Here is a 288,358-nt window from a genome sequence, read left to right on the forward strand (position 1 = left end):
TGAAACCAGAAGACACGTGCTATGCTCAGGAAACACGGCCAGAAACCCACAGTGGGAATAAAAATGGAAAATAGACTGCACCATGTGGCAGCTGAAAGGATGGAGTATGGCTGATGCCATAGACTGGGACTAGTCAGCCTGATAAGAAACAGCTATTTGGTCACATTTTGAAAAAGAAATTTTACCAACACAGGAAAAGAGCAGGAGAAAGAAAATTCACTCTGGGTGTGTGATAGTGGGCCGGCTAAAGCTGTAACCCTGCACATGGGGGGACTGGTAATAAAAGAACAGTCTCACAACTGCTTTTCCTCCTGTTCATGCTCCCTGTGACAGCTGGATACATACTAATTGCAAGAAGTGAAAAAAATAAAAGAGCTTTAAGTTTAAAAGCAGGCATGCAATCACCAGTCTCTTGCCAGCAGTTTGAGACACAAGTGTGCTGTGCCACCTAGCAGGTCTATTTTAAACGCACATTCACAGTTCCTGCAGTTCCTCGTTTGCGTGGGTGGCCTTTGCTGTCAGGGAAGAGCTGCAGTCTCCTTGCAGGTGTGTCATTTCTGTCCATAAGAAATGGCTTAGCCGGGGCTTCTCAGCCTCGGCACAACTGACATCTCGGGTCAGATCATTCTTGTTGGGGGATGGGGGCTGTCCTGTGTGTTATAGAATGTCTAGCAACATCCCTGGCCTCTACCCACTAGATGCCAGTAGCAATCTCTATCCCCCCCCCCGCCCCCCCACCCCCACTGCGACAACCAAAAGTGTCTCCAGGCAATCCCAGAAATCCCCTGGGGGTTACAATCACCTCATTTGATAATCACTGGGCTTAACTAAAAAAGAATGACTTTGTCTTCTCTCCCTGGCTCCACCCTCAAAGATCTCTATCCAAGGCTGAGAAGAGCTATGAGCCATCTCTTGATCCACTGGCCTGCGCCAGTACTTCGGACTTGCAAGATTTTCAATCATTGAGAACAATGCTCTTACTGCCCTTGAAAAGAACGGCATTTCCATCTAAAGTCCTGGTAAGGGGGAAGAAAGCAGGTTACTTTTCCGTTGTGAGACATCTGTCTGTGTTAGACTATGGAAGATCCAGGCACAGAATTCTATACACCCAGAGCTGTGAACTGCAAGGAGCCTCGGGCACTTGAAACTCACCTCCCTGTCTCCTTTCTTTGCCATATATATATATATATATATATATATATATATATATATATATATTACAAACGAAATAAAAATCCCAAGGCCAAAATGGGAAATGATTTGCTCAAGATCATCCATATTTCCAGCCCTCCTTTTATTGGGGCTTAGAGCAATATTTTCCAATATACCTGAAAAGCTGCTGTCTCTAATCACGGATAACTTACAGCTTTTTACAAGCAAGAGTTTTGGCCAAATTTTGACAGTCTAGGAATACAAATTTTATAAATGATGGAATACTGCAACCAATTAGTGCAAACAAACATTTATTGTGAAATATTCATCCTACCCTTTATTAGGTATTACATCATCAAAGCACTTTGTGGCAATGAAAATAGCTTTTTTTAACCCCTCTAATTCACCCAATATTCCATTAAAGCTGCAAAAAATGTGCAATCTGCTTGAAAAATAGGTTGCTCTTATTTACTCATTTGTGAAAAGTCAAAAATTAAAAAAGAAAATGATACTAGCTTACAGGGCCTCTACAGCCAATTCACCTTTGCATTTCCCAACCACTCCCCAAAATAATTAACAAAGATAATTTGTTTTAAATGCCTTTTTATAAAACCAATGCACCTTTCCCCATATTATAATCATACAAATTTTAAAAAGCCGTTATTTACTTTCTTGGAAAAAAGGTGGCCAGCCGTTGTTTTTTGATTGGGAGCATGTGTATTTCCTGGGAGTTCATTTTCTTTAACTTTATGCTCCGGTTTTTGATGGATTTCCTAAGGGGCTCTGCATTTCCCATGGATTCTTCCCCTTGGCTGTTGATGTCATAGCCCTGAAGCACGGAGTCTTCTCTTTTGAAGGAGAAGTTTTTGGTGGACACCCCCGAGAGACCTTTGATCTTGCCACAGAATATGGTAGGCACAGCATCTTCAACTGAGACAATGACCTTGGCCGCCTGGGACTCGCCCACCATCTCAATGTTATTTTCAGCCTTGACCTCGCTGCTGGGGTGGTTGGGCTGGCTGAGCATCTTGGTGGCGGCATCGCTGCTGCTGATGTGACTATCTATCATGGCTGGGGCCTCATGGGGCGTGGCAGGGGCAAAAGACATTTCCATGCCACTGGGAAGTTTCTCCATCACTGCGTGACCTGAGCTGTCCACTGATGCACTACCGTCATACAGTATCTCGGGTGGAGGCTCGGATTTCCGGTGGGCAGCCACTGACAGGTCTAGGGCTGCCTCTTCCTGAACGACTGGGGGACTGACTTCCCCAGCCTTGAGCCAGGGCACTGACTTCATGGAGAGATCCAGGGCCTCGTTCTCACTTCCCATCTTGATGACTGTGTGGCGGCTGAGCTGGAAGTACTCCTTTGGCTGGAGGATGTCAAAGGGCTTCAGTTCATCTTTTTCCAGAGGGATCTGGGTGCCTTTAAAGGGGTGCAGGCCGAAGGAAGATGGTGGCTTGGGGAAACTGGAGGTGAACTTGGATTCAGAACTCTGAGGCACCGGGATTGGGATGGGAATGGGGACCGGCACAGGCAAGGGGACAATCACAGGATATGGCACCAAGAGGGTGGCTGGTGGGACCAAGGGGGACAAGGGGGAGTTAAAAGGCTGCGGGGGTACAGGGGCATAGCCAGGAGGAGGCTGACAGGGTGGGGGCCCAAGAGTGCCCTGGGAGGGAAACAAATTCTGGAGCACAGCTTCAAATGGCAAAGTGGGCTCCTGCGGCTGGCTGGGGATCCTCAGGTCCAGGAGCTGGGGTTGGGCCTCGGGGTCCTCCGCTCCCTGGAAGAGGTTGTTGTGGATGGTATTGGAGGAGCATGGGGCCTCCTGTGGCAGGACCAGAGGGGAGTTGAGGTGCTGAAAGACGTGCTGCTCCAGCACCACGGGCAGCTGCACGGGGCCCTGCGTGGTCATGACGTAGGTGGCATTGCCATTGGGATTGAGCTCTGGCGCAGAGCTTCCCTCCACCTGCATGTGAATGGGCATCACCACTGGGTTCTCCCCAAGGCACAGGGGTTGCAACACGGTGGCTGCCACCTTCAGAGCCATGCCACTCTGAGACTCTGCAGGGGGATTCAGAATGGATGGGGCCGGCACGGTCACCAGGGCCTTCTTTACCAGGTCAGTGGAGTTGATGTTCCAGGCCTCAGTGGTGATCAGCTGAGCCATGCCATTCTCCAGTCTGTTATTAGCCAAGGCGGGAGGGGAGTCGGTCATGTCCATGGGGAGGTTCTGGGACTGCAGGTCATCCATCACTCAGCTCTGATGCCACTTGTCCTGCAACACAGAACATACAATATGACTTTTCCTTAAAAGACTATTTATAATTGCCTTAAGAGCTCTCTCACATCTTTAGAAAGTTTCCACATCTTAGTTGAACAGGGAGCATAACCCATCTATGTATAGATTCAGGTTACAGATATCTCCTACTATATACGAACACATCCACATAATCATCTGTGCGGGGAGAACTACAATTTTTAAGATGATCAAGCTATACACACAAGTGCATTTACACAAGGGTCATTACAGTTGTCTCTGTCTCCCTCTGACCAATGACATTCCCATTTCTCCCAATAACAGGAAAATCCATTCCCCAGAGCAAGGTGAAGATGGGATGACTCACATAAATGGTCATTGGGTCCACTGTCACTTCCCCACTCAGCTTATCTATCTAACCTGTGGCCTCTCCTACTATCTGTCTGCCAAGAGGAAGGGGGCATTGATGGGCCTAGGTCTGGGGGGATGAAATACTTGTTGGAAACGAAAATCCTTGAAGGTCAGGCACACTTTCCCAATGTCCTTGGCACCTGCTGTAGACCTCTGGCCACCTCTCGAGAGGCCAAAGGCGCCTGGCGCGTATGCTTCCTGGAGGAAGCAGAGCTGCAGCTGCGATAGGGCTCTCCATGGAAACCCGTCCATATTTAGCCTCGTTACCATGGAGAAGGCAGGCACCATGTCTAACTCAGGGATCTGAGCAGCCTTGGAGTCTGGTTGGGCTCAATAATAATTCAATAATCTTCAGTTTCACTGGGCAGTCCTTGGGCAACTGAGATTCTGGACTTCACCTATCCCAACTGCCTTTAGTCCCGTGGTCAGCTCATCCTCCTCTCCTCACCCCCAAATTGCCAACACAACCTCCAAAACAAGAAAGAGAGGCAGCCCAGCACACCATGGGGTTAGAAATAAACAAACGAGGCTGGATCTGTTGGCTCATGCCTGTAATTTCCCAACACTTTAGGAGGCCGAGGTGGCAGATCATTTGAGATCAGGAGTTTGAGACCAGCCTGGTCAACATGGTGATACTCCATCTCTATTAGAAATATAAAAATTAGCCGGCCATGGTGGTGTGCGCCTATAGTCCCAGCTACTCTACTTGGGAGGCTGAGGCACGAGAATTGCTTGAACTCGAGAGGCAGAGGTTGCAGTGAGCCGAGATCATGTCACTACACTCCAGCCTGGGTGACAGAGCAAGATTCCATCTTAAAAAAGAAGAAAAAAAAAAGAAATAAACAAACAATGTCTCACAACAGTAAGACACTTTTAACAAAAGAACAACTCCATGGTATTTCCAGACAATCAGAATGTGTCAAATGCACAGAACAAGGAGTTTCTCTGAGGCAGGAGAGGCAGGGAGGGAAAGGATGCTGTGCAAACAACTTTAGCAGGATCCAGAGCCTCCCTCTGGAAGCCATGAGGAGACCCAGCATGCTGGCCAATAACTCCCTTGGGACAGAGTTGGGAGGTAGTCTGGCCCCAGGGAGGCTGAGAGGGCTTGCCTTAGCCGAAGGGTCTGGTTCTTTATGAGATGAGTGAATCCTGATTCATCTCAGAAGAAGCCATGCCTGTAATACGCATGGAGTGCGGTGGCGTGATCTTGGCTCACTGCAACCTCTGCCTCCTGAATTCAAGTGATTCTTCTGCCTCAGCCTTCTGAGTAGCTGGGACTACAGGTGCCTACCACCACACCCAGCTAATTTTTGTATTTTTAGGAGAGATGGGGTTTCACCATGTTGTCCGCGCTAATGTCGAACTCCTGACCTCAAGTGATCCGCCCACTCAGCCTCCCAAGTGCTGGGTATGAGCCACTGCGCCTGGCCCCAAATATGTCATTCATTCATGCATGCATGTATGCATTCATTCATTCATTCATTCACTCATCCTGAGTGAAACAGACAAGATTGTTGCTTTCATGGACATTATAGTCTAGTGGAGGCAACACATGTTTGATCAGAGATTTGCTAGCATGCAAAGGCATCAATGTTATGCCAGGAGAGGCATCCACATCAGCAGGACAAATACTTTTTGGCCTCTTGCATGCCCCACGAAGGCCCTGAGAACCTAAGGTTACATCCTTGTCCCTCACAGTGGCCAGAACCCTTGGGGAAGGGTAACAAAAGGCTGAAAGGAAGCTGCAGTAGGTCTGGTGAGGACAAGGGCAGCCACAGTCAGAGAAGGCACCTATAGCCACCCATCTGAGGAGGATTCTCATGGTGAGAGGCACTCAACAGAAGTCAAGACATGTTCTGTGCCACATTTAGTCTTCCTGTGCGGTTAGGATTATCCAGCTGTGAGACAGCTTTCTCATAACAGCTGCATCTGTCCATCCTTGCAGAAATGGCAGTCTCTCTCCCTCCCTGTATGCTTCTCTCAATCCCGTCCCAAGGGAGAGAAGGCTAACTTCTGGATGCCTCCTCCACTTCCTTGCACACACCTTCAGCTCAGGTGCCAGCTCTCATCATTTCCTGTGAAACCTCAGTCCCTTCTCTGCCTGGCCTTGGTCTAGGTCTGCTAACATTCCCAGAACAGTTCTGATTAGAAAGTGAAAAGAGGACTTTGCCAAGGCGGGCAGCCTCCCTCAGGCCCCTTTTCCTTCCACGGATGGCAAGAGCTACAGCTCATTGAGCATCCGCCATTTGCCAGGCCCTCTGTTGAGAACAACCCGGCCACAGGGGTCCTATAATTATGCCCATTTTGTTGGTGGAAAAACCAATTCCACAGGGAGATTAAATAAGTAGCCTAAAGGTACATACAGGCTGGGCTTCCCAGGCTTCCCTCCCACTGTGAGAGCTGCTAAGGCCACACCCCTCTATGCATTTTGTTTCCTGCCAAGAGCGGTCCCCACAACCTCTCCTTCAACATTGAGTGTATGCACCTGCAGAGGCATGCAAGAAAGGCATGGTACTTGAGCATCACATTTCTTCAAAGTGGAGGCCAGGTCCTTCCCAGTAGTCATTGAACCGCTGTTCTTTTTTTCCCCACAAGAGGTCTCGTCTGTCCCCTTCATCACCGGAGTTCCTCCTGTCCTTGGGGACTGCACCCCACAGTGGTTATGGTTCTGTTACTGGAGGGCTTGAGGGGCTTCCATCCTTTCAGCCTACTTCTGGTTACCCACCTGTCCCAGTCTGCCTTCCAGAGACAGATGTCACATGGGTAGGAGGGCACCTCAGCACCAATGAGCTACAGAGAGGCCCTTGGGTCCCCTGCTGTGGCTCAAGTCTCTGGGAACAGGGCTGAGGCCCAGTGGGATGGAGAACAGAGGACAGGCCAAGGTGTGGGTGGAGGGGAACAGTATGCAGGATCTCAGGGCAGAGGGGAAAAGCCCCTGGCCCAAACCTCACTTCCACCTCCTTCAATAGGCCAGCTCTGGACCTGCCTGACTACTCAGCCAAAGCAGGCCCGAGAGTACCTCCAGGCCTTTCCCTAGACAGCCGCTGGCCCTGAGACAGGCTTGCATGCCTCCACCTAGTTTCCACCAAGTATGGCACTGGCCCTGGGATACCCAGGCAAAGGAACATGAACTTGGCCTTCATCATGCACTCTCCCACCTCCCAGAAAGCCTCGTCCATCCCTCTCTCTACATCTCCTCCTCTTGCTGTTCAATCTGCCAGAAAGCACCCTCCTCTGACTCTGAGTCAGCAGCTGAGGGGGTCTGGGTGCACCCAGTGGGAGCATAGCGGGTATTGCTGCTGCAGGGGCTAGTACTGGAAGCCTCAGCGATGCCCTGAGAGTACAAAACCAGCTCATGAAAAAAGGGTTCAAAGGGCGAGTCTGTGTCCCTGAGGATGAACCAAGTAACCAGATAATGACTGGAGAGAAGGTGGAGGCCTGTCTCCCCACTCAGCCAAGCTGCTGATTAGCGGGGGCGGATGGTGGGCGGGGGAACCTCTTCAGATCAAGGAGCATCATAGGAGCAGGCTGATGCTCAAGCCCAGGGGCATGAATTTCTTCAGAGGTGACAGGGAACATTTTGTTTGGGTTTTGTAAAACATTTTCAAATGGGTTTAAATGAGGGCACCCATCTATTCTGCCTGCCCCCATTATCCTTGGGGGTGTGGGGGCGGAGGTCGGTAAACAGTGGCAGTGTGGCTAGGTGGGAAGCAGGCAACCTGGATCTGCAAGAGATCCAGGAGATTGCTGGAGACCCTGGAGATCTCACTGTCTTGGTCTGCAGCCAGTTGCTAGGGCCTCACCCTCATGTAGCCCATGTGCCCCCTGGATGGAGACAGTGGGGAAAAGATTCAGGGCCCAGGGCCCAGGGCAGACGAGGAAGTGGGGAGCAACTGTCTGGGAAAGTAGCTCTGCTTGCAGACTTGTGGGGTGTATTAATCTATTCTCATGCTCCTATAAAGACATATCTGAGACTAGGTAATTTATTATATTAAGAAAAGAGGTTTATTCTGGATATTAGCCCTTTGTCATACAGGTAGATTGCAAAATTTTTTTCCATTTTGTTGGTTGCCAGTTCACTCTAATGATAGTTTCTTTTGCTGTGCAGAAGCTCTTCAGTATAATTAGGTCTCATTTGTCTATTTTGGCTTTCGTTGCCATTGCTTTTGGTGTTTTAGTCATGAAGTCCTTGCCTGTGCCTGTGTCCTGAATGGTATTGCCTAGGTTTTCTTCTAGGGTTTTTATGGTGTTAGGTCTCATGTTTAAGTCTTTAATCCATCTGGAGTTAATTTTTGTATAAGGGGTAAGGAAGGGGTCCAGTTTCAGTTTACAGACAAATGGAATCTAAGTAAACTAAAGAGCTTCTGCACAGCAAAAGAAACTATCATCAGAATGAACAGGCAACCTACAGAATGGGAGAAAATTTTTGCAATCTATCTGACAAAGGGCTAATATCCAGAATCTACAAAGAGCTTAAATTTACAAGAAAAAAACCAAACCACTGCATCAAAAAGTGGGCAAAGGATATGAACAGACACTTTTCAAAAGAAGACATTTATGCGGCCAACACACATATGAAAAAATGCTCACCATCACTGGTCATTAGAGAAATGCAAATCAAAACCACATTGAGATACCATCTCACACCAGTTAGAATGGCGATCATTAAAAAATCAAGAGACAACAGATGCTGGAGAGAATGTGGAGAAGTAGGAATGCTTTTACACTGTTGGTGGGAGTATAAATTAGTTCAACCATTGTGGAAGACAGTGTGACAATTTCTCAAGGACATAGAAATAGAAACACCATTTGACCCAGCAATCCCATTACTGGGTATATACCCAATGGATTATAAATGATTCTATTATAAGGACACATGCACACGTATGTTCATTGCAGCACTGCTTACAATAGCAAAGACTTGGAACCAACCCAAATGCTCATCAATGATAGGCTGGACAAAGAAAATGTGGCACATATACACCATGGAATACTATGCAGCCATAAAAAAGGATGAGTTCACGTGCTTTGCAGGGACATGGATGAAGCTGGAAACCACCATTCTCAGCAAACTAACACAGGAACAGAAAACCAGACACCGCATGTTCTCACTCATACGTGGGTGTTGAATAATGAGAACACATGGACACAGGGAGGGGAACATCACACACAGGGGCCTGTCGGGGGTGGGAGGGGCTAGGGAAGGGATAACAGGGGGTGGGGATTGGGCAGGCATAACACTAGGAGAAATACGTAACGTAGATGACGAGGGGATGGATGTAGCAAACCGCCATGGCGTGTGTATACCTACGTAACAATACTGAATGATCAGCACTTGTACCCCAGAACTTAAAATATAATAAAAAAAGAGAAAGAAAGGAGGTTTAATTGGCTCACAGTTCTATGGGCCATACAATACAGGCTTCCGCTTCTGGGGATCAGGAAGCCTGCAATCATGGCAGAAGGCAAAGGGGAAGAAAGCACATCTTCACGTGGCCGGCAAGAGGTAGGGGGAGGTGCCACGCACTTTTAAACAAGCAGATTGCATGAGAACTCTGTCACAAGAACAGCAAGGGGGAAGTCTTTTGATCCAGTCACCTCCCACTAGGCCCCTCCCTCCAACTCTGGGGATTCCAATTTGACATGAGATCTGTGTGGCATACAGAGCCAAACCATACCATGAGGTCACAGAATCATTATCTGAACCCCTCATCGAATTATTGCAAAGATCTAATTATACCAGGGCCAGTCTCCCTAGGGTCTGTCCATTAGCCTGGAGCTCTCTCCTGCCTAGCCTTCACCTAGCCAACTCCTGCTCATCTGTCTGACTTAAGCGGTTCAGCCCTAAAGTTGCTTCTTCTGAGATCATCCCCCATCCTCATTGGGCTCCCAGAGAACCCCAACTTGACCTTGTCTAGTCCTGACTCTGCCCAGCCCCCATACTGGGATTTCTTATTTACTTGTTTCTCCAGGAGCAGGGGATGGTCTCCCACCTCATAGCTGGCACTGGTAGTGCTTAGGAAATATCTTCTGGATGAATTGCTGCACGAATGAACACCTAAGCCTTCCTGAGCCTGGTGTTCTCATCCTCACCCTCTCGTCGCAGGCACACCATTTATAGACTCATGGCACGTCAAGGTGGGCAGAGGCATTAAAGCTGACATCTCCTCCAGCCTCTTCCTGACCCTTTTTACTGACGAGTAAGCTGCAACTCAAAAAGGCTGACTAAAACTTACACAAGGCCACTTCTTACACAGGTCACCAGGCTCTTGTTTCGGGAAGAGCAGAGGGTCAGACCCGCAGGTGCCATGGTGGGAGAACATGGCAGCCACCCATCTTTACCAGCCACAGGAGACTCCGATGGGACAGTAGATATGAAAGCACTTTGTGGACAGTAAAGTTCCCAATAGGGGTGGTGTGTGAATGGACTCACCCTGTATTTCTCTGAAGCACCTAGAAAAACAAAATCAAATCGACTGCTTTCCTTATGAGAAGCTACATTCGTGAAGAAGCTGACTCAGACCTAACTCCTCGGTGATCAGTCAGTGACCTGCCCCACGTCTCTGCCCCCACACTGGGTGTCCACGCAGGTCGTGTCCGCCTCTCAAGCCTCCTCTTCCAGAGCTTTGCTCAAAGCACCTATTTCAGCCGACGGGCTTCTGTACACATTGACATTTTTCTAATGAGGACTCATTTATGGCTTAATTTAAAAAGAAAAAATACTTGACCTCTCAGATAGTTTAGACTATTCTCCAAGTCCTAAAATCCACCTATCTGTTGGTTGCCAGCATTTAACACTGTGAGAGTCACACGTACACACCCACCCTCTCACCCACACACACTCAGCCACTCACAAATAACTTAACACCCTCACCCCTAATGCCCTCAGCTATATCCTAAATGATCTTAGTCACAGCCACCTGAAGACCCTGCACCAACTCAAACTGAAAGAAGCTCAGAATGTGACTGTGACCCCACGCTGGCCCAGAATAGGCTTCCTGAAGGCGCCTGAGGCTGAGCCTGATTTCTGAGCCAGTAATTTGGACAAAAGCCCTGGGACATGCTGGTAGCCCCTCTCAGAGTCCCAGATCATCTTGTAGATAGAGCAAAGTTTGATTTTATTTTGTGAACTGGAAGCATTTTCAGTACAGAAACAATGGTAAAGATGGTCACGACGCTCCTGATCCACAGTGCCAAGCACCCCTGAGCAAATGCTCCAGGAGTGGATATCTGAGAACGGTGGAAAAGTGGGGAGGTGTTTGTCTCATAGCTACTCAAGCCAGTGGTCACTGTTGCTGGAGGGCTTTGTGAGGCCCCTGGGATTACTGGAGTGAGGTCACTGAGAAGGCACACTCAGTTTCAGGGGAGCCTTAGTGATCTGGGCTACACAGGACAGATCCCACCCCCAGGTCCGGGAAGCTCTGGTGTGGGCTTCCAAGTGTCTTCTTCAGGCCCTCCATCCCAATTCTGGTACGCTGGAGGAGCCAGATCCTGGGCCCTGCTCCTGGGGATGTTCCCTTCATCCCCAGCAAGCTGCAGGTATTACTTGCTCTTCTCTTCCACTGAAATAAGCCTCATCTAGTTTTTTTTTTTTTTTTTTTTTTTTTTTTTGGAGACGGAGTTTCGTTCTTGTTACCCAGGCTGGAGTGCAATGGCATGATCTCGGCTCACCGCAACCTCCGCCTCCTGGGTTCAGGCAATTCTCCTGGCTCAGCCTCTCAAGTAGCTGGGATTACAGGCACGCGCCACCATGCCCAGCTAATTTTTTGTATTTTTAGTAGAGACGGGGTTTCACCATGTTGACCAGGATGGTCTCGATCTCTTGACCTCGTGATCCACCTGCCTCGGCCTCCCAAAGTGCTGGGATTACAGGCGTGAGCCACCGCGCCCGGCCTAGATTTTTTTTCTATCAAGATAAGTTTCTTCCCCTACAACAATCACATCTTAAAACATATGCTGAGAATTCTCTCAAGATATGTGTTTTCCAACTATAAAATATCAACAGCTTTGGTTTTTATGGAGCATGGAGGCAGCTATCGATTATTTCTAGTCAAAGTTGGACTGTCTACCCAAGCTTGTCCAACTCGTGGTCCAGAAGGCTTTGAATGTGGCCCAACACAATTTGTAAACTTTCTTAAAACATTATGAGATTTTTTCTGCAAGTTTTCTAAGCTCATTCCCTATCATTATTTTATGTGTGGTCCAAGACAATTTTCTTCCAATGTGGCCCAGGGAAGCCAAAAGATTGAATACCTCTGGATGCCCTTGTTGCTCAAAATGGGGTTCTTGGAGCAGCAGCAGCAGCAGCACCCAGAATTTTGCTAGAAATGCACATCTCAGGCCACAGCCCAGACCCACTGAATCAGAATCTGCCTTCCAGAGCCCCAGGAGATTTGTATGTACATTAAATTCTGAGAAGCGCTAGTCTACCACTGGTTCTCAGATTTTGCTATTCATTGGAGTAATCTGGAACTTAAAAAAAAAAAACCCATGCCTAGGTTCCACCCCTAAGACTCTGATTTAATTATTCCGGGATGCAGCAGGTGATTCTAATGTACATTGAAGCCGTGGACCCTTAATCTAAAGGCCAGAGCACAGGACTGCTGGTGAGCTGACATTCTCAATGGCCCATCTTCCTTCTTACTTCCCAGAAAAGATTGAGGCTATCAACACACCAAACTCCCTCCTCTTCCGCCCAGCCCCTGCAGTGTCTCCCCATGTGCCCCCACCCCCAGGACGACATGAGATGGCTCTCCCTCTTGCAAGGCTGACTTCCCAGAGACCTCTGCTAAGAATCCTGCCCCGTTCCATCAGTGCTCCATTCTGAGTCTACGTTTTGCTTTCCATCCAGTACTTAAGCCAAACCTTCAATGACTAACCTAATTCTGCATAAAAATTATCAGTCACTCTCTATGAGCCAAGTTAAAAAAAGCATAATTTTCATCGTTTAATTCTACATGTATATGGTTTTACCATTCAGGACTTGAGATGCACTAAATATCTAAGAAGTAATTCCAACTGGGTAAAAACTGGTTTTTCTGTCCCCATAGGGTAGAATAATTGTCAATTACTTGCCCCAGTGATTAAATTTTCTAAGCTTTAAACATCAGCACAGGGCCTTTTTACCAAAGCTGTGAACATAATTACCACATGAATGTAGTCTCAAATTGGTTAAAATATGAAGAATACACAAAATAGTCACCTGCCTTATGGTCGATTGCCTTTTACATCCAGAGGTGTACACAGCCCTCTGATGGGAATATGAATGCCCAGAATAGCTTGAGACATGAGTTCCCTGATACGCTAATTCATTTATGAAAACAGTAGTGACCACAAACATTGCAACTGGGACTAAATTTTGTGAGGACCTACAGTGGCTACAGAGAAGATCTGTTAGGGAGGACAGAGTACAAATATTATCTCTGATCTGATATTTGTGAAAAATAGAAGTGGAGCCAAGCATTAGAAACTGGCCATAAACAGCAGGAAAGCCCAAGGTCTTCCCAGGGAGAGGAGGTAAGGTCATGCCCCGAGGTATCATAAAATTTATTTATGTTTGTTTTATCATCTCATCTTTTTTATTCCTGTATTTTATTTTATAGTGTATGTCATAAATATGGGAAGACATGTAAATCTAATTATATGTGTGTGTGCATGTGTGGGTGTGTGTATGTGTGTAAGGGGAGTGTTCAATTTTTTTTTTCTAATAGGAGTGCAGGAATGAAAACGTTGCAACTCAGCAGGAGAAACGAAGCTCTCAGGGCCCAGGGAGACTTCCAGGATGCCCCTGTCTGAACAAGTCTTACTGTCGCTGGCCCAACCCACCCCTTCTGGGGTTTTTTATGTTTTCTTGGGGGAGAGTCTCACTCTGTCTTCTAGGCTGGAGTACAGTGGGCAATCATTACTTACTGCACCCTCAACCTCCCAGGCCCAAGCAACCCTCCTGCCTCAGCCTTCTGAGTAGCTTGGACTATAGGTGTTTGCCACAGTTGATTTTTACTTTTATTTTTGTTGAAACTTGGGTCTTACTATGGTACCCAGGCTAGTCTTGAACTCCTGGCCTCAAGTAATCCTCCCACCTCGTCTTCTCAAAGTGTTGGGATTACAGACATAAGCCACTGTGCCTGGTCCCAATCCTCTTGTTTTGAAGAGCAGGAACCTGAGGCTCAGAGGTCAAGTGACTTGGTCAAGTTCACACAGCATAGACTACACTTATTCCCAGGCCTGTGCTCCTTCCTTAAAGGCACATTACCCCACCTGTTGCCTCTGTTACATTTCAAAGGATATTGAAGAGCACTTGAGTCGAACACACTAGCTATAGAGTCAGCACAGTCAGTCACCCAGGATTAGAACATCTCTATTGGAACCAGCATCTAACACCAAAGTATGTGGGATGGTTTGATTCAATCAAAAGTCAAAAAGTTTGATAAGTGAGGAGCTTGCTAAAAAAAGAAGAACACCCCGCCCCTTGACTCAGTGATACCTAATAAATAAGTCATTGAAATGAAGAGATTCAGGACACACATGAATTTTTCATGACTGTTGGAATGTTGTTTTATACACCTGGGACTCAGTTTCCTCTTTTGTAACATGGGGGACTGCCCTATTCTCACTCATTCCTCCTTGGAGCCAGTGGTGCCTGTGGGGAGGAGTCAAACCTAGCTTCCCAGGAGCTGCTGAGGAGGAACTGCTGTGGGCCCCAAAGGATGGGCAGGTGGGAGTGCCAAGGAGGAACTGGAAGGAGGATGCCACCAACTCCCAGGTCTGGTTCTCCAAGCCTCTACTACCTTTAGCCTGCCCACAAAGGACCTATGATGGGTTTGGGGACCCATACGGGCCTGACTGCAAGACAGGAGTACGGAATGAGATTCGTGTCCATTCATTTTTATTCATTCTTTCAAAAATGATGTGGGCACCTACTGTGCGCCAGGCATGCATCTATTCCTCTGACCTGATGCCACTTTCTTTGTAGGCAGGTTGCTGTCTCTCTTGGCTCCATTCCCAAGGTATTAACCAAATTCACATTCTCCCAGGATTATCTGCTTTTAACAGGGCTCCTTCAAGGCTCACATTTCTTGCAGAGGAAGGAGTAAGTCTCTAAGGGAAGAATGCCAGTCCCTAGACAGCCGGAGGGGTGATGTTCATGGAAGGATCTCTCTAACGAAAGAACAAATGTTTATTTCTAGAGATGGCTGCTCCTGATACTAACAGGAATGAACTGACTTCCTCAGGTCTTGGTGAACCTCAGCATCACAGAAGAAAATCATAAAGAGCTGCTGGTGGTGGCAGAGGACACTCACCTGGACAGTGGACTGCGAGAGACAGCAAGTGCCCATCCCTGCACTGGGCCAACGCCCTACAGTCCGGTTGGACACCCAGAACCCCCAGCACCCTGAGGTGCTGTTGCTGGAGCGGCCATCTCATGCAGGAGCTCAGGTCACATTTAAGGTCTCGGGCCAGGGCCCATCATCTTAAAGAGCTATGGTTTTTAGACATTTTTCTGGCAACAAAGAAACCTCTTAAATTTGGAACAAAGAGGAGGAAAAAACCTGCTTCTGGAAGAGAAAATACTTCTAATTAGATTGAGATACAAAGGTTAAATTTTTGTTCTGGGAAAAAGACTGTTTATAGTCCTGTGTCATTAGCAGGACATTTTCCAGAGACCAGTGTGCAAGAAATAGACCCTCTGAGGGGTCACTGGAAGGAAGGGGTGCAGATTTCTGAAGTACAAAGAACTGGAGTTCAGATTTTCCCCTTCGCCTAATGCATGTGAATCCCTTGCACCCTTTGGCATGGAGCATCACCCTGGGCACTGGGCCCCCTATGAGAGTGGTTAGGAGTACAAGCTTTGAACTTAGATAGGCCTAGGTTCAAACTTCAGCTCTGCCTAATTTTGCTAGCTGTGTGACCTGGGGCAAGTAAGTTCTAAGCCTCGGTTTTCCTCTGTGTAAAATGAGGATTAAAATTTTTTTAAAAACCTGTCACATGGGGTGGTTGTAATGATTACAGGAGATAAGCTATGTAAAGTACTTGGCACAGTGCCTGACACATGGCAAGTGCTCAGTAAATCATGTCTATTATCACTGTCGCCATCATCATTGGTATCGTCGTCACTGGCATCATTGTTGTCGCCACTGTCAATATCGTCTTCATCTTCACCATCATTCTCATTGTCAGTGCTATCATCATCATCACGTCATTGGCATCATTGGCATCATTGGCATCATCAGACCCTCCGACCATATTTCCTGTGAGCATCTTGAGTAGTATCACCCATGCTCCCTTTGCATCTGAATGGAATTATACATTCTCAACCCTGTCTGTTCAAAGATTCATTTAAAAATCAGCTGCTAGGAACTTGAAAAGGCACTTACCACAGGATTAGTGTTACACCTGATGGCAAGGTTTCTAGGCCAGCCCACAAATCCCACCTAACCCCAACATAGCTGAAATAAGCATTTGAAGTGAAAATAGAAAACAATGCTCTCTCAATGTTAGAAATTAAATGACGGTGGGAAGACAAATAAATACAGAAATCTGTTTCTTATTCAGACTGAAAGGCCGGGGGAGAAAAAAAAGTGGCCAGACCCTTTTGTATCTTGAATATGGACTCGAGCACTTCTAATGGTTCTGAAATTACTACTGATTGACCACACATAATTTCACTTCATATCCTTCAGTTTTCCTTCTCCTTGACACAAGAGCTTAAGTAGCTCTCCTCTCCTACTTTTCAGTGATAATGAAGGTCATTTTCTCACTCATAAAAACATGGGAGGAGTGGAAGAGGAGAGGACAAGGGTGAGGATAAAAGGGAGAGAGAAAGCAAAGAGCCTTTTTGAGGTAACTAAGCAAGAGTTGAAGGAGAGAAGCCTCAGAAGTTTCTGTAGGTCCAAAGGAGAAGTTGGTTAGCTATAACAGAATGGGAAAGAACACAGAGAAACTGAGGAAAGCTCTGAGGAAAACACTGCATGAGAGTTACTCAGCCGGCCACGAGAGGACGCTGTCATCTGTAATAGCTTGGCTGCAGTACAGCAGGGTGGAGGGAGAGACAGGACTGGAACTTCTTAGCACAGCGAGGACATGGCAAAAATAAAATACAGCATCGTTCACAAGTTTGAATACTGCAAGTACTTAGGGAAGGTGCTCCAAATTTGGGCAGAACTCCTATGCCTTTAAAATCAAGCACATTCCCTTGTGACTTGGCTGAGTTATCAGTCCTAGGAAAAAAATCTAAATGTACCATCTTTCTGTGTCTAATATTTATTTTTGACTAACCCCCAGCTCCCCCAACCCTTCCTTGGGCAGTCAGAATTAGGTTTCTCCCATCAAAATTGAGTTTTCCAGAAAGAAGCTGATAAACTCATTCTCAATGAGGTGCATGACTGATAAGGCTGAAGTATTATGTTCTTTTATTGGTATAATAAAGATAATCCAGCCAGTAATAAAGCTATGGACAAAGAAATGAAACTCTAATTGAGGCATTTCAGATACTGGTCATGGGGAGGAATCTTCCTAGCTGTCTTGAAATCTCTCCATAGAGACAATAGCCTACAACTATTACTAAGTTTGCTGGGCCCATTGGAAGGCACCTGAGGTCAAATAAAGGGGGCAGGGGCATGACCTTGATCCTTAAGCACTCAGAACTAAGGGAGGACATGACTGTGAGTCAATTATTCATCCCTTTATAGACACAATCAGCAAACACTTACTGCTCACCCAACTCGAACCTCCTGAGTATGTGCTTCCCTGGTGCAGAGATTCTAGCAGCATCCAAAGTTGCCCAGGGGCCTGTTACTGAACTGGCAACCTCCTGAAATGCCGGCTTCTGTCTTACCAGGTTTCCATGCAGAAGTTAGGGTTCTCGAAGGACTGCACCCCCATGCACAACATGCTACTGTAGCGCTACAGCCACAATGGCAACTTAATGACCATCACCAATCACGGTCATTGAACCATCACCAACGATGCTGATGAACGTGGTGAGGGGAGTGAGGAGAGGAGGCTGCTGGGGTTTGGACTAGTTGTCTTAGCTTGCATTCCCCCCACAAACAGACCCTAAGGCAAGGATTGACTGAAAGTAATTTATGTGGGAGAAGATCCCAGACAACACCAGTAGAGGAGTGAAACGGTGAGATGGGAAAGCAAGGAAGCCGATTTGTCAAGCAAGTCACCACTGTGGGCAACCGAAGCTCAGTTCCACTGGGGAGACCTCAGAGTCATCTCAACTGAGAGGCTAGGAAGTTGGGGTGTTTACTCACCCACCCCCATCCATCACTGGCCAAGAGCTGCTCCTGGAGGATGTATTCATTCCTTGGTACTGCCAGCTAGCCCAGCATGCAGATCTAGTGTGCTCCTGAGACAAGACCCAAAAACCCAGAAATCACACCTTTAGGGAAAGTCATGGGTGTTTGCAGTAAGCAGCATTTGGTGTATAAGAGGCCAGTCTGAGCAGCAAATGGCAGGGCACCAACAAGTGTCTGCTACGCCAGCCATGGCCTGGAGAGTCTCAAGGCTTACGTGAATATCTAAATGTCACTAATTTAGGCCACCATGACCAAATGTTTCCCCAGTTGGTGACACCTTCTGTAACACCTGTGAAGAAGACACTCCTTTATAACAATGTTCATACCACAGAGGAATCAGCTGGAAAGGGGTGTGACTCAAGATCTTATAAAGAACAAGACACACAAAGGGGCCAAAGATGACTATCTTTCCAAAAGCAAACTATTCAAGAGATGGTCAGCATAGCTAATGTGTTCCTTTGCTAAACTATAACTGGGGCCCTCCAGAAAGTTCTTTGAATCATATTTGTGCTGGCTGGAATGCAAGATGTTCCTGGGATGAGTCACAGAGGGAGTTTCTTTTCTGGTGATCTTGTGTTCCAACTCGGGGACCAAAAATCAATAAATAAACACTACTTCACTTCATCAGCTGCATGCTGCCTAATAATAATAATAATAATAACAACCGCGACCTGAGAAGTACACAGCAATGCAGGAAAGAGAGGGTGGAGAGTACTCATCTTTTAGACAGGGAGGCTTCTTTCTGGGATTCTGTTTTGTCAAAAGCACCCTTCTGCCCAGAGGCATAAGAGCGGAACAACACCCTCTGCAAAATCTTAGGGTTGGTGAGGCTTTTGAAGTCCCCAAAAATTCACTGTATGTATCCTAAAGCAAGCATCATGGTTGGAGCTAATATAGCATAGAGAATACAAAGTTGGGGTGGGGAAGGAAAAAGATCGGCTGCATAACATCTGGCTAGTTACCAATAAAGATTATAGCTATTATTTCCTATTTTATTTAGGGGAAGAGTTCTAGAATGCACGTGTTTGCATGCACACACACACACACACACACACACACAGTGACCAAGCATGATTAAAGCCACCTGTTGTCCCTCTAATAGTCAAGAGGGATACTCAAATCAGGATTCTCCTTCCTCATCTGCTCCACCTCAGTCAGGTATTTTCCCTCTGAATTCCAGTCATCAAATCTTTATTGTTGCAAGTGACCTGTGAACTGGACCTTGCCACATGAGTAGGATTTTGGCGCAGGAGACGGTGGAATGGAGGAGGTTTTTCCCAAAGTGCAGGGCAGAAACAAAGGTAGAAGAGGACAGGTGTGTTTGGGACAGGCTAGTAGGTTGGGTGGCTGAAGCTCAGGGCTGGTGAGGGCTTAGGGGAGAGTCAAGAGTGCTTCAAACATTAGAGGGGTATCTATTAGGTTGGTGCAAAAGTAATTGCAGTTTTTGCCATTCCTTTCAATGGTAAAAGCCGCAATTACTTTTCCATCAACCTAGTAGCTCTTCTAAAGGGTGTTCAGAATCACCCCTCATCGACTAACCTTGTGCCCTAAAGGACTGCCAACTCAACCAACACAGTCTTGATGTTTTCCCAGGCCCTGACGAGCAGGAAGCCATCAATTCACTAGTGAGACCATTAGGTTGGGAGGAAAAGATAAAATGGTTTAATTTGCAGGGCTTTGCTAGCTGCTGCTTCTGCTTCTTCTGCTTCTTCCTCTCTCTCTCTCTTTCTCCTCCCCCAATTACTCCCTCTCTCACACACACACTGACAAGTTGATAAAAATAAAGCATTTACTAAGCATTTACCATGTACCCCACTAGATATTTCCCATTTATTTTCTCCTCTCAGTTTCTCAGCATCCCCAGCAGACTGGTACCACCTTGGTGTGACTGGGTTTATTGGATTGTTGCTTCCCACCCCACTAACTCCCCACCCCCAGGAACTGAGCTGTGAATCTCCAGGGATTGGTTGTTTTGACGGGAGGGAGGGTCAGAGCTTTCCAGAACATGCACAACATTCACTGCAGGGAAGGCACTTCTGGGGGAGGTAGGGGAGAGAGAGGAAAGGTTCCTGGTAGTGTGCAGGGAGCAGGTGAGAGTAGAGAAAGGCAGGAAGGAAGAAGTGGAGATTTCTTCGGTCTCTGACCAGAACCTAGGATTTCTTAGCCTGCATCTGCACCTCAGGCAGGTCTGCCTAGCTTTGCTGTCTTGGCCCCAGCCCTGCTTGGGCTCCCCTCTCCACCATTACCACTGCAGCTAGCAACTATTGGCCCATGAAGGACACAGCCTGAAATAGGTACTCCCTTTTGTTTTTGGAACTCAACTCTCACTTCCCATGCCTCTGGCCCAGCTTGCATCCCAGGCAGGGGTTCATTCATGTGCTTCCCAGAAATATGTCATCTGTGCCTGACTGGCCAGCTGTTCACAAAACCCACCTCCTCTTCTTCCGGGACTACATTTCCCAGCCTCCATTTCAGTTGGGTGTGGCCATGTGCTTGAGTTCTAGCCAAGGGCACCACTTCCAGGCCTGGCTCCTACAAAGCTTCCTTCCATACGTGATGCTCCAACCCTTTTACCCTTCCCCCCAGCTTGATGCAAAAGGACCATTTAGAAGTACCCTGTTGAAGATGGTGGAGCCACAAGATGGAAGGGCCTGCATGCCTGAATCATGGCTTGGAGGGGAAGGGCCACTTGCCCTCAGGAAAATCCTTTTGGGGCTTTAAGTGAGTGATAAATCCACTTCTATTGTGTTTGAGCCATGGTACTGTTCACTGTGTTAGTAAGCAAAGCTAGCATTACCTTAAGTAACACAGAGCTTCCTGGGACCCACCCTGTGCACAGTGCTGGGAGCAGGCAGGCTTATTGCTTCTACCAAGCTCAGAGCACCCCAGAACCCACTGGCTTTCAAACCAGTGGTTTTCAAACCAGAACCTTAGAAGCAGCCCAAGTACCCATAGCCCAAGTCTGAGCTTCCAATTTACTGCTTTTCTGCAGTAAATTCACTGAGCACCCTTGGCTGCTCTTTCTGACTTGAATCAGTGTATTTACATGGGGTCAGGACCATTCTTTGCTCTGTAACTGCATAAATATCCACTGAAAGAGTCTGTTTCATTGGCATTCACAGAGCTGGCAGGGACGAGAGAGCTGACTCCAGGGAGCAGGCAAAGGCTTTCAGTAGCTTCACTCCCTGGAGCCCCACAGCTGCTCAGGTGGCCCTCACCCATGTGAGAAGGTGGAGCTATGGGAGGGAGAAGCAGCAGGTCCCTGGCACAACACAGGCAAACATACCTGGGAAGTTGGCACCCCTGGCTTCTCGCCAGAGGAATCTTCTAGGACTGCAACACTCCCTTCTCTCCTCGTACCCTTTGATGGTTTGCTGGTTTGCAGAGCAGGAAGGCCTGGATTTCTACCTTTCTCCACACTAGATTCTCTATAGGAAAGTTCCCTGTAGACAGTCCCTTAGGGGAGTTAGCATCTATTGCTCAAGGATCTAGGGCCAGCTTTCTCCCTTGGTGCCTTATGTAATTGATTTTCAAGGCAAAGACTGCCCATTCAAAAGCACCCTCCTCCTCCACTGACTGCTGATGTTCCACCCCTGGCAAGCTCTCGCCTGTGTCCAACATTATTGCCTTCTTATTGGGTTCTTCTCCAAAAACACTGGTTCTAAAAACACTGGGTCCTTGCCATATTGGAGGGACAAAACTGACACAGTGGGGTGTCTTGTGTGCAAAGGGCCCATCCAAGTACCTTCTGTAACTTCACAACCACCTGAGGAAGTAGGCAGAGATTGTCCCCATTTTATAGATCAGGAACCGCAGACTTGCCTCAAGCCCTGCAATAAATGTCAGAGCTGACTTTAACCCAGCCCCCAACCCCCTAAACGAAGGTTGATTAAATTCTCCCTAGGCCTAAGCTCTCTGGCTCCAGAAATACATGATTCAGGGCTATGATGTGTGTAACTTACCTTAAAATATACCAGCACCTACAGTGGGACATTTCCTGTCTGACTTAGGTGAAGCCCTAACCCAGTTAGCCACCATTCTACTAACAAGTGCACACTCCAGGGAGGGGAAGCTCAAGTTCTAATCTGGAAGCTCCCATCCTGAGGCTGCTACCAGAGTTCCAGTTACCTCTTCATGTACATCAATACTCAAAGCTTGGTTAAAGAGCAACAGGAATGCTAGAAGTGTGTGTGTGTGTGTGTGTGTGTGTGTGTGTGTGTGTGTAATGGTGAAATTGATGACTTGCTCTTTAGCATGATGGCTATTTTTAAAAAGGTAAAATTCATGATACTCAAATTCAATATATATGGATTGACTGAAAGATTTTAGAGGCAGGCTCCACCCTTGTGTGGACAGGGTTGGAGAATCCAGGAAAGCCCACAGCTGGCACTCCCAGGGATGGTTCCCGATGGTTCTGATGCTTGCAACCTAGCAGGTTCCATGCCTGGCAACTGGGTTTTGGAGGATTTCCAGTTGCCTATGCCAGCTAGAAGGTAACAAATTTCTGCCTCAGAAACATTGTCATATCTGCTATGAATGGTCGGAGAAGCTGAGAGGACAAGTGGCTGGGACTCCCTGAATGGGCTCACGAGCTGTTCTGTGCCTGCCGGCTGCTTACATGTTAGACATCAGTGTCTATGTGGTGTGCCACACCATTTGCCCTGAGACTTGTCCTGTGGCTGTCACAGTGTGATTCAGAGTGTTCCCTGGGCAAGGACCCTCCTCTTCTCCACTCTGACTCTCTTGCAGGCCTCCTTCTCCTTCCCTACTTCCCTGCTCTAGGGCTTTGGCCTTGGGCTTGCCCTGAGGCAGCCTACAGACAGCCCTCAGGGCTGGAAAGAGTCTGCTTTAGGGACAGGGATGATTAGTAGAAACTTCCTGTCCATAAACATTTAACACCTGGTTTCCCTCCCATGGGACCTTTTCAGTGTCTGAGCTGGCATTGACTGACATACTGCAAAATTCTTTAAAATGTCCTAAAAAAAAAACCTAAGCAACCATATCTCATCCATTACAATAGCTAAAATTTTAAAAGACTAGAAACACCAAAAGTTGCTGAGGCTATGGTGCAAGTGAAATAATTGTCCACCACTGGTCAATGGCACCACCACTTTGGAGAACTGTCTCCCACCTTCTAGAAAAGCTCAGTAACCACCTGCCCTGTTGTCAGTCATTCCACTCCTGGGTATTCTCCCAAAAGAAATGAAAACCTATATTCATAAAAGACTTGTACTCAGATGTTCGTAGCAGTCCTATTCATGAGAACCACAAACTTGAAATAACCCAAATGTTCGTCAACACGTCAATGCCACACCCAAACTGTGGAATACCACTCAGCAATGAAAGGCAATGCACTGCTGCTACAGATAATGGCACAACTGCTTCTGAAAACCATTGTGTGGAGCGAAGGAAGCCAGATACAAAAGTGCACATACTATAAGATTTCATTGACACAAAATCGAAAAACAGGCAAAAATACTTACAATGCTAGAAACCAGAAAGTGGTTGCTCCAGGGAGGGAGGAGAGGGAATGAATTGGAAAGGCGCCTGAAGGGCCTTTTTGGGGTGACAGGACTGTTTTATAGCCTCCTTTAGGTGGTTACAAAGGTGCATACAATTGTCAAAAGTATCCATCTGACCATTTCTGAATTTAGGTTAATTATCCCTTGATTCAAGAAAAGAGACATTACAAATATTATTGAATAACCACAGAAAGGAGAAAAACCCTCAGTGGTTCTGCATGTGTGCATTGTGGGTTTTCACCACTCCTGAGCCCAGTGTGGAGAAGGGAGCTGCAGTGAAGACTGTTGGTTAGCCAAGGGGCAAGGATACTTCCCTGGGCACCTGCCAGGAGGCCCCTTACAAAAGAGGCAGCAACGTCAGCCCCCAAACACAAACACTCAATGAAATAAAGCAACAGGGGCCCCGAGGAAGCTGGCCTGAGAGTGTGGGATAGATAGCAGGCTTTGAGCCAAAACCACTTTCCAAGAAATGCCAATGTTTTTGTATTTGGGAATGGAGAGGGAGTATTAAGGCGAGCAAGAGCCAAAACGTGTTGGTCTTTTGACAACAATTGTGCTCAACTAGGGGGCCCTGTGGGAGAGACTTCAAAGTGCTGCTACTGAGACCTCCTCTGTGGGTCTCTGAGATGCAGCACCCATAAAAGTGACGACTGGAGTGGAAAGTCAGAAGTTCCTTAAAGGTAAAGGCCTCCTATTTTGCATGCTGGAGAGGAATATTCTATTTCCCTAGTAAGAAGCCGGCCAAAGTCACACCCATTAACCTTCAAATAGCCAGCGGAAGCTTGTGATCTATGGCACAGGCATGATCTTGTGAGTCAGGCCTGCACACATATCCTGGTTCTGACCTCTTGAGAACTGTGTGGCCTTGGGAAAGTGACTCGGCCTCTCTGAGCTGCAGTTTCCTTGCCTGCAAAATGGGGAAAACACCTACTACTGGCAAAGTAGAAACATCCTGAGGCCTAGTGAATGCTGAACACAGAATCGTGTTTTGGCTCCAAGGGTCTTTCCAGATTGTCTATGCCAACCTCTCAGCTGGAGAAGCAATCCTCTACAGCCAAATCAGCACTCTTTTGTTAAAAAAAAAAATTAGAGACATTTAGAGACAGGGTCTCACTCTGTCACCTAGGCTGGAGTGCAGTGGCGCAATCATAGCTCACTGCAGCCTCCAACTCCTGGGCTCAAGCAATCCTCCCACCTCAGCCTCCCTAGGACTATAGGCATGAGTCACTGTACCCAGCCTCAAATTAGCATTCTTTTTTTTTTTTTTTTTGAATTTTTGGACCTAAAGTGTACAGAATTTGCATAATCATTATCCTTGGATCGTGGCAATGTTGCATGCATGGTCCACTTTTTTGGTTTTATTCTAAAAATAGTTTCTTTTTAATATTGTCCAATTTAAAGTAGTAAAATAAATATGTGAACCACCCCCCAACTCAACAACATGTGGGTCTGTCACTGGACTTTCCAGTCTATTTCATCAGGCTCTTTGTCCACCCCTGCGCCAGCACCATGTTGTCTTCTTATACTTTCTGATGGTGCTAGGCACTAAGGAGAAAGCCAATCAGAGTCAATGGATTGAGAGTGACAGGGAGCAGGGTGTGGGGAAGGGCCTGCTTTGAAGAGGGTGATCAGGGAAGGCCTCTTGTTGAGCAAAGATTCAAGAGAGAAAAAGGAGACACCATGGCATCATGGCATTCCAGCACTCTAAGGAGACGTGTGTGTGTGTGCGTGTGTGTGTGAAAGAGAGAGAGAGAGAAAGACAGAGACAGAGACAGAGACAGAGGTGGGGGAAGGGGAGAAGGAGGAGAGGAGCAAACAAATTTCAGAGTGGTAGGAAAGAAAGGCAGGGGCTTGATGACATATGGCTTTCTAATTTCCATTTTTACAAAGACCATCTAGTACAGCTCATTTTACAGCTGGGGAAACAAAGGTTCAGGAAAGGTGACTTGGCCTAAGCCACACATCTAGGTAGGGGCAGGGTTATGCTTACAATTCAAGGCTCTGTGCATCTTTGTGTTGGCCCTCTGGGCCCTCAAGTGATTTGCATTCCACAAAATGCCTCCAAGCAGCTTTCAGGTAATGAGGTTACAAACAGTATATTGAAATAGTGTTCTTCCAAGCAGAGGTTCTTTACCATGCAAAAGATTATTTGAAGACTAATTAGGATTCTGAAATTCTTTAATGGCTAATTCCTTAGTGCCATGTCAAAATCCATGTGAATATTTCCAAGTTATTTTCTTTTCACAGGCAATATTAATTCTCAAGAGAAAAATCAAAGATATGCTAGTGACATTTTTAGAAATTTGACTTGGGTGTTATGAATATATAAGCACAAGCAAGAGTTTGTTTTAATAACTGAGAAATATACAAGTAGTCGATTAATAATTTTACATTTATTTTAATACCATCCCTTCAGTTCAATAGATGACAAGAATTCTTATTCCTAATATCGTGAATGCAAATATTAACATCAGGGGTTTAAAGGTTCACCTACCCCCTCTCTTTTGAAACTCTGAGCTGGGTACAAGATAAAAACAGGAGATAGACCCGTGACTAAAGATATTTGAGTAAGTCTGACCTGCATTCCCTATTAAACCTTCAGGGTAAATGGATTTCTCAAATCTGTTTTCTTCTTTGGGCAGCTAATCCCTTCCTTCCAGGAGGAGATTTCAGCCCCTCCACTCTCTGCCTCGTCTATGGCAACAGTCCCACGTGCTGTTTCCATCTTGCTTCCCCACACTGGGCTCTGATACAACTGCAGAAATTAGGACTCAAGAGATCACAATTACTGACTTCCGAGAGCCTCTGATTTCTCCCAGAATAAGCAGCTGAGAAGTTCTAGGTATTTTCAAAGACAGACAAATTCAGGCTGTTTTTGAATCATGCCCAGACTTTTCTCGGTCTCTCCTTTTTCTTATGAGGACGATTCTAAAAGTAAGCAAATGTGAGAGCACTGACTGTAGAGGGGCCTGCCTGCCTTTGGCACAGGAAAGAACCATTTGCTTTTAGTTACTTAAGCTGTGTCTCCACGAGATCAAGACAACTTGGTCCAGTGGACACAATGACAGTGACTCAAGCTTTTGAGTAATTCTCTTCCTGGGCTCTCTGTCCTAAGCCACTCTGCCACTGTGAGAGCATAGGGATGCTGATAGTTCTCATAGGTGTACACTCACTCATCCCCTGAAGTTCTGCTTTGAGAAAGAAAATACGATACAAAGGCATAATAAAACCAAGAGAACGAGAGAGATCCAAGATGGCTGATGACTAGCAGCTCGGGCACGTACCTCCCAGTGAAAGCGCAAAGAACGAGAGGACGCCACACTTTCAGACAAATATTAGTTGCTCACGGACCAGGAGATTCCCAGTGGAGGAGCTCCACGGGTCGCCAGGGCGACTCTTGTGGCCGGCGTGGCGGTTTTGCTGGTGCCTTAGCACGCCAGTTCTTGGTGCGGAGTCCGGAGATTCCCGGGCAGAAAAGCACCATCAATCTTAACACTGCTGTTTTGGCCGGCGCAGTGGATTGCTCAGATTTCGGCGCAGGGAATCAACAAGTTGGACGTCAGAGACCCAGTTAGAAAGTCGGTAATTATAAAGACGACAGACGGACAAATATATAATGAAGGGAAGAAACCAGCGTAAAAAGGTAGAGAATACTCAAAATCAGAATGCCTCTCCCTCTACAGGGGATCGCAATTCCTCATCAGTAACGGAACAAGACTTAATAGATTACGAGTGTGTTCCAATAACAGAAGCAGGTTTCAAAACGTGGGTGATAAGAAACTTCTGTGAATTAAAAGAACTTGTTCTAACCCAATGCAAAGAAACTAAGAACCTTGAAAAAAGGTTTGACGAAATGTTAACGAGAATGGACAATTTAGAGAAGAATATAAGTGAATTGATGGAGCTGAAAAACACAACACGAGAACTTCGCGAAGCATGCACAAGTTTAAACAGTCGAATTGATCAAGCAGAAGGAAGGCTATCAGAAGTCGAGGACCAGCTCAGTGAAATGAAACGAGAAGACAAGAATGCAGAAAAAAGGATGAAAAGGAATGAGCAAAGTCTCCAGGAAATATGGGACTATGTGAAAAGACCTAATTTACGTTTGATAGGTGTACCTGAATGTGATGAAGAGAATGAATCCAAGTTGGAAAATACTCTTCAGGATATTTTCTCATTCAGGAAAATTTTCCCAACCTGGCAAGGCAGGGTAATATTCAACTCCAGGTAATACAGAGAACACCACAAAGATATTCTTCAAGAAGACCAACCCCAAGGCACATAATTGCCAGATTTATTAGGGTTGAAATGAAGGAGAAAATACTAAGGGCAGCCAGAGAGAAAGGTCAGGTTACCCATAAAGGGAAACCTATCAGACTTACAGCAGATCTCTCAGCAGAAACCCTACAAGCCAGAAAAGAGTGGGGACCAATATTTAACATCCTTAAAGAAAAGAACTTTCAACCCAGAATTTCCTATCCAGCCAAACTAAGCTTTATGAGCGAAGGAAAAATTAAATCTTTTGCAAACAAACAAGTACTTAGAGAGTTCACCACCACCAGGCCTGCTTTACAAGAGCTTCTGAAAGAAGCACTATACATATAAAGGAACAACCAATATCAGCCTTTCCAAAAATATATCAAAAAGCAAAGAACTTTAACACAATAAAAAATTTACATCAACTAATGGGCAAAACAGCTAGCTAGCATCAAACTCCGGTATTAAACTTATATATATTTTAATTGGATAAAAAGTCAAAACCCATCGGTATGCTGCATCCGGGCCCATCTTACATGCAACAATACACAAAGACTCAGAGAGAAGGAGGAAGATTTACCAATCAAACGAGAGTAAAAATAAACTAATAAACGAAAAGCAGGAGATGCAATTCTCGCCTCTGATAAAGTAGACTTTAAAGCAACAAAGATCAAAAGAGGCCAGGAATGACATTACATAATGGCAAAAGGATCAATGCAACAAGAAGAGCTAACGATTCTATAGATCAATGAGATAGAAAATTAACAAGGATATTCAGAACTTGAACTCAGACCCGGAACAAGTAAACTTAATAAACATTTATAGATCTCTCCACTTCAAATACACAAAACATACATTACCACCTCACACCTATTCCAAAGGTGACTATATAATTGGAAGTAAATCACTCCTCAGTAATCGCATAGCATTTCATAGGTTTAAATTAAATATTGGTTGGCTGTTTGTTTGTTATCTTCTTCCCTTATTCCTTCCTGACTACATCATTAAGTATAATTATCAGTATAAAAGAGGTTTTCAATACCCATTACTAAATTGCATTCTAGCCTGGGCAAGAAATCAATACTCCCATTCTCTCTCCCTCTTTCTTTTCCTTCTCCCTCCTCCCCATTCTCTCTCTCTCTTTCTCTTCCTTTTTCCTCCTTCCTATTCTCCCTCTCTCTTAAAAAAAAAAAAAAAAAAAAAAAAAAACCAAGAGAAGCCCTTCCAACTTGTAGAGAAGAAGCTTCACTTAAATGAAATGAGATGGAGATACCCAGCTCAGCCAGTGACTGCTGTGTGAGCACTGACAACTCCTTTAGCTTCTCTATGCCTCAATTTCCTCATCTATAAAATGGGAGTGATGACAGTGTATATGCTGCAGGGTTGTTAAGAGGGTTAGGTGAGTTCACATGTGCAAGAAGCTTGGAACAGTTCCTGGCACATGGGAAATACTCAGTAGGGGTTAGCTATTGTTATTGTAACAAAAGATAGGGAGCCAAAGGACATTCACTGTGGAATGCTAAATAAATAAGGTGAAGATTATATTTGAAACTATAAATAAACAATAAATAAGATGAAAAGAAAGATAATTCTTCTTCTCAGCAGCTTTTCTGTGGCAATGGTCAGTCTATTCAAACATAAACCTGGCATGGTGCTGGCCTCCCATGGCCCACAGTAGGTAAGATATGTGGGGAAATGGTAATTATCATCAAGTCTAAAGTGACAAGTGTAAGGTAAAGAGCAGAGGCGGTGGGGACCTGATGTAGGATATTCATCAGGCTAGACTCTCTAGGATAAAGGGTGTGGAGGGACAATCAACTCTGGCTGCACAAGAGACTTGATCGGGGAGCTTTGAAAGACCCAGATAAGTCTATGGCCATATTACTCCGAACACACCAGATCTCATCTGAACGACCCACATTCCCAGGCCAAACCCAAGGCCAATGAAATCAGAATCTTCCATGGTCAGGCCTGGCTTTCAGCATTTGTTTAGAGCTACCCAGGTGGTTCTGATGTGCAGCCAGGGGTGAGTAATGCTCCTCCCAAGTCTGGATCCCCCTTCACCACTACGTAAAGACAGCTTATCCTGGCCTGTCTTCAGGAGGCCTAGACACAATCTCAATTATCTTCAAAGAGACAAAGAGAAAATCCACCAATCCCCACGCAGGGCAGAAATCGATTTTTATTTGTTTGTATATTTGTTTGTAGGTCCATAGTGCCTGGTATACAGTCTTGGTGCTGAATCAATAATTGAATGAATAGATGAATGAATAGATAAAGGAATGAATGAATGAATGAACAAATGAATACAGCTTCATAGCAAATGTCTGCAAATAGGGAAGTAAATTGGTTAAAAACTTTCTGGAGGGCAATTTAAAATCATTCATATCCACTGACCTAGAAAATCTACTTCTTGGAATCACCTCAAGGAAATGCAGGCCCTGACTGGATTTTCTCCCAACTGCCTGCAGTGCTGTAATTAAAGGGAGACCCCAGCGCTACAGAAGTGAAGAGCGGACACCCTAGGGCAATGGTGCTCTTGCAATCTCATTCTTAAGGGGAGGTGAGAGAGGGGCACCCTCAGACAAAGCCCATACTTTTTCACTTTTTTCTTTCATTAGGATTTGGGATTGGCACAGACTTTCAGTTAAGAACTCAGTGCAGACTCCAGAATTCAGTGGCATAAGCATGAAAGAGACTTTTCTAGATAGGAGAAAGCTGATAGGAAGGTCCTGCCATTTAGTCAGTTAGGCCTTTAAAAAATCACAGTAAGGCAGGGTCCAATGACTGATTTTGAGGAGAGCAGCCCCCCTGGGATGAGTTAACTGCAAAACGTGCCCCTGTGTGGTTAATGATGTGACTCAATCATGCCAGCTGGTAAGAACAAAGGTGTCAGCAATTTGAAACCTTGTCCAACACTGGAGATGGTTATTAACTTGGGGAAGTTAAGAACCTTCCCTTAATGCAAATAGGATCGATTTACCTTTGAGTCCGTCTTGAAGGCGTTACACATTAGAGGGAATCCATTCATCAAGACCCAGGGCTTGCTCCTCAAGACAGAAGGAGCAGCCTGCATCTACCATGCAGGTGATGAAGGGCCTTCTCCACTGTGTCTGCAATAGCATTATAATGGTGGGGCTTTAAATCAGGGGCTGGAGTCAATAGGAACAGAATTTTGCAAATATACCTTTAAAAGTGAAACCATCCCATCTGAAGCTATTAAGTGTGCTTGTATGTGTATGTACTTCTTGGTACTTAAGAGAAAATAGAATCATCATTCCCTGGGCAAGACCACTTATAAGAAATTTGGTCCAGAAAAAATATTATTCTTGTGTTACAAAATCAAAGCTGTGGGGGGAAAAATCAAAGGGAACGATCACTCAGGAAAAATGTCCCGGTTCCAAAATGCTGCGGGAGACCGCATAAAAAGCACGGTAATATTTAAGCTTGTGCTAAACAGATTTTTTTCTACAGTCACTTTTTACCAAGTGTAAGTTTCTATATGCTCTGTCAAATGCCTCTTTAAGGATTTATTCTGAGAGATTTTCTCCCATTCTTGAGCTTACAAGTTCAGGCAAGGTTAAGGGGCTGGATGAACTATGGAAGTGAAAGGCCGCACAGGGGACAACCATAAGAACATGGCACTGAGAAGGTCGAGGTCAACCCTCTGTGCCCTGCCTGGCCCATTTACAAAGGGCCTAGGTAGTTCTCCTGGACACAGGCAGCCCCTGGCCTCAGCCGGCCATTCTGCAATGAACATGGGTCGTGAATGTCACAGAGTTCCAGGGGCTGTGTGTGTGGCTGGGCTGGTACTGTCCCATACTGGGAAATCATCAACGGCGTTGATGGTGGGCATGCAGTGATGTCTTAGGTACCAAGGATGACATCACCACTACAAACATCATTGTGACCATTACAATAAGCTTTACTGAAGAAAGAATAAAACCAAGTAATTCCCTGAAAACTGACCAAAGCAGTATTAAGAAACGTTATTGAATTATTGATCCCTTCAAATGCAAGTGGCTATTTCTTGGTGAAACCATATGTCCTAAAACCAAAAGGCAAAGAGAACAGCTGCTCTCTATTTCTCCACAGAGGTCACACTGACCTCCTTGCGGCCAGATCCACTGAGAGATTCTCTTGGCCCTTGTCTTACTCATCTCAGCAGTGTTTGACACAGTTGACTATTCCCTCCTTCTTTTAAAACATAAATCAGATAGTTTTATTTGTCTGCATAAAACTCTCCAAGGCATCTCATTGTACTTTAAAATAAAAGCCAAGCCCTACAAAGCCCTGTCTGATCTGGCCCCATTTTAACCCATTCCAAGAAGATATCAAGTTCTTTCCTGCCTCAGGGCCTTTGCACTGGCCATTTCCTTGGCTTGGAATGCCCTTCTCACAGCTGGCTCCTTCTCAGCTAAGTCTCAAATTGAAACAGCCTTCTTGGGCAGATCACGAGGTCAGGAGTTTGAGACCAGTCTGGCCAACATAGTGAAACCCCGTCTCTACTAAAAATACAAAAAAAATTAGCTAGGTGTGGTGGTGTGTGCCTGTAATCCCAGCTACTTGTGAGGCTGAGGCAGGAGAACTGCGTGAACCCCTGGAGGTGGAAGTTGCAGTGAGCTGAGATCTCGTGATTGCACTCCAGCCTGGGCAACAGCGCAAGACTCCATCTCGGGAAAAAAACAAAAAAACAGCCTTCTTAGATAAAGTTCTATGACCATCTGGAACAGTCATCACCTCCGTCCCAGTTTTCCTCTCTGATATCAGTCTCCATGTGTCTTTCCTTCAGCACCTATCACATTTGCAAGCTATCTTTTCTTCCTTTATTTATTGTTTATAGTCTCCCTCTTCTACTTCACCTGGAATGTTAGTTCCCAAGACAGATTGTATTTAACAGAACTTTTTCATCTATACTATTTTTATTTTATTTATCAAACACTTTTACACACAGTGCTTGCTACATGCCAGGTACTCTTCTAAATGTTTACAAATATTCAAGCTTTACAAACACCCCTAAAAGAAAGATGCTTTTATTATCACTACTTTAAAGATGCAGAAACTGAGGCACAAAAAGAATAGGGAACTTGCTACTAAGTGGTGGAGCTGGGATGTGAACTTATGGTAGCCTTGGCTCCAGAATCTATGCTCTTAACCACCAGCCCATGCTATCAAGAGTGTCTACTGCCACAGCACTGTGTACTAAAACAGGTGGGTGGGATGGCAGCGTGGGAAAAGGGTGAATGGGGCAAGTGGGTACTTACCCTTTAAGGGATTGCTGGGTTAAGTCTCACATACTTTACATACCACTTTCTGGTGCCATCTCTGCAGGCTGAGGGAAGGTGAAGTTGAAGCTTGGGGGTCCATTTCGAACCCAGTATCCCTACCTCTGCAGAAGATCTCTTTTTCCCTTCATGTTTCTACTGTAGTTCTAGGCCAATGATTCTCAGCCTGGTACAATTCTCTCCCTGCTGCCAAGAGGACATTTGACAATGTCTAGGGACATTTTTGGTTGTCCTTCACTTGCAGGGGGTGGGGAGGTTCTACTGATACTGAGTAGGGGAGGTCATGGATGCTGCTAAACATCCTACAAGCCACTGGACAGCCCCCCACAGCACAAAATAATCTGGTCCCAAATGGTAGTAGTGCTATGGATGGGTCATCCTGGTCTTGGTCCAGAGACTACCTTTCAGAAAATTAATAAGAAAGGTGGTAAGGCCATCAAAGGCAGGCCCATCTGTGAATCACCAAGAAATGCCAGCTCCACCACTACAAAATCTGCAGGGAAGAGGCAAAGACCTTCCTGCTTGCCTCTCTCTCTCTCCTGATTCCTGGAACCACAGCCTCTCCCTTCTGCCGAGAAGCTAAGAACAGCCCTGGCCCACATGGCACATAGCAGAGGCTGCTAATACCTGCTTCCTTGGCAGTTTCTTAATGCCCTTGGCTTGGCATTTGGTATTCCTAGAGCCCTTTTGCCTAATTACATTCTAGAGATGAAGGGAAACCTATGTATAATTCAAAAATAAAAGGCCCTACCTTTGATTCCTCTCAAACATGCCAAATCAGAGTAGAACTGGGGTACTCCTCCACATAGATTATGGGGGGTGGGTCTCTGGAGAAGTAAGTGGACCTTGATGAGCCCAAGCTGGACCCCAGGGCAGAGCACAAGAGAATTTAGAATGCTCTTTATGGATACTAAAATGAAGAAAACTCCAGATCAGACTTAGGATGGAAGACAGTGGGAGAACTACATGGTATGGTAAACCCAGAAGGCGCAGGCTTGATTGCTGGCTCTGTCCCTGAGCTCTGTGGCCTGGAATTATCACTCCACTTTTCCCATGTGTAAAACGGGGTTTGAGACACCCCCATAAAGACACTGGGAGGGTTGGCGGAGGAGGCTGTCAAGAGCCTTACACTGCATGTGGATTAGAGTAGAGGAAATTTTTGTTCATTCACTAACCAGTGTTCATCCTTTTATTCACTTATCACCATTTCTCCTTTTAACCATCTCGACACCCGAGGGATCCAAAAGCTGTTTATGCCTCTAGCTCACCAACTCAGGAGCAGTCGGATGTCCCGAGCACTCAGTAGAATAATAATGAACAAAAATAAACCTGGGAGCACTGGATGTGACTTGATTTGCAGTCATTTGAAGGAATCACAGAGTTGATTGGATTTTAAAATTGGGCTTCAGCTAATGAATACATGTGCAATCTAGAGTCAAAACCATGTGCTGAGATATGATTTCATGGCCATCTGTATAAAAAAAAAGAAAGAAAAAAAAAGTCTGGAATGGTCTGGATAGGACGCTGTCCAGAGAAATGGATTAGGCTGGCAGTTCTCAAAACAGGGCTAATGATCGAAATCACCTGGGGATCCCTCTGAGCTCACAGATTCGCTATCTGACTACCAAGAGTCTGACCTAGTGCATCTAATGGGGTCCAGAAACGTACAAGTTCCAAACTCTCCCCAGGTGATTCTAAGGTCAGCTGGATTTAGGAACCTCTTAACAGGGTTTCTAAATTGTGTGGAGCAGTTCACCAAGTGCCAGGCAACAACCCACGATCCTTAAATCTCTTCCAAAATCCTTAACCAAGATGTTTCGCAAGCATTGTTTGAGGCTGCATTTGCTTTTACATCTAAGCGAACATTTTTAGATATGAGATTTGTTTTCCTTCCAGCAAGATGCTCTACATCACTACTACCAATTAGGCAAGTTCATTTAAAAGCTTTGAATCCATACTTGTAAAATTCCCCCTTTGCTCATCCAACTTTATGTCTAAACAGTGCAGCTGATGGCTGTACAGTTCCATTTATGAATTCCACTCTTGTGAATGTATTTCCAAAACTGTTTCAGAATTTCTTTGTCTGGGAAAGCCAGGACTGCTGGTTTTAATAAGAACATGGTTTAAACATAGTTATCCAGGTCACTGATATTTCATGGCTTCCCAGAACACAGACAGCACCCAGTACCCAGAGAGAACCTTCCCCTTTTCAAGCAAACACTGCCCTTGCCCAACTTTGTCCTTTCCTTTTACAAAAGAAGTCCCTCTCTACTCCGCTCTCATACTACTTTTTCTTTAGAAAGAGTTATATGGTATAATATAATGAAAACTGAGGTTAGACCAAGGGAAAGGCAAGCACTGCCTCTGGTTACAGCTCATCAACATCACAAAGTGGTCCACAATAGTGTCTAGCAAAGTGGCTTACACACAATAGGTCCTCAACAGCTTTACTGAATGATTTCAATTATTTCAGAGAACCCTTGCACCTCAATTTAGGAAAACCCAAACAAGTATTCTCTGAACAACTGCGACATTCCATAGCGTTCACATTTGAGAACGTGTTCTATTACATAATCAACAAAGTAAAAGGAACTTTATTTTTAGCTACTGGACTTTGCAGGGAAGATCGGAGTCCCATTTTAAACTTCTCTTTCATGCCTAACCTTCAAATGACACTCCTATGATTTGTTTTTTTAATTTGTTTTTTTTTTAAGACTCAGTTAAAGATGGCCTGGAGCACACTTAAAACAATACAAAACAACAAGAGAAATAAACCAGATGGCAAAAAATCATAAATCAGGAGAAGCCAAGCTGAACAAGCTACAAAGGAAGGCATGGTCAAACAGTAAAGGGAAGAGGCACTTCGTTCCTCATGGATAAGTCTCCATTATTGCTTCCTTGCAAAGGAAAGCTCAGAGGTTATCCGCGGTGTTGGGGGAAGGGTGTTATACCTCCTCAACCTGTCACAAGTTAGGCTGGAAAAAGCTGCATGATAGTTGGGAACCCCAAAGAGTCAGTATTCAGAACAAGTAAGTAGAACATTGCTTCCCATATGATAGAAAAATAATAGTTTGTGAGGATCTTTGTTTTAATTGAATGATGATAAAGGTAGAGAAGGTAGAAAAAGAAATTGCCCCAATGTATCTGTGCTATTTCTAAGACATAATGAAAAGAATACTCTACAAAAACCATCCATCCTCATCTTTTCTACAAACATCCATAGAAGGATATACCTTATACAAACATTGGCACTCTCTGGGCTGAGGAAGACGAGAAAGAGACTGAAATTCAAGACCCATCTTGTTTGGCTGTGTCTCTGATACGGAATTAAATGTTTGGACATTTCCATGGAGATAAGGACTGCAGTTTTGAGGGATTTGTTTTGTTTTATTGGATCTGTGTGATAGCTGGTGGAAAGTAAAATATTCGGGGGTATTTTTTATATATAATATGGATATATGGACATCTGTCAACCTGCATTGGGCTGGTCTTTCAGCTCTTACAACAGCTGCCATATATTTCTAGGGCATTAAAAAGCTTTTTTAAAAAACAACAACTGAGCCTCTTAGGCAAGAGTACATGTCCATTAGTTTTAGATACTTACAAGTACATGCTGTTCTGTTGTAACACAACACGCAGAATATCTGGCACTAACTTTTCCACCCTGGAGCCCTGTTTACAAACATACTGAATTATTAACCCTAGAACATCATCTTCACCCCTCTCCCCAATTTATCTATGTGATCTGAAAACATGCAGAAGGTTTGCCAAGGCATGCTTGTCACTCTGAATTTATGGGCACGGGCAACGCCAAGGACTCCTGTTCACTACACACTGAATGTTTTGCACCACCCAATAAGGACTCTTGGAGTGGGAGAAGAAATGCGGTTACATGTTGGGAATGTATGAAGCACAAAGAGATTACATCAATAGACCTACATCTGTCTATTTCCTTATCATCCCCCACACTCTTTGTTGATAGCTGTTACGAGTACAACAGAGTTTGCTGTAAATGGCTTTTCTAAGCAGCCCTAGAACTTTATGGATATGCTAAGGAAATAATGAACTGGTAGTGAATTGTCCTTTCCACCTGCTTCCAGAGCTTCCAGAATTTTCCGAATTACTCATTGCCTTATTATCTCTAATCAAAGCAAGCGTTGCCCTGTGTTGTAATCACTTGTTTTTTTTTTTAATTTTTAAAAATTAAATTTTTAATTATTGGAAAATATGTCAGAACTCCTTAAGAAGTTACCCCTACACTGTATATTTTTATAAATTGCTTCTCAAATTATAGTTCAGTATGACACACATGAATGTCATTGAGATCAGGTATTATTTGAACTAAATTAATACATTTTGCAAGTAGTTACTGTCATAGCTATTCTCTGATGCCATGCCATGAGTAATGCTTGTCTTTTGGTAAATCATTTCAAACACAGACTTTTATTTTTATTCTCATTGAAGGTATGTTGAATAAATATTTGTTATTTTATAGATGTCAACCCTGATGCCTAACAAATTATGACCCTTCTCAGGTCAATCTTCCCTATCCACAGCCGTTGTTGAAAAATTTTTAGCTGATTGACCCTAGGAAGACACCAGCAGCATAAGCAACTCCTAGTGGTAATCACTTGTTTAAATCCCACCTTTCTTGCTAGAGGAAGTACTCTGGAAGGAGGAGCAGAGATCACCACTGCCTTGTTACCAATCTATCCCCGAAACCTTGCAAGGTGCATAGTCTGTAATAGAAGGCTAATAATATTTGTTAATTGAAATGCACTGATAACAGAGTGAAAAGGGCTCCCTCTTCTAGGGTGACCAATCGTCCTGGTTTGCCCAGGACTGAGGGGCTTCCCAGGCCCTGGAACTTCCAGCATTTAAATCAGGACAGTCCCAGGCAAACCAGGATGGTTTAAACAACTGATCTTTTTTCGTTTCCGCACCACCAGATCCAGGTTGCAGACTCGCCCTCCCCTCCCAGGAGTTCCCAACCCATTGCACCTGTACATACAGCTGCTCGCCTCACCCATCAGCTAGAGGGAGGGGGCAGCCTTCTAAGGTGACATCCCTTTGTGCCCAGTTTCTGCCCAGTGACAAATGACTACCCTAGCCACACTGCCTGGTCAGCTTCTTTATGAGATGCAATAATGGCTTCTTTATTTCCCAGATTCAGAAAATGGGCAGGTGTCAGAATGATCAGGAGAGATGCCCAAAATTAAGCTGTGTCCCTGAGTCTGCCCAAAGGTGGGCATGGTGCCAGATACTGGTGTACTTCAGGTGAAAAACTGCTGCTCTCCTTTCCTGGCCACCTGCAAATCCACCCCAGGTCCCACCTGTCTGTCTGTTTCTAAAGCTCACCTTCTTTTCTCCCATATTAGGGTTAATGGAGGCTAGGCGCTGAGGCCCCTCCTCCCTCCACAGTTCTGCTGGGGATGTGATAAGAGAACATGAAGCTAACTTGAGTTTTAAGGGAAAGATAACCCAAGACTTTCCTGCCACTCAGGATCATGCTTGTTTATGCAGTGGTGAGTGGATTTTGCCACCAATTTGAAACAAGTTTACCCATGGGCACATTATTCTTGCTTATTCCTAAGATGCCCTTTTATAGACTATCCAGAAAATATAAGTTAAAACTGAAGGCAAGGGAAAAGCCAAAAACAACCCAAACGTCCATCAATAATACATAAAATATCCTATATTCATATAATGGAATATTACAGAGCAATAACAGAATAAATTACTGATTCCACAACACGGATGAATCTTGAATATTTACACTTTGTAAAAGAAACCAGACACAGATGTACATACTGTTTGATACACTTCATATGAATTTCAGGCTGGGCACAGTGGCTCACACCTATAATCTCAGCACTTTGGGAGGCTGAGGTGGGCAGATCACTTGAGGCCAGGAGTTAGAGACCAGCCTGGCCAATGTGTCGAAACTCCGTCTCTAATAAAAATACAAAAATTAGCTGGTCATGGTGGTGCACACCTGTAATCCCAGCTACTTGGGAGGCTGAGGCAGGAGAACCGCTTGAATACGGGAGGCAGAGGTTGCAGTAAGCTGAGGTCGTCCCACTGCACTCCAGCCTGGGTGACAGGGCAAGACACTGTCTCAAAAACAAAACAAAACTGAAGTTCAAAAGTAAACAAAACTGATCTGTGCTGGTAGAAGTCAGAGTAGTGGTTACCTTGAGCCAGAAGAAGAGAAAAATAATGATTGGGAATTGAAAGGTTTGCAGGGACAGAAATGTTCTACATCTTGATTTGGGTGGTGGTTATATGAATGTACACATAGGGGAAAATTTATTAACTTGTATACTTAAGATGAACTCGCTTTACTTACTTTATACCTCAATTTATAAAGCAAAACAAAACAAAACAAAAGCATAAAAGCAATGGAGGAGATAACTTGCTTTAGGCCTGATCCAGCTATGTCAGCCATGTCATTTACCCCGGGGAAAACATTCTTACCTCCTCTGTAAATACATTATTCTACCTACCTGCTTTGACTGTCAAATTAAATTAGATAAAACTGAGTGGGGTGGTTGTTCAATCTCATTTGTTAAATGTATGCTCGACAAAGGCAATGCTGTCAATCCCAATGAAATTAGGGTTTGTCAAATGACAAAGCTGATGGGTTTTTTTTTTTTTTTTTTTTAATGAAAGACAGATTTCTGCATTTAGGACTTACTCTCAAATATCTTTCTAGCAGCTGTATCTCTCAGCCTATTAGTCAAAGGCAGGCACCCAGCCAGCTGTTTGCTGGATTCAACTTCCCCATACATAATCATTTCAAAGGTCGTGTATATGTTAATTTACTACCTGGTTGTTATTTAAAAAGATTTTATTATATCACTTTATGATGATTTATTCTTCCTCCTCCTCTAAGAAATTCTGGATACCAGAACACCCACTGGCAGGGTAGCTCTGGGTGAGTATGAGACTTCAAAGAAATCACTGTTGTCATTTTTCAAATTAAACATGAACACACACAAGCAATATGTTTTGGTCGGACATAATTATGATCACCATTGTCTGGAGCTAGAAGAAAGAAGTAGTTTAAGCAAAAATGGTTCGTATTTTTTTTAAAGGAGAGAGCAAGTGAGACACCCACAGCGTGCCTATCTAAATCATTACTTGACAACAGCAATGTCCATGTGGTGAATTTGACAATATCTAGGTCTTTATAATTTGACTCGCTTTACTTTTTTCCTGGGGGCAACCTAAGGGCTTCCTAGTTGATTATAAGGCAATGCAGTTTCATTTTCTATGAGTTCTGTGAGGCTCACAGTATACTTAAGCTGGGATCATATGGGAAGAGAATAAAACACCAAGAGGAGAAAAAAGGAGGTTGAGGAGAAGGCAGGGTAAGAGAAGAGAGATGGGATTCCAAGGTCGCTTAGAGGAGGGGAAGGCGGTGGCTTGATGGAAAGAGGTCGCATATGTAATGCCATTTCATATGGCAGGAGTTACAGAAAGGGTTTTTATGGTGGTGGCTAGGGAGGAGAGTTGTGATGAGCAAGGCAAATGGCAGAGAGCCACAAGAAGAGGGAGGACTGGAGAATCCAGGCCTGGATAAAAGCATTGATTTGCTTTCAAATGAACATCTCAGTGCCTCATTTACTTTTCACCAGCACCTGTAATCTCAGAGACCTTGCCGACACGTGTTCATGTTGGAGAAAAGAATGACTCAAGCACAAAATCGTCAGTGAGTGATCACCATTGTTCTTCTGCTCTAATGTCACATTCAGGCGCCCGTACGCTGCCATTCAGAAATCTATTAGTAACATAGCGAAGTCAGGAACTTCCCTGACCTACTTTTACCAGACAGTGGATGCTTCTAATTCTGCAATCAGTGAAACAGCAAAACGATTAGAAAATGTGTGTGGCATGGTGCCGGATCAGACCAGGCAAATATAGCCACTGGGGAAAGGTTAATAGAATGTAACTTACACAGCTTATGTGCTTCTAAATTCGCCCCAGGCAATGAGGGGCATCAGGCCAAAGGGAGTCCTTCAAAACCAAAACCACACTCCTCCCTCTACCATCCTCAACTCTTGGATAGCCTGAGTTTATCTGTGCCCTCGTATTCCCCCCTCCTGAGCCCTTCCTGCTCCAGCTGTGCCCTACGCACAGATGAACCAAGATCTGCATCTGCAGTTTGACATCTTTCCCTCTTTAAATGCTGTAGGCCTCCAGATCACCCCAGCCCCACTGAGATAGGTCCGTGTGTTTATCCTCCCAGAACCACAAACTTAAACTCAAATCATCAAATGTTATAGCTAATTATATTCCACTGCCCTAAGCTCCACCTTCTTCCTCTGTTCCCTTTCCTAAGTTATATGGAAAAATACCCCTCCAAGAAGAGATGAAAAAGAAACTGGACACACTGCTTTGTGCATTATGATTTTTAGGATTCATCTTGGAATTCTTTTAAAAATACTCATGCCCATGTTACAACTGCATTTTGGAAAATTTAGAAAAAAATGAAAAAAATTCGTTCAGGAGTCTTATGCTCCCGACAAACCAAAACCATTTGACTTTATTTTTATTTTTTTTTTTGAGATGGAGTTTCGCTCTTGTTACTCAGGCTGGAGCGCAATGGCGCGATCTCAGCTCACTGCAACCTCTGCCTCCTGGGTTCAGGCAATTCTCCTGCCTCAGCCTCCTGAGTAGTTGGGATTACAGGCAAGCGCCACTATGCCCAGCTAATCTTTTGTATTTTTAGTAGAGACGGGGTTTCACCACGTTGACCAGGATTGTCTTGATCTCTTAACCTCGTGATCCACCCGCCTCGGCCTCCCAAAGTGCTGGGATTACAGGCTTGAGCCACCGGCGCCCGGCCCTATTGTTTTGTTTTTTTTTTACCAGAAACAACCTATCATGGCAGAGATGTAACTTTTGTCTTTTCCTTTTCACACTGTATTTTATGATAAGCCACTTTCCTCAGGGATACAGAGCAGCTGAAAATCCCCTTAAGTAACAATGCCCACCCCTCAACTCTTACCCCTGCAACCTCCGTGTCTTAAATGATTCCATTTCCTCACACCTTTTTGGAGTTACACATCCATCGTGCACAGACAGTATCAGGAGTGACAAGGACAGGGAGCATTGGGACCAAGGCTGTCTCCCTTCATTATAGCTTGAAAATTAAATACTACAGATGCTCCTTGACTTAGCGACAGGGTTATGTCCTGTCATAAGTTGAAAATATTGTAGTCAAAAATGCATTTCATACACCTAACCCACCAAAATCATAGCTTAGCCTAGCTAACCTTAATGGAAGCTCAGAACACTTACATTATCCTAGTGTTGGGTAAAATAATCTAACAGCAAGCATATTTTATAACATACTGTTGACTATCTCAGTAATGTATTGAATACTGTATTAAAAGTGAAAAACAGAATGGTTGTACAGGTATTCAAAGTACAATTTTTACTGAGTGAGTATGACTTTCGTACCATTATAAAGGTGAAAAAAATCTTAAGTTGGGAGCCATCTGTATTCATTACGGTCCTCCCCTGAATCAGCCCCTGATCACAAGCTTCTCCACAGCAAAGATATCTGACGATGGCCTGGCTGAACTCAAGACCAGGCAATGCAGACAGTGTCATGGCATTCGCAAAATCCTCAGGCAAAATTAATGTATGTGCCACAGAGCATTTTTCATTGGGGAGAAGCATGGCTAAATTTAGATTCCCCCAAAAGCAGACCCTGTGACCAAGATCTGAGTGCATATATTGTATGTGGGAGGGGACCTCAGGCAGCGCCCATGGAGCAGTAGAGACATGAGCCAGGAAGGCAAACAATTCAGGATGCGTTAATAAGCAGCTGACTTCTGTGAGCAACTGGGGCTCAGTCCCACTGGGAGTTAACCTCAGGCTTCTCCCTACTGAAGGAGAGAAAGCTGGGGCATCTGTCTTCCAGTTCCATTGCATCATTGGTTGCGGCTGCTCCTGGGGACATATGCTCCAAAACCTCTTGCATGCCCTGTGCCTGGGCCCAGTATGCTTCCAGAGCCAGTACTCAAGTCTTGGAGCAGAGAGCTGCAAGGGTTCAAAGTAAGCACATAGATGGGTGGAGGTGAGTACCCAGGAGATAGGGGTCAGACCAGAGAGCTTCCACTATAGAGATAGTGGGTCAAAGAGCGAGCTGCTGCAGACACCTAAGGCCCAAAACCCACCAGTGTGCAGGTTCAAGCCTGTTTGTTTCTCTTTCTTCACTCTCTGAAATCCTTCCTCACATCCTGTGGACAGGCAACAGGTTGGATTTTCCCAAGGTCTGAGATCCCTAAAAGTAAATTGGGTATCTTTAGAATTTGTCTGCACCCAGCCTTACAGGGCTTCTAATGGGAAATCTTGGCATTGGAAACCCAAACCACAGCTCACAGATCCTGAAGCAGCCAGTGGCCCTACCAAAGATCCCAACTTACCTCCCAAGGAGTAATTTAATCACTGGGAAACCTGGATCATAAACGCTGAAGTTCTCAGAAATGATGTCTGTTTGGCAGTGGAATTCTGTGTCCAGGCAAGTCTGCCACCCTTCTCAGTGTGACCCTCTTCTCCCAAAGGAGAGAAGTCAAGACAGGCCCTATGCAAGTTGACTGCTTCATTCTTCTTGGGAAGCCTGCTGGGGTAAGTTGGGGGTTTTGTTGTTGTTGTTGTTTGATTTTTGGCAGGGGGTTATTTTTTGCAAGCTCTATCTTTGTCAAATGCTATCACAGGCAACATTAAGACAGCTCTACATATGGCCACCAAAAGACATGTTCAAGAATATTTGTAGCAGCTTTATTTGCAGTAGCCCCGAACTGGAAACCACCCAGATGTCCGTCAGCAGGAGAATGGATAAACAAACTGTAATACATCCATATAATAAGATACTGCACAGCAATAAAAATAAGATACAAGCAACAACATGGATGAAGCTCATAAGCATTATGCTAAGTGAAAACAGCCAGACGAAAAGACTACCTACACTGCATGATTCTGTTCACTCTAGAGCAGACAAAATAATCTAGCAATACCGAAGCCACAATAGTGTTTGCCTTTGGGAGATATTGACTAGAAAGGGGCTCAAGGGAGCTCTTTAGGGTGCTGGGACTGTATTCTATTTTGATCTGCGGTATGGTTATATGGGTGAATACACATGCACTTAAAACCCACCAGCATGTAAGACTTGTGTACTCTGTGAACTTTACTGTATGTGTTATATATACACCTCTATAAAAAGGTAAGATAGACTGATAGAATAATAAGTTAAAAGAATAATAAAATAAAATAAGACAGCTCTAGAGAATACTGTCTCTCTCTCTATTTCTCTAACCGTGACCAGTGGAGACTTAAGCCTTTCCCTAGAGCTTGGTCTCCTTAGGGGGAAAATGATCGAGAAGGTTCTCTTGGTGAAGTTGGCATTTTTGCCACAGGAAACAGGGAAGACAGGAGGAAAAACTCAATGTGAGCCCAGAGGTCTTTGGTGGGCCAAATGAATAGTTTGGGGGAATTTAATCAGTACCCCCCAAACACACCCATGCACAGCACACAGACACACACAACACGGCACACACACTCATGTGTTCAATCACATCCACACACGCTCCATGCCCCATGCCACCCTGCCACACTAGCACTCACACCCCACACTGCTGCTGCCACACACCCCACACAGTCACACACACAGGACTGCACACATCATGCATCATATACACAGCACACTCACATACTCAGCCACAGCACACTGCACAGACCTGCACACACACACACAAAGCACAAATCACATGCTTATACCACAAGGGATCACACAAACACACACACACACACACACACACACACAGAGAGAGAGCAGAGGCAGCCCCTACCCTCTCAGGGTCAACGCTTAGAGTGCCAGCACTGTTTGGGTAATCACCTCTTTCTTCTCACTGCCAACCATGGCCACTGTCATCATCACCATCATCATCATTGTTCCAGAAACATCCCTCATGGACAGGAACACCTCAGAGTGCATGCAGCTGTGCCTGCAAACAAAGACATCTGCCTGGAGCTGCCTGCTGATCCCAAAAGCTCTCTGGGCACATCAGGTTTCTGCCTGGTTCTGTGGAGTGAGTGTCCTACAACCTTCAGGTCCAGCCCCGACAGGAACGCTGCAGCAACGTCTACACACCATCCTCCTCCCTCTCTCTCCCTGTCCTACTGGCCACTGCCCCCTCCGCGGGAAGGAGCCTTGCTTCCCTTCTTAGTGTGGAACAGTGTCCTTCCTGGGCCCAGATCAGCCCTAATCTTCGAGACAATGCTGACTTCGTTGCTGGGGGAATGCAGAGAAACCAGGCAATATCCAGAAGGTGCCACCCTCTCGATTTGAGATGCCAGTGCCTCCTTGCTGTTAGTTTTTGCCATGGACTCGGAACATAGCTGCAGCCTTTTGAGATCCCAGAAATGCTTTTTTTTTCTGCTGTTGAAGCTAACTTGAAGAACTAACTCCATTGAGTCCATTTCAATATCTGTTGACCATCTAGACCTTCTGCAGAAATAGGTCTCTGTGTGTGGAAAATAGTGAAAAATGTCCATCAGCGTACCCAACATTTAACTCTCAAGAATCTCCCGCAAAGATAAATGCACAAGCAGGTTTATCACAGCTCTTTTGTGTTATAAAGACTGGAAACAACCTAAATGTCAACTGAGAGGGAATTGGCTTATTTATCCCAGATTATTATACCAAATATTATCCAGTCCTTGCAAAGGAGGACACACGTTGGTATGTTCTGACATGGAAAAAAATGTCCAATGAAATTATTTAAGGAAAAAATAAGTGAAGAAGTCATTTGGCAGGAGAGAATATAGATTTTCTATATTTTCTATGTGTAACATGAACTAATTTTTGTTGAGTGTGTGTGTATGTGTGTGTGTATTATGAACTTAAAGAATAAAACCAAGCATGTACCAGTTTTCTCTAATATTACAGAGCGCTGTTCCTGTCTTTGTTTCAGATATCTATAATGATTTTATTTTTAAATACCTTACTTTTTTCAATCAGAAAGGGACAAAAACATTTTTTTCTAAGTGTCCATCACTGGTTCCTTGCCCATTCTTTTTAAAATCTTGGATTACCAATACTCAGAGGCAGCTGGACCTCGAGGTTAGCATTTTCAGCATTTTCTAGCTATGGGGTCTGGCATGTGGCTTCACTTTGTTGCATCTTCCTCTCGTCCATCATCAACAAGCCTCACTGAGAGCCTACTCAATGCCATTCCTCTGTGCCAATCCTGGGGTGACTGTGGTGGACAAAATGCTCATCCCCTTCCTACTCGGAGTCGCATCTATAGCTGTAAAATCAGGTATCTTTGCAGGGCTACTGAAAAGATTAGTAACATAACAATTCCTGGCACACAAAAGGCCTTCAAAAACTGTCAGCTACTTAAAAAAAAAAATCCAAGGAGTATGACTTAGTTAAGGTGTGATAAGCTACCTAGTGAATTGCTCCTAATGGCTCAATAATGGAAGTTTATGTCTTGTTTATGTAACTATCCAGGGTGGGGGCTCCAGGTCTGGTGGTTCTGTTCCATGAAATGACCTTCCCTAGGCAGAGGAGGCTCTGCCATCTTTAGCTGTGGCTTTCAAGGTGACCCTGGGACTTTGCTCCATTCTAGACAGCCAGTGGGTAAGAGAAGAGCTTGGAGGAAACCCTAGAAAGCTTTTATGGTTGGACCAGAGGGGCACATGTCTTTTCTACTCACATCCCATTGGCCAGAACTCAAGCAGATGGCCACACATACGACTGCAAGAGAGACAGGGAAATGTAGTCTATCTGGGTACCTAGAAAGATAAACAAAACAGGTTTTGGGGGACTAACCAGCAATCATTGCCATGGTGAATTTGAGAGGGAAACAAATCCCTATGACTTTGTGTGTGTTTATTTGTGTCCAGTCTGCAAATAGCTGATGCTCAAAGAAGCCTTTGCTCTAGGAAGTTCAGAAGCTCTTTTTTGCTGAAGTTTTAGTTTTTTGGAAGAACTCTAAGAAGACATCTGTTTAAGCCTCTCTTTTTTATCATCAAGGTTGTCCTGCCGCCATGTGAGATATTACTAAAAAACAATGCCAGCCCCCAGCTCTGACTTTCACAAGATTTGAGATGCTGTCAAAAATAAATGCCAGCTCCTCAGATTCTGTGTGAGAGAGATGCCAACACACATCTAACTCAAACTAAAAGCTGCAGACAAGAAGCTGTACCATGCATACATTGTCACTCCCACTCCATAAAGAACCTCACATGCTAACCAGTGAATCCATGGATTAATCACGGCAACTAAGAGGGAATATCATTTTTTCCCTAAGCTCGAACTTTCCAGAACCAGTACTTGTATGTCTGTCTGTCAGAGGCTTACATTATAGATTCAGAAGGCTTACGATTTAATTCTACAGTATGGTTTGCAGAAAGTTCATGTGTGTGGTCGGTATAGGGACAAGACGTGTACAATACAATACTATTCATTTGTTCATTTATTCATTCATCCATTCAATCAATATATATTGAGTGATTCCTCAATTACGAGCGCCGTGGATCCTGGGCTGAGGATAACAAGGTGGAAGGCACATTCTCTGTGTGGTGGGGGAGTCAGCTGTGTGAACACGCAATTACAGTGCAGCAGGACACCTGCTGCGGTGGAAGCACGTGTGGTGGCAGTGGAAGAAGCACGAAACAGATTATTAGAAAGGCCACTCAATTCTTGGTTATTTCTCTGATTTGCTTGGCACAGAAGCATCAAGTAACTCATCAAAAATCTTCCTATGGCTCATTAGATGAAACGACTGGAAATGTGAAGAGAAAGGAAATGCTCTAGGGCCCCACGGGCTCTTTATTCATGCTGTCACTGGAAAGAAAGTGCGCAAAGTACTAGCAGCTGCAGACGTTGGACCTCTCCTGTGTACCAGGCATCTTGCATATTTGTCACTCATCCTGACAGGCAAGTATCATTGCCACCCACTGTACAGTTGGCATCTCTGAGGCCCAGAGAGATGAAGACACTCGTCCCATTATGTAGTAGTTGGCAGACCTAAGAATTTGGTCTGTTTGACTCTAAAGAATGACCCCTTTCCATTGCATCCCCTGACTGCCCACACTTTATGGAAAACCAGGGAGAGCAGACCCAGTGGAGAGCAGGAGGCTTAATCTCACTGTGAGGGAGAGACAGCAAAGGATGGTGGAAGGCGTTAGCCTCAGGAGCTGATGCTCACCCCCGGGAGTAATATGAGGATAAACTGTCATCATTCATTAATTGATTCAACAATACTTATATTAAGCAACTGCTAGGTTCCAGGTGGTGATGGGACATGGCAGTCAGTAGAAGAGGAGAAATAAATACGCTAAAAAAATTTTTTTGTCACCCATAAGAGGTAATAAAACAGGTACCTTTTCATTCTTGATGTTAATGATTAGGGAAACATAAATGATCAGCAAAGCTTTGAGAAAATCAATTTAAGCACAAGAAGACTTTGAATTGTAAAGCTCCAAACTCCTGGAGAAAATAGATAATATATGCATAGGGAAAAAAATGAGTGTGAGGACATGAACCAAGACGGTGATAGTGGCAATCTCTGGGTATCAGGAATGTGAATGATACTTATTTTCTTCTTGAGTCTTCTCATACTTGTAAATTTTTTAAAGTAAGTATGTCTATTTTTATGATCATAGAAAAACAAGATTTATTACCAAGGTAAAGAAAATAAAACTTCAAAAAACCAGAAGAGGAGGATTCCTGTGTTTCATCCCTTTCTCTCCTAGCACATAGGCGGTGACCGGCATGTCAGCCAGACAGCTATGCCTCACTCCTATAGTAACACCCAGTGATATCTTATTTCAACACACTGCCTGATTATTTCAGAACTCACTCGCAGGAGGAGCCACAGGAGAAAATATACACTCATCACTGAGATATTAGGGACTGAATCTTGAAATTTGATTTTTCATTAGGGCATTGTGCAATTTTTCAATTAAGACAGGTTCATCTTTTTTTTTCTTTTTGAAAAGTGCTGATGTGTAAAACCTCATTTCCTTCCTTACCACACTCGCCTGTGGATTTTATTTGTAATGCATTTCCATGCGCTCCTACAAGTGGCAGAGAAACTGAGCTGATGAGTTGTGTTGCGACAGTGCTCCTGGTGCTGGAAAGGAAACTGCAGCTCTGTGAGAACAATGCTCTGAAAAATCTGTAAAACCCAATTGAACACACCTAAGGTTTGCGTGAAAGGGCAGACATTACTCACGGCAGCTTTGACAGTGAGAATGGAGACAGAAAAGCCATCCAGCCCTTCAGCAATGAATGTGCCTGGATGAATTGGTCAGGTCTAATCTAGAAGCCAAGGAAGAACTGTCTAATGTCTCGATACAGTGGGTTCATTGCATTAACTTTTTATTAAAAGTATTTTCCATGTTCTTGAATTAAAAAAAATGATTCCAACCCTACTCCCTCAAGTATTAAATCTAGAAATGAAAATATCCTCATTCAAACTAACAGAGTCTGTGAGGGGCTTAGGTTCTTAACATAAGATTCTATTTCCTGCTAGAAATATTGTTTCAGAAAAAATAGAAGCAATGATAGAAGGGCCACAGGAAACATCTGTGTATACAAACAGGCAGCTCACTAGGAATAAAAATGCATTATGCATCATGAAAGTCTAAATATTTTTATTAACATAGTTTGTTAACTAAGAATTGAGAAATAAGGTTCCCTAAGAGTCCTCCATCAAATGCTTTCTTCAATATTTCATTTTATTCTTAGGAGAGAAGTTACGCGGAAATCTTATCTTAGATTTTTGCAATGAGTTTTCTATTAAAAGTTATTTCTTTTCCATCTCAGGCGGAGCAAAGCTCTGGGCCAAGAGGGTTAGGGAATTCATTTCACAAAACTGACAGCTTGGCGAGCATTCAATCACTCGGCACTCCACAGCCCAGGAGAACAAATAAGTCCTTTGCTGATGCCGCTCCAGACACATTACGATGTATGTTCCATAGCTTGATTCCCACCTTCCTACTTTTTGCCTCCTGCAGCAAAAAGAAAAGGGGGCAGAAAGCACATAGAAAAATACAATAAGACCTATGAATAAGAGAAATTCATCAATCACACTCTCATCTGGAAGTTGGAGAAAACTGTCCTCGTTGGATATGCTGTTTTAGTGGCTGTGCCTGGCTTTACCTTCCAGAAGGCCAGTTGATTCAGAGCACTCCCAGCTATTTTATTGTCCTATCCTTGGTGCTCTTAGACATGTGTCTTTGCAAGGTCTGACAGAGGCTTTAATAAGGCAGATAAAGCAAGCTTGGTGGCTACCTTTGGCCCAGGTGGTGCCAAGAACAAACAGGTTACTGGCTTGCAGCCTGGGCATTGTCCTGGGCAGAAGAGACCAGCCTGCCCCAAACCCTATACCAGCAAGAACCCAGCTTGGAAACTTCCTGTTTAACGAGCCTAACTCAGAGCAGCCAGAGAAAGGAAACCATTACAAAATTTCTGCTCCCACCCTCCCCACTAAAATAAATCACAGGACTTGTTTTGGCACTCATACGCAAAGCTATGATTTAAAAATCCCTGTGTGTGATACAAGAAATCTATGCTGTTAAAAGATAGTGGCTATTGTTGGTGAGGATAATGAAGAGGGCATGAAGAAGCTTCTGACGGCTTCTGCAGTCTGTGTCTCCATAATGGCACTGGCAACGTGGGTGTGCTGTTTGTGAAAATTCTTCAAGCTGTACACTTAATAATATATGCAATTTTGTGTATATATGTAAGAATTTTAGACAAAAATCCCAAAATAAAAATTTGTGTTGGATAATTTTTAAGACTTCTCCCATCCATGTAGCTGGATTTAAAAACCAAACATTACCAAGGAAAGAATAAACCATGTCACCCCACTGCTTAAAAATTGACATATTTGAAGTGAAATAGACAACCTTTAAAAAATGCTGATGCTATTATTTAAGGTCTAATATCTATTCCTCATACAGTGGTACAGAGGGGCACAAATGAACAACAACACTATTTTTCTCTCTCAGACTCATTTTAGGAGCACAGGGTATCATTGGGGGCACTTTCCAAAGACCCAAGTCCCATTTTGGGTGGTTCTCCACTATCTGAACTAGATGGCCGTGGCAGAGGAATCTTCCTTTTTTCACATCTTTCTCTAGTTTTCCCCTTAGCTTTTATTTCCCTGAACTGAATTCCTCCTAGACCACCCTCTATATTCCAGTTGCTAAGGGGTCAGTTCCCACCATGAAAATAAACTCTGAGTGCTTTTCCCTGTCACTGGTGTCCTAAGATGAGTATGTCACCTCACTCTGCATTTCTCTCTGCATTTCTTAATGTATCTGAAGGCTTGTACCAGGAACCAGCAGGAAAAATCCCTTTCATTAGCTTCCTACTCCAAGCTTTCCTCTGTACCATTTACAACACGTTGCCTGTTTATTTACTGAGGTTTGTTTTGCAAGAGAAATCTTTGGGACAGGGGTGGAGAAAGGAAGCTTTTGAAAACTTAAAAATTTTTAAATTTGGTTTCAGGAGAGTGATGAATAATGGAGGACTACAGTTGCTTTGCAAAGTTCAAATCTGCATGGCCTTACTGCTAAGCAAGATTCTGCATCTTACTTCTCCTAGAAAAATAAAAAGACTTTTCTATTCAAGATTTTAAGGATGTAGGAATGTATTATATAAAGAAATTGTTTTTCTCATCCAGGACGCAGTTTAACATATTCCCATGTCCAGTTAAGAAGTTACTAGTCTCAGATTCCAGCAGGACTGAAGGATTTGTTCACTTATCTGAAATTCACCTGAAATATCTGGACAAGATCTCAGATGGGTAGGATAACAAGAAGGGCATAGATACCATGGTCTAGTTTCCAGGAAGGCAGGGTAAAAATCTCAGGCTCCTATTTTCAGAGAAGTGCTTCAGTTGGTACCAGAGAAGCTATTGGAAAGGGCTTGGGGTATGTTCTTGCCTTTTCTATTCCCAAGCTCATTCTCTTCTCTGTGGTGGCATCCCCATACTGATGACAGTTCAGGTGGAACTGAATCTCCAATTTGGTTCCAATCAGCTCAGCCACCCATGTCGCAACGCCTCCCCTGGCAGGTGGGGTGACCCACTCACCCTAGTTTGCTCAGGACTGTCGAGTTTTAAAACTGAAAGTCGCATGTCTTAAGCACCCTCTCAATCCTGGGCAAATGAGGACAGGATGATTGGTCATGCTAGCAGCAGGCCACCAGCCAAACCCCCCTGCCCTAGCTGGGCCCAGTCAAAGCCTGAACCAGCAGGCTCACTCAAAGTCCCCTCCTACTTACAGAGTCTAACCTATTTAAAGCATATGTATTTGTGAAGTTCATTTAAAGCTGTGGACTGAAGGTGCTCCTGGGCTGTCGACTATGTCTGTCAGATTTTGTTTTTGTCCCCAGAATGGCTTCAAAGGGCTCTTGTGACCCATTCATTTGTTTTCATTGCATTTCCTTCAGAATTGAGGACTCAGAATAGGATTGCCTGGGCCACACCAAGATTTTCTGGCTACTCACCTAGGCCTGGCTGCAGAGGGAGGGGAGGCCCAGGTACCCACTCTCTCCCTTCGTCTGAGTTTCTTGACCCACTAAGGGACCCAAAAGCCAGAAACCAGGTGCTGTCATCATTTAGTCTATCAGCCTAATATGGTTTGGCTGTGTGCCCATCCAAATCTCACTTGAATTGTAATAATCCCCATGTGTCAAGGGTAGGGCCAGGTGGAGATCATTGAATCATGGGGGTGGTTTCCCCAATACTGTTCTCGTGATAGTGAATGAGTCTCAAGAGATTGGATGGTTTTATAAAGGGGAGGTCCCCTGCACAAACCCTCTCTTGCCTGCCACTATGTAAGACATCCCTTTGTGCTTCCTTCATCTTCCACCATGTTTGTGAGGCCTCCCCAGCCATGTGGAACTGTGAGCCCACTAAATACCTTTCCTTTATAAATACCCAGTCTTGAGTATGTCTTTATTAGCAGCATGAGAACAGACTAATATAAAGCCATCACCAAGCCTCAGAGAGGCAGCCTTCTAGATCCTTTCTGAATCCAGCCACTGACCTCCCTATCCGCTGCACTCCTCTACTTGGGTTCTTCCTCACCTCTCTTTCTGGGTTACCGCAACAGGGCCTTCCCCATCCCCCACCCTCCAGTTCATCTCCACTGGGAAAAAGACCAAACACATAAATTAGATCATGTCACAGGCCTCCTGAAAACTGCTCAGGATAAAGTCCAAGGTCTTTATCAAGGCACACAAGATCCATTATGATATGAGCCCTGCCCGCCTTTTCTGCTCATCACTCAGAAGGTGCCCTTTTGCTGCCTCAGTTTCCTCATCCTGCAAATGAAACTAGCTATTTCCAAAAGTGACTGTGTGGTCGAAGTGAAAGCACATATGTTAAAGCCACCCAGTGCTTCAAGTCCATCTTAGGTTTGGAGACCACGGGGTCCTTCGCCCCCAGCCACAGACGTGGTCAAAAGGAATGAAGGGGAAGGGTGGAGCACTTGGCCTAGCCCTCTGCAGAAAGCAACGGATTTGAAGGCAGCAAAGAAGTATCCATATGGATGGGGGATGAAGAACTTCCTGTCCAAATATCCACAATGGAGTTAACAGTGCGTTTGGCCGACTAGAGGAAGGCAGGCCTCGGCCCCTGGTGATGATCGTGACAAAGGACCAGAGAGGGCCAGAAATCTGGGACCTACCATGTGCTGGTATTTACTGAGCCCTCTCATGGGTAGATGACACAGAGCTAAGTGGTAGGAAAATAGAAGTATTAAAAGCCCAAGAAATTTACATTTCACCATCAATCAATGGGGACAGAGCCTCTATAATAATGCAAAAGAAGTCCTTGACTTCATTCCTTTTGGAGACTTACTTTTGGAAACAGACAAACTGAGGAAAACTTGTGTGTTAGCACTTTTTTGTTCAATCTATTATCAGCATCTAAGTGCTGCCAGGAGCCAAGGAGGGCTGGACTGTCATAGACTATGATTAAAATGAGCTTTAGAAAGTGCTGCCTGGCTCAAGAGAATGAATGTTGGTTTGAGACCAAGCCACAAAAAAAGACACATGATTTCTGCTCTCAAATAAAACAAAAAACAAAACAAAAAAAAAAAAGAGGGAGAGACAGAGAGAAAAAAAAGCTTAGTCTCTGTGGGGGGGAAAACAATATTTGTGCACACCCAGAAAAAAATGATTCCATATCACTGTTTTATTTTACAAATATTCATAAGAAAAACAGCTCAACAGCTGCTTTGGTGAGTAACCTCAAATACTTCTTTCCACCTATTTTTTTTTTTAAACAAGAACATTCTCAGCACTGCTGAAATCGAGATCAAGTGTTAAGGTGGCTGACATCACAGTCTCCTTCCACAGACCTTTCCAGACCTTCCCTGGCCACCTAGCCACTCACACCCCCTTGCCTCCATCCCTGCCCCAGGGAGGCTGGCTTTTGCCCTCCAAAATGGACAAAGACTTTAATTAGGATGAAGAAATAAGTGTAGGGGCACGGAGGAGGTGGGGAAACCGGGCTTCATTATCTGTCTGTCTCACTCTTTCCTAGTCAACTTTTCTGCCCTGTTTAATTACAGAGACTAGCAGATAGGACAGCGAATGGGCCTCTCTGCCTAGGCTTGCCCTAGATTGCTAGGGTGGTCAGGGAGTTCCTAGAGCCCATGCTTCTTCCTTCACCCGCAACTGGCTCTCCACCTTCTTCCTCCCGAAAGAGTCCCAAATTAAAATGAATGCTTTCAAGAACAACTGCCAAGAAACTGACCAAATCTGTTGCCCAAATACAGCTTGGATGATGAGGAGAGGGTAAGCTCTTCAGGACAGCAGTGGGAAGGAAGCTTCTCCCTGCTGACTTGAACCAGCGACCACTACTCCCTGAAGTACAGAGGCAATTGTAATGCACACTCACCCTTGAGAATTGCTGGCTACAGGCCTCTGGGAAAAGGCAGGACTGTATTGTGTCTGGAGGGAGGAAGAGAGATGTAAAGTCTGCAGAGAGCAGAGAGACGGAACTATGCGGTGAAACAAGCATATTCTAGAGCTGCTACCAAAGTGTACATTCAGTAAAATCCACTTCCTCGGCCACACCAGCCACATTTCTAGTGCTCCTACCATTACTCGTAGCTAGTGGCTACCATATCAGACGGTGCACATTTCCATCATTGCATAAAGTTTTACTGAACCAGGCTGTATAGAATCTCAGTTCCACCTCCTATAAGTGGCGTGACCTTGTGTAAGTTACTAAACTTCTCGAAGCCTCTGATTCCTTCTCTGTGAGATAGAGTTCATAATACCTATACCTACCTCATATGGTGATGAAGCTGGAAATAAAATGATACATGTAAATCACCTGGTACCACTGTCCAGCCTATAGCAGGAGCTTCATAAATGATAGATAACATCCTTGCTTTTATGACTTCATGAGCAGTCACTGGAGGATGTTTCCTTACAGAATGGACAGTCTGCATTGACTACGATGGACCCCTTCCACTATGTTTGAGTTGTAAATTTCAGAGCTTGTGTAAGTGGCTCAGTTCTCAACAGGATAAGCTTGTAGAGTAATTCTGAAGCAATACCCATTTGCTGGCAGGTCAGAAAGGTGGCATCCTAACACAGAGTGGTAAGAGACTTGTAGTAAGGCTGCAATTCTTGAAACCAGAAAGCCTCATTTTATTAATGGCTTTTTCTTTTCTTTTCTTTTCTTTTCTTTTCTTTTTTCTTTCTTTCCTTCTCTTCTCTCTCTCTCTCTCTCTCACACACACACGCACATTAAACTCAAGCCTTCCATTTTCTTCATCTAGAAAGATGCTCTAGACATCCCATAACCTTTTTGGAAGTCTCCCCCATATAAATGAACAAAACCCAGCACAGAGAAGTTGTACAACCTGGAGACGCCCTCCCATGATGCCTTACTGAATGCCAGTCTAAGCTCCAGGATGGGAGGAATGGGCTGGGAAAGTAGAGAGGGCTTCATATGTGGCATTTTATTCAACCTTATTAGGAAATAGGGAGTCACTGAATGTTCTTGAGCTAGAGTGACAAGACTAGAGAGGTGCTTTAGCAGGAGGAAATTGATGCAGGCCTGTAGAACAGCAGCTGGGGAGAGCAAGACAACAAATCATGCAGAGCAGTGAGGAGAACAGGGCCACACCGGGAGCCTTTGGAGGCCTGTGCTCATTACAGCAGTGGGCATGGCTGAGGAGAGGGTGAAGGAGGTCAAGCCCATGAGAACCAGCAATGGTGCTGACATTGGGAGTCAGGGAAAAAGGGCCCAGGCTCTCAGCATTGAGGCTGCACGCTTGCACTTTCATGTTCAAGAGGCCAGTTTTACCCCCTCGGACTCCTCCCAAGAAGCAATTCCATTCTTCACATGGGCTTTGGGAAAAGCCAGCTCTCTATGAGGGGTCAGAAGAGCTGAGTAAAGAGGGGATTCAGGGAAGCAGCCCCGGGATCCTTTCTCAGGTTGCTGTTTCTGGCTTAGGAATCATAACAAAGGCTCCCCTTCCAGGTTTACTTGGGTCTCCTGGGTGAATCTCAAACTTTTGAATGTTATGGATGAGTAACATCTTTAAAATGAAGGATCCAATACGAGTTGGACAACTTCTCACTTTGTCAAATAAAGATGTCAGAATACAAATGTCATCCACTATCTCTTGATCAGTCATAAAAGAAAGTTTCACACGAAGGACAGTGGGAATGATCATTTTGGAATATAGGGCAGTTTTGTAACGTGAAAAAGGTTTAGCTTTAAACACGATAAATTCATGCATTTTCACTTTTCTTCCATTTCACTGTGAAGGGGCAGAAATCCTGTCCCATACAGGCAGTGGTCTGCAAACCTGGTCTGTGGGGACCACTGGCATATGTGGCATTCTAAGATGTTTCCCCTTGCAGTTTGGGCTGTAAGCTTCAGCCCTGATGACTTCAAATCCAACTTCCCAGCTCCTATGAGCACAAACAAAGCTTGGGGTTTCTGGTGTGGCTGTGTCCAACATGGAAACGCAGGTCAGAATTGGCCTTTTCTAACCTTAAAATGCAAGTGATCGGCCAAAAAGGATCTTAGAACAAATGGCCCCATATTGATATTTTCACATTCAATAATTTCATATTTAGTTTACAGGGTTAGTTATTCTTTTTTCATAAAAGGAAACTGCAGCCAGAGCTAATTGCTCAATCTAAAATGGATCTGGACATTGTTTAGATATTGGAAAGGAAATGGTAACATTGTAGAGCTTTAGTAAAGAGGGGAGCATTGTTTTAAAACAAAATTTAAATGGAAATTAATAAGAACTGTAACTCCGTATGGTTTTCAAAGCTTTGATATATATAGTCGAGAGAGCACCTCTATTTTGTGCTTTCCTGACATTTTCCTTGTTTATAAAATGCAATAGGAAATTCATCGGCACAGGCTCAATCCATTCCCATCCATTGATTGCTAACCAATCAATGGCCATTGTAATCTGAAAAAAAATAACACTGGTTTCTATGACCCTTTCCAAGCACAGCAGTGTTCAGCTAAGCTTAATAAAGAGAAAAACAGCGAGGACCATCTGGAAAACACTCTTCCGGAGTCTCGAAAGATAGTGGCAGCCTCTGCCCAACCTGCTATAAATAAATGTCTCAGGAAAAAAAAAAAAAAAAACACCCGATTTCCAAATCTGTTTCTACTTAATACAGCTGCAATAGGGTTTATTTAGCTTTTCTCTATAGAAGGAAGACTGTTTGCATTTTTATGACAAGGTCCTAAATGTTTTTCACAGCCATTTCCATTGCCATTATTTTGAGGAACAACATACCACTCGGACCTGTCTGTTTGCTTCTGCAGCACACAGCGGTGGCCCCAGTGGCCTCTGCACCACGAAACTGGCCTCCAACGCCCAGATTTATGATCCTGTTTCCTCTCCCAGTGTTTCGACCATCACCCGAATCCTGGCCTGCAAGGGACTGGCAACTTAGAATGACCAAGTGTCACGTGCTGCAAATCAATTATTTATCCGACTGAGCCCAGCACACTGTGGATCCCTGCCAGCCTCTCTCTCTCTTCATGGCGACAAGGAAGACTTCAACTATACTTTAAGAGATGCTGGAACTCACCAATGAAGAAATGGTGCCGGCTTGCCAAATCCCTCGATGCTCACCTTTCCATCTTTCCTCACTGGCTAGCATGCAAGGGAATCCTACGCATGACACTCTTTGGAAAAGGTCAGCCTACCTTGGATGGCTGCAAAATGAAGTGGCCTATGTTGACTTCTGCACTGAGCAACTGCCCGTATCCTCCACCAGCATCCCCCATTCCCACATCACTCCCAGAGACTGGCAGGGGAGGGCTGATCTGGGGGACACTCTCTGCCCTCTCCCTGTCCCCTAAACACCCATTCCATTTCCATATATGGGCAGGGCACAGTTTGCCCCATGACACCTTTCCTGTGTAAGACATGACCCTCTTTTCTAGCCTTTCAAGGGACTACCAGAAAGTATATGGCTGAGGGCTTGTCCTGGTGGCAACATTTCATCTGCTGTTGCTGCCTGTAGGCATTACCAGGTGCTAGCTGCCTGAAGGAGAATTGCTTCAAGAAAACAAATGTGTGTAAAAGGAAACAAAATTGCCAGGGGTGATGCGGGTCACCTGAATTTCAACTTCCAATCATTATGAAAAATGATCCATCTACCAAGAAAGTACTGTTGACTTTCTTTCTCGATAGTACTGGAAAACACAGAATTCAGTGGTGAGTAAAGGGCTGCCACAATCTGAAATGAGTCCATTACAATATTACAAGCAGAGCTCTCACAAGTACACTAAAAGGCTAAATTAATTGGCTCAGGCTTAAGATGCTACTGGAGAAATGACAGTGGGAGGAGCCAGGGGTAGGGGAAGATGCCTGGTTGCTTTGAAGTCACGCCTGGAATCAGGTGCATATGAAATAGAAATTATGGAGGAATAAACCTGTTCTCTTTATGAAAAACCAGAGAAGCCACTAGTTCTTACAATGCACCCCCCAATTACCTATGACTTATAAAATTGCCTGCCTTAAAAAAGCCTCCATGCTTATACAATCTTATAGACCCTTCTGCCAACCTTAGAATTAAGTCAGGCACATGACCCACTTACAACTGTTAATTAATCATGCCCATGAATTGTATATCTAAAAGTCAGAGGAGGAAAATTGTGTCTTTTATTATTTCAAATGGAATTTTCACAAAAACACAAAGTACTTATTAAATTTTGGTCTAGACGAGTGGTCCTTAATAGGGTTAATTTTGTCCCAGAGGGGACATTTGGCAGGGTTTGGAGTAGAGGGATGTGGTGCTAACGGTGTCTAGTGGGTGGAGGCCAGGGATGCAGCTGAACATCTTAAGGTGCATGGGACAGTCCCCTGCAACAAACAATTCTCTGGTCTGAAATGTCAACAGGACCAAGGTGAAGAAACCATGCTCCAGATAAAGCCAAATATGCTTGGCCTTTAACATTCATAATTTTGGCAGTCATCAAAGGGAAAAGATCGATTTTTTTCAAAATCTAAGGAAGGTTTACATATATGTTGACTAACATATTTACTTGTTTTCCATATAAATGAAATACTTTCTCCTTCTGAATCTAGGGACATTAAAGAAATACTGTGATGATGGTGGGGTAGGTGTGGCATATTTTAAATGCATATTTCATCACTCTAAATGGGTGGAAATTAATATCTCATAAAACAAAATGATTATCTAGTTATGTTCCATACAAAACCAAAATCAATACACTGTATCTTACTTAACCTGCAATTAGAGTTTAAAAAAAAAACTAAAACAAGGAAATGCTATTCTTTCCCATTTTTTGCTAGCTGGGCACACACTTCTGAGCATGAAGCATTAAAAAACAGGCAGACAAAAACCTTTTCTTAAGACACATTTTTCCAGAGCACAAAAAGCTTCCTGAATCTTTCCTTGTATTTACTGTAGATTCAATCATTCTTTAGTGAGCAAAACATGCAGCTCATTCTCTTGGTTATGCTTGCCTGGCTTTCCAAATGCCCTCAAAACTGGGATGATGAATCACATACTTTGGCCCCACTGTGCCAATTAATAGTAAGCAAAAGAATTCCACACGGCCAAGATCGGACTTTCTGCCTGGTTGTATGTATGGGGGTGGAGAGGGATTCTTCAGCCAATTGCTTTCAGAGAATCTTAAGAACAGGTGTTTCAGTTCCCTAAAATTCCTTTCATCCTAGAACATTCTATGTGGTTCTGCGGTGCCCCCACATTGGGGATGGGCTTTGATCAGGAAAAACCTATGTTCCTACAGTCAGCCTGAAGCTTCCAGGCTTAAAGCCACGAAGGAAAGAATGGCTGACAGCTACACCATTTCAATCCTTCCAGGCCTCCATTTCTTTCTCTGAATTATAAGGAAAAAGTGGCCATACACACAAAGGCAAAAATAACAGCAACAAAAACGCCCAAACACACCCAGTCTTGGCTGCCAGCAAGGCCCAATTCTGCTGCTGAAAAAGAACAGTTGCTACAGTGCAGCTGGAGGAGCTTTTCCAGGGAACTGGTAATACCCTGGCTGTTAATGAATTATTTTTCGCCAGAATGTCGGATTCTTCCTGTGCTCCAGTAAACAGTCTGCTTCTGCCATGTGAAACAAAACCAACTCCTTCTGAGGAGCCGAAGGAGGTCAGCCAAGGGTTCCCTGTGAGGGCAGCCCCCTCAGGAGCCAGAGCCACAGACGCCTGACCTGTAAATCACTGCAGTCCCAAGTTCATTATCCCATCCTTTTCTGCCTATTCGTGCCATGCCCACTGCCTAGGGAAGGACCCAGGAATGATGTGATATGATGATACCACGGTACCAGCCAAAATCCTTCTTCCACCTCCCTGAACTCTCTTTTGGCCAGGTTTCTTCATCTGTGGTGCTATGGTTGTGTGAAATTGACCTTCCTTATTCTGTCTCCCTCGCAGAAATTTTATTTATGTCTTTGCTCTTGTTCTCATCAAGCTGTCAGGAAATGACACTGTGCATCCTCTTTTTTATTTTCTTTAAGGCTGGCCCTGGCCCCAAATAACCCACTCTCAGCATGAGGGTGTCTACTGGCAACATTACTCTCCAAGCACAAATCCCCGGGATGGATATTACTTTAAGCTGCTACTAGAACAGGTGTCAAAGAATTCTCTGATGGACGAGGACACCGGCCTGGGGTGGACAGGGTCGAGGAAAGGAAAGAAGCCATTTCATTTCAGCCAATCCTGCCTGTGCTCCTTCTGCCTTGCTCATTCTATTGGGTTTCTGGGTCCCACATTACTCACAGAACATGAGACTGAGCCAACATGCTCAGGGGTAGGGAACCCCCATGGTGGCACCTGAGCTACTGAAAATCAAAATCGCTTGATGCCAGGCTGCTGTGGCTACTGAGTCAGCCCCCTGCCTCCCATCTGCCATCAAGATGGAGAGCATTTATGTCCCCAAAACATCTGGAGGCTGAAGTCACAAGTTTAGTTAGTTTGCTCCAGAGCAGCTCTGGTTAATAGAAATGTTTATGTAATTTTAAATGTTTTAGTAGGCACATTAAAAAAAAGAAAAGAAACCAGTGACAGTAATTTAAATACTCTATCGTATTTAACTAATATATTGAAAATATTATCATTTCACCATGTAATCAATGTAAGATTAACGAGCTATTTTGGATTCTTTTTTTGTATTAAGTCATAGAAATCCCATGCATGTGTTATATTTAGTGCACATCCTAATTTGGACCAACCACTTTTCAAGCACTCCACGGCTATATGTGGTTAGTGGCTACTGTGTGGGACAGTGCAGACATGGGACATTTCCCTCATCATAGAAAGTTCTATTAGACAATGCTGTGCTGAAAGACCAAAAAGTTATGGGAAGAGGAGTGATAGGTGTGAGCAGTATCCGCTCCAAAGTTCTCTAGAATTACTGAGTTGTTGGAGCTAATTACAGCAGAAATTGAATTGCAAGGATTGGGATGTTCGAGGAGCCCAGCCCTATGTCTAAGTAGAGATTAAAATTGGCTTTTATGAAAGGCCCTGGGACCATGCATAGTCTGAATGTGTATGTCCCCTCCAAAGCCCTATGTTGAAATCCTAATCCCCAACGTGATGGTATTAAGAGGTAGGGCCTTTGCTTGGTGATTAGATCATGAGAGTGGAGCCCTCATGAATGGGATGAGTGCCCTTGTAAAAGAAGCCCCAGAGAGCTCACTTGCCCCTTCCACTATGTGAGGGCACAGCAAAAAGATGCCCTCTCTGAATCAGTAAAAAAGCGCTCCCCACACACTGAATCTGCTGGCACCTTGATCTTTGACTTTCCATTTTCTAGAATTATGAGAAATGCATTTCTATCATTTATAAGTCACCCAGCCTATGGGATTTTGTTAGAGCAGCCCAGATGGATGAAGGCAGACCATGCCCATGTTTTGGGGTGCTGCCCCCACAGTAGTGGGAAGTCCAGCAAGTATGATCAATGTCTCAAGACATCTGCTGGCTGAGCCGCCTCCATCTTAGCTGTTCTGGTCTGTTCAGGCCAGGGGCTGGGAGAGAAGAACACCAAAGTCGCGTACTTCTTTCAATAACAATTCTGGGTTCGAATCTAATTTGGTGAAGCAGATACAGAAATGTGATCAAATTATGTGCTCCTGTGTCTGTGTGTGCATGTGTGCTCGTGTGTGTGTTCTTGGCAGGAGAGAGGAGGGTCATGTGTGAAGTCCACAAGTACTAACCTGGCTGCCAAAATCAGCGTCTCACCAGCTGCCATCAGAGGACAGGGAAGTGGCAGACTCAAGAGGCTCATCAAACACTGTGAGCCACGGAGAAAAGGCCTTGAGTCTGGAAAGAATGAGATGATGGGCACCCAGGCAGACAATCAGGTTGGAGGGAGAAGTGGTAATCAGAGGCATTCTCTCAAGACAAGAGCTGCCAACTCTATAGCAAGGATGTCACCCTGATCCCCAAATCAAGCTTAATTCAGAAGCCCACGCAGGCTTTTGTGTGCGGGAAGAGTGCAATTAGCCATCTTTCCCCCTCATTCTCTGAGGTCTCCCTCATATTCTGATCAGGGAGGCAACATTCGGAAGCACCTCATACATAGATTCGAAGCCCAGCTCTCTCAGTCGCTCCAGAATTTTTAGGAGGTTAAAGGCTACCACCTGGTTTGAAGGGGGCTAAGGGGCTTGCTTTAATGATACATTTGCATAGCAAGTCCCCTCCTCATTTTCCTATAGAATGTTTGTTTATTTGAGACATTACTAGTAAAAATACCTCACCCACCCTTTGGTCCCATCATGGACTTTGAGTTAGCTGCTTAACCTTTCTGAGCCTCACTTTTGTCATCTAAAAGATGGGAATAATCTTGCCCATCTCACGTGGATTTTGTAAAGATTAAATTGGGGCTTGTTGGCATGGAGCTGCCAAAGGCTAAAACTGGAGTATGACACCAGGAATTTCAGGCCCCCAACCAAACATACAAATCTTGGATCTCTCCCTGCTGGGTCTCCCTTAACAATGATTTACAGTCCCCTCCCCATCGCTGTTCACTTCATCAGTGCCATCATTTAGTCACTCAACTCTCATTTATTAAGCAACATTTGGGTGGTGGGGACTCCAAGATGTAAAGGCACACTCTGTCCATCTGACATAGCTATTATCGGATCTATCTACTTGGCACATAAGTATGCACTGTGAGCAACTGGGCTGCCCACTGGTGGGCTTCCACCTTCCCCCTCAACCCCCACCAATTGGGTACCAGATTTTGTCAAGGTGGAGGGGCTGAAAGATCCAGCAGGATTTGTATGTTTGGTTGGGGGCCTGAAGTACCTGGTGTCATACTCTAGTTTTAGCCCCGTGGTTTCATGCTGACAAATGTCCATGTGAGATGGGAAAAATTATTCTCATCTTGTAGGTAAGGAAACTGAGGCTCAGACAGGTTAAGAGGAATAAATAAGAGACCTGGAGCAGAAGAGGGACATGTTGCCCCTTTAAATCATAACCGCCAAAGTCTGAAATCTGACACACGATTGGAAATTTATCTGAGCCTCAGATTCCTTATCTGTAAAATAATTCTTCCATCATACGGTGGCTGAGAAGGTTTACCACATGTGAAGTGCCTGGCAGACAGAGGCCAACAATAAATGTTAGTTCCCTTCCCAATTTATTTCCTTCCACTACCATCCTCTCCAAAATTCTAAGGTTAGGGAAAAAGCAGAGAACAGACGTTTTCTATTTTCTTATCATAGATTTGGAGCACATTCTACAGGGCTCTCTGCACATCCAGACTATCTCCATTCTGGGTCAATGGATTTGGGAGGCCAGTCCTACCCTCAGCTTCTGGGTCATTACAGCTAGAGCACTCCCAGCAACAGCTCCTCATACACCTTTCAGTCTTTGATTTTTCTTTCTTGCAGTTCAGATGGTCCTGTCTCAGGGACTCTATTCTGGATACAAGGTTTTGAAACGTATCTTACAGGTCTTGCCTAACTGCCTATCAAAGCGAGTTTTCACCCCAGCAAGCAGCATCACGTGGAAAACTGTCTTTTCATTTGCTCAGATGTTCCTCAGATGAACTGGTTTTCCTGGGCAGAACGTCACCGCTGGAGGTCTTGGCTTTTTTTCATCATAAAGGAACCCCCTCGGGTGGCTGAATGGTCCCCTGGGCTGGTGCCAAAGTAGCCACTACCCCTAAGTTCCAGTCTGACTTGGTTCACAGTGTCTGGGCTGCCCTGGGGATGCCTCTAGTGGGCATCTGTCAGGACGAGAAGCGAGTGCCCATTCGAAGGAGACTGTGTGTATGTGGGGCTGTGGGGGGAGGTGGCTTCTCTGGGCTTGTGAGGGGCAGGGAAACTGGGATGCCACCAAGCTTATGATTCTCTGCCTTCTAGCCCACCCCTGGCTTCTCATGTTCCCGTTTGAGAAGAAAACTAGCCTCCATACTGTCCCCGTCCATATTGTCCCCCTCCCACCTTGCCACTCCTCTACTGTAACAAAGGCATGTCCACACCACATTTTCAAAGTTATCACAAGTCTCTCGGTCCACCAACAACCAATTCTGAGGACTCCAAAGGAGCAAGAGAGACATCTAGAAAACGGTGGGAAAGATTTCCTGGGAAAAGCACAGAAAACCTCGCCTGACTCATGCAAGGCTAAGAATTGTTTTCTCCCTGCTGGCTGCTTTTCTCTCTGTTCTAAAGAGAAGCTTCCAAGAATCAGCTAAATAAAGGGATCACACCAGAGGATGCGAGATAATGCTAAACCAACAAAAACAAAGACCCAAATGAAACAGAGAGAGCCATGAGAATACGCGGTTATCAAAACTTTGTTTGGCCATATCTATTTATCATCGCTGCACACCCGGGCTCTGCGGAATATCATTCTGTTGATGTCACTTATCCTCAGCAAAATATTTACACATCCTTAAAAACGCCAGATGAGGGGGGCCAGCCCGCGCACTGCCGCAAGCCACCCCTCAAACCCCATCGCCGGGTTCTGGGAAGCCCAGGATGTAGGGGCACGACGGTGGGTGGCACCAGCGGGCACAGGTGAGAGCTACCAATAATTCCTGGAACACGGTCACCCAGACGCTGCGCCGTGCCCTGCCCACCTCTCCCCTACCTGACTCTGCAAGCAGCAACCACATACCCGATATGGTGTCGGCGCCTCCTTGTCCTCCTCTCCTGCCTTTTTCATTGATTAAGTTCTCAAACCATTGTTAAAGCTGGGTTGCTTTTCCTTGGAAAACTGGGCTAAATTCATTAAGCTTCCCTTTGCCACAAAAGGAATATTCATAAAAGTTTGGCAGGCAGAAAGGGAGGCTGAGTGAGTGCCATGGTGCCGGTGACAATCCGCTCCTCCAAAGCCACCCTCTTCTTCCGTGCCCCATCCCTCTCTCCATCCGTCCGTCCTGCCCCAAACCTACTCCAGGGACTTCTGATAGGGAAACACAAAGCAGCAGCTGTTTGGCAACATTTCTACCCCTCGCCAGCAACTGTGGTGGGATGCCATTTCCCCACCCAGGCGGAGCTTATCCTGAACAATAGTCGGGCTTTAAATGGCAAACAAACAAACACACAGAGCACAACCCCAACCCCGAAAAAGCCACCGCGGAGAGAAGCAGTAACTCCCTCCGCAGCAAAAGGCGCCACTGAAACGCACGCAAAAATGCAACGAGAACGTTGCTCTGTGCCTAACATGGCAGAAAGCCCGAGCTGGTGCGGCCACCCCGGGGCTGGGCATTGGGGGGCACCGGAGCTCTCGGGGCGTCGGCGCACACTCACCCGGCTCCGGGGGGATGCGGGGCTGGCCGCGCATCACAAAGAGGAGCCCGGCGCGATCTGGCAAAACCCAACTTTCCACCCGGCTCGCCAGGGCCGCCAGATACGTCAACAGAATCCATCTTTCGAAGGGCCTGGAAGGCGCCGGGTTTTCCCGGCCGGGGCAGAAAGGCAGATCCGGAGACTGCCCGGTGCGGTGCTGGGGCTCGGAGTCCGCCGTGAACCGCCCTCCGCGCCCGGTGCCAGTGCGGGCGGCGACCCGAAACCCACTTCGGGGCCCCCGCCCCGCCGGCCGGCGCCGCCTCCCCGGCAGTCCCTGGCCCCGCCGGCCAGTGCGCGGCGCCGGGAACGGGAGCGGAGCCCCGGCGCGCCACACGGGCGGCGGCCTCGGCCAGCGTCCCCGCCCCCGCCCTGCCCTCCCCGCCGGCCCCGGCCTCCGGGCGCCGTCCTGCCCCCGGGAGCAGGCCCCTCCCCGGGCGCCGGGCCCCGCCAGGCGCGCCCAGCCCGGCGCGCCCCCTGCGTCCCTGTGGCAGGTCCGCGCGGGGAGGGTGGGGGTGACCCCGGCCCGCACGGGGGCGCCGCGGCCGCTACCTTGCAATCGCGGCCGCCGCCTCCAGGAAGCCGCGGGGTGGTCGCGGGTGCGGGAACTCTCGGGTCTGGCCTCGCCGCCGGCCGCCTGAAGGGGGTGCGCCGCGGTGGGAGCCGCCGTCGCCGCTGTCACGGAGCCGCTGTCGCCGCCGCCGCTGCCGGTTGTGCGTGAGCGTGTGTGCGCCTGTGTCCGGGCGAGAGTGTGTCTGCGTGCGGCGCCCGGCCTTTACTATATACACCAAGGGGTGGGAGGAGGCGGGGAAGGGGAGGGCTTGGGGGAGGCGGCGGAGGAGGGGGAGCAGGAGGGGGGCGAAAGGGTACCCGAGGAGGCGGCTGCGGAGGAGGGACAGGTGATCTAGCCCACGGGGAGGGCGTGGCCGTGGGCGGCGCGGGGTGCCTGGAGGAAGGGGTGTCGGGGAGACCTTGTGGGGAGCGCCGGGGAGGGCCGGAGGAGCTGGGACCCTATTGCCTCCCGGCGAACTGGGGACCATTCCAGACCCCAGGATGGAGAAGAGCGAGGAACTGAGCCCAGGAGGGTGGAATGGCTGGCTGATGGAGCCAGGGGAGGTGGGAAGAAGAGCCCAGAGATCACCCGAAAATGACAATTGTGATACCGGTGGAAGATGCTTCTTACAAGGTGGGAGATTAGAAAAGATCAAATTAGTCCACCTACATAATGTAATTTCCATCCAAGAGGTGATTCATGTATCAATGTAACCTTTATTAAGCGCCTAGTGTTTGCCAGACACTGGGCTAAGAACTGGAGTTACAGGGACGGTGACTGTATGATTGCTGACCAGCAAATAATTGGTAGGTGTCAGTTGTACTATTGATCATTTTAAAATTGAAAACAATAAATCCTTAGAATTCTTGAGACAGCCAAGGAAGCAACCAAATTGGTTTAATGAATCTCCAAAGATGTAAAGATTTTTTCTATTAATCAAAACAGAATGAAGATATTTGAGAGAGAATAGCAGAGCAGAAATTATTTAATCAGAGCAGAGAACAGGATGAATCTATCTGTTCTTGGCAGTCTCGAGCCCCCTGAAGTTCCAATACTGTGTGTATTAACCATGACTTTCCTCTTATCAAATCTGAGTTTTATAACACAGTTTATAATTGGCATGGGAACCTGAACTTGCATTCAAAAAGCTCTATTCTAACCATGTTGTGTTGCAGGCATAAGGTGGTAGTAAGTGAGGCTGAATGATGACTGTCTTGAGCACTTTTGCCTTTGTGGACTCCTTCCTCTGTAGAAAGATATTACAAATTACATGTTACAATTGCATTAGTGTAAAGATGAATATAATAGTATTATATATTAAAAGTTTCTTCAACCTAAAAAATCATTTTTCTTCTTATTTTAAAAGAAATTAAAAGATTTCTGTGGGTCCTTAAAAGTACCGTGAGCCCCAGGCACTGTGTCTACTATGCCTAAAGGAGGAATCAGCCCTGGTAAGTAGTACCATTCCTTGATACTGAATTTCCTCTTTGGAAAAAGAAGAGTTAAATTAAGAAATACCGAGACCGGCCGGGCGCGGTGGCTCAAGCCTGTAATCCCAGCACTTTGGGAGGCCGAGGCGGGTGGATCACGAGGTCAAGAGATTGAGATCATCCTGGTCAATATGGTGAAACCCCGTCTCTACTAAAAATACAAAAAATTAGCTGGGCCTGGTGGTGCGCGCCTGTAATCCCAGGTACTCAGGAGGCTGAGGCAGGAGAATTACCTGAACCCAGGAGGCGGAGGTTGCGGTGAGCCGAGATCGCGCCATTGCACTCCAGCCTGGGTAACGAGCGAAACTCCGTCTCAAAAAAAAAAAAAAAAGAAATACCGAGACCACACAGGGGTGGAAAGACACACAGTGCAAGCTGAAGAATTGACAATCATGAATATCAACAGAAAATGTCAGCTTCTACTTGTTTCAATCAGGCTATGGGGGGTTTGAAATCAGCCCCAAGTAATTAATGATACCTGCGGAAATATTTGTCTATGAATGTGTCTTCAATCATTTCAGTAACCAAAGACTTCCTCTATAGACCTCATAACTATTATAAGTTCTTGGATCAGGTATGTGAGGTCTCGGCTGCCAAGACCTAGCCTGAATACAACTAAAGACGCAGCTGGGCAATTATAACTGGGCAAGTTCATGGATGAAAGATCCATAAAGACTTTGTGTGTGTTGAGGGGCTATGTGTGTATAAGGTAGGGATTGATATCCTGGAAGGCAATTACTAGCCTATTTCTTTTTTTGGCTTCATCGCAACCTTGGGTTAATGTTTGATCCTCACTGCCAGTTGTGATTCATATTTGCTGCCCTTTGAGGTGCTTATGTTTTCAGGAAAGGTTATATTGATTCGGATTAATGCATAGGAAACAGGTATCATGGCCCCCATTCCCAAAGAAATGTACAGTGGCACCCCTCTGCCTTTTCATCCTGGCTGCCCTTGCAAAGGGAAGGAAAAAAGAGGTTCATAAAGGATAGGTCTGGATTTGTGTATGAGGGGGTGCTTTGGGACAGAAATCGGACATTAATGTGGAATAATTGTGTTCATACATTAAAAGGGGTGCCTAAGAAAATGGAGGGAAGAAGGAACATGCCAAAACGGCAGGAAAGAACAACCTCAAAATCTTTCAGGATGGGTCAGGGTGATTTTTGAGATCTGTAAGTGTAATATTTGATGATTTTAAATAAGCACCCAAGAAATTTCCCATCCCAGATATTATTTTTTATCCATATCCTGCTTCTCTAATACAACATCTCCTTATAACTGAGTTTTCACATACTTGCCAGATGAGCGATTCATTTGTTTATCCAACAAACATCTATTAAGTACCTACCAGCTGCCCAGTCACTGAGCTAAGGATGTCGGTTAGAGGTATGGTAAATATATGGTTTCTGACCCCAGTCTGCTCACAGATTAATAAAAACTATTCATAATACAATGTGACATTATGTGGTACATGGTGAGTTATACAATGAGCTGGGTGAACGCCCAAGGAGTGGGCCTATTCCTGCACTGGGAAGGAATAGGGAATGGCATGGGGCAGGGAAGTCAGAAAATGTTGCCAGAGATGGTGACAGTTGCTGAGCGCTGAGAGATAAATAGAAGCTTTCCAAAGTAAACGAAAGGCATTATAAGTGAAGGGAACTGAAGCTGGGATGCGGAACACTGTCTAGAGGCTGCAGGTATTTTGTAAGTCCATAGTAAAGGCTGTGAGGAATAGTAGAGGAGGGGGAAAATGAAGCTAAGGGCAACTTGAGGTTTCTGGTCCGTCCTGTCAAGGAGCTTTTTCTTGTTGTCAGTGAGAGCCATTGAAAGGCTTTAAGCAAGAGCGTGACAAGGAAAGATTTGGATTGAGGAATGATCACTCTGTTGGTTGTTGTGGAGGACTGATCAGAGGGAGGTGAGATTGGCAGCAGGGAGGCCAGGTAAGAGAGGCTGTTGCAATGATTGGGGTTTGAATGAAGGTTGTGCCAGCAGAGATGAAGAATAGGAACTTGAGTCAAGTGGTCCTTGGGATGCAGAATCGACAAGGCTTAATGACGGAGGATACAGAAGGAGTAAGAGTGACTGACACCTGGTTTCCTGAGTTGGGTGACAGGATGGGAGGGCGTGGTCACTGAGATACAGGTCCCTAGGAAGAGAAGTCGATTTTGCGCTGGCGATGACAAGTGTCGTAGGTTCCCCCAGAAGCAGATCCTGAGACAAGGATTCCAGTGCAGAAAGTTGTTTTGGGAAGTGAAGGAAACACTGTAGGGGAGTAGGGAAGTAGGAAGGGAGCCAGAGGGACAGCGGTCAATGGGAGGCATGTTCGCAAGGCCAGTTACCACTGTGAGCAGCTGGAGCTTGATCACACAGGCAAACCCTCGGACAGGATACAAAGCACCCACTCCAGAGGTGAGGAAGCTAGTTAAGAGCGGTCCAGGGGATGCTGAATTTCTGGCAATTCCAGCTTGCCACCCAGCTTAGGCAGAAAGTTTTCCCCAAATACAGAGAGAAGATCCTGGCAGCTGGATGTCTGTGGAGCACATTGAAGTGGTAGCACTCAAGGGATATGGGTGGTGCACCATCAGTATCTGCTCCAGGGAGTTCTGGTTAGGACATCTCAAATTGGAGGTGCCTGTTGATTAGCCACACAGAGATGTCCAGTAGGCATTTGGAAGAGCAGATCTGGACTTCAAGATTTAAGTCAGAGACCAAGATTTTGGAGTTGTTAGGCCCTGGGTGTTGGTTGAACCAGTATAATTGGTGACCTCTGTAGAAGACATATGTGAATTGGGCTGGTCGCTGAACCCATCACCCTGGGGTGCACCAACACAATCTGACCTCATCTGCATAAACATATGGGTTTCTCAAGGGGTTCTTGAAAGCCCTTAAGTTGTAGACGTCAGTTTAGTGCTCACCGGTGCGAATGCATCTGGGGAAATTGTCTATTGCTTTCAAGAGTTTCTTAAGGGGTCTATATTTTACTGAAGTGGAATAATGTATTTAAAATGGGAACTTTGTTTTACAAATGTTTTCGTGGTTAATAATATTTACTGGGTGATTGGATGAGGCAGACATTTGAAAACATAATCACAAGGCAGAAGGAGAAATGCTGAAGAAAATGCAAGGGATAACTGAAGCACAGAGGACAGAAATCAAACCCCAGTTTAGGGAAAGAAGATGGAAAGCATTCAGAGAAACAGCCCAGTGAGAATGACATTTTTACCTGAGGAGTGTTCAGAGCTCATGGGGTAAGGGAAAGGTTTGACTATTTGGATGGGAAAGAGACATCTAGTGCACTCTGCATTGGGGTGGGGAGTTTCAGTATTCTTCATTTGAGGACTTCCTATGAACTGTTTTATGCCCTTTGGATAAAATTAGCAAAGACCGGATCAAAGGATATGTGAGTTGGTCCTTCAGTTAGGCAATCAATAAGTATATACTGAACATCTATTACTTTAAAGTACTAAGCTACATGCTAGAAGGCAAGGAATAATAAAGTACTATCCCTGTACTGCACTGAAGCCTCTCATTGTCCAGCTGCAGCTCTGACTAGTCTCACAAGCAGTAGAGCATTGCATTTCATAGAGATTTTTGAGAAATTATCACGAGTAAGAAGCAGGCTCATTATAAAGGGCTTTGCTTGTGGCTGCTGTATTCTTTATTCTCCATTTCTCTTTCCTAGCAGAGCACTAATAATCAGACACCCATCCCTCTCCTGTGAAACTTAGGTATCTTAGAATTTCATCCTAGATTTAGGGTAGGTCTATTTTAACTAAGAAAAATGGCATCTCTCCTGCTATAATTAGGGCCAAGTAAATGAGAGGAGAGATTTGCTGGGGATTCCCAGCAAAGTTCTTACTCTCTAAGAGAGCATCCCTCCCTGTCCCGATGGATGTGAGGCTGATGTAACTCCATTTGCAACTGACAGCAAAAATATTATGCAGGTGACCACATAGTTGATAACCTAAACCGGGATGCTACTGAGGGTGAAAGGCATTGCTATTAACAACTATGTCAGGGGAAAAGGTATGAATTGAGTCTTTCCAGTAAACCAGGATGGATGGATGATCACTATTATGCAAGGAACAAGGCCTAGAAAGGAGCTGATGCTCAAAGCATTACAGCAAAAGTAGAGAAAGAGCTTAGGACCATGGCTAAGTTGTCGAACTACTAGAATAAGTAGCTCTAGAGCCAGCCAACCATGTACTTCTGGTTATGTAAATTATTACACTGCTTTATAGGCTAAGCTTCTTTGAGTCAGGTCTCCATCACTTGCAATTTCATTGAAAGCATCCTAAGCCATACATGCAGCAACAGGGTTGTCTTTGTTTTGTTTTACCCTAAATCCTGGGGTGAAGGCCATTCTTGAGTCAAGCAATCTGACAAAAACAGGTGTCAGGAAGAAGTAGGTTAGGGATTGTCATGGTAAACTGACTTCCAAGTCAGTTTTCTGACTTTGGATTTCTATTTCACTCTATGTATTAGATAACGTGATAATCTAAACTAGAACATGGGTGAAGGCCCACTGCATGGGGCGGTTTCTGTTCTAGCTGCGCCTTCAAGGCACACTGCTGCCTCTGATGGAGGGCGAGACTCCTGTGCCAGGGGTCAGGATGGGGAACATCTATCCCACGCTCTGTCACTGCTCTAAGTGGCTTTGAGCAAGCTCTCTCTTCTCCCTCTGGGACCTAGATGCCTCGCACCAGTGGTACCCATCCTTCCCCTTGCGTCTCATCTCTCTGAGTTGATGGTGCACATCGAGGGAGGCCTCGTGGCTTGCACGTCCCACAGATGCCACTTTAGTTCTCCCGGCGTGGGAGGCCAGCAGTAAGTAGTTGTTAAACTCACTGCTATCTCCCCTCCCTTTTGGGCTTGGTCTCTTGCTCCGAAGGAGCTGAAACAGCCACATCTCCTACAAGTATCATGACTGTCAAACATGTATTCCTTTCCCATATGGAGGGAGGATGTGGGCAGAGTGGGGTTGGAGTTAGAGTCATGTGACTGTCACTTGAGGTCACCAGGGTTTGCCCAAATCTGCGGAGAGCCCTGTAAAAGCCAAATAAGAAGGAAGCCAGGCTGCATGAGACAGAGTAGGGTCCATGAAGGTCACCAAGGAAGGACCAGAACACAATTATAGCCCCAGTAGAGAGTTGGAGTCAGGGGGATGAAATTATAAGGCAGGGATGTCAGTGAAGTGAAAATGCACCTAGATTTGTTTTGGGCAGTGAATTATCTGGCTGGATGGGACACCTGTGCCAACTGTGGCATGAGTGTGGGTGAAATACTGGCACATCACAGACTAGGGGTAGGAGAGCTCAGAGATGACCCCGCACAACCCAGCCTTCGCATGTGGAGCATGAGGCTCAGAGATGTTTGCACAGAAGAACTGGATACACACACATACCCATGCACACACATGCACACATGTACATGTACACACATGCACATGCACACACACATGCACATAAACGCACACATGCACACACACACCCCTTTGCACATGCCAAGTCCCGTTCCATTTCCAGGTATGAGGTTCACCTTTTCGTCTCTTAGAAGTTCATTCACAAATGAACCAGATTCATCTCTGAGTAAGAAAGGAAAAATCGGCAAAATTGCCCTGGACTAATGAGCATCAACAATTAGAACATCGCCCAAAACAGATGCTAAAAAATAGCCATGTTGACACTCCAAAGCAGGAATGTTATTGTTAAAGAGGACAATGGAGTGGCCAGTAAGTATCCTCCATCGCCCAAATCCACAGGCCCCTGGTACCCAGCACTGTGGTGAGTCTGAGATCTAGCTCTGCAGTGGTCGCTTGGGAGAAGAGCTATTGCGGGCTTTCTCAGCCATCAAACGCATAGCCTTTTGGTAGGGATTAGTTGCCCCAGAGACATAACCTGTCTTACCTGGCTCGCATGCATTTCATGAACAAACAAGGGTGTGGTAGTAAGTTTCACAAACGGTAGTAAGTTTCACAAACGGTAGTAAGTTTCACACCCTGCAGCGCATACTCCTACCACCCTCAGCGTGTCCATGGCCTGTTAGGTCTGCTCCGATTCATGCACCGTAAGTCTCCCCAATGTAACTGGCAAGGGTTCTGCTACTATAATTTCAAGGGATAAAAGGAGTTGCCAGGTCATTCATTTTTTGAACAGGACATCAATGTGTAGTACAAAAGAGACTTTAACGGTTTCATTTTTCTTCACCTAGGAGAATTTCTCAAATTACAAATTTTATGAATGGAACAATTTTATAGAAGAAAGAAAAGAGAGCAAGTGTAAAATCTCTCATGTCTAGGCTGGTTAGCATTTTTAATTGCCATCTTTGCATTTGTGGCCTCTTCGTGCCAAGTCAACACCTACGTGCTCTCATAAGATCGCTTACTGGCAGCTCCTGCTCACCTTGGTCCCTTTCAGGTGAATTCACTGATACTCTTCACCCCCAGTATTACCCTTGCCCAATTTCTGAGTCAGACCACCAGTGTGCTGGGCCCCAGATGAGGCCTGCTTCTCTCTTCTAAGCTCCTTGTGTTCTTGAGGATAGTACACTAGGCATCATTCAGCCATGGAGCCTCAGCATTCACCAGTCATCGTCCATGATCTCTTCCCACATTGGCCCTATTTGTAGAACTAGGCTTCTGGGTCTGATTCTCTTCGTACCTCTCAAAACTTCCATTGGAAATGTGGCTCCACCACACAGCCCAATTCACTGAAGTGTCTTTGTCGATCTCTGTTGTTCAAATTTCTGTGCACATGGGAGAGAGTTGGTTTCTCATTCACTGACATCCTGCCTTAAAGGAGCTGTCCCCAAACTTAACAGCCACGTTTCATAAATTGTGAACCACTACCATCTTGGATTTCTATTTCACTCAATCTATTAGATGAGTCCTTGTTTTTTGAAGAAGAATCATTTTAGAGGAAATAGAAGTGACATTTTGAAAGCTACAACATTATTGCTTCAGAAAATATTCACAATTAGTGTAGTAATACTGTAGACTATATATAATGTATTATTTTTAAAATGAATTGTTCATTGTAATATTCATTAAAAATTAAATATAAGTGTGAAAGTTTATTCTATCTTCAGCATAAACATCCAATTATAACCACTTTCAGTGATCTTTATATTTCAAGTTTTTCTCTATACTATTTACTCAACTGAAATAATATTACATATGGTTTTAGTCCTGTTTTTATCCCTTAACATCTTCAAAGAATAAGCATTTTATCATAGCATTCTAATCACACTACAGAATCACCATAAATATTTTTAATGGTGGTATACAACTATATTAGGTGGATTTATTACCATATACTTCATTTCCACCCATTAGAAGTATAAGCCATTTCCAAAATCTGCTGTTAAAAAGAACACTGCAGTTAATATCTTTGTGTATATCAATGTTCCCCATTAATAATTATTTATCAGCGTAAATACACAGCTGTAATATTTCTGGGATGGACACAGAGACATGAACATGTTGCCAAACTGATTTCGAAAAGGATATATGAGGTCTGAGACCACCTGCCTTGTGAGTACTCACCAGCCTGGGCCAAAAAAAAATCAACTCATTTTGTTTTAAAATGTATTTTTCTGATTACTAGGGAGGTGAGCCATTTTTATTTGTGTGCTTGCTACTTGGATGTCCAAGGGAATTGTCTTTATTCAGTTTTTCATTAAATCATAGTGTTTGCATCTTATTGGTGTGTATGTGTCATTTACTTAATACAGAATAAATGTTTGTCATAATGGCAACAAATATATACTCCATTTTCTTTTCATTCCATGAATGTGGCTATTATTTTATATGGATAAGATTTTTATTTTTGTAAAGTTAAATCTATCCCTATTTTGTGTTGTGAAGTCTTCTATTATTTGAGTAAAAACTAATATAATTAATTCCATTTTATTCATTTAGAATTTTTTGGTATTTATTATAAGGTGGATTCTAATTGTATTATTTTTTCCCCAAGTAGCTGGACAATTGTCTCAACGCTATTTAATATGAAATAGCTTCTTCATTAACTTGTGCTTTCTATTTTAGCAAATAATAAGCTAATATTTAAAAGATTCTAATTTGGGGCTCTCAGTTCTGTTTTGTTGCTCTCTTTTTTTAAAGATAAAACTCTTTGAGGTAATTATAGATTCACATGCAGCTGTGAGAAATAATACAAAGAGATCCCCTCTATCGTTTCCCCAATTTTCGCCATTGGTAATGTCTTGCAAAACTATATGATGTCACAACCAGAATATTGACATTGATACAATTCACAATCTTATTAAGATTTCTCCAGTTTTATTTGTACTCAGGTGTGTGTGTGTGTATTTGGTTTATGCAATTTTATTACATGAGTAGGTTTGTGTATCCACACTATAGTTAATATATAGAACATTTTCATAACAACAAGGATCTCTCTTACTGCTTTTTTATAGCCATATCCACCTCTCTTCCTCTCCTCCATCCCATCCCTACCACTGGAAACCACCACGCTGTTCTCCATTACTATTTTTTTTTTTCATTTAAAAATGTCACATAGATGGACGTATACAGTATGTAACCTTTTGGGATTGGCTTTTTTCACTCAGCATAATTCACTGGCAATTCATCCACATTGCTGTATGTATCAACAGTTCATTCCTTGTAATTGCAGAATAGTATTTCATGGGACATACATACCATGGTTTATTTAACCATTAACTTGTTGGAGCACATCTGGGCTGTTTTCGGTTTTGGTCTGCTGTCAGCTTTGGGCTACTATAGCTAAAGCTACTGTGAACATTCCTGTATGGGTTTTTATGTGAACATAAGTTTTCATTTCTCTAGGATAATGCCCAAAAGTTCACTTGCTGAGTCGTATGGTAATTGCATGCTTGTTTTTTTAAGAAACAGCTAAACTGCTTTATAGAGTTGCTGTAACATTTTACATTCCCAACAGAAATGTATGAGTGAACCAGTTTCTCCACATACTCACCAATTTTTGGTATTAGAACCATTTTTATTTTAGCCATTCTAATAGGTGTGTAGTGATAGCTCACTGTGGTTTTAATTTGTATTTCTCTAATAGCTAATGATGTTGAACATATTTTTTTGTGCTTATCTACCACTTGTATATCCTCTTTGGTGAAATGTCATGCTTTTTGCCCATTTTATGATTGAATTGTTTGGGTATTTATACTGTTGAATTTTGAGTTCTTTATATATTCTAAATATTAATTCTTTGTCAGAAGTGTGGTTTGCACATATTTTCTCTTAGTCTTATCTTGCCTTTTTTATCCTTTTTAATATGGTCTTTTACAGAGCAAAAGACTTTACTTTAGTTTTATTTATTTATTTATTTTTGTCTATAGATGTCCAGTTTCTCTAGCACTATTTTTTGAAAAGGCTACCTTTCCTCTTTTGAGTTGCTTTTGCACCTGTGTCAAAAATCAGTTGGCCATATTTGTGTGAGTCTATTTCTGGATTCTTTATTCCATTCCACTTATCTATGTATCTATGTGTCTGCCCCTCCACCTACACATACTATCTTGATTACTGTAGTAATCATTAATATCAGGTAGAGTAATTACTTCTACTTTATTCTTCTTTTTCAAGATAGTTTAAACTATTCTAGTTATTTGACTTTTCAATATAAATTTTAGAATAAGCTTGTATATGCCTATAAACATTTTTCTGAGATTTTGATAGGAATAGCTTTCAATCTGTAGATCAAATTGAAAAGAAATTACACTTTCAGTATGTTGAATCTCCTAATTCATTAACTTAGAAAGTGTCACCATTTATTAAGGTCTTCTTTAACGTCATCAGCACATTGTTATTTTTCAGTTAAATTTAGACCTAAGTGTTTCATTTTCTTTGGAGTGATTGTAAATGGTATTGTGTTTTAAATTTCTGCTTCCATATGCTTTCTGTTAGTATATAGAAATAAGATAGATTTTTTTGTGCTCATCTTTCATTCTGTGACCTTCCTAAACTCAATTATTGCAATTATTAATTCTAGAATATCTTTTTATGTTTTAGAAATTCCTTGGAATTTTCTACATAGGCAATCATGTCATCTGCAAATAGGAACTATTTTGTTTGTTTCTTTCCAATCTGTATGGCTTTATTTCTTTTTCTTGTTTTACTGCAGTGGCTAAAACTTCCAGTACTATGTTGAGTATGAGTGGTGAGAATAGACATCCTTACCTTGTTTCTGATCTTAGGGAGAAAATATTCAGTCTTTCACCATTAAGTATAATGTTTTCTATAGGTTTACTGTAAATACTCTTTGTCAAGTGGAGATAATTCTTCTCTCTTCCTAACTTGCTGAGAACTTTTATGATGAATGAGTGTTAATTTTGACAAATGTGTTTTAGCATCAATTAATATTGATTACCTGAATTTTTTGTTTAGCCTGCTGATATGATAGGTTAACACTGATTTATTTTTGAATATTGTATCATTCTTTTGTATCTGAAATAAACTTCACTTGGTCCACGTGTATTCTCTTAATACATTGTTGGATTTGATTTGCTATTTTATTAAGGATGTTGGCATCTGAGTTTATAAGCAATATTGATATCTATTTGTACTTTTTTGTACTATTTGTCTAGTTTTGATATCAGGATATTTGTCTCATAATGTAAGCTGGAAATTTTTTCTGTTACTCAATTTCCTGGAAAATATTATATATAATTGGTGTTAATTTTCTTTAAATGTTTGATAGAGTTTTCCAATGAAACTGTCTGAGCCTGGATGTTTCTTTTTGGAGGAGTTTTTAAATTACAAGTTCAATTTCCTTCATGGTTATAGGACTATTTAGATTATTTAATCTTGGCTGACATTTCGCAGTTTGTGGTTTTGGAGGGATTGGTCGATTTATTCTAAGTTGTTAAATTTATTAGTAGAAATTATTTGTAGTATCCTCTTATTTTCCTTCTAATGACTATGAGATCTGTACTGGTAGTCTCTGCTTCCTAATATTCTCAATATTCCTAATATTGGTGACTTGTTTTTCTTTATTTTTATTTTATTTACTCTACTAAAACTTTATCAATCTTATTTCATTTTTTGATAAACCAGCATTTAGTTTTATTTCATTTTTACTCATTTTTCTGTTTTTAATTTTATTGATTTCTGTTTTTTATGATTTCTGTCATTCTGCTTGCTTTGGGCTTATCTTACTCTTCTTTTCCTAGTTTATTGAGGTAGCAACTTAGATTACCGACTCAAGACCTTGCCTCTTTTCTAATATAAGCTTTTGATGCCATAGATTTCCCTCTCAGTGCTGCTTAGCTGCATCCCAGATATTTAATTAATTTCCATAATTTTATTTTCATGGAGACAACCTCTTTGGCACATGAATTATTTAGACGTGTGCTGCTTAATTTCCAGGCATTTAGATATTTTTCTTTTTCATTCTTTCTGTTATTGATTTCTACTTTGATTCTATTAAGATCAGAGAATATGCTGTATATATATATATATATATATATATTTTTTTTTTTTTACTGCACTTTAGGTTCTAGGGTACATGTGAAGAACATGCAGCATTGTTGCATAGGTACATACATGGCAATGTGGTTTGCTGCCTCTATCCCCATCACCTATATCTGACATTTCTCCCCATGTTATACTTTTAACTCTTTCAAATTTATTGAGATTTGTTTAATGGCTCAAGATATTGTCTGTTTCAGAGACTGTTATATGGATAATTGAAAAAGATGTGTATTCTTCTGTTACTGAGTGGGATGTTTTATATATGTCAATAGGATCATCTTGATGGTTGATTGTGCTGTTCAGATCTTTTATATCCCAATTTTGTTTTTAGTAATTTTATCAGTTGCTGAGACAAAAGCATTGAAGTCCCTAACTATAATTGTAAATTTGTCTATTTCTCCTTTCAGCTGTATTAGCTTATGCTTTCACTCATTTTAAGGCTCTGTTATTGGTTGCATGTATATTTATAATTGCTATAGCGTCTTGGTATATTTACATAATGTCTCTATCTGTAGCAATTTTCTTTGCTCTGAATTTTATCTTATATTAATATAGCTTCTCCTAATTGTATTTTTTTTTTTGAGATGGAGACTCACTCTGTCACCCAGGCTGAAGTGCAGTGGTGTGATCTTGGCTCACTGCAACCTCCGCCTCCCGGGTTCAAGCGATTCTCCTGCCTCAACCTCCCAAGTAGCTGGGATTACAGGTGCTCGCCACCACACCCAGCTATTTTTCTTTCTTTCTCTCTCTCTTTTTTTTTTTTTTGTATTTTTAGTACAGATGAAGTTTTACCATTGTTGGACAGGCTAGTCTTGAACTCCTGACCTCAGGTAATCCACCTGCTTTGGCCTGCAAAAGTGCTGGGATTACACACTTGAGCCACAGCACTTGGCCCTAATTGTTTTAATTAGTGTTTGCATAGTATATCTGTCTCTATCCTCTTTTAACCTACCTATGCCCTTGAATTTGAGAGTTTTTTGTAAACCACATATATGTACTTGAGTTGTTTTGTAAATCTATTCTGCTAATATCTGTCTTTTTATTGGTATATTCAGATCTTTTACATTTAAGATAACTATTGGTATGTTAGAACCTTACCCTACCATTTTATTATTTGTTTTATGACTGTTTCCTTTGTTTATCATTCTTCTGTTTCTTTCTTCTTGCTTTCCTGTGGGTTACTTGAGCATTTTAATAAATCCGTCTTGAATTATTTATAGTGTTTCTGAGTGTATCTCTTTATATAGCTTGCTTAATTGTTTCTCTGGGTATTACAATATAGATAAGTGATGCATCACAGTATACTGGTAGCAGCATTTTGCCACTTCAAGTCAACTGTGGAAACTTTAATTCCATTTAGGTCCCTTTAATCTGATTGCTTTCAAATATAATTGTGTTGAGTATCAAGTGTTATTATGACTTTTGTTTTAATCATTAAATATAATTTATAAAGCTTGTAGGAAAGATAGTCTATTTTATTCACCCATATTTCCCCTCTTTCTGTTGTTCTTTCTTCCTTCTTGATGCTCCAAGATTTTTTCTTTTATAATTTCCTTTCTGTCTGAAGAATTTCCTTTAGACAATATTAAGGATAGGTCTGATAGAGACAAATTCTCCTGATTTTCCTTCTTCTGCAACTACCTTGATTTCCCTTTCATTCTCAAAGGATATTCTAGATCGGCAGTTCTTTTCCTTCAGAACTTTTAAAAATATTGTATCACTTCCTTCTGGCCTCTATGGTTTCAGATGAGAACCCCATTGTCATCCAAATTGGTGTTCCCTGATAGGTAATGCATCATTTATCTCTGGCTGCTTTCAAGATCTTATCTTTGCTTTAGTTTTCAGAAGTTTAACTATGATGTGTCATGATACAGATTGTGGGGGGAGATATCTTTTTGAGGTTTGCTCAGCTTCTTGAATCTATGTGTTTTCTTTTGCCCCATTTGAGATGTTTTCAGTCATTACGTGTAATATTCTTTCAGCCTCATTCTTTTTCTTCTTTTTCTGGAACTCCAATTATATACATGTTTGATCTTTTGTTATTGTTCTACAGGTCTTTGAGAGTCTGTTCATTTTTTTTTCCAGGCTTTTTTCTCTCTGTTTTTCAGATCATGTGACTCTTCTTTAGACAATGTTTATTCACCGATTCCATGTGCTGACATATTTGCTCTACTATCAAGTCCATCCAGCAAGTTAATAAATTTGGAGTATTGTACGTTTCAGTTATAAGATTTTTGTTTCATTATTTTTTATAACTTGTATTCTTTTCTGATTTTTTTCTATTTTTCACTTATTTAAAAAGAATTTATTATTTATTTGAGTTATTTATTATGCTTACCTTAAATTCCTTGTCAGATGATTCTAGCATCCTATTCATCTTTTTGTTCACATCCCTGGATTGTCTTTTTTCATTCAAATTGTGGTTTCCCTGGCTCCTGATATGGTGAGTGAATTTTTGTTGTATCCTGGACATTTTTTTCTTTTATCTTAGGGGATTCTAGGTCCTATTTAAGTATTTTATTTTAAGAGGCAAACACCCAGTTTAGGTTTAGCGAACAGATCCTGATCTACATTTTTGGACTGTAGTTTCAATGACAGTTTAATTTTCAGAGCCTTTTCAGTGCTTCTTGGTATGCTTGATTTAGCTGGTGCTGCTGAGACTCCCACTGGTCCCTGGTGGTGCTGCCTGAAAGGATCAAAAGGGTTTCCCAGTGCAGGGCCACCCGGTGTCTCAAGGTGGAGGAAGGGAATCTCTAGCCCATAAAGATAAAGAATGCTTCCTGGAATAAGAAGCTTATTGTGTGTGACAGAATCCATCTTGCCAGTGCCAACTTGTCACCAAGTGTCTCTCAGTAGAAGAGGAGTATCTCAGGTCTTGCAGGGGAAGAGAGACTTTGCCTTAGCTGCTTATTTTTAGTGGGGCTCCTAATCAATCCTTCTTACCAGCACTGTAGGCTCACTGGGCATTATCAGTAGGACTGCCATTCATTACGGTGGAGAAATCAGCTTACCTGCACTGCCTTGTGTTGCCAGGTTGGGGGCTTAGAAATGCCAGGCCAGGGTTGCCTTCTTCTGTTGGGTAGGGGGATATAAGACCCTCTGCTGCCGTGTTGTTCCTTCAGTACTGTGATCCCAAACTAGCTCACCTTCTTCTTACTACCCTTCATAGTGTTATTTTGGTTGTCTCTTGAGCTTTTTTCTAAGGTTTATAGTCGTACTTAGCAGGTAGGAGCAGAGAGAAATAGGTCTAAGCCATCTTGCTCAAGCAAAACTTCATTTTAATTGTTAATTGCTTGTTTTACAACTAGAGAAAAATTCAAGAAAATCATTATTATGATTATTAAATGATCAATACTAAAGATAATTTTGGAATAGAAAGAAAGCACATTTTTAGAAATGATCTACTCCAAGTGTCAAATATATTAGCTATGCCACTGAGAGTGGGCAAAGTAAAAGGAGAGATTAGAAAGACTGTGAAGAATGGCCTTGAAACCAAGGGTGGAAAGAGTGTTAAGAAGCTGACAAGGGTTATTATATTTGTTTTATGATGGGATTAGAAACCAGAGTATCTGAAGCATTAGGTTGCTTGCCCAAAATTGCTAGAGCATTTGACTGCATGATGGTTGCAGAATTCAGGATTATGACATTCCAAGACCATGGTAACAGCACACTGTTTCCCAGAGCACTGCTTTCAAACTCCAAACACAACATTTGCTAGAAGATATACTGCAACAGTGAAGTTAACCTTTGGCTTATCTGGCAAATGAACAAAAAGTTTCAATGGAAACAAATGTTTACTAAATTTGACTAGTATCAAATGTCTGTTATTAATTATCTCCTAATCATGATGCTTGGATGGGACTTAATTAATGTTCATGAATTCATTTTGAGATAATAATTACCAAGTGAAGTGCTTACTCTTAGAAGGAGAATATTAAATTATTATTGGCATTTGGATAAGTTTGTGAAACCATTATTTATGTCTTTCTTTAAGCTTCTGACTTCTAGAATTTATCTACAACAATTTCGAATAAGTCGCATTTCTCTAAGTTTCATTTGCCCCCTGTTCACTTCCACATAAGCTAAACATTTGCTCTCAATAGTATATACAGGATTTCAGATAAAAGCTGACCACTTTCTGATTGAATGTGTTTGCATCTTTCATTCGATTTCTAAAATTTGACCCTGAAAAAATATATATGAAATGGATTTAAAATTTTTAAGGAAAAATCTTTTTTAAAAAACTCAAAACAAGAGACCTCTTCCCACTCAGGAAAGCAACCCTTCAGGAAAACTGTCCCCAAATGAGGCCAAACTGCAGATAGCATCCTGGATGAAAAGATCTGCTTTGCTACCCTGTCCAAAAAGTCTATGCATTTTGTCGATTGGGCTGTGTTTATTTGTTATATTTAGACATGAGAAACTAATCACTGGGAATAGATTAAGATAGCTTTGGAAAGTCTAGTAACAGTTTCAAGACATAGGGATGCCATCTCCCCCACATTCCAAATTCATCCAACATATTAAATGGCTTCCCATCATCCTGAAAATGTGAACCAAGGTTCTACAGTGTCTATCTTGCAGTTAGCTTATGCTCCTGCCTGAGGTGTAACTGGTTTCAGTGGTCTTTGCTTCCTCTTGCATGTCTCATAGTATTCATGGTAAAAGTTATGATGCTTTGGTAATTTGAGATCCCATCTCACAGCTGAGCTATTAAATCATGACTGTATGAGGAGGTGAGATGCCAAGGATTTGGGTGGGAATGATCAGGTTTATAAATTATGGGAGCAAGAAGTTGTTAGTATAAATTATTACTCAATGTGGAAGAATCTAAGGGTCAGGTCCACAAAATATCATTCATGGGATACGTGAATGATTCACCAAGGGGAGTGATGCACTTAACAGGGCAAGCTCTAACATCTGTAATTCTGCAACTCAGGGGAGCAGGAAGCAAGTCTGCCCTTGCGAACCTGCTTAGAAGAAGCACTATTATTATTAGTTCCCCTCCTTATTTGTTCCTGTATATCATATCATCAACTAGTGCTTTAGAGTACTTCCTTGCATCAAATACTGCCCTATAAGAAGTGAACAGGTTAAATCGTGATTGTAATGTTTTATCTGCAATGTGACCAGCTCTTTAGTGCCAAAGTGGAGAAATGATTACTTGATATTAAATAATCATCTACTTATTTTATAGTAGAAGAACCCAAATTATTATTTAAAACCCAAATGTTTTCTTGGGGATATGAATGAAATCAAATTAATCCAAACTTCTGGCTTTTAACTCTACTTACTTATTCAAGGTCACCAGCTTTCTGGAAAAGTTCTCCCTCTCCCAATTGAATATTCCTGGCTATCCCTTGCAGGAATTCATAGGGAGCTCATGAACCAGTATGGCAGCTGCAGGTCCCATACATCCACCATTATCAAAATTTCCTTCTCTTCCTGAAATGGCTTCCCCTTGTCAGTGTTACCTGCTCAGAAGTAGGATGAAAGCCTTTTCCCACTGCTGCTGCTGATGGTAAGAATTCCAACTTCCCCACCAAGTACGTTCTCTTGCCATGCTCTCTAAATAGTCCATGATGCAGTAGCAGAGAGCATTCTGTTTCGGGCAACAGTTCAGAGAATGTCTCTATTCTCTACTGTGTGATATTCTTTGTCACCCCAGCCCCCAAGACAAAAATACTTATATTTGATCTCACCATAGTATCTCATACTCCTTCCATGTTAGAGCTCAATATCTTTTTCCACTGGGGATCAAAACCATGCCATGAAACCAGGCAAGAACAAAAATCTTGCCTTCTCCTTTCTTGTCCTCACTTCTAATTACTCCAGCCTTCTCTAGCTCCACACTTCATGCATCTAAATCCTCTTTCTTCCTTCAGACACCGAAGTAAAGGCCTCAAGCACTCGTGGACATCAGTTCACGGAAATGTTGCCCATCCTACCACTAACCCTCAACCTCCAGTTGTAAATGAGTCTCTGTGAGCTCTTTATTGGCATCAATTGTCCACTTGTCTTTGGTTTCTTAAATATGACCTTAGATTTTCTAGAGCAGTGGCCTACAAAATGGAGTGATCATACCCCAAAGGTGAATGAGATAATATATTGGGGTATAGGGAGCAAACGTTAGAATGATTAGACAGATAGATAGATAGATTGATAGATAGATAGATAGATAGATTCAGTTTGACTACCATTTAATATATAGATTGCTATCAGTGACCTTCCTCTGTCTATCTGAGCAGGTCATATGTCCCATGTGCTTTTAGAGGTATTCTAGGGAAGGAGGGAATGTTTCACACTGAGAAGAGTTGACAGTGGAGCCCTCATGTGATCACTTCTTTCAGCATATTGCAAAGTATTGCAGTTTACATATTCCTGGTTAGGTAGCATTACAAATTGTATTAGCCAGTTGTAACTAAAAATCCTCTCACAATAGGTATGTAACTTTAAAAAAAAAATCCTTGCAAAGAAACCATAGATCAAGATACTACTATTCATTTATTCTTATAAAATCAGAAGAAAATGGCAGCACTGCCAATTCTCCTACCTTAGTTGTAGCTCAGCACCAACCACATTACATAAAATAATGACATTATAATCAGATTACTTAAAAATAGAGAGTGTCGAGACCATTTAAAATGTTATTAACAATTATCTTAATTTGCCCCCCCCAACAAAAAAGACTCCAAGACAAAGATTTAGATAGAAGTATCCTATTTGGGAGGTGATTCCCGGAAGCACAGTGAGGGAGTTGGAAAGTTTCACAAAAGCAAGAAAGCCAATAAAGGATATTCTGGTGAGGACCCTCTGAGAGACTGTGTGGGACTGAATTATACCTCTCTATTACTGTGTTCTCATGCTGCTGATACAGACATACCCAAGACCGGGCAATTTATAAAGATAAAAAGGTTTAAGGGACTCACAGTTCCACATGGCTGGGGAGTCCTCATAATCATAGTGGAAAGTGAAGGGAGAGCAAAGTCACATCTTACATGGTGGCAGGCAAGAGAGCTTGTGCAGGGGAACTCCCACTTATAAAACCATCAGACATCTTGAGACTTATTCACTACTATGAGAATAGTATGGGGGAAACCACCCTCATAATTCAGTTATCTCCACCTGGCCCTGCCCTTGACACGTGGGGATTATTACAATTCAAGGTGAGATTTGGGTGGGAACACAGCCAAACCATATCACCCCCGAGGTGCAAGGAAGTTGGGGCATTTATCCACTGACTCCCCTCCCTCATTGGTTGAGAGTCATTCCTGGGGTGTTGGGTCCCTAGTACTGCAAACACTTGTGCATACTAGTTACACTTTAATAGAGAATGCTTTCACGCAGAGAAACACGGGAGCTGTTGCTTGTACAGGAATCCTGCAGATGCCTGCTAGGGTGGACCAAGACAATAGGTTGAGTCCTGACAGTGTCTGCCAATGTAATGAAGCTTTCTGTGACCCATATTATTTGTTGGCCTATTAGCAAATGATAGCAGGAAGATATCACAATTGGAAAGTACTTTAAAAATATTCATTTCATATGTTCCCCCAACCTTTTAAAATGTATTTCTGTGTATGTGTTTCATTATGCACACATAATTCATCAGAACAGTAGTGCACAAATATAACTTAGAAACAAATATATCTGTGTTGGTGGTACATGCTCAAAGTATTTTTTAATTGATATAGGTGCCTGGATCAAAAAAGTTTAGAGTTCACTCCTCTAAAGGAGGCTGGAATCTCAAAATGGTTTATGAGCACTAACTCCAAATCCTGTTGAAACACCATAGGCCAGAGAAGAACCATGGAATAAAAATCGCAAACCCCTTTTTCCCCAGAGGCGTCTTACAAATGATTCTCTCCTCTCACAAGATATCTAGCAACCTGGTTGCTTTTTTTTTTTTTTTCAGGTGGGGTCTTGCTCTGTCACCCAGGCTGGAATGCAGTGGTGCAATCAAAGCTCACTGCAGTCTCCAACTCCTGGGCTCAAGCAATTCTCCAGCCTCAGCTTCCTGAATCGCTGGGAGTATGGCATATGCCACCACATTCTGCTAATTTTAAAATTTTTTTTGCGGAGAAGGGATCTCAATTCTGTTGCCCAGGCTGGTCTTGAACTTCTGGCCTTAAGCAACCCTCCTGGGTCAGCTTCCTAAAGCACTGAGATTACAGGTATGAGCCACCACACCTGGCCCCTGGTTGCTTCTTTAACGTCTCTTTGGACATCATGGCATTTAAGGGCAAATTGCCTTATACATGAAATGTCAAAATGTGGGATTCATGATGGGTAAAGAGGAGAGGAAATACTGAAAATAGATGGTATTGAAAGGAAGAGGTTCTGATGATCCTGTGTGTGCCCTTTATTTTACTGGTGGACTCTGAGAGAGGATGAGGTACATCTCATGATTTTTGGCTATGGTGCTCTCCATGTTGAAAAGGGTTGTTTCCCCAGAGAATGGGATGGGAGTAGGTGGAGAGCAACAGGGACTTACTATTTGGTCACATTGATCTTTTTGGTTTGCCATTTAGTGCCCTTTGTCTTAATTAGTCTGACTGAGCCAATAAAGTTTGCTAAATCATGATTTTTCTGGGACCTGCTTTAGTCATTAATAGTTAGCACATCAATAGTCTGTATTAATCACTTACAGTATCTCCAGAATATTAAACCTCAAGAAGTGCTAGAGATGGGGTCAGGAGCCATCAGCACTGGAATTCTGTTTGTGACAGGAGAACTAAAGGACAAGTGTTGGAAGGACATGTCTTTCTTCCAGACTTCAAAGCTGGAAAGATACTACCAACACATATGAATTGTGTTTAGTCGCCTAACCACAACCAATCAACAATTGCTGAGTAGCTGTGCTAGGGCTTTGGTGCATTGGGCAAGATGGAGGAGAGGGAGGCAGAGAAGAAAAGAGAGAGGAGGGAGGGAGAGAGAAGGGAGAAGGTGGGGGAGGGAGGAAAGGAGACCAGAGAGAAGGGAGAGGCAAGAAGAAGGGTAGGAGAAGGAGAGTGAGGGAGAAAGAGAAGGAAGGAAGAAAGAAAAGAGAAAAAGGGGTGGAAATCATCCTTGGCTTCCTTACAAGATAGCTAACTGCAAGCAAAGCTGCACGTGGTGATTGCCAAATAAGATAAGCAAACATGGAAGCATCTTAAGAGCCTGGACAAAAGCTGTGGAGACCAGGGAAGCATCCAGCAAGAGGTGAGATCCGAGCTAAAATGCGTCATCAAACCTGCAAGGACTGTTAAATTGGATTGCGGGTTCTCATCACCAGAGTTTCTGAGTCAGCAGGTCTGGAGTGGGGCCTGAGCATTTGCATTTTTAACAAGTTCCCAGGTGATGCTCATGCTGGTGTTCTGGAGACCACACTGAGAACCAACCACTTCTCTGAAGAATTTTGGATATGTAGAAGGGAGACCGATGTGAAGGGTTAAGATGAGAAAGACGTTAAGAGGAATAAGGTGGGGGAAAAGAGGAAGACCTGTTTAGGAGGATTCTGAAATGAAGGGATTGTATAACAGAAAAGCGAGAGAAAAGAATGGAAAGGACTTGGGAATCTATCCTATAGGCAAATGGGAGTCATTGAATGCGTCTGAGTGGTGACATGGCATGATGGAAACTTTAATTTGGGACTGTTTAATCTGTCATCAGTATACTCTATGGTGTGGTGCAAGGCAAGGGGAGACATGGATGCAGAAAGCACATGTAAGAGCTCGTGCATGTATTTAAGTGGTTTAAAGTCTATTTATATGCTGTTCTTTCCAAACAGAAGTAATGAAAGAAGTGCTTGGGGGTTAAATTTTGGTGAGGAGCATGAGCCAGCATTCTTCTTGGAAAAGAAGACAGAGGAAAAGAAATGGAATCTGAGCTTTGGTCTTCCGTTATTCAAGTTTTCCTACAAAGTGATAGCATGGAAACCCTCAGGTCTGCTCAGAGCCTGCGCCAATTTGATGGGAGAATCTGCAGATTTTCAGGCAGGAAGTTGATCCATCATGGCCTTCAACTCAGGAGGGAGGAATTTTCTGTTTATAGATTTGACTCAAAAAGGCTCCAAATTTGCCCCACCCTGGAAGTGCATCACTAAGGGGGAATTTTCAATGTTTAAAAATTGTTTACAATAGAATCACATTGAATTTTCTTCTTTTTTTCTCTCTCTGAATATAAATGCGATCTGTGTGACACTGATTCCACATCAGGCAAGACAATTATGTGGTGAGGACACACACACACACACACACACACACACACACACACACACACACCATTGAGCACCAGCCAGCTCAGCTCTGCTCTGATAGAGCTTCCTGGGCATATTTCTGCATGAAGCAAAATCGATGTGGGTGAACCTGTAGACGATCTGTGGGAACCTTTGGAAAGGTAGATGAAAGAGGAGATGAGAGGCAAAGGTGAAGACTTGGGAAACAGTCCAAAGAAGCTCTTTCAATGATTCAAATCATTTGACATTGATGTAGCCACCAGTGAGGCATCAAGGTAAGCCCATAGCCCTGTGCAAAGGAGCCTAGAGACAACATGGGGTGGATACGATTGAGAACAAACCTCTGACACCTCCCAGTGTCCTTGGGCCTTTGTTGTCTTCAGCGCCACCTTGCTAGGGAACCCTTGTTCTCTGTGGTTTTTCTTCCATTTCCTGCTTTTCTCCTTCTTTAGCTACTACCCAGCTCCCTATGAGTTGAATAATAATTTAGCGCAAGTTCAATATTTTCAAAATGTTTTGCAATAAAATCTTATTGCTCTGTTCTCTGTGGCTAGCAGGTTAGAGGCCTGGTATGACTGCTCCAAATTTAAAGGCAGGAAAAATAGGGATAATGGATTAAGTGATTTGCCAGAGAAGAAACAAATGAGATTAGTGCCTTTTACTTTTTATCCCAGCAGATGAAATACATACAAGAGCTGGATTGTAATAATTATTTGAGGAAGAATGGAAAACATCATTCTTTGTGATTCTTATGTAATGAACGTGGTAAGAGAGAAGATATCTATGCCAGTTTTTAATTTGATGGAGGTTTTGAACATATTTCTAATTCCTTTAGTACATCCCCAGTGTTCTCATGCCTAATATGCAGCTAATACAATAGTTAGTATTTACTATAGGGTCATTGTAAGGATTAAATGATTTAAAACATGTTGAGCACTTAGAGTAGTATGTGGCATCTAGTAAGGGCTCAATAAATTTATTATTGGTATTACAACAACAATTTGTTTTAAACTGAAAACAAATATCCCAAAAATGTGTACCCTACAATGCCTATATGAAAAGGAATCAAGCCGGGCACAGTGTCTCAGGCCTGTAATCCCAGCACTTTGGGAGACTGAGGCAGGTAGATCACCTGAGGTCAGGAGCTTGAGACCAGCCTGGCCAACGTGGCGAAACCCCATCTCTCGAAAAATAGAAAAATTATCCGGGCGTGGTTGTGTGCAACTCTAGTACCCGCTACCCGGGAGGCTGAGGCACGAGAATTGCTTGCAATCTGGAGGCAGAGGTTGCAGTGAGCCAAATCATGCTACTACACTCCAATCTGGGTGACAGAGCAAAATGCTGTCTCAAAAAAAAGAAAAAATCATACCGGTTTTCCTAAAAACTTTTTTGGAATGAGAAATTAAGGGGTGGAGATTGAGTAAATGAGTGGTCCAGCCCTCTTCCAGGACATTTTGGAAACTAAACCCTTCATTTCAGGTTATTTGTATCAGGGCTGGGTGTGCCTCTGGGCAAATGAAATCCAAAAGCTGCAGGCGCCATTCCTGCTTCTACCTATCTGAACCCCATTATAGCAGAAGTTATTTTCCTGTTACTAGGAAGCCAAAGGTGTACTGTGATCAGGCCCTGATGTGACACTAAATTTATCTGTGACTGCTAAGGCAGTCAATCCTGCCTGTCACACCTGTGTCACTTCTCAAATATAACCCTCACATGTCATCTCTCCTCTTTCATATTCTCAGCCAAGAATTTTTTTGTTCTGCTTTTCACCTCTGTTGCTCTTCCTGTTATTCCTAATCCTTTTTACAGTGTTCCCTGGAACTTCCATTCCCCTTTCCTTAGCAAGCAACCCTGTGTACTCCCACTCTTCCACCATCTAGTGTTAGTTCAAATCTGGATCTCCCATGAAGCTCTGCTTCCTAAAGCTCTCTTAGGCAGATGGTGTTTATTCTACTGAGATTTGTGGCAATTATTATCATCATCTACCTGTTCTCTATCCAAACGTTTTTTCCTCCACCTTTATATAAAGACCTGTTGGAGAACTTCTACTTTCAGGAAAATGAAGTAGCTCTACTTCTACCCATTCCTCCTGCTAAGTACAACTAAAAACTCTAAGCATTATATATGAAACAAACATGAGAAGATTCTGAAAGCTGGAAAGAAGAAAGCAGGCCAGCTAGGGACTTTAGGACCTGATGAACAACAAGGCAATGAATTCTGTGGGTTTTCTTTTTGCCTCATATATCCCGGACTTGGACTGGCAATCTGGGAACAGCAACAGGAGTAGACAGGAAAAGCCCCAACAAAAGCCTGTTCTCTCTAGCCAAAGTACCAGAAAGTGTCTAAGACAGATAGAAAATAACCACTCCACTCCAACTAAGCACCACAGAAAGAACAGAGAGAACCGTGCCCCACCCCCAGGGACATCAGCAAACCCTGAGTGAATAATCTTGACTTCCACCATTGCATGGCTGTAATGAGGACCCCCTCATCAGGGTGGTGTCAGAAGAAGCTGAGTATGGAGTCAGGGCTTTCATCCCTACTGGATGATAGCAAACACTCCCCTTGTGGAAAGCCTGGTCTCCTATCTTCATCTGGCAGTAACAAGGCACTCTTCCCTACTGGGGTGATGTCAGGGGATGCTCAGCGGAGAGTGAGGACTTTCACCACCACTGAGCAATAATGAGGGAACCACCCCAGAGCTGTCACTGTCCAGAGTGTCAATGGAGTCTACATAGGGAGTCTAATGACATCTCAGATGACAACAGAGCCTGCCTGAGGGACCTGGACGTCTGTGCTCACTTGGCAGGGATATGGTGGCACTTCTACTTCCCCTGCCAGAGCTGCATCAGCAGAAACCAGCTACAGCAAAAGGTTTAAATAAGATCCAGAATATCATAGCATAAGTGTCCAGGTCTCAATAAAATGATCATGTGTCATGCAAAGAACCAGAAAATTCTCAACTTGAATGAAACAGACAATGGATGCCAACACTGAGATGGCAGAAATATTAGGATTCTATCATGCACATTTAAAACCAGTCATTATAAAAATCCTTTAATAAGTAATTGCAGGCATGATTGAAACCAATAAAAAAGTAGAAAATCTCAGCAAAGAAAGAGAAGATATAAAGAAGGACCAAAGGGAAATTACAGAGCTGAAAATACAAGAATCAAAATAATAAACTCAATGGATGGACACTATAGCAGAATGGAGAGGCTAGTGAACAAAATCAGTGAATTTGAAGAGAGAACTATAAAAATTATCCAATCTGAACAACAGAGAAAAACATATACTGGAAAAAAAAATGAACAGAGCTATAATAAAAGATCTAACATCTGGGCATGGAAGTCCTGGAAGGAGAGGAGAAAGAGGAAGGGGCTAAAAAAAGTGCTCAAAGAAATAGTGGTTGAACACTTTCCAAATTTGGTAAAATAAGTTAATATACAGTTTCCAGAAAGTAAGCAAACCCCAAACAGGATAAACGCAAAGAAATCCACACCAAGTCACATAAAAGTCAGACTTCTGAAAATTAAAGCCCAAGATGAATCTTGCAGTAAAAGAGAAACAACACATTCCATATTAAGGAAAAACAATTCACATGACAGCAGATTTCTCATCAGAAACCATCGAGGCCAGAAGAAAATGGCCTAACATTTTTCAAGTGCTCAAAGAACTGTCAGTTTAGAATTCTACATCCAGTGAACATATCCATGATGAATGAAGAAGAAATCAAGACAATCTCAGATGAAGAAAGGTAAGAGAATCTTTTGCCAGCAGGCCCTACCCTAAAAGAGTGGCTAACAGAAGCTCTCTAAACAGAAAGGAAATGATTAAAGAAGGAATCTTAGAACACCAGGAAGAAAGAACAACAGGATGAGTAAAAATATGGGTAAATACATTTTTCTTCTCTTCAGTCTTCTGAAGTATGTTTGATGTTTGAAGCAAAAGTTGTAACACTGATGCGTTTCTAAATGTAGGCAGGAAAAATATTTAAGATAATGTATTATAAACAAAAAAGGGTAAAGACACATAAAGAGAGGTAAGGTTTCTATACTTCTAACAAACTGGTATAATGTCTAGTAAACTGTGATAAATTATGTGTATATAATGCAGTACCTAGAGCAACCACTAAAAACGCTATGCAAGGAGATACCCTCAAAAATACTATAGGTAAATCAAAATTGAATTTTAAAAAATGTTTATGTAAAGGAATGTTCATCTACAGGAAGACAGGAAAAATGACAACAGAGAAATGATCAACAGAGGAAAAATTTAAAACATAATTATAAATGGCAGACATAGCTTTAACACACCAGTAATTACATTAAATGTAACTGGTCTAAATGCACCAATTAACACACAGAAATTGGCTTAGTGCATTAAAAACTCAACTATGTGGTGCCTACAAAAAAACTAAATTCAAATATAATGATATAGCTAGGTTGAAAGTAAAAGGACAGATAAAGATATAGTATGTGAGCATTAGTCAAAAAAGGCAGGCGTGGCTATATTAATACTAGATAAGGTAGATTTCGGTGCAAATAAAATTGCCAGAGACAGAGGGGGACGTTACATAATGATAAAAAGGTCAACTCACCATAGCATCTTAAATGACTGTACATCAAATGACAAAGCTGCAAACTATGTGAAACAAAAACAACACCAAAAAAAAAAATTCAATATAACTAAAAGGAGAAATAGACAAATCCACAATTATATCTAGAAACTATGATACCCCTCTCTCAATAGTTGATAGAATGTCTAGACAGGAAATTGAGCAAATATATACAACAACTCAACACCACCAACAACCAACAGGATTTAATAGACATTTATAGAATACTCCACCCAACAACAGAGAAATACATATTATTTTCAAGTACCCAGGGATCATACCAAGATAGGTGACACTCTGACCATAAAACAAAACTTAACTTATTTTAAAGAATTGAAATAATACACAGTATATTTTCTAACCCCAATGGCTTCAATCTAGAAATCAATAACTGTTAAAAAAAAAAAAAAAAGGCAAGTATCCAAACAATTGCAATTAAAAGTTAACACACTTCTAAATCATCCATGTGTCTAAGAGAAAATCTCAAGGAAAATTCAAAAAATCAACTTGAACAAGAATGAAAATGTACAAATCAAAATATATGAGACTCAGCTAAAGCTGAGAGGGAAATTTATGACACTAATCGTTAACATTAGAAGAGAAAAAGTCCCATATCAATAATATAAGCACATCAAGAACTTAGGAAAACAAAAGCAAAATAAGCCCACAGCAAGCAGAAAGAAGGAACTAATAAGAGCAAAAAGAAATTATTGAAATTGACAACAGAAAAATAGAGAAAATCAATGAAACAAAAAAAGCTGTTTTTATTTTGAAAAAAATCAGTAAAATTGACAAATTTCTGGCAAGACTGACAAGTAAAAAACAGTGACAAATAAAAATACCAATATCAGGCCAGGTGCAGTGGCTTACGCCCGTGATCCCAGCACTTTGGAAGGCTGAGGCAGGTGGATCACAAGGTCAGGAGTTCGAGACCAGCCTGGGCAACACAGTGAAACTCTGTCTCTACTAAAATACAAAAAATTAGCCGAGCATGGCAGCGTGCACCTGTAGTCCCAGCTACTTGAGAGGCTGAGGCAGGAGAATTGCTTGAATATGGGAAGCAGAGGTTGCAGTGAGCTGAGATCATGTCACTGCACTCCAGCCTGGTCAACAGAAAGAGACTCCGTCTCAAAAAAAATATATATGTGTATATATATATGTATATATACACACACACACACATATGTATATATATGTATATCAGAAATTAAGCAGGAGTTATCACAACAGACTCTCAGACATCAAAAGGATAACAAGGAAATAGAGTCGACCCTTGACCAACACAAGTTTCAACTGCGTGGGTCCACTTGTCCACGAATTTTTTTCCAGCCTGGCCAGCATGGTGAAACCCCCTCTCTACTAAAAATACAAAAAATTAGCGGGCATGGTGGCACGCACCTGTAGTCCCAGCTGCTTGGGGGGCTGAGGCAGGAGAATCACTTGAACCCAGCAGGCAGAGGTTGCAGTAGGCCGAGATCGTGTCATTGCACTCCACTGCAATGTGGCAACTTGCTCTGGGTGGCAGAGTGAGACTACATTTAAAAAAAAAAAAAAGGTTATATTTAGTGTGCCTGTTTCTCCTACCTCCCCTTCCACCTCCTCCACCTCTTTCACTTCTGCCACCCTTGAGACAGCAAGACCAACCCCTCCTCCTCCTCAGCCTACTCAATGTAAAGATGAGCAGGGACTTTATGATGGTCCACTTCCACTTAATGAATAGTAAATATGTTTTCTCTTCCTTATGATTTTCTTAGCATTCTCTTTTCTCTAGCTTGCTTTATCCTAAGAATACAGTATATAATATACACATACAAAAATGTGGCAATTGACTCTTCATGTTATTTGTAAGGCTTCTGGTTTACAGTAGGCTATTAGTAGTTAAGTTTTGGGGAAATCAAAAGTTATATGTGGATTTTCAGCTGTGCAAGGAGTCAGTGTCCATTAACCTCTGCATTGTTCAAGGGTCAATTGTACTATGAAAATTCTACACACATAACTTGGACAACTTAAATAAAATGGACCAAGCCCTCAAAAAGTGGAAAGTATGACTCACCCCATAAGTGACAATTAGAATAGCCCGACAACTATTAAAGAAATTGAGTTTGTAATCTAAAACTCCCCAAAAGAAATCTTCAGGCCTACATGGTTTCATTACAGAATTCCGCTAAATGTTTAAAGAATTCGGTGGCTCACGCCTGTAATCTCAGCACTTTGGGAGGCCAAGGAGGGCGGATCATGAGGTCAGGAGTTCGAGACCAACCTGACCAACATGGTGAAATCCCACCTTTACTAAAAATGCAAATATTAGCCAGGTGTGGTGGCATGTGCCTGTAATCCCAGCTACTCAGGAGGCTGAGGCAAGAGAATCACTTGAACCTGGGAGGCAGAGATTGCAGTGAGCCAAGATCGTGCCACTGCACTCTAGCCTGGGCAACAGAGGGAGACTGTGAAAAAAAAAAAAAAAGAATTAACACTAATTCTATACAATCTCTTACAAAAAATAGAAAAGGAGAGAATTTTTTTTAAAACTAATATTACCCTGATACCAAACCAAAGACAGAACCAAAAGAGTAACCTATCTCTTGCATATATAGATATAAAAATTCTTAAAATTATTTCAGCAAATAAATTCACCGCCATATTTTTAAAAAAATTCTACATCATGACCAAGTGGGACTTGGACAAGGACACAAGTCTGGTTCAAATTCGAAATCAATCAATGTAATCCACCATAATAACAGGCTAAAGAAGAAAACTCACAGGATCATAGCAATTGATGTAGGAAAAGCATTTGAAAATTCAACACCCTTTCATGATAAAAAGAAAAATATATGAACTAGCAATAGAGGGAGAATTTCTTCAACTTGGTAAAGAACATCTATCAAAAAACTCCAACTACCATTATATTTAATGATGAAAGACTGACTGATTTCCCTCTATGATCAGAAAAAAATGTTTTCTCTCACCATTCTTACTCAACAAAGTACCAGGAGTTCTAACCAGAGTAATAAGAAACAAAACAAAAATATAAGGCTCAGATATTGGGAAGAAAGAAGTGAAACTGTGCCTATTTGCAGATGACATGAGTGTCTATATGAAAAGTCCTAAGAAATCTACAAAATATTCCCAGAATAAATGAGTTTAGCAAGGTGGCAGGATACAAGACAAAACATATAAAAGTCAATCACATTTTTATATACTAGCAATAGACATGTGAACACCAAAATTAAAAATACAATACCATTTACAATTGCTATAAAAGTCAAATACTGTGTATAATTCTAACAAAACACATATGATGGCTGGGCATGGTGGCGCACACCTCTAATCCCAACATCTTGGGAGGCTGAGGGAGGTGGATCACTTGAGGTCAGGAATTCAAGACCAGCCTGGCCAACATGGTGAAAACCCATCTCTACTAAAAATACGAAAATTAGCTGGGCATGGTGGTACATGCCTGTAGTCCCAGCCACTAGGGAGGCTGAGGCAGGAGAATCTCTTGAACCCAGGAGACAGAGGTTGCAGTGAGCTGAGATTGCACCACTCTACTCCAGCCTGGGTGACAGAGCAAGACTCTGTCTTAAAAAAAAAAAAAGTATGAAACTTGTATGCCTCCAGTTTCTATTTCTTTGATGAAAGAAATAAAACAAGATATACATAAATGGAGAGACATATTATGTCCCTGGGTTGAAAGATTCAACATAGAAAAGATTACAATTCTCACCAAATTTATATACACCCTTAATACAATCCCTATCAAAATCCCAGCAAGATTTATGTTGTAGTTTTAGGCAAGATTATCTTACAGTTTATATGGAAAGGCAAAGGAATTACAGTAGCTAAAGCAGTTTCGGGAAAGAAGAAGAAAGTGGGAGGATAACTTTATCTAATATTAATGTTACTGTAATCAGAATAGTGTGGTTTGGTGGATACATAGATCAATGGAACAGAATCGAGAACCCAGAAATAGACCCATATAAGTATGCCAAACTGATTTCTGAAAAAGGTGAAAAAACAACTCAAAAGAAGAAGGATAACCTTTCCAACAAATGGTGCTGGACCATCCATAAGCAAACAAACAAAAAGAACCTCGACGTAGACCTCACACATGAAATGGACCATAAACTTATACACAGAATGTGAAACTGCAATGCATTTGTTTCAAAAACAGCAGAATGTCTGAGATCTAGAGCTAGACAAGAAGTCTTAGACTTGATACCAAAAGTGTGATATGATCCATAAAAGGAAAACTGGATAAATTGGACCTAATCTACATAAAAGCTTTTGTTCCGTGTAAGCTCTATAGCAGAAGGTAAAGACAAGCTACAGACTGAGATAAAATATTTGCAAACCACATATCCAACCAAGAACTAGTACCTAGAATATAGAAAGAACTCAAAACTTAACATTAAAAAAGCCTAAACAACCCAATTTTAAAATGGACAAAAGGCATAAACAGACATTTCAACAAAGAGGATATACAGATGGCAAATACTCACAAGAAAAGATGTTCACCATCATGAACCATTTGTGAAATGCAAATTAAACCCGCAAAGAGATATGCCTACACCTGTCAGAGTGGTAATGAAAAACGGTGACATCACCGAACTCTGGCAAATGCTGACAAAGATGTAGAGAAACTGGATTGTCCATATACTAGTGGTGGGGATGTAAAATGGCATAGCTAGTCTGGAAAATTGTTTGGTAATTATTTTTAAAAAGGAATCATGCCACTATCATATGATTCAGCAATTGTACTCCTGGGCACTCATCCCAGAAAAATGAAAACTTATGTTCATGCAAAAACCTGTTCACGAATATCCATAGTCTCTTTATTCATAATAGCCCCAAACTGAAAACAACCCAGATGTCCTACCACAGGGGACACGCTGTCCTACTCAGCAATAAAAAGGAATGAACTATTGAGACACACTAAAACTTGGATGACTTTCCAGGGAATTATGCTAAGTTTAAAAAAAAAAGCCAATGCCAAAAGATTACAAACTGTATGATATCATTTATATTACATTTCTGAAATGACAAAATTTTAGAACTTAGAACAGATTAGTTGTTGCCAGTGGTTAGGAATGAGGTAGAGAAGTGGAAGAGAGATGGGTGTGGTTCTAAGAGGGCAAAAGGAGAGATCTTGTGGTGATGGAAATGTTCTGTATCTTGACTATATCAATGTTAGTATCTTAGTTGTAATATTGTACTACAGTTTGCAAGACATTTATTACCACGGGGGAAACTGAGTATTATTCTTTACATTATTTATTAACCGCATGTGAATCTACAATTATCTTAAATAAAAACTTTGATTTAATACAAATCTTTTAATATCTCCTGCTTTGAGAATCATTATCTTCTGGCTGTACCACTCACTAACTCTCTTCATCACTATCATCCACCAGATGGAAGTTGATGGTGACTTGGACTAGGGAGGAAGTGATGGAAATTGTGAGAAGTGGGTGGTTTCTGGGTGTATTTTAAAGGTCAAACCAAAAGGGGTTGCTGATGAATCAAACGTGAAATAAATGGAAGGATCCAAAAATGGCTACAAAGTTTTTCCTGAGCCATCTGGATGATGGATTTACTTCCTGAAATGGGGAAGACTGCAGGAGAAGCATGTTTTGGGGGAATGTTGCGAGTGTGGCTTTGGACATCCTGAGTCTGAGATTTATAGACCTCAAAGTGGAGTTGTACAGCAGGCAGTGAGAAATATGAATCTGGAGTGAAGAGGAAAGGTTAGATCTGGAGAATCAAAGCGAGGAGTCATCAGCACATGGATAGTAATTGGTTGTGAGTTTAGGTAAGATTGCCTAGGTAATAAGTATAGAAGAGAAGTAGCTTATGTCTGAGCTTAGGGACTTGAAAGTTTAGAGGACTGAGGAATGAAGAGAAAGCAGCAAAGACACTGAGAAGCAATGATCAGTGAGGCAGAGGAAAGCAATGAGAAAGGAGGACTTTGGAAATCGGGACCTAACTCTGACCATCTTTCTTGACCTTTTAAGTGAACGGATGAATGAATGAATGGGCGTCTGGTTTCATCTTCAGCCCTTCTAACCACCATGTATATGCAGATTCTCCTTAAATCATTGTCTTCAGCATTGACCTCTCCCTTAAAGTTCTAACTTATAAAATCCATTGATCATTGGATACTCTGTTGAGAGCACATAGGTACCTGTTCTAGTTATTCTTTAACGCATAGCAAATCACCTATAAACTTAATGCCTTCAAACAATAACAATCATTTATAATCTCTCACAGTTTTCGTGGGTCAGGAACTCAGGAGTGATTTGGTTGGGCAGGTTTTGACTCAGGATCTCTCAAATGGATGCAGATGGCTGGGACTGAGATCATGTGAAACTACACTCACTCACATAGTCTGGCACCTGGGCAGAGAAGACTCAAATCATTGGTCCACATACACCTCATCAATCTTGGAGTTACACAATACACAATGCAATGGCAGAGTATGGCATTTTCAGGCATAAAAAAAAGTGGTATCCAATCACCCTCCAACTCTAGTGGCTGGCAAAGTCCAAGTACATGCCAGAACTCAGTCATTTGGAAGCAGAACTAGATGCTGGTTTTGCAGATATGGGACAGAATCTTACCAGATAGGATTGTATTATCCTTGAGTGTCTGTCACAGGCAGTCTGTTCTTCTGGGGTGCCAAATTGTTTATCTTAATCCACCAAATCACTGCATTCTCTCATATGCATGTAATAAGCAACATTTACCTTGTTGACAATTCCTACAATCCTCTCTGTGAGCTTTGGAGAAGATTGCCATTGTGGGAGCATTCTATGTATCAGGTTTAGCAGATGTCTCAGTTTTTCAAGACAGACGTCCTAAGTTTTACACCTGTTATCCTATTTTTTAATAGTGCCCCCTTTACTCACCTCAAAAGATGGGTATTCGGAACACCCATCAAGGTCAGCCCTAAGCTGTAGCCCAACTGAGACAGGTTAGATAATAAGTTTTATATACCTATATAATTTCTCTACTCCAAATGTATTTCCTCCTTGCAATCATATTGTTTCAGAATTGAGCTGGAAGTGCAAATTATTCCTCCAGGAAGCAATAGGCTGATGTGTCAGCAAAGGGTTCTGAAAGAGAAAAGAAGCAGTCTTTCCCTGAATGTGGGGTAGGGGGCACGTAAGAAAGAACCCAATGAGTCCAATGACAAAAGGAAATTCATATAGACACTAAATATAAAGTCATTTTCCTTATAATAGTAATAAGTAAAGCACTCAGAAACTCTCTTAACCCTTTGCCACTTAATTGATTCACCTAATCAAGCAATATTATCCACTAGAAGTAATAATGATGCCCAGGGCCTGCAGCTGCTCAGAGGTAGAGGGCTACTCTGTAAGATGCCAGGATACTTCTGCTCCTGCTGGTTGAGTTGTATATTCAGCCAAGAGTAAACTGAGTTTGTTTCCAATTCTGCTTATGCTTGCAGTTGTCACTAGAATTCTGTAATCTAATTTGAAGTGACTGAAATTAACGAAAAGGACCATAAAAGCCTGAGAGTTACTGGATAGACTTCATTAAGGCAGTTTGCTGGAGGAAAAAAAAAGGTGGGGGGACCGGCTATTGGTTTGGATGTAGTAGATTCAAAAAGATTAGGTGGACCTTAGAAAACTCTAGAAAGAGTCTGTACTCAGATTTCCTTGCAAATATGACAAAACTTGTGATTGTGATTGTAGGAAAGTTGTGGCTACTCAGCAACTTTTAAAGATCCTTTCTAAGTTTTAAGAATTTTCCTCCTCAATGTAGAAGTCAGAACTTATTCTCCCAGCATCCCTTGCAGCTGGAGAGCAGACACATGACCTAGGCTCTGCCCAATCAAGATTTAAATTAGACGTGAACAAATATTTATCGAATGCTTACTTGGTGCCAAGCACTGATACAGACACTATGATGATAAAGAAGCTTACATTTTAGTTGGAGTAGACAAACACTAACCAAATATAAATTATTATATATTAAGTGATGATAAGAACTATATAGAAAAATGATGTAGGTTAGAGGGATACAGAATGATGAGGGATGGTCAGTAAACACCCCTGATAAAGTGAAATTTGAGCAGAGACCTGAATAAGGTGATGGAGTAAGTCATATTGGATATCTAGGCAAGTGTGTTCTAGACAGAAGAAAAGGCAAGAGCAAAGGCCCTAGGGCAGGAGCATGCCTGAAGTGTTCAAAGAACAGCAAGAAAGATAGTGGTCAAGTGGAATAAGCAATAAGGACAGTGGTAGGAGATGAGTTAAGAGAGGAAGGAGATGGGTAGGTCATTCATTCGGGTACTCGGGACACCTATCAAGGTCAGCCCTAAGCTGTAGCCCAACTGAGACAGGTAGGAAGAAGCCTCTAAGCCCCAGACTCTACCTGGCTCAGTTGGGTTACAGCATGGGGCTGACCTTGATGGGTGTCCCGAATAGTCACCCTTGGGCCCTGGTCAGTCATGCTGCCTGCTTTTACCCCACTGAAGATATCCTGACCACCACAGAGGACCCTGGTGGGAAGGGAAACACCACAGCCAGAGGAAGCTAAAGATGTTTTCCCAGGAGAAGGGGCAAATGTGTAGGGATGATACGTTCAAAAGAAACCAACTGAAAATGAAAATCAATCACCACAGAGTCAGGAAGGCAAGGGAGGTGAGATGGGAAAGGGGAGAGAAGCGGACTCACTGTCACAGGCAGAGGTAGGAAGGGCAGGGGGCAGGCCAGTCAGGGGATGAAGATGCTCCTGTTTGTGGGCATACTATCTTCCCTCCTGGGGCCACTTCTGCTGGGGTGAAGATGGGCTTTGGGGAGATGTCAAAATGGAAGGGTCCTTGTAGGTGTAGGGAATGGGGAGGTCAATACTGCTCTGCTTGGACAAGATGGTTTTACAGGGCCATATGCCGTCCAGATGAGGGTTGCCAACTGAGCTTGGAGGTGCAGTCCTCCATAGTGCGGGTAGTTACTTGCTGGAAATGTTCATCTTCCTGGAGCTTCCCAGGCCCCGCAAGAGGACAGGCAGAGTGTCTATGATGTTCATGCTCAGCACTGAGGCCGGTGGCTTCCCCAGTTGGAGCCATGCAAGCTGCAGCTGGGGATTAGGGACAAAGGGCATGCTGCCTTTATCCAGGCTACTATCACTGAAGGAGCGTGTGGGTGGAGGCCCCTAGGAGACACATGTGGTAGAGCAGGATGGGTAGGGTCTTCAGGAACGTGGTGGCTGCAAGGCAAGATGATGGGGCCCAGGATGAAGCTAAATGGGGCTTGCCTACCTTGGGCCCCTGCTGCTCCCTAGAAGACAGAACAGGTAAGTGGGTTCTAGGGCCTGCATCCCACATCATTCAGGGTAGCTGGGATACAGGGCAGACTGCAGCAACAACCAAATGTTCCCATGGGTACCTCTCTTCTCTCATCATACAGTATGCTCTCACCCAGGTTGAGGCATTCACATGGCCCCCATTAAAGCTGTACACCAATCTCCCCAGAAAAAAAGTCAGAACTCATTCTCTCAGTGTCCCTTGCACCTGGAGAGCAGGCACATGACCTAGGCTCTGCCCAATCAAGATTTAATTTAGAAGTGAACAAATATTTATCGAATGCTTACTTGGTGCCAGGCAAGAATAAGCCTCTGTTATCTCCATATAAGCAAAGAAGAAACTGAGGCTCAGAGGACTGAAGTGAGTTGTGCAGCCACCAAGTGGCAGAGCCAAGATTCAGACCAAAATCTGTTGGAATGTAGTCTTTTATTTAACACATCTGAAAGTGAACTCTTAATTCTTGCTCTCTACACAAGCTCCCTGGCAGGTTTGTCACTGGTGAGTCTCCAGCACCTGGCATGGTACCTGGCACAGAATAGAAATGCAAACACTGTATTGATTGTGTGAAGGAAAGTTGTGCAGCTTGCCCAAGGTCCTCGAGGCCCACAGGTGTCCAGTGTGGGGTGGGGGCGAGCCCCTTGCATTCTGTGGGACTCCATTTCCAGATCTCTGGAAATGGTCAAGAAACCAGCATCTTCCTAGGGTCCTTCCCACTCTGGGGTTCTGACTCTTTGCTTCTGGATGTGGATGGCAAGAATGAAAACAAACCCAAGGAAAGGAAGCCTTCCTCAGCCTTGGGGTCAGACTCCAGTGGCTGCACAGAGGTGGGGCTTTGCAGCCCCTCAAGCCATGGGCAGGGCAGAATTGGTTCCCTCTGAGCTGGAGAAAGAAGCAGGAGGGATCTAATCATAGTATTTAGACCAACAGAGAAGGAAAGTCAATGTGACTGATTGTTAAACAGAGCCATTATTAAAAAGTAAATTAACATACAATTACATAAATTATATTAAAAGCAAAGGTACTGAATACTCAAAACTCATCATTTGTTATTTTATTATATTTGATATTTTCTATGCTCCCAAGGTTTTAAAATGCCTATTGCATCAATATGGTAGAAATATTATCTAATGCTGTGCTGCTGTGCACCCCTTTCCAACTCCTCATGGCCTTAGTAGCTTGGAATCAGCCATGCTGGAAGTATTTACACCACAGATTTTGGCAAATGCTACAAATCTGGCTTTTAACACCAAGAACTATTTGGTCAATATTTACCAGCATCCCACTGGACAGGAAAAAGGGCACATCAGGCCATTTCACACATTTTCTGGTTCCTGCCAAAAACACGTCTAACATTCCCCACCTGGCAGCACCATGCCACCTGCAAAGTCCCCTGGGATGTTATGCATCTTTAAAGGAAAGGTGGAAAAACAGAACTCTTTAGAGATTAATAGGTAACTTAAAAATGGTGAGATAATATTAAGATACAGGCTTCTCTCACAGTGCATCACTTCTGCTGGCTGGAGAATTTCAAGGTGCTATCCAGCACAATGGACAGACCTGAGTGCCTATCCCTTCTTAACCCTCTTGCATGCTTAGGGATATACTTCCTTAGCTTGAAGAAAAGTGTCATTAGGGCAGGAATTCCAAGAGAATCAGATGAGATCATTTATGCAAAAATATTTAGTGCAGTGCCTGGCACGTAGTAAGTATTCAGTTTATTTGAAGTTTTAATGACGTGCAGTGCTGGGTGCATAATTTGTGGGACTAGTGCAAAATGAAAATGTGGGGTACTTTGTTTAAAAGGCTGAGGGGAGTGCTAAAATATGAAGCTTTTTCCTTTCTTCCTCTCTCTCTCTGTCATTGTGCTTTTATTTGCTATTTAAGGTCGTTCTAGATAAAGACAAAATGAAATGTTTGCATCATTATTAGCACACATTTGACTGTACACACTTGGACCCGATAGCTGCCTGCTGTACCAAGATGGGTGAGCTCTGAGGAAGTCAAGCCAGGTTTTCCATGGCAGATGGATGACCCTCAGGAATTGTTAAACCTCTATGCCAGGGCACACTAGTACTTGGATTCAGGGTGGGTGAGAGGCTTGACCCCACCAAGATGCAGCCTCTGTTAAGCTTCCTGGATACGCTGTGACACTGCCAATCAGAGGCAGGATGGCCACCATCACACCCTGCCCTGGGAGGCCCCAGGGTGTGCACCTGAGCCAGACCACCCTAATACCCATACTCCACCAGTGGGCGGTAGGGGGTAGGAGGACATGGGAAATCGGGCCTTTCCCACTTTCCTCATCAAGTCACCCCTGGGCATAGGACAGTAAGCTGGTAGGGCAGGGCCCGGGAGCAGGAGACCAGATGATGCCTGGGCCACCAAAGGTCTGGGGAGCAGGTGGCCAAGAACTTGTCCTGGAGACATGAGGGAAGGCAAGACTGTGTGTGAGCCGAGGCTCCAGGTCCCCTAGCACGTGCCTCTATGTTTCATCAGACTCCACTTACAAAGGGAAGGTTATGTAGAATTTGAAGACAGTGACAGAGCATTGCATCAAGTGTAAGATGCCTGGGCCCTGGAAGCCTACGCAGGATGCAGACCCATGAGGCTGGTCCTGCTCACTCATCTGCTCAAGGAATTACCCCAGCAATTCTCTCCTACGTCAGCAATTTCCCACTCTGTGCTGGAGAAAGCTGGGCCAGCTTACAAATGTGCTGTACTATCCTCATGAATTAAAACACACACATGCCTCCTTCAATTCTGCATTCAGAACTCTTTCAATGAATTCAATGCCAGTCATTGCCGTAATTTTCCACTTCCTTTCACACCCGAAGTGCTGGAATGAGTTGTCTCTACTTGCCATCTTCACTTGTTCTCCTGTTTCTTGAACCCACTCCAGTCGGGTTTTGTTCGTCACGCCATTGAAATTGCAGTCAGCATCACCTCTGGATTCTCTGCTCACCTTTTTCTTCTCTTCCTCACAGACATGACTGGCTTGAGTATCCTGCTGAGCATCTCTCAGCAGAGAGGTATGACCTCTCCATGAGTGGAGGGGCCATTTCACGTGGCTGCCTCCACTGGTGTTGCCGTCTCTTTCCAAGGTTGAGAATGGAACTTGACCCAATCTCTACAGGAGATTGTTGCTGCAGGTCACCTCAGCCCCAGCAGAGATTCAGGAGAATAATCAAGCTGCCTTCAGTTAGAGTGGCTGATTTATTTTCCCGTTGCCCCTTTACTCCCTGTCAAAGAGAATACCAGTGCAGATTCTGCATAATAATATTACCGAGGATGCTCTATCTAACTCTCTGAATTCAGAACATTCCCAAGTTATCATTGCTGCAAGATGTTTATTTAGACATAATAGTTCGAGCTCCATATTTTTCTGTTGCTATTCTGTTCTTTAAACATACCCCCAAAATCAAATGAGGGTCAAGAGGGTATTACTGTTCATTATGAAACACCTGGCTTTTGGGATACTTAATAGCTATCCTCTACTCATGCCTCTAATTAATGCATTTAAGAACTAGATACATGTTTTCTTCTTTAGGATTTTTCATTTTGAGATCACATCATCATCTTTCTCTTTAAAAAAGGAGCTGGTTGGCAAATTTGCTACATCTCAGCAGCAGATCTCACTTTTAAGAAGCCCAGCGTGAAAAGCCCATTGGATTTGAAATTTTCTGGCGCCTCAGTCATATGTAATGAGTCACAGCTCCGCTCACACTATACTTTCATATATAAAAAAAAGAAGAAACCAAAAAACCATTCCATTTATGTGCCTGTATTTGACCTAATCCTCATATTCTCTCCTGCTAAGTAGCAGAAAATTTCAGCTTTTTAGTTGATTATGTATTTATCTCTCCCAGTTTTAAAACTTTCTTTTCAGTTTACAAAAGAAGCTCGTTTCTGCACTAATTTCCCTCACATATATAAAGAACTTTTAAAAATCAAGAAGAAAAACACCAAGCCTGAACAACACGGTGAAATCCCATTTCTACAAAAAGTATAAATATTAGCCAGGTGTGGTGGCACATACCTGTAGTCACAGTTACTCAACAGGCTGAGGTGGGAGGATGGCTTGGATTCAGGAGGTCGAGGCTGCAGTGAGCCATGATTGCACCACTGCACTCCAGCCTGGGTGACAGAGTGGGAGCCTGTCTAAAGAAGAGAAGAAGGAGAAGAAGGAGAAGGAGAAAAAGAGAAGGAAGAGGAGGAAGAGAGGGAAGGGGAGGGAGAGGGGGAGGGGGAGGAGGAGGGGAAGGAAAGGAGGAGGAGGAGGAGGAAAGAGTAAACACACAGTAGAAAAGTGGACAAAAGATATAAACAGACAGCCCACAGAAAAACACATACAGATGACTCTTACATGTAAGAAAATAGGCTCAACTTCATTTTAATAAATTAAAACTACACTGAGACTACATACTTTTATCCATACTTTGGGCAAAAATCGAAAAGTTTAACAAAATACTTTGCTGGCAATGCTGTGGGAAAACAGGCATGCTTCTGCATTGCAGTGGAAGTGAAAAATAGTGGAGCCACCATTTATGAGAATTTGGCTATAGGTAACAGAATTACATTTGTACTTATCATTTGACCCATCAATCTTACTTACTTCACAAACACACTCTGAGGAAGCCCCTCCATGAATATGAAATAATGCATATATAATTTTATTCACTGTGGCATTATTTGTATTAACAAAAGCTTGGAAAAGCCCTAATGTACATTGGTTCACAGTTGAATAAACTATGGTACATCTGCATCATGGAGTACTATGTGGCTGTAAGAAGGCATGAGGAAAATCACGCACTTTAAAAGGTAAGGCATAAAACAGGGTATATTATATGTTACAAGGGAAAATTATAATGCATACGTGTTTGTTTTTTATTATTGAAAAACAAATGAAGCAGAGAAAGGATAAACCAGAAATGATTTGGTAAGTACTTATAGTCTGTCTGTGTCATATTATCTAGAGTAGCTAGGAGAGAGCAGGACTCCCTGAGTGCTCAGGCAAACCTTGTTGCATCTGAAAAGGGCCGAGGGCAGGCAGTCTGACAGATGTGGGGAAGGGATGGAGTACAAGCCCTAGGTCTTTCAAAAACTCAGGGCATGACACTGCTTATGGCTCCCAGCAGGTCAGCCTGGTTGAAAGCCATGGGGCTTGATGGACACAAAATCTTCTAACCCTTAAAATATAATTTGATTTAGTAAAACAAGATTGACGTAGAGAATTTCAGGGACATCTAATGTCTAGATCAGATTTTCTCAACCTTGGCACTATTGGTATCTAGGACTGAATTCATGTTTGTCGTGGGGACTGTCTTGTGCACTGTAGGATGTTTTACAGCATCTCTGACCTCTACCCACTGAATGCCAATAACACCCGACCCCGCCCTCATAACACCCGACCCCGCCCCAGTTGTGACAACCAAAACTGCCTCCGGACATTGCCAAATGTTCTCTGGGGTCCACAATCACCCTGATTTGAGAACAGGTGCTCTCAAATTACAGTGGACATCGGAGTCACATGGGGAGCCTTTTCAAGATGTGTTTCCCAGGCTTCACTTGAGGAGAGAGGGGCTGACTTGGAAGAGCCAGGGTGAGTCTGCCCTATAAGTTAGACACAAAGGGTGGGGCCTCGCCTTTGAGTCCAATTCCAATTTGATCTCAATCTGAAATAATGGGATTTACAAAGAATATCTCAGGGCCACCTACTGTAGCAGTAGTTCTCAATGGAGGCAGTATTTCTGCCCCTCAACAAGCCCAGATTAAATTTGAAAATGTTTGAGAGTGATTCATTTCGTGATTCTGATTGTCACAGACTGGAGTCTGTTACTGGCATCTAGTACACAGAGGCCAAGGATGCCAAATGTTCTTAAGTTCAAGGAATATTCTGGAACAATCAAGTTTTGTCCCACCTAAGATGTCATTAGAACTGCTGTTGAGAAACCACTACAAGAAGTACAAGCAATTTTTAAGCTGTTTATGTTACCTCGTGAAAATCCCGTTTGTCCAGGATAGCTGTAAATCCAGAGATTACTTGGTTCACTTACAATATAAGCTTTCAGAGGGCTTAACTTGTCTGTAGATTTCTGAAAAGCGTGCTGTGAGACCTAAAGCTTATAGAATTTGGTGGTGGTGGAAGGAATTCTTTCAAAAAGCATATAAAATAACAAATACAAAATTAGGTACAAGTGTGAATATTTATTTACGATGAGACTAAAACTTGCAAGAAATTGCAAATTTCAAAAAAGATGGCAAATATCCCAAACAAAAAATAAGAAAAACAACATAATATTTTGTATTAATTATCTTCCTGAAATATCTGTATACTACCTTTTCCCCTCCTTTTTTTCGTGGCTACTCTTTGATCACATCTTCATGTGACAACAATTCTGTAACGTCATTTTCTATAGAAATAATTCAGCCTTACCTCTGTCATGGCTGATCGAAATTCTTTGTTTAATTATTGATAGCTGGGATGCATATAATATGCAACTTCACACACACATTCCTACTGCTTATAGCATTGCCACAAGTTTGTGCTTATAAATAAAGGAATCCAGATCAATTCGATTTCTTCCACTTAGTAAAAGAAAGGAGATGTATTATGCACTTGTAATTGTAAATGCTGTATTTAAATGCATTAGTTTTCCAGTGTTGCCATAAAAAATGAGCATGAACTGGGCAGCTTAAAACAAAAGAAATGTATTCTCTCACAGTTCTGGAGGCCACAAGTCCAAAATCACGCTGCTGGGAGGGCCATACTTTCTCCAAAGTCTCTGTAGGAAAATTCTTCCTTGCCCTTTCCTGGCGGTTCCTGGCATTGCTTGGCTTGTGGCAGCATCACTCAATCACTGCCTCTGACTTCACATGACCTTCTTCTCTTTGTGTGATTTGCCCTGTATTAGTCTGTTCTCATGCTGCTAATAAAGACATACCCAAGACTGGGTGATTTATAAAGGAAAGAGGCTTAATGGATTCACAGTTCCACATGGCTGGGGAGGCCTCACAGTCATGCCAGAAGCAAAGAAAGAGCAAAGTCTCATCTTACATGGCTGCAGGCAGGAGAGCTGGTGCAGGGGAACTCCCATTTAAAAAACCATCGGATCTTGTGAGACTTATTCACTACCAAGAGAACAGCAAAAGAAAGAACCACCCCCATGATTCAATTATCTCCACCTGGCCCTGCCCTTGACACGTGGGGATTATTACAATTCAAGGTGAAATTTGGGTGGCGACACAGCCAAACCATATCATGCCCTTTCCTCTTCTTATAAGGATACCAGTCATTGGATTTACGGCCCACTTTAAACCTGTATGACCTCATCTTAATTACTTCTGCAAAGATCCTATTTCCAAATAAGGCTGATATTCTGAGGTTCCAGGTGGATATGAATTTTGGGGAGACAATATTCAACCCAGTACATCAAGTACATCCCTTGTACTTGTTGTTTGGAAGAATTGTTCACAGCATCAACCTATGTATTTTTCATACTTCGTTCCTTCTCCACTACTCATGTACATCTTGTACTAGGTGCCAGAGGTCCAGCTGATATCTCAAAGAGGATATGTTATGGTTTGAATGTTTGTCCTCTACAAAACTCATGTTGAAATTTAACCCCCAATATGGCAGTATTGAGATATACAGCCTTCCACAGGTGTTTAGATTATGAGGGCTCTGCCTTCACGAGTGGATTAGTCTATTCACAGATTCATGGATTAATGGATTATCATGGGAGTGGGATTGGTAGCTTTCTAAGAGGAAAAGAAACCTGAGATAGCACACCCAGGCCCTTGCCATGTGATGCCCTGTGCCACCTTGGAACTCTGTGGACACTCCCCAGCAGCAAGAAGGCCTTTGCCAGATGTGGCCCCTTGACCTTGGATTTCTCAGCCTCCATAACTGCAAGCAATAAATTCCTTTTCTTTATAAGTTACCCAATTTCAGGTGTTATAAGCAACAGAAAATGAATTAAGACAGCCTAGGAGTCATATGGTGTGCTGAGTCTTTGTGTCACAATACTGGATATGTTGGCACAGTTGGGAGAATTCCAGAGCCAATTCTATACCAAGATGGCTAGCAATAAATTAACTATATGTATAAGTCACTATAAACCACATAAACATCTCCCACTAAGAATAAACTAAATGTATTCCCCAACTCAAATTCCCCTCAGCCTGAGCTCAAAAATGTCCTTGGCCACTTCAACACCAGCAGACTTGAAGGGAAGTGTGATGGAGAGGGAGTAGAACTAAAAAGAAACAGAGAACTTAACAGATTATAATGAAAACATCCGATTTTTGAAAAATTTATAAAAACATATGACATGTGAGCACAGTGATAGGGCTCTTTCCAGGGTCTTGGAAGGGAGCTGTATAGGTGAGGGGCCTACATGTTTAATCTCTGTTGCTTTCCCTGTATATCCATCACTATTCATGGCAGCTAACTTTTTGACAGGGCTGTCAAACTGTTAAACCAGGGAAAGGCTATAGGCTGTCTACCTTTCAGCAAAGGAGTTAACCAAGATTGTTATCATTTCTTTATGACCAAATTGTGGCCATTTTGATGGAAGTGAACAACATTTAAGTCTGTAATCCATCTTGAGTTAATTTTCATACATGGTGTAAGAAAAGGATCCAGTCTCAATTTTCTGCATATGGCTAGCCAGTTCTCCCAGCACCATTTATTAAGCAGGAAATCTTTTCTCCATTGCTTGTACTTGTCAGATTTGTCGAAGATCAGATTGTTGTAGGTGCATGGTCTTATTTCTGAGCTCTCTATTCTGTTCCGTTGGTCTATGTATCTGTTCTTGTACTAGTACCATGTTGTTTTGGTTATGGTAGCCCTGTAGTAGTCAGGTAGCGTGATGCCTCCAGCTTTGTTCTTTTTGCTTAGGATTGTCTTGGCTACTTGGGCTCTTTTTGGGTTCCATATGAATTTTAAAATAGTTTTTTCTAATTCTGTGAGGAATGTCAATGGTAATTTAATGAGAATAGCACTGAAGCTATAAATTGCTTTGGGGCAGTATGGCTATTTTCACCATGCTAATTCTTCCTATTCATAAACATGGCATGTTTTTTCATTTGTTTGTTTCCTCTCTGATTTCTTTTGGCAATGGTTTGTAGTTCTCCTCGAAGAGGTCCTTCCCTTCCCTTGTTAACTGTATTCCTAGGTATTGTATTCTTTTTGTAGCAATTGAGAATGGGATTTCATTTATGATTTGGCTCTCTGCTTCCCTGTTGTTGGTGTATAGGAATGCTAGTTACTTTTGCACATTGATTTTGTATCCTGAGACTTTGCTGAAGTTACTTATCAGCTTAAGAGGCTTTTGGGCTGAGACAATGGGGTTTTCTAGATATAGGATCATGTCATCTGCAAACAAAGACAGTTTGACTTCCCTCTTCCTATTTGAATACCCTTTCTTTCTTTCTCTTGCCTAATTGCCCTGACCAGAACTTAACACTGCTTTAGCTGTGCCCCAGGGATTCTGGTATGTTGTCTCTGTTATCATTAGTTTCAAAGAACTTCTTGATTTCTGCCTTAACTTCATTATTTACCCAAGAGTCTTCAGAAGCAGGTTGTTCAATTTCCACTTCTCCATTAATTTAAGTTGGACAAAATCCATTTCTAAACCATGTTATATTTAATCTGGGTGGGAGAATTCTTTTATCACCATTTATAACAGCAAATCCAAAATAATTTTAGAGAGGGAAGTTTCAGTGCTTTGAGTGATATGGTTTGAGGATTATTAGAAAAGTTTTTTTTTTTTTTTTTTTTTTTTTGAGACGGAGTCTCGCTCTTGTTACCCAGGCTGGAGTGCAATGGCGCGATCTCGGCTCACCGCAACCTCCGCCTCCTGGGTTCAGGCAATTCTCCTGCCTCAGCCTCCTGAGTAGCTGGGATTACAGGCACGCGCCACCGTGCCCAGCTAATTTTTTTTTTGTATTAATAGAGACGGGGTTTCACAATGTTGACCAGGATGGTCTCGATCTCTCGACCTCGTGATCCACCCGCCTCGGCCTCCCAAAGTGCTGGGATTACAGGCTTGAGCCACCGCGCCCGGCCGATTATTAGAAAAGTTTTATCTCCCAAGAGCATATTTCTTCCTCTCTTATTCCATAGGTCTGAGCTCAATATTCAAAAGATGATAATTACACTATGGTCAAAGATGGTCTCTGTTCTTCAAAAGACACATTCTTGTCTTCTCAGACACACAACTGAGCCATATTTCCCAGCTTCTTTTTTCAGTTAGATGTGTTCATGTGATTGAATTATAACCTGTATACTTCCTTTGCAAGTTATTTTATTTTTTTCCTCTATGGTTTCTTTAGAGATTTTCTCAATTTCTTAGACATTCTGTAGTTTCACATTCATCTAGGTGTGGATTTGTTTTACTTTATCTTGCTTAGGACATGATATGTTTTATTTAATCTAGAAACACACATCTCTTTTCAGCCCTGGAAAATATTGCTTCTCACCATTTCCCTTTAATTTTTTATTCTGCAACTTTAATTAGACATATGTTGGAACTTCCTCAAAATCACATTCATAGTTCATTTCTCTCTCTCTCTTGCTCTCTCCCCTCGCCCTTTCTTTGTGCCACATTTTGTGTATATATCCTCATATATACCATCTAGTTCACTAATTTTCTTTTCACCTTTGTCTAGACTACTGTTTAACCTGTTCACCAATTTCCATGACTCTTTTTCACTACTGGAAACTCTGATTCTCTTTCATATCTTTCTGATTCTTTTTTCATATTGTTTTGGGCTGTTATTTTGGCTTCTCTTCTCTCATTTATGTCTTCAATCATTTAAAATATACTGATTTTATAGTCTATTTAAGATTAATCTATTATATTCAAATTGGGTGCTAATTCTCTTGTTTGGTAAGTTTTCTAACCCTCCCTCACAATGGGTGCATTTTTCTATACATTTAGAATTTTTTATTGTGAATTTATCTTCAGGGGATTTCTTTTTCCTAAAGAAGTCCTGAGAGTCACTGAAGATTCACTGAGAGTTGTGAAAATGGACCTACAGAGTGGTTTGGCATTTGTTTCAGTTTGGGAATTCTGAAGGTTTCCAAGGTTCCAGATCTGTTTTTAGGTTAGTTGTTTGACTTGGATTTCCTGTGCCATCCAGGTAGTGTCAATTCGAATTCTACATTCAGTAGAGTGCAATCTTAGGTTTTAATTTCCTGCAGATGACTTGTTTCCACCCAATAGCCCAGATACAAGCCTCCTCATAACTTCCCTGGGTCAGGATTGCTTCCCTGGCAACCTTTCTAATTCCCTTTTCAAAGCCTAGATAGGACAGCTGTCTAAGATGCCAGCTCCCCTGCCCCATCAAAGTCTGACGCCTCATTTCCCATACCACATTGGTATTAGAACCAGTTTGTGGTGCCTGTATCTCTGTATAAAATCTTCATGGTATGCGATAGTACCTGTTTGGCCTTACTGCTCTGACTTTGATTCCTTTCTTCCTGTCTGTCACTTGGGGATTTCCCCTGCATCCTTTTCTGAGTTCATATATGTATTTAAATTCTGGAGGATATGTTTTGTCTGCAGTTCTATGTGTTAGTGAGATGAGGGGCCTTGCTCACAAGCTCAGTCTGTCTTATTGCTGAAAGTCTGCTGTCTATTCTTTTAGAATCTCTCAGAAGGACTCTCTAGTCTCTTTTCTCTAATTTACTTCCAGCTTTCTTGTGATAGGCAGAGACTGACGGGAGGTTGTCTATATGACATTCCTAGTATAGACTGAATGCCCCATCATCCAAACAAACCATAGAGACATATAATTTCTGTAAAATTGACACCCAAAAGACATGATATGGTTGTGTGTGCTCTTAATGATATACAATGTAAATGTCAGACAGTAGCTTGAAAATTAGGGTCAGAAAACAGTGACCTTTGCATTCTGCCAAATATGTCCTTGGGATAAATTGCATTTTTATTGCATTATATTATATTACATCACTGCAATTATATGAGACTCTCATTGGAATCTTGAATGCTTCTTTTTATCATTTTAAATATGCATGCATATTATATATGGAAAGCTGAGTGTTCTACAGACAAAATTCATTGTATAAAACTGAAATGTAAAAATGTGATAACTCAGTAATGCATAGAAATATGTTGCAAAATAATAGAATATAAAAGAAATTATATGACTTCTATGAGCAGTTATCTAAAGCAAATCAGACCAGCATATGGGCCTAGAACAAAGGACCACTTTTATTTACTATATCAGTATTCCAAGAGAAAAATAAAAAGAAGATATTTGCAAAAGCAAAAAATGATTTTTGGTAGCTTTAAAATTTCTACCAAGCAATTTCAGTAGTATATAGAAATTATGGTGTAAAACTACTTACAGTTTTTGCAAACAATAATTAAGATGTAACGGAAGCCTGCATTTTTCATGTTGAATGATTCTGAAAAAGTGGTGAAAAGGATCTTTTGGTTGTTCTCAACTCCCTTGGAAAAAAATGCTAATAAGAAAGAAAAACAGGGAGAAAAAAATGCTAGAATTCTATAACACAAACAAGACACACAAGCCATTTTCCTAATTTCACACTGTTCAGGAGAGTGACAAAACACCAATTTCCACAAGATGGTCTGTCTTACAAATATGGAACACTTCCCATTCAAATAGGTATCTGGGGCATTCTGGGTAACCCAGCCAAAACGGGTAGCAATAGCATGTAAATTAAAATAGCAACCTCCCCCATCCTGAGTATTCATCCGTGCCACTGACACATTGCAGAAAGGATGCCAGACCTTTTTACTGGCATAAATCTCACGTCTGTAGCCTGCTGCGAGATCTCCAAAAAGCCCCACTTTCAGCATGTAGGGTTCCTTTGTTGGTGACATGCAGTTGAGAGGAGGAAATAACATACCATTTGGTATCCTCTGGGCAGGTCTGTGAACAGACTTGTGCTGGGTCCCTGTACTGCTTTTTCAAGATGTTCAAGATCTGCATGTGCTATGTGCTGCAACATGTAAGTGACATATAAACAAACCTGCGTTGATTTCCAGGAAAATACAATTACCATTTTAGGGAAACCATTACATTTGTCTCAACCCAAATGATTTGGAAAATGATGAATGGCTGTTTGTCAGTATAGCTTGTAAGGCAACACCTGATCCCTAGAAATTCAAACCTAGTCACAACTTCAAAGGAGGCCCAGGCTATCCTATCAGACACTGTCAGTGTTCTGCCTGTATTCCCCCAACCCTTACCACTGTGATGCATTCCAGCCTGACTTCCACTTGCCAGAACTTGCATTTCCTTGCCTTTTCTGGTCCCAGAGGTCTGTGTTACCCTCCCATGTGGCAGGCCAGAAGTACTGGGAAATTAATGCCAGTTGGCCACAGCAATCATTGGCTTGATCCCACACCATTTATTTGCTGCCTTCTCTTCCTTATTTCATGTTCCTACTCCTTTGCAGTGTTTCCTTGGACCAGCTCTCAAATCAGCTATGTGTGCTTGAACCATCGTGTCCAGGTCAGCTTCTGGAAGAACTCCATCTAAGACAATTATCTTTTCCTGGAGGTCCTGGCAACTTAGCATTTTGACAGGCATCAAGATGTCAGGGTTTCAGTTGAGGAAGACATACATTAGACAACTGTGTCAATGGAGCATACATTTGCCAGTTTATTGTTCACTTTAAGAGCCATTTTTTCATACTAAGTGTACATCTGTATGTCTAGTGTGTCTCCCTTCTCCTCATCCCTGATTCCAGCTTGCCACAGGGCTCTAACACCTAAAACGTCCATATGATAGTGCAGCCACCAAGATCCAAGAAACTAAACAATAGGCCATTTTAGGGGATGGCCCCAAGTGAGGAAGCTGGGCTGTGTTTGGAAGTTATGAGTGGAGGTAAAGCCAGAATAGCTTTGAGCCACATGTCTTAGAGTTAGAAATACCAGTTAAAATTTTATTTTCTTTTGTTTCAAAGTAACGAAGACTCTGGTTGACTTGGTTCTTGTGGGTTTAAAAACACGTGTGAAAATCATCTTATTCTTTACCCTCAATACAGCAAATGTTTTTGAGCACTTAATATGTAGAAGGCACTAAGTGCCTTACATGTATTGACTTATTTAATCTCCACAAAACGCTAAGTGGGCATTATTATTAACCCTGTTTGATGGATAGGGGAAGGGAGAAGTCAAATAAAAGTGTTGGGAATCTTGATCTTGTGCTTATGCCTAAAAGGAAAAGGAGGAATGGCAGTACAGGTGGCCTCATGGGAAATGGACTGGAGTTGTGGAGCCTCTTCGTTGGTAGCATGTGGCTTCGTGGCTGCTGCCTGTGGGCCTGCCATTCCTGTGACTCCGTGCCCTCATCCTCGAGACTTCTGTGCTTGCTCCTGCCAAGCAGCTGGTTCAGCTTCTAGCCTGCTAATCCTTTGGTTTCTGTGAATTCTAAGCTCATTCATGGTCATGGCCACTCATGCCTCTTCCTTCTCAAAGACTTTGCTGCCTGCCTGCTCTCAGACATCTTTTCCACTTCTGCCCTCACCCACCTGCCTGACTCTATCTGTACCACATCCCCAGGATGATTGGAGTTGCTCCAGTCAACCTTAGTCATCTCCACTTCTGTGAAACTCTTACTGAGTCCACCTCTTGGCTTCTGGTCACCTGTAGATCTGCTTCCCTTTGGTCATGTGTCCACCTCTGCCCAATCTAGTTGGCCTGCAGGTGAGGTCACGTGGTAGCAGTAGCATGAACTCTCAGTAAGGAACTACCTGAAGGCAGGGAGCATTTAGAGGGGCCTACAGGTGTGGCTGGTGGTAAGAGATGTGAGATGCACAGCACCAAAAGAGATCTGCTGAGGATTCTGCCGAGAGTCACAGAAAACGTCAGTGGACTTAAAGATTATGGCCATATTTGGCCCTGCTTCCTTCTTCCATTGGCTTGATTGCTATGGGAATCAGAGATTCTAGAAAAATCTGAGCATATTTGAAGCAAACAGTTGCCTTCCCTCTATTTCAGGGGCACCGAGTAGAGGGGCTGGAAGTCTTGGGGACGTGCCTAGCAAAGTGAGTAAATCCCACGCATGTTTTGTAGCCTGAATTGAATCTTGAAAACTATATTGGGTTCCATGTTTGAAAAGGGGTGGAAATAGTGACAGGCTTTTTTTTTCCTTCGTATACTTTTGAAATTGAAGAATAACATACATAAAGACAAGTGCACAAATCATAAGCGTATGGTTCGCTGAATTTTTACAAAGTAAACACATCTGTGTAACTACCAGCCAGATCAAGATATATAACAGGCGGCTTTTTTCATGGCTCTGAAAGTGCTCATTACCATTTAATAGTTTATAAGTCCTAGGATCACCGAAGACACTTGCAAAACAATTGGGTCAGCACATCATTTTTGCATAAACTAAGCCCCGGAGTGGTGAAGTGTCCTGCATAAAGCAATGTGGGTAGACAGCATCTAGTTTGGGGATTTGTTCTGTCTTTTCCAAAACAACAGACAGTGTTTCTGTTGCTTAACGAAATCAGTGCTTGTGGATAAACCATCCCACCTCCCCACTTCTCCCATTTATCTGCTCTACATGCTATATTATTTTTCTTTTCTTATTTTGTGTTCACTTCATGGTCAAGTCACCCCAGATCCTGATTTTCCCCAGGATCTCCATGCCTCGTACACAGAAAGATAGCTCTCCTCTCATGTCACTAGCCAATGACAGTCTGTGGACATGTGATGCACATCAGCAGAGGGCATGGGGTCAGTGCCCACCCTTCTGCAGAGTGCCCTTTGCCCCTTCCCAGTCCCATTAGCATCTTGAGAAATTGGAACTCATTCCAGCTCAGGTCCTCATGGCAGAGATGACTAGCTAGCCACCAGGATTGCCTGTCACTTCCATTTTGTAGAGCTGTGGCTGAAAAGCAGCTGCCCAGCCAGGGAGTCCATTTCCCACACTTCAGGGGATCCCACTAGAAGACTGCCTGTTACCAGTGTAATGTGAGTAGAAATACATTTTGCCCTTCCAGGCTAAGGTGTTTAAGCAGCAAGTGTGCCTTCTGTAGAGTCTCTTTCCCCAGCCACTGACTCTGAGGCCCTTAAGCAAGCTGGAAGAAGTTTGGGCCTCTGAAGGAGACAGTGGACGGCGACCTTCTGAGCAAGAGCCCTGGCACTGGACTTGACATTAGTGAGAAATCAACAACTAGTGGATTAATCCACCGAGATTCTACTGTTACCATAACTAATGCAGTTATAATAGGGATGGAGGAGGAGATTGTAACATTTTTAAAGGCTATTTTTTTTTAGAAATAAAATCTCACTTTGTCTCCCAGGCTGGAGTGCAGTGATACGATCCCAGCTCACTGCAGCCTCAAACTCCTGGGCCCAGGCAATCTTCCTGCCTCAGCCTCCCCAGGAGCTGGAACTGCAAGTGTGCACCACCATGCCTGGCTAATTTTTTACAAATTTCTTTTAGAGATGGGATCTCTAAAAAATTTTAGAGTTGCTCAGTCTGGTCTGGAACTCCTGGGCTCAAGCAATCCTCCTACCTTGGCCTCCCAAAATGCCAGGATTGCAGGCATGAGCCGCTGTGCAGGGCCAGCTATTTTTTTTTTTAGTCATCTTTTTTGCTTTTTCCAGCTATTGAAGACAACCAGAGCCTCCTTACTTATACAGGAAGGACAATTCCTAGACATTAAATACAGAAAGATAAGGAACTGATCTTTTTTTATTTTGAAAACAAAAAGAAAAGAAAAGAAAAAGAAAATACTTCCTAAGATCATGTGCGCTTTTCAAGATTGTTTTCAGGAATCCCTGAGGTGGCGAGGGAAGGTTGGTCCTCATGGAGCAAGGGAAGCCCTAGTTTCAGTTCCGCTGAGCTCAGCTTGGCACCCTGCACTTTCTTGTTTGCTAAAACATTGGACCATCACCTGTATCTGTGATACGGTTTTTATCAACAGAAATGCAAATTTCTCTTTGGGAAAGCTTGTCAATAAAGAAAATGACCTTTATTCATAGTGTCCTCTGATCCATTTAAACCAGACAAGCTTTTCGATAATGGAAACTTGAAAAAAAAAAAAATAGATGAGAATACGACAAAGGAGTACCCTTTACAACGCTGCTGTTGGGAAAGAGTGATAGTAAACAAGAATGAAGGCACTGATTCATTAAGAGTTTCCATATTACATAGTCACAGTGGGGGTACCAAGAGAATGGCTCCTTGCATTAGACTGCCTGAGTTCAGATTCTGTCCCTACCATGTACAAGCCAAATGACCTTAGGCAAGCTAGTTAACGTTTCTGTGCCTCAGGATCTCCATCCATAAAATAGAGCCCACCAGATATCCCTCTTAGCATTGTGAGAATTAAATTATTTAATACAGATAAAGCTGTTGGAAAAGTGCCTGGCACATAGGAGGCCCTATGTAAATGTCAGCTAGTATGATTACAAGTCTTTGGGGCCCAGATTTGTCTGTGGTACATCTGGATTCATGTCAGAATATAAAAAGAAAACCAAACAATTGCTTCACTGGGTCAGATTTGGATCTTTCTCTTTCTCCAAAGAATACTAAATGGGAGTCTCAAGGATTGGGGAGTGGGGAGAGCTTGGGGGATTCTCTTTTGACACCAGACCTACATTGAATTAGCAGCACACATGTTTATAAAATGTATCAATGTACATCAAAAATTTTAAACACTCTTTGACTTAATAATTCAACTTTGGAGAATGATCTAAATATATTCTGTTTAATTTGTTTTGAATTTACAAAAGTCTGTAAGGCACAAAGGTGCCCTTGAAAATCAAAATATATAAGATAGCATTAGATTATAACCCAAACAATAAAATAAATATACTTAGTGCATACTAACATAAATAAATGATTGAATATATCAGCAAATGGTGAACGAGAGGCCAGTCTTCTATGCAGACGAATTTCAAATAAATCATATCATTTCTGCCCTCAAAGGGGTGAAGCGTAACTCCCCATTCCTTAAGTGTGGGCTTCGCAGAGTATCTTCTTTCCAAAGAGCACAGTATGGAAAGAAGGGGAGGGAAGAGTCACTTTACAGTGGAGAAACCTGACAAACACTACCTCAGCCAAGTGACCAAGGCCAATATCAGCAGTCATAAATCATCTTGATGGATACATCCTTGATATAATATGATTAAAAATGGCATGTTACCTCTGTGATCTTTCTCCTGGAAACCCATAACCCCAATCTAGCCATGAGAAAAACAGACAAATTCACTGGAGGGACATCCTGCAATATACTTGAACGGTACTCCTTAAAACTATCAAGATCATTCAAAAACAAGGAAAGTCTGAGAAACTATCATGGCAAAGAAGAGGCTAAGAAGACATTACAACTAAATATGATGTGGCACCCTCATATCCAGAAAAAAGGGCATTAAGTGCAAACTAAGGAAATCTGAATAAGCTATAGACTTTAGCAAATAATAACAACAACGGATGGAGGATATTGGTTCATTAACTGTAACAACTGTTCCATACTATTGTAAGGTGTTAATAAGAGGGGAAATCACTCAATTTTTCTGTAAATCTAAAACTATTATTAAAAAAAAAGTACATTCTATTCTCATTATTTGCTTTAGTTATGTTCTATAAAGTCACCAAGAACACTGACTTGGTAAATATTGAATTATTACCTCTAGTTGTGAGCCTCTGGTCACAACATTTTTGGATCAGTAAATAACATTGTTTCTTGTGTGTTTCTGTTTAAAGACACCTTCTTTAACATGCATTGTTGACTCATTAACATTAAACTCATAGCTAACAGCTGTCACTCCTGCCTGGACAAAGCTTATCTAATGCACGTGGTTCCTCCATAAGGCATATCACAGCCTTCTTGGCTTAGGGATACTAGACAGCACTTCAGACACTAGATAACACTTTAGCACTATGCGTGGGGGGCCATTTTAAGCAGTGAATCATCAACAAAAGAGCCCATAAGAATACAAAAAACGTGGCACTAAATAGAATGTGAGGACACTTGTTTACAGTTTGAGAGCTGAAACAAGAAGACAAGAGTGTCACCTCATTCGACCTCAGCTGGGAATGTGCACATTGGGCAACTCAACTTTTTAACTGCTGTGTGCATGTGCATACTCACTGATGACGATATTGATTTTGGAATTTCAGATAAATTTTAGCAAGTAGGCAAATTCACAACTAAAAAATCTGTGAATAATAAGAATCAACTGTATGTTGTTAAAAGCCTATTAATATGTTCCATGATAGCCTAAGTTCTCTGCATAAGCGTTTATAGATCTCTCATTCTTAAATTTGCCTAACTCTTTAAAGTTTATCTGTTTATTTATTTATCTATTTTTGAGACAGAGTCTTGCTCTGTTGCCCAGGCTGGAGTGCAGTAGCACGATCTCGGCACACTGCAACCTCCACCTCCCAGGTTCAAGCGATTCTCCTGCCTCAGCCTCCTGAGTAGCTGGGACTACAGGCATGCACCACCTTGTCCGGCTATTTTTTGTATTTTTTTTAGTAGAGACAGAGTTTCACCATGTTGGCCAGGCTGGTCTTGAACTCTTGATCTAGTGATCTGCCTGCCTCGGCCTCCCAAAGTGCTGGGATTACAGGCGTGAGCCACCGTACCTGGCCTGTTTATCTGTTTATTTAGCCTATAATACCTGTGCTGTCCAACATGGTAGAATTGAGCCACGTGTCGCAAATGATACTTTAAAAGTGTCTAGTCCAATTGAGATGTACTATAAGGATAAACACCAGACTCTGAAGATACAAAAAAAGAATGTAAACTATCTCATTAATAATTTTTATATTGATTGTATATTGAAATGATACTGTTTTAGTATAATTGGTTAAATAAAATGTATTATTAAAATTAATTTCACCTGTTTCTTTTTACTTTTATAATGTGACTACTGGAATATTTAAAATTATAATATGTGGCTTGAATTTTATTTCTATCAGATAGCACCAATTTATTTTAACTCAGGGGAAAATTAATTCCATCAAGATATCAGTAACATGGGAAGGACATAGGACTATAGAATTTTTCGAGAAACCATTTAATCCTTTCCTTTTAGAAAGATAAGGTTTACACAGGTGAAGAGACCTGTCCCTCCTGTACTTCCATACACCAATAAATAAAATACAACAGCCTACAGAATCTTTTAAGAGAAAAACAAGATTGGCTGTTTCTGAATTGAAAGAAACCATTTTTTAAAGATCTTGCTAGATTTCTGTAAGTAGGGCTGCCAGATTTAGCAAACAAAAATACAGGGTTCTCTGCTAAAATTTGCATTTCAGATCAACAGTAAATAATGTTTAAGTATGACCCAAATATTTCATGGGACATACTTATGCCAAAAAAATTATTCCTTGTTTATGTGAAATGCAAATATAACTGAGCATCTGTGTTTTCAGTATGAGTATATCCCATACACTATTTGGGGACATGCTTATCCTAAAAAAAGTATTTGTTGTTTATCTGAAATGCAAATTTAACTTGTGTCCTGTATTTAATCTGGCAACGCTACTTACTATAAAGCCTTTGAGGAAAGAACCTTTTGGCTGATTTCTCCCAGGCACTTATCTTTCTATGTTTCTGCAAGGAAGAGCCCAAACTAGTGAGTCATTCACGGGCTCCATAATAAAAAACGGAATCTCCAGATTTGCCTTCCCATCTGCAGGCTATCTTGGCTGTCAATGCTATCTTTCTAAACAGCCAACTTACCCAGGAATCAAGCCGCAGATCTCAACTGTCCCTCCCAACCTTTATAATCAATTTGAGTTGGGCAAGGTGCCAGCTTCAAAAAATTACACAGAACCAACTCTTGTAACTATGGAGATAAGAGGGGAGGAAAAGCCCAAGGAAACAAACAAGCTTTCCTCTTCTTTACAGAAGCTCTTCTAAATGGAACAGGCGGCGATTGGTACAAACATGCCAGCCATTTCCTGGATGTGTATACATATCAGAGAGCAAGGAAGAAGTTAACTGGGTTTTATGCTTTATTATTTTCTTTCCTTCATAACTATTATGTTGTGGTATACTAAAGGGGGTGGTAATGGAAGTGGGCCATCCAGTGTGCAGGCAAAAAGGGGGTACAGGCAGTAAGGAGTTTATCGCCTGTTGAGAATTTAGAAACAATAATAAAACTGACTGCAAGTTGCTCTGCTTTTTATTACTCCAATGTTCTGGCAATTCTAAACAATGTCATTGATAAAATACTCCTCCCACTGCACTTCCCCAACCACCGCTGACCCCAGACTGTTCTCATTTTAAGCAATGCCATCAACCATTTTTTTAAAACCTTCCTTATGGAGCTTTTCTTTACTGTTTTGGGGATGGTCTGGAGGAGGTGGAAGGGAGGGGAGAGGAGGTATATGAGGGTGGAACGCTTAAGTGATCAAAACAGCATTTCAATGAATGGAGAGTGCCCTCTCATGCACTACTATCGCTTGAGGTTTCCAAGGAAGGATGGGCAATATGATAGTAAAAGGAACACTGGATTCAGAGTTGGAAGATCCAGGTGCAAGATGTGGCTCGGTATCTCTGTAGGTGTGACTGAGGACAAAAGCCATGTCCTCTCTGAGCCTCCATTTCCTCCTGTCAAATAGAATCTCTAACGACTTCTCTCCCTGTCTGCTTCACCTGGGTGTTTTGAGCCACTAATAGATAAAATATATGAAAGAACATGTTTTTCAAATTGGAAAGTGCTTTACTGATGTAAATCACTGTATTCATTTTAACAGAGATCAAAATAACAGTGGCTTCAACAGGATAGAAGATCTGGTCAGATGAAAGCCCAAGCTTGCAGGCAGTTGATGGATGTAGAATGACCTTATTCCTCAAGGTCACCTAAGGACACAGTTTTTTTTTCTCTTATTACTCCATCATCCCATAGGGTGTCTTCCTTATTGTCAAGGTTGAAAATGAATCACCACTTACCACAACCTCATTCTTACCCACAAGAAGAGAAAAGAATAAATGGAAGATGAGCAGTTTCCGTTCATAGCACGATCCAGACATTACACACGTCAATCTGCTCCTTTCTCGTTGGTTAAAACTTAGTCGCATGGCCTCACATTGCTGCCATGGAGGCTGGGAAATGTAGTCTCCAGCTAGACAGCCATGTGTCTGGCTAAAAACTGAAGGATCTATTGCCAAAAGTTGAGAATGGATATGGATATGCAGTTCTGTAACAGTTACTGTCATTATTTTTCAAGCTAGTGGATGAAAGGTTGTTTCTTTGTTTGTTATTTCATTGCTCTGGGGAGTAAGACAAAATGGAAGTCCCATACTTTCAAAGCAGCTATTAATGAATTTTGGACATATATCAGTGTAAGTCATCCTGGTTTAAATGGAGAAGTGATTTCCAGAGCAATGGATTTCAAAGCACTTTCACCTGAGGTCTGTGTGCGACTGTTTGCAGGAGAAACATGAACTTTAGACCACGTTGCTGTTGTACTGACTTTCTATCCAGTCACTCAGCAAGCTCAGAATTGAGAAAGTGGTACATCATCTGGTTAGTGCCTTATCATCCTTGAGGCCTTGTGTCACTGCCTCCATAATTAAACACAGACCATTAGCTATAACCTACTGCACCCACATCAATTACGCCAGTTTGGATAACAGCCACAGAAACTCTTCTTTCCTGTCTTCTGCCTCTCTGGAAATGATTCTGGTCGCATCACACAGGTGTAGTTAGAATTGCCTTGGCTTTTAGAAGATGTCAAATTAGCAAGGTTGTTATGTCATGATGGAACAGAAACTTTATTCTTCCATATGCTGATTAAAAGGTAATTTAACCTCTTCCAAAGGTGGTCTAGCCAATCCCCAGCAGTATTGACATTGTGTTAATGAGAAATTGCTCTCCAGAGTGATAAATTAGCCCTCCGAGACTAGTATGCAAACCCATTTTCACTAGACGGCCCAGTCTTAAATAGCAAATTTGGTGGTTTCATCACCCTCTGCCCCTACCCCCATTAAATCTGCATGGACTGATGCACTGTATCTGAAATCCTGGATCTGTGCAGATTAAAATGCATGCATATAGCCTCCCCAGTGATGCTAACTGTCCCAGCTTGCTATTTTCTGGCATGTGCTAGGCCGAGTTGAATGTAGCTCAGCAGCAATGGGGCTGCTTAATACACCTCATTTCTTAGAGATAAGAAACTCAATTTGCCATGAGAGAAACGAGAATGAAGTCAAAGGGTCTCAGGATGTGGGAGGAGCCTTAGCACTCGATTAATGTAACACTTTCCCTTTACATATGAGGAAACTGAGGCCAGGGAGATGAAATACCTTGGCCAAAGATGTGGGAAGCTTAAGCAGCAGAGATGAACTAGAATTCATTTTCTCAGAAAATGATGTCATTGTCTTTTACCCTCCTCTACCCATCCTACCAAACTGACTACTAGCTACACACCAGTTGTCACATCATCTAGAGATACCCATTCTACCCCCACTGGTTTTCTTCCCAGATGAAGAAAGCACTCTTCTTGAGAATATAAACTTGACTTCCTCTAGTTCAGCAGGCATAAATCTCAATCCACAAACTCAGGTGAGAAAAGAACACTGCATGTTATTATTTTTAATAAAGCAACCAGCCTCATCCTGCTAATCTGGTGGAAAATTCAACCCCAGACATTCTTGGGACCCTTCCCTTACTCTTTGGAATGTGCTAAGGTTCTGCCTCAAGGTGTGCTAAGTCATCAGAGTGACCCTCAGGAAAATCCAAAGGTATCACTGAGATGGAACAGAGCCAGGCCACAGGGTCCCTTCAGCTCCTCAGATTCTGCAGGTTCTTGGCTATGCTGGGAGCTGGAAGCCTTGGTCAGCCAGGAGCCTAAGCCTTGGTCTAGCCTCCCTCCCTCAGCTCAGTTGTCTGAAATCCTCCTCCTCTCCTGGAACTGTCAGGATGAAGAACCTGTGGTTCTTGAAGTTCTCAAATTTGTCTCTCTTGTCCCCAGTCAAAGAAATTTCTCTTTAGTCTTAGGGAAATCCTTCTTGATTTTCTCAAAAATATTCTCTTTCTTGCCTTACACTCTCTAGGACACCATAACAATTCTCTGGAGAGGCTCAGGATTTGGAAAACAAAAGCCAGGAAGGGAAACGTTTTGTAAAGAACTTCTGCTCTTCATCCAACTGCAAACCTTTGCCATGGCAAAAATGCAGAGTGGGGAAAGAACAACCAGGGAGGGGAAACAGAAATTATCTCTCAAAAAATTATACTGCATAGGGTGATTTAAAGTTCCATGAAAGGGGAAACAACTGAAATTCCAATTTAGTTTCTCTGGTGAAAGAATGCTGGGAGAACATTTTCCCAGCTCCATCTTGAAAGGAGCATGAAAACCATGGAGTAACTTCTTTGCAGCAAGAGAGGCCACTAAGCAACCTCAAAATGCAGCAATGGCTGCACCAGCTCTTTGGTCTTCCTCATCACTTGATTGTTCCTTAACTCCTTGCTACCTGGCTACAGATGCCACCATATTTCAAAACCAACTATGCCCAAGGTCCCCACTGTCCTATTTGTCCAATCTAGTAGCCAACTCTTTGTCTTTATCCTCTTTGACCTTCTTCTCCTGAAAATTCTTTGGGGGAATGGTTGGTGGCACTATATCTTACTGATTCCTCCTCTATATTTCTCACCATGCTCTCTTTTATTGCTTTTCTGGATTTTCTTTGATTCATTTCCACTAATCAAAAAGAGCTGATATTGGTCACCTTCTCTTTTGTCTCTTTTCTGTCTTTCTCCTGAATTTAACCTACTCCATGACTTCTATTGTCTTTAAATCTCATCTCTAGCCCAACTCAAGTTCTTGAATTCTAGACCCAGAATCCCAACTGCCTTTTGGTTGTTTCCTGCTGGATGTGTTACCAGTACCTCAAACTTGCCATGTTCAAAGCCAACTCATCTTTCTTCCCTAAACCAGATTCTCTTTCTCACTTCCTTGCTCAATGAATGTATCACCATTCTTCCAAATTTTGAACCCTTCTTTGACTCCTCCTCTCCATTGTCCTTACATCCATACTGTTTGATTCTAAATAGATTTTGCCTCCTCAGTAGAATAATAAAAGTATGGTATGAGTAATACAGAATAAAGTGGAAATATCCCTCTTCTCCTGGATGCCATTTTTTCATTAATGTCATATAGCATTATATTAACCATGGTTTTAATTCTAGCCTTTTTCCTTCCATAACTTCTTCTACACAAATATGTATTTTTACATAAAACCTGTATTACTTAGCACTCTTGCTTGTTCTCCAAACATTAATACCTTAATTTTAATAGTGACTGGCTTTTGATTTTCATCTTGTTTCACCTTTAAGGTTGTAGGAATGGATCTTACCACATACGTGCTGAAGTTCACATCCAGAACCATCTATCTCATGACTCTGGTCTACCAATCAAAGAAGAAAAATAGGTGTATGGATTTTCTATATTCACGTGAGTGCTGTTTAGCACAGATTCTTGACACCGCAGTGGCATATGACATAAAGCACAGATTGAATTCATGTGTCTGAGGGTGGACAAGGGGCTCTGTCCATCTCCTCTGGGCTTACTTTGCATCTGTGGGTTGGCCCAATGAAGCTGGGCTTAGCTAGGTGGCTCCACTTCAGGCTACAGTGGCTGTGATGGTTCTGCTCTATGTGCCCCTGGTTTTCCTCTTAGAATTAGTAGACTAGCCGGCACGAGCTCTTCTCATTACAGTGACAGAAGCACAGGACATGAAGGAAAAGTACCGAAGTCCTCTTAAGGCCTAGGCTCAGAATGGACATTCTATTGGACAACGCAGATCACATATCAAACCCAAAGTCAGAAGTAGAGGAATACATTTCACTCCTTTGTTGGGAGAGACACACATGCCAAAAGGCATGGAGGGGTCATTTCCCACACTAGCAAAGTCTTGCCCTCCTTATGTTTAGCAAACCCAGGGCTGAATAGCATTCAGTACTTTCTTGTCCAGTTTCTGACAAACAACTGGCTTGTCCCAGGATCTGGCAAGATTTAATTAATCTCTCAGTCCTGAGTTTGCCAAATGTACTTTCTTCACCCTTTTGAAAATCAGAATAATGATTCTCCATTTTAAAACTTCAGATCATAGTCAATAGGTCTTTAATTTAGTTTGCAAGTTCTCTTGGTTCTCTAAGATTCCATTTTATTGGCCCCAAAGAGTCTATCTTTCAAATTTTTATTTATTTGGGTCAAGGTTGCCTTTACCCTATTCATTACAAGGATGACTGTTCTCGACACAAAGGCAGCGGAATATGCAACAGATATTTACTTCTCATAACAGTCTTCATAGTAGGAATTGTTCACCTGGCCTATATTGAACTTTCAGGCATCTCAGAGAAAGGCAGAGGGGCATTTTTTGGTAGGAACAGAACCTTGGTTATCTACCCAATCAGCAAAGAAACATCATTATTTTCCACTATCGAATATTTTATATATGATATAAGGGAAAAATGGTGCAAATGTTTCAAATTTGGAATTCAAAGTTAAGATAAAGTCAATTTCATGTTTGACGGTGATCTATAACAAGCATTCTACAGTTATTGGCTATGTACATATTATGCAGTATTCTGAAATAGTCTTCCATCATCTTTTAAAATCAAGTGATTATAGTCACTGTTCATTATTATTATCATGACTGTTGAAAAAATGTTTAATTCTAAAAGCTGTGCATGCTGTTCCTAGATCAGATAATTTCAATTTCATATTAAAAATGTCATTTATACACAAGAACAAACCTTATTCACTGATCTTCTTGGAATGATGCCTCCATCTTTTATCTGTACACATGTCTTCAGGGAAATGAATAATGTTTGGAGTTAGCATGACCTGGGCAGCTAGGAGGTCCAAAAGACTCCAGATATGAAATTCAGTTACTAACGGTTGTTCTTCTGTAGACCATTCGCAAGTTTCCATCACAGCTTGCTCGGTCTTTGTGTGAATGAGGAAAAGGCACCTTTTTGGGGTATCTGCTCTGCCTTAGGAAGAAGTGCTTGGATTTCAGTGCTCCTCAACCTCCTCACTTGGTGCCCTTATGAGGGACTCAGCCTGAACAACCCTGAAAAGAGGGGTGAAACTGTTGGTGGCCCCTCTGGCAGGAGAGGGAGAGAGCAGGGAGAAGAAACAGTAGGCAAGGCACAGAAGGTTCATGGCAAAGGATAGAGACTGGGAGGAAAGAAAGGGAGAGAAGCAGAGGAGATATGTAGGTAACAAGTAGTGTTAATGATGATAGCAATAATAATCATCTCAAACAGCGATCAGACCTTTATGAAGCATCCAACACTCTGCTTGATGCTTCACATGTATGAACCCATCAATCCTCTTAAAAATTCAGAAAGATGAGTACTGTTATTATCTCTCATTTTGCAGATGGAGAAACTGAAGCACAGAGAGGTGGAGAAACATGCCCAATGTCACAAAGCTATTAAGTGGCATAACCAGGATGTGAGCCAGGTCATCTGATGCTCCCTCTTAAGCATGTGAAGTGATTACTGCAGAACACATGATGTGCCACCCACACTGTTATGACATTCCAGCTATTATTGGTGTGCATGCAGCACACACACACACACACAAATACACAAACACACACACTCACCATGGGCAGGAAGCAAATTACCATTGCCCTTGCCATTACTATGTGCACATAAATGAATTGGCCTCGGGTGCCTCTCTTTATGCTTATTTGAAAACATTTTGATGAAATGGACATTTCGCCAATGCCCATACTTAGGGTAACCAACTCATCCCAGTTTGCCTGGTATTTCAGCAGTTTTGACACCAAAAGTCACCCGTGTCCAGGGAAACCCCTCATTCCTGGGCAATCAGAACAGTTGGTCACACTACCCATACTAATATTAAGAACCAACTGTATGTTTTGTTATTTCTTCCCACTGAATACACAAGGGGGCATTGTAACCATTCAGTCATGCATTCCTCAAACATTTATTGAGCGCCTAATCAGAGGTGTGATTGCTGCCCAAGAGCCTAGCTCTGAGGATGGGGCAGGATGATAGGAAAGTGAGAAAGAATAAGATACGTATTCAAGGGAACAACACACCCAGAGCCCTTACTATGTGCCAAGCACTGTCATGAGCACACTTACACTTTACCTTATTTGTTCCTCAGAAACACCCTATGCAATAGTTACTATTAGCATCCTTGTTTGAAAAAAAAAAGAAAGAAGGCAAAGAGAGGTTAAGTACCTCGCCTGACATCATGCAGCTGGCAAGTGGTACCAAGCAGTGTTTGAACCCAGGCAGGCCCTCATTGCTCCACAGCTCATGCCTCTAACTGCTATGCCATGCTACACTGGGACAAAAAAGGACTCGAACCCCATCAAGGACCTAAGCCCCATCTGCATGGCCTCAGTCTCTCTAGCCCTGCTCAGGGGTTCTTCCCTAGACCAGTGGTTCTCAACCCTGGCTACACATTAAAATCCCCTGGAGAGGCTAAAAAATAATACTGATTTCTGAAGGCCCCAATTGCAGACATTTTGACTTAATTCAGTTGCTTTGGCCTGGGCGTCAGGATTTTTAAAAGCTCCTTATGAGGATCTAATGTGCAGCTGGGCCTAAGAACCTAGATGGCTAGACCCTACCTGTTAGCAAACTGAGCTACCCAGAGACCTCTAATCCACTGCTTCCAAATGTTAATGTGCAGCTCCATCAGCTGAGGACCAAATTAGAATGCAGATTCAGTAGGTTTGGGACAGGGAGGACCTAGAAGGCAGTGCTTCTAACAAGCTCCTGGGGGATGCTGACGCTGCTGGTCCATGGACCACATTTCAAGTGGCAAGGATTTTAAACCAAAGTGTGGTCCTTAGACCAAAAGCCTCAGTATTCCCTGCTTGTTAGAAATGCACCACCACAGAATCTGCATTTTAATGTACATTTGATCTGAGGAAACACTGCTCAAATCCTGCGCTCTCCTGCAGGTGCTGGGGATGAATTACAAATATGCCAAGGTATTGTCTCCCCTCTTAAGAACTTGCACAGTGACTCCCGGGGTCCAGCTGCAAGCAGCCTCATTGACCCCATGTGTATACAAATATAAGTTTCAGTGCTAGTAGCCATGGAGAAAAGGTTGGGAAGTCCTGCTCTAATAGTCTTACTGCCCCCTTCCCTCACGGCCCCAACAAGCCTTTGCTCACCCTGTTTCTCCCACCTGGGCAGACTCTGACGGGCCTCACCGAATTCCTGAAGGTCCAGCTCATGTCCCAATTCCTCCTCCATGGAACCATTCCAATTTTTCACATGGCCATTTCAACCGCATGGACTTTTCCTTCACATAAACACATAATGGCACTTCCTATGTGCTAGGCACTGTTTTAAGCCCATAACATTAATTCACTTAATCCTCACCTTATAAGTCAGAAAAAACTGAGGCACTGAGCAGTGGGGTAAGTTGCTGAAGGTCACACAGCTAATAAGTGGCAGTGTCAAATTCAAACGAATGCAGGTAATCTGGCTTCAGAATCACGACACAGACCCCTTCTCACTTAGAGAAGTATTTGCAAATAATGCAGAGTGTGAACAGTGAAGAAGACATATCAGTTTCCCGTGGCTGCCATAAGAACGGACTACAGACTGAGTGGCTTAAAACAACAGAAATTTATTGTCTCACAGTTCCAGAGGCCAGAAGTCTGAAATCAAAGTGACAGCAGGGCCACGCGCCCTCTGAAGGCTCTAGGGAAGAATCTTTCTTTGCCTCTTCCTGGTGTCTGATGCTTGCCAGCGATCGTTGGAGTTCCTTGGCTTGTAGATGCATCACCCCAATCTCTGCTTCCATCATCACATGACTTTCTTCTCTGTGTGTCTCTGCATCTTATCCTCTCCTTATAGGGGCATCAATCATTGGATTACAGCCCATTCTAATCCTGTATGGTCTTATCTTAAGTAATTATATCTGCAAAGACTCAATTTTCAAATAAAGTCACATTTTGAGGCTCCAGGTGGACATGAATTTTTTTTTGAGGGGGACACTTTTTAACTCAGTACGGAAGTGCCCAGAGATTGTTTCAAGGCAGAAAATGTATCTTTTATTTTTTATTATACTTTAAGTTCTGGGATACAAGTGTAGAATGGGCAGATTTTTTACACAGGTATACATGTGCCATGATGGTTTGCTACACCCATCAACCCATCATCTACATTAGGTATTTCTCTTAATGCTATCCCTCCCCTGAGCCCCCCACCCACCGACAGGCCTCTGTGTGTGATGTTTCCCTCCCTAAAAAAAAGATGAGCTCATGTCCTTTGCAGGGACATGAATGAAGCTGGAAACCATCATTCTCAGCAAACTAACACGAGAACAGAAAACCAAACACCACATGTTCTCACTCATAAGTGGGAGTTGAACAGTGAAAATGTCTCTTTTAAATGCTCAGCTCCTCACTGTCTCAAAATACTGCTAAGGCCTTAGGACCTGTGACTGACACCCTCCAGTTTCGGCTGAAGAGCGACCCATAGAGCAGCGGTAAGCTTTGATCAACAGACTCAAATGTCTTTAGCGGCCAAATATCCTTTTCTCCTTCTGCCTCGTGTTCAGCATCTGATAGTGCTTTCGGGTTCTTCCCAGAATAAATCAATCAGATTGATTTTACATGTATAACACATAAGATCAAAACAGCCACTTTTTTGTTTGTTTGTTTTGTTTTAAAGACACAGGGTCTCTCTTTGTTGTCGAGGCTGTAGTGCAGTGGTATGATCATAGCTCACTGCAGCCTTGAACTCCTCAGCTCAAAGTGATTCTCCCACCTCAGCCTCCCAAAGCACTGGGATTACATGCATAAGCCACTATACCTGGCCAAAATGGCCACTTTTGAAGGTTTTACAGGAAGCAGGTGCAAGGCGAAATGCGGTTGCTGGAGTGGTCAGGCAGCATCCAGGCCACTGTCTAGTGGGGAAGCAACTTATGATCTGCAGGAGCAGCCTGTGCCAATACTGTGGGGTTATGGAGGTCTTTGGGAGGACTACTTGAATGTCAGCAATTCTCAACGAAAGATCCAAGCCCTGTCTTTGATAAGCTAAGAATGAATCTTGTCACCACCAGTCTAGGGTCATGGGATGGATATTCCAAGCCAAGACCAATGGAAGCAATGTACAGAGGAAAGTTCCAACTCCAGGAAAATAACAAAAGAAGCAGTTTTCCCGTGCTGTCGACCTCACCCCAGAAATGCAGAAATCAGAGAGGGAAGTAGGTCCTGCCATCGTTTCAGTCACTGTCAGGTGACTTGTGGGTTTGGAATTACTCAATACTGGAACAGATAGGTGTTGGAATAAAAGTAGGAGCTACTGCTACTGAAAAAACAAGTGAAAAAGTAGGGAATGTGAGTGACAAAAATGTGATTGAAGTGGGAAAAGAAATGACCTTGAGGACTCTCCGCCCTTAAAAGATGACACTGATATGGAAGTTACTTCCGAGGATGTGTGGTAGTGTTACCGAGTATAAGAAATTTAACCCTCCAAACAGGAGGTGTTTCTGTCTCAGGGCCTTGAGGAAAGATTGGTATTCAGACTCTTCTAAGTTAAACCATTCTCTCTTCATGCCTGTTATCACTGCTATACCCCCCAAAACAAGGAAAATGAAGGAAAAAGAAAATTATGTCTCAGATCACCAAAGAACCATTACAGTTCCAGTTGTTAGAGCCAAAGATCTATATGTAAAGGAAGAAAAACCCCAACTTCTTCCCTGCAGCTCAGCAGATTTCTTGGATTTGGCTCACAGTTCTGAAAGCCTAGAAGCCATCTCAAGCCCAGGAGAACAATCAGATAACCTTTCAGAACAGAGAGCAGATACAGAACACATGGAGAACTGGCAAAACCTCTGAAAATCATTCAACATATGTGAGAAAAGACCAGGAGACAGAAATATTATTCATGGAAGGACAGGCCATCTTGTTATTTATTTACACTGTGCCAGAAGATTAAAGAAGTCTGGTTTCCATGCCTCCTTTGCAAGAAGATTCAGCTGGTTATTAAGGTTTTTATGGCATAGCTGAATCGGCGAGTTGCAGGGAACTGATAACCAGGACCAGGTCAGAGATCAAACCGCCAGTATTGAGCATCTCTACTCAGTGTAGTCCACTGTGTCTGCTCTTTTGTTCATGGAAACTTTTGTGTGCCAGGATACTTTCCCCATCTAAATTCATCTAAATTTGAGAGCAAGTCTTCAGAATGATTGATTTTGAAACTCCATTTACATAAAAAAATTACTTTAATCACTATATTCTTCCTCTAAAAAAGAGAGTCTAAGAGGAAGCAATTAACAAACAGAAAACTGCATTCATTCACCACATTATCTGAAGAATAACCTTTTCTCTAGTTAATACTTATTATTCACCCTTCTTTTTATTATTATTTGTTTTTAGAGAATGTTCTGAAGCATAAAAATCCAAAGTGGGGATTTTTGTTTGGTTTGTGAGAAAAACCTCAAGATAACAACAAGAAAATATAAATAATTTGATGTGTGTGGGTCACTTTACCTTGCAGTCAAGTTGCACGATACTAAGAAATCAAAAGAAAATGTAAGAATCTTGAAAAACAAGAAATTGTTCCAGCCAGGCACAGTGGTTCACGCCTGTAATTCTTACACTTTGGAAGGCTAAGGTAGAGGATCTCTTGAGTCCAGGAGTTTGAGACCAGCCTGGACAACATAGTGAGACCCTGTCTCTACAAAACATTTAAAAAAATTAGCCTGGCATGATGACACATGTCTGTGGTCCCAGCTACTCAGGAGGCTGAGGTGGGAGGATTGCTTGAATCTGGGAGGTTGAGGCTCCAGTGAGCCACATCACACCACTACCCTCCAGCCTGGGTGACAGAACGACACCCTGCCTCCAAAAATAAAGAATAAAATAAACGAGAAATTTGTTCCATGTATGCCTAGAACAATGATTATCAAACATTTTTGCTGACATGCCCCTAAAAGAATTTTGAAAACCCGTAAACTCCTTTGCACACTTTAGAAATCAAGGTGTAATTAACATAAAATAAACAATTTTTTAGCTTTTATTTTAGATTCAATGGTATGTGTGCAGATTTGTTTTATAGGTAAACTCATGTCATAAGGATTTGATGTACAGGTTATTTCATCACCCAGGTATTAAGCACAGTACCTGATAGATATTCTTTTCTGATCTTCTCCTTCCTCCCACCTCCACCCTCATGGAGGTCCCAGTATCTATTGTTCCCTTCTTTGTGTCCATGTGTTCTTGTTGTTTAATTCCCACTTATAAATGAGAACATGTGGTATTTGGTTTTCTGTTTCTGCATTACTTTGCTTAGGATAATGGCCTCCAGCTCCATCCTTGTTGCAGCAAATGACATAATCTCATTCTTTTTTATGGCTGCTTAGTATTCCATGGTGTATATATACCACATTTTCCTTATGCAGTCTACTGTTGATGGGCATTTAAGCTGATTCCATGTCTTTGCTATTGTAAATAGTGCCACAATGAACTTAAACATGTATGTGTCCTTATGGTAGAACAATTTCTTTTTCTTCAGGTATATACCCAATAGTGGAATTGCTGGGTTGAATGGTAACTCTGTTTTTAGTTCTTTAAGGAATTGCCACACTGCTTCCCACGATGGCTGAATTAGTTTATTCTCCCATCAGCAGTGTATAAGTGATCCCTTTTCTCTGCAACCTTGCCAGCGTCTCCTATTTTTTAATAACAGCTGTTCTGACTGGGGTCAGATGGTATCTCATCGTAGTTTTGATTTGTATTTCTCTAATGACTAGTGATATGGAACATTTTTTTCACATGCTTGTTGGCTGCATGTATGTCTTCTTTTGAAAACTATCTGTTTATATGTCCTTTGCCCACTTTTTAATAGGGTTATTTTTTGCTTGTAAATTTGTTTAAGATCATTGTAGAATCTGGATATTAGACCTTTGTTGGACGCATAGCTTGAAAATATTTCCTTCCATTTTGTAGGTTGTCTATTTACTCTGTTGCTGGTTTCTTGTGCTGTCCAGAAGCTCTTTAGTTTATTTAGATCCCATTTGTTGATTTTTGTTTTTGTTGCAATTGCTTTTGGTGTCTTGATCATGAAATATTTGCCAGGTTTATGTCCTGGCAAATGATACTTCCTAGGTTGTCTTCCAGAGTTTTTATAGTTTTAGGTTTTACATTTAAGCCTTTAATCCATCTTGAGTTTATTTTTGTATATGGTATAAGGAAGGAGGTCCAGTTTCATTCTTCTGCATACGGCTAGCCAGTTCTCCCAGCACCATTTATTGAGTAGGGAGTCCTTTCTCCATTGCCATTACTTGTTTTTGTAAGATTTGTCAAATATCAGATGGTTATAGGTGTGCAGTGTCATTTCTGAGCTCTCTATTCTGTTCCATTGGTCTATGTGTCTGTTTTTGTGCCAGTGCCATGCTGTTTTGGTTGCTGTAATCCTGTAGTATAGTTTGAAGTTGTAATGTGATTCCTCCAGCTTTGTTCTTTTTGCTTAAGATTGTCTTGGCTCCTTAGGCTCTTTTTTAGTTCCATATGAATTTTTAAATAGTTCCTTTTTTTCTGGTTCTATGAAGAATATCATTGGTAGTTTGACAAGAATAGCATTGAATCTGTAAACCGCTTTGAGCAGTATGACCATGTTAGTGATATTAATTCTTCCTATCCATGAGCATAGAATATTTTTCCATTTGTTTCTGTCATCTCTGATAGCTCTGAGTAGTGTTTTTAATTTTTGTTGTAGAGATCTTTCACCTCCCCGTTAGATGTATTTCTAGGTATTTTATTTTTTCTATGGCAATTAAATATACAAATCTTAAGAGCACCTTACCTATGTGTTGTAGACATCTGAATAACCACCACCCAAAACAAGGTGTGGAACATTTTTATCACCCCAAAATATTCCCTTATACCTCTTTCCAGGAAGTCCCCCAAACATTTCCTGATTGTGACTCTAGATTAGTTTTTCTTTTGCACATCTTCGACATCTAAGTTTTAAAAATACATTTAATTACTTGCAGAGTGATTAGCTAAAAGTTTCCCACACTTCTTCAGTTAGGAATGAAAGTGAATATTGGAGCCACCTTGTGTATTATTTGTAATTTTCTATGTACAGAATTTTACTTAAAGATGTCTAGTTCTCACACTTTGGTCCCAAGTATCCACGCAATCATTTTTGTGCTCCTTATTTATTATATCCTGAATGAAATAACCTCATCAGAATGGTAGGAACATTTGCAACCACAAGCTTGGTGTTCAGAGTGAGCCAACCATGTCAGCAGTGCCCTTTCTAGAATGCTGTCAAGGGAAGAGGGGCATGTTGGGGGTTAGGGAAGTGGGGGGGTTCCCTGCTACATTTGACTCTTCAGTTGGCATTTGAACTTGAACCATTGGAAAACTGTCTGTGGATGAGCTATTTTATTCCCCAGGTAGACTGAGGTATAATGATAAAGGAACAGAAATTGGAACAAAAGACCTGGGTAGGGGACTCAATTCTGTCATTACTGTGTGATCAAGGACAGAGTTCTCAAACTTTCTGAGCCTGGGTCAAATGGCACTAAAACCTATATCCCTGGAATGTTCCAAGGAAAATGTTAGGTAAGAATAGTGAAAGTGCTTTGTAGAATGTCAAGTTCTCATCAGTGAGACTTTACTATTCTTTTAAACAGGTGCTAGTTTTTCTACTTTTAATTCTCACTTAACATTGCATGTAGAGATCTCAACAAATATGTGTCAGTTGAAGGATATATTTATTTATAATAAATAACAATAAGGAGTTAAAATTATTTTTTAGGGAGTCAAAAATTTATCAATTAAATTTTCAACACATACATGAGTATGGAGTTCTTACATATGCTTAATACACAAATATAAGGTACAAGAAACAAGCCACATTCCATTTACAAGGGAGCAAAACATTAATTTCTACACTTTAGTACTATGAAGATCTGTACAGAAAATTGTCACCATTCATTCTTTTCCCACCAGTAAAATTAAGTAATGCCACATAATATAGCCTCTCTTTCTATCCCTAATCATACCTTCAGTTATCCTGAGAACTGTTCCAAATATTTTTACGCTTATATAAATTGTAAAGCTAAGAACAAGAAATGCCATTCTAGTAAGGGTATAATGTAGTCGATCTTATGAATCTGGATAATTAATAAATTCACCTGGAAAATCATTATTAAGGTTCCACTATGAGCCAGGTATTCAGGCAGGAATTGGATACAACAACAAGACGGTGGAGGAGATGCTGGACAAGATGGGGTAAGCCATTTACATCCTACCCGTCTTACTCACCACAACTAAAACCTCTGGGCAGGAAACAAAACCACAACAACAAACAATTGTCTGAGGACCGAAAAGTAAGTAATAGTAGGCAGATTGGCTAGGGAAAACAAAACGTGATTAAGTCAGTACAATGGTGAAATTCCTGTTTTTGTTTTTCCCTCTTTTATCTCCCACTTTTGACCACAGGGTGGCCCAAGTTGCAGAGTTGTATAAGTGGCTTTATCTACCCTGGGACTCCTCTCTTCCTTAGGTCCTCAGTCCTCTCTACTAAGATGAAGAAAAAGAGAACAAGAACCATATCTGAGAGGTTTTTATGGGCCAGGCCCAAAAGTGGCACACATCACTTCTGCCCACATTTCATTGGCCAGGACTCAGGCCTACGGCCATCCTTAGCTGCAAGGGAGCATGGGAAATGTGTCTAGCTATATGCCCAAGAGGAAAGTAAAATAAAGCTACCAGTCAGCACTAAAAAAGTCTGTGCCACATAAGTGCTTTGGTAGGAAAAGGGTGTACAGACAGCTTTGTGAACATAGAGGAGGAAATTCTAAATCAGAATGGGGAGACAGAGACTAAAGAAGGCTTTCTGGACAGGATATGAGTTTTGCAGGAAAATTAGAAGGGGAAAAAGGGGGAGCATGGGAGGTGACCATAGCATGTAAAAGACGCAGAGGCAGGAAATACGCTGATGAATTTGGGAGACCCCACATGGTTTTCTCTTCCTTGGGCAATCGCTGTGCTATGGTTTAGCTATGGTTTGTTTGTCCCCAACAAGTCTCATGCTGAAATGTGATCCCCAACATTGGAGGTGAGCCTGGTGGGAGGTGTTCGGATCATGGCGGCGGATCCCTCATGAATGGCTTGGTGCCATTCTCATGGGAGTAAGTTCTCACTGTTAGTTCCTGCAAGAACTGGTTGTCGGAAAGAGCCTGACGCCTCCTGCTCTCCCTCTTGCTTCTGCTCTCACTGCATGATCTCTGTACATATCAGCTCTCCTTTACCTTCTGCTGTTAGTGGAAGCTTCCTGAGGTGTTCACCAGAAGCAGATGCTGGCACCATGCTTCTTGTACAGTCTGCAGAACCATGAGCCAAATAAACCTCTTCTCTGTAGAAATTACCCAGCCTCAGGTATTCCTTTATAGCAACACAAACAGACTAAGACAGGTTGCACACAGAGAGAGAGCCAGGAGATGAGCCTGGAGAGGGAGGCAGGGGCCAAGATTTAATCCAGAAAATTCAGTAGTGTCAGCGATGGATGTGGAGCAGAGGCACAATAGAATCTGGTTTCCCTTTTAGAAACAGCCTGGTACTTGTGTGGAGGGTAGCTGGAGGCAGAAATAGAGTTAGGAGACTTTTGCAATGGTCCAAGCAAGATGCAAGTTGGGCTTCAGGTAAGCAGTGGAGTGCAGTGATGGGATCAGGTAGGAGAGCTGAGATATTCATGAATCAAAATCAATAGTACTAATTGCACTTATGGTAAATGAAATTATAAAAAGAGTAAAGGAAAATTCCTTTGTTTCATTCATTTGTTGGTTTATTCCTTCAACAAATATTTTTTGAACATCTATGTGTGTTCCTCCAGGTGCTAGAAATACAACAATGAATAAACAAGGAATGTTCCTGTCCTTAAAGAGTTTGCATTCTGGTGGAAAATTTTAAAACATTTTAAGTAAATATAAACTTATAGCATGATTAAGGTTGCCATTCTTTAGCAGATAATATGTTGTGTTTGAGATCCTTGTGTGACACCTGTGTGGAGATTGTTGAATTGGATGTTATTTCTATGCGCCTGTTGCTCAGGAGAGAAGCCTTGGCCACAGATGTAGATTTGGGAGTCATCAGCATATGGATAGTTGCAAGTGACAAAAAGAAAAACAATACAGACTAGGGCATGCAGACAAGGGAATTCATTGGCTTAGGACACCAAAAAGCCTAGGAGTTGTTTCTTTGGCTTCAGGAATAGCTGGATCCAGAAGTTTATATGATAATTTGGGGGATTTTGTCTCTCTTTTAATGTCCTGGACTTTCTTGAGCATGATGGTCTCTGGCAGCCTCAAAGTCCCCAGTTTACATTTATTGGTTCAACAACCCCATCAGAGACTGGGTGCAGTGCCTCATGCCTGTAATCCCAGGCTGAGGCAGGAGGATCGCTTAAGGCCAGGAGTTCAAGACCAGTCTGGGCAACATAGCAAGACCCATCTCTACAAAAACGTTAAAAACTAACCTGGTATGGTGGTGCACATCTGTAGTCCCAGCTACTTAGGAGGCTGAGGTGAGAGGATCACTTGCGACAGGTAATTCAATGCTGCAGTGAGGTACGATCACACAATTCTACTCCAGCCTGGGCAACAGAGTAAAACCCTGTTTCAGGAAAAAAAAAAATTCAGAGTTGCATTTTTGTTTGTTTGTTTTCTGTAGTTCTAGCAGAATAATCTCAGTGAATACTTTCTGGCCCATTGAGCGTTACATGCCTATTCCTGAACCAAGCACTGTAGCCTGGAGTTGGGATATTCTGATTGGCCACGCCTGGGTCACAGACCCAAACCTGTGGCCATGGGTGGGGCGGGGTTAGCTTCCACAAGTGTGTTCTTCCAGAAAAGAGGAATTCTGGTACTAGCTGGGGCTAAGAGACAAAGACTAGAATGTTCTCTACAGGTGGAAACTGAGGTTTTAGATATTCATGAGATCACCCTTGGAGGACATATAATGAGAACCCTGAGCTGATGTAAAGTCCTGGGAAGCACGACACCTAGGAGTTGAATAGAAAAAGATGATCCTGCAAAAGAGACAGAGGAGTGGCCAGAGGGGTAGGAGGAGATCCTGAAGCTACTGATGTCCCAGAAACCAACTCAGTCAGTTTTGAAAAGGGCTGAGTGGTTAATGATGTCAACAGTCACAGAGGAGTCAATGAAAACGAAGAGAGGAGAGGCTGTATTACAAAACCCTGGGCACGAAAGACTATGGGGGAAAGCTAGACAATACCCCTCACAGGCTGGAAGGTAGTATTAAGGAGGAGCTGGTAGAAAGTACACCAGATTGTTTGGAAGGACGATCCAGGGAGTTTACAATATCAAATGGTTCTAAACGTCTCAGCTTCTCAAACTAAGAGGCAGGCATATCCAGAGGGTCAGGAAAGCCACGGGATGAATGCAGGACATCTCTCTTGATTTTAATTTTATGCAAAAAATTATGAGGGCTCACATTATTTCTTTAAGAAAACATACTATTTTGGGAGGCCAAGGCAGGGGGATTGCCTGAGCTCAGGAGTTCCGGACCAGCTTGGGCAACATGGTGAAACCCCATCTCTACTAAAATACAAAAAAATTAGCCAGGCATGGCAGCGTGTGCCAGCTACTCAGAAGGCTGAGGCAGAGAATTGCTTGAACCTGGGAGGCAGAGGTTGCACTGAGCTGAGATTATGCCACTGCACTCCAGCCCAGACGACAGAGTGAGACTCTGTCTAAAAAAAAAAATTTTTTAAAAAAGGAAAAAGAGAACATACTACAGGCCAGGTGCAGTGGCTCACGCCTGTAATCCCAGCACTTTAGGAGACTGAGGTGGGTGGATAACTTTAGCTCAGGAGTTGGAGCCCAGCCTGGCCAACATGACAAAACCTCATCTCTACAAAAAATACCAAAAAAAACCTCCAAAAATTAGCTGGACATGGTGGTGCACATCTGTATTCCCAGCTACTCGGGAGGCTGAGGTGGAAGAATCACTTGAGCCCAGGAGACAGAGGTTGCAGTGAGGCCAGATCATGCCACTGCACTGCACACTCCAGCCTGGATGACAGACACAGACCCTGTCTCAAAGAAGAAGAAGAAGAAGAGGAAGGAGGATAAGGAGAAGGAGAAGAAGGAGGAGAAAAAGAAGTAGAAGAAGAAGGAGGAGGAGGAGGAATGGGAGGAGAAGGAAGAAGAGGAGGAGGGAGAAAAACATGCTATATTATGATACAGGATTCAAAATGTGTGGGGTGTTTAACTAAAACATTGAACTTAAAAGAGATTTGTACTTGTAAGTGGCCCCCTTCAGACTCTACTCCCAGAGTTCCCTGCAGTAAGCATGCAGGGTTAACCTCTGGTTAGGAAGTCCTTGGGTGGAAAAGAATGGGAAGCATGGCTGTTTGTTATTTGAGCTTTTGCCTCTTGCTCTGTGAGTGAAGAGATCTTATTTCAGGCATGCTTTAAGAAAGATCCACTTGTACATTACGATAACAATGGCTAGCATTTGTGAAGCTCTTAGCATTCAACAGGCACTCTTCTAAGTGCTTGACCCCGCTTCTCCTCACAATAATCCCCTGAGATGGGTACCACTGTCATTACTCCTATTTTAAAGATGAGGAAGTAGATGCACAAAGAGGTTAAATAGCTTACCCAAGGTCACACAGCTTCACCTGCAACCAGGGAGCCTGGCTTTCAAGCCAGTGTCCTTAACCACTGCACTATTGCCCCCTCATTCAGTTCCATAGTTTCCATGCGGCCCAGTGCACTTGTCAATAGGTTCGGATATTAGTTCAGAAAAGAAGGTCAGTCCTCATTGGATGGTCTGTGAATTTCTAAAAGACGCAGGGAAGAAGTTGGGGAAGCGAGATCTGGTAACTGCATCCCACCTCTGCCCTATCCAACTCACCCCGTGGTGACACAATGGACATGCCACAGACAAGCAGAAGCAATTTTGCACCTTGGAACCCTGGAATTCATTAGTCCACTGGGTGATTATAGGTTTATCAGAACCCTGCAATTACCTTTGTTGTTTGGATTTGTATTTTTAATTTGTATTATTTGTAACGTGTTCCCCAAATGAGATAATAATTTCAGAGATGTTTTTGGAATAGCTGCTTTCATAAACGTCTTTCAGCTTAACCATTTCATAACCTAACAACGAAAAGAAAATTCTGCAATTTCATAGTATGAATCTGTTTTCTTTGAATGTATATGTATAAATTACTTTTTACTTTATTTCAAAACACATGCAAGGGTAAACAGAGCAGTATATGAACCCACATGGGCTGTCATTCAGCAACAACCATCGACCTATGGACAATCTCACCTATTCCCTCACCCATCTCTATATTATCTTCAAACAAAAAGCAGACATCCTATTATTCCATTCATGAATGTTTTGGGACATATCTCTAAAAGATAAGGCTTACTTTTTAAAACATAACCACAATACCATTGACAACAGCAAATAGCCAGTCCATGTTTATATTTCCATAAATTATTTTTAAAATTCTGCTTGTTCTACTGTTCCATACCATTTAATTATTAGTAACTTCGTTGCATTTGTTGTTGTTGATACAATTTTCAAATTTATTTTGAAAAATTTCAAATGCACCAATGTACAGAGAATACATTGAACCCCCGAACTCATCATCCAGCATCAACAATTACCTACATTTGACCAGTCTTCCTTTATGTACTTCCCCTTTATATAACCCCTATTTGCTGCATGTTTATAAAGCAAGCCCCAGACAACATTTCGTGGTATTGGACATGCATTCTTAGCTTAGTTAGGAGCAAGAAAATGTAGAGATGCTCTCTGGTAGGCATTTATATATTTATTTCACTTCTAAATCCCTGGAAAAGGATTAGATTAAATGCAACATTCTTAGCAGATCAGATAAACTGCCACTTGGCTTTTTGCTGTTTTTTTTTTTCTTCTAACAATGTTTAAAATAAAACCAAATTCTAAACAAATGGCACTAATAGTCTATGACATGAGTACCAAACAGAATATTTGTGTCACATGTGCTCTGTCTGTTAGCTGGGCCCTGATCTTTAAAAGTACACATTTTTGTAATACTAATTGAATAAAAGCTGAAACAAAAAATGTTAAGCCTAATTATAATTCTGTTTAAAAAGGAAGAAAAAATACAAAGATTTACCATCAGCGGGTTTAGATTCAAAATGGGGCCTGAATGATGACACTCCATTGGCAAAGCCCCGGGTTCCTTTCACACTCCTACATTTTAAAACCCACTATTACTCAAACAGCTCTTGATGGACCTTTGAGAATTCTGTGTCTTGTTACCTGGGAGGCAAAAGAAGTTCAAGCTTTAGGGGCTGATGAGACAACGACACAGGCCATAATTTGTTGAGATTTACCAAGATGCCTTGTTTTGTCACATGGAGAGTTACCATGAAATCCACAATAACACCCACACTAACTGTGAAATCACAGTGTGTCGCCATATCACTCGTTCTTCCATTGCCACCATGAGTTAATGACAAATGACAGCCATATTGGCTTATACACCATTACAAACCCAGGGGGGTAATGAAAACTTGTCATGGGTTAGGTCAAGCAAATAACAAGAGAAGAGCTATTGAGCATTTTCAATAACAACAGCAGAAAATCTAGGCAAACAAAAAGTCATCAGTTAGGATAGGAAATTGGTTCAACACTTTTGCAAAAGGTTTGGCAGTACCAATTAAAGGTAAACACGCAGGTATCCTGTAATCCAGCAATTCCCCTCTCTGGCGCTAGAGGTCAGAGTAGTGCTTACCCTGGGGTACTGGCCAAGGGGGCATGAGTAAGCCTGTTGGGGGTCCGGAAATGTTTTATACGTTGATGTGGTGGTGGTCACAGCTACACCTTGTGAATAGACACAGGTACACCCCATTGTTATACACACTGGTGTAGACACAGATATACCCCATCTTTGTGCACTCCTATAAGCTATATCAAAAAAAGAGAAGTGATTAGTAAACATTCCTAATAAAGAGACTTTTGCAATGTGCTGACAATTTAAGAGAACTTCTGTCTCTGGGTGAAGACAATGCTGTGTTCACTCTCCCAGGTTGAAGACTCCCAACGAAAATGTGGGGGTGGGGTGCAGCCCTTTCCCTAAGACACTAGATCTCACCTATCCCTTTCAACAGTAACCTGCGTCCCCCTGAGATAAAAGCCCATCTTTCCTAGAAGGGCATTGCTATATTTATGGGCACTGACAAAACTTTACCCACAGGTATTGATTTCTGGCTCTTTTTGACGGTTCAATTGGTCTTTCATTGATGAATTTATATTAATGGTTGATGGTCAGGTTGCTTTGGAATTACCCTTTCTTGGCAAAGCCAAAATTGGCAATGTCAAGTCATCTATACCAAATTACTTTTTTAAATTAAGTTAAATGGCAGGCTCTGTTGATATTGTTTCATATTTTCTCATGCTGATATTGTAGCCTCTGCCACTTGACATTGTGTTTGAGCACCCTTTAATCATTCATGGATGTCCAGTTATTCAGGTGTACCCATTTGGTTGTAAATCATTGAAGACCCACCCTAGCTGCGTTTCTATGTCGATACGCTATCAGCAGAACAGCAGAACTCTCCCAGTGCTCACGCCTGGTAAACTCTGCTTGTACCATGTTCCTCTCCACTCACAGAGTTGAAATCAACTTCATTCTGTAAAGGGAGGCAGACCTGTACTTTACTTAGGAAACTGCAATAGGGTCCCGGGAACACAGCATTGTCTTTATCAAGAGACTGGGGTCCTCTAAAATTGCCAGCACCTTGCAAGGGGAGGAAGACCTGTTGTAAGAGGCATCAAGTTGTCAGAGGATTTGGCTTTCAGTTTAGGATGAGTAAACGGGAGGGGGAAACTCCTGAAGCTTAAAGAGCACAAAAAGCTTAGAATCAAAATATGGATAAATCCAGATACATTTTCTAGGATAAAGTGGTTTTATGTTTGTTTACACATAGGCTTAGGAAATGTGATAGTATTAATGCCAGAATATGGCTATGATTTAGAAGGGATTGATGCTAAATTGGGAAACAAAATGATGTTACATGTACCAAGACTGAACACTATTTTATTATTCATGACTTGGTATCACAACTTTATGGCATCTTTTAAATATGAAAAAAACTGTGAGAATGTAATGAATTAAAGCTGTGGAAATTTTCTAAAGACAAAAATGCTGTATATTTCGAGGCACTACATCCCCTGGATATTTTTATTTGATTTTAATTTAAGGGTAAAATTTTTTATGGTTGGGGAAACAGCAGAGAAAGATTCCATCAGCTGCTTTTGAATTATAGTAATACGGGGGAACCTAGTATACTTTTGCTATTTAAAAGATTTTTTTTAAAAGATCAGAACATGTGTTCCGCTTCATGGTATCAAACACAGAGCAAAATGGCTCTAATTGAGAACATACTTGGCAAACGATTGGATTAAAATGACTGAGAGTTATAAATGTCTGAAATGTCTATTTCAGGCATGAGTAAGGGAAATGGCACTAATTTCTAGAGTATGCACATAATGATTAAATTAGCCCACAGAGATGAAGAGTATATCAGCATGCACCCGGGAGAAGAAATACCATATGAATAAGAAAAGAGCCAATCAATTCTTTAGTGGGCAGCAATCACCATGAGAAAGTCCTTTCCCACACTACCACGTGTTCCCTTATCTAGTCCATTTTTCTGCAATCCCATTAACCTCCCCTGTAGTATCCACCAAACTAAATAAAATGCTGTCTACAAGCCTGTTCCTTAGTCAATTGCTCTTTTTGGTCATATTTAGATCCTTTTAAAGGAGTCCCAGTAGATGCACTGGGTTTATATTGGTATGATGGAAAATGCCAGCCTTTGACTTTGACTTTGGACTTCACCAACATTTATATCTTCTCCTCCTCAGCCTCAATTGTTTTCAGAATAAGCTGGTGAACCATAACAGTCTAGATGCAGAAAAAGACGCAGATGCACACACACAAAATCTACATGCACACACATGTACATGTCTTTTTTGCTGCTCTTTCTCTCTTGGATCCTGACTCCTGGGCCCTTGTGTCTGCCTACTTAAATGTATATGTGGTTGGAGAACATTCTAAAATGAGAGGAAACTTTCTGAGTGGCAGCAGGATTGGGTGTGGGTGCTAGAATAAAGCAACAGTCACTGTTAGTGGGGACTCTGCCCATGTCTGCTGTGCATTAACCTTTCCAATATATATTAACAGTGTCTTACTGCAAGCAGCGTCCGCAACTCTCTGCCTGAGGTTTCCTGTTGGCCTGAGAACTGAGTTATCTAGAGGGGACATGGAATAAACACCCATGAGAGCAGCCCTTATTCAATATGGGATGGGTATGAGAGGTAAATACACCAGCTTCTTCGCCTCTTGATTAAGTAGGACAGGACTCCAAAGCATGCTCTATTGCATCTCCCAGAGCCCCACAGTGGGACTGAGCCCCAGTTGCTCACAGAGGCAATCTGCTCTGTAATGTACTCTTCCCTGCCATGCTTCCCTGCTCCTCTGCTAGAGTTTCAGATCGCCTCTCAAATAAGCTTCTTGCACTTAAATCCTCATTTCAGGGTCTGTCTGTGGGAACCAACCTAGGCCAGGTGGTTTTAAACGCAAGTAATCATGGCATCTGGAACTCAAACATGTGCATTTGAGTCTCACCTTTGCAATTTACTCTCTGTGATCCTATTTGAGCTATCTCACCGAATCTGTTTTCTCATCCATAAAATGGGAATAATAGAGCACCTTTGCTACTTAACAATGTTGTTGGGAGGAACAAATGAGATAACATATCTGGAAGTGTTTTAAAAACTGTGCAGAGCCACAGAAATACTCATTATTGTTCATAAGGATTATTAGTTTTTTCTTGGGGTAAAGGGCTTTTTTTGCCTGGGGGCAGGACTTTGAAAAAACATTTGATTTTGAAATAATTATAGACTCATAGGAAGTTGCCAAGATAGTAGTGCACAGTGCCATGTACCCTTCCCCCATCTTCCCTCATACTATATGACTGTGACAGGATATCAAAAGCAGGCAATTGATATTGGTACAGTACTGTTAACTAGACTGCTGGCTTTATTCAGTTGTATGCTTTTTAAGTTCTTATCAATCTGACATTCTATTTCTCCTCAATCCTTTGGTCTCCACTCTCCCCCTCTCTGGTGATCTTTGAGGAGTCTAAACTAGCCACTTGAATCACCAATTCTTAGGGTCCACCATGTTCAAGGAGGTTCTAATTTAGCACCTTCAGCCATTGTCCTAACCATACTTCAAAACTGTGTAACAAAATTCTCTTCCTTCTCATCTAAATCCTGTGACTACCTCCTTACCGATAGGTAGGCTTTGCAGGAGAATCCCAAAAGCTTGGCTCCTGCTAAACAACTTACTATAACAAAATGGTGAATCCAGCCATTACGGAAAGAGCTGTTTCCAGTGATGAACTAGACAACTATATTTTCATTAGGAGGTTAGTGCATTTTGTTTGGTGGCTTTAGAAGTCTGGGATAAACGTCTTCTTGTTTAATTGATTCCTACACTTCTTAACTTTTCAAGTTGCCTTGTCACCTTCTCCTTAGTACTCCTGGGACTTCAACTTCAGTGCCTGAAGAAAAAGTGAGGGGAACCTTTTATCCATCAATCCTCCAGTCAAGAGAGGGATTGTGGGGTCACTCGCAGTAGTGCCTCAGTAGTCTCCTGTTTTCTCTTTGAATGCAAACTTTATTCCTCCTTGGGCAGATAATTTCTCTTCTCCAACTGCCTTCTTGGTTAAAGGTTAACAAAAATGACATCATCCTTCAAGTTCAAACCCTTGGAATGATATTGTAATAACTCCGCTGCCAACAAAGTCATTCAAAACAAGGGAACAGAAAATGTACCAGGGCCAAGTCTCAGAAAGCTGCTGCCATTTATTTATCTTTCTTCTCAATGCCTGTGGGTTCTGCTGACCATCTGCATCTTCAGAAAAGGCTTTAGGACATACATTTTCAAGGACCTATGAGTGTTTCTTTTGTAGAATTCAGGATGCATTTTCGCAGTGCTGGAGCTATGCCTCTCACAGCCTTGCAAACCTCCATTCTTTTCTCCCAAGTTCTCTCTTTGGGGTCTCACCCCTCCTCCTGGTTTCCAGACATTAGACATCAGCCCTACAGGTAGGATTCCAAAATTACATCTCATTTCCAGCATCTCTTAAAATATCTGATCCCATATTTCACTTGCCTGCAAGGCCCACCTCTCCTAGTGCTACCACCATTCTCACAGTTGCCTGTACTCACTCTCAGCTCCTTTAATTCCTTACTAAGAACTGTTCCTGGAACTGTGTGGTCCCATTCTGTCACTCCCACTTAACACAGCCACCAGTCACCAAAGCACTGCAAGATCTCATATGTCCAAGTAATGGATCTTAGAGATCTTCTAACTTGGAGCAAACCAGATAACGGTTTAGAAAAGCATCACAAGTCAATGATGCAAAGGAGCAACAGACTGCTTCGCTGATTCCCAACTCACAAGACAGTCTTTCTCAAATACTCCATGCTCATCCCCAGGTTACTATTTTTTGCTCCAATTATTCTTCTTGACCCGAACTGACTCTTTTCCACCTATGAAGTTCTGCCTAGGCTGAAAGGGTCTGGACACTACCACCTTTGCCTTTTCCATATGTTGGCACTAATGCTATACCACCTGGTACTGTTTGCTCATTTTCTGTCCCTTATCTTCCTCAACTACATTGCAAACTCCTTGGGTTCAAAGATAATCTCTATATTTTGCAACCTTTATAACACGTAGGACTCTGCCTCGTCCAGAAGTGGTACCATATATTTCTCATGATGGGTTGATATCCATATGTCCACTGGTCTCAAGAAAAGAAAAGAAAAGAAAAGAAAGGCTATGAAACCAATTCCTCTTAAGCAGCTGGATGAGCTACAACTTTCTTTAACCACCTAATCTAAGGTGGTATATTAGTCCATTCTCATGCTGCTAATAAAGGCATACCCAAGACTGGATAATTTATAAAGCAAAGAAGTTTAATGGACTCACCATTCCACATGGCTAGGGAGACTTCACAATCATGGTGGAAGATGAAGGAAGAGCAAAGGGACATCTTACATGGCAGCAGGTAAGAGAGCCTGTGCAGGGAAGCTCCCCTTTTATAAAACCATCAGATCTTTTGAGCCTTATTAACTATCACAAGAACAGCATGGGAAAAATCCACCCTATGATTCAATTACCTCTCACAAGGTCCCTCCCATGACACGTGGGGATTATGGGAGCTACAATTCAAGATGAGATTTGGGTGGGGACACAGCCAAACCATATCAGATGGGTGCCCCACTCCCCCATTTATCATGTCATCAAGTTTTATTGTTTTCATGTCACCTATTGCTATCTGAACTTACCAGGTTCAGTGATGTGTTTGTGGAACAGATGTTCTGTTGTGCTCGCAGATCCTCCTTTCAGGACTGTGGTTCTCATTCCTCCAAGTGTTGGGAGCTGTGGCTGTTGAGTGTTCTCAGCTGAGTGCCCCTCCAGGCATTGTCCTTGGAAGGGACTATCTGGCCTTTGATCACACCCCTTTCCTGAAGGCAGCCTGGATTCCATGACTGGTCAAGATGGAGGTACAAAGATATTTGCCTTCCCTTGGGGCAACTCTGAAGGGTATCTCAGGGATTGGCAGAAGCCTCTGTTACACTTGCTTTGCGGTTCAACTTCCGTCTCTGCTTAATCCCTCTTCCCTCATTCTTCTACAAATGTTCCTAAGACCATCCATAATAAACTTCCTGCATGGAGATCATTGCAGTTTGTCTTCAGTGAACCTGACTTAAAGCAGTTACTTGTTCATCATATGTTCTCCTCACTAGAACCTTCCATGAGAGTAGGAACTTTACCTGCCTCATTTACTGCTGGACCTAGAATCGTGTCTGGCAAGTGAATGTTGCCCAGAAATGATTGATGAACCATGAATGAATGAACAAATGACTTACATTTATCTAAATCTCACAGGTCTGATGCATTTTTTATGTGAAAAAGCACAGAGAGGACAACGAAATCACTCCAGGACACACAGCCAATCAATTGTGGAATAGGACCATGCTTGTATGAATGCAACATCCACCCTCTTCAAAACCAAGCATGGCCTCTTGATGTCTTAATCATTGTGGGTAGTACCTCCTGCTTGGCTGGAGGCCATGTGTCTTTGGCTCTTGTGGTCTGGCTGACATCTTGGTGTAGTTGGCATAGAAACCACCATTTAGCCTTTAATTCTTGTCTCTGTCTCTGTCTCTGTCTGTCTGTCTGTCTGTCTCTCTCTCTCTCTCTCTCTCTCTCTCTCTCTCTCTCTCTCTGTTCTCTATCTTACCCATACCACTGGCATCTTCCATGCTTCTCTATGCAACTTTCTTCCAAAGTGTCTTTTCTCCTTTGGTTACACTGACAACTTGGTTTGGAGCCTGATTAATCCCCAGTTCAATTGCTTCAGTCCTTGCATTGGCTCCATCACCTCATGCTTTCATCTCCTTCAGTTGATCCTATGTCACTCCCAACATTCTTTTCCTCACCATCTTCACCACCTCAGTCTGGGTCCAGGTAGAATGTAGAATTCATACTAGATGCTTTCAATGAAGAAAGTTCAATGGAGGAACAACACACTGAGGTATAGGCAGGGCTGGGAGAATAAGCCAAGACAGTGAGCCACTCAGGAACCAGCAAAAGCTGGGAGCAGTTAGCACCCTTAAAACTGAAGAAAATAGTGTTACTTCACCCTGGTGAGAGTTATAGCCATGGAGAGGGTGCTTCTTGGGGGAGTCTAGAACTCTGGAGGGGTACAGATACTATCAGAGACAGAATGCCAAGCAGGGAAAGAACAGAAGTCCACTGGCTTCTGTCGCCTGCCACACCCAGATCTCCCTCTGGTGTCTCCCACTGGTCAAACCCAACTGGTTGTCAGATGACAAAGGAGACTGGGTGATGCAGGGTGCTGGGGTAAGTTTCTGAGACACAAAGCAGGGCAGAGACTGGATCTGGGGTTCAGAAGGGACAAAAGAGAAAACAGCACACCTCAATTTCCAACGCCAACAGAACAACTAATTTTCACGTCCCACCAACATCATCCCACAGTACCTTTCTATTTGTAGATTATGGTACAGATTATAAAGCCCTTTGAAACACATATCCTTTGATCTTCACCATGGCCCCATGAGATAAATGTTTTGACCTACCCTATTTTGCAGGTTAGGACACAAGCATAGAGAAGCAAATTTATGGCTCACCCAAGATCATCACACAGCTAAGAAGTGGCATAGTTGAAACATGAGCCCAGATTTGTAAATTTGATTTTTTTTGCCCAAATCCAGCACACAGTTAAGGTGTATACTCTCTTGGCACCTCTTTATCCCAACCTCTGCCCTTTCTATACACACACACCATGTTGTGCTAAAGCTTCTTATTAACTTACATTTTGGCCTTGACCTTCTCCTGATCTTCAGTAATTCTGCTTGAGATCTCTTCAACCCTTTTCACAGCTCCTTCTTTCAGTTAACTCAGGCCTATCCTCTCCCCTTTTGGGACATCAAGTCCTCACTTCTTGCCTCTAATAATGAAATATGATATTATGCAGTGTTGCCCTATGCAATATGGTAGCCTTTAGCCACTTCAAATACGGCTAGTGTGACTGAAGAACTAGTTTTTAATTTAATTTTAATAAATTTAAATGTAAAAGTAATACTCAGAGCCCAATCCCCTGCACACCACCCTTAAACATAGGCTCTGCTGGGCTGGGCACAGTGGCTCACGCCTGTAATCCCAGCACTTTGGGAGGCCGAGGCAGGTAGATCATGAAGTCAAGAGATTAAGACCATCCTGGCTAACACCTCTACTAAAAATACAAAAAAATAGCCGGGTGTGGTGGCACGTGCCTGTAGTCACAGCTACTCGGGAGGCTGAGACAGGAGAACCTCTTGAACCTGTGAGACAGAGGTTACAGTCAACCGAGATCACACCACTGCACTCTAGCCTGGGCAACAGAGTGAGACTCCATCTCAAAAAACACACACAAAAAAACCGTAGGCTTTGCTTGGTGACTTGCTTCCAAAGAATAGAATATGGAAAGGGAGAAAAAGGTAACTTAGAGTGCAGAAACCTGGCAAATACTACCTTGGAAGGTGGTCAAGATTAACATCACCAGTGATAAGTAATGTTGATAGCCTACACCCTTGATATGTTGTGATGAAGATGGCACTTTATCTCTGTGGTCAAATTTCCCAAAATCCATAACCTCAGTTTAATCATGAGGAAAATATCAACAGACCCCAACTGAAAGACATTCTTCAAAATACCTGACCGGCACTTGTCAAAACTGTCAAAGTCACAAAAAACAAGAAAAGTCTGAGAAGCTGTCACAGACAAGAAAAGACTAACAACACATTATTAAATGCAATGTGGCGTCTTGGATTGGATCCTGGAACAGAAAAAAGACATGAGTGGAAAAACTGGTAAAATCCAAATAAAGACTGGAGTTTAATTGACAGTAATGTATCAATGTTGTTTACTGAGTTGTAATAAATGGCCCATGGTAATGTAAGGTGTTAATAATAGGGAAACATATGAGTTGAGTGTAGAAACTGCTATACCAACTTTGCAAAGACAAAATAACAGATACTGGTGGGGATGCAGAGAAAAGGGAATTCTTATACACTCTTCTTGAGAATGTAAAGTAGTACAGCTATTACAGAAAATAGTATGGAGAGTTCTCAAAAAAGCAAAAATAGAAATACTGTATGATCCAGCAATCCCACTACTGGGTATTTATCCAAAGGAAAGGAAATCAGTTATCAATAGGATACCTGCATCCCCACCCCCACCTTGTTTACAGTAGCAAAGACATGCAATCAACCTAAATGTCCATCAACCAAGGAATGCATAAAGGAAATATGGTATATACACACAATAGAATACTATTCAGCCATAAAAAGGAATGAAATCTTGTCATTTGCAGCAACACGGATGGAACTGGACATAGTTTTATTAAGTGAAATAAGCCAGGCACAGAAAGACAAATATCACCTGTTCTCACTCCGATGTGGGAGCTAACGAAATTGGTCTCATGGAGGTACAAAGCAGAATGATAGTTATCAGAGGCTTGGAAGGGTGTGGGGGTTGGGGATGAAGAGACGTTGGTTAACGTGTGTAAGCATACAGTTAGATCAAAGGAATAAGTTCTAATATTCACTAGCAGAGTAGGGTGACCATAGTTAACAACAATGTATTGTATATTTCAAAATAGCTAGAAGAGAAGATTCTAAATGTTCCCAACACACAGAAGTGATTTAAATGCTCACAGTGATGAATATTCCAAAAGCCCTGACATGATCATTACATTCTATGCATGTAACAATATTATACATCAATAAAAATAAAAGCAAACAAAGTAAATATAGATCAAGTATTTCCAATGGAAATTTAGAATCACAAACAAGATGTGCTGTGAGTGCTATTCACAGGGCTCAGCCTTCAGGGGCCAAGCAAGACAAAGAAAGGTAGAGAATAATCTGGGGGAAGCAGGGGTGGACAGGGGGACAAGGAAGATAACCAGCACACCTCACAACTCCTATAGCAACTGAAAGCCTAAACTTTAGGCAAAAGCAACCTGCTTTCCATGCCCACTCAGCCGCACCTCTCTGTTCCGTCCTTGAACACCAGAACAGCCCCGTTTAGTGAGTTTCCCTCAGCCACTCCCACCGCTTAGTTCATAGCAGACTCAGCCGTAGCCATACTTGGAGCCCCTGAGCCATTGCCAGTCCTGGACTTCACTTCTTCAGACAGAATTCATGTACATGAAAAGATTGACATTTCTCTATCTTTTCACTGAATGCTTGTCTTTATTCTACAGGGGGGATGGCTGATCTTTGAATGCAAAAAGCAGGTATTCCCAACATTATGTACACGTTACTGCAGCCTGAACTGACTGATTGATAAAGATAATGACAATGATGATTAATGGCCTCAGAATTGTGATTTTAGCATTTTCCCCTGACAGAATCCTTCCCAGTGTTCCTAATGTCTACTTTAGCTGGCCAAGCCACGATTCTCTGAAATAAATGAAGCTAGAGTAGATCTCTTTTGTGCAAAGCAAGTGTCACCTTTTTGAATCGACTGTACTTGCTTTCCTGTCATGCTGGCCATATGGTCTCATCTCTGCTCAGTTTTTCCAGAGCACACGTGCAGGGAATCTAATAATGGATTCCAGCCAGCCTCTGGGCTATTATGTAAATAGGAATCCTCTAGCACCCCTCACACTCCCATAGGAATCTCTCTAATTCATTAAGTTAAAGCACACACACACACACACACACACACACACACACCCCTCCTTTTTATAGTGTTAGGTGATCTGAACTATTCTATTTGGAGGTATGGCTCTACCTTTAAAAATAGGGAGCACTCGATTTTATGACCCTGGTTTCTTAAGTGCTCAATCTCATTAAGCTCCTAGTCATCATATGCTCAAGGGTCACCCAATAGGCTGTTTCCCCTGCCAATATTTATGCACTTTAGGCTGTTTTATTAGGTATATACAAGCTTGGAATTCTTTTATCTTTTTGAAGAATTGAAGCCTTTATCATGATCTAGTGATCCCTCTAACCCTGATAATGCTTTTAATCTATATTCTCCATTAGAGCTTTCTTTTGATTAGTAATTGCCTGTGTGGTTTTTTTTAATCCTGTTACATTCTACCTTTCTACATTCTTTACGCCTTAAGTGTGGCTCTTGTAATCAACATACAGCTACATTTAAAAAAATCCTATCTGACAATTTCTGTTTCCTAATTGGCTAGATTAATTCACTTATCTGTATGGTGATTAATAAAAATTTATATTTTGCCACTTTTTGTATACATATTTTGCCCATACAGGTCTTTATTTCATTTTTCAAAGATTTTATTTTTTAGGACAGTTTTAGGTTCACAGCAAAACTGAGAGGAAGGTACAGAGGTTTCCATATACTGCTTCCCCCCACACATTGCACAACCTCCCTCATTGTCAAAATCCAATGCTAGAGTGGTACATTTTGTTACAATTGATGAACCTACATTATTGCCTAAAAGTGCATTGTTTACATTAGGGTTCACTCTTGGTGTTGCATAGTCTATGGGTTTGGACAAATGTATAATGACAGTTATCGACAGTTATAGTATCATACAGAGTAGTTTCACTGCTGTGCTCTCCCTATTCATCCCTCCTCCCACCTCCAACCTCTAGCAATCACTGATCTTTTTGCTGTCTTCACGGGTTTGCCTTTTCCAGAACACCATATAGGTGAAATCATACAGTATGTAGGCTTTTCAGATTGACTTCTTTCATTTAGTAATATTTAAGTTTCCTCCATGCTTTTTCATAGCTTGGCAGCTCATTTCTTTTTAGCTGAGTTTATTTATCCAACCATCTTATTTTTCTATTTTTTATTGAACCTGCTTTTTCTGTGATTTTTTCTTTCTAATTTCTTGGCAGTTTTTTGGACTGTTTATGGTTTATCTTTTGTGTGTGTGTTATCTTATTTCATTGTTTATTAGTTGTTTGGACGTTATAGATTCTACTTCTATTCTTTTAGTGCTGACTTTTGAAATTTTATCATATATATTTAACCTACAAAGTCAAAAATAAAACACTATTTCAATTTCCTGATAGAACAGGGACTTGATGAACAATGACACAATGACTAATCTGACCAATACCTGTCTTTGTAAATAAAGTTTTATTAGAACATAGCCACGTTCTTTCGTTTGTGTGCTGTCAATGGCTGCTTTTACACTAAATGACAGAGCTGAGCAGTTGTGACAGAGACTGTGTGGCCAGCAAAACTTAGAATATTTGCTGTCTAACCTTTTACAGAAAAACTGTGCCAATCTATGCTGTATAATAATACTCTTAAGAATCTTAGGAGATTTAGACTCTGATCTCACCCCTCCTCATTCACATGTGATGGCTCTCCAGTATTTTATTTTTATCATTTTTTTCTATACTCCATACATTTGACATTAGTATTCCTTTTCCCCCAAATAATGTTTGCTCATATGTACATGCATTTTTACCATTTTATTGTTCACTATTCCTTTCAGCATCTCAGATCATCTTTCTGACATCCTTTCCCTCCTTCCTGGAGCATAGCTTTTAGAAGATGTTCCTTTAGTGAAATTCTTTTGGTGGTAAATCCCCCTGAGTTTGTTTTTTTTTTTTTTTATACCTATAAATATCTTCATTTTACCCTCCTTCTTGAAATGTGATTTTCTGAATACATAATTCTAAGCCCATGGTTATTTTCTCTCAACAGTTGGAAAATATTATTCCACTGTCTTCTGATTTCCATTGTTGTTGAAGGCAACTGTTAGTCTAATCTTTTGAGGATAATCTATCTTTTCTCTCTGGCCCCTTTTAAGATCTCTTGGCAGTTGATTTTCTGCAGTTGAATTATGATGTGTTTAGGCATGAATTTCCTCTTTTTTATATGCTGCTTGGTATGTGTTATTATGTTTTTCATCAGTCTTGGAAGATTCAGGCCATTATATCTTCAAATACTGCATTCTTTCTCTCTCTCCTCTTATTCTGGAACTCCAATTAGATTTATGTTTGACCCTCTGTGCTGCATTCTGGGTAATTTCTAATCCTCCTGTCAACTGGATTTAAGCTACTATTTAACCAGTCCATTTAGCATTTTTGCTTCAATAGTTGCATTTAAATTTATAGAACTTTCATGAAAAAAAAATCTTCCTGGTTATTTCTGCTAGCCTATTGTTGCCTGCTCATTTATGTGATTGCATCTTTTATTTCTTTAAGCATTTCACATATAGCTGTTCTATATTCTCTATCTGACAATTCCTTTATCTCCAATTAGAGTGGGAATCTGAATCTATTATACATTTTTAATGCTGCCTCTGGTGTATGGCGGCTTGCCTTAGCATACTGTGAACTTCTGCCTTGATTTTAATCTTTGGGTCTAACCCTGTAGGTCTAAATTAGAAATTAGAGAAGCTTTCTTCCAAGGGGGATTTGCTTCAGCAGAGAATCAGGAACACGTCTGACCAAAGACTACGTGAGCCACTGTGAAGATCTTGGCTTAGTACATAGATCCCAGAATCAGCATCCCACCACAAAGCTGGCCCAAGTATCAGTATTCCCATAACAGCATTGTTATTGGTATTTGCTCTCAAGGCACCCCCCGACTCCCCACCCACACACATATACCTATTACCTACAGTTTAAAGCTTCCTGCTCTGGTACAGGCTTGGATTGGTTATCTCTCCAACCACTTGCAAGTCCAGAAAAGCCTTGAAGAGTGTCTTGTATCCAGGATATAGCTATATATCTGCTATGCAGTGATAGAGTACCTCAGAGCACTCCCCTGACCCCCAACATACACACACACATACACACACCCCACTATATTGCTAGAAGGAGAAGGCTTATTGTTAAATTTTGAAACACACCATTTTAGAGGAAATCGTGTTTTGTAAAATGCCATTATTTATTGTTTCACTGAATATGCCAAATACACAAGTTGTTTTCTTTTTTAATCACTATATATCATCCTTATTGCTGAGAATGACTATGGATCTCAAGATGCTTGCTTTTTATGTACAAACCTGATATTTTGGCACATGGTACCAAAAGATAGGTCTTGTCCCATAAATGAGTTCACCTCTCGAAGTGGCACTGGCGATGCTGGCCATGAAAATGGCATTCCACTTAATCTTACATACACATAGAAACTGTTGATGCTTCAACACCACATGAAGGCATTATTTAGCATTTGTAGCTTGCTGTTTATTTGCCAAATGCTTTATGACCCTTTTTTGGTATGTAATTTGTTGCTGCCACTCAGAGAGAAAATCAGGGTGTCCCTTCTAGATCCAATTTGTGGCACACGGATGTCTGCCACAATCCATCTTTGTGGGATGACTCAAACCCTACAAACTTCCATCCCCTTTCTGCTCTACCTTTATTGAATAAGTGGATCAGCTAAAATGAAAAACTGACTGCCACATACCCCTGTTTCCTGATGCCATTTCTTTCTGATTAGGCATCAGTAAAAGGGAGCTGATTTGACAAGTGTGAAGAGAAACACTGGTACACAGGTTTTTCTTTGGATTCCTGCTGTGAAATGATGCAAGAGGGAAACCTTACCACCCAGCATCAGTGCTGTGGACAGGTGCCTCTTTGCAAGGCTCTTTTCATTACTAGGCAAACTACTGTCTTCAAAATTCCCCAAAGATATAGAGAGTGTGCTGTGAGAGAAAGGACAGGAAGCTTTTAAGTAGGTAGCCTTGGGAAAAGTGGAGAAGGTTGGGTAGAAAAAGTATGGAGAGCATTTCAATAGTTATGAGAAGACTATATGGCCCCTAGGACTATGAAGGCAAGAAGGGAGAGTCACATTTGTTGAACTCCTATGGTGGACCTGGTACTTTTGTTTCTTGAATAAATTATGAAAAAAGATAAAAAATAACAGAGCTTAAGGGGAATAACATTCATTTACCTATTATCTAGATTTAACAATCATTAACATTTTGCCGTATTTGTTCCATCTACTTTTTGCTTATTTAGAATCATAGACATAATAATATTTTACCCTTAAAGCTTTATCACATTCTATATAATCACAATGCCATTGTCACATGTAACAAAATTAACAGTAATTTCTTGATATTATCTAATACTCACTCCATATTAAAATTTTCCCCAATATCTTTTGTAGCTGCTTGTTCAAAGCAGGATCTAATCAAAGACCATGCATTGCATTTCATGATTATATCTAAGACTCTCTTAACACAGATGGTCCTGGTAATTTTCATGTCTTATCTTTTTATCTTCATAAAAACCCTAAGAGACAGTTATCATTATTTCCATTCTACAAATGCAAAAATGAGGCTAGAGAAGTAGTTACCCTAAGAGCACACTGTCAGTAAGTATGTAGGGGAAATTTCCAGCTTTTGTAGCTGTGCAGCAACCAAATCGCCTTCCTATTTTGAGCAAAGTTCTAGTGCATCTTGATGGGGGGCAGCCTTGACAGCCAAGAAGGAGCTGCATAAACTAGCTTGGCAAATTGGATACCTTGGTCCAGGATTTTGAGTCTACACCCGTAAAATTTTCTGCAGTGATGGAAATAGTCTATATCTGCACCGCCCAATACAGTACTACCAGCCGCGCGTAGCAGCTATTGGAGAGCATGGGTCTAGACAGAGTGATGCCAAGCTGCAGGGGTATGAGAAATCATATACACCTTCAATGATAGCATTTAGAGCCCAGTGGTATTAGCAGCTCTGAGGGTTGGGTTCATGGTTGTGTTCTAAACAGATTGCTTGCTCACTTTCAGAGCCTGACCCTCTAATTGGCCTATCAATTATCTGAACCACACAACAGCCAACCAGTTCTCCTTTGGCTTAAAATTTTCATTCAGTTTCTGTTGTTTGAAATCAAAAGTCCTTTGGCAGATACTGTTAGTTGTCAGTAATTTGTTGGTAGTTTGTCAACTAGTTGTTGCTGTCTTTTCCTTAGGAAAAGAATCTTCATGCTTAGCTGGCACAATTTCTACCTAGTTGTGGCTACATAACTAAGTCCTGACCCATGAGAGGAAGGCAGAAGTGTGGTGTGCAAATTCTGGAGAGTATTTTTAACAGGATGCATGCTCTTTTTTCACCTCTTTCTGCTTCCAACTGGTGGAATGTGGAGGTGATAGGTGAAGCTTAAGAAGCTAACTTGAATCATGAAGTAGAAACCCAGTCTTGAGGAGGGCAGAGCTTCAAAACAGCAAGAGCCTATGACTCTGGTGATTATGAAGTCACTACAGTAGCCTTGATTGCTAACATTCGTGTGAAAAGAAAAAACTTCTATCTTGTTTGTGCCACTGTGTTTTGTTTTGGTTTTGTTTCATTTTAGCTGAGTACTGCTACTTTTCAGTTAAACTTAACATTAACTAATTAAAAACCCTGAGACAGGTGTGGCTGGTAGATCTAAATTTGAATCCACATCTGGGACTAAAAGAGTGGGGAATAAGATAAACATATTCTTCTCTGGGACTATTCTCCAGACACTGATTTCCATGTTTTTATGGACCAAGCTTATAGTTTGTAGAACTCATCCACCATCTTGCTAATACATAGGGCTATTCTTTGACTTCATCAAGAAGGGTCTATTATGGGCCTTGCCTATTAGAGGGCTCCACTTTGGCTGGGCCCCTTCCTACAGGAGGAGCCAGTAAGGCCAAGGCCTTCTAGACCATGGTTTAGGTGACTGAAATCTTGGGATTCCCTACCCAAATAGACCAAGCCAGCTTCCAGAGCCTACATGGGCTTCTTCCTAGTGTTCTTCTTCATAAGGGCAAACTATGTAGCAACTATGACCACCATATGTCAGAGGTGAAGCCAAGGGGTAGCTATTTGCAAGGAGGTGAGGATATAATTTACATGCATACTCCAACCCATTGGTCACTATACCCATGTGGCCCTTTTATAGTGGGGGATGGAGTCTATAAGCAAAGAGATGGGGATTGGGCTACAGATTGGCAACCTGGGCTTACTCTTCCCATACCTTGTGGTCCAGTCTGGAACTCCAAGGAGTCCCATAATTTTAAATTTAAACCTGGCAATCCACATCTAACAAAGGTATAAAGATAGGAAGATTGACATGTTTTGATTAAAAATTTGTAGCTCGTATATAATTTTTAGGTATTTTGATGTATATGTGGGCTTCCATTTGTACTCTGGTGCTAGGTGTTACAAATATTAGCAGTGAACCTACTTATGCATAAGCTTAAATATGACTTCCTACCTCTGAAACAGCAAATGTTGCATACAGTCCCCATGGCCTTGCTTCTGAGTTATTTGTTTTCCTCTCACTTTATCATTTTTTTATTATCTTCCTAATGTTCTCCTCGGGTTGTAATAAATCACTTGTAGGCAAGAACTTGACTCTCTACTTTCTAGCATTTTGGCTTCTCAACACAAAGTGTTCTAGGTGCACTGGTTGTGCATCCAGTATGTCTTAACTCTGGCTGCACAGCAGAATGCTGAGGAGAATACTTTAAAAACACAGAAACCCTAGCTCCAATCCAGTAATTGTGATTCCGAAGTCTGGTTTGAGGTTAGGGAATCTGTATATGATTTTTAAGTTCTACAGATGATCCTAAAGAATAGCTGTGGCTGAGACACTGAACACAATGACCAACTCACTCACTCACTCCTGACTTGAGACCAATACTATCAAAGATACAAGAACAAGGGCAAAGACATGAGAATGGGGTGACTTAAAAAGTTGTCTCCCCTGGGCCTTCTAACTCCTCTTCCTTCCAAGCTCTAGAGCAATACATCTGTTTCCCATTTCCATTGGCCTCTTGGCACTGGAAAGATGTCTTTAGCACTTCCATGGCTCGAAGCTTGATCACGAATTTCAAAATCACAGTGGTAGCTGGTGGTTCTTAAATTTGTATTCATACCTCTTTACATTTTTTGAGGATACACTCAATTTTCTAGCACAGTGTGTTACTCAGTTTTGTGCCACTATAACAGAATACCAGAGACTGGGTAATTTATAAAGAAGAGAAATTTATTTGGTTCCTGGCTGGGAAGTCCAGCTCACGGGGCTGCATGTGGTAAGGGCCTCCTTACTGTGTTATAACATGGCAGAAGGCATCACATGGTGAAAAAGCACATGAGAGAGAGAGTGAGAGAGGGGGCCAAATTCCCCTTTTATAACTCACTCCCATGTTAATGGATTAATTCATCCATGACAGTGGCACCCCATGACCCAAACACCTCCCACCACTGCCACACTGCAGAATAAGTTTCCAACACATGAACTTTGGGGGACACATTCAAAACACAGCGTACAGTAATTGGCACAGAGTGAATACTCACTGAATATTTATCTAAGAAAAATATGTTTTTTTCTTTTCAACTTTTATTTTAGGTTCAGGGGGTGCATGTGCAGTTTTGTTACATGGGTAAGTACTTGCATGTTTTTGGGGTTTGGTGTACAGATTATTTCATCGCCGTGGTAACGAGCATAGTAGCCAATAGGTAGTTTTTTGAACCTTACCTTTATCCCACCCTCAGCTGTCAAGTAGGCCCTAGTTATGATTGTTCCCTTCTTCATGTTTATGTATACTCAGTGTTTAGCTCCCAGTTATAAGTGAGAACGTACAGTATTTAGCTTTCTGTTCCTGCATTAATTCACTTAGGACAATGGCCTCCATCTGCACCCATGTTGCTGCAAAGGACATAATTTAATTCTTTGTTTATGGCTGTGTATATGCCGTGCTGTATATGTACCACATTTTCTTTATCCAGTCCACCATTATGGGCAGTTAGGTTGATTCCACATCTTTGCTATTGTGAATAGTGCTGCAATGAACATATGCATGCATGTGTCTTTATGATAGAGCAATTTATATTCCTTTGGGTATATTCCCAGTAATGGGATTTCTAGGTCAAATGATAGTTCTGTTTTAAGTTCTTTGAGAAATCTCCGAACTGCTCTCCACAGTGGCTGAACTAATTTACACTCCTACCAGCAGTCTATAAGCATTCCCTTTTCTCCACAACCTCGCCAGCATCTGTTATTTTTTGACTTTTTAGTAATAGCCATTCTGACTGGTGTGAGCTGGTATCTCATTGTAGTTTTGATTCGTATTTCTCTAATGATTAGTGGTATTGGGCATTTTTTCATATGCTTGTTGGCCGTGTGCATTTCTTAAGAAAAACATCTTGATCTGTGTTCAAGGATCATTGCACTTGGTTCTGTGAAAACATTAGAATCATTGAGATTTTACATTTAGATTCCTTCAAAGAAATGGACTGAATGTTCTTTTTAGTTCTACATTACTGCAGACAGACTTGTTTAGTAGCAAATTACTAGCCCAAAGTTGTAATACAATTGGGACTTTAAAACTCCCAATTACCTCACAGAAATACCTGTCCAGTCTCTTCCACCTTATCTCTCATGGATATTATAACCAAGGCTTCTGATATTTACATTTTTAATATTCTCATTATTTAAAATACTGTCAGATACAATATGACTACAATCTGCTTGAAGCCTTTAGTAGATCATTTTATGCTATCTTTTTTTTTTTTTTTTTTTTTTTTTGGAGACGGAGTTTCGCTCTTGTTACCCAGGCTGGAGTGCAATGGCATGATCTCGGCTCACCGCAACCTCCGCCTCCTGGGTTCAGGCAATTCTCCTGCCTCAGCCTCCTGAGTAGCTGGGATTACAGGCACGCGCCACCATGCCCAGCTAATTTTTTGTATTTTTAGTAGAGACGGGGTTTCACCTTGTTGACCAGGATGGTCTCGATCTCTTGACCTAGTGATCCGCCCGCCTCGGCCTCCCGCTATCTTTTAAGATAAAGGTAAGTTCTTTTAGAAAACCAAGAACACATAGCAAAGCAGAAACCCAACAAACATTTAGATAACACAAAACAAAAAAACTTCAGAGCTGGGGGCCAGATGTCCTGAAGAATTTTTCTAAGAAAAAATCTTTGAGATAAACTATCTCTGTTGGTTTGCTGCCCAGCATTTTTCCCACTGGAGTTGCTATTGCTCAAGATTGCAACAATAGCTTGATCTTTGTCTTGATCTCAGTTATTTTTGGCCCCAATGGGTTGGGATTATTTTCAATAACTGTGCTGGAAACAGCTCTGTCAAGTTCCTCCTTTGTTTCATGCCACAGATATTGACTGAAAATAGTACAATGGCTTCATTAGGGACTATAAAAGTCTCACACCAGGAATCTTTGGGAAGCCACAATAGAAAGATACTAAGGCTGTTTAGGAGGACGAAATGGGAACAACTATCCACCAAAGGGTCAATTAAACATGCTTTTCCTCCTTTGCTAGAGCAAGTGAGTAACTGAGCCTCATCGTTTGGGTCTGCTTCTTGCAACAGCTTTCATTGACTCACCCCACAAAGCACCATGCCGTAGGATCATCGGACTTGATGCTTCATTTAAGCCACACTGGGAGATGAGTACCACTGCTAAGTTCGCTTGAAGGAAAATGTTAAATTAAAACCAACCCCATTGCCAGTGTTTCTCAAAATAAGAGGGACCTGCTAAGTGAGATGACCATAACGTATCATCTCCTCCACTCTGCTTTTTGCCAGAATATTCTATTAACTAAGCAATATTCACAACCTTGTCAGGATTCCATATTACAGTTCATAGACTTAATTTGGACCATACAGAGAGAAGGGCAAATGTGAGTTTAGTTTCTCAGGGGCTTGGGATTATTCCAAAGAGGGTCACACAGTGTGGGCTAGGATTTAGGGGGCTGTGTACAGGGAGGCAGGCAGCTCCAAAGCAAAGTCCGCTGCAGCCTAGAGTATCTTGATCTGTTTGGCTTTTGCTCATATGTTGGAATTTCACAACTTTTTAAATCATAAGCCAGAAAAAAAACTTTAAAATCATGTCCTTGATATTTGAATAAAATACTTGAGACTCAAAGAGGTATAGCAACTAAATGTGAGAGTCAAGGTCACACAACTGAGTTGTGACTGACCCCTGCCTATTTGTTCATGCTCAAGAAATATTTTTGGTAGCTAATGGTAGCTGCTGAAAAGGTTTGTGTGAATGAGGGTTAGCTGCTTGGCTGCAGCTTCAGAACGACATTTTGAGGAAAGTAATTCTCAAACTATATTCTATCACCTTGTGTGAAAAGTTCATTCAAAAGCAGACACAACAACATAGACATAAGATTATGTTATCATTATAGTCAGCATCAGACAATGAGAAATCCTCCTAAGCCCATGGTGGGGCAAGGACTTGGGTTCAATTTTTGGGTGCCATTCCTAATGATACGATCTATGGATGTTACTAGGTTCTCACCCCTGTTTGATGCAAGAGTAGGAAATATTGCTAAAATATTTGAGCTGGCCCACATATCTTGAACTCATGTAATTTAATCAATGAGAGCTCATTTCGACATTCATCATGTCAATTAACAAGTCATTAATTTCACCAATAGAACCCCTTTCTGATATTTGCTATCCTCATTAGGAAAACCTAGGTGATCTAGACAGCAGAAATGGGCATAAGAACACCCTCTGAAAGATGGCTTTCCTGCTGAGAATACCCACAGACCAGCTCTGGGATGTGCATGCTTGATTGGCATCTAGGTTAGTGCTTAATCTAAATTTGACACATGAGATGTCCCTCTGTAATTGGTGAAAGTTTTCAAGTAAATTTCAGACATTATAACAAACTTCTTAGTGGTGACATATGAACTCGAAACCAGGTTTTCTGACTTCCATTCCAAAATCTTTTCCAAAAGGCCACCTGCCTCTCTTATAACATTAAAAAAAAAAAAACACACACACACACACACACAGAAAGCTGCTAAACATATGCCAGAAAGGATGCCAAAATACTAAGTCATGCATGCCCATGAAATTGGGATTCTCTGAAACCGATTCTTAGGAATCCAGACTGGGGTGTCCTACAACTTCTACACAGGAGTGTTTCAGAGTTGGGAACCCACCTTCACAGAGTCCCATGGAGCCATCAGCAGACACACACAGGGTGAACTTTCAGCATCATGGTGCAGGAGGCTCTACAGAAAACTTGATCTTGCCCACAAGGTGATTTTACCTTCTGGCTTGTTTGAGTGAACCTGTGGGGTGTGGTGAGATGGACTTATAATAGGCACTGAATACTTATCAAGTTGAATTGTGCTGAAATTCCTGCTCTTCCCCTGGGAGACTAGGGGGTGGGGCAGGGAGAGATTCTTGAAATATCCATGAGGTACTGATTTAAGTTTAAAATTGTTTGTTTAGGATCCTATCCTCTAAGATTTTGTGTAATCCAGTGATTCTTGCCCTTGGCTTCCTGTTAGATCCCTTGAGGAGCTTATAAAACTAAGCTAGAATGATTAAATCAATCCCTGGAGGTGGGGTCCATACATCAGCATTTTCTTTCAAGGGTCTCAGATGGTTTGAATCTGCAGCCAGGTTTGAGACCCAATTGTCTAATCCAGTATCTGTCAAACTGTAATGTGCAGGCCACCCGGGGATCTTCTTAGAATACAGATTCTGATTCAGCAGCTCTGGAGTGGGGCCTGAGAGTCTGCATTTCTGACAAACTCATGGGTGATGTTTATGCTGCTGGTCCACAGATCATATTGTGAGTGGCAGGGGTTTAATCTCTACCCAAAGGGTTTTGAGAACCAAACCATTAAAGCAAAATCTGGGATGGGCCAAGATGATCTAACTCATAATGCATCCTTCTGGAGAATGAGAGGAATATAGCTTCAGTCTGACTGTGAAGCAAATAAAATGGTTAAACACCTAAATGTTTTGTAAAAATTACACTTTGACTTCCCATAGACTTGCCTTAAATGTTTAGAAGATTTTTCAAATCACCAAAATAGCAAGATTCTCATTCCAAAGAGCTCAACGTCTAATGTACTCAAAAATTTTGGAGTCATCTCTCCATTCCCTGTTTCTTGTCCCCTTTATATTTATTGATTACCTTGAATCTCACTGCCTCTGTAGTTAGCTTGCCAGAGTGCAATACCTGTATTTACTGTTGTTTTCACAGCTCTAGTTTAAGCCAGTTAATTGCATGATCCAGGGAGGGTGGGAAGAAGCTGCGTCACCAACAGCCAGCGGGTCTGCAAATAATATAGGCAGCTGGAAAGAAAAGGGCAATCTTTAAATGTAAACAAAGGAGTAGGCTGGGGCTCATTGAGTGGCCTTTTCACTACACCTGCATAAGCAGATAGTGACTGACATCAGTTACAGCAGCTTGATTCTGAACGAAGAACGACAGAATTTTGCAAACTCAGAAAGAAAAGAAAGCCAAAGCCACTACGCACACAGCCCAAGGTGCGAGCGTGTGTGAATTATGTTATCAGCTGCACAGCAGGACTACAGAAAGCACAAACTATGAACAATATATAAATTACAGGGGTCATTCAATGAGCAGATCAAGTGCAATTAAAATGCAAAAGACTTTTCTTTTTACCTGACTCAGAAAAAAAAAATGTTGCAACCTCTCTGGATCACACAAGAGGGCCTTCAATTATCCAGAAGAGCGTAAAGTAGAGCAGGGGAAGAAAAACCTGATTACTGGACTCAAAAAGGCTAACGTGCAATTTGTGCTCTTTTTATGTAGATTAAATGCATTGACTGCAGCTTGTACCGCTTAGATACGCAGCAGGGAGTCAAAAGCTTGGGTATCAGTCAACCACAGCCAGCAGCTGAACCACGGAGCCAAATCTGTTATTGTGCCTTAGATGAGACACTTAATCTAATCTAATGGGAGCAAACCCCCCTGGACAAATAAAAGGGCATTACCAGCAGCAATAGTAGCTGTAATGTTAAGAAAAAGCACCAAATATTTTTTGTGATAACATAATTAATGACTTCTCCAGTCTCCTGCTTGGTCCTTAAAAATCCTGCCTTTCAGCTCACAGTGGCTTGTCTTACACCCTGATGGAGAATCTCACACTGTAATAGGAGGCAGCAGTCTGCTTTCTCCCTGTCTCAGGAAGCCATGTGTCCTAGGTATATGACAATCATAAAAATGTGGGTTTTCTCCCTGGAGACATAGATGCACCTTGAAGTAGAGAGACAACCCTATTGGGTTTTAATGAATTTGCCTATTAAAGCAAACAAACAATAGTGTGACAAGGGGTAGGAAGAAACAAGACGATGAAACTCAGGATTTAGGGCTCCTGAGACAGATGTTACAGACATTTAAGACAGGAAAGGCCAGGGGTGGTGGCTCATGCCTGTAATCCCAGCACTTTGGAAGGCTGAGGCAGATGGATCACTTGAGACCAAGAGTTCAAGACCAGCCTAAGCAAGATGACAAAACCCCGACTCTATGAAAACTACAAAAAAATTAGCTGGGCATGGTGGCATGCACCTGTAGTGTCAGCTCCTTAGGATGCTGAGGTGGGAGAATGAACTGAGCCTGGGAGGTCGAGGTTGCAATGAGCCATGATCACACCACTGCATTCCACTCCAGGTGACAGAGCAAGACCCTGTCTCAAAAGAAAAAAAAAAGGAGAAAATTGGAGACAAGAATCACAGAATAGACCAACAGAGTATTGAAAACTGGAGTTAATCTTGGAAAACATGAAATCCAATCTGCCCTCATTCAGAAATTGATTCTACAGTGTTCCAGTCAGGTTTTGAAACTACTTCCATTAAAAGGAACCGCTTTCCAGAAGCTGTCCTTCTAGAATGTATTCCCTTCAATTCCCATGTCGGCACACAGGATCCCTTAGTTAAGTGCATCTCTTACTTTGAAGTGCATACAAATATCCTGGAATCCTGTAAAATAAAAATTCTTATTCAATAGGTCTGGGGTGGGGTGTGCCAATGCTGCTGGCCCATGAACTACACTTTGAAAAACGCTTTGGTTACCTGCCCATATCCCAAATCAAGCCTAAATTTGTTAGCTTGGGTGAGTCTGGTGCTGAGAAGGCTAAGAATTCTGAATTTATCCTCATGTGGTCCTTTTTCCTTCATGATCACAGCTCTAACCCTGATCAACAATGTCACATTTGCTCTATGCCCACCACCCCTAGAAAAGCAAAGGCAGGTAGGTCAGTTTCCTGCACAATGGAAGGCCTGTTATTACAGAAGCTTCTCTGAATGACAGACATGTAACCATTTTGCCAAACATATTAGTTATCTATTACTGGTAACAAATCACCCTGAAACTTGGTGGCTGAAAACAATAAACATTTATTACCTTCCAAAAGTTCTGTGGATCAGGAATTCAAGAGCAGCTTGGCCAAATGGTTCTGGCTTGAGATTTCCCAAATCAATATGGTCCAATGTTGGCCAAAGCTGCAGTTATCTGCGGCCCTCACTGCGGCTGGACAGTCTCCTTCCAAGGTGGCCCGTTCCCATAGCTGGCGAATTGGTGCTGGTGAGAGACCTCAGATCCTTTCCATGTGGTTCTCTCCACAGGGCTGCCTGAACATCCTCACGGCGTGAGGACTGGCTTCTCCCAAAGTGAATAACCTAAGAGACCAAGACATAAGTTGCACTCCTTATGACTGATCCTCTGCAGTCACACAATGGACACTTCTGCCATATTCTATTGGTCACACAGACCAGCCATGAATTCAGTGTGTGAGGAGACTACATAGGGTCTGAACACCAAAGACAAGGATCACTGTGGGCCACCTTGGAGGCTGGCAACCTACACCAAATTAACCGTGGCTCTCTAATCTCTCTGCAAACCTTGCTGACTGAGGTCAATAGCCCACCGAATGCTCTGGGCCATACTCTGCTAGCCTATGCATCTGTTTTCACTAAGTTCTACACTTACTACAAGTTCATTGTGTTTGCTCCCAAACCTCTTTATGACAATTACTCTGGTTGCACTTATTAAAACTTAATAATTTATACAACATGTGAATTGATGAAATATGAATGCAAAAAGTTATTTCCGTGGAAATTAAGTTGAAAATTTTGGAAAGATTAGACAGTAGCAGATAGCTAGAAATGCTGTTAAATTATGTGTATGCCAAACAATTGTAAAAGATTGGAAAAAATCATCTAAAATTGGGGGGATTATGCACTGAGCTTGCTTCACAAGTGTCTTGCTCCACTTTCAAGAAACTGCGACTGGAAATTATAGACAGTGCATTTTAAGTATGGGTCCTGCAAAAAGGAAAGCTGACAACTCCTATCAGCAGGTTTGTATCCAAAGAAAATGACTTGCATGTACATCAAAAGCTTAGTGAATAAATGTATATTTACATGTTTTAAGTTAACTAGAATGTTTAAGGTTTGTGTGTACAACTTTTAAAAAATGATTCTCTGCTTTACTTATTTTTCAACTAGCCAACCAAATCCAGGGTCCCTACAATTTAAAAAATTTTTTTCTATCTTTTACAATTGTTTGGCACACATGTAATTCAACAACATTTCCAGCTACCTGCTACTATGGAATCTCTCAAAGTTTTCAACCTAATTTCCATAGAAACAACTTCTGCGTCTAAATTTCATCGATTCACGTGTTGTATAAATTACTTAGTTTGAAGAAATTCAGGTTCAGATGAATGTGTATGACAGCATCCATTGCAATTGGGAAATTGTTTCAGGGACTGGCACTTTTGTTAGAAGTAGAAAGAAAGAAGGATAGAGCTAGAGATAAGGAGGGGTTCAGTCGCCTGGTTTTAGAAAGTTCTGAGGCTGAAAGACAATCTGTCTGCAAACTCATCTACTTGCTACCAACAGGGTGGGTCTGCAGCTGCCCTATTCTACATATGCCTTGAGCTTCGTAATGTCTTTTGGTAGCTTCTTTTCCCTTTCAAGGCAGCTTGCCATTTATTTTAACGTGATTTCACTTTCATGCAATGGTTAGGAAGCAATATGTCTTGCTGGCCACAAACTTTATGCTCTGCTTTCCATGGTGTGGAGTTGTTGCTACGAAATGGTTTCACAGACAGGAGCTACACTTGCCAGCCCCGCTTCCATCCAGATGTGGTCGTGTAACCAGTTCTCACTGAGGAAATATGACTGGAAATGATGGCCAGTACTTGCAGGCTAAACTTTCGAAGAAGTTGTTGCACCTTACCAGTGGTCTTTCTCCTGCTGACTGTATGCACAGGACTCTGAGGTTCTGGAGGACAGTAGAGCTACCAGGCAGAAGAAACCTGGGTCCCTGAATTACCACATGTGGGCAAGTCACTCACTTGCTGTCCAGGAACACCCACAAGGAAAATTTCAATGTCAAGACACGAAAATTCAGAGCATTGTTATAGTAGCTAGTATTATGTCCCTTTGACCAATACAGGGGCTGCTTACCCTGAGGCTTGCCCTTCTTCCTTCCTCCTTCTTCTGTCCCCCTTCCTCCTCCTACACCAGCATCATCTGTTTCAATGAGGTATGAGCTATAGTATGTACTTCAATGGGGTATGAGCTATATAGTATGTATAGCATATAGTTCTGTAGTATGAGCTATGGATTCTTAACCTGAGGGATCTGTACAATTAATTGCATGTAAAATGTTGTCTATAGGTGCATTTTTTTGGGAAGAAAGTCCACTGCTTTTGTGAGCTTCTAGTGGAAGCCTGGGAGCCCCACAAAGTGTTATGAAGTGTTGCTCTAAAAGATTCTCCTTCAATGTCTTATTCCTAACTTAATCTATGACCTTAATTCACCCTATGATTTAGAGATCTGAATATCTGTGGGTAATCAATAGATGCAGATGAAAGTGAAAGCCAAAGTAAAGGGCTCTAGTTGGATTGTGCATGTAAATGTAGAGATACATTGTGGTTGCAATAGAATGGAGGCCTGAGGAAGTTGAATAAAAGCCCCCTCTGGGATTTTTAAAGTAGCTGCCCTTCTCCTGTTGCAGTAAGTATAGCCCCAAAGTGTCTCCTAGTGACCTCAGAGAGCTGCCATATTCCTTTCCATTAGCCTAATTTACAGCCTCCAATTAAGGAGATCCTGTTTTTGTATACTGTGAGAAGTTATAGCTCTAGTCATATGTCCTAAGGAGTTTATATCCAGCAAAACCGCCTTACTTCTAGGGCAGTTAAAAAAAAATAAAACAGCCTGCAGGATTCTGCAAGAAACTGGAAATATGAGACCATGTATCATGCCTGTCCCAAGTGTTGAAAATTACTGGGTGGAAATTAAGGGTCTCCAGGGAGTCCATTATTCATATGAAGGTGTCTAGCCCTTCCCAAGGCTGGGAATGACCTGAATTCTAAACCAGGGGTTGACATAGAGTTTCCCATTTTACTTGGTGTCTTTTAATAGAGCAGATATAAATACATCACTTTCACCTTGAAGGAGTGTGGAGAATTATGGCATCACCACATCAAGGTCCTTTCACCAAGAAGCAAGCATGCAAGTAGGAGGTAGAAACATTCATCCAAGCAGGGTAAGGGAGTATTCGTCTTTCAGGATTCCCCTTGCTCATGCTTTTGACTAGGGTAGGTGGCTATTTTCTCTTGTTGCCCCATTTTTAGACAAGACTTCATGCACTTAGTTCCTTGGACATTCTAGACCTTGGTCTAAACCTTGGACTTTGGTCCAACTCAGTGGTTCTCAATGTATAATCCCCAGACCAGCAGCACCGACAAATTCTTGGTCCCCATCTGCTGAATCAGACCCTCTGAAGATGGGGCCAAACAATACATTTTAACAAGCCCTCCTGGTCATTCTGACGCATCCTCAAGTGTGAGAATCATTGGACAAACCTCTACCAAGACTTTACCCTTCACTGCGTGAACTTGACCCATGGAGTGTCTTAGTAGATCCATATCAAGTTCACTCCAAGACTGAAATGTTGTAAGCAGCTCCAGAGGCATTTTGGATTTTTGAGTGTTTGGGGTTTGTTTTTGTTTTGGCTATTACAGAGATAACAATGTTGTGTTTAGCTCATGTAAGAACAACACAGCAGAAAAAAAATTGCTTCTGGAAAATTGATGTTTTCGTATACTATGAGATGCAGGCATTCTCGGGTCTCCTTTTCCCCACGTATTCTTGAGGTGCTGGTTTCCTCTAAGTTGTAATGTGTGGGAAGACCTACTGGGTACACACAACCTGTCTCATCTTGATCTAGCACTGCAGAAAAGGGATTTCTCTCCAGCTGGAAGACAGCCTGATAATCTCTCTTAATCTACTCCCTTACATTATGTAGCTTAAAAAACTCATGTTTGCCTTCAGAGTTTATTAGCGAGAAGACTGCTTCTTAATGCTTGAGCTCTAAAGCAATTATTTGATACAGAAGTCATTGCCTGGCAACCTATACCACTCACAGCTGCCTGCCCTGTTTGAGGTGTTCTCCTTGCTCTTCCTCCTCTTTTCTTCATCTCATGACCATTTCACTTTCTGCTGCTTTTTTTTCCCTCCATTTTCTTCCTTTTCCTTTATGCTCAAAACATTGCAAGACCGTACTTTTCAATCTTTATTTTGAATCATCTGGAATTCTTTTTTAAAATGCAAATTGCTGTGCCCCACTCTCTCTAGATCTACTGAATCAGCATCAGGGAGTGCAGCCCAGGAATCTGCCTTTTCAACACACGCCCCCCATGATTCTAAGACTTACTGGATCACTGTTCCAAGGTCTCTGAAGAATGGCAGCTCTGGAACGTCTTAGGACTTGGGATAGCACTCTGTTCTACAGAATCTGAACTGGGCTGAGCGACTTGTGTGTCTGTATTGGCTGGCAGTCACCTGGCTTCATTGTGGTCTCTATGTTTATTCAAAGTTGCTTTGGAGGAAGGCTGATGGAAATTATGGAGGTACTGAAGTCTCCCCCAACACCCCACAATCCCACAGCCATGCCATATAATAGTATTACCCTCCTGCCCATCACTCTCAAAAAGATGCTGAAACTCAAAGTGATCATCTTATTTGAACTTTGAATAAGACACAAAGCTATATATATATATATTTTATCCAGGCTCTTGGCCAGGCATGGCAGCTCACGCCTGTAATCTCAGAACTTTGGAGGTCAAGACAGGTAGATCACCTGAGGTCAGGAGTTCGAGACCAGCCTGGCTAATATAGTGAAATCCTGTCTCTAGTAAAAATACAAAAATTAGCCGGGTATGGTGGTGAGCACCTGTAATCCTATATACTCAGGAGGCTGAGGCAGGAGAATCACTTGAATCCAGGAGGCAGATGTTGCAGTGAGCCGAGATTACATCACTGTACTCCAGCCTGGGCCACAGAGTGAGACTCTGTCTCAAAAATAAACAAATAAATAATAAAATCCAGGCCCTTGACCCTTGCACCTCAGTACTCTCCATGAGAGCAGCAATGCATTTTGATTGAACCTCAGTGTTTTTCGTGCCCAGTGTCCCCACACTGAACTTAGGGACTGAAGAATCTTCCCAGGGTGGAGCAGAATGCCCTTCCTGTGCTTGTAAGCTCCTGTAGCAAATCCTATTGGCACCCACGCATATCCTCCTTCATCTATACTCAGGCTACCTACTGAAAAACATCTATAACTCTCTATGAGGATGCACTTGGCTGGTGCTCAGGACAAGATGGAAATGCTGGAGAGTTAATGTCCCTAGAAGCAGCCTTCAAACAATGACAGATGTGAGATTTGATGGAGAAATAGCCCAGCTTTCTCATCCCTCCAGGAGGATAACTCTGGAATGTATTCAGCCATCCTCCAGAGTCTCCAAAGGGATTGCTCCCCAGGAGTCCACAGTGGGAACTTGCTTATTAACACATGAAGTAGCAGTTTCCTTCTCTTTCCTTCTCCACTTTCCAAGCAGTGTCTCCCAAGACCACCTTCCAATTAAGCAACAGTAGCTCCCCACCTTATCCACAGTTTTGCTTTCCAAGCTTGGTTTCAGTTACCTGAGGTCAACCACAGTCCAAAAACTTTAAATGAAAAGTTTCAGAAATAAGCAATTCATGAGTTGTACATTGCATGCCATTCTGAGTGTGATAAAATCTTGTGCTGTCTTCTCTGTCCTGTCAAGGACATGAATCTTCTCTTTGTCCAGAGTCTCCATGCTGTAGATGCTCCCCACCTGTGAGTCTCTTAGTAGCTGGTTCAGGGATCAGGTCCAAAAATAACACAGTATATATAGGGTTTGGTACTATCTGAAGTTTAGACATCCAGTGGGGGATCTTGGAATGTATCCCCCTCAGATAAGGAGATACACTGTACTTGCATTTAAGTCTTTGTCTCTGGATCTGCTCCTGGGGACACCCAAACCCTGGCACCCCTCCCATCTCCAAGTCTTAAAAAACATAAAGATGAGCCAACAGCTCCAAATGGACCCAGGAACTGTAAGAGACGGGAGTGCTCCTTTGTCTCTGGACTCCAGACAAAATTAGTGGATGCCAGGGAAACCCGATGGCCTGTTTCTTAGCTCCTCCTAAATAATGAGCTTCATGCTACCTAGAATGACTGGGACAGAGCAACAGCGGCTGCTGTCGCAAACTGAAGGCTCCGTGTTCTACATCAGAAGGTCAAGATCTAAGCACAATTTGGGGTCTTGCAAACTAACCAATTCACATTCATCCGAAGTCCTTAGAAGGCAGGACATTCCACATTTGTTCATCCCTTTAACAAATATTAATGCAACAATTGCTGCTAGTCGGAATCTGGGAGATACAGAAGGAGTGTGTGTGAGTTCAACCTGGGCGCGCTGTTGCTAGATGGAACCCTACCAACTTCTTCCATTTTACATGGAAGCTTGCATCTCCTCCTGCCTGGGTGAAGCCAAAGTCTGCTAAATGGGCTCCCCACCCTCAGTTCAGCCTCATCTGCTTCACCCTCCACCCTGGGAGCAGTGTTATCTTCCTGAAATATAAAATTATGTGGCCCCCTCCTGCTCAATAACCTTCTGTAGCCCCACTTTTCCTATGGAGTAAAGTACAAACTTCAGATTTTATGTGCTCCCAAGGGCTCTCAAGTTTGGCTGTTTTCCCATCCCTCTCTTTCCCTTCCCATTAGGTGGTTTGTACTCCCTCAGACACTCCATGTTCTTTCAGTATCCCTGGCCTTTTTTTGCACCTGCTGTTCATTCCCTAGGCCTAAATCTCACTTATGACTTTAGCTAAACTCTATTCATTGTTGAGCACACTTAGTCAGAATGCCACCTCTTCCATGAAGTTTTCCTCACCCCACTTCTCTACCTCCAACAGCACCAACGCCCATGTCCTCTAAATCCCTTACCAGCGTTACACATATGACAAATTCAATATTGATCACACTATGTTGTCATTGCTTCTCTCAAAAGGCTATGAGCCTGTAGAAAGCAGGGACATTGCCATTTTGTTCATCTTTGGACCCTGCTATGGGCCTAAGATAATGCCTGGGACACTGTACATTTGCAAGAAATGTTTGACAATGACTGTACAGGCCCACGAAAGCCAAAAGGAAATTCAGCCCTTTCTCTCTGGTCATTGGCACCACTGCTAACGTAGGATTGGCTCCACGCTCCTGCATGGAAATGTCAGCTTGAGCCGTCCTCTGCAGCTTCCTTCTTTTTCAGGGCCCCCAGCAGTTTTTTCTCCGACTTTAGAGCTGAGATCTGGAGGTTACTCTGGGATAGGAGGTCAGCACAGTGCTGCAATCTGCCAGGAGCTAGAGCTGAACAGGTGGATGTTCATTTCCCTGAGGTGTATTCATGTTGCTCCCATGGGACTCCACAGGCATAAGGCGGCAGGAAGCTGATCACACTGCAAGCCCTCATAGGCATCTACATGGAGTCCTCAATCCCAATGTTCAACAAGGAGATTCAAGAAAGAGAAAGAACCAGATCAAGGTGCCTTATACCCAGAGAAACTGAGATGACGTTCACGGAGAGGGATGTCTCAGAAGGGACAAATCAAGGAGTTCTCTACCGGCAGGCATCCAAAAAAGAGAGAGGAGGATGAGTCAATATTATGGATGCTCAGCTGAAGCCAGCAGCCACTTAATTCTACCAGAGAGCTGGTGGCAGTGCTGGCCTGAACCATCTTTGATCACTTTCAAACTAAAACAAACAAACAACGGCGCACTTTGGCAGGCCAACGCAGGAGGATTGCTTGAGGCCAGGAATTGGAGACCTCCCTGGGTAACATAGCGAGACCCATCTCTATAAAAATAGATAAGTAAATAAATAAAACAAAAAACCCTCACTCAACCCCAAATCCATCCCACATCTTTCTGTACTTCTGCAAGGTATAGGCCAGAATGCTTCATTCTAGAGAGACCAGGGCTTTATAAATATTAACTATGGTCCACGCACAATGCTATGTGTTTTCTGTGTACCATCTCAATTAATCTTCATAACAAACCCTGGTTGATAAGTATTATGATTATCCCCCATTTTACAGATGAGAAATCGGAGACTTAATGAGGTGAACTTGCCCATCTTCATACAGCTGGTGAGGAGCAGAACTAGGCTTCTTGCCAGGTTTATGGGACTCCGTGATCTGTGTTTGGAACTTCCACATGATGCCACTGAGAGTACAATGGCTTCCCTGATGTTCAGGTGAAGAGGCAGCGGAGTATAGAAATGTGGCAGGGGCCCTGACTCCTGGCACTTGGCCACCAACTAGCTGTGTGGCTGTGGATAAAGCACCTAATCTTTCTTGACCTTAGTAATTTCATTGATAGGCAAGTGTGAGGGTTGGACTGGATGATCTATAAACCTCCTTAAATCTAGCATTCTAGTACTCCATAGTGGAATCACATTTTCTTAGATGCATGGCCATCATGGGTGGATACCCATGCAAAAGACTGACTGGTGGGAAATGAAACTGAGCTTAAGCATGTGACATATCCCTGAGTCGTGATATGAGTGAGGAGACTTTATTATCATTTGTAGGCTGTTGAATAAAGCTGCCTAGAGGGCCAGATTTTTCATCCCCTTGACACATTCTGGTTGTCAAGTATTAAGCCCCTCAGGTTGGGTCTGCCCATTTCAGGCTATGAACTTCTGAGGATGGTAATTTTCTTTAAATTGCTGTATATAAATCCCAGCAAGCATCACAAATGGACAGTGTTTCAATTAAGACTATGGTATTTTAAAATGTCCCCAAACTTGGTGACATAAAGCAACACTTTTATTATGCCTATGGATGGATTCTGTGAGTCAGTAACAGGGCACAGTGGGGATGGTTTGCATCTGCTTCTGCTGTTTGGGATCTCAGTTAGGAAGACTCAATGGTTGGGGGTAACTGAATCGCTGGAGGCTGGAATCTCCTGAAGGAGTCTCCACTCGCAGGTCTAGCAGTTCATCTGGCTGTTGGCTGGGACATCCACTGGATCTGTTTATCAGAACACATTACTTCTTCATGTAGCTACTTGGATTTCCTTACACCATGGTAACCTGAGGGTAGTTGGAATTCTTTTTTTTAAATAGTGTGTAAAGACTAATGGCATTTAATTCATATGTATCATGCTTTGCATTAAGTTTTTTCTTTTCTTTTTTTTTTATTATACTTTAAGTTCTGGGATACATGAGCAGAACGTGCAGGTTTGTTACATAGGTATACACGTGCTATGGTGGTTTGCTGCACCCATCAACCTGTCATCTACATTAGGTATTTCTCCTAATGCTATCCCTCCCCTACCCCCTTACCCACCAACAGGCTCTGGTGTGTGATGTTCCCCTCCCCGTGTCCATGTGTTCTCATTGTTCAACTCCCACTTATGAGTGAGAACATGCGGTGTTTGATTTTCTGTTTTGTGTTAGTTTGCTGAGAATGATGGTTTCCAGCTTCATCCATGTCCCTACAAAGGACATGAACTCATCCTTTTTATGGCTGCATAGTATTCTGTTGTGCACCCAAAGGATTGTAATTCATTCTACTATAAAGACACATGCACATGTATGTTTATTGCAGTACTGTTCACAATAGCAAAGACTTGGAACCAACCCAAATGCCCATCAATGATAGACTGGAATTATTTCAAAGCAGTTCAGGATCTAAGTGTGAGTGTCCCAGAAAGTGAAGAATAAGCTATTTTGCCTTTTATGACTTAATCTCATAAGTTACTTCCACTTCATTCTACTGACTGCAAGTGAGTCATTACGGCCAGATAAGATTCAAGGGGAGAGGACATGAACCCTTACCTCTAGAAGCGAAGAGCATTAAAACTGACATAGCATTTTCATTGTTCTATAGGGTAGGGACTGTGTCTTAGTTCTCTCTGGATCCCTTCAATCTAACATGGGGCATGACAAAGAATAGATGCCTTATGAATGACTTGTGATAAAGCAGTGAATAAGTGAATGACTGAAGGAAAATCCACCCCATTGAAAAGTGTCTCAATGAGAAGTGTAGGCATTTCATTTCTTCAGCCTATTCTTTTGATCGCATTGCCTTTGTTTTCTTATTTCAATAGTAAAATAAACCATGATTTGTGAATGACCTGTAGAGTGGGAAAAAATGGTCAATGGCATTATGGTAGCTTTGCTTTTAAAGAGGATCCTATGCTCATTAATTCTTCCTCAGCCCCATATGGTCTTCTGTGTTGGGATGTCTTCCATGTTTTCCAACAGGATGGTTTAGAAATCAGGTTCTACCAGAGCCAACTGAAAATTTTGTAATGAGGTCTGAGCTGACATAAAGCTGGGGAACCAACCTGCCCACCCAGCTCTATGTCTGTATTCTCCTAGTTGAGTTCTAGCCTTCCCCTCCCTTTCTCCTCCCCTGCCCCTTCTCCTGCCTCTCCCCTCCTCTTGTGGGAGGAGGGTCCCTTTGCCCCTACCCCACCCCTGACTCCTTCTTCCCTTTTCCCTAACATCCTCTTCCCTTTTTACTCTCATGTTCCCTCCCCTGTTCCTCCCCCTCCCTCTCCTCCTCCTCCTCCTCCTATCTCTCCTTTCCCTGCACCGGCTCTCCCTCACTCCCTGTTCCTCCCTCAATGTATCACCTCTAGCTTGGAGTTGAGAATGTCTTCAGGATTGTCAGAAGAGTAAAAGGGAAACCAAGCCCCCTCCTCCTCTAAGACCATACCAGAAGGAGAATATCCAGGGCCATCAGCTCCTGGACTTCTCATTGGTTTGGTATATGGCTTTTCATCACTTTTATGGGCACCAAGCTATGATGTCATGCAAAAGGAGCTTAAAGCTCCTTTGGCTGTTTCAAACTAGCATGCAGTCTGCACGCGGTCGCTCTCACTTGTAATCCCAGCACTTTGGGAGGCCAAGGCCAGGAGTTTGAGACCAGCCTGGCGAACATAGTGAAATCCCGTTTCTACTAAAAATATAAAAAATTAGCTTGGCGAGGTGGTGGGCACCTGTAATCCCAGCTACTCGGGAGGCTGAGGCAGGAGAATGGCTTGAACCCAGGAGGTGGAGGTTGCAGTGAGCAGAGTTCATGCCATTGCACTCCAGCCCCAGTGACAACACAAGACTCCCCCAAAAAAAATCTAGCATGCAAAGCCCAATCTTACAGAAACACAACAGAAAATAAGTTTTTAAGAAGAAAAACCATGACAATGGGAATTTGCCATTCCCAAATTAGCATTTGGAAAATAATAGTCACACACACTTATGTCAGCAGAGACCTCAGAGAGCATCTTGCTCAGCTCCTCATTTAGCAAACAGGGAGTTAAGAGCCAAGGAGGAAGAGCTGTAACAACAACTAGCATTTACTAAGCATTGATTCTGCCCCAGGAACTTTATTACAGTTGTGCAACAATCAGATGAGTTGAAATAATTAACCCTGTTTCTAAGATAAAGAGACAAAAGGTCAGAGAGACTCAGTAACTTCTGCAAGGATACACAGCCAGAAAATAGGAGAGCAGGGATTTAAACCCAGTATCTAGGGTGAGTCCCCAAACTGTGTTCTTAACCATTAGGCTGAACTGTGTCTCTGTGATATTTTTATTACCCTCCCTTTCCCCAGATCACACATATTGCTAATGATTAGATTAAATTCAGAAAAGTTGACCAGTGCCTGAAATTGAACAAGTTATGCTACAGTTCAAGTCAAAGTCAAAGTCAGACTTCATTAAACTGAATTCAAGTAGAAAGGACTCATAGCAGATATCTTAAGAGGCTTAGAGGATGGTTGTTTGTAGGGACAACTATGAGCTTAGAATCAGCAAAGACCACGTGGTTCAATGACTTTAAGACTTAAACTGGAAGCCAGTCTTTCATTCCACACTAGCTCCAATTCTTCCTAACTTAACCTCAGCACCTACTTTCCTTCATCTGTAAAACGACAGATGGTAATAGATCTTCCTGATAGGATAGATGTGAAAGACCAAAAAGATTCACAAATGCAAGGTTCTCAGAAGTGTCTGACACTTTATAAGAATTTGTTCTATTATTACTCAATAATATCTCCATGGCCTAATAATCTCCAGGGACTAACAGAGTTTCTAACACATGGAAGGTGTTCAATAAATTTTTGTTAAATAAATGAAGAGAAATATATTAGTAGCTCTAATAATATTCATCTGTTCTTCATCCTCTCAAAACAGAAAACATGAAAAAATGAGTTTCTCCTTTACTTTACCTTATAGTCTTTCCATATGTTGAAGCCTGATTCTTCAGTGATTGAAACCACTTTTCCTTGGCAAAGGCTGGAGGAGCCTGAGGACCAGCTGTTTTCCACTTTTTCTGAGGCCTATTTTACCAAAAAAAAAAAAAAAAGAAAGAAAAGAAAAATGGTATCTTAAAGATGTAGAAGACACAGCCTCAGGACCCTTTCAGTTACAACTGTCAAAAAACCACCTCAAATGGGAAGAAGCAAAGAGGGGAATGCATAGAGTCAACTAAAAACTACAGGGATGACTTCAGGCGTGGTTAAATCCAGGAGTTTCAATGATGTCAGCAGGACTTGGTTCTGCTCCATCTCCTTGCTCTGCCTTCTTCAATGATGGTGCTACTCCCAGCACATTCTCTCCTGTAATAGCAAGACGGCTGCCAGCAGCTTCAGATTTATATCCACACAACCTCAAAAACAGGGAACTAAAACACTTATTTTTATGGCAACTCCAGCCAAAGTCTCAGTTTGACTGGACCAACTTGGGTCAAGCGTTCATTCCTAAACCAATCACTGTGGCTCCAGGAATGGAACACTTTGATTGTCTGTGCTTCATATGTGTGTTCCTCCTCCTTGATTCCAAGGGACGGAGTTAGCTCCAGAGAAACTATATAGACTAAGACTGGGATGGTATTATCAAAGGAAGGGAAAGTGGACTGAACAGCCACAATTGACAAACTTCCATGACAAACAGCTACAAGGCAGGGATGACTAGTGAGTATATAGCACCCTTCTTAAAGGGTCGTAGATATGCATCCCCATTTTACCTAAAGCTTTGTTGTGATTCACACCCCCAACCCTCCCTCCAGCTCTAAGGCAGTGATTTTCAAAACTTTCCACCTCCACCTCTAGCAAAAAAATGAAATTTATATTAAAAACTAGTATCCATATGAATTGAATGGAAGCAAATGCTTCATCAAACAATATTTATTTTCACTACCTGTAATGCACTTTGATAGTTTTTGTTTGTTCTGTTCTATTCTATTCTATTCTATTCTATTCTTGTTTAATTTAATGTATTCCATTATATTCCCTCCCTTCCATTCTACTCCACTATATTGTAGTTATTAGTCAGGGCAATGCTTGCTAGCTGCTGAAACACACAGCCCCTAAATCTCAGTGGTTTAACAAAAGTGTATTTCTTGTTCATGTCATAGCCTAATGCTTATCAGGAAGTTTGGCTCAGTGGCCTTCTTCCTCCTCTAGGGATCCAGGCTCTTTCCATATGATAGTGCCACCATCTTCCACACAGGATCATGGCATAAAGGGGGCCAGGGAGAGGAGTGGGGAGAGGAGGAGAGGGGAGGGAATCAGAGGAGAGGGGAGCAGAGGGGAAGGGAGGGGAAGGGAGGGGAAGGGAGGGGAAGGGAGGGGAAGGGAGGGGAAGGGAGGGGAAGGGAGGGGAAGGGAGAGAATCACTCGGGCGGATTTATAATTAGGCTTGTAAGTGGCTTCTACCACTTTTGCCTGTATTCCATTGGCCAGAAACTAGTCACATGTCTCCAACTGTAAGGGCCACAGGGAAACATGGTCTGAGCACCCAAGAAGAAGAAATGGGATTGACGGACATCAATCTATACTCACAGTCTATGTCAGACGATTTTAGTCTAGTTTGTTGAGAAAAAGAACATGATGGTTCTGACCACTATGTGGAATTCAGGACTCTCTGGTGGATGCAATTACTTAGTTTGAAAAACCTTGCCCTATCAAACTGCCTTGCCTTTTCCACCTTGCAGACCAAGGCTATTTATTTATTTATTATTATTATTATTTTGCTCCTGTCTTTCTATTCTCATCTGTCTGTCATAGCACCTGAGTTCATCATCCCTGGTGAGGAAACCCTGACCACCTTCCCACATACCTTGCTCCCCATCACTTAAACCTGTATCTGACTCTGTCTGAGAATCCTGAACTCCTTGAGCCAATCTGTGGCTGCTGTGGCAGCCATGAGCCATGACTCCTGGCTCCTGCCTCAAACTGTCCTTCTGCATCTCTCTCATCCTATCTGGCTACTTTCTTACCGTTGCCCAGCCCAGGGGACTATAGTGACAGAGATAGTAAATGAGACCAGGGTCCGTGGGGCAGCTAGCCACCCCTTCAACTCCAGGGCTCTGCCCTGGGCTGGCTCCAGCGTCTGTCTATGTCAGGACTGAAGTAATTGAGCCAGCCAGGCATGTAATAAGATAGCTGTTTCACCCCCTGCTACTATGGTGAGTGGCTATGGAATCTGATTCTAGCAGCGTCTTTATCTCTGCAATAGGCCTCAGGATTCATTATCTAAAAAGCATTGGCCAGTAGCACAGAGCAAGTCCGTTACCACAGAGGGGAGTTGTCCCTTTAAATCAAGCCGGGAGGAGGCCAGGATCTTGGATTTCTCAGTTAAAAGACCTTCTGGTTCTGAAAGAATTGCAAGCTGAGTGCTATTCAAGTTGATAAACAATTTTAGTCAATACTTAAATGGTGATCGCCATGTGCCACACACTGTTAGGAGTACTTTATAATATCAATTCACTTAAGCCTCAAAGAAACTCTATAGGTGAGGGAATTAAGACCCAAAGAGAGTAAAGATATGCCCATGTCACAGAACTAAACAAAAGCAGAGCCGGGATTGGCAGATCCTGGCTCCAGACACTACCCTTTTGACCACTAAGTTACTGTGCCCATGAGAATACATTTTATTTGTATTTAATATTTATATGCTGTTTACAGTTTTTGAAATGCTTTTACATACTTTTCTGACCTTCACAAGAACCCTGTGATCCAGCTATGATTATTTGATGAGAAAGATGATCCCATTTTACCACTGAGAAAATTGAGGCTCCAGGGAATGCAGTGAGATTCCCAAACAGTAGCACTTTGGAGCCAACTTAGTCTAACTTCCTCAGGCTGATGGTCCATCGGTCCATCAGGAATTTTGTAAGCCAATTATAAGCCATGGTTATTATTTAAAATTAAATTATATAAATTTATAACTTAAAATCTCTATTCAAAACAAAGGTGATAAATACCCAGAATTCATCACTTCCTAATTATTTTCCTACATTTTACTATTATCAAGGCACTTGACGCCATCTGTAGCTCTATTGTATCTGTACAGTGGAAATAATGTATTATGGGCACTTTAGTGATATCACATTGATAGATTGAACTTAGCCACAGTGGTGGTATCTACACTTGAGAAATCAGCAAATTCTATGGCGCTTCCTCCCCCATGAGAGCTGGTTGTTAAATATTTCCCAGCACACCCGTTTCCATGATTCTGACCAACTCAGGTGTGTGCTCATGTGACTTTTCTGTCTTACTCAATGTTGTATTTCCAGGACCTCACATGATCCCCTACCTCTGGAATTGCTCATAAACACCCCTGCCCAGCCTCCAGAGTCTCTCTACCCCATCTCTTTGACTCGCATTTCCCAAAAGGGCTTTCCCAAACAGCCCGCAGTTGCCATGACTTGGCCTGAGTCAGCTAATGCCCAGCCAGCCCAACAGCCTTCATTCCTGCCAGGGCGAAATTCTGCCCTCCCTTTTGCAACATCCAAGCTGAAAGACCCACCCGCCTGCTTATCTGCCCTTTTAGAGGCAGGAATCAATGAGGCCCAAAAATATTCCTGCTCCAGACTTTTCTTCCACCATCTGACCCACCTAGCCAGGCTGGCAAGGGGATGGTCAGTTTGTCCATGTGTATTCTTTGGGAGCTGGTTGCAGATCAAACAGTGGTCCTTCCCTAGTCTTAATGCAGAACACCCCTAAGCATGCCATATACTCCTAACCATGCCAAATGTTCCTGCTTGGCAGCCTGGGCACTGACTTATGGGTATCCAAGGGGGAAGTGGCAGGCAGGGATTTTAGTGAACCATATGACGCCTAACAAGCACAAAATATATGCTTGTCTTCATTCTCTCTAAAACACAGCTAGATTTGTTTTTTTCAATTAAGGATTCCCTTTCATTCACTAGCTCCTTTTCAGCCTCATGGACTTCTGGGAATTCTATAACATTAGCATAATATATGTAGGGCTCATTACATTCCAGGCACTGTTCTAATTGCTTGAACAATCCAAGGGAGTAGGCACTATTATCACCTCCATTTGAGAGATGAAGAACTGAGGCACAGAGAGCTTAAGTAATTTGTCCTAAGTCACACAGCTAGTAAGGGGAAAGCCAGAGCTTGCCCAAGTGCTGTGGCTTCAAAGCCTGTGCCCTTCACGGCTTTGCTGAAGGGATCTGAAATCTAACTTGTTCTCCCTCTGGGCTTTGACAGCTTTCTGTTTATACTTGCGATAAGAACTTACCAAATTGCAATATCATTATCTGTTTACCAGTTCGTATACATTCCTCCCAGCTCCTCCCCTGAGTCCTTGGAGGATGAGAATCATGTCTTACTTTTATTTGTGCCCAGGGTCCAAGGTCAAGTCTGGCATGTGCTAAGTGTTAAACGTTAGTTAAAACGAATAATCCTCCTCACTTTCAAGATGAGGGAACTGCCGCCCAGAGAGCTGAAAGAGAACAGCCAATAGCCGAGGTGGCACGGCTCGAAGTCTGGTACTTGTTCTGCTCTGCCTCACTGCTCTTCTTGCTAGCTTGGGAGTTGTGGGCCAGGTCCTGGGGACCTAGAGCAGGTTGGCATTGCCCACCCACCATACTGGAACACTGGTCTGTGGCTTCTCCCAGAAAGAGCATGAATGTCCCAAACCCATCCCCAGGAGAGACTGAGAAAAGCACCACTGTGCTGGTCACACACTCACTGCTGGCACAGGTGGGTACAGCTTGGGCAGCAGGTCAGGTTCCAGCCCCACCTGATGAGGCTGAAGATAAACAGATGCCCAGAGCATTGAGGGCTTAAGAACGAAATTCAAAGACTCCTCATTCACTCTTTATTTGCATCAAGATTATTCTGAACCAAATCCTATCAAAGAAAGCAGAAAGATCCTAAAACATGAATTCCTCCCTCCCACCCCCGCCACCTCCATTTTGTTAGTTTCTTAACATGAGCAGCTTACCTTACTCTTGGGTTTCAACTAGCTGTTTTCATCCTTACCCTTAGTTATAAAGAAAAAACTCCTATTTAACCTAAATGCAAATAGCCAGGAAAAGAAAAGGAGGGTCAGGTTCCATGTGATTTTATAAAGCATTACAAAATGACAAATAAACAAGATAATACCGGGGATTTAAAAAATTCAGTTAACCTCAAGTGCTATCACAAGGTCTGTGTAATTCATAGGAGCGATATAATGAAATGTTTATAGTGTCACTAAAGTCCTGGCAAAGATTGAAGTACCTGTGACAGATCAAAGAAAAAATAAAACATTATTCCACTTAGGTGCAGTGTTATGGATATCCTGGTACTATAGTTCTTTGGAAATGATTAACTCCATGTGGTATTGATGGTAACAATCCATTTTCTGGCATAATGAATTAGGCATTCCTCCATTGTTCCATAGCTTGGCTTCATTGTGTGTGTATATATCAATGGCAACTTTTTTTATATATACTTTTCAGTTTCACACACAGAAAATAAAAACACACCCCCTAGGCTGCCAGAGAAGAAAACATGAGCCTCAAAGCTGATTTATTTTTATCACCCACGTAACCCTATTTCCTACCTGAGACATGAAACCACATCAAAGGAGGAATAGTTTTTACTTCTATGAACTGGGAGAGAAATTGCTACTCTTCAAGCTGGGAGCTCAGAAACCTTTGTTGAAAGTGTCCATTTTTATCTAACACATTCTCCTTCTGAAAGGGTCTTGTTTTTAAGGAATAATTCTTCCAACAAAGACTCACCCATCAGGCCTCCCACTCATGATTAGTTAATCTGCGAACATGAGAAACAAGCTCTAAGTGGTTGACATACTTTAGCAGCAAGAGATAATCACAGCCTCTAATTTCTGAAAAACATGATTGTCTTGCGACGAGGTGGACTTTTTAAATGGCAAGAACACTAAATGAGGTAAAAAGGTAGAAAAGTCAGCTAGTGTGATATTTTTATCAGATGCTATTTTACTGTCTCTCTCTTTGGTTTGTTTGTTTTTAATGAAGAGGGGCCTCTAAGATTAATCTGTTTAACATCATGGCATTTTCTTGTATTACACGGAACCTTCTCCATGGCATTTAAAAGTGAAATATTTGCTTCAGAAATAAAAAAAGACGGCAATAAAATGTAGCTGTAAACAAGCCTTCATGGCTTTATTTTTCATAGATAAATACACAATAAGTTCAAAGTAGAATTGAATTCCTAAAGCAATACCCCACTAATCTGTATTCGGGGGTCTCGAGCGTATTATCTGTAATTTACAACCAATTTAAATGGCATTAACAGCCTTCCCCTTATGGGAATTTAAATTTGCATCCTACCATTGAATTAAACAGTGCTTGCGTATTTTCTATAGGGGACAAAATGCTCTTTGATGCTTGTTTTGAATAATGAAGCATCTATTCATGCACAGGGTGCAATGTGCTCCTTTGTCCTCAATGTAATTGAAGCAAAATGTGAGTTAAAGGGATTTTTCCTCCTAGCCAAAGGTTTGTTGATTGGTGTCTATTTTCATCTATTCAAAATTAAGAAAACAGTCATCTCTTACTACACGGGGAAATCATTTACCCAAAAAGGCCCTGAATGAAGGAAGGTCAAGTTTTGCCTTATTTGATCTTTTCAAAGATGAAGAAGGATGTCAGAAAATATTGCAAACTAACCTTTGGGGATATGGTATTGTGGAATTAATTTGCAATTCTTCTCTAGGACCAAAACAAGAGAATTAGAAGTGGAGGATAGGGCAAAGGGAGAATATGGCCTGTTTCCAAACTTAAATAACCTTGCTCACCTACACCAAACTATACTGAAATAGAAAGGGCAGAGTTTTTGCAAATCATAGAATCTGAAGCCTTAGAAGTCTAGGGATGGCAAATTCATTTGGATTGTCATCAGTTTCCACAGTGTGCCTATGCCAGACATCAGTACTCAATGATAGCCCTCGTGGCCGTTAAATGAAGATAGAGCCTCATAATCAAGTGCTCTGGGCAGCCAATAGCAACTGATGTGTTGGCACTAGAGGTGAAACCTATTTGCCATTTTAGTTAATCCACCTATCTCACTTCATACATGGTTCTAGAAAGATGGAGTGGCCTCCAGCATGCACCCTGTGCCTGTCTTGTGCACACTTATATCCCCAGAGCAGAGCACCTAGTAGATGCTCAACAATTACCATTTTTCGATACAGAGTCTCACTCTGTTGCCCAGGCTGGAGTGCAGTGGCGCAATCACAGCTCACTGCAGTGTTGACCTCCCAGGCTCAAGCCATCATCCCACTCCAACTTCCAAAACAGCTGGGACTACAGGCATGTACCACCATGACTGGCTAACATATATATATATATATTTGGTAGAGTCAGGGTTTTGTCATGTTGCTCAGGCTGAATAATTACCTTTTTTTTAAGTGAATGAATGAATGAATAAGAGAGATACACATTGTTAAACCTTTATCATTATGGAAAAGAAATTCCTTCTTTGAAAAACAGTGACCAAAACACCAAAAGCATTGGTAACAAAAGCCAAAATAGACAAATGGGACCTAATCAAACTCCACAGCTTCTGCACAGCAAAAGAAACAGTCAATAGAGTGAATCGGCAACCAACAGAATGGGAAAAAATTTTTGCAGCCTACCCATCTGACAAAGGGCTGATATCCAGAATTTACAACGAGCTAAAAAAGATTTACAAGAAAAAAACAAACAAGCCCATTCAAAAGTGGGCGAAGGACATGAACAGATACTTTACAAAAGAAGACATACATGAGGTCAACAAGCATATGAAAAAATGCTCATCATCACTGGCCATTAGAGAAATGCAAATCAAAACTACATTGAGATACCACCTCACACCAGTTAGAATGGCAATCATTAAAAAATCTGGAGACAACAGATGCTGGAGAGGATGTGGAGAAATAGGAACACTTTTACACTGTTGGTGGGAGTGTAAATTAGTTCAACCATTGTGGAAAACAGTGTGGCGATTCCTCAAGGACCTAGAAATAGAAATTCCATTTGACCCAGCAATCCCATTACTGGGCATATATCCAAAGGATTATAAATCGTTCTACTATAAGGACACATGCACACGAAAGTTCATAGCAGCACAGTTTACAATAGCAAAGACCTGGAACCAACCCAAATGCCCATCGATGATAGACTGGACAGGAAAAATGTGGCACATATACACCATGGAATATTATGCAGCCATTAAAAACGAGGAGTTCGCGTCCTTTGTAGGGACATGGATGAACCTGGAAACCATCATTCTCAGCAAACTGACACAAGAACACAAAATCAAACACCACATGTTCTCACTCATAGGCGGGTGTTGAACAAGGAGAACACATGGACACAGGGAGGGGAGCACTATACATGGGGGTCTGTTGTGGGGGAGTGGGGGGGACAGCGGGGGGGTGGGGAATTGGGGAGGGATAGCATGGGGAGAAATGCCAGATATGGGTGAAGGGGAGGAAGGCAGCAAATCACACTGCCACGTATGCACCTAAGCATCAACCTTGCATGTTTTTCACATGTACCCCAAAACCTAAAATGCAATAAAAAAAAAAAAAAAAAAAAAAACAGTAACTCCCCTGGCCTTGCTGGACCATAATTAGACAAGGTCCAAACAAAATTTTAGCATCTGTTTACCTAAACCTTTATTTAGAGATAGGGAAAATCACAAGTGTCAATAACATCAACAAGAACAAAGCATTTAGAGAAGAAATAGTTTTTCTTCTTAAGGCACTCTCATAATATCTATTAATAGGCAACTGATACACAATTGCAAATGGTTATTCAGCAACGAGGTTGTGGAAAAGCTCACCCTGCTGCATTTGAAGTAAAATCATATTGAAAAATGACATAACTCAGACTTTCCAATAGTTGAAATGGGGTTTTCTGTTTATTATTCTGTATTAATATTCTAGTTATTTCCCTTAAGGAAGTAAAACACTAAGTGTTCTTGACACTTGTTTATGGAATATCAAAGTTCCTTGATATTAAATGTCAGCCGTTTTCCCTTACAACAGGACCCATCTTCAAGATTTAAAATGTTAGGAAATAGGAAAGCTCAACTGTCATGCATTCTTAACATAAGTGTATCCCAGTGATTCAACCAGGGTCAATTTTACCCCGCTCCCCATAAACATTTGGCAATGTCTCAAGACATTTTGGTTGTCACAATTGGGTGCTACTGGCATCTATGGGTGGAGGCCAGGGATGCTGCTGGGCATTCTACAGTGTGCAGGACAATTCCAAAACAAGGAGTCATGCAGCCCCAAAGGTCAATAGTGCCAAGATTGAGAAACCCTGGTATATCCTCTCCGCCCAAAACTGTTATCAGTTCAGCCCTGTGTTGAATTAGAATGTTTCTCTCTGTGCCAAATAAGACATTTAACTGTGGTTGCCCAAATGTGTCTCTTCTTTTTTTTTTTTTTTCAACAAGATATCCAGTTTCCTTATGCAGAGGGAAAGGTAGCTACTGGTATTTCTCTTGTTTGCCTTCTCACAGAGCTAAACTAAAGACTAGCTCAGTTAGCACAATGCTGGATTTTTCCAGAGCATAGAGAAAGGTTTCAGGAGCTCCTCGGTATCTCAGCTACACTCACCTAATGTACTGCACGTTGGCCTAATAAAAGCAGGCAGGGGCGTGAACTGCCTGCCACTGCATATGTCTGAGGATGGCCTCCCTTTGAAGCTTTATGACATAGTTGTTTAGAAAAAAGAGTGGAGTTTGTGTTTGTTTGTTTGTTTGTGTTGTTGCTCTGCTAGTTCTAGCTTCACTGCTAATTTGCTTTGTGATTCTGGAGATCATGAGCATATGACTTATATTTTCTGCATCTCAACCCTTCCGTCTGTACGTACCACTCCTGTCCTTCTTCTGGAAGATAAAAAGGGGACAGTAAGAGCCAAGATATTTAAAGTGCTACTCAGTGTGGTAGCATTTCTAACTCCACAGGGGAAGGGACTATGTCTTGTTTACCCTGTTGCTTCAGAGCCCAGCTGGTGGTTCTGTGCTTGGCACAAAATAGATCATTAACAGATAAATATTGTTAATACATTGGAAACTATTTGACAGTCTCTACTGAAGCTGAACAGTGATCTAGCAATTCCACTTCCAGGTATGTACCCAAGAGAAATAGGTGTGTATGTCCTGCAAAGGATAACTACGAAAAGGTTCATAGCAGCTTAATTAACAATAGCCAAAAACTACAAAGAAACCCACCTGTCTATTGACAGGAGAATGAATAAAGAGTGTTCATACAACGGAATGATGTAGTGCAATAAAAAAATCCAACTATTTTACATAAAATGCTCAGTATAAGTGTCCAGAGTAAGGGACACTCAGTAATGATGAAAGATAATAATAATAATTTTTGAGCATTCACCTTATGCCAGGCACTTTTAGATGCTTTAGACATACTGATTCATCTAATCCTAAGAACAACACCAGAGATAGTTTCTATTCTTGTTCTCATTTTACAGAAGAAAATAGTGAGGTACAAAGAGGATCAGTAAATTTTTGTTGAATTAAACTGAAGTAAAAATACATTCTGACAATTTTTTAAGTCCCAGGTCTTGGTTCAGGCTGCTACAACGAAGTGCCATACAATGGAGGGCTTTCAAACAACAGAAATTTATGACTCCTAGTTTTGGAGGCTAGAAATCTGAGATCAAGAAACCAGCATGATCAAGCTCTGGTGAGGGCTTTCTTCAGGGTTGCAGACAAGAAACTCCACCCTCATGACCAAATCACCTCCCAAGCCCCACCAGTTAATACCATCACATTGGAGGTTAGAGCGTCACCTATGAATTTCGTGGAAGGGCACATTTAGTCTATTGCTTACCGTATTGACAGCAATATTGAGAAAATGAAAAGCAATGGTCTGCCTTGTATTTAGTCTGGACATATCGTTTCTGTCCTATGTTTTAATGCTTTATTCCAGACCATTCCATCTTATTCTTTGAGCCAATATTGCTTTTCATCAAAGCCCGTGCAGATGTTGCTCTTGTGATTAAGGGCTGCTATTCAAAAGGCTCCAGTTAATGGAAACTTGGGGAGGCATTTTGTCTGATTTGCTTTGCCTGTCTGGCTATAAGACTGCCTCCTGACTCCTGGAGGGCAGGGGATGAAAACTTGAGAGTGAAGTTTTAGGGCAAGCCAGAGGAGCTTGGAGACCTTAGCTTCACTGCCTGTTAAATAATATAGGCCACACCCCTCCAGAGCTGCCTGAGCGGCAGGTAGGGGGTGATGGAAAGGGCTACCCCTCCCATCTGGCAGTTTCAAGAGCTCCACAGTTAATATGGTGTTCATGCTTTACAGTGGGTCCATGGAAATACTGTTAAGGCTGTCATATGCTTTGTAGTGACCCAAGTGTTCATCTTGTTTGTGGTGATGGTGTTGAGGAAATTGATAGTTGGAGGGGAAGGTGTCACTAGAGTGACGAGCAACTGTGATCGTGTCTCAATTGTTCACATCCAATGCTTCTGCACATTATTTTGGACTCACAAAAATTTCTCCATTAGGAAAGGAAATTAATACATGTGATGTAGGAATACTCACCTCCCTGTCATATTTTAAAAAGGGTTCATTGGTAATGACAAATTTGTGTGTGTATGTGTGTGTGTGTGTGAGAGAGAGAGAGAGAGAGACAGAACTGGAGAAAGAAAGAAAAAGCGAGAGAGCATGGAGAGTTGCAATCACATCCTAGCTGCAAGTTTATTTATGGTTTGCTCAGGGTTTATTCCCCCACCCCCATCCCTGCATCCCCAATGGAAGGATTCTGAGAGGACAGAGATGGGACTATTAAATCCCTTCATCTGCACCTCATCTTGGCTCTCAGCAGCAGCTGGTGCCTCCCCTCTGCGGATGTCGTTACCTGGGTAGCCGGGAGTTCTGGCAGAGGTGATGGATAGAGTGAGCCCTGCTTTCTTGGAGGCTATTCTGGGCACCAGTTTAGAGTAGCTCAAAAATTCAGTAACTTCAATCCTTTCAGCTGGATTTGACTGTGTTTTGTGGGGCCTAAAAGAGTAAAACTGCCCCCAAAATTCTGAAAAGAAATTATTTGCGGGCAGAAGGTAATGACTTGGTCTTGAAATTCTGAAGACGTTGAGTAGAAATTCCCTTTCTCTAAGAAACACTTCTAAGACTTTTTAAGTTAAAAAATATTTTTCATATGCATATGAATTAATTTTTTTAGTAATTGACCCTTTGAAATTATACAAGTAATAGAGGGTCATTGTAGAACTTATAAAATTGAGAAGTAAAAAGAATAAATTAACACTCAAAGAACCAAAATTTGATATTTTCCATGTGTATATGTGTGTGTTTCAGTAATAATATTTCTTAAATGTAATACTAATGCACTTAGTGATATGTAACCTTTTTTTTAATTAACTAGTATCACTTGAATATCTTTTCATGTTAATAAATAACCTTCTACACTGTTACTTAATATGGTTGCCTAGTATTTCATTGTGTAATGTACTAGAATTTATTGAACTAATCCCCTTTCGTGAGCGTGTTTCTGAAACGGGATGTTTCCAGTTTTCCACTGTCATGAATAAAACTGTGGTAAAATGTTTGTTTATAATCATGTATATGCTCTTGGAATTAATTGCTAGAATTGTCATCAATGGGCCAAGAGGCATTTTTAAGGCTTTTGATATGTATTGCCAAATTGCCTTCAGAAAGCCAACATGGGCCCACTCATTCACCAGGAGTGTATGAGAAGAGCCTATACCCCAAGCACAGAGGGGTTTGTTTAAACAACATTTTAAAAGCCTGCAATTAACTTCCTTTCTATCACATTTGCCTCATCTTATAATGTTCATGGTTTCTCTCTGTTCTCTACCCACTGCTCTGGTACTCTCAGAAAGCCAAGAAAGAGGGTAGAACCCATTAGGGGAACTGGTTTTGGCAGACTCTCAAGGAATTTCAGTTTCATGCTGGAACGAGACGACACAAAGAGCTGCCCATTCATTCTGTGCAAGAGGATATTTACATTATGTTTTATAACGGTCATAAATGAAAATGGCATTAATCTGCCAAGTTGATATTTTTGAAAGAGAAAAAGGGAGGAGGTGGTTGACCTACCAGAGAAAGCCCTGTGTCTGCCAGAGCTTTGCTGTGCATATGATTTTAAATAGCAGGGCAAAGGTGATAAAGCCAGCTCAACATTTCTGTCTCCATGGCAACAGCATCCCTTCTCTGAGCCTCTGACACAGCAGCAGGGACCAAAATACACTCCTTGCGCACAATTACACTGCAAGTTAGGAGTTTCTTTTTATTCCTTATAAATGAACAATTTAAAAATATGAGCAAGGACAGAAAAACAGCAAATCATGCACAGCTAGAGGAGAGTCTTTAAAATGACTAAGCAAAGAAAATGAACATCTAAAGGTTTCATGAAGTCTGCAGCCTACATCCACCATGTACAGAGAGACTGAAAATTTTTCTCCCATGTGAGTAGAAAAAAGGCTATGCATACATATAAGTGCGTACATTGACATTTTTAAGTGTCCTTTCCCTAAATTTTTAATACAGGTCAATCTTGCTTTCAGCATATCCACTTAGCCCAGGTTATGATTTAATCAATTTAAGCAGCCATCTAATTTACATAGCTGGAAGCTCCTCATATGCTAAACCCAACAAAACTTCAAAGAAACTGCATTAGCCTTGAGTGTGGAGGGCATAATTGGCCCCCTTCAAGGTCAGTTCAAACTTACAAGTGGTCACTAATGCATACTTGAATACTGTTGAGGCCTATCTAGTCTTCTATTTATTTTGAAAGGATCTTGAAATTAAAGAAATGCAGACTTGTGATTATAAACTGTTGGAGTCTTTCTGAGCTGATGTCTCGGATAGCAGGTGATTAGTGTTCAAGATACCTGAAGTGATAATTTAACTGTTAAAGTTAATATTTAGTTCTTAAGAATGTGTCTCAATAAATGTCAAGGGAATAGATGAATGACTGAAAAATACCAAGGAAATATAAGATAGACATTTGATAGTTTCCCTGTGTGTGTACTTCCATTGAGTGTGCCAAGACCATCTGATGCAGTGGGTCTCAAACAGGGGCAAATTTGCTTCCCCAGGGAACGCTTGACAGTGTATGAAGTATTTTTGGTTGTCACCACCTGGGGGAGGAGAGCCACACACCTAGTATGTGGAGGCCAGGGTTGCTGCTAAACATCTTACAATGTACAGGACAGCCACATAGTAAATAATGACCTGGCCCCAAACGTCAATAGTTCTGAGGTTAAGAAACCCTGCTCTAGTCTGACTGTCCATGTGGCTACTTTTGGTCCAGAGGGTTATGTGGGTAGATTAAAAGGTTATATTTTCTGGGTAGTGTATAAAGGTAAAATTCTCCTTAGGTCAAGCATTAGAATTTTCTTCATTGGTTTTGTTGTTAAATGATTCCCGTCTTGTTTTCAACATAATATGTTCTATTTTATTTTAGTTAAAGACTCCTGAAAGTAAAAACCAATAAACAGAAAATGAGAGGTGGAGCATTAAAAATAAAAGCTCAGGATGCATTCCTTCAAATAGAGCATCTTCAAGGTAGCTAGCACAGAGGGATGCTCAAAAAACAGTAGCTATTGTTATTTTTCCCTATACTTTTTAGTATGTAAACACCATATATAAGCTAATGTATTGTGTGTTCACTGCTGAATTAATAATAATAATAAACATTTAAGTACTCATTGCCCAACAGCTTTGAAATTTCATTATCCTGCTTTTGTTAATAACTTTCTTGATATTGATATATAGATATACAGATATGTAAATTATTTGGGTTTCCTTGTTCTTGAACTTTATATAAATAAAATCATACTATATGTTTATTTCTTTTTTCTTTTTTTTTCTTTTCTTTGTTTTATTTATTCATTTCATTAGAGAACTAGGTAAACGTCACATTACATGGCCAAGGCCAAAATAATTTTGCACAGTTAGAATGTGTTCAAGAAACCAGCTATAGTTTAACTGGATTAGATTTCAACAAGGATATGACTGTGTTCCTCAAATAACCTTCATTTAGGAAGATGACATTCCTCCAATAGGTGGAAAGACAATAAATGCACTTTCTTCTCTCTGTCACTGAGGAAGAAATTCGCCCTCTTGAGGGACCAACATTATTTCTTTTTTGCTGCTCTTTTCCCTTCTCCTTTCTTTGGTTTCCCCTTTCCACGAAGGTTCTTTAGTCGTTTTTGCTCATCCATAAAATCCTGATGCTCATCTCTGTAGACTCCCAGAAGTCGGAGTGTCCGCATGAGTCCAGAGTAAGTGTGGTGATCTGGATACCAGTCATAAGTCTCCTTCTTCTTGGCCAAGGGCAGTTCACTGAACAGTTTCACCACTTTCATAGACTTGGAATCAGTAGGCCTGGCGACTTCACCAAATAGCCGAGCACTGAGACGAGACATGTGCAAGGCATATTCTGAAAGGGAGGACATTTCTTGTGTGGCAAGGAGTTGGAGTTTCTGAACCTGACCTTCCTCACCCATGCTCTTTTTTTTTTTTTTTTTGAGACAGAGTCTCACTCCATCACAAGGCACCAGGCTGGAGTGCAGTGGCGCGACCTCAGCTCACTGCAACGTCCACCTCCTGGGTTGAAGTCTTTCTCATCCCTCAGCCTTCCAAGTAGCTGGCACCAGAGGCACAGCACCGCCATGCTTGGCTAATGTTTGTATTTTTTTTTAGTAGAGACGGGGTATGTCATGTTGGCCAGGCTGGTGTCCAACTCTTGACGTCAAGCCACCCGCCCACTTCAGCCTCCCAAATTGCTGGGATTACAAGTGTGAGTCACTGCACCCAGCCAAGAGTATGGTTTTTTATGTTCCTCATGTTCATGTGTACAGCTGTAGTTTAGTCACTTTAGCGTCTAGATGGTATTCTATTGTATGATTATGTCACAATTTATCCATTTTACTGGTACTGGACATTTGGTTTTGTGGTGTTGGTCTATTACAAATTAGGTTGCTAATTGTAAAATCTTGTACATTTCTCCTAGGGCATATGCACAACGGTTTCCTTAGAGTGTATGCTTGGAGTTAAATTTTTAGGCCAAAGGTTTCTGCATTTTAACTTTATTAGGTAATGCCAAATCCTTTTCCAAAGTTTTGTTGTACCAATTTGCACACTTTTGAAAAATATGCACTAATTAGCATTGCTCCAACATATGGAAATAATCAACAATTAGTATAGTTATTTTTGAATTTTTCTGTTTTGGTGGGCATGAAATGATATCTCATTGTGGTCTTACAAATTAATTAATTAATTAATGGAGTTGAGAAGCATTTCAATTGTTTATAAGTCTTTTGTGTTTCCCTTGTGAAATATTTGTTAATGCCTTTTGTAGAATTTTCCATTGGGCTGACATATATTATAGCAGGCTGACTTCTAAGATGACCTCCAGTGATTCCCTCTTCTTAATATTCATGCTCTTGTGTTATGCCCTTCCCTTTAATGTAGACTGAACCTATGATGTAGTTGTAACCAATAGAATATGGCAAAACTGATGGGACCACTTCCGAGATTAGCACAGGGGCTAAACAAGGGAACAGAAAAGAGACCACAGACACAGACAGGCACATATTGCAAATTAAGAAGAAAAAATGAACTATTCAATATATGATACTGAAGTAATAGTCTAATCCTAGGGGAAAGAATGGAAATGAATCCTTACCTCACCATACACTATGCAAAATGAACCTCTACATTATCACACACAGTTATGTAATAAGTCACGCTATTTGGGGGGCTCAATTCCTCTACGTGGTTTCTCTTCTTTAGGAGCATCTTAAATAGGCTTCAGCATTATTCTTCATGTATATTTTGGAAACAGCATGCCAAGATCCAGCTTGTTGAAATTGTATTCAATTGCATTCAATTTGTACACCAATTTGGGAAAGAGTAGACTATTTATCCTATTGAATCCTCCTATCTACAAACATAGTATGTTCATAGACTTGACTGAATTAGTTCTTCTTTAACATCTTTCAATGGTTTTATACTTTTTTTCATGCAATTATTGTACATGTTAGATTTATTCCTAGGTACCTTATATAATTTTGTTGCCATTATAATTGGTATCTTTTAAAAATTTCTTGCAATTGACTTTTGAGTATTCATGGAAGCTCCAAAATTACAATTATAATCAAGAAAAAAATCTGATAGATTTTTGCCTAGGTTTCCAGGAGTGCATTTGAGGAACTAAATGAAACAAAACAGTAATTAAGTTACAGTCATCTTTTAATAGCAATTTATATATTTCTATCCCCAGAGTTAATTTAGCCATTTTTATATCAAAATGTATAATTAAGACTAGACATTCTTTTCTTTATTTCTTTACATCTGTCTAATTATTTGAGCTTTCTTGTTGCTGCCCTTACATTTACTTTAGTCCAATCAAATTTTCCACCAATGTGAGGAGTTATGATTATTTAATGGCTACTCCAGATGGCATTTTCAGAAGAAACTTTTTTCTTATTACTTTATTTTTTCAGTTTTCATCAGCTGTTAACATTTCCAAAATTTCATCACAGACATTCTTTGGCAACTCTGCTTTATTATGGGATTACTGGGTTTTATTGATAAATATAAGAAACTGTACAAGGAAATCAGTATATATACCTTACAACAATATGAAGGTAGGGTTTAATCCACCCACCTAACTTCTCTCCTCCTTAACACCTCTTAACATGTGCAGAGAGATTTAAGAAATATGAGTACTCTGTGCACATGTACCCTCATGCTTTTTCATCACTTAGCGATTGACTTCAACTGCTGATGTCTATATATAATAACTAAAGATAAATTTATCTTCAATTAATACTCTTGAGAAATATTCACTTCTTTATTTTAAGGCAGAACCATGATGAAAAGATGTCTCTTGGAAGCCTTATCCATTCCAGATGAAGCTAAGGCATGCTCAGCTTGGGGTTGGGTTTCTAAAGAAACTGGTGGTGAGAGGACAGGTTGAAGTTGGAAATTTTCACCTTAGGGGAACTAAAGAAAGAAAGGTGAGGAAAGTTGAATTTTGAGGTTCAAGAAGCAGGGAAGGGAGACCAGAAGATTACTAAGACCAGAGGAGCCCATTTAGGTCTCAGTTTGAGAAGAAGGCTAGAGATTCATGGCTGGAAGAACAAGAATCCAAGTGTCTGCAAGGTACGATAGAAACATGCACTAAACCCCAAACCAAGCTCTTTTGTGTGGCTGCTAGAGAAGTCCAGGTCCTATTGGCTGAATACCCCAGGGCACTAAGTGAGCTGAGAATGAGCCTGAGAGACGGAATCTGAAACACAAAGAGGACATCAGTCACTCATGCCACTGGGGCCCTGGCTGCCCCACCTTCTAAGACTTCACCCCTTTCTGGCACTGCCCTGTGCAGCCCCAGCTTCCTGACCTTGCTGGGTCTGTTTCCAGCCTTTACAACACACCAGTGCTGTTTGCTCCTTAGTGTGATGGGCTAAGGTGCTCTGTATTCTTCTTCCTGTCCATATACGATTCCCTTATATCTATTCCCTGTCCCCTCTTGAAGCATCACCTACTACCCATAATAGTTAAGGGAAGCTACAGTGCTATTACAAAGATCCTCCAAAAAGTCACTGGCTTAAAGAATCAAAGAAGTTTCTTTTTCTCTTAGTATTGATCTACAGTAAGGTTCTATATTCATAGGCAGCACTGCCTCATGGAGTCATTCAAGGACCCAGGTTCCTTCCACTTTGTAGCTCCCCAAACCTCTAGGGTAAGAAATCTTAACCTGGGGTTCATGGATAGAATTCAAGAGGTTCATGAACTTGGATGGAAAAAAAATCACCATTATTTTAACTAACCTTATATGTATTTCCCATCGCTGCTGTGACAAATGGCCACAAACTTAGTAGCTTTAAATAACACAGATTTTTCTCTTATAGTTCTGGAGGTCAGAAATCTTAAATCAATTTCACTGGGATAAAGTCAAGGTATTGGCAAGGCTGTGTTCCTTCTGGAGCTCTGGCAGTTAATCAATTTCCCTGCCTTTTCCTCCTTTTGTAGTCTTCCTTGCATTCCTTGGCTTGTGACCTTTTTTCCATCTTCAAAACTGGCAACATGGCATCCATCATGACATTGCCTTATCCTCCTCTATTGTCCAATCTCCATCTGTCTCCCTCTTATAAGGAAACTTGTGATAACATTTAGGCCTCACCTGAATAATCCAGGGGAATCTTCTCATCCCAAAATCCTTAATCACCTCTGCTGTAAAGTCCCTTTTGCCATGTAAGGTAACAGTCACAGCTTCTGGGATTCTTCTGGAGAAAGTACATCTTCATGGATGTCTTTGGGTGCTATTATTCAGCCTATCACAAATCTCTCTAATTGAAATTTAGCATTTCCTTACATTAGAAATGTAGACAACAACCTGTAGTACTTCTAGAAGTACCTGGAACTTGGTCACCAATAGAGATCACAGACAATAAATGTTCATTTTAATTGGAAAAAAAGATACATCACAGATATTTTCCATATTACATTACAGTTTTTGCAGATATCTCCAATTAATGTAAGTCATTATACCTACCACCAGATCTTGTTAATGCATTACTAAAACTGTACATATAGTACTGTTTCAAAGATTTGTGGGTTTTTTGTTTTTGTTTTTGAGACAGGGTCTCACTCTGTCACCCAGGCTGGAGTGCAATGGCATAATCTCAGCTCACTGCAGCCGCTGCCCCCGGGTTTAAGCGATTCTTCCACCTCAGCCTCCCTAGTAGCTGGGATTACAGGTGCATGCCACCACCCCCAGCTAATTTTTTCTATTTTTAGTAGAGACAAGGTTTCACCGTGTTGGCCAGGCTGGTCTCAACCTCCTGACCTCAAGTGATCCACCCGCCTTGGCCTCCCAAAGTGCTGGGATTACAAGTGTCAGCCACTGCACCTAGACAAAGACTTGGTTTTGTTAAAAAAAAAAAAAAAATATCATCAATACAAATGCTTTTTAAAAATAATCTTATATATTTTACTTTATGCATTCAAAACTTAAATCTGAGATTCTTTAGCTTCATCAAACTAGCATAAAACTCTGGCCCTAAAGTATTGTCCCCATCAGCATGGTTGATCCGAGACTGAAGCCTTATCTGGCTCTGGCCTGAAGGAAGCAGGACAAGAGCACAGAAGAGGCTCACTCAATGTCTTTAGGCCTGGGCATGGAAGGACGACACATCATTTCTATTCACGTTTTATTTTCAGGAACCTCAGCGTGCATTGGAATCCCCTAGAGGTCTTAAAACGCAGACTGTGAGCCCCGCCCCCAGAGTTTCTGACTCACTGAGTATGGGAATTCGTATATCTAACAAGCTCTCAAGTGATGCTGATGTTTTGAGAACCACTGGTCTAGAGCATAGTCACATGGTCACAAATAACTGCAAACAATGCTAGCAAATGTGTTGCCAGGCAGTTAGGTTTAAATACACTGGGGACTGTACAGAGGGGCTCAAATGTAAGAACATGGCAGAGGCCTTCAATGTGTCTAACAACAACTTTATTACTGTGGAAGAAGGGGACAATGGATTTTGGTGGCCAGCTATTAGCCTTTGCCACAATGCCCTTCTGCCCTGACCTGACTTCCCATAACTTAAATAGAAATCTGGGGCTCCTTCCCAGATGCAGATGCCCAGGGTGCATTTGTACAAGGAAAGGAAAAGGGGTATTTGATCCCATTCTGCTAACTCTGAGTGGTTGGAGGTAACCAGGAACATCTCTCTTGAGGCTTACTGGATGTATATTTATTCTCCATGCTGTGGTCCCAGGAATGGTGTAGAAATACACAGCTCTTGAAGCAAGTTCAGTTATCCTCACTGGGTGCTAAGCCTGCATAGCATAAGAGGGAGATCAGAATTCCACGTTGCTGTAATGAATATAGGAAAACTCAGTAATCACCTGGTGCAACAAAATAGTAAAGATGAATGGGTGCAGGCTGCAAATAAGACAGTATAACGTAACTAAGTGAGTTAGTATTATTGTGGGAAGGCTTCTACCATCCTCAAGGAAAGCTCTGACCTGGAGCTATTCTTTACATTAAGTATAAGGTAACTTGTACAAGCTTCTTTTACAGAGTCCGTGTGCTGCCCAGGCACCACTCTGATTCAGCCAGATCATCTGTCTTGAGTGGCTGTGCTGAGTGTCATGGTATTGTAAACAGATTTCCAGGAACACCAACCTGGCAAGGATCACTGTGGGAGTCTGAGAAAGTCTGAAATCTTAGCCTTTACATTGCCATCTACAAAATGTAGATTGTACCTTCAATCCTGAACAAGAGGCAGTTTTGCCTATCAGAAAAGAGCATGGGTTCTGAGGTCAGACTACCCGGGTTCAAACTGTAGAAACTTGGGGGCTTGGGTGAATCTCCTAGAGCCTCAGTTTCTTTATCTCAAAAATGGGGAGAATTATACCAACCTTATAGCACATGCATAGAGACTTTAATTGCACTGGTGAAAACCGCTAGCCAAATGGTAATCCATTGCAGACAATTAATTAATTGTCATCAATGCTTTTCGTTTGCTCCTATGAATTTCTTGTTTGGGGAGAGTTTGGGTATGCTATCACTGTAAGTGGAAGCAGAGTAATAAGTTATTGAAATCAGTGGTATAATAAAAGATGTATTTAGAGCAGCAAGGTATTAGCTATGAAAATAACAGCCTGAATATAGGTATTAAGCCCCAAATAATGAGGAAAAATAACTTGGGCTAAATTCTAAAGGCATGCTTATTAAAAAGGAAATATACTTCTTTTTTACTCCCTAGTGTGAGTTATTTTCCTCAAGGACTTAGACAAGGACTGTAAAGCTGGGGTTCTTTGAGATAAAGGCCAGAGCTCTCCCTGTTCTTTCCTTAAACCAAATCTGATAGCTGGGCTTTGTCCGAGAAACCTAGTGAACTGTAATTGTAATTTCAAGAATCACTATACCAAGAGCCCTTCAAACTACTAATGGAGAGAAATCTAGGTCTTTTTGTACATCCTGTGATTTCCTTTCAGATCATTAAAGTTCTCTATAGAAATGGCAAACAGTTGTTTTGATTTGGTTTGCAATGGCCCCAGACCAAAGGCTAAAAAGCACTCCTCTGTATGCAGTCTGTCTAGAAATAGACATGGGAGAGAGAAATTTTTCCCCAACAAGCTCTTTAAGCTGCCTATGCTGGAGCTGATTAATTCAGGAGAGCAGAGTCCAGGAAAATACTTTTCATTCCAGTTAAGCTCTTTCTGGCTCTGTCTCTTTCTTCCTCAATTCAAGGAATCTGAAGATGCATTTTCTAAAGCATCCTGATCTCTCTTATACAGAGAGGAGTGTTAAGTTGCACAAAAGAAATACAGACATGGTTCCTTCTAGATGGCTTTCGACGCAAGGGATTTCTGTCTTTCAGTATCCTCGAAAGGTGAGGACAATTCTGATTTCTGTAACATTGGAGAAAAATTGGGGCAGACAGCTATTAGTGGTGGGAAATTGGAATAACGACAACAACAGAAAAACAAGAAGTGTGTCTGGGGCAACACCATTTTCTGTCTGTATATTCCTCCTAGACTAATCTCTCCCTTAGTCGCCCAGTTTGAGTAATAATATGTCCTTGGTGCTGAGCAAAGCAGGTTGATTTCATCTATTCTGCTCTCTGTGTTCCTCTTGTGGGGAGGGTAAGACTGTAAAATAATGGTGGGGATAGTAAATTTTTGTTATTTATTGGCAGGACTTTCTATGCCCTTTGCTAAAAGCTCTCATTGGGAGAAGCCAGCAGCAAGGAGGAAAGTATTTCTTTAGCATAGTTGTCATTTTTCAGTGAATGGAATGTAGTTAAAAAGGTCATAAATGCTGCCTCTGTCTATTCACAGATAGTATCATCACAAGTGCCAATATTTCATATTGGAGTTAAAATCAATTAATTCTTTAAAATTTCCTGTTTTCTAGTAAGTGGCTACAATGGGACTACCTCTCAGGTTTATATTAATTGTAGTATCTGCAATCGTTAGAGGCTCATTTAAAAATTATCATCCTGAGGATCAAAGTTGTGGCACGTGCTTCCCAAATTATTGAAAGCTGGTTTCATGTCTGGCTGTAAAAATACAAATCGGCCTTTTTTACTCAGTGTCGGCTCAGAGAGCAGCTGCTTATGATATAAAAAATATCATGGCTGGCTGGTTTACAGCATCTACTATAAATACAGGAGTATTTTATTCATCTGAAGAAAACCATGAATTGGATCAAGACAAGTTAGAAGAAAACGCAGAAGTTTAAATTTTAGTGAGTGTCACAAAACATGGACCAGGTGGAGGATTTGAGCCCCGAGCTGCTTTTCTTGCAGAAAACCCTTTCCCTCTCCACTCCTCTCCCCTCCCCTGCCTCTTGGGATTCTCCAGAGCCACCATCTTTCCAAAGAATTTGTCTTCTCCAATAGATATTGTAGCTGGGGGCTTGTGGGGAGAATAGGAGCCATTGTGATGTGTAGAATAATTGAAATCATGGAATTTCTGTATGATCAGACTACTAAAAGCCACCTGAGCTATTATCCAGCAGACACCCTTTCATGGCAGAAGCACCATGCCAGAATTCCAAAAACAAGGTGAACAGCCAATTGTAAGGTAAGAAAAGTCACTAGATTATAAGGTGAGCCATATCATGTCAGGATATTAGACTATTTGTATATTAGAATAAAGTGTGATTCCCTGTAACTTTATTGCATTGGCTTTGCTGCACATGATTAGTGGTTCATTTATATGCTGCCTCATTCTATGAAGGGTTTGAGGCATTTTGCAAAAAATAAAATGTACACAGTAACCAAAAAGAAAAAGAAAAAGTTGAGAGAATCAGGTAAAGAGATAATGAGGGTTAGAGAATCATACAGCCAGGAGCCAGATTCAAACCAGAAATGTATTTCATATGCTCATTTACAGTTGTTGAAGGTGGCCTGAAATATGGCTCTGTATTCCTAACAATCAGAGTGTGTTTTCTACACTGAAATGTAGGCTCCATGAGAGCAAGGGTATGTGTCTGTTTTGTTCCCTGCTGTCTTCCCCAGGACCTAGACTAGTGCCTACCTGGCACCTAGGAGGTGCTCAATTAATATGCATTGAATGAATGTTGAACGAAAGGAGAAAATGCAATCAACTATAAGATTTCAAATATTTGGTAAGATTAAAAACAGTAAATTGTTCTGAAGAAGCAATTTCTGGAAAGCAAACGAGAACAAATTCCTCTGAGTCCTCAAATAGAGAACAGAAAGTCATGTAGTGAATGACATCCTTGACAATCTCCCCACAATTGGTAAAAGAATGAATTTTCTCCACTGTTTTTTTGGTCATGGTACTCAGCATCAGCAGAAGGTATAAGGCTGAAGTGCTGTTCAGTGGAAAAGAATTCTGCAAGATGACAAATAATGAAATACAAGTCATTAAGGTTGTAACTCCAAGCTTTTTGAGGTACATGTATACATCCCCAGAGGGTTGTGTCTCTGTGGGAGATGAGCAAAGAAGAGCTTATGGGGTATGCAGCCACAGATCAAGCATGCCACATCATCCTGGGGTGTCAAATTTAGTGGAAGATGGGAGGTGGAGAGAGGGAAGGCAAGTAAATAGGATAGTTCACAATTTCAAACCTTGCTTTTTAAACTGTTCATAGACCTTTATCCAGGCGCCTGGAGGCTTCTTAGAAATGAAGAATCTGTTTCTCCCCTAGACCTACTGAACTGAAACCTACATTTTAACAAGATTCCCAGAGGATTCATATACATCGAAGTTTGAGAAGCATCTATTTAATCCATTATTTGTAAATTCACAGAGACATGTATCCACTGTGGAATAAAATGTAAAGTTTATATAACTTTTAAAGATAATATTAAAAACTTGAGAGAAATTTCTCACTATTAATTGGTGGTTTGGGGCCACACCTCTGGATGGCTGGAGAGGTAGTGAGAGCTCAGGCTCTGCTGTCCTTAGTGTAAAGATGGGAATGTTTGAGAAGCATTACTCTCATTTGTTGACAGCAAAAATGTAAACTTTTCAAGTATTTAAAGATAATGCTGAAGTCTTCATCATCCTCCCTCCCACCCACCACCTGAAGTTTTCATTTTGGGGTTTTGTTGTTGTTGTTGTTGTTTTTATTGAATGTAATTCACTAACACACTCTCTGGCCTCAATAATGCTCCATGTTAGGTGACTGATGGTGGTGTCCTGACAAACCCACTCTCTAGAAACAAAACGTCCTGATTTGCAGCATTTGCCAATTACAATGGTGTAAATAGTCTCACCATGGCCCATTTCAAGTTACCAAAGGTTTAACAACCAGCTCACAAAATTCCTGAATATTTAGCAATCTCTAGCAAGCAGGTACCAGCCAGCTCCAATATATCATTGGTTCCAGACTCTTTCTACTCTGGCTGCCTGTCTCAGATCCATTGCAGCTTGTCAGCCTGATATGATCTAAGCACAATAACCCAGGCAGAGTCTGGTACATACCAAGTACAATGGAATTAGCCTTCTCATTATACTGTAATTAGTGTAGTCCAAGATCGCATTCAATACTTGGCAGCCATGCACACTTTTGGCTCGTGATGAGTTTATAATAAATTAAAGGTCCTTAGACTCCCCTCAACCACCACTAAAGTAATGTTAATATATGCCTCCTTCATTCTGTTCTTGCAGAGTTTAATCTTTAAACAAAAGTACATGCATTTACATGCATCCTTATTGCATTTAAGCTTGTTCATTTTAACTGTTAATTCTAGCTTGCTGGGAACCCTTCGAATTCTGAGTCTGCCATTGGCCACTGAATCTACTCATCTCTATCCTGCATCTTCTACAAACTTGCTGAAGTTTCATTGTAAGTGCTTATTATAGTCTTTGAGAAAAAGTAGAATAGGAAAGGGTTAAGGAGAAGGTCCTCACAACAGTATTGAAGCTCTCCCTCAAAGATGACATTCAAGATCAGACAGAATTCATATATCTATTCTATAACTGAGACCACACTCTTGGCTTCTCATCCATAAAAATGTTATGATAGCCCTAATAAATACCTTTTTGAGATCCAGATACACAATATCTAAGGCATTCTTCTTATTGCCAATTTTAGTAACGGTATCCAATAAAAGGGAAAGGGGGCTTGAGTTCGATTTTAGGATTTTTTAATAATCATCACTTTCTATTTCATTAAAAAATCAGGAGACGACAGATGCTGGAGAGGATGTGGAGAAATAGGAACACTTTTACACTGTTGACAGGAGTGCAAACTAGTTCAACCATTGTGGAAGCTATTAATTCTGCCTCAACTTCAGCCCTTGTTATTGGTCTATTCAAGGTTTCAGCTTCTTCCTGGTTTAGGCTAGGGAGGGTGCAAGTGTCTAGGAATTTATCCGTTTCTTCCAGGTTTACTGGTTTATGTGCATAGAGTTGTTTGTAGTAATCTCTGATTGTAGTTTGTATTTCTGTGGAATCGGTGGTGATATCCTCTTTATCTTTTTTTATTGCATCTATTTGATTCTTCTCTCCTTTCTTTTTTATTACTCTGGCTAGCGGTCTATTTTGTTGATCTTTTCAAAAAACCAGCTCCTGAATTTATTGATTTTTTGAAGGGTTTTTTGTGTCTCTATCTCCTTCAGTTCTGCTCTGATCTTAGTTATTTCTTGTCTTCTGCTAGCTTTTGAGTCTTTTTGATCTTGCTCCTCTAGCTCTTTCAATTTTGACAATAGGGTGTCAATTTTAGATCTTTCCTTGCTTCTCGTGTGGGCATTTATTGCTATAAATTTCCCTCTAGACACTGCTTTAAATGTGTCCCAGAGATTCTGGTATGTTGTGTCTTCATTCTCGTTGGTTTCAAAGAACATCTTTATTTCTGCCTTCATTTCATTGTTTATCCAGTCGACATTCAGGAGCCAGTTGTTCAGTTTCCATGAAGCTGTGCGGTTCTGAGTTAGTTTCTTAATTCTGAGTTCTAATTTGATGGCCCTGTGGTCTGAGAGACTGTTTGTTATGATTTCCCTTCTTTTGCATTTGCTGAGGAGTGATTTACTTCCAATTATGTAGTCAATTTTAGAGTAGGTGCAATACGGTGCTGAGAAGAATGTATATTCTGTGGATTTGGGGTGGAGATTTCTGTAGATGTCTATTAGGTCCGCTTGGTTCAGATCTGAGTTCAAGTCCTGGATATGCTTGTTAATTTTCTCTCATTGATATGGTCTAATATTGACAGTGGGGTGTTAAAGTCTCCCACTATTATTGTGTGGGAGTCTAAGTCTCTTTGTAGGTCATTAAGAACTTGCTTTATGTACCTGGGTGGTCCTGTATTGGGTGCATATATATTTAGGATCCTTAGCTCTTCTTGATGCATTGATCCTTTTACCATTATGTAATGTCCTTCTTTGTCTCTTTTGATCTTTGTTGGTTTAAAGTCCATTTTATCAGAGACTAGGATTGCAACTCCTGCTTTTTTTTTTTGCTCTCCATTTGCTTGATAAATATTCCTCCATCCCTTTGTTTTGAGCCTATGTGTGTCCTTGCATGTGAGATGGGTTTCCTGGATACAGCACACCAGTGGGTCTTGACTTTTTATCCAATTTGCCAGTCTGTGTCTTTTGGTTGGGGCATTTAGCCCATTTACATTTAAGGTTAATATTGTTATGTATGAATTTGATCCTGCCATTTTGATGCTGGCTGGTTGTTTTGCCCATTTGTTGATGCATTTTTTTCATTGTGTCGATGCTCTTTAACATTTGGTACGTTTTTGGAGTGGCTGGTACTGGTTGTTCCTTTCTGTGTTTAGTGCTTCTTTCAGGAGCTCTTGTAAGGCAGGCCTGGTGGTGACGAAATCTCTCAGCAATTGCCTGTCCATAAAGGATTTTCTTTCTCCTTCCCTTATGAAGCTTAGTTTGGCTGGATATGAAATTCTAGGTTGAAAGTTCTTTTCTTTAAGGATGTTGAATATTGGCCCCCACTCTCTTCTGGCTTGTAGGGTTTTTGCTGAGAGATCTGCTGTCAGTCTGATGGGCTTCCCTTTGTGAGTAACCCGACCTTTCTCTCTGGCTGCCCTTCGCATTTTTTCCTTCATTTCAACCCTGGTGAATCTGATGATTATGTGCTTTGGGGTTGCTCTTTCTGATGAATATCTTTGTGGTGTTCTCTGTATTTCCTGGTCTTTAGTGGTGGCCTGGCTTGCTACGTTGGGGGAGTTCTCCTGGATAATATCCTGAAGAGTGTTTTCCAGCTTGGATTCATTCTTTCCGTCACATTCAGGTATACCTATCAAATGTAGATTAGATCTTTTCACATAATCTCATATTTCTTGGAGGCTTTGTTCATTTCTTTTCACTGTTTTTTCTCTATTCTTGCCTTCTCGTTTTATTTCATTGAGTTGATCTTCAATCTCTGATATCCTTTCTTCTGCTTGATTGATTTGGCTATTGAAACTTCTGTATGCTTCACGAAGTTCTCGTGTTGTGTTTCTAAGCTCCATCAAGTCGTTTATATTCTTCCCTAAGCTGTTTATTCTAGTTAGCATCTCATCTAACCTTTTTTCTAGCTTCTTAGTTTCTTTGCATTGGGTTAGAACATGTTCTATTATCTCTGAGAAGTTTGTTATTACTCACCTTCTGAAGCCTGTTTCTGTCAATTCATCAGATTCATTCTCCATCCATCTTTGATCCCTAGCTGGTGAGGCACTGTGATCCTTTGGAGAAGGAGAGGCATTCTGGTTTTTGGTGTTTTCATCCTTTTTGCACTAGTTTCTTTCCATCTTAGTGGCTTTATCTACCTGTGGTCTTTGTAGTTGGTGACTTTCGGATGGGGTCTCTGAGTGGACGTCCTTTTTGTTGATGATGAAGTTATTTCTTTCTGTTTTTTAGTTTTCTTTCTAACAGCCAGGCCCCTCTGCTGCAGAACTGCTGGAGGTTCACTCCAGACCCTGCTTGCCTGGGAATCACCCATGGGGGCTGCAGAACAGTAAGGGCTGCTGCCGGTTTCTTCTTCTGTTATCTTCATCCCAGAAAGGTACCCGCCAGATGTCGGCCTGAGTGCTTCTTTATGAGGTGTCTCTTTGGGTACATGGGGGTTGGGGAGCTTCTTGAGGAGACAGTCTGTCCTTTATAGGAGCTCAAGTGCTGTGCTAGGAGCTCCATTGTTCCATGCAGAGATACTGGGCAGGTACTTTTAAGTCTGCTGCAGTGGAACTCAGAACCGCCTCTTTTCCCGGGCGCTCTGTCCTAGGAAGGTTGGCTTTATTTATAAATTCCTGACATGCTGCTGCCTTTTTTCATAGATGCCCTGCCCCGCATGGAGTAGTCGAGTCACAGTCTGCCAGCAGAGGCATTGCTGAGCTGCCTCAGGTTCTACCCAGCTGCTGTGTGAACTGCCTCGGTAGTGGCAGTCTGCCTCGGTAGTGGTGGTCGCCCTTCCTCCCACTGAGATGGACCATCCTGGGTCCAGCTGTGCTTGCTACAAAACTCTCAATCCAGAGCGTTTCAGATTGCTTGTTTTGCGGGGGTGGTACCCGCCGAGCCAGGTCACTTGGCTCCCTGTCTCTGCCCCCTCCCTTTCAGTTGAATGGGTGGCTCTGTCTCCCAGGCGTTCCAGGTGCCAATTGAAACAGCCACCCAGATTTGTGTGAGTTTCTGTGTGCCAACCCAGCACCAGCTGAAACCGCCATGCTGAAAACTCATGGCGCTTTTCGGCCTGGGAATCTCCTGGTCTGTGGGCAGTGAAAATTTGTTTGGAAACGCAGTGGATACTCACCCTCTGTGTTGTTCTTACTGGGAACTGCACTCCGGAGCTGTTCTTATTCGGCCATCTTGGATCCTCCCCTATTTCATATTTCTATTCTTTTTTCTTAAGTAGGTGAGGGCCTTGTATCAGAATACTGCTGAAGCCTTGCAAAGACTCTGTCTTTGCTCTTCTTGTTCCTGTTTTAAGATGGCTTTTCTTAATGAAAACTGCAGAAGCAAAACGAAATTGAGATTTGGGGTAAACTGTCAATAAGATTTCGGGGGAAAAAAAAGAAAAAGAAAAATTCTCAAAGTAGTGAGAAGTAGCCTTAAGAGGTAATTAAAAGGTTTGGCTTCTAGTCTTACTTTCTGACACAGCAGTTTGATTGTAGCAAATGGCTTAACTTTTCTGGTTGTTGGATCTTTATTTGTCAGAGAGAGGTATAGGGTAAGATATTCTCCATGCTTGCTATGTCCAATATGCTAGTAACTGGCCACATGTGCTATTGCATGATTGAAATGTGGCTAGTATGAATTGAGATGGCCATAAGTGCACAATACATATCATATCTTGAAGACTTAATACCAAAAAGAATATAAAATATCTCATTAATATTGTTTATGTTGATCACATGTGAAATGAGGATCTCTTGGATATATTGCATTAAATAATATATGTTATTAAAATTAGCTTCCCCTGTTTTTTTTCCACTTTTTAGAATGTGGCTACTGGAAAATTGTAAATTGCACATATGGCTTGCATTATACTTCCATTGGCCAGCACTGTTCGATGGTCCCTCTCTGTCCAAATCATATTATTCTGTATTATTCTGATGGTCATGGGTGGCATTTTCCAAAGTCTGAGGTGACTATCAGTGAGATGAGACACAGACAGCAAAATTTCTAGTGACATTCTTGAATGATTTCCCTCCTTTACTGCAGCCTGGGCATGTAAGAATGACCTAGTTCCTGAAGGTGAATTACTGAAAACAATGTAGTAAAATTGCCATTTTGTTTTCCATTGCACAGCTGTTCCTTACTGTAACTCATTCCTCCCCCAACTTTCAAGAGAATGCAGTAAAGGCATTTACAATTTAAATTCCCAGTGAGGAATTATTCAAATTACTTGAAAAATATCTTGAAGCTTATATCCTGACTCTCATTCTGGACCACTTACAAGAGGATGAAAAATCTGCGTTTTCATGTTGGTAACTTGAAAGCATTACAATGGTCCTAAAAACAGGTAAAGACAATTTATTTCTAGTGACATCTATAGAACACCTTCATTTCCCTTCCAGGTAATCTTACATGGCCAAAGTCAACCTACAGTGAAAAGGAGTGTTTAGCTTTTTTTTGCAAAGAAATTCTTGCCAAAACCAGTGAGGAAATGAGTGGACAAGTTAAACAACAGTAAGAATGAAAATGAAAGTGAGGATAAGGACAAGAATGTGTGTGTGTGTGTGTGTGTGTGTGTGTGTGTGTGTGTGTGTGTCAGAGAGAGAGAGAGAAACTACATTTTAAAAAACACTAAAATTTCGAAACACACTAGAAACATACTCAAAATAATACAGATAGGTATAAACCTGAATTCTCAGGGGGCTAATCCAATGTCTTTGATTTATAATCCCAAAGAAATAATATGTTAAAATGTGAAATCCCATATTCAACTTACATGCCTGACGTCACAGGACCTGAGACTTTGGGTTTATTATTCACATTATGAATATGAACTCAAGATACTTTACATCCTGATTCCTAATAAATGTTTTTTCCTTAATTTACTTTAAGCCTATTAGCAAAATTTGTTGGACCCAGAACATACTGGAGTAGGACTATATTACAAAGAAGTATTATTTCCAAGAGAGAAATGAAAAATGCAAACACACAAGCTGTCCTTTAAAACACTAGACATTAAGAATATTCTACAATGAACCTATAAGTTTCTATTAAATCACCGTCTTGACAACCAAAATTTATGCATCCAAATGCGTAACAGACATTACATACTATTTTGGAATATTTTCACCCCTGTAGCTATGAATGATGAGTGTGCAGGGAGAAATAATGTCACAGCAGCCAGTAATATATAGGTTTGGGTCATAAAACAAAAAGTCAAAACAATTTCTTGGTTTCCCCAAATAGAAGGCATTCTGTTTTTGCTTCTGGGTTGGGGGTGAAAGTTAAAATGGAGAAGGGAATAGAAGTAGAAAGCAAGGGCCCTGAAGACCGGCTTTTTTGACTTCAAAATGTTGCCTTGAGCACTGAGGGTCTTGCACATAAAATAAATGGTTACACTGTTTTAATTGACATAGACTTGGCTAAGCTTGTCCTGTTTTCTGGGATTCAGATTCAATAAAGCCTTCCTGAGGAGCTCCAATGCTCTGAACATTAGCCACATAAAATGTCAACCAGGCCCTCCAACTTACTGGGCTCACGTGCAGAGGGCCATTTGTTAGAGGTCGGAGCACACATATCAAATCAACAAATGCCGTGGGTAAAAGACATTCTAGGTCTTGTTTATCCTTTGAGAACTGTTTGCCTTGCATTATTTGCATGGGTGGCTATCTTTGTCATAAAACCCTTTTTGTTTGCTTTCTGAAATCATTTCATCACCAGTGACAAACATTACAAAGCATTTTATGTGGATAGGATAGCATCCTAGGAACTGGGGCTATAAAGAGAAAGGAGGCTCTGCATTCAAGCAGCATGTATTGTAGCTGGGGAGAGGATCAGTCAAGGGCCCAAAAATGTAAATAGTAATATAAGCATGGAGGGGGAGCAGACTGCATCTCAATGGGACTCAGATGTGTATGGGCATGACCAGCAACGGGTTGAGTGGGCCTACAGGAAGCCTATTTACATGAGTATTGAACAGCTGCCTAGAAAAAAAAAATTGCTCCCTAACAGAACTAAAAAAGGCCAGGAATAACATGCTCTTACCAGTAATAAAGCATAAGAGAATAATTTTCTGAGTGAAACTCAACAGCTATACTGTCTGTAATCCAGCCCTAAGGAAACATTGCTTGGATTCTAGAAAGCAAGCAAGCTGTAAGTAAACTTTTACTTTCACTAAAATTCTGTAGAACATTAGAGAAAGAACATGCTTTGAGACTCTTATAACAGAATATAACAAGAACTATTGCAGCCATTATTGCTATTCTCCAAATATTTCCGCTCTCATCTTATGGGCATAAAAATTGGATTGCACTTCTTGGCCCCATTGTGTTTGGGTGAGCCTGGTGACTACTTCTGGCATGTAGATGGACATATGGAAGAGTGAGTAAGGAGTTTAAAGATCTAGGATTCTCATGTTAATCCCCACCAGAACGCATCCATCCTCCGTGAATGAGGCATTGAACAATCAAGTAGACAAAATGAACCAGCCAGTTAGCATAAGTCAGCCTTTGTCACCCGGTCACTGGCCACCAGATTGGGTACAATGGAAACAATGGAGTAGCCATGGTGGTAGAGATGGAGGTCACACATGGGCCAGTAAGAAGCTATTGCTGCCACCTGTTATCAATATAGATCAATGCTGAGCCTTCAGCATTTCCTTGAGGAAACTGATTGGTCACTTGGTTGCAGTTGACTTTGTTGGATCCCTTCCATCTTGGAAAATCCAGCAATTCATTCCCTCAGGAGTAGATACTCATTCCAAATGTGGGCTTGCCTTTTCTGTCTGCAGAGCCTCAGTCAGGTTTACCCAGGGACTTACAAAGTGCCTGATTTACAAGGATAGATTCCCACATAACATAGTTTGGCCATGATACTTCATTTTATAGTGCAGGAAGTGGGTGAGTGGGCCAGGATCATGGGATCCACTGGTTATGTAATTGCCTGTTGAGGGTACAACAGAATTGTTAGCTCAGACGCAAGACTCTGCCAAGTTGGAGTGCCATTATTCAGAATTCAATATATATGCTGAATCAGAGACCTCTATATGGCATTGTGACCTCCACAGGAAGAATACATGCATCTGTGAACCAGGTTGGAAAAGCAAGAGTGGTCCCATTTACCATTATTCTTAATGATCCACTGGGGGAAATTTGTGTTTCCAGTCCTTTCAACTTTGGGCTCTGTAGAATTAGGATGCCCCAAAGCAGGTGTACTCCTGCCACCCATCTCCCTTCAGAGGACACAGCAGCTACAGCTTCTCCATGGACACTTTGTGCTCTTTGTGTTCTGGGTCCTGCATGCCAATAGAGGGGTCACCATCTTGCAGGAATGGTTGACCCTGATCAGCAGGAGGATGTAGGGCCACTTTTACACAATGGGGCAAGGAGGGACTCTTTGGAACTCGGATGTTTCACTTGGGTGCCTTGTGGTACTCCCTTGCCCAACTATGACTGAGAATAGGCATGTACATCAACCTCAGCCTGGGAAAGGAACAGTTACCTGGGCTCAGACTCCTTGGGAATGAGGGTTTGGGTCTCATCACCAGGAAACCACCAAGATCAGTAGAGGTGGTAGCTGAGGGGGAAGGGAATTTAGAAATGATGGTGGAAAAAGAAGATAACAAGTACAATTTGCTGCCCTAAGTCCCTCATTAATCTCTCTCTTCTACGTTTGCTCTCAGAAAGAAAGACCCTAGCTCCCTGGACTATTTCCTGAATCTGTGTGGAGAAGTAGATTTGTGTATTTACCATGGAGAGAAAGCATTTGACTACCCAGAACCATTTCTCTACCATAGTCCTATCAAGCCTCTCAATCAAGATCACAGAGATCTGGTTTTTATTTGAGATCTTCATGCTGGAGCACATCACGAACCTGTCTTCCATACACCTCCACTTCTGCACATGGAAATGAAGTTCTGAGCCCCTGATCTGCTTTGCCTCCTGTCTCCTTAATAACGCCCTAGAAAAAGCATTGCCCTTTTGACATCTGCTTCGACTCCCTCATCTTTCTCTTCTAATTATTCTCCTCAGCACTGACTCACAAAGTGTGCCTGTTTTATCCTGTTATTGTGATTGTGGAAAGCAAGTATGGAGGTAACACTGCCTATATAGCACTCCAAGTCCAGAGAGCTGACTATTTGGCAAGAATTTCTGTTGAGAAAGTTTCATGTAGAATGGCAAAGGATGGAGGAGTGTTATGTACTCTCTTGATTGCATATTCTAAAACCCTAAACATACATGACCCTTCTCACACTACTCACAGGTCCACAATATTACAGCTGGGATCCCACTTTACTCCAGCTTGTCTTTAGATTTCGGTGTAACAGTCACCCAGAGGCACTTGCAATAACCATGTGGCTGCTGCCAGGTGGAGTTTGTCTTGCGTATGTGGCAGTGATGTATGGGCCTGGAGCCCAGCTTTCCCAAGCTCACCCTCTCCATGACCATTTGTGACACTTGCCACCTGCCCCCAGTCAGAAACTGTGTGTATGTGTGCAAGTCTGATTTTAGTGGGCAGGGGGATATTTATTTGGATCACTCTCTGTGGAAATGAAGCAATTTCCCATGGTATCGCTCCATTTCTAGATCTCAATGCTAAGGTAAGTCTCCCTGGTCCAGGCAACTGCCTCTAGTTGCCTCCTAGGAACTAGATAAAGAGTGGAGGAAAAAAATTTACAGCCTTATACTCAACATGTGCACCTCCCAGCTAGTGGCTGTCCAGACATTTAATGAGGAACAATCATGAGATGTGCAGGCTTGAACTATTTAATCACAGTGTGGTCATGTCCTGGAGTTTCAAGAAAATGTAATAAGATACCAAATACTTTTTGGAGGCCATGGTCTAAATCAAAGAGGAGGGCAGACTCCAGGCACATGATGTTGCACCTCCTGCTCCAGTTGGCTCTGGCCTCTCTGTGAAATGGCCAGAGCAGCTCCAGATGTGACACACAGACATGACAAAGTCCAGACCAAGAGGGGGGTTTCTCTCTCCATGTCTCCTTTCCTGTCTCCCTGGTGAAACTTCCTCTATGTTTCATTGCCCTGGCTTGGGACATATACTCTTTCTTAAATTAACTTGTGATGCAGGATTACCATGATTGGTTCAGATCAATTAAAAATCACATTTTATTGAAGTATAACATATCTCAAAATATGTGTATAGCTTGATGCATTTATACAAACTGAGTCCAACCATATAACCAACACTAAATAAGGGTTTTTAACCTTGTTTGTACCAGGGACTCCTTTGGCAGTGTGGTAAAGCCTAGAAACCCCTTCTAGGAATATTTTTAAAATACATAGGATTATAAAGGAATCCAGTTACTTGGAAAAGATGTTATTTGAATTTTAATGTGCTCATTCCGGATAATTAAGATTAATTCGGTCATTCAACAAATTTGCGATATAGTAGTATGTGTTCTACTTTATTGACACATCAAATAACAAAATCTAGTGGCAGATATAACTGCTACCAAAATTCTGAATTGCTCATGGACATAAAAGATTCTGCTGGTGACAAAGTCACAAGTTCTACTAACAGTATTGTGGTTTATTGCCTACATTTATGATTAAAAGAAAAGCTACATTTCAGTTAAAGGTTAGTGAAGACAAAGAGGTATTTTTTTTCATTCACAGTCATATATCCCTTGAATTTTATCCATAGACTTTAAGCCAAGAACACCTGGAACTTGGATTCATCAGTTGGAGTGGTCTGGATGTTGAATACCATGACCCTCCACGGTAGATCAAGGAAATTGGGATTTGGGTCCTGCAGATTCATTCATTCATTCATTTATTCAATAGTTATTTATCACACATCAAGTACATGTTAGGCACCATCCTATGTGTGGATATACCGTGGCCAATTAGGGAGATGTGACCTCTCCCCTCAGGTAGTGTATAGACCAGTGGAGAGGGGAGAAAGTAAAGAAGTAAACAAAGGTGAACTGAAGATTCAGAGGGAGGCCAAAAGGGCATTGGAGCTGGAGTCCAGAAGGCAGTTCAAACCAAAGGGTGGATTGCTAGCTGAGTTTGCTAGAGGTAATTGACAAGAATTTCTCCTGAGCAAAGAAGATTTTCCAGTGGGGTCACTCTGGACCCCTGGCGATCCCCTTCTGGAATAGCCCTGTCTGAAAGTCTGGTCTTCAGTGTGATGACTGGCTCCATTTAATTTGATGCTGCCTGCTGTGGTCTGAATGTCTGTGTTCCTCCAAAATTAAGATGTTGAAACCTAATCCCCAATGTTATGGTATTAAAAGGTGGGATTTGGGGGAAGGTAATAAGTTCAGGAGGGGGGAGCCCTTATAAAAGGGACCTCAAAGACCCAGAAAGCTCCCTCACCTCTTCCTCCATTTGAGAACACGGTAAGAGGTGCCATCTGTGAACCAGGAAGCAGGCCCTCACTAGACAGTGTATCTGCCAGTGTCTTGATCTTGGACTTCCCAGCCTCCAGAACTGTGAACAATAAATTTCTGCTGTTTATAATCACCCAGTCTATAGCAGCCTGAAAGGACTAAGACATGGTACAATGAAGATCCCTATGACTCTCCTTGCTATGTCAGTGTTTTCCACTAAAGCTTTCTCCCAAAGCCAGGAGTTTAGTCTTTCAGTGATTTATGTTAAGATGCTGTCTCCAACAATACATTATGTCTCCGACCTGCAACTTCCAATATCAATAAAAGCATTTCAATAAGCACCTTGATGTCCCAAGAAAACAAGGCCTCATTTCCTCCTTCCCTCTCTCATTATAAAATATACTAAGCACCTGCTGAATAATGAGCATGATGCTGGAAGCAAGGGAAACAGACATTAATAACACATGGCCCTACCCTCAAGCAAATAGCACTCTAATGGAGGCAGAAAGGCATGCAAGCTAGTAAATGCCATTAAGTGCCCCAGCTGCCAGGGGAAAGTCTGTGTGGGTTCCAGTGGGAGTACAAAGGCTGAAGGGGGCAATTGTAACAGGTTGGAGGGTGGAGTAGAGAGAAAAGATTTCATAAGAAATCAATTATTGGGTGTCATGATGGAAGAGGGGTAAGTAGAATGTTTCTGGATGGTCAAAGGAGAAAGGGATTTTCTCAGCTATGCTTTCACCAGCCACCACAGCCTTCCTCCACCTGGAAGAGTTGTGAATCCTTCATAAAAACCCCAAAGAGGTGGTCCTAAAATTAGGAATGACCATCATTCAATCTTGCTTTTCTTCAATGGGGCTTAAAAACATGTAAGCCAAAAAGAAACTCAGATAGGGAAGAGAAATGAAATGAGGACTAGGCTAGTGAGCAAGAATCAGAAACAGCTTGATAAGAACAAGGAAGGAAAATGAAGTTCATCTTTTCATATTCCATAAGGGAGCAAGTATTTTTAGGTCCTCAAAATCACCATGAGTGAATATAGTTTTACGTCTCCTTATTTGGGTTACGTGGTTCTCAACCTTGGGTGAAAAAGAGAATCATCTGAAGAGTTTTTAAAATGACCAATGCCAGCTGGGTGCGGTGGCTCACACCTGTAATCTCAGCACTTTGGGAGGCCGAGGCAGGTGGATCACAAGGTCAGGAGATCGAGACCATCCTGATCAATGTGGTGAAACCCCGTCTCTACTAAAAATACAAAAATTAGCTGGGTGTAGTGGCACATGCCTGTAATCCCAGCTACTCAGGAGGCTGAGACAACAATTACTTGAACCCAGTAGGCAGAGGTTGCAGTGAGCCTAGATCGTGCCACAGCACTCTATCCTGGAGATAGAGTGAGACTCCACCTCAAAAAAAAAAAAATGACCAATGTCTAGGATGTACCCCAAACAATTAAATCAATATCTTTGGGGAAGAACTCATGCATCTGTAATTTTTAAAGGTCCCCGAGGTGCAGTCAGAGTTGGTAACCAGTGCCCTATAGACCATGGGTCAGCAAGCTTTGGTTGTAAAAGGGCAGAGAATAAACACTGTGGGCTTTGCATGCCATACAGTCTGTTGTAACCTCTCAAGTCTGCAATCTTAAAACAAAAGCAGCCACAGGCAATACATAAAGGAATGGCATGGCTGTGTTCCAATAAAACTTTATTTATGAACACTGAAATGTCAATTTCATATAGTTTTTAGGTGTCACAAAATATGTGCCTTTCATTTTATCTCAACCATTTAAAAACATAAAGACCATTCTTGACTTTCTGGCCATACAAAAGTAGGAGGTAGGTGGATTTGGCCCACTGGCCATAACTGACTGATTCCTCCTGCTATAGGCACCATGAGATACCAGACCAAGGAAAGTGAAATGGAAAGCTTCCATTATTTCTCGGTGAAATGTCAACTTGCAGATAAAGCACATTTTTGAGGGTTGAGCATGTCTTCCTTCATCGTGAATGTTATCTCTAAAAATGCAAGCCAAATATCATATACACACACATTGCTAAAATTATATCTCATTGCTCTTTAAAAACAAACAGGTAAGGTGAGCAAGATATTCAAAAACCAGTTTCAAAATACGGTTCTAACACCGTATTCAATATCCACTTTTATATTGCCAGTATTGCAACCTGCTTCACAATTTCATCAAACTGGCAGAAACAATTGGACGGCGTTGGAAAGCGATGACTTGCCAAATGTCACTTGAACCAGCAGGGGCTGGAAACAGCCTTGCTGACGAGGCTCCAGCTTGGTGAGTGCACACACAGCTATAACCAACCTGTTCTCAACCAAGTAATTACCTTTTTTTGAGGAGAGAGAGTGGTATTAAAAAATTGCAGAAAGACAACACACTGTAGGGGGAGAGAAAGAATGAAGCAGAGAAAAAGAAAGGAAGAGAAAGAGAGGGGTACAAGAGGAAATCGATTCTTGCAAGATAAAAGAGAAGATGGAGAGACTCACTAAAATTCCATCTGGGAAAATCATCCAGGAGACAGAAAAGGAAATGAAAGGGCTGGCAGGTGAACAAGCCTGGCTTTTAATGACTTAATAATGGGGATGTTTGGTAACCAATGAGGTTAATGCACAAGTGACATAAACCGGCAGGGGGTCTTGCAGGGGACTCCGCGCACATACTAATTGAAGGACATTTAATACAGTATAATGACAGAAAGATAGGGCTCTGGCTAAGTTCACTTCCTTTCATTCACAAGGATGAGCTCGCAGAATTTAATAGCTTGGCATTGTCATTTAAGAGGAACAGCAGTATTGATTTAAATAAAGTCTTCTTTTCAGTGTGGGAACCAATGGAGGGAAGGAAGCAAGAAAGGAAGGAAGGAAATGAGAGAGGGAGAGAGAGGAAAGGAGAGAAGGAAGGAAGTTAACAAATGAACTTAATGAGAGACTCTGTGGCTGTGATTTCAGGGTTAGGGAGCTATTATCTGCCATTCATTAGAAAACGCCCTGTTAATGCAGTTGATCAATAGACCAGTTTTTCAAACTTCTGATGTGCAAACAAATCTTTCAGGGAGCTCATTGAAAGACAGATTTTGATTCAGTAAGCCTGGAGTAGGGCCTGAGATTCTGCATTTCTTTTTTATTTTATTTTATTAAGACAGGGTTTCATCATGTTGGTCAAGCTGGTCTTAAACTCCCGACTTCAGGTAATCCGCCCACCTTGGCCTCCAAAGTGCCTGGATTACAGGCGTGAGCCACCATGCCCAGTGAGATTCTGCATTTCCAGTAAACTTCCGTTGATGTGACCTACACTGCTCCAATGCAGTAGCCACTCACATGTCCACTCACGTGTTGTAGGTTTCTAAGATACAGTAAAAAGGAATCTGAAACACTCCATTAATAATGCCTATATTGATCACATGTTGAAATAAGACTTTTGATATACTGGGTTAAATATATTATTACAATTAATTTTACCTGTTTCCCTTTTTTACTTTTTAAAATGTGGCTTCTAGAAAATGTAAATGTAACATATATAGCTGGTGTTGCATTTCTTTTTTTTTTTCTACGTACACAGGCAATTTTATTTAAGACTGCAGCAAGAACTGGTGTGTTTCTCACTTCACTTGGATTTACCTGCATTTTTAAATTTTTTAATTTTTAGTTTTTGTGGGTACATAGTAGGCATGCAATGTGAAATAAGCACATCATGGAGATGTGCATTTATCCTTTCAGTTACAAACAATCCTATTACACTCTTTCAGTTACTTTTAAATGTACAATTATTATTGATTATACTCGCTCTGTTGTGCTATCAAATAGTAGGTGTTATTCTTTCTATTTTTTGTACCCATTAACTATCCCCACTACCCCCACCGCCCCCCACTACCCTTCCCAACCTCTGGTAACCATCCTTCTACTCTCTAGCTCCCTTTGTGTTGTATTTCTATTCGCTAAGCTCTAGGCTCTTTCTCCTTGCTGTCTCCTCTGATTTAAGTTATAAAAACTGTTCTAAGCAGTTTGTATCATTAATCCATGAGCTATGGGCAATGTAGTTTCTCTCCTTCATTCCTTTTATTAAAAAAAAAAAAAACCCATGCTGGTGAGGTTGCAGAGAAAAGAGGACACTTATACACTGCTGGCAGGAATCCAAATTAGTTCAGCCACTGTGGAAAGCAATCTGACAATTCCTCAAAGAACTTAAAACAGAACTACGATTTGACCCAGCAATCTCATTACCCAAAGGAATATAATGGATATTCTATATACCCAAAGGAATATAAATAGTTCCACCACAAAGACACATATACATGTATGTTCATTGCAGCACTATTCACAGTAGCAAAGACATGTAATCAGCCTAAATGCCCATTAGTGGTTGACTGGTTAAAGAAAATGTGGTACATAGACGCCATGGAATACCATGCGGCAGTAAGAAAGAATGAGATCATGTCATTTGCAGCAACATGGATGGAGCCGGGGGCTGTTATCCTAAGCAAAGTAATGTAGAGACAGAAAAGCAAATACTGCATGTTCTCATTTATAAGTGGGAGCTAAACAACAAGAACACATGGACACAAAGAAGGGAACAACAGACACTGGTGTCTATCGGAGGGTGGAAGGTGGGAGGACGGAGAGGGCCAAAAAACTACCTATAAGGTCCCATGCTTCTTATCTGGGTGATGAAATTATCTGTACACCAAAGCCCTGTGACAAGCAGTTTACTTACATAAAAAACTTGCACATGTATCCCTGAAGCAGAAATAAAATTTTTAAATAAAGAAAAAAAAGAAAAGGTGCCCGTGAGTTTATTGCCCGCACTAACTCATTTCTCACACAAGCACTTACTTCAGCACAGCCCCTGGTTTGCTCATTAAACCAATGCTGGCAATAATAAGACATAGATGGCATGTTCAAGATCACGGTCAAGAAGGGCAGAAAAATAGGTACATAAAGACATGTATCTAGAGGGGCAGAAAGATAGGTGAATAAAGACAATAAGACAGTGTACTGTGTGCTGCAATAGAAGTGTGTACAAGGGTCACAGTAGAGAACATGATCTAAGCCAGTGTCATTGGCCAGAGCTTCCCCTTCTGCAAATTAGCTATGTGACCTTAAGCAAGTGACTTTACCAATCCAAGCCTTAGTTTCTGCATCTAAATGAGAATAATAATAGTACCCTTCCTAAGACTGCTGTATGGAAGTTAAATGTGTTCACACTTATGAACTGCTTAAGTCAATACTTAACACTTACTAAACTCCATATATGTGCTGGGTAGACTTGGCCATTGGCAATCTGTTGATGAATGTTTTAGGCATAAATGTCTAAATATAATTACGATCCCATTCCATCCCAATGACCTTTTGAAATTTAGTACTTAAAAGACACTGCAAATAACTCAAAGGATAAATAAGTTATAGTTGATTCATACAATTGAATACGATACGATAATGAAAACAGAAATGGCTGCTACTCACAACACCATGAATGCAACTCACATACCTAATGTCGAGCAAAAGAAGCCAAAGACAAAAATGTACAAGCTCTGTGATTCCATTTATAGAAAGTTGAAAAATACGCAAGAGTAATTTATGGCAAAAGATTCTCTTTACTTCTGGGGTGGTGGTAATGACAGGATGGATATAGAGTAGGCATCTTGGTGCTACTAATGGATGCCCTAACCTGGATGGTAGTTCCATGGGTGTGTTCATTTTATTAAAATTCACTAAGCTGTACACTTGATATTTATTACAGTATGTATATTATTCCACAATGTAGACAAAAGAAGGAACAGGAAGCTGCAGAGGAGAGTTCTTTCTAGAGAGTTTCAGTTGGCAAGTCCAGCCATGAGCCCCTGGGTACAAAGATGTCAGAATCTACTTAAGGCCAGGCATGGTGGTGCATGTCTGTATTCCTAGCTCCTCAAGAGGCTGAGGTAGGAGAATCACTTGAGCCCAACAGTGAGAGGTCAAACGGAACACTTTCATGAAATTATGAGATTCGCTTTGCTTCTGCTCCCATTCTTGTCATCTCTGACCCAGAATTAAATCTTTCTTAGAATAGGAGGAATAAGTGAGAGAAATGAGAAGATTCAAGTAAATGAGAGTCTTTATGAAGCTGAGCTTTCTTCTTCCCTAAGATTTTCCTAAACACCCTCTTCCACCTGCAGGTTCTTCAGTTCCCTGTGGGACTAGAAGATTTTGAAAATTCTTTCCTCACTGCATTTTTTTTAAGACATAGTCTTACTCTGTCGCCAGGCTGGAGTGTAGTGGCACCATCTTGGCTCACTGCAACCTCCACCACCAGGTTCAAGTGATTCTCCTGCCTCAGCCTCCCAAGTAGCTGGGATTACAGGCATGCACCACCATGCCCAGCTAATTTTTTGTATTTTTAGTAGAGACAGGGTTTCACCATGTTGGCCAGGATGGTCTCAATCTCTTGACCTCATGATCCGCCCACATCGGCCTCCCAAACTGCTGGGATTACAGCTGTGAACCACCACGCCCAGCCCCTCACTGCATTTTTAAGAAGCATTAGGAGTATTGCAAGATGATAGGGCTGGCTACATCACCTGGTGTCTTGTATTTAATAGCCAAATGGGTAGACTTTAAGCAGAAAACCTCAGAGAATAACCAAAGGGCATAGCAGAAGGACCCAGAACTGTCACCAGTCTTATCCATAACTGTGGAAAGATCATCTAACATTCAAGAGGCATATGTGCCAAGCAAGGGGTGACCTTGATTATTTGTACTTTGTCCCATAACCAGTTTATTAATTTTAACAATTATATTTTCTTAATATTCACACACTACTAGTAACACAAAGAAAAATTATTTTGATAATTCAACCGAGTGATAATCCTTTATTATTTTAAATATCCTTCTGGTTTGTGAATAACATTGGCAAGGTTGAAAGAATCTAAGATGAAAAGATGGGAAAACTGGGTTGTTGTTGCAGCCCAGCCACTGCCTAGGTGTGAGATTTTACCTGACTTAGTTTACTAAGTAAGTAAACTAAGTAACAATAGTTACTTTGATTATATAATGGGAAGGCGAAAGGCTCTGGACTTTACAATGTTTAAGGTCCTCCTGAGGTCTAACCTTTTATTCTAAAAAACCTAAATCCCATGACCCTCACCACTTCCAAACACCAGTACCTGCATTTCTTTGTTTGAGTGCTGTCTCTGGCCGGTAAAGCCAGATTTGTCTGCCCATATGGCAGGCCATAAATGCTAGGAAATTAACACCATTTGGAAGAAGCCCTCCTCCAATAATACTGGGGAGTTGGTGTGTAAATACCCCAGCTCTCTCACCCACAGGTAGAAGAACCTTGAAGCTTGTGTTTGACACTGTCTCCCAGAATATCCCAGTGAGATCAAGTTCCAGTCAACCACAGTGATAATTGGATAATGCACATTTTATTTGCTGCCTTCCCCATCCTGTCTCCCTTCCCTACTTCCCTACCAGTATTTCCTTCATCATCTAAAGAAACTATTTGTACTCAAATCCTTATCTAAGCATCTGTTTCCAGGTGAACTTAAACTAAGACGAAACCTCACAAACCAGACACTGTGATGATAGGTGAAAACAGCCAAGAAATAGTTCCCTCCCCAGATATGAATTTTAAGGAGTTGAGTAGATAATATGGACAGGGGAAGAATCCTTGCCATCCAGACACAAACCTGATGGCAAGACCACTTAACCAACTGCTCTTCTCCTCCCACCAGAATGATACCCCCTTTAAGCATTTTAACTGCTAATAATGCACGAGAATTATTAGAAGGTTGGAAAACTTGCACCAACTGGCTAAATCTAGTCTGGTGTCTAGGAGACACACTAAATTTGATGTACACTCCATTAAAGAAGATAATGAAACAGTCATTTTTCAAAGATTCAAATTAAGTCATTAGTTAAGAGCTCATCCCTCCAATTTGATGGGAGAGACTTTTCAAATCTCCTGTTCCAAATAGTTTTCACTATTGGCTATATTCAACACCTTTTTCTGAAGGGATCAGTGTGAGGCCTTTTTTCCAATCTACAGAAAAATAGTAATTGAATACCTTTGATCCCTCCACTTGTGTTCCTCTCCTTCCTCTCTCAGTGTGGAGGCCTTGTTTTTATAAAGGGAATGTGTAGCAGACACTGCGGAGAGATATTCAATGTTCATTCCACACTCCTTCTCCCTTCTCCATCACAGCCCATAGAGGTTGGAAGAAATCAGAAACTCACTTTTCCAGTTTCCCTTATACAAAGGTAGCCATTTAACCTAATTCTGATGAATGAGAGTAATGGTAAAATTTGCTAGAAGTCTTTGCAAACAGAGAGGAGAGAAGTATCTGAGGAGATCTCCTTCACTGCCCTCCCATTCCTGTGTAGATACACTGGTTGGTGGCTTAGTCGCCATCTTGTGACCATGAGGGGAGACTCTGCCAGGAAACTGAGAATGGGCAAGAGAGGAAGTGAAAAGATCTTGGGTCATTGGGATGCCATCAAGCTGACACATCAACTCTGAGACCACCCACCACCTTGTTAAATAAATAATGAATACCCTCTGGTTTAAGCTGCCAAAAGCATTCCCAATAGTAGATTTTTAAGGTACAATTTTCATTGAAATATAACATATATACAGAAATATTCACAAATTATGGTTACGCAACTTGAGGAGTTTTCATGGAATGTTTTTTGTTTGTAAATCGCCATTACCCGAGTATTTTGGAAAGGGGAATAGTGGTTAAGAGCACAGACTCTAGAGCCAGATTGCTGGGTTCCAAACTCAGCTCTACCACCCACTAACTCAATGACCCTGGACACATTATTGAACCTTTCTATGTCTCTGTGTTCTCACTTGTAATGTAGGAATGACAATACTACCTATTTCACAGGATTTTTATAAGGATTAAACATGTTAATTTTCAAAATGTATGTATCTGGCACACAATAAGTGCTGATAAGTATTTGTTAGGTACCAATAATGTTACCCAGGACACAACTCAGGGTGGGGAGGTAGAGCGGGAAAGATCTGGGAGAGTAAGCAGGTATTTGAGGGCCTAAGACCATCTTGGAAGCTCAAAGTGCCTAATGAGCTAGGAAACGCTAAAACTATTTTACAGCCTAGAGTTGCATAATGGAGCTAGAGACCTCTAGAGCTTCGGTGCGGCTTTGAAATCTCCAGTATGGCAATTCTTAACTGGAATCTGACCATGTGCCCCTGGAAACCCACCACTCCTCCTGTAGCATACAAGAGCAGTGCTGTACATCAACAGGCATAGATGTGTGTTTCACTATCCAGACTTTTCATCAGGCTCTTGGGGCCCTCATGATCCCCAAAAGGCTAAAACTCCCTACTAGTTCATCTCCCTGACATCATAGCTATGGCTCAAAGAGAGGCCACCTAATACTTCAACTGAATTGTCACATTTGGCTTTAGGTACATGTTCTCAGAAGAAAATGAGGTCAAAGAAAACGTATTCTATTCACAAATTCTAGCATTTTCCAATTGAAAGGACTTAGTAGCTTTTCAAACAGAATCCTGCTACATTCATAGATGAGGAAGCCAAGTTCTAGTGCGGTTAACGTGACCTACTCAGCATCCTAGAGAGAAACAGAGCCATGAAGGACCAGGTGTCCTGGCTCAGGCATCTAATTTTCCCCCACAGTAATACTTTGGTGGCAAAATATCCCACCAGCTCATTTCATGGGCTGGCCACGCTCATCATAATTGTTAAGTGCTCTAAACTGGAGCCCTTTTAGTGTGGTTGCTAAGGGTAGCCAGGACCAAGGGGCTTCGAACATTCCTTTCACTGCTATAAGCTTCAGAGTGATTGAATTAGCCACACATAGGGAAAGAAATGGGAAAATAAAGTGACAACTTTTCTACCAACCTGATTTATCATTGGGAGGCTTTTTATTTCTTTCTCTGCTTTGAGAAATCTTTAAGAACACCTCTCTCAGTGCTGTGTGTGTACACAATTATGAACCTAAGAGGCACAGAAAGAGTAGTTATATATTAAATCTGTATGAAAGAACCAATTTCTAGATACAGATTGCTCTTTCCAGGGTGGGGGTGGGGGTGAGTGACACTGATATTAAACACAATTTAATAGATTTACCCATGAGGATTATATTGGATCTGGTATCAGGTTCTGATTAAACAAGGTTTGTGTGCACATGAGAGAGAGAGAGACAGAGAGAGAGAGAGAGAGAGAGAGAGTGTGTGTGTGTGTGTGTGTGTGTGTGTGTGTGTTTTCATATAAGTTTAGAGACAAACTTGAATATCCTGGCTAACAACTCTGAGACTTTTCTGCTGCCAGGATGGCTTTGCCATTTCTACTGGACTTTTGACTAATTTTACACCTGAATTGTCAGGAGATGCAGGCCACTTTATTTCTGTGGAAAGGAAGGGAGACAAGAAAAAAGAGACAAAAGGCATGTACAGTTGTTAGCCTGGTTGCCATTTATGATTCAAGGAATATTTAGACTTCTTGTTAAATGTAACGTTGCAAAAAAATAAATATTTCCCTTAGCACTGATTGACAATCTCACTTTTACTACCGGAGGAGGTAGGTTTTACCTGTGGCTCCAAACTGTACAACATAAATTTCAAAATAACAGGTCTAATTGTGGTTTGTGTTCCATATTTGTTTTTATTTTTTGATTATCTCATTCCTCCCTAAAGCGTCCTCCCACCCCTACCCCTTCTCTTTCTGAAAGGACTCAACACACAGCCTTTTCCCCAACCCCCAGCTAATAGCAACGCCTTCATTTAATCAAATGTTGGGCTCAGGGAGGAGCCGTGGAGCCCGCCCCAAATGATGAACAGTCAAGAGCCCGCACCCTCTTGGGGAGGTCCTGACTAATTTCTCTTCATGGCACAGAAAGCTGAGTGGGTGACCTTTCTGTCTGAGCCAGGGACAACACACAACATGACTAAATCGAAAGTGGGTCACTCTCAGGCAGGCAGGCAGGCCAGAGGAAAGGACACTTAGCCCTGAGGAATTAATTGTGTAATTGTGTCTTCTCAGAACTTCCTGGCCCCGTGAGGAAGATGGTTCCTTCCCCTTACCACCTCGCTCGCCCACCAATCCATCCACCTGTTTTTTTGTTTTTGTTTCAGGTACAGATTGGGCTAGTCCATTTTCAAAGGATTGAGATAAATCGGAAGGGGCTGGAGGAGGGGGAAGACAACAGTGAGGGAGCCAGAGGAAGAAAAATGGACTTAAAATCTTGCTCTAGGAAAAAGAAACATATATTGTAGAAATCCCCCAAAGAGCAATAGAGGTTGTTAGAGCCAGTAATATCATTGCCTCTCCTCCAAGTTGAGTAGGGAGGCAATTTTAGGCTATTTCCACATCAATATTTGCCTTCGTCCATGTGAGTTTTTATAAAGGTAGATTATCTTAAAGGCAGTTGAAACTCCAGAAATGTTAATTAAATTAATTAATCACTGAAGCTTATTCCAGCTGCAGCCAAGCCTAATTCCCTGGGGGCGGGGTGTTCTGCTGGCTTCCTCTAAATGCGGGACAGTGAGCAGTTGGCACTACCAGGTACAGACCCCTGAGACAGAACAGCAGAAAGTAGGGGGACCCGGCGAGCTGATTCCCCACTTTGGGTCTGCTCATTTCTCAGGGTTATAAAACCCAGAAGCAGCTTTTCAAACTATCCAAGTGCAAGAGGAAATCAACTCTCTGAAGCTCCAAAAAGTCTCCTCAAATCTCCCTTAAATATTGTTCCCATCTGGCTACTCTGAGTCCACAAGTCTTCAATCCAAAGACTGTTTATTAGTCACCTCTCTGAAGGGCTATTTTTCTTTCCCAACCTTTATTTCCAGACCCTTGAAGTGAGGCCTTAGGGATCCTGAATCTATTCCCTCTCTGTCTGTCACCAGCAGACCCAGTACACCCCAGAAGGTTTCTGGGGCCCATTAGTGCTGCTTCAGGTGGACAGGCAGAAAATGCAAATGCAAGTTCAGGAGGTCTGATGCTGGGAAATAAATGACCCCAACAGTAGTGTGGCCTCTGCAGGGGACAGCTCCTACCGGGAGCTTCCTTCCCCACCAGCAGCTTCCTTCTCCACCGGCAGACAAAGGACGTCTTTCCCCTACTTCTCAGCCAAAGAGGTTGAAGTTGTGACCAAAACGTGACCTCTAATTATGGCCACTAGTGCTTCCCTTCCCTTTTTGAACACCAAAAGGCAAAGTGAGAACAAAAGACATTTTTCTTTCTATTTTTAACACAGTGTATATTAGCAATAAATTAACACTCTCCTTCCAGCACCTTTTAAGCACCAGCAGGGGCCAATTCTTTTTACTATATTGTCTTCCTAAGAGCAGCCGATGGATCATGCTGTCACAGAATGCAATGCAGCAAAATAGCCCCTGAAACTGGCATTCTCTCAGTCCCATGCTGCACATATTCTGGAAGCTACTTTGCGGTGTGATATTGCTGTTTCCCTGTTTGGGGCAGTGGGAGGAGGGGAGATTAACACAGATGATAGTGACTTGCAAGGGAAAGTTGCTACCTTTTTCTTGACTTTTCAATATTTAGAAGGAGCGTGAAAGAAGAGGTATGACTGAGAAAAATCTGAATTAACTCTTCATTTGCCACATCTTTCGTCAGAAATGTCACTCCATGCCCTACTAAATTGCCATCGCTAGGTCTCATATCCTCCTTTGTGGGTAACTGATGATCAAAATTAAAACTTCCTTATCTTTCTCTCACAGGTCCAAGCAGCCACACCACTCCTTACAAGACCATTTATGTACATGTTAGCACCTATTCAGGCTGTTGAGAAAGTGGAAGTTTTCTCCCTAAATATTTTCATTTTAAAGCCACTAGAGTAAAGAGGAGTTGATGAGATTTCAAAATCAAATGTCTTGACCATTTCCTCAGCAGGCAGAATAATTGCATGTTACCAAACAAGAATACTACAGGGGTTCCAGGTCTGTCCAGACCATTTTAATGACATTGTGTTTAATGGTCTGGACAGATCTTGAAACCTTAGAATAAATAATCTTGAGCTGCCTGTTCTGGGAATGCTCAAGACATCTGATCTTGAAATCTTACCATTTTCCCTTGACTTTAGTGTTGAAACGCAGGCATTATGGAGCCAGACATCTGGATTGAAGTTCCAACTCTGCCAACTATGAAGCTGTGTGACTTTGAGCAAGTGGCCTAACCTCTCTGCTCCTTGGTACTCTTATTTGTAAATGGGGCTATTCACAGTAACTGCCTATAGGATTATTATGAAGAATAAATGAATTAATATGTATAGAATGCATAAGACAGTGGTGTCATGTGTCATGTAAGAGCCTGTGAAACAAATCAATAAATATCAGAGTCTGCACAGTGTCTCTCATTCTCCTTTTCATCAACTGCTTGAATTTCTAAATCTTGAAGTGCTCACAACAGAAATAATCTGCCCTGATACGGTTTGGCTATGTCCCCACCCAAATCTCATCTTAAATTGTAGCTCCCATAATCCCCACATGTCCTGGGAAGGACCCTGTAGGAAGTAATTGAATCATGGGGGCAAGGTTTTCCTTGTGATAACTGTTCTTCCTGCTGTTCTTGTGATAGTGAATAAGCCTCATCAGGTCTGATGGTTTTATAAAGGGCAGTTCCCCTGCAGACACTCTCCTGCCTGACAGCATGTAAAATGTGCCTTTGCTTCTCTTTTGTCTTCTGCCATGATTGTGAGGCCTCCCCAGTCACATGGAACTCTGAGTCCATTAAACCTCTTTTTCTTTATAAATTACCGGTCTAGGGTATTTCTTCATAGCAGTGTGGAAATGGACTAATACATGCCCCTTCCCCAAAGACTTGATGTACCATCTCAGACCACAGCGGCAAGTTAAATCCCATGTGAACAAGAACAGCATACTTGTTATGGTGGCCCTTGTGTCCAAGGTCTGTGCAAAACTTTCAGATGCTCCTTGTGAAAATGGCCAAGTGAGACAGAGCCTGTGCAGAAGGCACCTCTACCTCATGATAAAATTCTGGACTGTTGGACTTCAAGCTCCTATCTCTTTCTCAGCTTGACCTTCTTAGATAAGAAGAAGCCATCCAGATGTATTTTTGGTTCTGGGTTAGCTGTTCTAAGGAAAAAACTCTGGTAGATGGTGAGCTAAAGTATATAGAATTTCTGAAAGGCAGACAACAAAACACTGACAGGAAAAATATTGCTGCCTCCCACAGGCACTGCAATGAAACAAGGGTTTGTTTAGCCTGGGGGTGTTTTCCCCTCTTTTCCTTGTTGTGAAAAAATAGGAAAGAAACCACTGGAGGAAGGAAATCTTCGAGAGATAGAACCACAACTCATTTTTGTCTCCAAATCCTAGGCTACAATTTCCACTCCCTCCCTCTCTCCCCTGCCCCAAGGTAAAAATTGAGTGCGATGTAAAAAAAAAGTAACAGAGAAAGATTGCCAGGGCTGCTGAAATAAAGAGAAGATTTTGACCAAGAATCCTTCTTCATGAACATTTGCAACATTGGGGAACTCGTCACCCTCTAATGGCCACATGCCCCTTTCCTCATGGTGAGGTGAGTTCTGCAGACAGAAGAGCAGCTCAGAAAATTTATGTGGTTTGTCTAGTAAGCCAGGAAAGGAAGGACAAGAGAGGATGACCACTAGAAAAATGGCAGCAAGGCAACTAGAATTCTTCTGCCTTTTGAGCCAGATATAAATTAGGTATGCCTCAAAGCCCTTTTAATCCTGCTGCTGATCAGACATCCAGGCCACACATAAACTGCATTCAATCACAAGTGACACAGTTAAAATAACACTACAGGTCTGGTTAAACCTCCAGGAGCTGGGGAATTTAAGAGTTAAGATTCCAAAAGTAAGAGGCTATTGTCCCAAGCACCCTTGAATTTGTGACTGCAGCAAGAATTTCAGCAAAGGTTCACCTTGGGAATTGCAATCTGGGCCTGTGCTGGTCAGCTGTTTCCTCACATCTCACAGGAAAGACTTGGCACCGTCCTCCCTTGGATTGGAAAATAAGTTGCTGGCCCAGCTGCTATATGCACCAAAGCCATGAGCATGTGTTAAGAGTGGAGCATCTTCCCTGGGTTGAATTGTGTTCCTCCAAACGTAGGATGAACCTTCATCTAAGAAGAATGGTGACTTGCTTTGGCTCTGTGTCCCCACCCAAATCTCATGTCCAATTATAATTCCCCATGTTGTGGATTTTGACCAGAAAGACAGACTGGCCTTGGTTTGGCAGCATTTGGCATCAGGAGGGAGGACATTATATTCTCCCCTCTCTTGCTACTCAATGCTAATGGGCCTAGCTTGCTCTTTGGGGTTTTCTGCTTGAGATCTGCAGATCACAGTGACCACACAATCTGAACCAAGGGTTCCACCCAAGCGATCTCTCTCTCTGTCCCCAACTAGGCCTTAGCCTAAGCCAGCACAGCATTTTAAAGTGAGGGCTTGATCCTTCAGGGCTTAGCAGCTCAGCCTAGCATTTGAGGCCCAGAAGTCAGAGTGGGGGAAGGGGAACCAGGAGTCAGGAAGAGGGGGCCCAGGGCTCCTGTTTTCTCTCACACTGGCTACAGGGCTACTACCATGTAGAAGAGAGATTAAAACAAAGCTTGCTGCACTTGGGGTGTTAAATGTTACAAACATTTTAAACAACCCAACTGGACCTCCTAATTGTGTGGCAAAGGCTGCAAGATGTAAAGTTGGGAGTCTCGGCTCAAATGAAAGCCTCTCTCTGAATAACAATTTATTTTAATTTGCGATTTCTCATACTGTCCATATGGCAGGTCTTCATGGGAAAGCAACTGTCTCACAGTTGACGGGGACATCTGAAGTATGCTTTTTTGGCGTACAGGGGATTTTTTTTTTTTTTTTAATTTAAATCAGTGGCTTGGTTGAGAAGCAGAGTTTGAAAACATTTTTCTAATGTTTCCAGCATTTTTACAACTGGAAATTTATTGTCAACTCATGAAAGTTACAGACTGAAACCCATTTCTCAACCTAATTGCCAAACTTTTAGGCCAACACCAGTTTGTAATCCTGGAGTTCTGTGGGCATTCATCTGAAAACAGAAAATCCTATTTGGATGCCTCGTTTTAAACAACAACCCAGAAAGCATGTGAAGAATGTTATGACCTAAAGTAGGAAGTTCTTTGTTTAAGTGTCCCAGGCAAATGTTGTGTAGCGACTTCTAGAATAATCTACAATACATCTCTGGGACAGTAGCAGAATTTCCAGCCAGCTCTGGATAGGATGCTGGTCCCACCACAGATATGGTGACAGTCTTTAGTCTTAGAGAGCCTTTGAACCACGTGCTAGACCCCAGGGGTGTGATGGGGAAAAGGAACTTGTTTGTTCTCTCTTTTCAACTTTCTCCTCTCAGGCTTCTCACCAGCTGCTCCTCTGAGGGAGAAAAAAGAGATTCTAGCAGAATCTCAATTTTCCCCAAACTTATGGCTCTGCAGGGAGAAGGGGAAACAGGTGAGGTATCATGAAGTCACTAAGCACACTGATAAAGTCACATTCTTCTAAAGAAACCTCACTACTCAAATGCCACATGCTCTGAGAGATTTTCCCTGACTGTAACATCAAAGAAAGCATCCCTGAATGAATGAATAAAATCTTCAGAGGCTCCCTTTTACCCACATGTTCTAGAATTTACTCCTCTGCAAGTTTCAAAGTTTCCTTCCATTTTGCTCCTACCTCTTCCCCATATCTTTTTGCCTTTTACTACTATCTTTGTCATCACCCTCACACCAGCCAAAACATTTACTGACTTTCTTTACTAGTGATCCCCGATTGCTGTTTGTTTGTTTCTTTGTTGGGTTTTGAGATTTTGTTTTGTTTTGTTTTTCGCTTAAGCTGTTCCTCTGGTCATCTGGGCATTCTGAACTTTCCCTTTTCACATCTTCCCCAGAAAAGCGTTTTCTATATATTTAGCCAAGGTTAGGTCTTATAAGGCACCCTGAACAATTATTCATAAAACATCCACTCTTCTTACAAGACACTAATAACCCAGTTGAGCAGCTAAGACTAATTGTGGCTTGAAAAAATTATGAGCAAGATAGACAATCATTCAATTAACTGCAAAATTGGGAAGTTAGAAACCATAAAATCTCAGAGCACCAAGGGCTGATGGAGTCCAGGAAAACACCAAAGAGAAGCAGCAGGCTTTGGGCTGTCCCTGACTGATACGTAGGGTTCAACTAGAGGAGGCTCTCTCACCTTAGACACTAGTTACTTTCGAGGCAGATACTTGTCGTGAGGGCTGTTCCTGTGCATTGCAGGATGTTTAGCAGCACCCCTGGTCTCTACCTACTAGATGTCAGTAACACCCCCTCCCCAGTTGTCATGATCAAAAATGTCCCCAGACATTGGCAAATGTCCCCTGGGCCAGAGGGGAAATTGACCCTAGCTGGAAACCATTCAACTAGATGGAAGAAGAAAGAGGACATCAGAACTTAGAGAGTGCTGAGAAGGGCTTGCTCACTTCACTCAGAATCCTGGCTAGATTCACAATTGCACCCAGTTACAAATCTGATTTATTTAGGGTGTGCTAGGCAGCTTTCTATAAATGCTTTGTACATGTTCTATTAAGCCTATGTCCTACATTAAATTGGGATTGAAATTGATGTGGTTTCCAAATGCTTTAGTCATAGAACCCTTTGTTCCAACAAAGTCTTATCCAGAAGCACAAATACTAAGGAATTAAGCAGAGTGATTTTGGTTGAAGCTTGAATAGAGAACCTTCCCCTCCAAATATGCATCCTAGCTCTGCCCAATGTCTAATAGCACAGCAATTCCTGGTATGTTTCACTGTATTGTAACCATGACAGAGGCAAAGGTGACATCTCACTCTACCATACTAACTGTAATATTGTGGTACCGGAAAAGGAGCAGTGGATTAGGAGTTATAAAACCTGGAACATTTTACTAACTGCCCTTGTGACTCTGGGCATGTTCCTTAACCACTCTGAATTTGTGTTTCTTCATTATAATCTCTAAGGCCCCTTTCAGCTTTGAAATGTTATGAATAAATAAGTACAACTGTATCACATTATCTGTGGACCCAGGATAATGATGCTGATGATTATAGACAAGCTGATTATTTATAATGTCCCCTAAAATTCCCTTTTAGGGGCAAAGGGGAATGGGGAAGTGACTGTGATCTCTCAAACTCTCTTTGACTAATACTTTGACTGTTGCTTGATTTATTCATGCCTGAAATTCACTCATGCACAGTCTGGCTGGTCTTTCTTCAAAAGATCATGCTAAATGGGGTCACAAGTGGAGGTGAGAATTAATATTTTAAAAATTCAGAATGAAAGAGAAAAATCTGGGACACTTGCCAAATCCATGAAGTTAGAATAAGACTCTAAAACTGAAATGCAATAGATTCTGTTATGAACCAGCAAAATCCCAGAATGAAAGTCTAAACATAGCAATAACAAGAAGCACACGAGCTATGGAGCCTGGAATCATGTCTCTCCAACCTCAGGGCCCCCACTAGCCAGTTCTCAGAATTAGAGGGTCTCGCACAACAAGCAGAGGCAGAAGAGACAGAATCTTCTCATCCTCTGCCTTGGAATGACTTTCTGTCTTCTCTTACTGCTACACAAGAGATGAATGGGAATGTGTGTCTTTACTTTCTGTTTTTGCTCCTTCTTTGTAAAAGAAGATATTTAAGCCTCCCTGCAACCATCTAATACCACAGGGAAATAGCACAAAACCACAGTTCCCAAATAATGATGCTAAAATCCACAGCTATGTTTCTATCAAAATATGATACTGTATTAACAAATTCCCTATTCAGGGAGTACTCCTGCTCTCTTTTATGTTAAACATAAATGAGATGTTATGCTAGTCACAGATAAATGATGATTTTTTAATTGGAATGTAAAAATGTTTTCCAATTATCCAGCAACCTGGTTCTTAGGAGAACATGACAGACACATGAACTACTTTAGAAGTTAAAAAAAAAAAATGCCAGTAGTGTATGTGTGCCATGGGTGGGGGGACAGTGGGACTTCTCTGGTCGGTGAGGACAACTCAAAGTTCTCCAAAGCTATTTAATATTGATAACTGGCAGGGGAATGGAAAGGTTTCTTTCATGGAGTTGCTTTTTCCAGAAGTGAGTTCTCCTCATACTAGAAGTGCTGAAACTTTACTACTATTGCTAATTCTTTGAATTTCTACTTATTCATTTTGAATAAAATGTGGACATAGTGAAAATAATTCAAACAATGCAAAGTAGCATACAGTGAAAATTGAGTCAATCTTCCATCTCAGTCTCCCAGTCCCTCTCCCTGTTACCAGATCCTTATGTTTTTGAATATAATGATTCTACACAGTACACGTACATATACTTGTTTACTTACATACATATTTTTGTTATATATGTTGTTTTATATATGTTATTATAGATATATGCATGTATGTATATACATATAAGAACTCCCTTGTTACATAAATGGTAATGTATACACCTCTTCTGCACTTTTTTCCCTCTACTTAATAATCTGTAATAAAGATGGCTGCAAATTATTTGACATTACTGCCATTAACAGTTGAAGTCTATTTCCTCTACTCTTGAATCCGGGCCTGTATGTGACTTGCTTTGATCAATAATATGTGACAGAGGTGACTCAGTGTAACTTCCAAGGAGGAACTTTCTGAGATTTGCAACTTCCACTGACACGTGCTTGGGATATTCCCTCTTGAAACCCAGATGCTATGCTGTCAGAATCCCAAGGTGTAGGGACAAGAGATCCAATGAGCTCTAAACAATAACCCCATGCAGCACCAATAGCCAGTCACGTGAGGGAGTTATTTTGTATGTTCCAGCCCAGTTGAGCCTTCAGATTACTGCATCTCCAGCTTACAGCACCTGGGGCAGAAGAATAACCCAGCTGAGCCCACTCAACCCTCAGAATCATCAGTAATAATAAAGGATGGTTGTTGTTGTAGGCCACTAAGCTTTGGGATAATTATTCCATTTCAGTAGAGTATCTAAATCTGCTTCATCCTTTTAAATAATGTTTAAAATAATAGCTACCATATATCTATATGCTTACTATGTGCCAGGCATTGTTCTAAGTGTCTTACATATATGTTGACTCATTTAATTCCTACTAATTCTAAACATTTTTATAGAGATATATCATTGCCATTTTACACATGAGGAACTGAACTATATAGAAGTGACATAACTTGCCCAGTATCCAAATGAATTATCAACATGACTGGGATTCAAGTTCAGGCCTTTGACTCCAGTTGCTTTCATATAAAGTACTACCCTAGACCACTTCAGAAGCTACTTTATTTAACTAGTCCTCAGTTGGTAAACATTCCAGTCATTTCTAATCATTTACCTGTAAAAATAAGGTTACAGCATCTCCTTGTACATACTTTTCTGCTCATGTGCAATAAGAAGCCATTCTTTCCGGAAAGTGGAGGGATGAATAGATTCAGTTTATTTTGCTGCACAAGTGTCAGAAGCTATATGTCAGGTACAGTATGTCAGGTGTATCCACTCTGGTCAGGATAGAGTTCCAGCCCATCTGGCCCTTGGCACTCAGTGCCAAAAACTTCATCAGGACACATGAGGGCCTGGTGACCCCAGAGAGAATATGTATCTTATTTTCATTTGGGCTCCAAGTGGGGCAAGTAATAAACTGACTTTCCTCAGAGTACCCTGTGCCTTAATGTATATTTTTATAGGAATTCTCAGACATCTGAAAAGGATATTTGGAAAGTAACCTATGAACCTTGACCTGTGGCATATATAATAAATCTGCCACTGCAATCACTGCCAGTCCTGAGGAATCAATGGCCATATTTATAAGGCACATATGTAGAACTCCATGGGGTCTCCTTGGACCCCACTCTAATATAAGCACCATTGAAAAGGGAGTAGATGGACATAACCTCTTTTCAAGACTGCCTGGATGTCTCTAACACCTCTGAAGTTAGACTTCTATCTTCTCCAGGCTGGAGACTGAATGGTGGACACCTGCTATCATCTCAGCAGCCTCTGGGCCCTACCTTCTGAACTGCCAGGAGGGCCAGAGAACCAGCCCCTTCTAGCTATGGGGAAGGGACTAGAACAGCAGGTTTTTGATATTTCAAAGCTAACAGAATCTGTTTCTATCCATTAAAATATAACATGAATTAATACTGTGTAGCTCTAAATGCTAACAAGATAATTGTTTAATTATCATATTTAAAGGATATTTACTTAAAAGCCTCACTTCTGTTCTTACATATGGATTCCTCCCCTACCATACAAAACCTTGGGGAAGAAACATGGCAAGATAAGTCTTTAGGACAGAAGGAAGGGGCTTTACTGTACGTTGTCCAATGCCTTCCTTGAATAGGGAAGTAAACTAAGTTCCAGAGAGGAGAGGTGATTTGCTGAAGTTACCTCATAGTTGGTACATCAGTCACTATAACCGAAATGATGTGTGTAACAAACTATCCCAAACCTCAGTGCCTTAAAGCATTCACTCTTCTCTGGCTAGGAATTGACTGATTTAGGCCAGACTCAGGTGGGCTCAGTTCCAAGCCACTGACTGATTTCTGGTCTTTTCCATGTGTTTCTCATCCCTTAGACCAGCGGGCTAGGCTAGCCAGAGTGTTGTTTTTTTCCTCAAGGAGAATGTAAGATGTGCAAGAGAACAAACCTAATCACATAAGCATATTTCACACCTCCGTTTGCAATATGTCTGCTACCAGTTTATTGGCCAAAGCAAGTCACATGGCCAAGTCCGATCGACAGGGATATAGTCTCTGCTTCTAGTGGTAGGAGCTACAGAGACACATGGCAAAGGGCATGAACACACAGAGGGGTAAAGAATTGGAGCTATGAAGAAATCTACTATATTTGGTGAGTGACTGAGTGAGAATCTGAACCCACAGCCCTTGACTCCCAGCTGAGTTCCACGGTTCTGTTTGAAAATACTTTTTGTTTCTCTGTCTTAGGAGCTGTTTCTTTAAGGTACTGAAGGGTTTGTAAAGTTTCAAACAGAAGTGGCCGGGCCGGCAGTGAGAAAAAGTAAAGATGGTTCCAGTCTCTAGGACAAAGCCAACAGAGATACTGAGCAATTCCTTTTCCATCTTCTTGGATGCAGAGCCCAAGGCAAGCGGCCAACTTTGTATCCATTTCTGGTAGTACTTAGCTCTGTGAGCAGTGAGCTGGGGTCTCTAACAGCTAGGAGTGAAGGGCCGTGAGTTCTGATTCTCACTCAGTCACTCACCAACCGTAGTAGATTAGTTCATAGCTCCAATTCTTCACCCCTCCATGTATTCATGCCCTTTGCTGTGTGTCTTTGTAGTTCCTACCGCTAGAGGCAGAGAATATACCCTGGCGATGTCAGACTTGGCCGTGTGACTTGCTTTGGCCAATAAACTGTTAGCGGACATATTGCAAACGGAGGTGTGAAATATGCTTATGTGATGTGGTTTGCTTTCCTGCGCATCTTATGAACTGCGTAGACAGTATGGGCTCCAGAATCAGACAGAAATGAGTGTGCACCTGAACCACCACTGCCTAGTTGTATGACTTAGGACAAGTCACTCTGTCTCTCTGATCCTCAGGTTCCTTCCATACATCATCATCCATGTTCTTTCCTCTTCCGACTTGATGTAGACACGCTCAGTGACTTTGAAAGTCATTCTAAGGAAACATAAAGAAGCTTACATTCCTGAAGCCCTGCTTGAAATACCCAGTTTTTACTTTATACACGCAAGTGTTCCATTGTGTGTAAGTCATCATGCCCGTGTGGTTTTTTTCTTGTTGCAGCAGCTAACATTACCTTAACTGATGCAGTCTTATTATTTTCCCTGCTTTGTACTGATGAGGAACCTGTGGCTTAAGTTAAATCACTTACTCAATGTCACACAGCTGTTAAGTGGTGGCTCCCAGTTATGTATCCAAATAGTCTGGCTCCAGAGCACCTAATCTTAATCACCACTCCTCTGATGCTCATTAATAACAGTATCACTCTCATAGGTTGGATGTATGAAATAAATGAGCTAACATTTATCAAGTCCTCAGCACAATATCTGCCATATAGAATCACACAGTAAGTACAGGCTGTGGATGGAATATTATGTTCCCAGGTAATATGTAATGTAAGATGATGTTCCCTTGAGGTCAGGAATAGAAGGACTGGAAGCCTCAAGAAAACTACCAATGAATACTTTATGTTGAGAGTATTTTATATTATACCAACACAATTTCATTTGATCTTCAGTCAACCTGTGAGGTGTGCCCAGGACGTCTCATTGCCCCTAAACCAAGGTCACAGATTCTGAGGTTCAGGTGAGCTTCACATGGTCAATGGCAGAGCCTGGATTAGAACCAGTATCTCCCAGTTCTCACTCTCAGGTTCTTAGTCCTAAAAGGACTTGAATCAGGGAACCAGGCCAGGGTGAGCCAATCTTGTTATGCTCTATCTGCCCAATAGAAATATGCAAGTCATAAGTGTGAGCCACATATATAATTGCACATTTTCTAGTAGCCTCATTTTTAAAAAGCAGGTATCAGGTGAAATTAACTTTAACAATACACTTCATTTAACCCCAAATATTTTAATTTCAACATGTAATTAATATAAAAATTTTAGTGAGATACTTTACTTTTTTTTTCTAACTTTTCAAAACTGGTGTGTATTTTATACTTACAGCACATCTCAATTTGGACTGGCCACATTCCAATTAATAAGCCACAGCGGCCACTGGCACAGGTCTAGAACAAATTCCTTTCCTGAAATTTTCTTAGGGGGAAGCCCTAGGAAGGCACCCGAGGAAAATTGTAAAACATACTCTTTACCCTTTGCTCTTTGAAAGTCTAGTCATATGCCTTTAAATTGGAAATACTGTCTAGGACAGGGCAGTTTGTTTTAGAGTGAGAAAACTCGCTTAAGTTTCAAAGATAGGAAATGTATTCAGCATTAGGGACCCTAATATAGAGTGGTCTCCTTATCTAACCAGAAAATTTGCAGAATTTACATTGGAGAATGATGGCAGGGCAGGCTGACTTACATAAATATCAGTTTAGGTGATTTTATGAATAACATAGATGAGAGAGAAGTAGAGAAATATGGCAGAAGCTGAGCCACACAGGGCTTTTACTCTTTATTTAATGTATTCCCACCTTCTATTTACCATTTTTTCTCAGCCACTTTTGGAAAGGCACAATTATACATGAATTTCCTATATACCAATAACAGCAGTTAGGAATCATTGTTTTTTGGAGTCAACTAGGCAGTCTTAAGAGGGGTACCCACTATGGAGCTCTGCTTCTCACATTTTCATTTTAAGTACCTGCTAGAATTTATAGTTAAAATAGCTTTGGTTTACTGTGTTTATATGGATATCAAGAAAATAAAAGTCTCAGCTTCAAAGCCCCTTTTGGGGCCACATGACTCACAAGGTCTCTATCTGAGTCATAGCACTAAATTATCCCAATGTCTGATTTGAAGATCTTAATCTATGCCTTTACCACCATGCCCCATTTATCCAGCATGATTGAAGATGAGACTGTTCACGCATGTGAATTATCCAAAATAACTGAAATATACCAATCACTTCCAAAATATTTATAAGCATTTTAATGGAAATCTTTCTAAAATACAGCCTGCATCTCCTTTTTTAAAAAAAAAAGATTATTTAGAACGTATTTAATTCTTACTTCATGATTTAGAGTCATTGTGAACATCCACTTAGACAGGTATGTTCAGAGATTGTTGAGTCATATAGTGTCCTGAGCACATTTAGTTATTTCAGTGTGATCGGTTTGATTGTGCATAAGCATTTTGAAAGCATTTCACTTGTTCCAGTCGCCTAAGGAGACAGGCATACCCCATTTTGCAGGTAAGAAAATTGAGAATTTGAGAAGTGAAAAGACTTATCCATCGAGTCTCCAGCTATCAGATTTCTACACAGTTCTGGACAAGGGTGTATTAATTCTCGTAGTTCTTTTTTTGTTTGTTTTCATAAATTAGGCTCCTGCTTTTTGCTAATTTGTGTACATTATTTCTCCTAAGCTCCTGATTTATTTTACACCTAATTATTTCAGAACTGAGGATTTCTCCTCCTCTACCAGAACCCTGTGACAGCTCTTTGACACTTGAAGGACATTTTCACACACTTGTAGGCTGAGAGTTCTGTTCTGGACATTGAGGCTGTGAAAATTCCTATCGCTCACTGGTGGCCCTAAACTTTTTCCCTTCACAGAAGACTCATTTGACCTGAAATACTTCAGGTAAAGAAATTTGACCAGAGACGGTAAAATACCTGACAACGTGGCAAATAAATGTGTTAGGCTAATGGGTTCAGCACCCACATCCAATGGCTCAGGCAGCCACACATGCAATGACAAAGTCATAGAAGGAGAATCTTACTGCCTATTGGCCACTCAGCCACAGGGTGGAACTATGCCAGTAGTACCCATAGGCTGGAGCTAGCATCAAACTCATGACTATAAGCACAAAACTTTTCCCGGCTAGACACTACTGATCAGAGAAGGAAGAAGGTAGCCCATTGAAATACTGCATTTCAGCAAATCTCAGATTCCATAGATTGTAAGACACATCATTAAGTACCACCAATAAACAAAAATACTGCCAACTAAACAATAATATGATACTTTCTGACCACTTACAATTTTTATTTTATCTTTATTGAACGAGCTCATTTTGACTGTAGTTAAATGAGCACAATGATCATATTGTACCCTTTGACACAAACCTGAAATTCACTTCCTCAAGAAAAGAAGATGTGGGTTTTGGAGTATATATAACAGTCCCAGATATGGGTTTTTTCCCCATATACTACTCTAGAACATACATTGAAAGGTCTGAGCCTGAGGCTTCTGAATTAATCTAACTCAAAATCAGAGATACCCATGCCTTCCCACATCATCCTCTATGTCGGGAAAAAAAAAAAAAAAAGCTGATGATGATACAGCCTTCATAGAGATGTGCTCCACTTTCATCTCTGAGATTTTCTTCCAAGCCACTGATGTCCATTCTCCAAGTTTTGATGCTTGTGTTTTCTAGATTTTTACATGAAGGAGACACTGCCTGGCTGAAGACAATAGTAAGGCACCATCCACCAGGTGCGTCTTGATTTCAGAGATCTTAAAATGTGGGGGAAAAATCTCCTGGATAGTTGATTGGTGGACTCAGTAAGTCTGGAATATTTAGATCCTTATAGGCTTGTTGTCAATATCTCATTAGAGGAATTAGAGATATTTTTTGCCTTAAAAATAATAACTATGATTGGAGATGTTCTCATGAGGACAACGTTTGTTTCTTTTATCTCTTTGAAAGCATGTTGAAGCAAGCCTGAGAATTATGTCTTCTCTTGAGAGTAATGAAAAACATGGTTCAAACTTGGGGAAAGTTTACCCCTAAATCACTAAATAATGCCACCACCACCACACTGTGACATAGCATTTTTCATCTGATTTTACTATCAGTAAGTATTGCTCTCTCTCATTTTGCCGGGGTTAAGCAGCGCTCCGAATATTTCTGAGACATGGTGAGAGAAGAAACTGATATTTTAAAACAGCCTATTTTTAAAAGATAGCCTGTGCATTCTCACAAGGTGTTTTGTGAGAACCCAAACTTTGAGATCCCATTACAAAGGTACAGCAACAATTAAAGGTTCAGGGAGGAAGGCTCTGGATACACAGAAAACATTTTTTCAGTTGAAGTTCCATAAAAATTTATATCACATGACCTTGTGACTGTGCATCTGACACCCAACCTTAGCTAAGAGCAAACTGGTTTTCAAGTATCAGGAGCCAAGCCCCCAATAAATCTGGAATTCGGTTTTGACTTGTCATTAAATTTTAAAATGATCAGGCTTCTCTCATGGGTATACATGCTTCATCTTCTGCAAAGAGCAAATTGGAAGTACGGGGTGCATGGAAGAGGACACAGGAAACGAAAGGATCCAATGGAAACCAAGAATACGTCCTCTCCCTACTGAAAAGGGACCCTATGGTAGTGGGCTGTTGAATTGAACAGCTGATTTAAAGGGACATGAAATGCTTTAAAGCAAACTCAGACCAGATTTTCCCAGAGCACACATGGTTAATCTTCACCCAGGGATAGAAACTGGGGCAAGGTAGACAGGAGGATCTGCCTTGCCTTTGAAGTGCTGCGGAGCCCAGTATATTACAGTCAGAAGCAAGCACCCCTTCCTTCAGGTGCGGATTGGAGTTTATTAGCTGTGATTTTTATGAGATACTGAAAGAAGCTGAAATACTGCTGCACAGCCACAGAAATGTGTAGTGTGGGAGCCAAGAGTCATTACCAGTTGTTGAGAAGTTGACAATGGAGTCTTCCTGAAAGATTCTTGCAGTCTATGTCGAACGTTAACATAGAAACTTTTTTTTTCTCTTTTCAAACTAAAAAGTTCTGCCTTTATAAGTCATGAATTATTGCCTGAGATATTGTACATTATCCTTCCTAGCAGGTCCACAGCTTCCAAAATACCATCAGGAAAAGATGCCATCTAAGGAGGCAGGTTTTAGAGGCATATTTTCTGTCCACTGTGGAAAGAAGGGAGTGGGAGTTTCATGACCAACAAGATTCATTTTGTCCCATATGCCATGGACTGAATATCTAATAAGGGAAATCAACCACTTACGATCATGGAAGGTTAGAGCACATGAATCGATTTTGCATCTATTCCCGTTTCTCAACAAGGGCATTTGCATCACAGGTCACATGACAAGGCAGGTCTCTGGATTTTATTCCTAAACAATATTAGGACTGACCCGCGGAGAGTACACAATGATCATATCATACCCTTTGACTCAAACCTGAAATTCACTTCCTCAGGAAAGGAAGGTGTGGGCTTCGGAGTATAACAGAGCCAGATTTTAATGCTGTCTCCACCTCACGCTGACTATACTATTGCAATAGTTTTCATGTGTGGTGGGGCCATGTCAATCAGTTAGTTATAGCTGCATTACAAACCACCCCAAACCTCAGTGGTTTACAGCAGTCATTCACTAGTACTCAGACATCTGCAGAGGGACTGGGATGCAACTTATCTAGGTGAGTTTGCCTCAGGCTGCAATGACTGGGGAGGTGGGCTTCTCACTGCAGATCTATGAGTCATCTCAGGTGGCTCTGTTCCACATCTGTCACCTCCTTTAACCAACAGGCTAGCTGGGGTGGATTCTCCACAGATCAATGTTAGAGGGGCAAGAAAGCACATGGGAACCTGTGAGGCCTCATAAGGCTTAGACTCAGAAGCTGACTCACACCACTCCTGCTGGAATTCCATTGTCCATGGCAACTCACACGTGGCTAAGCCCAAGGTTAAGGGGCCTTCCGAAGAACTGCAAAGTCACATGATAAAAGATGCAGATACAGGGGAGGATGAAGACTTGGGGCCAAGCTAGGAAGATAGGAATCTTCCCTGAGGGGCAATCTCACACTTATTATTCTCCTTTTTTCAGAATTATGCTATTTTTACTCATTTACTTTTCCACATAAAATTTTAAATTATCAACAATGTCTCATTGGAATTTTAATTAGGATTGTGTTTAAGATATCAATTAATCTGGGTAGAACCATTATTACTGTATGTAATATGAAGTCTTCCCGTCCAAGAACATCCTATGTCTCTATGACTCATTCAAGTGTGATTTTATATCCACAGTAAAAATTGTGTAGTTTAATTCAAGTGGGTCCTATACTTTATGAATGAGAATATTTCCAGGTCTGTACCAAGCGACTTTACACTCCTTTCTGGCCATAGAAATTAGTTTCTGGCCATTGAGTTTTTAGTATTACCACTACAAAATGTTTAAAACTCATTGTGTCTCATAACAATTCTAGATGATGAAACTTAAGTTTCTTCTCTTTGAGATATACACAAACAAGCTTTCTTTGTTCAATTGACTACTATCTACTTAAGATGAACCAACTTTCACCTCATATGAAAAATAAGGACGATGTGAAATTTTACTTTAATAATACCTTATTTATAGAGCTTAGAGTTTACAAAGCACTTTCCATATAGTATCTAATATATTCCTCATTACAACCCTACAAAGTAGGCCAAGTGGCTAAATATTATCTCGGTTTTTCAGGTAGAGGCAGTGAGGTGCAGAGGAATTCAATGATCCGCCTAGGGTCTCCAGGCCAATGACAAAGAGCTGCTGTTTTGGCTTAGACCTGTTCTTATTTCTTTCCTCCTAGACTTCATTGAGTTCCTCCTTGCCCTTTAATCCTTGGCAGCTGACTCTCCCACTTTGAGGACCTCTCAGAATCTAGAATAAAACCCAACCCTTAGAGCAGGCCTGCACTCTCAGTGTACATGTAGAATTGTGTGGCTCTGAAGCAATTCTTGCTGCATGTTTGAAAAGGAGACAATGAGTTCCAAGGGAAAGAACTTAGACTTTGGAGTCAGACAGACCTGTTTTCAAATCCTCCCAGTCTACTTACTACTTAGAAGCTTTGAGACCTTGGGAAAATTGCATTAGCATTTGAACCACAGTTTTTTTTTTTTTTTAAACAGAATGAAAATACCTACCTTGCAAGAATATAAGAAAAGAGTTTATATAAATAAAGTACCCATGATGCAAGGGGCATTTAGCAATTGTTGTAATGTGCCACAGTAACCGAGTCCATATACACATGGTATTACCCAGGAATCTCAGTTGCAGGTTTCTTTCAGGGTTTTGTTGTTGTTGTTGTTGTTGTTGTTGTTGTTTTTTGAGACAGATTTTTCCTTTCTCATTCAGACTGGAGTGCAGTTACACAATCATAGCTCACTGCAGCCTTGACTTCCAAGGCTCAGGTGATGCTCCCACCTCAGCCTCCTGAGTAGCTGGGACTATACACATGCACCACCAACCCTGGCTAATTTTTTTAAGTGTTTCGTAGAGGTGGGGTCTTACCATGTTGCCTAGGCTTGTCTCAAACCCCTGGGTTCAAGCGATCCTCTCACCTCAGCCTCCCAAAGTGCTGGGATTACAGGTGTGAGCCAACTGTGCTTGGCCTGTTTTCTTCTTTAAAAGATTTGCACCTTATAGACCCTGAAAAAAGAAATCTGGACTATCTCAGTATGGGGAAAAAACGGATTTGCAATGAAATATACTAATGAGGACTCTGTGAAAAGTTTGCCAGTTTTTCCAAATTCATTTGACTTCAGTTAGTTCTTTTCTTGTCCAAAAATTCCATATAAAACAAAATATCTATATGCATTTTTCAGACATTACCATGTAATGACAGAATCTTACAATTCTCCCCAATGCTTGAATGTCTTAGATAACCTGATATGCTCCATAGAGAATAAGAGAGCCCATAGGGACAGTCGCACCCCCATGAGTGGAGGTCTGGGCAGAAACAGTTGGGGATTTCATTGACATTTGCCTCAACTCACCTAGTGAGTATGCCACTACAAAACCTGTTCTTATAATGCATATGCCCCCGACCCACCTCATCTCTACAATGCCTTTCTCTTTGTCTGTGTCTACCCAGAAAAAGACCAGGCCAGCAATCTAACTGACTGCCAAACAGATAAAACATTCATAAGAATGGATGGGTTTTTGGTTGTTACAGTTGGCCAGACATTTTGATATCATGCTGGTGCTACTTATATCTAAATCAGCACTGTCCAAAAAGAAATATATAATGTGAACCACATAGAGAATTCAAAATTTTCTAATAACCATGATAAAAGGTAAAAAGGAACAAATAACATTAATCTTAGGGACTTATGTTATTCAACCTAATAGATCTAAAATAGTATCATTTCAACGTGCAATCATTGTTGATAAATTATTGATGACCTATTTTACATTCTTTTCTTTGAACTAAGTCTTTGAAATCCAGCATGTGTTTTACTTTCACAACACATTTCAGTTAGGATTAGCTGCCACATTTCATGTGCTCAATAGCCACATGTGGCTAGTGGCTGCCATCTTGGACAGCACACCACAAAATTGTTCATCCCTGCAGAGAGCAAGATGACACATAGCATTCGTCCGGCCTCCTGACATAAAGATTCTATACCAAGGTAGACAGAGTCCAGAACTTCAGCTAGTTTTTTGGATACATAGAACTACCACTTTTTGGTTTTTGGTTGCTGGTTTGAAGAGAGGGGAAAAAACCCCTAGCTTTCTCAAACTGAAAGTGTGCTATTCCAACATGTTTTTGGATTTTTTATTCTTGTGATGGATTTTTCCCCCATTTGGAAAAAAAATTTAAATTTAGGGGACAGAATGAGTATGACACAGCTACACATTTTCAACTTACTTAGGTTCCTTCGTATGTCTGAAAAATCCCAACTATTTCCATGACAACAGACATTATAATGACATATACTTCTTGACAGGAAGTGGATTCATAAGCCTTGGATTTATTGCCTATGTATCATTTTTTAGAAATGCATCAGAATGAGACAGGCATACCACACTTTTATGAAATAATTCACATAGTTGGCTGTCAGTAGAATCGGGATCTTTGTAAAATACCATGCTTTATATTCATAACACTACTGTCCCACTAACTGTTTCTCACACACGGTGGATTTTGACAAATGAGTAGCAGATATCTGTCACAAATCACATGCCATTTCTCACCTTTGCATTTTGGTGGTTTTACTGAACCACTTGTGTCTAGGGGCAGGCAACATAAGTTGCATAGAACTAAAGCAGTCAGGAAAGCACCTTGATCAGATAGCCCCCTGCAGGTCAGCCATGTACTGTTGTAGAGGTTATTTACCACACAAGGGTGGGTACCTAAGTGATGAGGAAGCAGGGTCTGAAATCCAACTCTGTAGTCTGCATACCAAGCCGTGCACCCTGATACAGGGCTGCTTTGTCTGAAGCAAGCCATGCCTTTTTCTAATTCACACAGAGACAGCAATATGGACTACGGTCAGCCATAGCCACTTATCTTGGCCACCTTAGTGGCCTGTTTGGTAAATATAAGTAAGGCATGGAGAAGTCAGAAAAATCCAGGTTACTTCCTGCAAAGAAAAACAAGAGGAAATGCTTTTCATATAAATATTTTGAGATGTAAATGAGGAATTGGTTCATAGGAAAGTAAAAATAGCATTAAAGTAAGAATCCATAAGTAGGACCAGTCCCCCAACAAAGCAGAAATCCTTTCTGCAGAATATTTGCATCTCTGTTCACACAGACTGCCTTGGACACAGTGTTGAGGGAGCACTGTGGAGAAGGAGGTCTTGTCTCCTATTTCTGATTGTTGCCTCTTCCCCGGAACATCAACTAGAGGGACCTTACCTGTAGCATCACTGTGAAAATGGTGTCTCGCATATAGTAAACGTTCAGTAAACATTCATCAGTCAAATAGGCTCTCACTTCTTAGTGAGGCAGCTTGTGACATCCATGTACAGCTATAAGTGTTCATATTGTTAATATTTTAAGGTACAATCATTATATTATGATTTTTTACAAGAACCCTTATCTTTTAGAGATAAATATTTGTAGATGAAGTGATATGATGCCTTGGATTGCTTCAAAATAGTTCAGGAGGCAAGAAGAGTGTGGGAACTGAGATGAAATAAGATTGGCCGTGAGTTGCAAATTGCTGAGACTCAGCAATGGGAACTTCAGGGTTCATTATACTATTTTCTCTACTCTTGCTTGAAATTGTCTGTAATAAAAAAAACATAAAAGAACATATTATTCATCCAGAAGACATGTATTGAGCACGTAATATGTACAAGGTGCTAGAAATTTGGGGTGAACATGATAAGTTTTCTGCCCACATGGAACTTACATTTGGATGAAAGAGTCAGATAATAAATAAATAAATAAATGAAGTAATTACAACTGGTGATTCATGATACAACTAAAATAAGTGGGCACCATGAGAGAAAATAAGTGATGAGTGGTGGATATTAATTTAGAGTGAGCAGTCAAAGAAGACCTCCATGTGGAGGTGTTGTTGAAGCTGAGCCCAGAACAAAATGGAGCTAACATACAAAAGCTAAAAAAAGAAACTTCCAGGCAGAGGGAACAGAAAGCACAAAGGCCATGTGGCAGAAAAGAGCCTGGTGTGTTTTAAGCACTCTTAGAACGGTGAGCATGCCTAGAACCGAGAGAGGCAGGAAAGAATGACATAAAATGTGATTGAAGTGGCAAATGGGGGCCAAACGCTGTAGGGCCTTCTAAGCCATGGTCAGAAGAGGGGCTTTATTCAAATTTTCAGAAAACTTTTCTTCATATTCAGTTCAAAACTATATTCCTGCCATGTGTAGCCACATGATTCGCTTTGGTTGACAGAATGTGAGCAGAATGGGTACGTATCGTTTTTGGGTAGAAGCTTTAGAAGCAATTGCATGCTTTACCACATTCTCTTTTCCCTTTGTTACAGCAACTTGCAGTGTTCTACATGGTGACTGCCCCTTCAGCGTGGGTCCGATGATGACAAGGAACAGAACTTCAGCTGATCCTTGGTGGGCATGGAGCATAAATAAGAAATAAAGCCTTGTTATTTGAAGGCAGTGACATTTGAGAGATGTTTGTTATCACAGCATAACCTGTCCTCTCCTGATTAATACGCTAAAGCAACTAAAAGTAATCAAGACTTTTTTAGCACAGAACTCTTCTGAGCCTTTAACTAAAAACTCACTGTAGATATGTATCACTGTAAAAACTCCAAGAGAAGGTAGGGTATGCAGTATTTTCCAAACTAATTTGACCACAAAAACTTTTTGGAAGAGAATTTTGTGGGACACTGATACGTTTTGGCTGTGTCCCCACCCAAATTTCATCTTGAATTGTAGCTCCCAAAATTCCCACATGTTGTGGGAGGGACCCAGTGGGAGGTAATAGAATCATGAGGGCGAGTTTTTCCAATGCTGTTCTTGCGATAGTGAATACATCTCACGTGATCTGGTGGTTTGATAAAGGGAAGTTCCTCTGCCCATGCTCTCTTGTCTGCCACCATGTAAGATGTGACTTTGCTCCTCCTTTGCCTTCTGCCATGGTTGATTGTGAGGCCTCCTCAGTCACGTGACACTGCAGTCAATTAAACCTCTTTCTTTTATAAAGTACCCAGTCTCAGGATTGTCTTTATTAGCAGCATGAGGAAGGACTAATACAGACAATCAAGGAAAAGCTAAGGTTGAGTCTGAGTGCAGCTCTGTATCCACTCTGAAGAGGGCTGGCTGCCTCCAAAGGGATTTTCAGAAGGGACTTCCTATAATCAGACTCCTTGACGCTTTGTTCTATGCAGCAGTGATGCTCTGCTCTTGCTTTGGGATTTCTTAACTTGATTGGGCATTCTCTTCATGCTCTCATTCAGCTAATTCCCAAACGCCTTCTTCCAGCCAAGTCCTCTCTCTCCCTGCCAGTTCCTGACTGGCGCCTCCAAGCCTCAGCTCCACCATACTCCCTGCCTTGATTGAAGTTTTCTCCTGGAATCTGCATCCTGGAATTTGCCCCCATGAAGGACACTTTTAACAAAGCCCTTGTCATGGGGGCTTTCTGTAGGCCATTCATTAGCGACAGTCTTTGGCTACCTCCAACCATCATGTTGCAGCTTATAGTCATAGCCTCCTAGCTGATACCTGTTGTCTCAAACTGCATGCCTTGGGTTCCTAAGATCCCTCTCTGTCTCAAGTCAGGCGCGGAAGAGATATACATGCCTTCTACATCTTCAGCCAAAATATTAAAGCAGAAGAGACCCCAGTGGTGAGCCTTTTAGCTTCATACTAGTGACTTCCCTGAGGGGTTGATATTTCTTGACTAGGCAACATTCTTGAGTTCTCTTATAGAATAACAAGGGTTTGTTCTGGTATGGAATTTTTCATCAGAAATATTTATATCGTGCTCCTTTAAATAGGTTAAACTGAAGATATGTTCATTTAATTGTACATAATAAGAAGAAAAAAATCTTAGATTTATTTTTATAGATTTTGATTGAAACAATCACTTAGAGATTTAAAAAAAATACACAGAGCATGAAATCCTAATGTTTCAGCCTTTCAAAAACTCACTTTAAAATTTATTGTCTATCCCAATTGAATAAATAAATACCAAGTGGTTAAAATATTGGAATCATTTCGTTTTCCTTTATGATTTATAAGTATAACATTCTCCCTCAAGGGAAAAATAATCAAAGAAATTGAGACATTGAGGGTGAGCTGACAAGCCATTCAAAACACAATGATTGAACAAATGAGTAAAGAAATGAGTTCTTCAAGAAAATATTTAAAGTGAGATTTGAATGAATTCTCGGCTTAAAGTGCTAACAGTTTAAAGAAAGTGAGACAAAATATCATTTTGAGATCTGATAATGATGGATTACAGTTAGGACCAAACACAATGGCAGGAACATTATTGTGGAATTCAGTAGGGAAGAAATAAAATGGTTATCGTATGAGATTGCTGAAAAGCAAGTATGAAATGAGGAGAGGTAAGTAGTGGTTCCCAAATATTTGTTTCCTAAGGAAATGCACAAGGAAGATAAACACAGACTGACAGACTATTAATATGTTCAGTAAATACGGGAAAGGTAGTTCTTGATTGCTTTCTATTGCCAATCGTATTTAATAGGGCTTTATCATGTGATCTCAGTAAGGTCATTTTTGGCTGAGTTGGAAAATGCTAATGCCTGTCAGAATGCTGAAAGATGAGTAAGGATTTGCTGGCCTGTTGGGAGAGATTGTGACTGAATCTGATGCTACAAAGAATATTTAAGTCCATAGGGAAAGTCAGATGAGACAGAGAGAATTTTGCAAGCAAAAGGCATCAAAAGATTGCTCTGTATTTTAATTCCTCCACAGCACTCAAGTGTCAATAATGTAGCCCTGTCACTTGTCTCATTTGCTGAGATGATTTTAGATGGATTGAGAGAAAAGCTAGGGATTATGGAAATGCCAAATTCTTAAATAAGAAACTGTATTCCTGTTAGATTACATTAGACTCCAACCAGAAGTTTCTCAATCTTTTGTTTGTAGGGTGTGTTTTTTCCTTTCCAGCCTTTTTTGGGGGGCTGAGGTGGGGTTCAAGGGATACATGTGCTGGTTTGTCACATGGGTAGATTGCATGTCACTGAGGTTTGGTGTACAAATGATTTTATCACCCAGGAAGTGAGAATAGTACCTGGTAGAGTACTATCAACCTTCATCCTCCTCCCATCCTTCACCCACAAGTACGCCTCAGTACTCACTGTCTCCTTCTTTGTGTCCATGTGTACTCAATATTTAGCTCCCACTTAGAAGTGAGAACATGCATTATTTAGTTTTCTGTTTGTGCGTTAATTTGCTTAGAAGGACAGCCTCCAGCTGCATCCATGTTGCTGCAAAAGACATAATTTATTCTTTTTTATGGCAGTGTAGTATTCTATGGTACATATGTACCACATTTTCTTTATCCAGTCCACTGTTGATGGGCATCTAAGTTGATTCCATGTCTTTGCTGTTGTGAATAGTGCTGCAATTAACATACAAGTGTATGTGTCTTTTTGGTAGAATGATTTCTATTTCTTTGTATAAGTAATGAGATTACTGGATCAGATGGCAGTTCTGTTTTAAGTTATTTAAGAAACCTCCAAGCTGCTTCCCACAGTGGCTGAACTAATTTACATTCCCACCAGCAGGGTATAAGCATTCCCTGTTCTCCACAACCTCACCAACATCTGCTATTTTCTGATTTTTTTAATAATAGTCATTCTGACTGGTATGAGATGGTATCTCATTATGGTTTTGATTTGTACTTCTCTAATAAGAGTGATATTAAGCATTTTTTCATAAGCTTGTTGGCCACAGGTTTATCCTCTTTTGTGAAGTATCTGTTCGTGTCCTTAGCCCATTTTAAATGGGGTTGTTTTTGGCTTGTTGATTTGTTTAAATTCTGTACAGACTCTAGATATTAGAACTTTGTCAGAAGCATATTTTGCAAATATTTTCTCCCATCCTGTAGGTTGTCTGTTTACTCTGTGGATAGTTTATTTTGCTGTGAGAATGTTTGATTTAATTAGGTCCTACCTGTCTATTTTTGTTTTTGTTGCAATTGCTTTTGGAGACTTCATCGTGAAATCTTTGCTAAGGCTTATGTCCAGAATGGCATTTCCTAGTTTTTCTTCTAGGGTTTTTATAGTTTTAAGTCTTACATTTAAGTCTTTAATCCATCTAGGATTGATTTTTCTATATTCAACCTTTTGATTTTGATCAGGAATTAACAAACTTTTTCTGTAAAGGGTTAGTGTGCTAGGCAGAATAGTGTTCCCCAAAGATGTTGATGTCCTAATCCCCAGAATGTGTGAATAGGATGTCTTCCAAGGCAAAAAGAATGTCAAGGATACGATTAAGTTAAGGATCTTGAGGGAGAATTGTATCTGGGATTATCCAGGTGGGTCCAATTTAATCACATTCATAACAGCACTGTTTGTAGTTGCCCCAAATTGTAAACAACTCACTGATCCACCAAGAATAGAAAGGATAGATTGTAGCATATTCATACAATAGACAAAACAAAAATGAACTATAGCTACATGCATCAACATGGATACATCTCGTCAACAAAATTTGAATAAAATAAGTCAAACACAAAGTACAGACAATAATATAATTATGTTTATATGGAGTTCAAAACCAGGCAAAACTAATCTAGAGTGTTTAAGGTTACATATGCAGAAAATCAAAGTACAAAGAACGCAAGGAACGGTATACTATACAAATTAGGAGAGTGACTTCTCTGGGAGAAGGAAGGGGGCACACCGAGGGCTCTCTGGAGTGCTGGAAAAACTCTGTTTCTTGACCTGCATTATGGCTCATGTGTGTTCATTTCATAATAAGTTATTAAGCTGTGCATTCTTGTGTTGTGTTTCACAATTTAAAAGATTTAAAATAGGCTGGACATGGTGGCTCACACCTATAATCTTAGCACTTTGGGAGGCCGAGATGGGTGGATTGCCTGAGCTCAGGAGTTTGAGACCTGCCTGGGCAACAGAGTGAAACCCTGTCTCTACTAAAATACAAAAAAATAGCCTGGCATGGCAGCATGAACCTGTAATCCCCAGCTACTCAGGAGGCTAAAACAGGAGAATCTCTTGAACCCAGGAGGTGGAGGTTTCAGTGAGCTGAGATGGTTCCATTGCGCTCCAGCCTGGACGACAGCTGGAGACTCCATCCCAAAACAAACAAACAAACAAAAAGATTTAAAATAAGAAGATTAAGGTGTACTCAGTAGAAAGTTCAGCCAGTACTACCTGGAATTGTCCCATTGGAGAAGATGGTTAGAGCAAGCAGATATGTTACACAGCTTGAGTGTTCAGCACTTTAAGTACCAATGTTAGGTTTCAAAGTATATTCACTTCCCACTGTACTGTGGGAACAGGCACTGTCATACATTGCTGGGGGTTGGGGATGGTAAGGGTAGTACACGCTGATACAACTCTGATGGAAAGTGAGTTGATAATATCTGACAAAATTTCAACACAGGCCGAGTGTTGTGACTCATACCTGTAATCCCAGCACTTTGAGAGGCCAAGGTGGGAGGATCACTTCAGCTCATGAGTTTGAGATGAGCCTGGGCAACATAGTGACACTCCATCTCTACCAAAAAAATTTTTATATTATCCAGGCATGGTGGCATGTGACTGTGGTCTCAGCTATTCGGGAGGGTGAGGTGAGAGGATTGCTCAAGCGAGGAGTTTGAGGCTGCAGTGAGCTGTGATTATGCCACTGCACTCCAGCCTGGGCAACAGAGCAAGATCCTGTCTCAAAAAAAAGGTTTTAATACATTTCCGCCTTGGCCAAATAGTCTCACTTCTGTAATTTATTTTATGGATACACTTGCACAAAGATAAAATGACATATCACAAGTCGCTACAATATGATTTTCAACAGCAAGAAGATTAGGAGCAATCCCATGTCAATCAATAGGGAACTGGTTACATAAACTATGAGACGGCCATACAAAGAATACTATGGAGATGTAAAAAAAGAATGAGTAGGACCTTCCAGTGCTGACCTGGTGCTATCTCCAGACTACATGTCTCATTGAAAAAAATAAGGTATAGAACTACATGGTTACTATCTTTTGTGTAAGAAAGAGGGATAGAGGAACATATTTTCATACTTGCTTCCATTGTATAAAAGGATATACAAGAAATTATAAAAATGGTTACCCCTGCAGGACAGAGGAGTAGGTAATAGAAGGATAGAGGAAAGAATGGGAGTGAGATTTCTTATCATGTAACATTTTCTGCTGTTCTGATTTTTGACACATGAATGTATCATCTATGCAAAAAATAAAATTAAGTATTAAAGGACAAAACAAAAGAAAAATATATTTTCCACCAAGAAGAGCTCAAGATTAGTTTCAATCAATGCCATTTGAAAGAAAATCCAAAAAAGACTTTTTTAACTTGCTCTAATGGATTACTAAATAAATGTTTTTGTGTTGATTTGAGTTTTACCTATTTTTTCCATGTTTGTGGACATCTTAGAATTATCAGAGAGCTTAAGACAGAAGGAAGGGGACAAATAGTACCTAAAACAGAGATGAGAATAGAAGGCTAACTGAAAAAACTCTGTTTTGTGTCTATATTTGGTGCCAGTTTGTTAAGAAAACCCTATCTAACTTGATGTTATTCAAACATGCCCAACAACTTTTAGAAAATTTTTTTCTTCCTAAGAGATATGCTTAGAGTATTTGTATAAATGGCTCCCAAAGAACTCAGAGTCCATAATGAGATGAGTCATCAAAACAAGGAAATAAAAATAAAACATGTGAACATAAAGAATAATAAATGTATAAACAAACAAAAGCCCCCCTTGTCTGCCATGCACAGTAATTGCAAATTTGCAGCATCCTCTAGGCTATAACCATTATTGCAGTCCATTTTCTAATACAGTCTGGATCCATTTCATTGAAGTTTGTAAAATTTGCTTAAAATCAGAAGAGTGTTCCCATACCCTGAACGCCTTTCTTTATTGCCTCCTGAAGAATATAAAGGAGATGAAAGTTTCTCAGTGCCCACTTGAATCCTGTTGCTTGACATTCTTGAATTACATAATTTTTTAAAAAGTCATATTTACTTTGCAAGTTGGGATTTTGCCATTCTTTCCACACGCCCCACTTAATTAACCCACAAGTTTTAGGAGTTAAAAAACAGAGTGGGTTTAAGAACAAGAGAGAAAACATAGCCACAGAATGGTTTAGAGGCCTATGATTATAGAGTTCCCCTTCTTTTACTTTTAAATGGTTTCTATTGCCTTGTTAATATCAGACCTATTAACACTAATTTTATTACTAGAAAATCCATTATTAACCTTTAATCCACTGAAAGGATAATTTCTCTTTAAAATTAAGAAAAGAACTGTCATCTTTAAACCATACAGATTAAATTTCCTCTAAGTGAACCATAAAGTCTATTCTTAGTTCTGTTAATGTGCTCATCTATTTCCCTTTGGTGATTTTTGGTAAGGTTTAAGTTATTGGTCTTACTAATTTAAATTATAAAGAGTTTCTTGTTGTTGATATTTTGAGATTTTGTTGTTTTCTAAAGGATGAGGCCGCAAGGGCTTCTTGACTTGTAGGCAGAGCACTTCTACTCAGGTTGGGGGATTCCTATAACTTACTTCCCATGCTTTTCCTATAGGTATACTGTACAATGGATTTTCCTCTCTCAAAATGACAAACCTTCCTGCTGGCAGACAATTTTGTCCCCATAAGTTTAAGTACAGACCAAGACAAAATGACCACAACACTTGGTCCGAATTGGACTGATTTCAATGTCAGTGGGATTTAAACTTGCAGAAGACCCCTGTTGTCAAAAGCTATTATGTTTCATTTGACCTGTTTTAGTGATAAGCATCTCAGGTGGACTCAGGTCGTGGGAAATCCTAACATCTGTCACAAGAGAACTATATTCCAGTCTTTGTAAAGGAATTTACATGTCTGGATCCCTCCCACTTCCCTTGCCCTTAAGTTCCTCATCTTGTAATGACCAACTCAAAAAAATTCCTTTATAAAGTGCTTTGGCCTACTTAGAACATAATTCCTACTATGGACTAAATTGTATCCTCACCTTCCAAATTCATACATTGAAGTCCCTACCCCTTGTACCTCAAAATATTACTGCCTTTGGAGATAGGGCCTTCAAAAAGGTGGTTAAGTTGAAATGAGATCATTAGGTGGGCCTCAAACCAATATGACCAGTGTCCTTAAAAGAAGATGCCATTAGGACACAGACCCACACAGACCAGGGACCACCATGTAAGGACACAGCAAGATGCCAGCCATCTGCATGCCAAGGAGAGAGGCCTCAGGGAAAACCAAACCTGCCAGAACCTTGATCTTGGACTTTCAGCCTCCAGAGCTGTGAGGAAATGAATGTCTGTTGTTTCAGCCACCCAGTCTGTGGCACTTTATTATAGCAGCCCAAGCAGACTAATGCCATTCCCTCAAGTCATTCTCTCCATGAAAGTACTCCATCCCTCTTCTGCTTCCAGCAGATGGCTTTCATGCTTTCAATTCTCCACTCCTCCATGTACCCATTCCCTTTGCCATCCATGTGACTTTGTGGCTGCATTAGAGGTAAAGTACTTGTTCCCACTCCATTGATGTTGAGCTTGGCCATGTGATTTTCTTTGCCAATGGAATGTGGGCAGAAGAGCCAGTGTGCCAGTTCTGAGCCTAAACCTTAAGGAAAATCACATGTTTCTGCTTATTCCCTTACTCTTTCACCAAAAATGGAAAAGCATGCCCCAAGTACCCTACTGGTCCAAAGAGGATGAGAGACATGTGGACCAGTATTAGAATTAAACTGTATCAATGACCCAAGGCCAGCTGGATGTGCAGTCTGAAGCAGTAATTGTCCAGCTGAGCTTCAGCTAGACCAGCTGACCTTCACTCAACTTATACCTTTGTAAGTATGACAATAAATGCTTATTGCCATCAACTGAGTGCCAGGGTGGTGTGTTATACAGTGTAAGAGAATACGTAAGAGGGTATTATTGTAGTAATAGCTAATTGATGCAAACTCCAAAGTCTTAACACAGGAAGATCCTGCTTTAAGGAAATCTAATAAGGGGCACAGAAGTCCAGATCTTAAAACAACACACCCCCACACACTAAGGAAGGTTATTCATATGGCATAAGAATCCCTTCAACTAGCAAATGCTATTTGCCCATTTACAATAACGTTTGATTTTCACATGATGTGGTGTGGTTTGGGGTGGGTTTTTCTGAAGGTTTTATTGAGATAGATGCACATGTGGTAACAGACTTTTGTTTTGTTTTGTTTTGCTTTGCTTTATTTTGTTTTAGACTCACAAGGGTAAGGGTCATTCTGGAGTCAAGCAATCTAACAAAAACAAAAGTGGGGAAGAAGTAGGTCAGGAATTGTCATGGTAAACTAACTTCAAAGATAAGCGAAGGGGGTAATCTAAACTAGAACGTGGGTGAAGTGCATGGCGCTGCTGACTGTGGAAGGCCCACTGTGCACGGGGCGGTTTCCATTCTAGCCGTGCCTTCAAGGCACACTGCTGCCTCTGATGGAGGGCGAGACTCCTGTGCCAGGGGTCAGGATGGGGAACATCTATCACACGCTCTGTCACTGCTCTAAGTGGCTTTGAGCAAGCTCTCTCCTCTCCCTCTGGGACCTAGATGCCTCGCACCAGTGGTACCCATCCTTCCCCTTGCGTCTCATCTCTCTGAGTTGATGGTGCACATCGAGGGAGGCCTCGTGGCTTGCACGTCCCACAGATGCCACTTTAGTTCTCCCGGCGTGGGAGGCCAGCAGTAAGTAGTTGTTAAACTCACTGCTATCTCCCCTCCCTTTTGGGCTTGGTCTCTTACTCCGAAGGAGCTGAAACAGCCACATCTCCTACAAGTATCATGACTGTCAAACATGTATTCCTTTCCCATATGGAGGGAGGATGTGGGCAGAGTGGGGTTGGAGTTAGAGTCATGTGACTGTCACTTGAGGTCACCAGGGTTTGCCCAAATCTGCGGAGAGCCCTGTACAAGCCAAATGAGAAGCCAGGCTGCATGAGACAGAGTAGGGTCCATGAAGGTCACCAAGGAAGGATCAGAACACAATTATAGCCCCAGTAGAGAGTTGGAGTCAGGGGCATGAAATTATAAGGCAGGGATGTCAGTGAAGTGAAAATACACCTAGGTTTGTTTTGGGCAGTGAATTATCTGGCTGGATGGGACACCTGTGCCAACTGTGGCATGAGTGTGGGTGAAATGCTGGCACATCACAGACCAGGGGTAGGAGAGCTCAGAGATGACCCCGCACAATCCAGCCTTCGCATGTGGAGCATGAGGCTCAGAGATGTTTGCACGGAAGAACTGGACGCGCACGCGCACACACACACACACACACACACAAGCATACATACACAAGCACACGCACACATGTACACATGCACATGTACTCTCACATACGTGCACACACCCACTCACACATGAACATAAGCGCACACATGCACATGCACCCGTGCGCACACACACACACACACACCCTGCTTTGCACATTCCAAATCCTGTTTCCTTTCCAAGTGTGAGACTTAAGGCTCAGCTTTTCTTCTCTTAGAAATTCATTCACAAGTGAACCAGATTCATCTCTGAGTAAGAAAGGAAAAATCGGCAAAATTGCCCTGGACTAATGAGCATCAACAATTAGAACATTGCCCAAAACAGATGCTAAAAAATAGCCATGTTGACACTCCAAAGCAGGAATGTTATTGTTAAAGAGGACAATGGAGTGGCCAGTAAGTATCCTCCATCGCCCAAATCCACAGGCCCCTGGTACCCAGCACTGTGGTGAGTCTGAGATCTAGCTCTGCAGTGGTCGCTTGGGAGAAGAGCTATTGCGGGCTTTCTCAGCCATCAAACGCATAGCCTTTTGGTAGAGATTAGTTGCCCCAGAGACATAACCTGTCTTACCTGGCTCGCATGCATTTCATGAACAAACAAGGGTGTGGTAGTAAGTTTCACAAACGGTAGTAAGTTTCACAAACGGTAGTAAGTTTCACACCCTGCAGCGCATGCTCCTACCACCCTCAGCGTGTCCATGGCCTGTTAGGTCTGCTCCGATTCATGCACCGTAAGTCTCCCCAATGTAACTGGCAAGGGTTCTGCTACTATAATTTCAAGGGATAAAAGGAGTTGCCAGGTCATTCATTTATTTTAATAAACATATTTTTTGAGACAGAGTCTCACTCTGCCACCCAGACTAAAGTGCAGTGGCACAATCATGGCTCACTGCAGTCTGGACCTCCTGGGCTCAAGTAATCCTCTCACCTCAGCCCACAAAGTAGCTGGGACTATAGGTGTGTGCCACTGTGCTTGGTTAATTTTTTTATTTTTTGTAGACAGAGCCTCACTATGTTGCCCAGGCTGGTCTCAAACTCCTGGGCTCAAATGATTCTTCCACCTCACCCTCCCAAAGTGCTAGGATTGCAGGCATGAGCCACCGTACTCAGCAATAAACATTTTTTAAAAAATAATTTTAGATTCGCAAAAAAGTTACCAAGATAGAATAGAGAATTCCCTGAGAACTCACATCCAGTTTCCCCTACTACTAATATCTTACATTACTGTATTTGTCACAACTAATGAAGCAATATTGACACATCATTATTCAAGTCTACACTTCATTCAGATTTCCTTAGTTTTCATCTAATTTCCTCTTGACATTACAGGATTCCATCCAGGATGCAACACTACATGGATATCATGTCTCCTTAGGCTCCTTAGCCTGGCAAGTTCTCAGGTTTTCCACTTTTTAAAATAACCTTGACAGTTTGTAGGATTACTGGTCAGGTATTTTATAGAACTTTCCTTAGTTTGGATTTCTATGATGTTGTTCCTGTAGTTAAACAAGAGTTCATGGGTTTTAGAGAGTGAATATAAAGGAAAAGTTTTCTTCTAGCCTTCTTACCACCTTTCAGGGTTCTTTGGTTGCCTCCTGTTACAGGGTTTATAGTTGTACCTACCAAGGAAGAGCAGGGAGAAATGGGCCAATATCATCTTGTCTGGACCAGAAGTACACCTTGTTCTAGGACTATATATGTTACATAAATTGGTACTCCCCATTGTTAAGAAATGTGGTTTTGCTTGAACTGTGGGGATTTCTGGTAGTACCATGTAGAAGGAATGGTGGGTACTCCAATAGCTAGAAATGTCATGTTGAAATCAGCAATTTTGCCAATATGTTCAAGCCCCTCAGTAAGCTAGTTACTGAATTTTAGTTCTAGGCACAGACGATTGGATGGATGGTTAAATCAACTTAAATGTCATAGGAAAAATGTCACTAATTCAATAAGTCATTCTATTATAAAAACATATGCACGTGGCTGTTCATTGCAGCAATATTCACAATAGCAAAGACATGGAGTCAACCTAAATGCCCATAAATGGTAGACTGGATAAAGAAAATGTGGTACATATACACCATGGAATAGTATGCAGCCATAAAAAAGAACAAGATCATGTTCTTTGAAGTGATGTGGATACAGCTGGAGGCCATTAACCTTAGCAAACTAACGCAGGAACAGAAAACCAAATACCACGTGTTTTCACTCATAAGTGGGAGCTGAATGATGAGAACACGTGGACACATGGGGAGGAACAACATACATTTTGGCCTGCTGGACAGTGAGGCAGTTGGGGGAGGGAGAGCATCAGAAAGTATAGCTAATGACTTCTGCACTTAATACCTAGGTGATGGGTTGATGGGTGCAGCAAACCACCATGGCACATGTTTACCTATGTAACAAATCTGCACATTCTGTACATGTACCCCGAACTTAAAATGAAAGTTGGAAATTTTTTAAAGTAGCACTAATTCAAACCACCAGCTTATTATTTTTGAGAATGAAAGAAGAGTCAAAACTCCAGGATCGCAATATTCACATTGTTTTGTGTTATGACCCCAGTAGAATGTATCAAGAGTCATTTTTATTTAAGTAACTCAAGTAATATTTTCTAGAAAGTGCGTTTTAATGCAACACAAACATCCTTTGCTTTTATTTTAGGAGGTTCTCTTAACTTCCCAGCAAGCTTTGGAAAACACTCCATTTAGAAACAACGATGCTTATGTGGTATGTGCTGCATTTTGTTTCTCCCTCTTTTCTCACTGTTAAACAGCAAGGAAGCAAGCTGGAATGCTTTAATCTTGTTATCTTTAACATACTAGATAGCATTTCTATATGAAGCAAGCTGTAGCCACCTCCCATCTCATGAGCATCACTGCATACCTAAGTGTGGTGGGCATAGATGTGCACTGCCCAGATCTCTCTTCAAGAAGACCTCCTGCTAGAAATGTGAAGACTGACGGCCTTGACTTGCTGCATCTTTGAATTTGCCACAGCATTCAAACCAAGGCCATGCTTCCTCTGGGCTTAGATAGAGCGTGGCAGGGATACTGGAATAGCACTATTTTGGCCCAGTGCGGGATTCCTCTACTGGGCAATACTTGCCCAAGAACTTCCCATCAACCTGCCTGAGGTTTTCTCAGGACTATGCTATGGTCTAAAGGTCTTCCTACCCAATTCTCCATCCTTCCCTCTCTCCTTTGAAGGATATCAGACCAGCATTTTGGCCTAAAGTATCTCCCACTGTCCCATCTCCCTTTATCCTTCAAATAAATTTCTCCTGATGAATCTCTTGTACACCTAATCCTATCGTAGTACATGCTTCTAAGAAGACCCAGCCTGACATATTGGGGTTATTCTGACCAGCAAATGAAGTTGAACAATTTGCAGTTCAAGAAAAGATAAAATTCTCATGGGTGGGTGAAGCAATTAGAAAGAAACTCTGTGATTGGATATTTAGAGTTGGTTTCTCTTGAAATAAATTGCTCTCTGCTCACAGATAAAATCTTTTGTTTTTCTAACTCTTTATTGACGTATAACAGATGTACAGAAAAATGCATAAGTCATGAGTATACAATTCAGTGGACATTTACAAACCGAACACACCCACAAAACTAGCACGCAGATGAAAAAAACAGAACATGACAAGCACCCCTGAAATCTTCCTTGTGTTTCCTCTCAACTACTACACCTCAAAGATAATTATAATGCCTGATTTTTAACACAGAGATCACTTTTACCAGCTTTGGAGCTTTCTATTAATGCAATCATATGATACGCATCTTTGTGTCCAGCTTTTTCGCTTAGCATTGTGCTTGTGAGATTTATCCATGTTTTCCATGCAGCAATAGTTTATTCATTCTTATGGCTGTAGCTCAAAATCTGTCTTAACTCTAAGTCTTGTGAATGTGTCTTCAAGAACTAGATTGGAAATGCCCAGCTGGAGTGTTTTATCATGTTAAATTTTCACTTGACTTTCCATGATTCAGTGAAGACAGTTTCTGTCTCTTCTCTTGAAACACTATTTCACAAGTCCTGACATGTAGAAAATGTTCCTAAGAGTCTGAGTTTTCTTTCCCAAGAATCCTTTTTAGGTTATCTAATTACTCTCCCTGGGACCATTATACTCTTCCAATGATGGAGGACGATTGTTCCCTCTTAGTCATCCTTTGGCTGTAGTGCTTTTCTTTTTACGTTTGTAGAACAACTTCTGAATGTCTTCCCATCTTCTGCCATCATTTGGAAATTCAGGTCCAAACCCATCAGCAAAACTCCAGGGACCGTATATTATTCTCTTCCCTGGTATTCCCAGGTTAGATCCAGCATTGTCTTATTGAAAACACAAGGCCACCCTTGAGAACAGGATGCTAAGTGGGGAGAAAATCAACCAATCCTTAATGACTGTCTTGGAACTTGAAAGCATGTATAGCCACCCTCCAGATCTTTATCAACCACCTCCCCCACACCATCCCAGCCAGTTTTCCTACAATTCCTCATATGGGCCAAAGAACAACTGTGTTTTGAATCACTTTTCTTCCATGTCTAAAGATGCAATGGCTCCCAGGCAGTTTTCTAAAGGAAATTTTGTTCTGAGCTTTTTCTAGCCACTTTGAATTATTTCTTCAGTTCCATTATTTTTTATCACAACCTTCAATTTGGGCTCAGAACATAAGCCTTTGAGAATGGTTGCCATAACTGAGGATCTACTCCATACAGAGTGGTTTATAAACCTTCTCTATAATCTACAAACTTTCAATATATGTATCATGGTTTTCTTTATCAAGACAGGGAAACCAAGGCCCAAAGATGTCAAATGCCCTGCCTAAAGACACACAGTTACCACATGGCAGAGCTGGGGTTCAGACTTAAGTCTTTGGCTTCTAAATTCATTCTTGTTTCACTATCCCATTGCACTGTTCTTCCCTCAGGCTCAGTCATCTACCAGTTTTTTCAGTTCTCCATCTGCTCCCCACATTGCTAACACTCATGTGTGCAAGCACGAACAGGCACACCCCAATACACTCCGCCTCATTCTTTTTTGATGCAGTTTCTTCCCTCTTCCATTCTTCATGCCCTGAAGTCAAAATTATGTAAGAGAATATCCAGCACCCCAAAGCATTATGGCCCAGTAAATAAGAACCTAGATTCAGAAATCGGACCATTTATGGATGAATCCTGGTTCCCCCACTTACTAGATGTAAATATCTTAGGCAAGTTACATTATCTCTCTAAACTTCTGTTTTCTCATCTTTAAACTGAGAATAATAATAGTACCTTTCTCACAGGGCTATCGTAAGGGTTACGTAAGATTATGTAAGTAAAGCTCTTAATACTGTGCACATAGTCAATGATAAACATTTTTCTTCTTATTACTCTGTATCACATAAAGTCAGGAAATAATGATTGGTTAATAGTGGTCAATGTGTGGTTCCCAAACCTGGATTTTGGTCTGAGCCATCTGCTGGGCTTTTGGGAAATACTTTTTCCTTGGTCGTTCTCCTAGAAGTTCTGATTCCACAAGATTAGGTTAGAGCCCTGAAATCTGCATTGTAAAACTTTTCCATGTGACTCAGGTGTTCAGCCAGATTTGGAAACCTCTGACCTAGAGCAGAAGTCCTCAAAGGCAATGATTTCAGAAAATAAAACTGGGTCATCTCAGAGCAATACCTGGTATCCCAAAATCTCTCCTCTTAGGCTATATGTCCTCTCTCATGCAAAATAATATCCTACCCATAAACACAGAACACACACACACCCTACTCACACACCACAGCCTGGATTCAGCCATGGCCAGGGCTGGATTCCAGAAAAAGAAGACCACTATCTCATTGGCTGGCATTTCCTGCTGCTATTTGTACTTAGGGAAGCCCTGTGTGGTGGTTTTGGGAATGGGATATCTCGCCAGAAGGCTGATCACAACCAACAGCTATCAAGTCTTCCTGAACCTCCATATGACCAAAGACATGCCTAACATACATGCTTCTCCATTTGTAAGACAGCTCTCAAAACTGGCTCCACCTCTGTAATCAATAGGCCATTAGCAAGGCGAAAATTGGAGAAAGTGTTGAAATTATGGGATTCCAAGGCATTGTCATTTCCACAAATGCACAATCAAATGTCATGTCCTTCCCCCACAAGAAGTCCCTGCTCTCCTCACTTCTCGGTGATGACTCTCCACTTTCCAATGTGTACACAGTCAGTGTCCATCTTCATACTTGGTGGTGGGGCAGGGGTCCAGGCCAATGAATTGCAATTTTATTGGGTTAGTGCAAAAGTAATTGCGGTTTCTTCCATTGAAAGTAATGGCTTAAAAACATGCAATTACTTTTGCACCCATCTAGAAATCTGGGGGAAGTCTGTGAGTTCTGAGGTGGTATAATGAGGAAAGGGCTCTGGGGCCTCCACATTTTCTCAGGAGTAACACCAAACACTCATTTGGGAGCAAACGTGGGAGTTAACTTTCATTCAAAAAACGGCTCCATTCAAAAATGGCTCCGTTGATTTCAATCAACCTGAAGGGCAAACCAAGGCTTAGAAAAATAGCTGTTCCATCCCAGCTGATCCACCAGCCCCAGGTGCTTTGACTCAGATTGCAGCTGGGATTTGTTTGCCTGTGAAGAGGCTGCAGCAACTGCTTTTATCATCTACTCTAAGTACAAATAACAGCAGGAAATCAGGCAGCACAGGCAAAATTAAGCTCTGTGACAAATGATTTGGTTTCTTTTCGTTAACAATCATGATTTGACCTGAACTGCCTCAATTAAGGGATTGCGGGGAGGTGCCCTTGGTTTATTCTATTATATGCAAGAGAGAGAAAGAGAGGCAAAGTGAGACAAAGAAATAGAGTTGAGAGAGAGAGAGAAAGATGAAACAGAAAAGATGACAGGATGTTAATTCGGTGTGGCGTATGTAAGTATGATTTAGACTAAGTAGATGGGGTACCGCGTGATTTCAGTTTTTCCACCCCCCATTCCTCACTCTAATATTCCAAGAAAGATCACAAACACTGTATTATGAGAGCTCATTATGCCAATGTGTCCATTTGATGAATGGTGTCACTGATTAACGAAGACTTGAAACAATTGGATTCTGACTCAAAAGAAGTACACAGTTTGTAAGGACAAAAAAAAAATCAAATAATTGGCAATCCTCCTGCCTTAAATTCTCTCTTCCATGTTTCAGTCTTTAAAAAATATATCTTTTTACATCATTGGTATGTCCCTGTTCACAGACACATTGCTCACAAGTAATAAAGCTTGTGAAACCAGGTTGGAGACTCTTCTCAATTTTACCCTTTTAGTCTTCAAACATGAAATACCATTTTCCTAGGCTGCCCATGTGGCTGAGATGCGCTGCACAAGCTACAACTTGTAGGAATTAAACACAGAATATGGAGGAAGATAATTATGTACCCTCATCTTGCTCGCCGAGCCACTGAGGCACTGGTAGGGCAATATTATGCTGGCTAGTGGTTGTTTTTTGTTCTGTTTTGTTTTGTTTTGTTTTATTTTTTTAACTTTGTATTTTGGAATAACTTTAGACTTACAGAAAAGTTGCAAAAAATTGTAGAGAATTTGTATATACCTTTCACCCAGCTTTGCCTAACGTTAGTATCTTATATAACCATTAAATAATTACAAAAACCAGAAAAATAACATTAGTTCAGTGCTACCAACTGAACTATGGATCTTATTTGCATTTCAACAGTTTTTCTGCTAATTTCCAAGATCTGCTCCTCCTTAAGCACCTTCAATCTGTGACAGCTCCTCTATCTTCCCTTGTCTTTTCTGACCTTGAGACTTTTGAAGAGCGCTGGTTAGTTATCTTACAGAATGTTCCTCAATTTGGATTTTTCTGATGTTTTCTCATATTAGATTGAGATTATGCATTTTTGGGAAGAATACCATAGAAGTGATACTGTGCCCTTCTCAGGGCATCATATCAGAATATCCATGAAGTTGATATGCTTGATTATTAATGATTTTAACTTGATTTAGGTGTGTCTGCAGAGCTGTTCCACAGTAAAGTTACTATTCTTTCCTTTGTAATTAAAAAAATACCTTGAGAGTGATGGCCCGCTTCTCCTCAAATATTCATCCACTAACTTTCACTCCCTTCAGTAGACTGTGCTTTGCAGGCAGCTTTTAAAGAACCCCACCAGTAGTTGTCCAAAGAGCCTTTAGAAAGAAGACTCTGGGAGGTCAAACACACTGTGGGAATATCAATTAAACAGCTGTGTACAGGAGGCAATTCTCTTGCTGAACAAATGCAAGCTCCAGGCCTTAAGACACCAGAAATTTGTGTTGTTCTATTTCCTGGCTTGGGATTGGTTGAAGAAGAAGCCTCTAAATCTTTAGAAAACATGGAGAGGCTTAGCTTTTACTGGAGAAAATATACTCATTCATTTCTCCCCTAACAAGAAATAAAATATACCGTTAAATTTTCCCATACGACTTTGACCTTATTCACACCCCAAATAACTTCCCAACTGGCTTATGTCCTTTAGTTTGCAGGTGACAAACACCCTTACCTCAATTATCACTGCCACCCCCATGTGAGAAAACCTGAATAGTCTTTTCTGTTATCCTTCTAGGACTTAGAGCAGTTCCAAGTATATTTTTTTGTTTTTTTAAAGAATTTGCTAAGGTCATTGATGAAATGACTATCACCTATCTCATGAGGAATGAATAGCCAGCTGCCTTGAATGGCTCTTGGCTTTTTCCAGGCATACTAAAGGAACCTCAGTCCCAGAGATGTCCCTGCAAACTATTTAATCGGGAAACAAACTCCTTTGTTAAAATAAACCTATAGAATTAAGTCACTGCCAGAATAAAAAGGAAGCTCTGATAAGCCCATGCCTTTGACTGAAAAATTCTGTCCACGTGGAGAGCACACAATTTTGATGTGTTCCAAGAGGCAGAAATAAAGAAGAATTAGACTGGAGTCTACTTAGACTGAGGTCTTCCTTTTATGACTTGTCGTTAAATATGCCTCTGATCTTGGGGACTATTCTGGGTGGTGGCTGTATCCGTATACTGTGCAACCTCACATGTGGAGCTGACCCTTCCAAAACTCCTTCCTAGATGATCCAAGTCACAAATTTCACTCCTCCAACCCCAGAGGCAAAGGTAGTTCAGTGAAAGGAGACTGTTCTACAATAGCTGAAGAGCCTCTCATTCACCATCAGACTTAGGACTTCCAGTGACCAGCAGTAAACACTTCAGAGCGGATGCTCACCCAAGGGCACATCCTACAATATGGACTCTTCTTTCCAAGTAAAGATAATGCTGCTGGCCATTAAGATGTGCCCCAAGTTGCCTTAGGAATAGTGATAGGAAAGGCCCTCACCCAGCCTCTCAACTAGCACCACTTGTAACCATCAGTACACACTTGTGACGTGGCTGGCTGGACTGGCCTGAGTAGGACTAACTAACAGCAAAGAGCACTGTTTCTGCGGGCCCATTTGGAAAGCAAGACTTTGCCTGCCCCCATCGAAGTGAGTTTATTGTCCCAAACCATTTGTCAAACTCCTACATCAGTACTTTATAAAGGACTTGATTTGATGAGGGGATGCCTGAAGGGAAGCATTATGAATTACTATTTCCCTTGTGAGTTGGTTTTGAAAAAACTAGAGGCCCCAGAAGGTGTTGACCACCTCGGTTTATTTGTTTTGGAAGTCAGCAGTTGAAGACCATGGGCACGCTGGGGAATGGAGAGTGCAGACTTTCTAGAGGAAAAGAAGAAAGAGGTCGGGGAGGATTAATCACAGTCACTGGCACCTGAACTGTGCCAGTTAATTTCACTTATGGAAATGTTGACTCTTCACGACAACTCTGCAAGTTAAATCCAGTACTACCAGCTCATTTCAGAAATGAAAACTGAGACCAAGATAGGTTGAGAAACCGGGAATAAATCAGGTTCCAACACAGGTTGGCTTAACTCCAAACCTTATTCCTTTTCGATTGCCACATTCTGCCTTTCTGGAGCCCCTCCCCACTTTGCCCATGACTTCAACAGCGGTGGACTGGGAGCAAGGTGGACAAACATCCTTTCTGTACATGCTGACCCTATTGGGGGTGTCCTTCTAGACAATGCTTCTAGAACCATGGCTCTGGTTAGAGGACGCACTGTTGGAAACTACCTCTACCTACTGTGGGCTCCTCTCTCCCTCTCCTTCGGGCGGAAGTATAAATGCATCTCCTGGTTGTATTCACACATTCTCTGAATAGTAAAACGACTTGTACGGCAGCCCTTCTGGGCCTTCTGTATTTCTCCTGACAGCTCTAGGTGTAGTTGAACACTCTATGAATTGTTCTGAGAGCTGATACGTAAAATCAACACCCGGAGAATTGCCCAGCATTGGCCGGGAACTCAGCAGATCCAAACTACTTAAAACCCCATTGAAAAACTGAGAATTTGTGTTTCTCCTTCTCTCCTTTTTACTCCTAATTTTCCTCCTCTCCAGTGGATAAACAAAATCTTTTATGTTCTCATCAAAACACACATCATTAACTGCTAATCAACTCAAGGCTCAGAAATCCCCGAGCAACCTCTCAGTTTTCAGAAATGCCAGCAAGAAATAAAGTACTGTTGATAGAGCCTTGGCTAATGGGACTAGGTTAGTCTCAGGGGGCTCCAGGTGCCAGGGACAGTGCCATAAAGTTAGATCAACAAGTAAGCCTTCTGTTCATGGGTCATGAAAGGCAGACAGAGCCCTCTGGTTCTTAGGTGTTAATGCCTTTCACTCACCAGGGTCACGAGGACTGGGAATGTCAAGAAAACAGGGTAAGGAGACCAGAGCCCCCAGTCAAGGGCAAATGAGGGCCAGTGAGTCTGGGAAAGGAGACACAGGTGGTCTGAGAAGGGCAAATGAAGCCCCTGGATTGAGTCAAAAGAAGCTGACTGACTGACTGACTGCAGATATAGAACAGTTTCAGGTCCAGTTCTGGCCTAGACAGGACCGGCTTCCCAAAACAGAGCACTGCGCTTTCCTTGCCATTAAAGAAGTCAGCAGGCTTGGGGGCTATTATGTAGATAGTAGGAGGCCCTCACTATGGCTCCTTGGGCTGGGGCAGGTGGTAGGCTTATGAAGGAAGGTTCCATGAGATGGGCAAGGACAATGGAGGAGATAAATTGGGGCCATGCCAAGGCCATCCAACAGGTCTGCAATTACGTGGACAGCAAGACAGAAGGACCTGTCCAAACTACCCATAGAATGCAAAGGATCCTGGCAATTGCATTTAATTTAATTCAACAAGTGTGATGGGATTATCCTATGAAAAAGTGCAGGGGATACTAAAGTGGGAGACATCGTGTACACTTAGCAGCCCTAGATTTATGATTCATATTTTTTATCCTAACCATGGCCTCACAATCCACAAAATGTGGAAGGGAGCCATGCTGTCAGGGCTGAAATTGAATCATGGCAATTTGAGGCTGGTGTGGAGAGTGAAGCATTTATCTAGTAACAGAGTCTAGCTGACTTTCAGGTACAGCAGCAGCTCTGCTGTCTCTTAATGATGCCAACAGGCAGTGTGGCAGAGTGGCTAAGAGCATGAACACTAGAATTACATTTCCTGGCTTTATAATCCCAGCTGTGTCTCTTACTGCTACATAACAATGGGCGAGTTACTTACCCTCACAGCTCCTTTGTTTTCCCATCCATGAAATGGGATAAACAACGGTACCTACACTTGAGAGTTGTCATGAAGGTTAAATGGGTAAATCCAGGATGACCCAAAAGTGTTAGTGCTTTTTTGAAGCTTAAATAACTTCAGAAGTATAAATGCTGCAAACTTAACAAAAACCATCATCCAAAAGTTAAATAATTCAAATTTATTTTGCACTTCTTTAGTCTTGTGAGCTCATTTTGTATAATATGGAAAGCACCTGGAACAGTGCTGGAAATATAGTAAATGTCTGTTGTTACCCTCACATGCCTTCACCCTGGAAAGCTAGACTTTACCCTCTTTTAAGGGAAAAATGAAAGGTCTGGGGCTCCCTCCTTGGCCAATGTTAAGGATTTGCTCTATTTCTACCAAAGTTAGGATTCCATTCATTGGGAATGAATTTGCACTAGGGACGTTTATGCATCTCTACAAGGCAGCATCTGTGGTTGAGAGTCACGCTGTTCAGAGAAGGGGCAGATGGGTTGATTCTGAACAAAACTTTCTTAGGACTAGGAGAGCTCTAAGACCTATCATTTAAAGCCGAAGAAGAAAGGTCTTAGGCAAAATGTCATTTTACAAAATCTTTTTCTACCAGCTTCTAACATCTACAAGTGGTATGATTTGAGTGACATCAAAACATATGCTCCCTCACACCAAAAAGTATAGCCCCAGTAGCCTGTTGCAATGCCTGAGGCTCACTCTCAGAGGCAGACACCCCAGGGAGCGTTAAGTGCTTTTAGTCATCGACGCTGGAGTGTGAGTTTGTTTAATCAGCTGCTTTACCCTAACAGCTAGCTGAGTAGCTTGGAGGGAAAGAAAGGTGATTCTAACTGTAGCAGAGGAAGAGTGAATTTGCAAACCCGGGGCACTGCCTTGGAGAGGACACGGTTGCTCCAAGGAGCACTCTTGGAAGAGTGGGCACCTGTCAGAGAAGACGAGACAGACATTCTGGAGAAGGAAGGCCCAGACAGGAAAGAGCTAAAGCCTTGAAATCATACAAGCTGTCTTCCTTTACACCCCACACGAATTGCAGCAAAAATGGTGAGCATTATAGTCAATGCATCATGAATGATGAAATTATTAATGGCGATATTCTTCCATAAGAGAGTTACAACCGGACAGAAATGTTAAATTTTACCATTGAGTGTTCCTAAATTCTCGTTTGCTTGTTTGTTTGCATCCCTAAAGGATTACTAGTCCCTCACCATAAACTTGCAAAGTAATTTATATTCTTCACAATTCGATTCCCTTAAGAAGAATCACTCAGTAATGTAATTAAAAATGAAAACCTTAACTCCTCATCTTGCAAATGCAATAGTAACATTTCCTGGATAGGATATAACATTTCAAGCTTCTTTTTAATTTTGTCTTATGTGTAAGGCGGTGCTTTAGTGGTAGACGTTAATTGCACTAAAATGGTAATGCAAAACCACCAGCAACTCGTGGCCGTACATCTTACACTTGCTCAGATCAATGCTGTGATTATAATTAAGAATGCATGCTTGTGTCTGTGATAAATCTTCATATTGTGACACGTAAAGTAAGATTTAAGGTAATTATTTTCTTTCTAATCTACTCCTAAATCAAAGAAGAATGTGTGGAGAGACTTTTTTTTTGGAAATTAAGGATATAGTGACTTGTCCTTAGCTAGAAGTCACTTATCTGGCCCATGTAAACTTTAGGGTCAGTTCCTTGACCCTTAAAGCATAAAGGAGATAATGTCAGAGGGTGAGGTTACGCAACACAATTGTGTGGTCTACAAAAAGCCAAAGGAAACATGTTTTTGCAGAGGCCCAAGGTGATGAGAGAGAACTGGGGGAATTAGGCAAAGTTCATTTGGAATTTGGAGTCTGTGTGGTGAGGTCTGAAAACCACATTGAACATCTGAATTTTTGGTGAAGGCTCTGCTTTGCCTCTTCCCCGTGTGGTTTGGATTATGAAGGGTTGGATCTTTATTTCCTACTTTCATTTTAGGAGAAATTAATGAACAAAGGAAGATGTGCACATGGGCAAGCCTCGCCAGGCTGCCCAGTGAACACAGAATGGGGGCATTTTATTCTAGGATTTTTGTTGTATATATGTTAATCAGCTTGATTATGGTGATTATTTCACAATGCACACATCTAGCAAATCATCAAGTTGTGCACCTTAAATATAAGCATCTTACTCTGGCTTTTCCAAAGGGTCGAGCGCAAGCTTTTTCACTTGCTTTGTTCCATGCTTTTGGAAAGTGAGTAACCCAAACAGGAAGCCATACCCCACTGGGATTGGTGTTCTTGCCAGTCCTCTACTCTCTCTCCAGAACTATGACCCAAGCAGATGGGGTTTTTAAAATCCTCTACCCACCCATCATCAGACTTGGAGTTTAAAAACCTACCTCATTCCTCTGCTTTTAACCCTCCTTTCCACGGAAGTTCCCAGAAAAGCTCAGCCAGGGAACTAAAAAAGGTGAATGTCCACAGGGTTTCCAAACAACAGCAACAATAAATTTAATAAAAAAAACACCATCACCCAAACATTTTAAAGTTAAAAACTGCCAGTGTTTTCCCTAGCTTGAGGCAAAAATGACTTTTTTATTACATGGAGGAAAGGAGCATGAAATCTCCCAGACTTTTGCCAAAGCTGGAACTCTCTGAGCATGCTTTGAGAAAGAGCAGGGCATTGAGTGGGCCATGGAAAGCATGCTGTCTAATTGGAAGTGCATGGGTCTCTTTGGCTCCATCTTTCCGATATTCACCAAGATCTCCCCTGCTTGGTCCTCTTTCATTCCTAGGGGAGAGATCTCTGGCGTCAGCAGAGGTTCTTTTGTGGGGCATGCACGATGAATAAAGCAGACTACCATAGCTGACCAGAAGGACTCTGACAAAGCAATCCTTCTATCTCTTGCCTCGAAGTCCCTTCGAAACAACTTCTTGTGGATATTTAGATTATAGGAATTTCTATTTAGGAAATGGATGTGTTCCAAACAGAAAAATCTTTGGGTTTGGTCTATGGGACAAAGACCATCTGGCTTCAAACCCTGGGTCTGACACTTTAATTTAATTAGGTCTGCTTAGTGTAACTTCTTGATCTATAAGATAGAGCTAAGAAGGCCTAGGCTGCAGAGGAGTTGGAAAATTAGAGGGGATGTACATGAAGTATTGGCTGATCAAATACTGCCTTCCTGTTAACTTCAATGATAAATTCAGAGATATCATGCCATGAGAAGGGTCCCCTCCTTCATGAATTGAATCATTTGATGATTACAAAGTCATTCAGATGAGACTCAACCTCTCCAAATTTCAGAGACTTAAACTTTTCAAAATTTCAAGAGTTTAACTAACGAAGACCTTAACTCCTGACTTTATACATTTTGTGAGAACAAATTGTCACATATTGCCTGTCTGTAATAACACAGAACATACTTGCTTAGTGGCCAAATTCCTCAACTTCCATAGGAGATAGGTCAAGAGCTGGGAATCAGTATAGAAAGATCCAATGGGATGTTGGTTCCACACATACTGGCCATACCATCTGGGATGTTAAGTCCCTGTCAGATAGCAAGCAAAATAACCCAATTTTTCTATTTATTTTTCATACAATTACAACTGGTAGAGTAGGAAATTTCCCAGGCATCTCCTTCGTGCACTATGTTGACAAGCACTTTGGGATGGATTAAGGTTTGTGACCCAACAAAGAGACAGGGCTATGCACGTAGAAACACCACTCACCCCTGCACTTGCTCTCAGACACTGAACATCGATGCTACAGTGTTGATGTTCAATTTCCCTCAGAGGGTTCTTATAATTTTAAAAAATCACATTAATATAACTTGCAGGCAAATTAAGGTGTATTGAATTAGATAAATGAATCTGAAGGAAAATGAGCAGGAATGTTAATGTCCATTTGAAGCATGCAAAGAGATGTTTGCTGGTGGGTCCTTTAAAAAATAACATCCTTGGGGCCGGGCTCGGTGGCTCACGCCTGTAATCCCAGCACTTTGGGAAGCTGAGGCGGGTGGATCACAAGGTCAAGAGATCGAGACCATCCTGGTCAACATGGTGAAACCCCGTCTCTACTAAAGATACAAAAAATTAGCTGGGCATGGTGGCGCGTGCCTGTAATCCCAGCTACTCAGGAGGCTGAGGCAGGAGAATTGCCTGAACCCAGGAGGCAGAGGTTGCGTTGAGCCGAGATCGCGCCATTGCACTCCAGCCTGGGTAACAAGAGCGAAACTCCGTCTCAAAAAAAAAAAAAAAAAAAAAAAATCCTTTTCCTCTATAATGAGATTTGGCTTTTTCAGCAGTGAGACTCTTAGAAAGGAATGGGCAATGCTGGGCTGTGAGGCAGGGTTAACAATTGGACATACACAGGTTAAGAGCATAGATCTTTTAGAGACATAAGTATGAATCCATCTACACTAATTGACTTTGAGCAAATTTCATACACCTCAGTTTTATCATCTGCAAAATGAGACTAATAGGCACCTCCTTCCTGTGGTGGTTGTGAAGATGACCTGGGGTAATGCATGCAATTCAGCAGATAGTGGACACTCCATATTACATTTGCTATTATCATGTGACCTTTGGGGAAACAGGAAAGGCTTGGAAAACTTACAGTTTTGACACCTATGGCCCTAGATGACCATAGGAATTAGTTGGTCAGTAGGTCAAGTTCTGGGACATCACCTGAGGTTATAAGGAGCAGTCAGTGGCCTAGGCAAGCATAGTCCTGAAACTGACATGTCAGAGGGATTTGGCAAAGTCTGAGTGATCCTTGCCCCAATTTATATGGCCTGAGCAGTACAGGTGGTCCAGGACCAGCTCCAGCTACACATTTAGCAGAAAATATTGCTGGTTAGAAAAGGAACTGGAATTCCTCAATGGAAAATGTTCTATTATCTACTGTGAGGGACAAGATCCAATAACAATACCACCACCTTCTATTTGCATAATATCTTAAAAGTGTTTTTGCAAATGTTATCTCATTTAATCATTTCATCTGTAAAATGGGGCCAAGGATGCCTATCTTATTATCACCATTGACAGAGAAGGTTATAGAGAAGCTGAGAGGTTAAGTGACTTGCCCAAGGGTAAATAGCAAGTAACACAACAAGTCAAAGTTGTTGATGGGACAGAATATTTATGACTACTGTAACGGACATCAAAATCTCAGTGACTTAACACATAAAAGACATTTATTTCTTGGCTGTGGAATAATCCAATAAGGGGGTTCCTATTCATTGGGAGAAATTGGGGATCCACATGGTGATTCAGAAATACAGGTGAATGTCATCTTGTGGCTCTGTCATCAACATGTGTCTTGTCTACATGAAACAAAAGTGGCAGGACACATGTGACAGGTTTCTGTGAGGCAGGCCGAGAAGTGATAGATATTTGTGCTCAGATTCTGTTGGCCAGAAATCAATGACATGGTCACATCCAGCCACAAGACAGCCTGGAAAATGATGTCTAGCTGTGTGCCCAAGAACAGAACACAGTAATGGGGAACACAGGAATGCAAGTCCACTGTGATTTTTAACATACTATGTTCACACTGCAATTGATTTTTAATGAATTAACAGATCTACATGGCACAGTCAAAGGCCATGACACTTTACAGACCTTAATATGGAGAGAGATTGAAGACAATTGAACGTTGCAGGAATGCAGGCTTAAAAGGTCAGTAGCAGGTTGAAAACACCATGATGGCATGTACTATTGTGGAAAAATTATTTCTTTGCTCTTGGGGAGGCTCAGGGACATACCTACATGTGATGACAGCCACTTTGAGCCAACTGCCTGAAGCAGGAGTCACAAAATTACCACGGGGGACTCTCTGCCTTATCATCATCTAAAGTAGGACAAAATGTGAAGTGATGCCATTAAACAAGAAGAAAATGTGGGCTCTGGCTTCTGGGTCCAAATATCAGGTTCTAATAAATGTTCCTTGACGTCGGGGACTAGGCCTTTAATGCCTGAAACCCCAATATTTAGTACAGAGCCTGATATAAAGTAGTTTCTCAATAGCATTTTGTTGGATGAAGGAAGTAAGAAAGGAAGATATACATATTAAAGCTTATTTTGTCTCCATATCCTATTTTATGAGGCTTGGCACTTCACATTTGAATCGTGAAAATGCTTGAATTCTCACTAGTGTTAGGGAGTGGGTAGCATCCATGTCTATTTAATGAATAATTGAGAATTAGCAACAATTCAAGTCAATGGTGCTGTATCACAAAGTGAACTTTACATGTTTTCATAGGTGCAGTTTAATGTGGACTATTTATTATATTTTGTGATGTGTTTTGTAAAAGTAATAAAGATTTAGTAATGTGGGCCATCTCCAGATTTCTGCTGGTAAATGTCGTTACAAGTCTACACACTCCCTCTGTTGCTGACTATCAGATGCTTTACTGAGGGACGACAGTGTGGTGAAGCAAAGACTCCATGGACAGACTGGCAGTGTGGTAAAGAAGCAACCCACCAGGAGGATCGTTTGCTGTGTTGACTTGCCTTCCAAATTAGCTCCCTTTGAAGTGATTTTCATAATCTGTGTTACCAAGGGTGTGGGGGTGAAAATTCCACTAACATGGGTCTCCTTGGAATTCATCCTTGATATTTTGCTGCAGGAGAATTTTTTAATAATGACTATACTATTTGAAAGCCACATTCTTAATTAATAAGAATAAAAATTAAAATCCACATAAAGTTGTGGCCCAAGATACATAACCTGAATCCAATCTTAAGGAAGCATCAGACAAACCCAAAACAAGGAACATTCTCTGAAACAATGAGATTATATTCTTCATCATAAGTCAATGTCACAAAAAACAAAGACAGACTAAGGAGCTGTTCCAGATTAAAGAGGACTGAGAACATTACAACTGAATGCAATGCATGATCCTAGGTTTGGACATGGATAGTTTTTTTTTTTTTAATTGCTCTAAAGGATAGTATTGAAACAATCAGCAAAATTTGAATATGGATGCTCTACTAGTTAATGGTAGTATATCAATGATCAGTTTCCAAAATTGGATAAGTGCACTGTAGTTTTGTAAGAGTATGCCATTACATACTGAGATATTTAGAGGTAAAAGGTCATGATGTCTGCAGGTTAACCTCAAATGGTTCTGTAAATAATAATAATACATAATAATGTGCATACATATAGAGTGAGATTCAGGAGTCTGTTAGACTAACCAATACCCTGTCTCACTTATTACTTTTACTCATAATTGTCTGATCTTCTGAAAAAATGTTAATAGGTAAATCTAGGTGAAAGCTTATAGAAGTTCATTATACTGTTCCTGTCATTTTTCTGTAAGTTTGAAATTTTATTTTCACCAAAAGTAAGGGTTAAAAAAACATACACACACTGCCCCCACCCAAATCTTATCCTACATTGTAGCTCCCATAACCCCCATGTGTCGTGGGAGGGACCTGGTGGGAGGTAATTGAATCATGGGGGTGCATTTTTCCTGTGCTGTCCTTATGATAGTGAATATGTCTCATGAGATCTCATGGTTTTGTAAAGGACACTCTTGCACATGCACTCTTGCATGCCACCACATAAGACGTGCCTTTGCTCTTCCTTCACCTCCTGCCATGATTGTGAGGCCTCCCCAGCCATGTGGAACTGTGAATCTATTAAACCTTTTCTTCTTTATAAATTATGCAGTCTTGGGCATTTCTTCATAGCAGTATGAAAATGGACTAATACACACACTGATAAGGACCATATCCCTACTCACTATTGGCAAGTGTTAAGAAGCAGAATAGGCCTTTAACATTCCTAAGGTATTAACCATCAGACCTTCTTGAATTTCCAAATTGGTTGATTTCCCCGGAACATAGCATCCTTCATCAAATGCAGCAAAATATAACTTCCTGAGCAAGAATATGTATGTGACAAGCAAAGGAAACAAAGCTACCCTGAAAAATAGATACTAGCAGTCGGCTGGACTTCTCTTAGTAAGGGGCTTGCTGCAGCGCCTGAAATTCAAGCCCCACCAAAAATAGAAATGACTGTCAGGGTCACTCACAAAGAGTTGAAATAGCAGTTGTTGAATCTTTAGATGCCAAGAATCCACCTTATTTGTAGAGCAACAGGGGTTCCTTTTTTGAGCTCCCGATATTGCGGTTAAAGTGTTTTGTTTGGGAAGTTAGGTGGGTGGTTTGGGAGTCTCCGTGAGCTTTGCTGGATGAAGAGATAGGAATTTTTGTGGAGGAGAAGGTAAAGGGAGTCGAGGAATAGTTGGGGATTGATAGCTACAGAGAAAAACTAAATGGAGTTCAGCTACAGTTCAACTCAGCCTCCTCTTCCTGCGTGTGGTATAACAGCAGTTACCTTCCCTATAGAAAGAGATCGTTATATGCACAGGGAACAAATAATTTATTGCACTGGGTTATCCATTGTACGTAAGTTATTTTGACTAGATAAAAAGAATATGGTGTTTCTGAGCCATCTGCCTAAAAATAGCTTTGTACTAAGCAGTCTTTATAATGGTGTTTATTGTAATGGGATTTTGTTTTTATTGTTGGTCAGAGGTCAGGTGATCTATTATGTTTCTTATTAAATTTTGGATTTCTCCTGCTATAAGTCATTTTTTCTAAAGAGATTGACCAACTGGGATATGTTTAGTAGCTGACTTGTGCCAAGCAAGTTGAAAAAAATTATGAATTTGGAAAAATAGTCATGCCACTCCTCCCAGAAGTCATTCTGTTTTCTTTTTATGTGCAGTGTCTAACTTAAAGTCCTTAAAATGCCGTGTAGGTCCTAAATGCCATTTAGGTCCTTGTGAAATCTCACATCGAAATATATTTCCAGTTTATACCCTCCCAACCCTGCTACCACCCAAACCTATGTCCACTCTATAATAATTCGATACTTAAAGTTCCCCAAACACACACTCTTGTGACTATGTCTACGCTATTTCCTAATTTATCTACTAAAAATGCTCCCCCTGCCATTGCTACCTAGTGAACTACTACCTATCCTTCAAAGCCTAGCTCAGATACCACATTTTTTGGAATGTCTTCCATGACTCTTGCTCCCTCCTTGCCCCCAGGTACAATGAATCACTTCCTTTTCTGTCCTCCAATGGTACTTTTTTCAACCCTCTGTGAGAGTCATTAACACAGTCTTCTAGAATTAACCTCCCAACTAATTTTTAATAACTTAAGGAAAAAGACACTGTTTTATACATCTTTGCATTCTCTGCACTCAGAAAAATTGTTGCTACAGAGTAGGTATTTTTAAATGTGTGTTGAAGAAATGCCTCAATCAACGAATTAATCAACAGGATGGAAAATCTGCAACTATGTGCTCTTTGTGGCTAAATACTCAACACATGTCAGCACAGCACAATGCACATTTTATCTCACATCAATTCTACTGCATAATTATTATTATCATGTTTATTTTTTTAATGAATAAACCAAGTTATGTATATAGCCCTTGTGGCTGGGGTCCTCTCCTTTGTGTTTCATTGAAGGATATCCCTTGACACCTTTGGGGCAAGAAGGACGGAATAAGGAGGAAATCAGGCCTCCAGCCCCTCTCAGTCTATTGCTATGTCATCCTTCCTGCATCCTTCAGCTGATCAGTGACCGCCATAGGTTAAACTGAAGATAGTTTTAACATAAATAACAATGGTGGCTGGGGCCAGTGGCACATGCTTGTAATCCCAGCACTTTGGGAAGCTGAGGCCAGCAGATCACTTGAGCCCAGGAATTCAAGACCAGCCTGGGCAACATGGTGAAACCTCATGGTCTCAGCTACTTGGAAAGCTGAGGGGGGAGGATCACCTGAGTCAGGGAGGTCAAGGCTGCAGTGAGCTGTGATCACACCACTGTACTCCAGCCTAGGTGACAGAATAAACTCTGTCTCAAAGAAGAAAAAGGAAAAAAAAAATTAACAATGGTAGCAGTAGCATCCTTCTAGTAGCGGTAGCTCTTGGAATCATGGTCCCTCCCCCTACCACAAGAATGGTTTCTCCTCTACTCCTGAGTTGGCTGGATTTGACAGAAATATTGCTAGAATATGTGACTGGACATCCTGGAAGGGCTGGCCATCAGACCTCAAGGTCTAGCTCAGATGTAAACTTTGTGGTGATTCTCCACAAGCACTAGGCAGTGGTTTGGGCTTTTCAGTAATACAGCCTTTCCTGCCTAGCCTATCAGGGCCATACTTTGAAGCTCTAGGAAACATGTTGGCTCCTATTCATCATCCCCCTCTCCATTATTTCTAATGCCATTAGATCAACATGCCATCCCACTAATGATCTACTGGTACTTGGTAGTCAGAAATTTATTTTTATTCACTACATGCCATCTATATTCTTCATCCAAGAAAGTGGTAGGGTCCTTCTTAGTGGCATCATCTGTTAATAAGACTCATGCAAATGAAAATAAAGGAAAACAATGGCACAAATTTAAAAACAACAGAAATCTCCATCTTCTAAAATACACACATATCTTAAAACAGCTAAATAAATCCAACCTTAGCTTGGTGATTGTTTTTTTACAGAAGGTTACCTTGCTTTAAAATAAGAAAAGGAAAAATATAATTCACACACAAAAAATCAAGCATCTATTTTAACCAATGCACCTTTTCTCTAGTTCAGCAGTTTATAGACTGCTCATTAATCGTCAGGTCAAAAGGCTGAAAGTAATTGATGCAGGAGTGTGTTAGCCTCCTGGAAACCCTGGTCTACTGCCACTCTCAGGGACTCAAACTCACCTTGGAGATAGTCCTCCTTTCTGGGTACCCAAGGGCAGAGTAAGGTGGTAGCCACCTCATATCTACTTTTAAGCCCAAAAGTTTATATATTTGGACAGACATTTCAGCAAAGAAGATATATGAATGAGAAATAAGCACATTTCAAAAGATGCTCAACATCATTAGTCATCAGGGAAATGCATATTGACACCAAAATGAGATAGTATTTCACATCCCACTAAAATGGCTATAATTTTTTTAAAAAGACAATGACAAATGTTGGTGAGAATATGGAGAAACTGGAACTCTCGTATGTTACTGGTGAGAATGTGAACTGGAAAGCAGTCCATTAGTTTCTTTAAACTTGAAACATAAATTTACCTTTGACCCAGAAATTCCACTCCCAGGTATCTACCCAAGAGAAATGAAAACATATGTCCACACAAATGTTTGCATGTAAATATTCATAGCACCATTATTCACAATAGCCAAAAATGTGGAAACAACCCAAATGTCCAACTGGTGAATGGATAGACAAAATGTAGTACAGCTGCAACAACAGAAAGCTATTCAATAACAGGAGGGAATAAAATGATAAATACTAGAGAACATGAATGAATTTCAGAAATAACATTATACTAAGTGAAAGAAGCCAGATGCAAAAGGCCGCATATTGTATGAGTTCATTTCTATGAAATATCCAGAATAGGCAAATCTATAGAGACAGAAAGTAGATTGATGATTACCTGGGGCTGGGAGTGGGAAAACAGGTTAATTGTAAACAGGCATGAGAGATCTTATCTGGGTGCTGGAAATGTTCTAAAACTGGATTATAATGATGGCTGCACAACTTGGTAAATGCTTTTTAAATCACTAAGTTGTACTCTTAAAATGGGTGATTTTTGTGGTGTGTAAAGTATGCCTCAATACAACTGTTTAAAAACTAAATAGAAATTTTAAAAGAGCTGCATTTTATACTGCACCAGCCCCTCATTCCTCTAGCTCCTCTGACTTGGGTCCCTTGTGATCCTAATCCCCGTGAGGCCCACAGAATCCACTAAGTCCCATGGAGAAATGGCAGAGCTACCTTCATCTGCACTGGTCAGGTTTCTACACTCTTAAATCTGAATGGACCTTTTGCAGAGATGCCACTTCCTCCAGAAGACAATGTCCACCAAATGCTGAATCACACCATGGCAGACAGACAGTTCTTACACATCTCCAGGTTGCACTGGGAAAGGCCCCTTGGGAGTGGGGATAGGGATTCATGTGGGAATGCGGGGGTTCTCTGGACCTCTAGCAGTTAATAACCTCTTTTTATTCATCCCAGTTCTCTCCATTTTCTTTCTCAAATAAAAGATACTTTCTGAATAGTCATTGCATGTACCAAGCATGATAGGTAGGTAGGTAGGTAGATGGATAGATAGATAGAAAGATAGATGATAGATAGATGGATAGATAGTTGCGCATAGATATATAATTTAACAAACACTTACTT

The 288,358-nt window shown here is 41.7% G+C and overlaps 2 protein-coding genes, 1 long non-coding RNA gene and 1 pseudogene across 4 annotated transcripts; 2 read left to right on the top strand and 2 right to left on the bottom strand.

Moving 5' to 3' along the window:
* Positions 1-1,446: 1,446 nt before the first annotated feature.
* On the bottom strand, positions 1,447-66,894 carry RAI2 (retinoic acid induced 2). Of its 2 annotated transcripts, none has more exons than XM_012434299.3 (2): positions 66,499-66,894; positions 1,447-3,433 (listed from the first exon to the last, which is right to left on the bottom strand). In XM_012434299.3, exon 2 carries the CDS (start codon positions 3,407-3,409, stop codon positions 1,817-1,819), a length of 1,593 nt encoding a protein of 530 aa, XP_012289722.2. In that variant the 5' UTR covers positions 3,410-3,433; positions 66,499-66,894; the 3' UTR covers positions 1,447-1,816. The 2 variants fall into 2 exon arrangements, with proteins under 2 accessions (XP_012289722.2, XP_064220696.1); XM_064364626.1 differs by lacking the exon at positions 66,499-66,894 and adding an exon at positions 65,864-65,885 and having other exon boundaries at positions 1,453-3,433.
* Positions 66,895-67,587: 693 nt separating this feature from the next.
* On the top strand, positions 67,588-90,182 carry LOC105704825 (uncharacterized). The gene is made up of 3 exons (XR_001104545.2): positions 67,588-67,720; positions 68,454-68,538; positions 89,820-90,182. It is a non-coding gene; the product is annotated as an uncharacterized LOC105704825 (long non-coding RNA).
* Positions 90,183-104,087: 13,905 nt separating this feature from the next.
* On the top strand, positions 104,088-136,204 carry LOC105705484 (protein Mdm4-like; annotated as a pseudogene).
* A 62,888-nt stretch (positions 136,205-199,092) lies between these two features.
* On the bottom strand, positions 199,093-199,712 carry LOC105704819 (small ribosomal subunit protein mS33-like). The gene has a single exon (XM_064364627.1). It carries the CDS (start codon positions 199,663-199,665, stop codon positions 199,345-199,347), a length of 321 nt encoding a protein of 106 aa, XP_064220697.1. The 5' UTR covers positions 199,666-199,712; the 3' UTR covers positions 199,093-199,344.
* Between the last annotated feature and the right edge of the window lie 88,646 nt (positions 199,713-288,358).

The sequence above is a fragment of the Aotus nancymaae genome, unplaced genomic scaffold (assembly GCF_030222135.1).
Source record: "Aotus nancymaae isolate 86718 unplaced genomic scaffold, 86718_ANA_hifiasm-v0.15.2.pri h1tg000058l, whole genome shotgun sequence".
Lineage (NCBI taxonomy): Eukaryota > Metazoa > Chordata > Mammalia > Primates > Aotidae > Aotus > Aotus nancymaae.

What these genes read in the sequence shown, in the direction of transcription:
- RAI2 (XM_012434299.3), bottom strand. Translation starts at nt 3,409, where the DNA reads ATGGATGACCTGCAGTCCCAGAACCTCCCCATGGACATGACCGACTCC.
- LOC105704819 (XM_064364627.1), bottom strand. Translation starts at nt 199,665, where the DNA reads ATGTCCTCCCTTTCAGAATATGCCTTGCACATGTCTCGTCTCAGTGCT.